This window comes from Gavia stellata, chromosome 2 (genome assembly GCF_030936135.1).
Source record: "Gavia stellata isolate bGavSte3 chromosome 2, bGavSte3.hap2, whole genome shotgun sequence".
NCBI classification, from domain to species: Eukaryota; Metazoa; Chordata; class Aves; order Gaviiformes; family Gaviidae; genus Gavia; species Gavia stellata.
Genome location: NC_082595.1, coordinates 14,115,736 through 14,404,093, shown reverse-complemented (window position 1 = coordinate 14,404,093; position 288,358 = coordinate 14,115,736). Strand labels below are relative to the sequence as shown.

The 288,358-nt window shown below is 37.8% G+C and overlaps 5 protein-coding genes across 7 annotated transcripts; 2 read left to right on the top strand and 3 right to left on the bottom strand.

Annotated features, from left to right (window-relative positions):
• The first annotated feature begins 62,516 nt into the window (after window positions 1-62,516).
• Window positions 62,517-155,565, top strand: LRPPRC (leucine rich pentatricopeptide repeat containing). Of its 2 annotated transcripts, none has more exons than XM_059834563.1 (38): window positions 62,517-62,537; window positions 73,952-74,157; window positions 77,070-77,192; window positions 77,903-78,024; window positions 78,115-78,173; window positions 78,891-78,977; window positions 79,492-79,618; window positions 80,639-80,783; window positions 81,570-81,712; window positions 81,998-82,103; window positions 82,186-82,293; window positions 88,083-88,201; window positions 88,820-88,913; window positions 92,145-92,214; window positions 95,331-95,358; window positions 97,693-97,750; window positions 98,875-98,981; window positions 99,194-99,271; window positions 99,615-99,665; window positions 100,381-100,494; window positions 101,700-101,830; window positions 103,254-103,339; window positions 104,968-105,172; window positions 113,347-113,471; window positions 114,110-114,216; window positions 126,783-126,851; window positions 127,121-127,211; window positions 130,623-130,765; window positions 130,872-130,959; window positions 135,649-135,772; window positions 139,478-139,566; window positions 142,944-143,148; window positions 145,339-145,478; window positions 145,641-145,756; window positions 148,709-148,780; window positions 150,283-150,367; window positions 153,988-154,130; window positions 155,438-155,565. In XM_059834563.1, the coding sequence occupies exons 2-38, from the start codon at window positions 73,962-73,964 to the stop codon at window positions 155,489-155,491; spliced, it is 4,008 nt and encodes a 1,335-aa protein (XP_059690546.1). In that variant the 5' UTR covers window positions 62,517-62,537; window positions 73,952-73,961; the 3' UTR covers window positions 155,492-155,565. The 2 variants fall into 2 exon arrangements, with proteins under 2 accessions (XP_059690546.1, XP_059690540.1); XM_059834557.1 differs by having other exon boundaries at window positions 62,520-62,537; window positions 73,955-74,157.
• A 12,275-nt stretch (window positions 155,566-167,840) lies between these two features.
• Window positions 167,841-181,481, bottom strand: ABCG8 (ATP binding cassette subfamily G member 8). 2 transcript variants are annotated; one of them, XM_059835557.1, is made up of 13 exons: window positions 181,410-181,481; window positions 179,918-180,016; window positions 179,040-179,196; window positions 176,838-177,076; window positions 176,289-176,421; window positions 174,299-174,568; window positions 172,199-172,364; window positions 172,016-172,108; window positions 170,984-171,183; window positions 170,781-170,857; window positions 169,160-169,427; window positions 168,484-168,611; window positions 167,841-167,978 (listed from the first exon to the last, which is right to left on the bottom strand). In XM_059835557.1, the coding sequence occupies exons 1-13, from the start codon at window positions 181,479-181,481 to the stop codon at window positions 167,841-167,843; spliced, it is 2,040 nt and encodes a 679-aa protein (XP_059691540.1). The 2 variants fall into 2 exon arrangements, with proteins under 2 accessions (XP_059691540.1, XP_059691541.1); XM_059835558.1 differs by having other exon boundaries at window positions 179,918-180,022; window positions 181,431-181,481.
• Window positions 181,482-181,940: 459 nt separating this feature from the next.
• On the top strand, window positions 181,941-198,414 carry ABCG5 (ATP binding cassette subfamily G member 5). The gene is made up of 13 exons (XM_059835706.1): window positions 181,941-182,062; window positions 182,739-182,860; window positions 183,306-183,442; window positions 183,668-183,766; window positions 184,729-184,861; window positions 186,415-186,554; window positions 187,651-187,780; window positions 190,462-190,675; window positions 190,944-191,149; window positions 192,050-192,188; window positions 195,028-195,213; window positions 196,887-197,005; window positions 198,151-198,414. Exons 1-13 carry the CDS (start codon window positions 181,941-181,943, stop codon window positions 198,339-198,341), a joined length of 1,938 nt encoding a protein of 645 aa, XP_059691689.1. The 3' UTR covers window positions 198,342-198,414.
• A 2,093-nt stretch (window positions 198,415-200,507) lies between these two features.
• On the bottom strand, window positions 200,508-222,284 carry DYNC2LI1 (dynein cytoplasmic 2 light intermediate chain 1). Its single transcript, XM_059835433.1, is given in 14 exon segments — window positions 200,508-200,634; window positions 207,412-207,440; window positions 207,443-207,539; window positions 209,491-209,588; window positions 210,037-210,107; window positions 210,462-210,538; window positions 212,113-212,190; window positions 213,548-213,616; window positions 216,111-216,297; window positions 218,479-218,567; window positions 219,582-219,651; window positions 220,068-220,102; window positions 221,367-221,484; window positions 222,260-222,284. Coding segments are annotated over 14 exon segments (1,098 nt in total). The 5' UTR covers window positions 222,274-222,284; the 3' UTR covers window positions 200,508-200,568.
• Window positions 222,285-227,821: 5,537 nt separating this feature from the next.
• On the bottom strand, window positions 227,822-280,441 carry PLEKHH2 (pleckstrin homology, MyTH4 and FERM domain containing H2). Its single transcript, XM_059830306.1, has 30 exons — window positions 280,419-280,441; window positions 277,242-277,371; window positions 263,416-263,478; window positions 262,224-262,373; window positions 261,697-261,780; window positions 260,128-260,209; window positions 258,084-258,266; window positions 255,321-256,309; window positions 254,225-254,300; window positions 253,648-253,742; window positions 252,869-253,013; window positions 250,810-250,946; window positions 249,680-249,790; window positions 249,331-249,417; window positions 248,672-248,830; window positions 247,919-247,999; window positions 244,591-244,770; window positions 243,677-243,785; window positions 243,461-243,573; window positions 241,054-241,233; window positions 239,483-239,580; window positions 238,830-239,007; window positions 236,833-236,988; window positions 235,332-235,429; window positions 234,806-234,947; window positions 234,013-234,158; window positions 232,288-232,417; window positions 231,303-231,389; window positions 229,448-229,585; window positions 227,822-228,373 (listed from the first exon to the last, which is right to left on the bottom strand). The coding sequence occupies exons 2-30, from the start codon at window positions 277,362-277,364 to the stop codon at window positions 228,191-228,193; spliced, it is 4,503 nt and encodes a 1,500-aa protein (XP_059686289.1). The 5' UTR covers window positions 277,365-277,371; window positions 280,419-280,441; the 3' UTR covers window positions 227,822-228,190.
• Between the last annotated feature and the right edge of the window lie 7,917 nt (window positions 280,442-288,358).

The window sequence follows — 288,358 nt, the reverse complement described above, 5'->3', positions numbered from 1 at the left end:
ATAAAAAAAGAGAGGAAGTGGGAGAGAAAATGAATGAAAGAGGGAAAGGAAGGAATGAAGGAAGCAAGCTCTGGAGAAAAAGACTAGACTAACGGTTTTCATTAACTAATTTGTTGTGTAAAATAACTGTTTTAACACACACAAATAAGTTAAATTATTCTTCAGCATCCTGTAATTTTCCTACTTGTTTGATAAGAAGTCAAATAAAATTTCTAAAAGTAAAAATGAAGCATGACAGAATCAAATGAAGCTTGTTCCTTATACTTTGGCAATATTTAATATCACTTCAATTTTTTTTGCAAACATATAATGACTATACAAAATGCAGGGCAGGGGGAATGTGACAGTATTTTACAGGTCTATATGGATATTTGTGGACTGTATGCATATACATATCTTTGTATAATTCTGATAAAAATAATCATCATAGCTTTGACTTAAATCTAGCCAATGCTACCTGAGTTAATTCACATGTATAATTTTCCCCCATAAACCTATGAAAGTAGCCACTGCTTAGCTCAGGCTACTGCACCTACAGGCAGAGAGAGTAGAGGGCTGGAGCTGGCAGGGCACCGGGGCATGGACATGAGAGACAGAAAGGCTAGAGATGCGTGGATGATGATGAGGTCCATAGAGCATAGCGGTAAATAAAAAATAGCTAAATAAATGCCAGTTGTTTAATTTTCTCTTTTCACACACCAATATGTTTATGTAGACTGACTGTGGGCAGTGCAACTGAAAAAAAATTATGCAAGTGGCTGAGGTAACTTTTACTGGGTGGGAAAGTGGGAGGCAGTGAGGAGGCAGCGGTAGAAATTGCAGATTTTACATGCTTAGGAAAAAAACGCATCAAACACAAGCGTGTAAAAGCTGCTGGGTGTCACAGTGCATAGTGCTGAGCCAACATTGTTCTGCTCTCTGAACTGATTGATGAGCAGATCTGACATGTAGCAATGCTAGTCATGGCACGTGGTGAGCAATTTTGGAGCAAAAAAATCCAGTGGGGGCAGGGGAAGAGGGAATACTGTCCAAGCCACATCTCTGGTCTTTTCCCAGTGAGAACCTGACATGGAATTGCTCTGTGGTATAAGCACCATCCTTACTTAGATGTTACTAATGGTGCAAACCAGTTAATGAAAGGCTTGTGCGTGCTGTAATTTTTTGCACAGCAAGTGCGAGGGCACAGGAAAACAGAGTAAGAGGATGTTTGTGCTGCTTGTGGGCAACGGGTAGATTGGAACAATGAGGTGTGTAGGATGGCAGAACTGCTTGCAGGACTGTCCTGAACAGTGCTGCTGGGGCTGAGCAACCCTGAGACTTCCTCGGACTGTGCCAAGGCACATGCGCTCCTGCTTTGCTTGGAGGCCAGTGGGCAGCCACGGAGCGAACCTGGGGATAAGGACTCTTAAGGAAGTGCTGCCAGAAGACAGTGTAGTGGAAACCAATGCATGTAAAACTCCTTAATTATATAGTGCTTAATTATATATATTATATCTAAATGTAGAGAACAATGAGTAGGAGTAGTCCATGTAAGTTAGTTGCCCGCAAAGTAAAAAGTTCTCTTTACTAGGTACTGCAGTTGGGTAAGTGAATGTCACCTAACATGTTTGTTTCTTCTTTTTCTTTTTCTGGAAATCCAAAAAGCTTCTCTTGTAAATTTACATAGCCATTGACTTGCTGAGGGTAATGCTACTACGTTGCCAAGAGAAGTCCTCCCAAAAGACCTGTGGTCTTTATTTCTTTTCACATCACTGATTCATCGCTTGCTCTCTTCCCTCAAGATTTACAGTACGTCAGGACCTGACTGGAGGAGTTGTCTGTCATACTTCCAGTTAATCAATGACCTACTTTATTATTACATTTAAAGCATGGGCTCAAAGAGAGGCTTTTTGCATTGAGTGACAATCCGATCAATAACTGGCATGAAGGACACGACAGGGAACAGGGCTGTGGAAGAGAGAACAGTTTTTACTAAATGTCATTTCATGACACCTCCCCTTGGTAGTCCAGTCTATTTTAGGGACAACAGGATGTCATCATTCCAGTTACTCTTTCAAATACAGATGTGCAGAATGTGGAAATATACTGAGCACTGAACTGGAAGTCTTTCATATAAGTATTAGCACATCACCAAAGGGAACAAAACAAACTTCAGTTTCGTTCCCTGTCATTTAATTGTATGCATCTTCTCCGATATAATTGCAAGTACAATACAACTCAGCTGGCCTTAGGAAGTTAAAAGGAACAGTGTGCCCAAAAAAATTGTTTTCTACTGGACTAACAGAGGGCAACTCTGTTATGAAGCTTATTTTGTAAGACTGCTACCATTTTTGGAGGCAGACTTGTGCCTTTGTGTCTTCTGTATCACAAACACTTCATTTCATTACAAGACTAACCACTCGTTGCTTTTATGCACCTCTGCAAAACTGCTACGAGTAGGAGAGAAATGAATTGGGTTCTCCTTTGTCTCATGTATCACCAAGAGGATTACTATTATGTTTCTATTAGTTATACTACATAATACTAATATACATATATAAACAGTTATGCTTCTGCAACCTCATTTAGCCAGTAGATTCAGTGGATTTATATTGGTCTCACCAAGACCGAGACCACCCATGCAGAGGTGCAGCTGAAGACTCTTCCAGGACAAGAGTCGAAAGATCCCAGTTTGAGATCCGGGCTGAATTTGCATGGTTCGTAACTGAATAATGTCTTAGGTCTGGATTCATCTCACCTAGCTGTAGGCAAATGTTTGAGTCAATCAGAAGGGTAAGTAGTAACCCTCACATCTGCATAGGCTTAGTCATGAATGCCAGACTGAGTCAGTCCACCGAAGGTCTGTTGCATTTTCTAAAGGTGTCTGCCTTTCTCCGTGAGTCAACACAGGAAGTCTGGTGAGACCCTGTCCCTAACCAGACACCTTGGGAAGCACTGGCGCTAGCTGTTATCGGTCAAGGCCTTCATGTGCTCAAGGAATGGTCCTGACCTGGGAGGAGAGGACTGATAGACCCTTTATCTGTTGTACGAAAAATGGGAATTCCCTAAAATCTTGTGCCACTAGTCACTTCCCCAGCAATTCTGAAAAAAACCCCTAACTCTTGTGGTTGAAATATGTGGGTTTTTCAAGAGACAAAGCTGGTTGCAGCAGTAACCCCCCTCCAATGGTAGCAAAAACTATTCAGGAGAATGGAATCTTGTCGAGCCAGAGGAGGTACATGCTAATGAAATTGGGGTGAAACCTGTGTTGCTGTTATGATTTTGGTTCCTGCCCATCTTTGCATAAAGGGAGGAGTTCCAGCACTTGCAATTTATACTCTCTACAGTGCAAAACACCCTTAAATTGTCTACCTGACCTGTTATTCTGCAGCTTGGAGTAAAGCAGCAATTCAGAAGTGCTTCAGAAGACAGACTTCTGCTCCTCCTTCCCCAAAGTCAGAGTAGTTTTGGGATAAGTGAAAGGATGAAAAGGAGCTGAAAGTACCCAGCATCTCCTGTTCTCTCCTCCTAGTATCAATATTTAGATATGGTAACATGCAAACCTATCCCAGGTGAAATTAAAATACAGGTAATGCCTTTAAAACAGGGCTTTAGTAAAAGTAAGGTCAGGGCCTGCTCTTGCTGCTGTTTGGATTCATTATATGGAGAGAAGAATTGCTGTCAAGGCATCAAAAGCTTTGTATATTAAGACAAATGCCAATACTTAAAGATAAGCACCTAAATAAACATCCCAGTTTCAGGTTCTTGCCAACCATGTAGCTTTGGTGTTTTGCAAAAGAGTATTTCACAAAAACATATTGGTATATAAGCAAACTATGATTTCAAAATGCCACGTTGAACTAAGTGATAACAGGAAAACATAGGAGTACAGTGGTGGAGTAGTTAAAATGGGTTGCTAGGATGTTACAAGGATGACTTTGAGATTGTTCCAATGAGTGTCTCCTCTCAAAACTGTAAACACACAGTTGGGCTGAGGAGTCAAAAGCAGATAAATTAGATGTTAGCTACATGGCTCTCTGGCGTGTCAGAAGACGGTATATCTTAACTGTTGTAGCTCAAAGGGCTCCAAAGATCAGACAGGCCATGAATGCTGATTATTATGAAATTTATATGATAAGATTATGCAGAAAGAAAGCCCATTTCTTTAGTTGCAAACTGAATAATTAGATATGAAAATTAGTAGCCATGGGTCACATAATGCCATCATTTTGAAAATAACCTCATTGTAAGAGCTGATCTAAACTGAAAACCACAAGGAACAACTGAACAGAACATAACACATTTAACATAGGAATAAAATGATATTGAAATGACCACATTCCAGGGAAATGAAAATCTGCTCCCAAATGCTGACGATATTTGTTTGGATTCTCATACGCTAAATCTCCCTGAAGGGTAATTTTTCTTGGACAGCTCAGACAAATGCACTTCCGTATCGCAAGCCCCTCTCCTATCACTGCTGCACAGAGCAGAGCTACTTACTGGTGGTCTGTTTCACCCTGAGTGTGGAGAGACTTGCCAGGAATACATGGTTCCTTCCAAAGAAAACGCAAACGTATTAGTTGGTTGCTCAGTTAAATGCAAGCTACTAGGCCTTTTGGCCCCCTTTTTGTTCCTTCTGCAACTGCCCTATTCTGTGAATGAGATGTTTTGCCACTGAAGTCATGCAAGTAATAAAAAGGGTGATGTGGTGTTTCCTGTATCTATGCCCTATCTCAGCATGACACAGACCCTGCAAGCTCCGAGCACCTCTGAAGCCTTTCAGACTGATGTTGGTAGAGCATGGCTTCCAGCAGGCTATGGTATAAGGTGTCCCTGAATCTCAACTTCCTCCTTTTTGCACTTCTTGCTCTTTAAATTATTCTCAGCTCTGCAAGCAAAAAAAGACCATGTGCCTGGAAGTCCTGTATGAGTGACTGAACCTTCAAGTTTCTAACAGCTCCTAAGTGCTGAGTACCCTGAGCACTCACTGGAAATTTAAGCTCCTCCACATTTTCTGCAGCTAACACTGGTGAGCACCATAGGGAACCGAGATCTACGCCTCACTGTACCCATGCAGAAGAGGGAGGAATGGAGCTGTCTTCTGCACTGCTGGTAGCTCAGGTGAGCTTTTCTTAGCTTCCTCAGACCCAAATGGCCTTTGCTATACAAAGAGCCTTCATGATCAGTCCAGACTAGGGTTTATGCAGTCTCTGGATAACTCACCTGTGCACAAAGAACAGCAAGAACAGGTAGCCCTGGAGCAATGGGGAAAACATCCTGGCAGAGGGAGGAGTATGAGGTGTTTCTGGACTGCTGTTCATGTGCTTGGGGTGAACACAGCACTCACCAGTGCTCTTCTGGACCAAGGCATCCAGAATCCCACATCAGAGATGTGGCCACAGCTGCCCTAGTCCAAGTTGAAAACCTGTAAAAAATTGAGTAAAGACTTTTCTCAGTGTTTGTATCAGATTCTGCATAAGCCAAGGGCTGAATCTTCACCCTGAGGGTTTATCTCCATTTTCCATGGCAGTGATGTTAAACCAAGTGGTTACTTTGATTCACACAGAGCCTCTGAGTTACTCTGTCGTAATGTTAAACAAAAAGATCCACTGGAAATGCACCAATAAAAATTACAATGAAGGCCAATTAGGTTCTTTTTTCTCTGACTTATTCACACAAAGAACATTTTCAAAGGTGAATTGCTGACTGAGGCACCACTCCAGCTGGGATGAGGATAATTTGGGGTTGGTGACTGTAATAGCTTCTAAGTGAAATTCATTTACTGCCAGTAGTGCAGCTCTAACTGATTTTCATCTGCACTTTTAATAAAGCAATTACAAAACAGCATAGTCTCCGCTATGTGAAAGTGTCCAAAGCTGGGACAGAAATTAATAACATAATAGTGTAGGGTACCTAGGGTCTGGATAAAGTGTCCTGAAATTAGAAATGCTAATGGCTTGTCTTGCAGATAACTGGCTTGGTACAACAGTGGACACAGCAGCCTGCCACAAAGTCCACTCTGCACTTAAGTCACTCCAGAGCCTGGGAGACGGCTCTGCCGCACATCCAGGTCTTCCCAGCACCACTCAGACCTTTACAGAAATTCCAGAAGAAGGACTCCTGCAGCCATTTCACAGCACTGATACTCATGGTGTATCTCACCAAAAAGACTAGGGTTGTGATCAGGAAAATCTTTTCTGCCTGCTTTTGAAAGGATTTGTTGCTTGAAGACTAGACCTAACATTTGTGCTGAGACTTCCAGTGTCTCAGAAAGGCTGAAAATCTGATTACAGTTGAGATGAATGGAGGAAGATTCCAAAAAGCCTTGCAAATTTCTGGAGTGTTTTGTTAATCATAAAGAGTTATTTCAGCAGGCCACAATTCCACGCAAGATACTGATTTATAAGAAGGAAGAATAGGTCAGAAGGCAAGCATAAATGAATTGTCACTTAGGAAGTTTCCACTGTTACTAAACCATTCTAGAGGGATCTTTAACTTAACTTCTAATAAACTTAAGTTCTTGGTATACCCTTCCACTGTTTCAAAGAACATACACTCACTTATTCAGAAATACTGGGCAATTCTTTTAATTTTGCTGTGTACTTATTTGTACAAGCATCCTACTTGCCTTACATGAAGTTTGCAACTAAACCCACTGGTGTTTGTGGAGCATTTAAAATACTTGGATGTCAGTGAATCAGACTTTAAGAGCATTTGGTATTAGTTATTTGCTACATCCTTTCTCCACATATTTCAGTCACATAATATACATGTAAAAGAATAAAAGCAACTAGCATTGCTTTCCTTAAGACAAGTAAGTCTTCTTTCTAGTAGCTCACAATCTGGCCCTGCAGCTTTGGCTGTCTGCCAGACAAGTTAGTGCTGGTATCATGTAGGCTAATGTAACTCTTGAATCACTTGACTAAATTTAGACACTTGCCTCAGAATTGCCTCCAAACATTTAAATAGATCTCACAAAGATGCTTTTCAGGTTTTGTGGGATTTTGTTCTTTAAATCAGACACACGCTTTTAATTTGGCTTTTTTTATTTCTTCAGTAAAAATAAGTTATTATTCATAGTTACTCATTCAAAAATATTAATTCTGAATAGTTGAGAGGTGCTTTCCAAGCATGGCATGTGTTCAGCAACAGGGATGCCTGAGTGCCTAGGTGCAGGAGCAACGTGCAGAGTGGCTGGTTTGTTTTCTCCTCTGGCAGCCTCCGGGAAAAGTGCGCAGGGTGAAAACTGTGCAACTCAGCATTATATAACCCAAAACACAAAGGCTGCGGCAGTATTGTCTCTTCAGGGCTTGTGCCCAGAGATGCTCATCGGGAGAGTGACTTCAGACCTAAGGGAAATCAAAGGGACCCGCCTGAGTTAACCTCCTCTATCCTTCCCTTGCTGAAGGTGTGGGAGGTGTGGGAGGCGGGTAGAGTCCAGTGAAGCAGGTTTGCAGTCATGCCTCACCACCCCCTTTGACTGACCCCACACTTGGTCTTTGAGCTGCCTTTCTGAGTAGTTGATGGTATGATTGTGTTACGATGAAGTATAAACTGCGGGCTGTGTAAAATCAAGCAAGTTAGCCATTATGAGTGGATCCCTGGCAGAAATGCACCAATTCACTTTTGGGTGGCAGTCAGGCCCAGTGGCACATCTGACAAGCACATCTGACTGAAGCTTGGTCAGCACAACCCACTCGCTGGTGTGAAACTGCAAGCTCACAGAAAGTTCCAGAGACTCACATGAACTACCGGGGAAAAGACATGATTCCAGGGCATTTCTGAACCTCTGTGAAAGAAACCCCATTTTTTGAGCTAAGCCCCGTACCATCACTTTTTCTTTAAGGGATATTAAAACAAAGCTGTCCAACAGAGGATAAGCTCATGGATGTTTTAGAGTTCATCATACACTGTACGTATTGGTATCTGGTTATTAATGTATAGAAACTTCCTTGCTGCAGAGTTTCAGAAACTGAAAACAAAGGCTATAACTAGTGTGTTTGAGAAACTCCACGGAGAAGAATTGGGTAAGTGACCAGCAGAACGAGATTTATGAGAATATATATGAACCCTTCAGTTGTAAACAGCTAACTATACCATGACCATGCAGAGACAAACCCTGCAGTTTAATTAGCGACAGGGGTGTGCAGTCCCTGCTGCCGTACTGAGGCAAATGATACGTCTGCGTGAGAAGCAGAAGCAGAAAGTTTGGAGTGAGCTGGAGACTGTGTTGACTTCCTCAAACTTCCTCCACTCCACTCAGGGTGGTAACAGCTGACTCCACTCATATTTTGTGTTATTACAATGCATGGTTAATATTCACTCACTAACTGTGGCAGCTACATTTGGTTTATTCTGTATAATTAACTAGTTTATTCCAGAAATATGTACCGTAGCATCCCTTACATTTTTCTCTGAAGCATCTGATATTGGCCAGGGTCAGATCCTAGATTTTTTTGGACCAGCTTGGAAATTCTTCCCTGTTTTATTAAACAAAGTCATAACATTTTCCTTGCATGTGGCAAATAGCCACACTTAAAGATTAGAAAACAGTATGTTTGCAGCATTTACCCCAAAAGAATCTGAACAAGCTGTAATATATATTTATACGTCTACATACAGATGTGTATTTACATAAATATGTATCTATATGTACATAAATATATATCTGTAGGAAGCACTGTCTGAAATACCACCCCCGTGAGGAAAAGCATAGCAATCGGCTGGTGCTGAACTCACCCCATAGCAGCAGAAGGAAGGGGAATTTTGGCCCATGTTGAGAACAGTGAACTCCTACAAAAACAGAGTTCACATTGGTAGCGTTCATGCACAACATCTCTCCTGCGTCAGGTCTCAGCTGAGAGCATGTGGTACCCCATAGAGCAGCACTCCTAAGTGACTGCCTTGGAGTTGAGAAAGACTGAATTTGCACCAAAAGACTGAAGTGTTCATTCATAGCCAGAAGCCACAGAAAGCTTGCAACGAAAGGCATGCAGCGGAAGGCGTAGCTAGAGAAGCAAGGAGTTAGTGAGTACAAAAGGACAAAACTAGGCCCAGAGGTGTCTGAGAAACTGATCTCTCAAATCTGCTGATGTCCATCAGTGTAGCACCTGGGCTTTCTGGGTAGTGAGAAAGTGTCAGTGATATGGTTTGTTTGGGGAAAAAGAGGTGAAATGGATTACTCAGGATAAAGTACTGGGTTTGTCAGTGACCAGAGGCTTCAAACATGTTGCCTGAAAACAGCCAGAACTCCAAAGACAATCATCACAGTCATTGGCTTTCTCTGCTTAACTCTATTAAGTCTTTAATTATATAATTCCTTAATCTTCCTTCTTTCAAGAAGAGAAGGTATAGTATTTAGCTAGAGATTAATGTGCACGTGGACTTAATTTTGAACACACACACACACACACACACACACACTCTCTCTCTCTCTCTCTCTCTCTCTCTCTCTCTCACACACACATACACACACTCACACACACACACACACACTGACTGAAAAGCATTAATTTCAATTTGGATCTGAATTTTACTTCTGATCACCTTCAGCATTTAAAAATACTTAGACAGCTGGAAGAAACACCTTTATGACTGGCAATGTTTACATGTGGGTCTGAATTTAAAACTATAGTTGACATGAACCCATAGTCTACGCATACACTATACAATTACACTTTCAGGGATGTAGACTTTCATTTCCCCATGTGGTCTGTGGCCCAGACTACAACATAGTGTTTTCCACATGCCAGAGCTGAATTGTCAGTTTTAATAATAATTTCACCAGCAAAGTCATCGAACTGGTCAATGTCATTCATGGTTACTTTCTACCATGACATTCTGTCTCAGATTGAATTTGATTACCTAAAGCTTTATTGCCAAAGCGAAACAAATCACTCTAATTAATACTGCAAGCTGCATGCTAGCTGAACCATGGTCATTTTTTATTCTTTCAGTAAAGCCTATCTCTTTCAGTACCATAAATACCCTTATAGCATGGTTGAGATCATCTGTACCAGCTGAAGTCACTATTAAAATTATGCTTTATTCAGTCAGTTTCAGGGGGTATCCAATTGTAACATCAATACATTTCACCTTTATGCCATGGAGAGGGACAAAAGAGTCTAAAGAAAGACCTAAAAATCCTTGTTCCAGAGGTGAGAAGGATTCCTGCTGAGCAGGAAGTGGAGACACAACTGTAGGGTGTTGTTTGATGACCTTTCACAAATTCAACGGTAGAAGGCATAGCATGGCATTGCTGATGATTTGAGACAGGCTTATTAGGCTAATTAAGCTGCATTGCTGGCAGCAGCCTGAAGTTAAGAGGGCATAAAGTTAGAATTCCTGTGAAGCAAGGTAGAAATGAGGCAAAATATCCTTTACAATATACCTACTCATCAAGAACAGTTGCAATTAACTAAAGATGAGAGCAAGAGACTAAAAATCATCTTTTAAATTTGAGTTAATGCTCTCACAGTATTTTTTCTATTGAACTTCATTCTCCACTACTCATAAGCTGGGAAGTGAGTTCTCCCTATAGATCTTTCTTAGTTATCAGTTTCCAAATATTGGCTCAGCGTATGAGCTATTATTCCCCTCTGCACTACCATTTGCTGTCCTTTCCTTGAAGACTAGTCAAAACATCTGCCCTAACAGTTTCAATTACCCGACTTCGGAAGATATTGCTATGTATACAGCATCAAGTATGCACATACCCTTTACAGAGCACATTGAGAATGAACAACTCACTATCTCGCTTGCAGAATGTGATGCACAAGCCAGTTATTGTTGCTGAAGAGATCTCACAATTTTTCTTTTCAATGGTAGAGTGTTTTAAGGGAAGATTGAAAGAGATGAATGGTGCTTATAATCTGCAAAGTAGTGGCCTGTTCTAAGTAGAGGTGTGATATGAAAAGAAGTGCAAGTCACAAGTGGGAGAAGATGACAAAAGAAGTAGGCAGCAGAAAGTGCATGGAACAGATCAGGGTTGACTCATGCAGCTTTCAAGTCTGTTTATTTCTTTGGAGGACTACACAGAAATCTATTTGCCTTGCGGACAACTGACTCCTGCAAACAGTCTTGCTTTCTGGTTTTCATAGAATCATAGAATCCTTTAGGTTGGAAAAGACCTTTAAGATCATCAAGTCGAACCGTTAACCTAACACTGCCAAATCCACCACTAAACCATGTCCCTAAGCGCCTCATCCACATGTCTTTTAAATACCTCCAGGGATGGTGACTCAACCACCTCCCTTGGCAGCCTGTTCCAATGCCTGACAACCCTTTCTGTGAAGAATTTTTTCCTAATATCCAATCTAAACCTCCCCTGGTGCAACTTGCGGCCATTTCCTCTTGTCCTGTCACTTGTCACTTCAGAGAAAAGACCAGCACCCACCTCTCTACAACCTCCTTTCAGGTAGTTGTAGAGAGCAATAAGGTCTCTCCTGAACCTCCTCTTCTCCAGGCTAAACAACCTCAGCTCTCTCAACCGCTCCTCATAAGACTTGTGCTCCAGACCCTTCACCAGCTTCGTTGCCCTCCCTCCTCTGGACACGCTCCAGCACCTTTTCTGCCATTCTCTAGGTATAGACCTCTTTCCTCATACACAGGCCCTATAAACAAGCTGGGAATGTGCAAGGAAGGAGAAGGGTATTAAGAGACTTCTGTTACTTCCCTGATCTGCAGGAAATTGGAATTAACCACTCCATCCTCGTGCTTCTCTATCCTTTAACCGTATCAATATCAGTGTTCTCCTCACCTTTACAGTATCTCTTTGCTACTGAGAATGAAATCCCTAGAGCACCCAGTACTGGCAGGATCCATGTACAAGGAGCAGGGAAACAATAATCCGCTGCATTTCACGGCCTTTCAGGGACAACTCCTCATCAACCACATGCTGAGAAACCAGACAATTCAGATGCCTTTAAGATATCACATGGAGGGGGGGTGGGTAGAGTTTGGGGCTTAGGTAGCCAAAACCAAAAAGAGCTTTCAGGAGTGCGCTTAGACTAAACTTTTTGCAGCCTGGAAACTTTGACATCTGCAGAATGCAATGCTTAGTTATTCAGCCTCTGTTTACATCTCCTTCAGATCTAGCCATCTGCTACACTTCAGCTGTTGTGTTTTGATGCCAACCTTCCTGTAAGCAGGCTTGCATTGATTAGATTCCATCTAGCAGTGTAGCTGCTTCTCTGTGAAAGCCTAGCTTAGTGGTTCCTTTCTTATTTCTGCTTGGATATGTGAATATTGCTTTCTCATCAGAATCAAACTGACATATCATACACCTATTAGTTGCCCACACCCATTCTTGTAAGTCCATTCATTCACCGGAAATTCCTACTATGTTACTTCATGTTGCACTGCTGCAGAGTATGAAAGTAGAAATGCATGGATATGTCAGATTTAGTAATTAGAAGTTCACTTTCTTGCACCTTTCACTGGCATCTATTATATTCTAAGCAAAAGGAACTGTTCAATGTATTAAGAGTGGGTTATTTTTAGAGGCTGTACTCATGGGCCTGAGTTGGCTGAGATGCAAAGATTTACTTAGACTTTATTTTGTAGTCTGCTTTTCTACTTCTTGTTGTCCTTAAATCTGGGAATAATTTTAGATAATATTTACCAAATGCATGGATAGTAGAGAAACCATTCAGTAAGCTACTAAATCATAGCTATACAATGATGTCTAACGAGTGGGAAGAGGAAGGGTAGAAAACCTGAAAAGAAGGAGACAAGTATAATAGGTATAGATCAGTGGGAGTGAAAATTTTGTTGTTCGTTCGAAGATAGTAATGATCCCTTCAGAAAGTAATTTTTTTAGCTGAGGTTCTGAGTCTCTTCTTGCATACCTTTAAATTGTTATTCGTTCATACAATCAGAAACGTTCTGCAACAGTTTCTCTAGTTTGCCAGAGCAAAAGGAACAGCAGGTATTGGAAGACTGGAAGTGCGTCTAGCTTTATTTTCATGTTTCATCTGCCTTCCTCCCTTACCCTTCATCCCTTGTTTCATACCTTTTCAGACCATTACACTTTGTAGGAGAGGGTGTGCCTTCTAAGGCCAGCATTTAGGACATTATGAGCACACCAATAACATAAGCAATCAATAATAATTCTACCATGGAGCAGCTAATCAGCCAAGTATGTCCTGCAGCTCATCCATAGTAGATGTAGGGTCTTAATTCTGAAAACATTACCGCAAAGTTGTCTTACATAAATCAGTCAGAGGTCCATGGTTGTGAAGTGCAGCACATGCATATGTGCTTTCGGGATTAAGGCCCAGTAAGCAACAGAGTACTGCTTATTTTAAGCCTGCTCATTGCATTCAGCAAGTAGCAAGACACCATGGTTTTACTTTGCTTTGTTTTTATCATCACAGCAGCTTCCAAGAGTTCAGGAGTGAACTGCTGGTGCTGTTGAATAAACTGCAAGCTTTGATTGACTTCAGCTAGACCTTTTAATAATAGTGTTTCTTATCACTGTTGCTCAGAAATACTGAATTTTTCCACACAAGGAAGAAGACAAAAGGACTTTTCAGGTAGCTTCCTTTACCAAAAAAACCTCAGGAATTACAATGCATATTTTTAGCATTGTGATTGGAGTCCAGGCTTTTGTTATAAAGCAAATGCAGCTCAATATGCACTTCTCCCTCCATCCTCCAAAAGCTGGTTAGATGTACCAATCAACCTTTCTGTTGAACATACAATGGATAATACCCACTTGTTCACAAATACTTGATGAGATTCTGAAAATACAACTTTTTATTACATGGAGAGAAAAAACCACAATATTAATTTGGGGATTTGAAGTAATAATCAGTAATTCTCAGTGGGTACAGCACTTAACCCACCAGCATCCTAGGTAACAGTTCCTTGCCATGGGTTCCCTCAGGTATCACTGTTCAAGGCACAGGTCCCACATGCCATCTTCGTATTACCTCCTTCAACTGTTCTGTCAGAGCTCGTGCTAAATTATTGCTTTTCAGCATGATACCATTTGCAAATATATCCAGGGTTGTCTAAGGAACCTTTATTTAAGTCAGTCATTTCAGCTCAGGGTATGCTAGGCAAAATTGGCCCCTGTTCGTTCACCTGCAGTGAACAGTTTTGGCCATCTCTTGCTGCAACATCACATACAGTTGTGAAGCTCCTTTCATAGCAATTTGAGATCTCTGTAATTGCAGCTGTGGAAAAGCAACATTTTTGAGGGAGAGGTGATGTACCTTATCAAACCAACTGACAGAGTTGCAAGAAAAAAGCAGACCAGCTTTTGGTCCCACAGGGCCTGATCCCAGAAGTCTCATGGAGATGGAACTAACTTTGTGCTAAGCATAGACTGAGCTGTGTCAGTGCCACATAACAGGGAGGTCTCACACAAGTCTATTTATTTCTTGGAGATTACTACAGCTTCAAAAAAAAATCTAATCAGCTTTCTTAAGTGTAAAAATCTAGGATTTCAACTACCCTTAAAACATCGAGGAGACATTTAAAAGTTCCAAAATGTTAAATATTTTGAACAGAGTCTGTGCTTATGATGCTACCCATCTTTTACAGTGTAAAAACTTTTTCCTAGTTCTGTGTTGTTCAGGTCATTTCACATTATTCATAGGTACACAGATGAGGTTTTGATATGATGAATCAGTTACTCAAGGCATAGCATAATTTTAGCATAGCATAGCAAGGTTCTTTAGTCCTGTGAGGAGGATAATTTCATTTGATCTCCTACAACACTTGAATGAAGAATAACCAGATTCTTTCCAGTGATTTATAAGGTGATTGCTAATGCAAATTATATTATCTCAGTTTCTTCCTACCGTTCATCTACATTGTCACGAAGGATGAGGAAAAGGCTGAGGTACTTAATGCCTTCTTTGCCTCAGTCTTTAACAGCCACACCAGGTATCCTCAGGGTATCCATCTCCCTGAGCTGGATGACAGGGATGGAGAGCAAAATAGGCTCCCCATGATCCAGGAGGAAGCAGTTAACGACCTGCTATGCCACCTGGACACTCCCAAGTCTATGGGGCCTGATGGCATCCACCCAAGGGTGCTGAGGGAGCTGGCGGAGGAGCTTGCCAAGCCGCTCTCCATCATTTATCAACAGTCCTGGTCAACGGGGGAGGTCCCGGATGACTGGAGGCTTGCCAACGTGACGCCCATCTACAAGAAGGGTCGGAAGGAGGATCCGGGGAACTACAGGCCTGTCAGCCTGACCTCGGTGCCAGCGAAGGTTATGGAGAGGCTCATCTTGAGGGCGCTCACGGGACACGTGCAGGATAACCAAGGGATCAGGCCCAGCCAGCACGGGTTCATGAAAGGCAGGTCCTGCTTGACCAACCTGATCTCCTTCTATGACCAGGTGACCCGCCTAGTGGATGAGGGGAAGGCTGTTGATGTTGTCTACCTGGACTTCAGCAAAGCCTTTGAGACTGTTCCCCACAGTATTCTCCTGGAGAAGCTGGCGGCCCGTGGTTTAGACAGGTACACTCTTCACTGGGTAAAAAACTGGCTGGATGGCCGAGCCCAGAGAGTTGTAGTGAATGGGGTGAAATCCAGCTGGCGGCCGGTCACAAGCGGAGTCCCCCAGGGCTCAGTTTTGGGACCGATCTTGTTTAATGTCTTCATTGATGATCTGGATGAGGGGATAGAGTGCTCCCTCAGCAAGTTTGCAGACGACACCAAGTTGGGAGGGAGTGTTGATCTGCTTGAGGGTAGGAAGGCTCTGCAGAGGGATCTGGACAGGCTGGATCGATGGGCTGAGGCCAACCGGATGAAGTTCAATAAGGCCAAGTGCCGGGTTCTACACTTTGGCCACAACAACCCCAGGCAACGCTACAGGCTTGGGGACGAGTGGCTGGAAAGCTCCCCCGCAGAAAAGGACCTGGGGGTGTTGATCGACACCCGGCTGAATATGAGCCAGCAGTGTGCCCAGGTGGCCAAGAAGGCCAACGGCATCCTGGCTTGTATCAGAAATGGTGTGGCCAGCAGGAGCAGGGAGGTGATCATGCCTCTGTACTTGGCGCTGGTGAGGCCACACCTCGAATCCTGTGTTCAGTTTTGGGCCCCTCACTACAAGAAAGACATGGAGGTGCTGGAGCGTGTCCAGAGAAGGGCGACGAAGCTGGTGAGGGGTCTGGAACACAAGTCTTATGAGGAGCGGCTGAGGGAGCTGGGGTTGTTCAGTCTGGAGAAGAGGAGGCTGAGGGGAGACCTTATCGCTCTCTACAACTACCTGAAGGGGGGTTGCAGAGAGGTGGGTGTTGGTCTCTTCTCCCAAGTGACTAGTGACAGGACTAGCGGAAATGGCCTCAAGTTGCACCAGGGGAGGTTCAGGCTAGATATTAGGAAAAAGTTCTTTACTGAGAGAGTAGTGAAACATTGGAATAGGCTGCCCAAGGAGGTGGTAGAGTCACCCTCCCTGGAGGTATTCAAGGAGCGTGTGGATGTGGCATTGTGGGATGTAGCTTGATGGACATGGTGCTGTGTGGTGTTGGGTGGGTTGGTTTTTGGTGTGTTGTGCCTTGTTGTTGTTGTGTGGTGGTTGGCTTGTGTGGGTTGTTTGTTTTGGTTTTTTTTTTTTTTTTTTTTTTCAGGTTGGACTTGATGATCTTACAGGTCTTTTCCAACCGTAGTGATTCTGTGATTCTGTGATTCTGTGATACTGATCATAGTCCAGATTTTCTCTGCAACGAAGGTCCCAGTCTGGAAGGCTGTGTACGTGTGCAAAGGTCAGGACAGCATGGGGGAAGTTTGGGGTGTATTTCCCACATAGCTTGAGATGAGAGAAGAAGTAATGACATCGCTCCAGACTGTTCACCTCTAGATGCTGTATGACGTCTGATTTCTACACAGTGTTTCAGAAGGCTCTAGTAGGATTGTGGAAAGGGAAGAGTTTTCCTGCTTAAGAGTGGAGATGATAGATAGCTGCGTGCAGGGTTCCCTCTATTCACAGATTCTGGAAAAATAAATTCTTCCCATTGTCCCCCTTACTTTGTGTCATCCTTTTCAATTCACATATTAAGGCAAAGATCCAGAGTCTCAGCCAACAGGAAAAGAGGCCTGTAAATCTGATGCACAGAAATCTGTGCAGCAGATTTCAGAGGGGTTCATGGTTTCTAATGCAAATCGAAAAGTATAATCCTGGCTATTTTTTAACAAGTGTTCCCTGACTACAAGACTATTGGCAAAGCCTGCACAAAAACATTGCCTTTAAATGTCTGTGCTTAGACATAAAGAAGGCATTTTGCCAAAATGAAAATGAAAATCATTGGCCAAATTAGCATCGTGAGATCTTAGCTTTAAAATGACCCTGATGCTGTATAAACAAGATTACATAAGGGTTCAGAGGTATATGAAGCAGTTCGGTAGTGCCATCTTGAGGGAAGCTCCTAGATGTTATGTACAGTTCCAGATTTCAGATCAGAATTTGCCTGTGTTTTATTAGTTGGAAATAAGTCAATGAACTACCCCAGAAGAACGAGGTACAGTAGATTCAGAAATGCATTAAAACATGCCCTTATTACCAGAAGAGAAGTCAAAGCCAGCATTAATGCATTTCTATTGCTGCAGAAAATTATAGTCTGGGAAATAGAATTGTAATGTTTTGCACTTTTAGCTGTTTATCGCAAAGCCACTTAGTAATACGAATTAAGCCCTGCAAAACATTAACACTAATTTAGACCATAAATACCTTTGCGTCAGAAGGGAGCCAGTGGAGGTAAAGAGCTGATGCCAGAGTCTCACAGAATTCTGATTATTTTCTGTAGTCTTTATTTTCATCTGGCATGCAGAACAGGATCCGTTTATCCTAGTCTGATTTTCAGTAGAATTATAACCATGCATCGGAAATCAGATTGATTAATTTATGAAGTGGCAAATGGTCAGAATTATAAAAGAGGATGCTTACAATTACGATCTGCTTTGTTTTCCATCCATTCCTATCTTTCCTATCACATTGGTCTGGAAGTGCCATGCACCATCTGGAAGACTAAGAGCAGTAAATGTCAAAAGTGGTTTTCATTTTTCAGATCTGTCATCTGGTGACATGGAGGGCAGTTTAGAGATCATGCAGATTTTTTTTTTTTACTGGAGAGGGCTCTCTCCTTATTTATAAACATTTCTGCATTTCCTGACCACAGCCAGAAATGGCAGCAAGTGATGGTTCATATATAGGGTTTCTTTCTCCCACCCACCCCCCTGCCCCGTTTCCTTCTTTTAGTGAGATCAGATTTACAGCTCTTAAACCACCCCAAAAATAGTGTGCCATCTTTAACAGCTTAGATGTTAATGACTTGTTACTTGACATGCACAATCACCAGAGCTGATGTATGATTTATTGATTATCTATGACAGGACAGACAGCTGCAAACTTCGATGCTTCTGTAAATATCAACATCACCCTAGTGCGGATGCATGCAGTGTGTGATCTTACAGCCATGCACAGTTCCTCTGGGCCCTGCAGGTGGAACTAAACATACTAATTCAAGTCACCTCTTCACAAGATTCAAGCATGTTCATTTATTGCTGAGTTTACCAGGATCAAGGTTATTTTGTGCCTTTAGGAAGCTCCAGCAAGTCCTAAGACTGTCTTTGGAAGAAGCAGGAAGGGAGAGTGAAAGAGGACACTTTTCCGTTCAAGGAAGAATTAAAGGGAGAAGTGAATACCCCCTTAAATATAAGTGCAGATAGCCTCAGAGCAATTGCAGACTGAGATCCTGATATACTAGCATGATATTCATTTCACAAAAATGGCTCTTTGAACAAAGAATAAAAGTTGTGGCAAGGTAAATGCCATCATACTGTAGTGATAAGTGACTTTTTGGTGTCTTGTCATTTTTCAGAGCTGGCAGAGTAGTCAGTCCCTGTATGATACCATATGCGATGATGTTTTATCCACATATGGATGTTAAGTAAAGGGTTAATCAGCTGAAAAAATAAAAAAAAAATAAAATAAAAAAAGCTGTTCATAAGTCTCCTTGAATCAATTCCTGAAAAAGTGCTGAAGAACAATACTTTTGTATGCATGCTTTTGAAGTATAATTTGCTTGAAATATATGCAAAAAATGCATATTTTTGATTAAATGGGAACTATATATTGACTGCGCCCAGGGCACGACTATATGCCTTCTTTTTTTTTTGCTTCTTCCTCCTGTCTTGCATCCTTTTTGCTCTTCACCCTGAGTCAGATTCTCGGGAATAAAATGTCTTTGGTAGCCTCTGAACTAAAGCAATTTATGAAGGTGACGGCCTGCCTTCTGTCTTCATTGTCTTTTACACCTTATTGTTAATCAATCTAGTGTTTGAAGTTAAATTTTCAAATCAATATTACTATAACAGTGTGAAATGGAAACTTAAGTGAAAGAAATAAAAATACTAGTGTTTATTAAAAGTAGATAAATTTTTCATTGAGAGACATTTTCCCTATTTTCTGAATTTATTAATAAATCTGATTTGCTTTATTAATTGTTTCTCTGGGAAACTGTCAGGAAAGATCAAAGATGAAAGGACTGTGACTGTGAAAAATATCTAGGACTATGTTTCTAAGTCCTTGGTATGTGATGATCTCATATAGGTATCAAATCATTATGACCTAAAAAGGTAATAACATTTTTGCTAGAATTGAGATCATGCTTTACTTTTTTCTCTGTGGAACTAAAAATTATTTCCATCATATACTTCTCCATCAATACAGCATGCGGGTAAACAATTATCAAAATTATGATGTAGTGTTGCTCTTTCACACGGTCCTCACTATAATTAAAAACTCCTCCAAATCCTGCTCTGGGAAGAAGGTTTGAGTGCATATACACCCCCCACCCCCACCCCATGAAAGGAGGAAATCTGTGGGAAGGCTCTGTATGTCTGTACTTTTTTCTTGCCTCCCTTTACACACTCCCTTGTGGAACAAGGCAATATATGAGAAGGCTCTGTATTTATGCACTTGTTTGTAGCCTCCTTGTTTCTTTCAGAAGACTGAAAATACTGTTCAGAAGATCTTTTGTGCTGCACTGGACTGCTGGCCCGTCCTTTGGAAGAAGGAAATTCACTGATATGGAGGGTATGGCAAATTAATATGGTTTATTGTGAATATTTGGGAAATGAGTTCATGGATTACAGCACGATTTCTAGCCCTCCTTACGTACCCAGCCCATCCACAAAAGGCTGTTTAGAGGGATGAATAGGGAGGTGCAGTGTAGAATGGAGTTGGCCTTCTGTCCTTCTGTGCCCAAGGGGTAAGGCTCTTGTTTATCTCTGGAAACAGAGGCAATGATTTACCATGAATGAATAAACTGCCTCTGTTGTTGTTTATACTTGTCTTCTTTTTCTTGTATGAGCAAAGCAAAAAGACCTAAAATCCAGGTGTGAATAGTAGCTGTACGTATTTAATATATTTCTTTTTTTAACTTGCTCTCTTCTGTTCCAGTTCTACAGCCCAGGTCCTACCAAAGCCTGATGCTAGATCTGTGGTGGCCAAGAAAGTATCACAAAGCAAGGGCCACTCATCTCCAGCAAGGCTGGGGAAAATACTTGCAGTGAAACCTCTCAAAGGCTTTTCCTGTTTGTCATTTTCCTGCTTGTTGTTTTCCTTTTCCTGTTTGTGGTTTTGTACTTCTATGTAGATGTGTCTGCATCTGAATAAATGGTCATGAATGAACTCAATCTGCATGCAAAAATGGCTTGTGTCTTGAAAATATGTGAAAATTTACATTTTCAATTTATCCTTCCCATAGAAATTACCAAAAAAAAGCAAAGCTTGAGCAGTGGAGATGACACTAAATGCAACAGAAATACTTTTAAGAAAAATGCACAGAACAAAGGAGGAGCTTTTCTTCAGTTAAGTGTCTTTATGGACATCCCTCGCAGAATTTCCCATTATATGCTATCCGAATAGACTGCTACAAAATTGATATCCAAGAAGTATTTGTATCATCTGAGTTTCCTTTAGAATTTTCTTTCTCTTCTATTTCCAAATAACTGGTTTGTGATTTGGCAGTTTCATTTAACTGCAGTTCTTAACCTCACCAGCCAAGCCAGTAGGTGAAATTATTTTTCTAAAGTATAAAACACAAAGTTATGGTTGTAGAGAGTTCTCTTTATGCTTCTCTTGCAATTTATTTTTCTTGCTAAATGTCCACCCCCAAAGGAGTTGGGTGAAGGATGAATGTGCCAGTGTGTTTCCTTGACCTACAGTCCAGTATCACTGCCTGAAAACTGAGAACCATCTGCTTTACAATGTTAACTGCTCCTACCAGAGCACTGTCTCCCAAAAGCAGATTCTGTCACAGGTTTACTGTTTCAAGCAGCAGTATGTGTGTTATTGTATCAGTAAAATATCTGAACAAAAATTAAGCTTGCACTGATTTTATTCCCAAGAAAATCATTCTGCAGTAGAGCATTAATTTAGGAAAAACATTTCTCGATGGATTTGTCCTACTGAATGTGTGGTTTGCACTCCCCTTCTACAGAACTCCTGTGAAGCTTAGGGCACAGCCCGTGAGACTCCTTTGCATCATCTCTCCTCAGCCTGACATAGATAAATTTTAGACTCAATAGTGCAACAAACGCTAAGATCCTAATACAGGCAAGACAGCAGAGTACATATGCTGGACAAAGTAGCACGTACACATACTGCTTTTTTTCAAAAAGAAGCCACAGACCAGCTTATCCTCTTGCTAGATCATCCTTTATCTCCAACAGTCCTGCTGTGGGAGGATCATCTCTGTTGTTGACATGATGTTCTTATATTGTGCATTCAGCACATGTGCAGTTCTATAACAGCTAGATACCATGAGGTGTCTTCAGGTTTACTTCAACCAACCTCCTAAAACACTTTTGGCAACACAGAAAGATAACAGCTATATGTTACTCATAATTTGCAAAAGGAAAAAAAATCCAAACCTTCTTTCAATTCCTACTTTAACTTCCAGGACTTACTTTCCCCCCAAAAGAAAAAAAAAAAACAGGTGGCCATTTCATCTTATTCATACATTTATGCTACAGTCAGAAATTCATATACGTGGTGGTGATATCTATTTTGTTGGTATTTAAGTATGACTTTCCCTTGCAGCCAAGAAGCTATTTCCCCTAGAAAGGATGCTATTCCAGCAAATTTGCTGTGCCAGTACTGTGCTTTGCAGCCATTCAGAAAAGTTCCTGAACAATGTGAGAAGAGAGAGAGAAAGAACAGGGACAAGAAAATACTTAGATCGTATTTTAGAAGCACAGTATGGTAAATACTCCATTTTTCTCCGTGAAATATACAGATTTTGAATAACCCAGAAAACTTCTTAGGACTTTGTTTATATCTGACTATATCTGCAAAACATAAAATTCAAAATTTCCTTTACCAAATGGCAAGATACAAACAGGCACCATGATTCACTGGAGGGAACAGCCTACAAGACTGTACATAATTCTGAACAACAAAATTACACACATGTTTAAATGAAGACTTAATTAGACATAATGTTTTAACTGTCTCCATGAAATACTGTATTTGATTTGCGATTGCATTTTGACATCAGTTATTTCTGACTCTACATACATTAAAGCCTTATTCATTCATGACTGGCTGCAAACAATAATCTGATAAATATCAGCTTTAACCCCTTGCATGACAGCCTAAGAAAATAAGACCCCAATCTTGACTAAGGTCTTAGTAGGCTATAATAAGACAAAATGATACAAGTTTCTCCTGTAATTTTTGTCAGAGGTCATCAATCTGTATTCAACAAAACCATTATTGATATTTGATGCCGATGAGTTCCTAGTTCACTGGCAAAAAAAACCCCATATGACACATTAGGCTTATTCTTTTTCTTATGTGAGACCCGTAATTAATAGGGCCAAATCATTCTCCACAGATAATTAATTCTCATATAATTCCACAGGGTGAGTGACATTTCATGTAAATACTTCTTTGGATAGGAGAATGCAAAGAAAAAGGACTTAACTGCTGAATACAGTATATTTTGCATCCAGCTAAATCTCCACATCAGTGTGCTGCTGCAGAGCTGCATCAGCACACATTTCCCTATTGCGTCCTCCCCCAGTCCCTTTGCAAATGGCTGGAGAAACAGTCTGTAATTTGAAAGAGGAAAGGGATTAAAAATGCTTAAAGAATCAGAATGATCGGAAGCCAAGATTATTGCAGTTTTGAAACCATATCACGAAGTGTACTATCTGTGTAACCCTGCTGCGGTGCTAAGAACTCAAAGCAGTCTGTTGGGTTTTTTAAGCAGGGTGGCTGAGCCAAGCCTATACACCAGTGCTACCAAAATGTGCAATCCCATTCCCTCTTCCTCTTCTCTGGAGGAAGCTCTGGTATACATCAGACTCTTCACTGAGCTGACTTCGTTCACCAGAGCCATAAAAAGTAAGAAAACACACCTAAAATGTCATGTTAATCAGTTAAAACGTCCCACTGAAGGAGCAGAGGAGCACCAGAGTTTGCCACAGACATGGCGGGTGTGAGAAGAAGGGGACGAGGGCTTCCCCTCCTGCCAGCTGTGACCTGGCCGCAGAGCCCACCTCCTCCAAAACTGCCCACCAGAATCTAATACTCAGGGAACACCCTGACAACCACCTTCCTCAGGCCAGGAGAAGAAAAGGAGGGTAGAGAAGACACAAAGCACTCACATGCTTTCTTGTCCCATCTATCTTCAGAAGCAGATGGCAGCACTTTGTTTGCACTCCCTTGTAGAGCAGGCAGCTGTGCAATTAGGCGGCTATTTTTTCCACAGAGCAGCTTCAAGTTGAAGTCCTAAAAATTACAGGAGCATCCCCTGCCAGGCAGTTTGTATGGGCTACTCTTGCAGCGGGAGAGAGAGTCTTATCTCCTAGTCATCTGGGGACAGACACCTCGTAGGTGGAAATTGCTTTTACTACAGGACCTGCAATGAAATCACAGCACATGAAAGCTGAGGATCCAAACCCATTTTAGGCAGTTCTCCTGAAGAAAAAATGCTGGTAAGATCACACAGTATGTGTGCCCGCACATCTATCTGTATTTCTTACTACTTTTTTTTAACCACTTCCAACAATATTTAGGCAAGGGACAGAGGTCTCAGGGATGTTAAGTTCCCACAACCTCTGGCTAGCAAGAAAAGACAGTGTGGCTATTAACCAAAGGAAGGGCTGAAGAGTGAACTAACCATTGTTAGACATGGCTGAGGCCATGTGAAATCTCAACCTCAAAATACAAACGCAAAAATGAGGGTTCATTGGTTCTACTGACGCCACAGAACGAGCATCAATATAAGTCTTCATAGAGGCTGGCTATATAAGGCTGACTGCAATACAAGTCAGCTTTTCAGCTCTATAGACCTATAGAGGTTTAGTTCCCTGCTTACAGGAAGACAGGTGAACAAAGTAATAATATTAATTATAATATTGTTCACCTTTCCAGACAGGTGCCTTCTTTTCCTATAGATATAAGAATAAAATACCTCACAGATAAAATACAAAAGCTTTATCTCAATTGTGTTTTTATAGAGCCCCCAGAATTCATGCAAAATGATAGCAAAACCCAAGCATAAATCACAGGTTTTGTGATAAGTCTGCCTGATACCTAACGTGAAGATTTTTTGGTAACAAAGAATGCTGGATTTAGCACCATCCTGGTCAATACAGAGCTTTACAGTTTTACTAACTGCCTTTTGGAAACTATTTAAAAATCAATGTGAAGGCATGGACATAAAAATGTAAAAATACAACAGACCTATTAGGTCACCAGGTCCATCTATGTGACAGAGCAGGACAGTTCTCTGTGACAAATTCACCCAGCTGAGTTTTAGCAGTCTTAGGCAATTGGACCACTAGCTCTTTCCCTTACATTATAATTTTTTCAGACCGTATGTTGTGTGCTTCTTTTCATTAATTCAACCATATTTTTTCCTCTTCCTTTTAAATAAAGATTGCAGCACTCACATGTCAAGCTGAAGAAGACATTCTTCTAACAGTAACATATAACATCTGTTTTTGGCAGGCACTACGGGCAGTTGGCAGCAGCTCCGCAGTTCCCTCCTTATGTAAATGATCATGTGCTGGTGGCTGTCTAAGCTAACATTGCCGGAAGACAAAGGAAGAAAAAGCCCTTTTCCTTTTACTTGATGCTTATGGTTTAGCTAGAACATAAGGAGTTTTGCATGTTGAGCAGACAGCCTCATTTTTGCTGTATGTGGGCCAGATCTGGCTTCAGGGGAACCAAAGAGAGCCTTGTGCAAGCAGGAATATTCACTAAAATATTTATCAAAGAGAAATTATTTTGGGGGTCTTATTTATGCACAGATTTATTTACTGGAAAGAAGGAGTGCTAGGGAACACTGCCTGACACAGAGGCAGGGAAGAAATTACGATTACCCTCCAGTCCACACAGCAGATGTATCAAACCTTTTCAAGACGGGAATGCATTTCTAATCACAGAATCACAGAATCACTACGGTTGGAAAAGACCTGTAAGATCATCAAGTCCAACCTGAAAAAAAAAAAAAAACCAAAAAAAAAACCAAACAACCCACGCAAGCCAACCACCACACAACAACAACAAGGCACAACACACCAAAAACCAACCCACCCAACACCACACAGCACCATGTCCATCAAGCTACATCCCACAATGCCACATCCACACGCTCCTTGAATACCTCCAGGGAGGGTGACTCTACCACCTCCCTGGGCAGCCTATTTCAATGTTTCACTACTCTCTCAGTAAAGAACTTTTTCCTAATATCTAGCCTGAACCTCCCCTGGTGCAACTTGAGGCCATTTCCTCTAGTCCTGTCACTAGTCACTTGGGAGAAGAGACCAACACCCACCTCTCTGCAACCCCCCTTCAGGTAGTTGTAGAGAGCGATAAGGTCTCCCCTCAGCCTCCTCTTCTCCAGACTGAACAACCCCAGCTCCCTCAGCCGCTCCTCATAAGACTTGTGTTCCAGACCCCTCACCAGCTTCGTCGCCCTTCTCTGGACACGCTCCAGCACCTCCATGTCTTTCTTGTAGTGAGGGGCCCAAAACTGAACACAGGATTCGAGGTGCGGCCTCACCAGCGCCAAGTACAGAGGCATGATCACCTCCCTGCTCCTGCTGGCCACACCATTTCTGATACAAGCCAGGATGCCGTTGGCCTTCTTGGCCACCTGGGCACACTGCTGGCTCATATTCAGCCGGGTGTCGATCAACACCCCCAGGTCCTTTTCTGCGGGGGAGCTTTCCAGCCACTCGTCCCCAATCCTGTAGCGTTGCCTGGGGTTGTTGTGGCCAAAGTGTAGAACCCGGCACTTGGCCTTATTGAACTTCATCCGGTTGGCCTCAGCCCATCGATCCAGCCTGTCCAGATCCCTCTGCAGAGCCTTCCTACCCTCCAGCAGATCAACACTCCCTCCCAACTTGGTGTCGTCTGCAAACTTGCTGAGGGAGCACTCTATCCCCTCATCCAGATCATCAATGAAGACATTAAACAAGACCGGTCCCAAAACTGAGCCCTGGGGGACTCCGCTTGTGACCGGCCGCCAGCTGGATTTCACCCCATTCACTACAACTCTCTGGGCTCGGCCATCCAGCCAGTTTTTTACCCAGTGAAGAGTGTACCTGTCTAAACCACGGGCCGCCAGCTTCTCCAGGAGAATACTGTGGGGAACAGTGTCAAAGGCTTTGCTGAAGTCCAGGCAGGTTCACTGGATGCACAATGATTGTTCAGACCTTTTTGAATATGCCTGTAAAAGATAGCAAATATAGAGCCCCACTTACTGTGAAAACCTGGCCTTTGCTGGGCATCACATAGGAAGTACATTATTTACAATTCTCCCTCTCATTTTGTGTGTTGACCACTTGATATATGGAATAAAACCAGGATAACTGGAGAAATTCTGCCTTGTGTTGTACAAGAAGACAAACCAGAGGGTCCCTTCAGCTTATCTGTATAGATCTCTGACATGCAGCCTGTGAGATCTCAGCACTTTTAGCTCCTGCAGGGATACAGTTTCTGAAGATACTTCTTCTCTGAGGTATTTTGGAGATTCTTGTAATGCCTCTGCTCCCAGACGTTGGGACAGTACTGCCCAGCCTTAATTCAACTGAAATTTTATCGCTGGCTGCTGTGAGAGCATGAGTAGACCTAAGGCACTACCAGGACTGCACAATGCAGCTGTAAATGACGGCTTCAGCTCCAAGAAGCAGGTGTTGGCCTGAGAGCACAGTTTCACGTTAATTAGTCCAAGGTGTTCCGAGACGATACTTCCGTGGTCTTCCCCTCTGTCTTGCTGCATCCTACCACCTTTTATTTTTGTACCTGCACTGGCACTTCTTCAGGTGCATTTTAAACTGGGGCAGGTAGCTCAGATGGCCAAACATCAACTCAACAAGAAACATGGGCCTGAGCAAAGCTCTGTGCTAATGTAGCAATACTGCTGGTCCTTAAGTCATTTTAGCAGCTCACATTTCTTGCCTCAGAACTGCATTGTGCCATGCTGATACACCTCACATGTATTGAGGAATACACCACTTTGCAGCTTCAGACTTTGGCTAAATACCTGTAATCAAGACTGTGCTGTCAGCTACAGATGTTTTTCCCCAGCTCTCAGCATACAGCCTTGCCATCACAAAAAGACCTCAAAGCTGTTACAAGCATGGCTCTGGGTAGCTACATGTAAGTGCTGCCATGCAGTTCAACCAATCTTGTTTTAAACAAAACCAAGCGATCCTAGTGTTTGATATCTGAGTGACATAAACATCAGTATGAGAGGTCAGTTGTGATGCTATGTAGTAAGAGCCCCAAAAGGAAGAGAAAGCCATGGAGCTTGAAATAGTGGATGAAGATCTGTTTAGATTTGTATGTTTATGTTGTCTGTTCAGATGAGTATTCCTATGATGCTGCTTTTGTAAAAAGAGAAACAAAGTATTTCACAATCTGGCAAAGTTCATACTTCACCGTGTTCATACATGGAAGTTTAATCTAATGGTTAAAAAGATAAATTTGACATAGCTTTAGAGTTGAGGTCTGGGTTGTGTTTTGGCCCAGTTCTAATCTTCAGGTTAACTTTCAACTCCAAACATTCTACATAGCAGGAAACGGAGTTTCTTTGGTTAAGTGGTCAAATTGAAGAGACCTTGCTGAGTATGCTCTGTTCCCTCAAACTTCAGTGGTACAGTAAGAATGCCCAGCCACTTGTAGGACTGGGCTTTAACCTGTTTGCAGCAATTAGTTCACCTCTTCAGTAAACTGCTGCTGATTTCTCCATTTTCTTTGGGGATGTCAGGAAGCTGTTGCTGTGTGTGCATTGGAGAAGCCTGCACATTTCACTGGGAACTTTTTCCGCATACTTACACCAATCTTTCTATCTTAATGCCATCTTAAACTGTGCTGAGCAATGGTGGGGACATGCTGTGCATACTGCTGCGAGAAAAGAGAAAAGAATGAGCAGAAGGACAGTAGGAAGCTGAATGGTGTGTGAAAACGAGAATATGACTAAGTGATTTACCATTCAAATTGCCTTTCACCAAATGTGTGTAATCAATTCCAGCGCAGTAGGGATGGTTAACATCACAAAGGCTCTAATCACGGATTTGTCCAATATCATCTTTCCCAAGAAGTGGCCTCAGATGCCTGAAAAGCATATGCATGAATTTAGTAACAAAGACTTGAGGTTGGACCACTTTGCCTTTATAAAATGATTTGTATTCCAGATTTTAGGTGTCCCTCCCGTAGCGACTTTATTCTCAGGGAGCAAGTGACTTCTCAGTACTTGCAAAACTATGCCTACAAATTTGACTGAAGCCAGTACTTTGCAGCAACTGAGATAACAGTACTAAAAGAATTTTATATTTTATTGCGTTTGAGTTTTATATAGAATGTAAAATAATAACACTCACAAGTATGCCTCACAAGGAAATAAAACGGTATTTGGAAAAGTCACCAGGAAAATGATCTATTGCTTTCCAAATTAATTCATGTCCTCTGAAAGCACAGAAGACAATCACTTTAGATTTTTTTTAGTGAAGAGGAAAATCCCTGTATTCCAGATTGAACTAAAAATGATAAGCCAAAAATTTGTGGCCTTTCTATTCAATTTAACAGGGCCAGACTATCTGTGAGATCCTCGCCAGAACTAGTCTAAAATACATTAGATCAGCAACTTCTATTCATTTATAATTTTATAACTATGTATTCTCCCTTTTACGGAATTTTGTGCTCCCTCAGAAATCCAATTCTCCATTAGTTGTTTCAGCAGAAAAATTCCCACCAGCTCTATTTCACATCCAGAAACCACAAACCAGCTCTGAATCTCTAAAATAGGAAACTTTTTGTGTAATTTCTAATTAAATGTATTTGCATTTCTATATAGAACTAGAATACTGGAGAAAAAAGCTTTGGGGACATCTGATCTGTCCCAGATTGTTCCAAGCAAGGAGAAGATCTATATGAGCCTTCAGCTGGCATATAAAATAGTCTATAGAAATGCAAGATGTTTAGAAAATATGCTGATTTTCTGAAAAACTGAAAAATAGAGGCTCTGACCACTGAACAACTATAAGTATTTGGCAACAATCTAGAACAATTCCTTTGAAATCAATGGAGTTTCTCCATATTTATCACACTACAAAGTAACATCAGAACCAGACCTAATTTCTGAAGTTACTTTCAGTACTCATTGCAGAGGGAAAAATCTGTCATTACAGCTCTCTTAAATGAGTTCAATATAATTACATCACAACCTTAATAGCATGTGTCTTAATAATTTTCAAGATTAGTGAAAAACATGGACACAAAGAAAGAAACCTGAGCTTCCTTACGTAACGCTTCTATTGCCGTTTTTTCTATTGTCATAAGTAGCTGCTTTTTGTTGGTGCACTACGAAAGAAACCTCTTTAGACAGCTTTCTGCCGACTACTTCTTTTGTCTGTAAATGCTTTCAGTGACTTGTTCACGTATCTTTTTTTTTCTCCAAGCAAAATAATCTTCTATAGCCTCAACGAACCTGACAGTGAAAAGCACTAAAGTTGGACTGCACAGGATCGTATCACAGCTTACTGAGAAACACGGGGCCACCAAAAGGAGATAACTGTAGGCAGCACAAGGGTCCAGGAAGGCTCCTACTTCAGTCTTGCCTCAAGGCAGCATCTCATGAGTACCCACTTTCCATTTCAGTAATCCATCTTTGTATAATATACTGATTGTTTATGGCCATCAAGTAAGGCAGGCAGCTCTCATCCCATTACTATTTTAGCTCCAGGGAAAGGCTTATTTTTCTTATCTACAAAGAGGATATTAAGAAGTGGAATACATACACATAGTTCTCCATAGGTTTATTGTGTTCAGCCTACTACCCTGTCAATCATGCCATTTTTGTTTTGTTATCACTTTTCTTAGTTTAGTGCCATAACCTCAGGCTCTGATCTCATCAGATCTCACAAAGCTAAATAGGGTCAGGCCAGGTCAGTATTCAGATGGGAAACTTCCAAGAAAACTCGAATGTTTGCAGAAAGGAGTACTTTTCCCCCCATGCTGTATTTTTCAGTCTCAGGCAGTACCCAGCAGTACTGATTCAGCACCAGTGAATGAAGTTAGAAAGTTGTAATAAAAGATTTCAAGACAATTTCAGCATTGACAGACTTCATGTCTGGCGTGAAACCCAGCTTGAGCACATTCAGTCTAAGACAACAACTATTATTTCAGTGAGATAGTTCATTTTTCACTTACCCTACAAGTCTGTGGTTGCCTTCATTACCTGTCCACAGATCTTTCTGCCAATACTGTTATTTTTCCCATCATTGATAATGCTCACTGAGAGCTCCCAGCTCTGACCCAGTATTGTGCCTCCTTCTCTAGGTCTACCATAACACCTAATACCACAGGATCAGGTTCATCTTCCAATTAGCTTAGCAACGACTGCCTCCCTCTCAGGACATGGACATTTCACGACATTTACTAAACATACTCTTATTCCAGTAGCATATTTTGGTTCTCATTTTATGTCATTAACTGGTGTTCTGTTATTCTGAACTGCTAAAAGCTTTCTGTCCTATTTCTGAGTTGGCTAGATTTATGTGGCAAATAAAATAATTTCCACAGAAGTAATTGTTAAACTAAATTCAGACCCTTCTGAATGGAAGTAAGTTACTTTAGTTATTAGTTTAATTGTAGATCTTTTTATCGTTAGTAGCTTTTTAACCAACTTAATGTTTTATTAGGTTAGGGCACCATCCCATCACAATCTATGGTCAGCTAAACCACCACAAGATAAGAAGGTATCAAGTGACATCATCTGCCCTCAGTTTTTGTGTCACTCATTGTCTTTCATTGTCATCCTGAATATTAAGCTCTGCATTGCATGATTCTGGCTATGACCTTTCCACCTCATCAGCACTAATGTTTGTCTTATTATCATGTAAGATTATTTTTTTTTTCCCCAAATGAGAACTGTAAGTCAGGAACGATAACTCAAGTTCCTCATGACTTGCTGAGGAAACTTGTGCAACTTAGTGTGTTTCCTTTAATGTAGTGGATAAGTCGTTTGGCCCTTTAGTGATTTATTTAAAACTTAAAACCATTGTTGCTAATTTGGAAAGCATATACCACCTCTATTCACAAAGGGTAGTACTGTCTTCTAGATGGGAGTTATGGGAATATTCAGTAAAATATACTTAACCAAGTAAGAGTTATAGAACCTGTGCTTCTGATATCATGAGCTGATGCTAGTTATATACATTATTCTCAGTTTGTATTTTCAAAGCATAAGCAGATGCATGAGAACTTTATTTTTATTGTTGCAATGTTGCTTACACTATATTTATAAGGCAGGAAGCAACACGATCTCATAACCAGAAGAGGAAACTGAGAATTGGGATACTTGGGTATTTTTATCTTGGCTTTGTCACAGTTGTCACTGTTATCTTGGACAAATCACTGTTTCAGACTGTGACTTACAGCTTCCAGAGCTTCCGTTACTCACAAATAGGTAGTCATAGAGTTGGGGAAATAAATGGGCTCATAGGCCATGCTCTTAGGCACACCAAACTCAGCCAACATCCTCACAACCTTCCTTCGATTACATTTAGACCACCACAAGAGAAGTAGTTATGTAGTGACATCATCTGCCCTCAATTTTTATGTCACTTAATACCCCATCTATGAAATGAGGCTAAATATACTAAACAAATACGTGTTGGAAAATCCTTTGAATACCTTAAATCAACAATTCTGTATAATGTAGTTTGCAAGTACATAATACATCCCTTATAGATAGATGTGACATGTTCGTATGCTTATTAGCATCTTAGTCTTTGGAAAGCATCACTGATTAAAAATAAGAAAGTGGGGCCAAATACAGAGGAAAGTGCTTCTGAAATAGGTCAGAATTTGGATCACAGAGGTTAAAAAATTTGCCAAGGATTGCAAATAATTATTAGAAAAGAAGCAGGACTGCATTAATTTCTTTTAAAGCTCATTCTTTGCTTGATTTAGATTCTTTCTCTCAAGTAAGCACTAAAACCATGATATTAAAAAGTTCAATAAATTTAGAAATTTCTGGAAATATAAACAATGAATCGTGAGTCCATAATTGGAAAACAAAGGGGGAAAATGGACCAAGCATAAAAAGCTTTGTAAAATATTTGCATAGATATTATGCAATATGTGCCTTAAAGAAGCTGCATGTGATTTGTTTTCTTAGTTCAAGTTTTCTCAGTATATAAATCCTGCTAGAGAGCGTATTGCTTGTTTACATCAAACCTTTGACCCAGTAATGGAACTTTACACAATGCCACAAACAGAAATAATACTGAAAGGTGTGAAAAGAATGGGTCCATTGGGATTTATATTTATTCTAAACAGTTCTATATGTCAGCATCAGTCTAAAGTTACCAGTTTTTATCCATTAATAACCACTGACTGTTAAAATGTGTCACAGATTCTGATAGCTTCCACACTGCAAACATGCTGCCTTCTTTTGTCAAGAACCACTTTTAGATAAGGGCATGTGGCAGATTACTGTTTCTACTGTTCCTTCCTCACCATTATGAATCTCAGCATGTAGTCCTCATGCCTTATAGAATTTCACATGATCCTCTATGTGATGCAAAATTTTCACTTTACATGGACTAAACTACCCCACGACAATTCCCAAGGGACAAACCCTCATCAACTGACAACACTTAAATGTGAGATACAGAATGGAGAAAACTAATACAGCTCCCATCTTATTTTCACAGCTGGACTCTTATGAATTTTTGACCCCAGCGTGTTAGACATTAACAGGACTGATTTTTGATTCAGCGTTTAAGCTTCACTTTGACTTTTTATTCCCACTGCCAGATGATTACTATCTCTGATCACACTATGAAAGTTTACGAAGCACAAATCCCTATAATGTGCAACCTTTATACTGCCTTGATTTACGTTGATCTGATCTACCAACAAATGGACTCATCTGTTTCATTCTGACAAAGTTGATTTATGTTGACATGTCGACTTTTGTACTTTCCAACGCTGCATTCCCTTTATTAGGTTTCTGACTTTGTATCAGCTAGACAGGGCTGCCTTTCCTGCATTTTTTTAATCCAGCTGGGAGATATTTCAGTGCTTCTAAAAATTAGGTTGCTGAACTACTAAAATCAATAGATTTGTTATTAGTGTGGACAGTACAATAAGGTCCCTTTCCACTTCCTAAGATTTCAGTGGTTTGATTTCCTTCTCCCTTTGGTTGATGTAAATCATTAATAATGCAAGTAAAATTATTTAAATTACAGCAGTGGAAAGGCAGAAATTTATAAAGAATTGATGCCTAATTATTTAAAAACTTTTAGCATGAACATTGGTACTGAGTGGTACCAGAGTGCAAAAAATAGCTTTGCACGCTGTTCAACACCTGCATGTGCCAGGACAGGAATCCCAGCTTCTGACAGAAAGCCGTGCTTTGTGTCCTGATTCCCCTCCTTCAGGAAGAAGAAACATCCGAGCCAAGGCTCTCACCGGTGAGATCATACCCTGATAATAATCCCAGTTGAGTAGAGAAGGTTTATAACAGAACAGCAAAGGTCTGTACTTGGATATCATCAATGCAGCATCAGGATTGTGTGGCCAGGCCTCCCATGATGGAAAAGGATGAGGCACAAATACCACAGAGATATAAGCATTTTCACATAGAAGTGACATAAAGAACAGCTAAAAATACTTTAGAGAGACAAGCGCTCCATGAAATCTTCTATTCCTGGTTGCAAAGCGAAATGCATTTTTCTGCAGCTGAGTGATGGAGAGCGGTACAGAGAAAACCAGTCATTTGGACACTATATTGACGACATCAAAAGCAATACTTTAATTTCTAAGAATGTCTAAGTACTATACAAAGCAAAGATAGTATGTGTTTTTCAGGCATAACCAAAACAGGCTTTGGACAAGATTTTGTAACGCTGTGGTCTGGAAAGCATCTCAAGGGATCATCAAGGCCAATGCAATTAAACCAGGGGTTGAGCTCCAAGACCTCGCCTGATACATGGGCATTCAGCCCACAGGAGCAGATTAGAGCTAGTTGAACTAACCTCCCTGAAACTCATTTTGCATGGACATTGGATCCTTAGCTCTATCCATTTTGCTTTTTAATCCCAATCCTATTATGTCCCACTAGTTCCTGACATAGGCAGAGGCTAAGTGTATCACTTTGCCTTAGGGATATAGAAATTATGGATTTTTGGTTCGATTATCAAATTGTCATAAAATAAAGTAAAATTTTGATTTGGAGCAAACTGACACTAAGCTTATGTAACCATTTTTAATCCACCAGTATAAGAATAGTAGATGATGGAGATGGAATGGAGGAGGAGGAAAATGCCTGTTGAAAATAGTTTTGCATCTCCTTACCTTTTTTTTTATTAAATAGTGTTTGCTTACAAAATGTTACTATTCTTAGTACTCTACTATTTTCATTCCTGTTTCTCCTCTAATTTTACTATTTCAGTGATATTTTCATTCCATATTAAGGGATTTTTTGAAATTTTTCAAAATCTGTAGAAAGCAGCAGCTTGGGGAAGATCACAGGAGAGAGGTTTCAAAATTACTGTACCAGGGTGGCCCAGCCGTGCTTTGAAACATCACCTACTTTTCTTATTTTAAAATTGCGGAGAAGGACCAAAACGCGAGGACACTCAGGCAACGCAAGGACTTGCAGAAGTAGCTGTGATCCTGAGGCCAAGCGTGCCATCTAGTGTTGGATATTGCTTGTCGAAGGGGAAGCGTTAATTAATCTCTGCAATGTTTACAATATTCGTAATATATCCATCATCACTTACTGGACAGGCTACTGATACCATGCTTGGGTATTAAATGTAAAGCTCAACAAGAATAATAATTTTTCACCTCCACGATGTTTGGACAGTATGTGTGAACATCTTTTGTTTGAAAGCTGCCTATCAACATCCAGTAACAAGCATATCCAAAGAGTAATGAGTCTTCTGCAGAAACAGAGCTGCCCACCATTACAATAAAATACCTTGAATATACTGCGGACATTGCGATGATCACTTATTTCAGTAAAATGCTGGAACTGATAGCCCAGCTTGCTGTGCAACAGATTGTAACAACATACTTTTCCTGAAACTCCAGTAAGGAGGACAATATAACCCAGTTACCACCTTCATACAATAGTAAAACGGGTAATGAAAATTGAAGGCATGCAGACTGTCATTTTTTGTTCTTTTGGTTCTTATCAGCTACTCCATATTCAGTGATGAGATATCAGCAGCAATACAGATATCGACAGCCAAACCCACAGCACCACTTTCATTCTGGCAGTTCTCTTAGCACAAATACTCTATTATCACTGATGAGCATAAACTTCTAACATACTTTACCATGAAGTTGTCCTAAGCAATTGCTAGAACCTCTCATAGCACAGTAAGGGCAGGTATGAACACCTGAAATTTGATGCATTCCTGTAAATACCAAAATGTAAATTCTTTGGGATAAGGTGTCATTGTTTCTTCAGTTGTTCCATTTTGGACCCCTCAAATAAAGATGCCAAAAAACGTTGCGGGTGAGCAGGGTTGGAGGCAAGAAGTTGTACAGCAGTCAGAGAAATGTAAAAAAGACTGCCTGTGAAAATCTATGGAAACAGTTTTTTTAAGCACGTCTCATATTCTTGATGTATTGCTAAAATTAAGGCTGTTGTGAACACAGGCACTACACCGGTGGGCAGAGTAAGGGGAGAAAAAGGAGGGTAATTCAGAGGTATTGAGTCACATTTCCCCTGTTTGTTTAGTGTAATAAAACAACACTGTTATTAACTGCAAAGTGACTTCCTGATATATCTTATCCTGTGTAACTTAGACTGTTGCCAAAAAAAAGTCACTCAGATTGCCCTCCTGTGGTGCCGTGCTCCCCCCACTTTCCTCATGTCAGGTCCAGTGATCCTGCAGCATCACATTTTGCTAGGTCAGTGAGTTGATCCAACTGAAAACTAACTGGGGGGGAAAAAGTTTTCTATCAGCCACCAAGAATGACACCCTGCAGCAGATACTGGGGCAGGAAAAGCCACCTGATCACTCAAGGAAAATCACACCTTTTAGTTGCAGCCAACAGTTCAACTGGTTTAAGAACAAATGAAACCACACCCAAGACTACAGTACTACAGACCACAGTATTCACTGATGGGCATGAGGTATAGCCCCTCAAGAAGCGTAAAATATCAAGGCAGGGGAGTAAAGTTTATTTTGATATATCAATACTAAAATTAGAATTATTTATAGTACAGAGAAAGCGCTATTTTTAAATGTTTAAGCTTTTGAAGAAAAAAGCATGCTTCTTTACATTAAGATCAAATCAAAAGACAAAATGTGTGTTTCTTCTCAACACCCACATTTTAAAATTTCATTATGTGCCTAAAGGTTTCCTTTGTTGTAAAAATGCACAGAATATTGAAAAGATGGACAACTAGAAGATTTCTTCAGTGAGGGACATCAGATTTGTTATCTTCAGTTCAATGCTGTTCATAAATAATCACTCAAGACTCCGAGTCTGAAGCTGAAAGCAAGTGGAAACATTGGGAGACACTGAATTTGCAGTGATCTTCTCTGACTTAAAGAAAACAAACCTCCATACAGCTAGGAGAGCACCCATATTCACAACAGCCTTATTCTCCTTCAGGAATAGGCTGGGAGCCCAAATGACTCCCTGAGTAGGTTGGAAGTTTCTGTGTATCCTTTTCCCAGCAGTGATCCAGTTCAGAGTTACTACTTGTAGTAAGTCTGCATGCCAAGGTCAAGTAGGCAACGCATAGCAATTTGTAATGTTCCTCCTAGCAACTATTTTTGAAGCACGTTACAGGACAACTCTGAGAGCAGCACATCTCCTGTAAAAAGCACTATTTCAGACTTTGATGTGCAGCAAAGATATAGGAGAAACATCATATCCTTTCTCAATTTCATCACCAGTGATCACAGCAGTAATTCAAAGACCAAACCAAGGACTCATTTGCACTGAATATTAATGTAGGTGTAATAGATAAAAAAACTGGCAGAAGTTTTCAGAACAATGCATCTGCCAGCCACAATCTTTGAAACAAATCCAAGTCTAACAGAGCAGCTTCTTTCCCTTTCTTGAAAAAGGGACTCAATATGATCAGCTACATCTCAACAGAAAACACTTGGACTCTTTCCTTTTATAGACTTTAATCCAACGTCAGAATGGCAGTGATTTCAGTGGAGGTAAGCTTTTAAAAAAGGCTTGGGCATTTTAGCTGTCTTTGAAGCTAGGTGTTTGCTTTTGTGAAGGGACTTACTTGACAGTCTGAAGACAAAAGCCTCTTTTCATGCCAAAAATAGAATAAACGCGCCATTTTGGAAAACTGCTCGCACGGCCCTGCCAGCTTGCTTTGACATTTTGGTGCAGGAATCACCCTGAGTTTCACAAAGAAGCTACTTCACATGCCGTTTTGCTCCTCATCTGTGCTAAAAAAGCTAGTGCAGGTGCTTAAATTATAGCAGGGGAGTTTGCTTCAGCTCTAACTGTCTGCTGGACAGAAAACAGGCTAGTGAACCATTTGTTAAATATCAGCAGTCACTATCGACTTATAACCAGATCCTGCATAGATGTAACTCCACTGAAGTAAATGGAGTTCTGCAAACAGAACACTTGACCTGAGGACTGATTTCATCAATGAGTTTAAAGTAGTCTAATATCAGTCTTCTGAGTCATTCAATCCACCTGCAAAAAACTGCTTTTAACCCAAAGAAACTATGGAACTAAACCTGCTTACCATTTCAATTTTCATGTGAACATACATGTTCAAAAGCTACAATGTTAAAATGTGCAATTTCGACAGTAAAATAGCGAGAATTAAATTCCCATTTTTATGTATGGATCCTTTAAGATGATCCTTCCAGCAAAACAAGACACCTTTTCCTGTCAATATCCTGAAGTACTCTTTCTCTCTCTTGTTATACTTCGGTGAAAGAATACCTCATGTCCTCTCCATTACTTTCATGCTTAATGGCATTGCAATGAAAGAAATGACACCTTACAGAATTAGGACCCATACTAGCATCCCTTGGAGGCTGAGTTTCAGATCATTATTTCTGCTGACACTGTGCAGCTGTTGCAGAGGGGTTTTTTTTCTAGGAGCAAATTCGGGTGGTTTTTTCTTTTTCTTTTTTTTTTTTTTTTTTTTTTTTTTTTTTTGCCACAGAAGTCTTTAGCGGGAAGAGGAAGGCACGGCCTGTTGGATCAGTGATGTAACACCAGCTGACAGGTGGGTTTCAGGGAACTCTCGGGGGCCATGGCCTCTTTAGTGGTTTTACCACTCTAAACTCAATTACAGTGGAGTTTCACGCTCCACAGCAAACTCCAGTCCTTTTTTGATAAAAAATCTACAAAGTAAATAAGTCATGATGATGATATGGGTCTACCATTTAATATTCATTGAAGTACATATGTTTGAAAATTGGAAGCACAGTTTAATCCATTTTCATATTTAGATCAACATGAAGCTTTAAAAAGGATATCTTTCCTTTTCTTGGAGAATCTTGACAATTTCTGGTCTGACAAGATAAATAAAGATGTACAAAACTCACTTTGAATATTAGGAGAAGACCCAAGGAGATTTAAAATGCAAGTCTTAAAGTATATATTCTGAATCTACTCACTTTCAAGAGGGAGCATGTCTCCCTTCTGTGTGATTTTCAGTTTGACTGAAATGACATAAAATACCTTAAAGGATCCATAATTCTTGACGCTGTGTGCATAAGTAGATTGATTGATCACAATCTACTTATACCTTATTGCACAGTGCACTGATGGTATAACAGGTAATATATTTTATAAAGGGACTTTCACATTTCACATTTGTCCTCTCATTTAGACACATTGGCTTGAAGTAACTTTTCTGGTTTTGATATATTTAAAGTCACAGCAATCATTAGAATTTGGTTGTGTATAGCTATGACAGTTAAATCAAAAACACAAAATGAGTAGTCTATATGAGAGATACACATAAAACAGACAAAATAAAGAACACATCAGTCTCAGATAACTTAAAAAATTCTAATTTGTAAAAGCCCACCCATATAGCATTAAGTTTAAACATTATTTTACAACATCAGACAGGTTTTCCTGCCCGTGTTTATGAACTTTCAAGAGAAATTAAAAGAAAGATATAGCAAAGTTTTCTTTGTCTTAGCGTTTTATTTCAGACCACTGAAAGATAAATGAAGCTGGTGAAAAAAGAGTTAACATAATGATGTCGTCTTTTATTTGACTGACTGTTTAAGCATGGTGCTACGGCTGATGGCACCTTGTTTAATAATGCAGTACATAGCTTCCTAAGGGGACAGGGCTTGATCTGAAAACTGAATATGGTGCACTCTAAATTCTCTTCCCTGAGGAAGGCTGACTAACTGATAAGTGCCATGAGCTAGCACAGGGACTGATTCTGTCAAATCAAGCTCAAATGGAAGGCACAATGTAGACTCTTCTCAAGTCTTAGTGAAGTAATTTGAGCAGACATTTGTGACATTAGACAGTGCATCAACTATGGAATGCTGTAAAAGTTCACTGTCTTACTACAAGGTGGTCTTTAGATGACAGGATAAAGAAATCGGTGCAAATTTGTTAATGTAACAACTTGGAAAAGCATGCTAAAAATGTCACTCTATTGGGATATGTAATAAAATGTATAGGGAAGTGACTGCCAGTTGGGTTTCCTTGTGAATCCTTCATTAGAACTCATGTAAAAGGCATTAAAAAAGGGAAATGCAATAAATATAAAATTTGTATTAGTTGCTATCAGCTAAACTTCTGTTTTTCCTGAGCTAAAAAATTCCAGTTGACAGCTGAGGCACGCAAGCAAGAAAATCCATTGTTCAGCTGTTTATTTCCCACTTTGGGATTATACAGTGATTTTTTTAGCTAAGTCTTTAAATTCAAACTTCCAGTACTGAAGTCTTTGAACATCTTGTCTAAATGGGGACTGAAGGATAACAGTCCTTAATGTCAAGATGACAATTGTACAGGTTGAGAAGGAGATAAAACCTGTTAATCAGACATAAATAATATGATAGCATGCAAGGGCTAACTTTCAGCAAATCAGCAAGAAAGACTGGAAACAAATGGAAATTCCTCAATAAATAGAAAGCAAAATGGCAGAAAAAATAAATTTTTCACTGGTCATTCATGTTTGCCTGATCTTGTTTTTTTCTTCAAGTAGATAATGGTTTCTGGTTATAAAAAATGAGGAAAATCTTTTCTAGGTTTCCAGTGAAACATTTGACACATTGCTACCTGGGAAAATTGAAGATGAAGTTAGTAAAGGAAAACATGGTACATAAGGAACAGATCAAAGAGGATATAATAGCAAACAATGTTGAAAATAAGCATTTCAGGCTCGAGAGAGGTTACTAGTGGGTGTCTTCCAGGATAATTTTAAAAACAAACTTTGTCAATAGTTCTGTGACCTTAACAGAGAAATGACAGCGTGCTGGTGAGATGGGTTGACAATGCTCAGCTAAAAGGTACAGCAGTGCAAAAAGAGTCAGCATGTCTCAGAGAAAGACCTGATGACTGGAATAATAAAACTGTGAGGAAATGGTATTCCACAAAAGGCAAGATTGTGCATTTGGAGACTAATAGCAAAATCTTTGTTGTAAGCTGCGAATCCATCAGCTGGATAAGAAGAAAGATTCCTGTGTAATGAGTGATCACAGGAGGAGTGGCAGATGAGAATCTGATGGAGCATGAGAAAGGCAAATGATGGGATCAGGTGAGATTTTTCTGTTGAAGAACTACTAATATCATTGTGCAACACAGCTGGTGAGACCCCACCTGGAAGCTTTAGGTGATACCTTACTATGAAGCTTTCAGGTCAGCTGGTTCAGGAAAGAACTCCTTAGACTGGAACAGTCCTGCAAGAAGAGGCTATCTGATAAGATAATATGAGAAGAGAGTGACCTATTGAGGCTGATTACAGATATAATTTTCTTTTAAGAAATATGTCAATTGGGTGCAGAAGGAAGAGAATTGCCATTTAGCCACCATGGCAGACAAACGAATGACTGGCTGTATGCGAGCCGAGGGGCTGCTGGAGGAAGTTCCCATGGCAGCTTCTCATCCGAGCGGTAGAAGCAAAAGGTCTGCTCCCCAGCACGATGAATTTTGACAAGGTCAGGAAAAGAGTTATGTGGTGTGGTACGTGAAGTCATGTTTGATGTGAAGACCTGGGAGGTCCTTTGGTTACATTACCTTGGGCTGTATGGGGCTCTATAACACCATTTATATCAGTAATATGCTCAAAGGTACAATTTAAGGCAGTATCTGAGAAGTGTCCTCAGCCCAAAGTACTATACAAGTAAATACATTAATAATCTTGTATTAATGGACCATGGGGAGAATTTTAAAAGGCATTTGGCACCTGTAGAACTTTACAACCAGTGATATGAGTGGCATTAAATAAAAAAAATTTGAAAGAGGGATCCTCAGCCACTTTGTTCTGCAGAGGCAAAAATCCAAGGATACTTCCAGTGCAGGTGACACTCACAACTTTTGTAACAAACTCATATTCAAGCTTTAAATCTTGGAATTCTACATCTTTGGTGTGCAAAAATGTCTGGTTTTCACCACTCTGGCAATCCTGACCACTTTTAATCTGGGGAAGAGTCAGTAAATCATACAACCTTCTAGGAACAAGACAGATCTATACTAAATCTAGCCTTTCCATTTATAGTAGGTATTACCTTACTGTAGAGCCATGTGCGTACAGGTACACTGAGAAGTGGGGAGAGAGGCTGAGGGACGGTTGATCCGCTAGTTGAGTCTAATTATTAAAGGTCTAACTCAAAGCACCTGCAGTAGTGATGCTCATAAACGGTAAACTGGAATGCAATAGTTTAATTACTATAGATAGCGAGTCACATGAGATACGGAAATCTTTGTTTCTGCATTGTATTGCAGAATAGTTACTAATATATATTTCATAAATTAATGGAATACATATACTCTCATTACACTAATTTTATTTTGTGAAAACAGTTCAACTATACAGCACTTTCAAGGTTTCCATGGATTCACCTGGTAGTATGATCAGATTAGCTGGGCCAATCTTTTGAAGGGAGTTGCCCTACAGAAACTTTAAATCATTATTTTCAGAATAAGCATTTATATTAAAATTGATCAAGTTTTCATTGCACTCAAAGCCTTCCCATCACTAAGTCTTAAGGGACAAATATTGAAATTCAATAGCCTTTAAAAAAAACCACCAAAACTCTTCTGTCAAGCATTCCTGTGAACACCTGAAAAACAATTTGATTAAATAACTTTACTATAGTGCTCAAACTCTGCTGCTCAGCTTTTACTTTAATGCCTTCCTCTTCTTAGACCATCAACCCAATGGAACTGAGTCCTGTCCAGCCAGAATGGAGGATACTCAGCAATAGCTTACTTAGGAAGCTAAGGGGAAAAAACCCACAAGCAGCTTTCTAGTTAAGCGGGAAAAGATGAGAAAATTGCAGTAACCCCCAATCAGAGGAAGAAGGGGGGAAAAAGACATTCTGATTTTCAGGGACTGAGGTGGTCTCTCTGTGAAGCAATGTGAACCAACTTTTATTCCACATCTTGAAGTTCTGAAGCAGGATTCACTGGAACTGGTTTCACTGTTTCATAGGTAACATCTGTCCTGCAAGCCCCACTAGCATTTGCAGCACAGTCTCAATATGAAAAGAATAAAATAGTCCTCAGAGTTAAGTTAGTAAGATTTCCTACCCCAAAAAGCTGACAGACCAACTAATTATATCGACATAGAGCTATTTTTAGTACCACTGATAGACATGAGATTCAAATAAATCATAACTGGTTGTACACAGACCCCTGGTTTCTATTTTAATTCATTTACTTACTTAATTCTGTTCATTCCTTGAGACACAGCATATCAGTGCTAATGCTCAACTCAAAAGTAAATGCTCAGTTTCAGGTAGAGCATTCTGACTTACATCTGCAGCAAGGTGCTCTAGAGTGCTGCAAAATGAACTGTAAGCTACCCTATCACCTAGTGTCAGAATTTCCAAAGTAATTACATTTGGAAGTACTTACATGGCAACTGGTATTAGCTAGGGTCCCATTTTGGAATTTGATGTGTGATCATTCTCCTGCCAACTAATTTATTTAACTTACTTAGAAATAAATTGTTAAATAGCTGAAATAAGGAGCATATTATAAATCATGAAACAACACTGATTACTAGATGCGATGCCCAATAATGATATATTTGTAAAGAACAATTTCTCATGTTTGAAGTAATTTATGAATAACTTATACATTAAATTTTCCTTCATTGTTTTGCTGCGGAGGAGGATGACCCATGGAGCACAGGCAGAATTCTGAAGCTGCAAGTCTATAAACGCTAAGTGATGCCATACCTGGGAAACCTGAATTGAAGTTTTCTACAATAAAGACATAAGGCAGTGTGCCTTTTACAAACAAGGTATAAATTTTACACTAATGTGTAACTATGCCACAGCTACTTTCACTAAGGGCTGCCTTCAGCCCTGACCGATTTTAGTATACATTCTTACACCTTCTGTAGCTCATCTCAGATCTTTTGGTACAAAGAATTGCAGCAGCTTTGTAGTACGGTCAATAAACTGCATCAAGACTTTCTTCTGCAGCTTGCTGCAGCAGAAGCCAAAAAATCAAGACAGCTAGTATAATCAAATTATAAATATACCGACCCTGTTTAAAGCCAAAGGAACTTCACATTATTGTAAAGATCCATCAGCTTCGATTAGCTTTCTCATATCCATGGAGCAGAGTTTAGATCAAGCTTTGGATGCACCTATGGGCTACAGTTATAATGGAGTCTAATGTGTATTTCTTATTGCTTATTATTCATTAAGACTGCAAAATCTTTTAACATGTGACACAATGTGTCTCCTTTGGCTTTTTACTTATGAAATAAGACTTTTCCTCTTGCACTAGCAAAACTGAATATCTGCAGCAATATGGAGAACTTTTCTATACCTTTCTGTTTGTAACATTGTGTTGGAGGTATAAGGATATTGACATTTTAAAATATTTCTCTGCCCATTTAAGATAAATGTTTTTAAATGCATGTCTAGAAAATTTGGAATGGATTTATCATTAAAACATAAAATGTTCGTCATCTAAAAGTTATGTTCACATACAAATGTACATTATCACAATTTATAAGGGTCATAATATTTAATGCACTACATTACGCAAAAAGCCTGATGATGGTCCCAACAGCCCTTTCCAGCTAATCTGAAGTGATTTTCTTTGAAATCCTGAACATCCTCCTAGAGTACCACTCATCTTCCAAGGAAAAACAGTGCAGAAGTGATGACAGCATCATAAAACTTTTTCCTTACACTTTCATCAGTTTGATAATGTAGTGTTTGATAATGTAGTGTCATTTTTTTTCACTGAAAGAAAATGGAAGCATCCCAAAGTAATGCCAGTGGCTACCCTTGAGGCATTTTGCTTTAATATCTCTATACCTCAGTTTTCCTATTTTTCAAAATGTTCATAATATTCATTCACACCAGCAGGATGTTGTAAAGCTAAATTTATTATTGTTTGTAAAATGCTTTTAGAGCATCCAACTGGAAGAATGATACATATGCAAAACAGAACCTCTTGTAGCTATTATTCTCGGACAATTTCTGTTGGATTTATATAAAAGGAATACTGATTATTCTCAGACAATTATTCTCAAACAATTTGTGTTGAATTTATATCAAATGGAATGCTATTTTTTGTAACAATATAAAGAAAACTTGGCCATTAATCATTAAAATAGTATGATGCCCTCAGATCTTTTTGCAAATAAAGAATAATAAATTAAATTGAAAATACACCAGATACAGTCAGCCTCTGTTAAGATGTAGATGCACTGAACATCTACATCACACTGACATGTGTTACGCGAACACAGGCCCACAGTCATCCTTCCTTCTTCTTGTCAGTAAAACATGTACAAAGCTTTCTAAGTGTGTGTTTGCTTCTGATGTGCAACTTTCAGCTAAGGAGAAATACAAGACACTGCCCACTAGTTTTTACTTCTGGTACTTGTCTGTGAATCCTGTCAAATTCACACTTTAAAAGGAGCATATTAACATAGTTTTCAGAGCATGAAGAGACCCTCACTTGCTCATTCCACTCACGTTCAAATCAAATAAAAAGAGGCAAGATGTGCTCTGGTATACGGGACTGGAAGTCAAACCAAGTCTGTGCTTAGCGCTGCCATCCATTCACTTTGCAACTTTAGTCACAAAACTCTGAATTTTCATTCCAGTGACCATAAATCTACTGCTACAGTTCCCATAAGACAGCTTGACCTCCCCACACACAAAATAAGGTCCATCCGTCTCCTCAGATGTTGACATTTAGGGTACTGTGAATAAGCCGACACCTGGATTTTTAATCACTTGCACTGTCCATCCTTACCACTCCCAGTTCTGCACAGGTCCAGAATGGCTGCAGTTTGATCAAAATGGGAATTTATATTGAAGTTTTTAGTTCCTTGTAGGCCAATGTGTAAACAGGTCAGAGCAATATACAATATAAACTATTACTGACATCTGAGTTTAGAAACGTCTGAATAGCCTTATATTTATCCATAAATGTAATAAGTAATGTAAAAATAAATGGGTGAACAGGACTGATGTTTTTTAACCGATACACCATGACCTCACTACCTGCAGGTCTGAAGATCTGTATCGGCTTTGCCCAAACCATAGCCCTTCTGGGACTCTTCACACACTTCATGAGCAAGAGATTCGGTTCTATAAAGCACCAAATCAGCCGGGCAGTCGTACCTATAACGTGATCCAGGATTATCCCTTCTGTTCAAGCTCTCACACTGAGCCATCACCAGGCCGGGTACAAGATGGCGGCCAGGTGCGTGTGGGCACAGGTGCGCAGGTGACTCTTCCCGCTCTTTTCTGAAAGACCCGTGTCTGACGCTGGCGGCAGGAGCGGGCAGGAACTTGTGCCGGAGAGACCCTCTCTGCTTGGAGCTGGAGAGAATAATCATGGTTGGACTTGATGATCTTACAGGTCTTTTCCAACCTTAGTGATTCTGTGATTCTGTGATCCCCTGCAGAGTTCTTAATTTAAAGGCGTTTAGGGGGAAACCAATAATGACTCAGAAGAAAACTGAGAGAAACTGTATTTCTCAGTCCCCAGTCCTTTTATATATTTACACAGTGGGGATAGGCAGTGAGGGCGGTGAAACCCTGCGATCCAACCCCAGGCACTATTGACTTGGCACCATACTACTCAGTTTTCCCTAAAACCAAATGAAATGCCTAAAAATAGCAACGCTTGCCAAAATGTTTACGTTTTTAGCTTCACTCGGCTGTCTTCACATTCGGACCTCTTTTCCTCTTCTGCCCTATCCCTCTGATTAGATTACATCCCTCTTAGTTGTGGGAGCTGGGATTACGCCTGAGCTGGGAACTGGAGGGAATACAGTAAAGCAGTCAGAAAGGGAAGGGGGAGTATTTCTGACGTTCCTCCCAGTGAAAGCAAGCAGCAATTGACCAAACGCGCTGTACGTCCACACTCGGTGCTTACACACCGGGTGAAGGGGTCAGCCCTTGATCTCTCCGTGTTGCCTTACTGCATTTCCCACAAGGCATTACCTTTGTTGACAGATTCCGTCCTTCTCTTCAATGAGGACTGTCATCTGGTCCCTCAGGCTACACTGTTGGCTGCTTCAATTGATCCTTTAGTTTTCTTTCATTTCTGAATGCCATGTTATCACTGTTGCCAGGACTTGGTATGTGCAACTGAGTATTGTTATAAGTCTAAATCATAGCTCCTCAATTTTAAAAAATAGATAAAAATAATTAAAAAAATAAGGTTGTCCAAAATCCTCTAGCTTTTCTTTTCATTGTGTTTAATATTTCTAAACGTTACATCCCTCATCCTGTTCATTTCCCGCCCCCCACCCCCCAAGTAGTTCTGAATGACTTTCAACCTCACTGCCAACTACTGCAAAAAGAATAAATCAGGTAGCAACTGGTTTCAGCCAAAGTCTACAGTGATTCTTACTGGCATTGCAAAGCTTACTTGAATTCACAAGGGGCTTAAAAAGCACTGAGATGGCAGAGATTGTTGTGGCAGAAGCAACTGGAAAATGTCCTGAGATTGAAACACAGACATATTAACATCACCCTTGTGGACGCTAATGACTTGCACTTTAAAATGCCAGAGGCTCATACTGCCAGCTAAAACAAAGAAAAAACACATTTTTAGTCTCCAAAGATTTTAGATCTTTCCAAACTCTAAGGGCAAATTCAGCCATAATGTATTTTTGCAGCAGAGCAGGGCAGCTCATGCATGCCACTGGGGGAATCATTGCCTGGAGTTGCTGTAGGCAGTGTAGTCGGTATAGCTAAATAAAACAGCAGCTGAAAACCTTTGAGAGGTTAAACTAGTAATGAAGCATTCTATAATGCAATGCAATCAAACCTAAACAGTTTGAAGGCATATCTTGCTGACACTCGCAACCCTTGTCTTTCTCACTGAAATGTGTTTAAGGAAACGACCACCAAACACAAGGATTTCTACACGAGCTTTACAATTTAAATGGACACATAATTAGAAAAATATTTTAATCTTTTGATGAAGTAACAATGTCCTATTTAGATGTTTCTAGATGAGGAATTCTTTTAAGAGCTTACTGGTAATGGCAGATTGGAAACTTTCTGAAACTGTAAATGTTTAAAGAGCTCTACTTGAAGAAATGGAAAGGTAACAGGAAAGGAAGAAAAACAGATGCTGACAATAAAGACAAGGCTAGGAAAAGGCTTAGAAGCAAATATTTGGAATAAAAAAAAAAAAGGACTGGTCTGAGTGGGAAAATACTTGTAGGATAGGAAAAATACAGAGGCCAAATTCATTCTCTGTATAAATCTAATGATGAACCAAGCCCAAGAAACTTTAAGTGGACTGGGAAAAGTATATTTCTTTCCTTTCTGATGCTTTTTAATATGTAAAAGAAAAAAATTCCAAGTTTTATTTGCTTACATTGGAAATGCGAGCCATATGTACTTTTTTCTTCACAGATCCATGGATGGCTAAACAACAAGCAAGGTAAGATTTGTGTGCTATATGGATTGCATTAAACCTGAGTAACTGAGAAAGTAATTTATACCTTGCCTAACTAAAAATACATTTTCTTCTTCTTAACGACAAAAAATACTAACTAATGTTACAGTGTTCTCTTTGGGACCTACTGCTACCTCCAAAAATTAAACAAAATGTCTCCTTTTATAAATTTTATGATAAAGTAAAAGAACTAAAGTAAAAAAGCTTTCTTTTATTTTCAAACTACATTTAAAGTAATTCTTATAATAGAATGAGTCTGAAAAAAGAATGTTTTTTCAAAGTCAAGTGAGAAAGTATTGTAAAGGAGGTGAAAATGCAAAAAGATACAGAAGAAAAACTTTGTATGGTCATCCATATATCAAATATTCATAATGGAATTTGGTGTTGGTAAAGGAAACACGTTTGCTCAATGAGCTTCTGGGTCTGCGCCACACAGTTGTTTAGGCACATCTCTATCCTCACATATATCTTAGTAAAAATATGCCTTAGGTACATTTAAGCCAGTGGCTGAAGTTGTCAAGTGAGTACTAAAAAAGATGAAAGTAAAATGTGACATTGTGAAGTTTATTGGCAGAAATTAAAACAGAAACAAAACCCAGACAAAACCAATTAAATTCCTCCCAAAAATGAGGAAATGAAGTGTAGTTCAGGGATAAAACAAGTAACACGTACACATGACTAAAAACCAGAAGAAAACAGTTAAATTCTGAGGGCTAATACTGGGGAAAAAAAAAAGAAATGAACTTGCCAAGATCCTCAACATAAGGGTCCAGCTCCATTCATCTTTTGACTTATCTTGCCAATAGGCAAATGCCTTCCTATTGGAGTCCTAATGCATTCCAATTAATTCACTGTGCATCTTCTAAATTCAAATTTAGATTTAAAAGCGTTGGAAATGGTCTTCCAGGTAAAAAGTTAAGATTCACATACAGTAGTACTGAATTGGAGCAAGTAAAGTAATTTAAACATATAAATGTTATTGAGCTGATCTTTGCACACCTTAAAACGCTATTGATAAAGCCCTTACATTGAAGTTCTACAAGGACCAGAAACACAACTTTGGGCCATGACCATACAGATTTCTCTGTATGTCTAACTTTTTCGGAACGGAGAATGTAAATTTAAAGTACCATATGCATCACTGACTAAATCTTTGTGGAGTCCCCCTTATTCTCTACAAAGGATGTTTTCACTCTCAGATTAAGCTTTATGCACTCAATGAATTCTTATTCCACAATAAAAGTTTAAACATGTTGATAAATTATATCAAATTTATCTCCAGAATTGCGTACAATACTGAACGAAGCAAAGGAAGAACTATTAATAAAGAACATGCTGTGTAGCCAGGGACTACCCAACACAGAAACCCAAGGGACGGATAGCTGATAGCCAGCAGTGAGATCCTTCTCTTGAGTTCCCCTTCCGCTCCCTAGCTAAGAGTCAGGAAAATTTTCTACTTGGCCTGACTTCAGTTAGAGCATTATAAAGGATTGGAACCCGTCAGCAGTATTAGCACCAATTTTAGCATTGTTCTACTAAAATTTGCAAATAACTAAGGACTAATATCTCACTAGATCACATTTTAAACACTGAATTTAATATCTAACTTCAGTTTCATGAGTACTTCAAGCCAGGATAAAATAGCGTAATTGCTAAAAGAAGACAACTAGCCACCATCAGTCTCCTAGCTTCCCGTTTCTGCACAGGCCCACTCCTTGTCATCACCTTGTGTTGGCACAAACATTTGGGCGGCTGTGCAGTGTAAAGGAGTAGGGTGATGATCTGGCTTAAAACTAACCCAGACTGATACACCCATCTGGTTCATCAAGCAGCTATGTAAACCCTTGTGCTAGCACAAAAGGACGGTGTAGGTCAGGACTCAAAAGCAAAACACAGGTTGAGGGAAAGATTTTTAATATATCCTTCTTGCTACCTATCTCAGAGGGTTTCTCAGCTCTCAGTGACAGGCTGATTCCCCCACAGATATCAGACTGTGTTCATATAACAGCCTCACACATTGCTTCAAACAGAACAACCACTTTTTGATGTATAAAGATCAGACTAAATTTATTTATTTGATTAATCAAAATTCTTTCAAACTTTTATATATTTCCCTGACTCCTGCTCTGCCCTTTCCTTTCCTCCATGAATTTTTGGGCCTACACAGTAAAACCAAATGCTAACGTTCATTAAATAAGAAGCGTGTGGAAGAAGGATTTAAATGGAGAAGTGGGGATGGATATGGCATGGCATTGTCCTAACACACTAAGCAAAGATACAGGAGCTAATATATGCATACATTGAGCTGATCACAACACATGACGGTGTTCTCAGTACCAGCAACATCTCCCTCCCTATCACCTAGTGCTGCCCTGACCCACCCAGAGGACATTCACAGGCAGGTCCCACAGAGGTAACTCTGCATCTCCAGGGAGGTTCCCTTTCCAAGGAAGTCCTTTTGAGCAGTGACCACTCCTTCCAACACACCTGAATTTACATGTGCTGAAATAACTTGGTTACTGTACCAGCTGACAACATGATCCAAATAATTTTGTGTAAGTAAGTGAACCATTTCCATCACTTACTCCATGATTTTTCTCACTAATTCAGACAGTGACTTTTCCCTTAGGTTTCAAGTAAAGTACTAAACTGAGAATGATCTCTGTATAACCTCACCAGATTATAATTTATTTTGCTAGCTATTTCTAGCAAATACGTTTTGAGTATTACTAGTTAACCCATTCTGTATTTACTGTTGCTGAAGAGCAATCATTTCTGAATTGGTGTCACTAAGTCAAATGCCTTACAAAAGTGTGCCAACACAGCTGTCACCTTTATCAATCAGACTGGTGGTTCTGCAGAACAATATCAAATTCATTTGACAAGACCTAATTTCTATGAAATCATGCTGGTTAACATTAACTGTATTCTCAGCATTTAATTCTCTGTTGAAGTCCATTATCAGTTGACCTGTTCCTTTCTTGAGGCTCTGTGCCTAAACAGCTGTCTTATATTAATTTCCCAAATCACCTGTCTTATCACTTACAACAGCGGCAGGTTATTCCCCTGATTCTCTGGAACGTCTCTGATTTTAATTTAAAATCAACATCATTGGTCCAGACAGGTTTGTTAAGAACCTCTTGGGATGACTCGCTTCAACCCGCTAACATAAAAATATTTCATGCTAAGATGTAGTCCTTTTATCCTCTTCACCGTGGGGCAAAAAAGTCTTTTTGTTCATATATATGGAGGCATCCAGGTTTGTTGTAAATTACAACCATGACATCATTAAGGACTTCTACATTTTCTGCATTGTATGCAGCCTTTCAGCCTTTTATGCTGAGAAACTGACCTTTTGCTAACAGAATTCCTCTTTTTTCATGTAATGAAAAAATTCCTTTTCCCTACTTTTGTGCTTAATGAGAACAGTGTCTGGAAAGAGAGTTTTAATATAACGACTGTATCCCAGCCATTAGGCTGTATAAGCAACCCGAAACCTTTCAGCTAGATAAACCAGAGAAACGTCTTCATTCTGAAGTATAGGTAGTTGAACTTTTTTCAAAATCTGTGTTTAAACCTGACAGTTACATTAGATAGAAGTAAACATACTTTTCTTCCTTGCTTTTTGTTTGCAAATGGTAACTACAGAGTACCTGCATAACGGTAAGGCATTACGTCAGGTATTGGGCCACTGAGAAATTCTGAGTAACTGAAGATCACAGAGTGCCTAACCTTCAAACAGGATACAAGGCACGATAGCACGGTTTTTACCAAAGCTGCAAACCTAGCATAATGCGTGTTGGAGGGACATCTGGTCTCCCGGATGGAAAAAAATCAGGAATCGGATGTAGCCAGAAGCTCCTATGCATAAAATAGAAGAGTACTCTTCAGTCTCAGTTTGTCCTGTAAGTTTATAAACCTAGCCATACCATCTAAGAACTGATTATTTGGGGTTTTTTTCCCCCCTTGTTAACATTTATTCAGGTCATATATTACAAATATGTGGGAAGAAATGCTCCCTGCGAAAGATGCAATATGCTCTTCCCTCTGAAAATAAGCAACTTTTACTGGTATTTTCTAAAGAACAGCAACAATCAAGGAACAAAACAGATGAGGACAAAGCTCTTTTTTAAAATTTTATTTTAAGACCAATATTTAGTGTACAAAATCAGACTTAGTGGAGCATGAAATTCTTGTCCGAGTCACTGATTTAGTAAAACAATCAAAAAGTGCTTCATGGCTTCATCAGAATATATATTTGCCAATAACAAGCAGAGGCTTTTGCAGAGTGAACCCATGTCTGTAATATTTCTTTCCGCACTGCTAAAAATACCATCTCTTTCGCATGTTTTTGGTTAACGCCTTTAAAACACGAGTTTACGGAAATACACAAATACTTTCATGCCACAAAGTCATGTATTTAAAGTCATTTATTAGACAAGTTAGGGAAAAGTAAAAGGGATTTTTTTCATAGGAGATACACATTTAAAATGTTAGTAATTTTTTCTTCCTTTGCAGGGATCACTTGTGCTGTGCCTTGGATAGCCCAGTATATTCAATTGCTATTTTATCTTGATTTATCCAGACAGTATCTGCCCAGTGGGAAATACTTGAACTTTCCAGCCTTCACACATTGCAGCAATGGGAAAATATCAGCAACACAACCCATGTTGCTGAAACAGGTTACTCTCTCCAGTCAAATGATACCCATTCTAGTCATCCTAATTGAAGTTTAGGAAAAAAAATCTGTTTGATAAAGTCTGCAGCATTTAATGATAAACATTTATTTTCAGTAGTATAAAAGCTAAATAGTTAGGAAAATATAAAGTACTCAGAAACCACAAAGAGAATTCAAGCTGTTTGTTAAGCGAATTTGGAATCTGCACTTGGCTTTGATTTCCATTTACTGAGAATTTTATTTCAGTTGAGCTGACATTTTGTCCCTAACTCACTGTGTGTGCACACAGGTCTAGCTAGAAAGATGTTTTACTACAAATGTGCACTTCTTGAGAAAAAATGGATTTTTTTCATGACACAACATAAAAATATATACAAAACCCATCCAAGGGCCTAAAGCAACACAGACAAGGCCACCGCTGAACCCTGCTTCTGGTAAGTATATAATCTATTTGGTTTTTAAACTCAGCAGCTCTTGAGTTCAGGAGGAAACGCTTTCATAAAACAATTTAAGCCCGGGAAATAATACAAATTTCCCCCTAATTTAATCTGTCCAAATGCCTCCTCTTTGAAGAGAATGTCTAGCAAGTTGTTCAATCTGTGGAAATCTTCTACATGACTGATTGACATTTGAGTTACAAATTTTGTCTTGTAACATAACCAGTACTTGCGCTTAAAAAAAAAGTTTAAAAAAATTGTTTCTGCCCTGCCTTCACATTTGGAAATATTACCCCTCAGTTAGAGCACAGCCATACCGCCATCTGATTTGGCATCTGACTTAACCAGTGGGGCAAAAATGTCCAGCAGGGATGATGGGAAAATAAGCAAAAGGAGAAAAATCTCTCAAAGCAGATCAGCTGCCAAAAAGAATTAAAAAATTTTTCCATCAGTGGCTGATCTGCTTTAAGAGATTCTTGCTCTCTGCCCTTCCAAATGCTTGTTTTCACCTCTCCAGATATTTCTGTCTTCTCTGTCAGTCAGGTTTGTGGCCTTACTCTGAGGTAAGAGAAATAAGCAGAAAAATGGGAGTTCTTAACACAATAAAAGCTAATTTGATTATTGTTCATAAAAATAATAATCTAGCTATCATTTTAGACACCCATATCATATTTGAATAACCTGAATGAAACTAAATTAAATGGTGTTCAAACAAATGAGCTGTACAAATGTATAGTAGCGTGCTCTATCTGTCCCTGGCATGTGTACCAGTGAGGTAGACATGTGTAAGGTATACATACACTGTATGTGTACACCAAGGGATTTAACACTTATTTTACTGTTAGTGGATTAGGTTTTGCGGACTCTAAGCAGCCTTTGGATTAACCCTTCTAGATCACATATGACTAATTGCCCAACTCCTAAAAAAAGTTCATTATGGTAAATCAGAACATCTATAAGAAAACCTCAAACATTTTGAACCAAAGCAGAAGCCTAGACTTTAGATGCTCTCACTCGATCTGTCTTATATCCAGAATTACAAAATGTCTTCATTGTTTGGGATAGGAGGAGATTTGGCAGAAAGAATCAGCCAGCACGCCCGCTGATAGAAAAACAGCATAAGGATTCTTATCTAAAGTAAACCCTGTAAGCTTATGAATCATGTTTTATTATAATTTCCCAGTTCAGCTAGCAATCTGCATGATCTCTGAATCATTCCATTCTTGTTTCTAACCAAAAGTTAAAGCATGCATCAAAATCTGAAAATGGTTTATTACATACTGGAGCTACAGGCAGCTGAAATACAGTTTTACCATTCCTGAAAATTGTCTTACTACTTTCTCCCCTCCAACACTCCTAATAGCCAAACCCTGGGATGTGATATTCTTTGTAGTACAGCATGCCCACAATTAAAGATGTAAAACAAAGGCAATGACAGAAGAAACACAAAATGTGATGCCCATGAATATATATCTTAATTATTACTTTGTTATTATTTAAAAGCAACAGATTTAAGATACTGAAGGACTACTAATCAGTTACAGATTTATGACTGTTTTGCAGTTTTCAGTAACAGTACGCTATGCAAATCTCTCAACTATATGATTCACTGCAGCTCTAAGAATATACCTTCTGACAAAAGCAGTTACCTCAACTTCTCATTTTATGCAGCTTATAGAAAAAATTCAGATGTGACCCAGTTATGTCACAACCATTTTCAAATTGTGATCCTCTGAAAAGTAACTATATAAAAAAAGCACCTTCTTACTCATCAGATCTGCTCCCCATAGATAGCTAGGATAAGATCTGCTGACTTGGTTACAAAAATAAAGGCTCTACTACTTATTAAAATTTCTACTAACCTTGGAGAACTAACAGAGCTGAGGAGAACAGGGAGCTAAATTTTTTTGCATCTGCAGTGGAAATAATTATTTTCCCGTGCAATACAGCTCTAGAAGAGCTCATCAAAGATTTTGGGTGGGATCAAACAACAGCAAAGGCATACTTTTGCCTGCAGAAACATTTTAATAGACACATACAATAAGGAATTAATTTAGCATTTTGTTAGAGATTAAGTCACCATTGGCCATTGGAAAGGAACTGTTTTACATGAAAACCGAGCATGTTTTATATGGAAATCAACAGGACTCTCAAGCAGAAATTTTCAACTCAGATTGTCTATTATCCATCTTTCTCCTGTTCCTTGGTTTGCTGCCTTATTTGTCATTTCAACAAGACTCTTAGATATTACCCTACAAATGTCAAGATTTGGCTTTTTGATTCTTTCTTTGCTACTGCTTGTTCCTGTTCCAGTACCTCAGTTTGATTTTATCAGCCTGCCAGACCCAGAAAAGAGCAAAACAATATGCCATACCATCAAAGCTATGCAGTCAGGCTTCCATAGATTATGAGAATGGCTTAAATGTAAATAAACTTACAGCATGGATGAGAGGAGCTTTTTTTGTTGGGGGGGAAGAGGGGAAACAGTTGACAGTTGAGAGACGAACAGCCCCCAAAGGAATCGGAGCAACAAAATTTAATCCTAAATGTCCATGAAAAAATACACGGATCTTCCCGCTGTCTTCTTGCAGGTGAGCTGTGCTTATTTTCATCTTGTTTCTGGGAGGTGAACAGCAATCCCTTTTCCATCCAGTCAGTAGCATTACCAGTTACTCAGTTACTGTCATCTCACAGATTTCTCCTTCCTTTCTGTCAAACTATTCCGTTGTCACCCTTCTCCACTTTCCTTCTGAACAATGTGTTCATTTCCACCATCTCCATCTCACTTCTGTAGCTCTTAAACTTCTTACTTCATTTGCACCCTCTCAAAAGAAAACCTGACTAGTTCAGAAACCTTGTTGACTTCAATCCTATTTGCAACTAGAGATTTTTTTGTTGAGTACCTGCTTTGCTATATGTTAGGCAACACTGGCCAAATTACAAGACCTAAAAGACACCGAAGTAATAGAAGTTGGAGGCAATTTCAGATCCTGGAAAATATTCCAAACAAGGAAATCACATTATTGCTAGCATTAAGCAACTCAAGCTCTAAAAATCACACATTTGCTTTAAAAAACACTCTTTTAAAATATTTTTTCTCTAAATTCATCAGACGTTCTCAGGTTATGCTTTAAGTTCTTTTGCAAATGAAGCTGAAATACACATTTTAACAAGATCTGAGAAATATTAAGAGTTTCAACAGAAAAATGTGAGTGTTTGCAGTAACAATCTTGCAAGTACTTTAAGCTGATCCCATTTTCTACTCTCACAACAAAATGGACATTAGGTATTAAAAGCGTACAAAAACCTCAGCAAGCATGAATTTAAACTCAGATTTTCTTTGCTGTCGCAAAAGTGTTTCTGTATATAGATATATCTATATCTAGGTATACATATAAACATACAGAGAACCACAGAAAACTACATTCTTCATTATCCTTCTATCTTTTCCTGCCACAAGAGCCATCTCTTTCAGAGGCACTATTGCTTCAGCCTGAATTGCATGCCTGAGATTAGGCAAGAGGCTTAAGCCAACACTTTCAGTCAGATTTGGAGAACAAGCTATAGGGAAAGGTCACTTTTTGGTTTCAATGTCACGTTCCCTCAAGATACATTAAGAATACATATTCTTCATACCAGAATCGCTTAAGTACCACACTGTCTGAAATATAAGGTTATCCTTACTTGGTCGTCAGAAATAAAACTAATATTGATACTAACAATACAAGTATGTATGTATCTTACCATCTTCTCAATTCCATGCCCTACCTTCCTCCAAAGTCTCAGGTAAATGCCCCAGATTATTCTCTCCATGGCAAACCTTCCTGACAGTCCATTTCCCAAGATGAATGCAGCCACTAAATCAATGGGACTATGCTGGGAACTGGGAACTATGTTCCCTCTCCCCACTGTGTAACATAGACCGTGCACCACACCGATCTATGACCTTGGTGGGAGGATGGATGTCTTACTGCACTGGTGTCATCCGCACAGAGCTGCCTCTAGATGAGGCCATGTTAATTTAGGGAACGGGAGAGAACAGGCAAAAGTATGAGGAAGTTAGGAGCAAGAGATCCCCCCCTACACACCACAAGATCTTTTGTGCCACCTTAAAACCTCCTGCCTTGAGAACTGTAGAAACTATCCCCACCTTTCCAAGAGGGATTTGATGGCTCCGTCAGACAGCTCAAACCAGTAGAGGGCACCTCTGAGACCCCTGAAGGAACCATGGAATTGATGGAGAACCCATTGCACAACCTGCAAGCACAGACCACGTTTGACTTTTTCAAAGGTTAACATCTCAGAAACCACTTATACGAGATAAAGGCAATTAGCCATGATCCCTGTTATCATCTTACCCTCCAACACGCAGCAGCAATATCCAAACTGCCCAATGGCAATGGTCCTAGGCCAATGTTGATTCTCTTCTGCATGTCCTCTTATGTTCCCTCCACTGTTGCAAAGGCATTTTGACACAACTTGGACCATTCACTCCACAAGTTTTTACTGCTCAGATTCTGGGGATGCAGTTATAGTGTAATTTTAACTTTGGAATTCCAGATTTTCCAAAGCCAACTGTGTCATTGTCATGGTTTAACCCCAGCCAGCAACTAAGCACCACACAGCCACTCACTCACTACCCCCCGGTGGGGACGGGGAGAGAATCAGAAGAGTAAAAGTGAGAAAACTTGTGGGTTGAGCCAAAGACAGTTTAATAGGTAAAGCAAAGGCCATGCATGCAAGCAAAACAAGGAATTCATTCACTATTTCCCATCGTCAGGCAGGTGTTCAGCCATCCCCAGGAACGCACGGCTCCCTCACACGAAATGGTTACTTGGAAAGGCAAACGCCATCACTCTGAACGTCCCCTCCTTCCTTCTTCTTCCCCCAGCTTTATATGCTGAGCATGACGTCCTATGGTATGGAATATCCCTTTGGTCAGCTGGGGTCAGCTGTCCTGGCTGTGTTCCTTCCCAGTTTCTTGTGCACCCCCAGCCTACTCACTGGTGGGGCAGTGTGAGAAGCAGAAAAGGCCTTGCCTCTATGTATGCACTGCTCAGCAGTAACTAAAACATCCCTGCTTTATCAACACTGTTTCCAGCACAAATCCAAAACATAGGCCCATACTACCGACTATGAAGAAAATTGACTCTACCCCAGGCAAAACCAGCAAAGGCATAAACTACTTTTTTAACCTGTTTTTTACATACGGGGTTTTATATGAAAGATGGGAGAGTGAGTGAAGAAAGCTCTAATTACTGCATGTTATTATAACTCTTGCTTTGGAAATTTCCATGTCACACTTCAATTAAGTTTTAAAAATTATTAAGAAGTGTTTATGATAAAGTCTCTATGAAATTAGCAGAAACCTTATCGGAACTAACAAGTTGCAGTAGAGGTAGTATGCATGTAGGCAATGCCCATCTATTACCTTAAATAACCAGAACCATTCTGTGGCCTTCCAGCCAACTGGAAGAGTTTGGCTACAGTCCTTATTTTTAAATCCTCCCACCCTCCAGCACAGTGTGGCCATTCGCCAGACTGCCTACTGGCAACAGCCCCAAGCTGTTTGATGCTAATTCCTCAAACAATGGCAGGCAATTGTCTGGCATAGGCTGAAATTGTTGTAGAGAATAGGAATTCAATAGTAGAGACACAGCTCTAGAGCCCAGCAACATAACATGGCACTGCTTAATTAGTATCCCTAGGGATAGTCTCCTGGGAATTATTAACAATGGGAATAAATTGCCTGGGCAGAGCGAATCCAGCCAAGAATCTTGGAGGATGTGGTCTGTTCGGAGAGAGGAAAAAACAGGAAGTCAGCAGAGGATTTCTTTTGCTTGTCTGGAGCTCTCTGTCAATTCTTTCTTTTGGTTGCAAGACCCACAAACCATGTTTCCTTAGACTGCTTCCTTTTCCTGGTCCCTTTTCTGCCACATGTCCTTCTTTCCTATCTCTCTTAGCCCGGGCTCATTCACATCTGATTTTTCACTTGTCCCTTATGCAGCTGACCACAACTTTTCCTTCTGTGACTTCCACGACTCCTTCCTTTCCCCAGCACATCTTTTGCAATCCTCCTACTTAGATGAGTATCTTCATCCCCCTCTTTGGGTATGTTCGTGCCTTTGGCCTTTTCTGTATCTCTGTATCTGTATCTTTCATCTCTGGAATCTTTTCTACAAATACAGCATAGGTACTGTGCTGAGGACCCACAGACCTATCTGAAGCTTTTTGTCCATACTGAAATCCCGGTGCCTCATTCACATCTTGTGTACAACTCATCAACTTAAGTGTGGCATGGCTACAACAAAACTTTCACTCTTCACTTAAAAACTCCTCCTGTTTCTCAACTACTACTGGTGACACTACCATACAGTGCTTGCTCTAGATTCTCGCATACAGGGGTAATAGTTTTTCTCCATGAATAACATACCTAATACACAACTTGTTTTCTTCATCCAGAGAACTAAACCTCTCACCTAGACTCTAAAAATTATGTCTCAATTTACTGATTAAAATTTTTCTCTTTTTCAGATCTTGAAAAATGTGATCTAGACCCCCATATCCATTCGGAGAACTTCAGCATATATAATTTCCTAAGTCTGCTGCTTCAGGTGTATCACATTTTTAACCAATTCCTTGGGACCTCCTTTCCTTTTCACATCAAACAGCTGTCTTTACAGAATCTCAACTATGACCCCTCACTAGGTAGTGAAAAGACAACTCCTCTGCACAGCCCATCCTGTTATCTACTTACTAGATTTTCAAACACCTTTGCATTTTCTTTGTCCTTTGAAGGAATTCCTGGTCAGCATGTCTCATTGTTCTCATTCAAAACACACTGAAACTGTTCTTTACTGATTCAGTAGCAGTGAAGTCTCAGCAACAAGAACCTACTATTTATTATGCTGACCAATGTCACCTCGTTACTTTCCCTTACTCTTCCAGTCATTTGCTTTATCATTTCTGGTCCTTATTGTAGGCATTGCAGACATTTTTGTATTGTGTCTTTAAAGTGAGCTCCCAGGGGCTCTACTCCATAATCAAGTTTAAGCCAGCCTAATAATTAGCACAAATGCTATTAGATTTGTACTTGTGTTAAAAAGCTCATCTTTGTCTTCCTTATTAAGATTGAACTCTGTATTTGGCAAAATACTGTAACACTGTGATACAGCAGAAGCCACGACAACAAGTAACATTACAAATACTGTCTTACTAGGTGCTGCTCATGCCTTACAGCTTGACTATGAGAAGTCTTGAGCATCCAGGACTTTCTTATAAACAGAAGTGGGTGTTCATAATTTTAAAACAAGCTGGGCTCCGCCGCATCTGGATGAGGAGACTTTACAAGCCTTACCGAGTAAGGTGTAATCAGAAATGGCTGAGCGTAGTTGATTTGATAAAAATCAATCTCATCTTTTTTGATGAACAATCTGCCCCCGAAGTAATTATTTGCAGTCTATGGCAAAAATAATTACCTGGGTTTTGTATTAAAACATACACTTAACTTAGAAGTACCTACCTAATTTAGTGTTTTATGGCACAGGAACCAGCTTTAACTTACATACCAAAATGAAACATCGATGCAGATGGCATCTTAGATAATATCAACACGCTCAGGTAGAGATTTACTGTTAAAAAGTTTTTAATTAAGGTTCTTCCCTCCGCCCCTCACTCCCACTTTGTTCCCAGAAGGGAGGGAAGCAGGGGATGACACTTCAGAGGCCCCTGTAAAGGCTGACCGCCACACCCGGGGCCTTCCCAGCCCAACTACGCAAGTACTGCTTTCTTAAAGCAACACCTACAAATCAACAGGTGCCACGGTCAAGACGGAGTTTTTCTTATTACCGACAGGAACAGGCTGCGGGATTTTTTTCGCATTTGCACGCCGCCTGCCACGTTTTCAGCGGTGTCTGAAATAAGCCACTGTAATAAGCCACAGCGAGCGGCAGCTCCGTCCCGCCTCAGACCCTGAGCGAGCGGGAGCCGCCGGGAACCGCCCTTCTCCCTCCGGACAGCCACCGCCGGGCTCCGGGCCGCCGGCAGCCCCCAGAGCCAGGGGCCGCCGCTCCCTCCGCCGCCCAGGAGCCCGCAACGGCCCGCCCAGCTCCGCCCCGCCGGCGCGCGGACAAGCAGCAACGCCCGCGGCCCGCCGCGGAGGACAGCGCCGCTCCCGCTCCATCGCCCACGTGACTCCTTTCCGCAGGCAAAGACGGACAGGTGCGACCCACCCGCGAGAGCGTCCTGGGCCAACCGACACCTATCGCGGAATTACACGGACGGCGCGTAAAGCGGTGCCCATCTCCCGGGAGAGCCGGCCGGGAAAGGCCCTGCTTCCCCGTGCTCCCTTCCGCCTCCAGAAGCGCGGCGAGACGCGCCGAGCCCACGCTTCTTCCCCTCAACAGCTAACGCCACCATCTCGAGCGCCTTCCGCTCGAGCAACTCCGGGTTGGTTGCCGATCGACCCAACTCGGGGTTGGGGCTGCGCCGCCGACCTTGCGTGGAATGCCCCATCAGTGGCACGGGGTGGAATTGGAAGCTCGCCGGTGCCTGAGCGGGCCCATTCCGAGAACCGGTCCGGCGGCCCCCCCTGCGGGGAATGGTTCCTGCCGTCACGTGGGCCGTCGGAGGCGGAGCGCCACCGCCCACCGCCCCCTCGCCCTCCGGTGCGCGTGCGCAGTAGCGCGGCGCCCGGCTCACGTGCTCCTCCGCGTCCGGCGCGCGCGGCGGTCATGGCTGCGCTGCTCAGCTCTGCAGGGCGCCTGCGGGCGCTTTGCCCGCGCCTCCTGCCCCTCCTCCGCTCGCCTGCGGCCGCCGCCGCCCGCCCGCCGGCCCCCGCCAGGTGAGACCCTGCGCCGCGGGGCTGCCCGGCGCTCGCCGGCAGGCGGCTGAGGCGGCGGGGCCGGCCGAGGTGGCGGTCCTCGTGGCCAAGGGCACTGCCGGCTGGGCCGCCTCGCGCCCCCGGGGCCGTTGCCCCGCGACCGTTGGCCTCTGCTGCGCCGCCCCCCGGGGCTGCCGGCGGGAGCCCTGCGGCCCGGCCCCGCGCCTCTGGCCGCCGGTGCGCGGCGGGGTTAGCTGAGGGTCAAAGGCCGCGGGGAAGCCCCGCGTCCCTCCGGCTGCGTCGGCGAGGGGGGACCGCTCCTGCCCGCAGCGCCGCTTCGCAGCGGTGTCTCGTTGGGCTCAAACGAAAGCAGAGTGCTCTCCTCTCTGCGAAGAGGAAAGGGCACTGTCCTGCGGAGAGTACTGCTGTAGTGGGACAAACTGTGCGGAGGAGGGGGGCGAGGAGGAGGGGAGAGGGCAGGTGGAGATAAGCACTGACTGACTGACTGGGGGTGACCGCAGTTGGAATCTGGGCTTCCTCGCTGTGCCTGTCGGGCTCCGATGTGCCTGTTAGCAAAGGAGTTTGATATTCCTCCTGATACGGTTCCCTCTCTTCCATCACGCAGGTAGGGTGGAAAACTCACCCCACCTGTGTGCGTCCCTGCCGCTGTTTTGACCACGCTAATAAGTGGTTGGTACCCTGCAGGAAGTTTGGAGATGCAACTCTTCCTTAACAGGTGTACATTTAGTAAATTTTTTTAATTAAAAAACCATTAGTTTGGGGACAGCTAAGCTTTCTCTCCAGTGGTGGTGCGCTGCAGCTCCACATTTGGGATGTTTTTTGTCTTGAGCGCATACTTCTTGGGTGTAGACGTACAAAAGGCTCAGCCCTGAATACATGAACAAGCATGTCAGAATCCACGTTTGTAGAGAACATACAATATTTCAGGGTTTTTTGCATGCACTGTTTTTTTAATAAATTACAAGGGTGATGTTAGCATTCTGTTACATAGGCAAACTAGTTTTTTTATAATTTTTTCCTTAATTACTTGTCCCAAGAAGGAAACACCTCATACAGATGACAGCTGTGTCAGAGTTTGGTATTTATTTTTTGTATTTCATGTAGCAAGTATGCTGTTACAACTACATGAAAATTTTCGCAAACTTTTTTAACATTAGGGGTTACATTATTGTCAACGAGTTCTCAAACTGCCTGTGAATGAGAGAAAGGTTTGTTTATGACTCCTGAGCCTTGATGGGGTTAGATTTTTGATTTCCACCATGTCCAGGTTGTAAGTCTTAAAACAGGGATTTGGGAATGGGTTGAGATGCTTAGCTTTCATTTATGTTAAATGACTTGCTGTGATTATAATTACAGTTGTTAACTGAGAAGTTGTATAAAATGAAACAGAATAATTATAAATAATTTGTAAATATAAATGCCTAGCTAAGTAGCGGTTTAGATCAGTTTCTTCCAAGCATGTGAATGTTTGCTGTGTTTCTTCCAGTGTTTGCAAATACTAGTGAGGATGCAGTACAGATGGGTGGGAAGGGGCTTGTGCCTCGTTATAGCTCTGATGGTTCCTCTAAGTCAATGTAACTTAATGCCTGATAGAGAACCAGAACAGTTGTCTGCCATTCTAGGTAGATAAATATGCTCAGCAGAGGACTTGGCGAGTTCCAGAGCTGGTTCAGGAGAAGAGATGGGAACAGATGAGAGTCAGCAACAGACAACTCCTAGAGGGAAGTCTCACCACCAAAATAAGGAAGTTGTTGCTACCTGCAGTAGCTTTAGTGCTTATCAAACCTATTGGGAGCTGATTTTATTCGGTAGCCTGACTGAAATCTTACCTAAAAAAGAATGTAGTTTTCTGTTGGTTTTAGTGATTGAAGTGTAACAGATTGTTAAATGCTAAAGTTGGTATGAAGGATGGAGTAGACCTGTGTGCAGGAAGGACCAGGGGCTGGGAAGACATCTGCTGTATGGTTGGCAACAGAACAGCGTGTTTAATTAGTTGCAAATCATGAATAAACTTTTCTACTTTGTGGTAATTCGTCTGATCTTTGTTTTCCTCGACTGGAAGCTTAATTCCTAAATTAGTTTGTTGCAAGAAGTATTATTCGCCAAAATTCACGTGTGACTTGATGAAGGACTAACAGTGTGGTGGTTTTTTTTCTAGAACTGCGTTTCTGGAAAGAACTTGAAAGGTGCTTTATGCGATGATAATTTGGCTCTAACAGCTGGGTTTTGGTCTTTCAGTTGGTTCCCCACCCCCCCAAGTGACACTTTTTTCTTGCACCATATTTTATTATTCTATGTTTTCAAGTATGAATGGGGTCATATGTGGGATAGTGATAATACTGAAAACTCTTTAATTCTCCGGCTAGATTTACTTAACTATGTGAGAAAGGTGCTTGGTAGAGAACGTATTCACAGGAAACAGAAGCAGTATTTATTTCGTAGCTTTTAGGTTTTGGTCTAAACTGTGAATTATATTGGAATAAGACCGAGCAGCACACCTAAATTTGTGCATTCTTTCTGTCCAGTAGTTTAATTCCTAAGATAATTTTTCACCTAAAATCTTTGTCTTACTGTCACTTTACTATACGGGTTTACGCATCTTAGTGCGCAAGTGATAATCTAGGACCAAAGTGTAAAGTAAAGGTAGTATTTATAAACTGAAAATGCACATATGAGCATATAATCGCATTTCTTTTTTTACGGTAAATAACTATTCATTGTTGGTTTTTTCTACTTAAGCCTTAATTTCTGGAAATGGACCTCTTTTGAAGAACTAGAAGAACATATGGACAACATTTAGACTTGCTATACTCACTGTTCAGGTCTCAAGATGGTTTTCTGAGAGTGAAATGCAGTCTGCTGCAGTAAATTGCAGAGAATATTGATAAAGTTCTAATTGTAATAGTGGGGAAAAACACCCACAGTTTTAAGAGCAAAAAAAAAACCAAGGAATAATGCACCATTTCACAAGAGAACTGGGTAAATAACTGTATGCTTACATGTGCTTGGTAGTGTTGTTTTAGCATTGAACATAATGAAGTCAGTTCAGAAGCAGGTTTAAGACTTTCATTACAATAATGGTTACAGAAAAGTTGCAAATCTGTTAACTTCTTTAGAGATGCGAAACAGCAACCATTCACATTCAAGCACAGATTTTATCAAAGCATCATATTGCTCTGATTTTTAGTCTAAACTTCTGAAAATGGGTTAGGACAGTAGATGGATATCCAATTACATTGGATGGGTGAGAAGCATTTCATAGCAGATCAGATCTAAGGCAAACTTACTATTTCACTTGACTCTAGTATAAAATGTGAAATATACTGAGCTATATGTTGTGACTCTCATGCTGTGCAATTATAACAAGATAAGTAAGCCATGACAGACCAATACAACAAACTTCAGCACTGCACTGTTTTATACGGTACAAATTATTTACTGGAACTTTATTCTTAGAAGCTTCACTAAGGGAAGAGATGCTTAAATTTGCTGCTAGTAGTTGACTGTCAAGAATGCTGTAACAATCTTCTCTATCAACAAGTGTTCAGAGTACATTTTGAATTAACATCAGAATATCTTTTGGGGACTTTATTCTACATACTCTAGGTGATTATGTTATGGTTTGATGTTACAGCTTGCAGTTGTGGGAAAGTTAGTGTTGGGAGGAACAGTATTGGCTCCACTCTTCCCACACTGACCACCCTCCCATTGCTGGCCAGCTTGTCCTCCTCTAAAACAGGGTGCTCCTTGGACCTGTTACTGGGCATATTACTGTAAGGAAACAGTTTTCTGACAGATCGAGAGGTTTTATTGGATCATTTAAGGATCCCATTGAACTCTGGAAGGGTGGGACCATGGGCAAAAGGAGAAGTGGGAACCCTGTGTGATGACTGTAATATTAGATCAATGCAACTGTATTGCTGAACTGCACTTTTAGATGTGTGAGTGCTAGGATGCTCATCCTGAAGTTGACACCCTGTCTGTCGTCAGAGAAAAGGAGAACAATTAAGCTCCTAAGGCATACATCATAAAAGTATAGCTGAAGAGGAAAATCAAGTGGAATCTCTACATGCAAGTCTCGCAAGGCGTCTTTGGCCTTGCTGTCACTTCCTCAGTTTGAGATTCTTGTCTGTGAGTTTAAATGTCAGTTTTCAGGACTGTGGAGCAAAGAGCATCTCCCCAAACAGCACATTGTGCTGTAGTGAAAGCTTCTGTTTTTTTGCAAGATCTGTGTTCTGTTCAGAGGAGTGATTGCTGAGGAGGTTGGTAAGAGGGTACCATGTGCAATGCTTTTCAAGTTGTCCTTGTAAAGACTGTTGACTTTCGGTATGTTGTGGTGTGTTTGTACAAGATTAAAGCATGTTGGTGAGATGGGAGGGAGAATACCCTTTTAAAGAATCTTGTTTCACATCTGGGGGGATTTGATTTGAGCTTTGGATAAACCATAAGTTAAAAACTCAAATGATTCATGGTTTAACGCGTGCTACTTTTTATTTTTAAATTAGCTGCAAACAAGTTGCTTTGGCTATTCACTATCATACTCAGCAATCCATCACCAGTGGATGAGAATGTAGAATTGGATGCTTAATTACTTTACATTAGCAACATGATAGAATTAATGGGCTTTAAATGCAGAGGAGGCATTCATAGACTCGCTTGTGGTAATACTGAAGCAACATTCTGTAGTAGTAAAGTTTCACAAGCTGCACTGTTGTTGTAGTTGTATGTGTTTTACTGACGGACATAATGTCTAGAGACTTCCTAAGAAATAGCACTAAGCAAAGTTTTTTCTGCTTTGCTTCTTGTGAATTGCTTAGGCAGTTTTTAGATACTCTGCAAGAAACTTGAGGTTTCTCAGTCTACATGAAAAAACATAAAATTTTCTCTCTTGTAGGATCCTACTGTATTTCACTGAAACAAAGATACAGTGGTCTGAACATCGTGGCCTTTTTTGTAGGTGACCATAGCTAAGTCAGGGGAAATACTGTTTAGCAGTCATGTGAATCATGCTGGGGTCTCAGGTGGCATATTTAGTCTTATATTTAGTAAATTTAACTAATGTTAAGTCTGTAGTGCTTTTATCTACAGAATGAATTTTAAGTTTACCATTATTCTACTTTGAGCATGGCTTGTATTTTGAAAACTTTTTCATACACCTTTTGCCTGTTTAGTTTAGAAAGAACAAAATTTTCAGTACTTTTGTTGGAAAAAGCATAGCAACTACCTTATTGTGGCTCTGATAAAGGGAGGCAAATATCCATATGGTGGCTTTGTAATTCTTTTTTTGAATGTTTGGAATTGGTCAAGTTTTACAGAAAGTAAACTTTCTTCTGCTGCCAGGGAGAATACTGGAACCACCTGCTTTTTGAGTTGTGGGAAAAATGGGACATTTTTTACTCAGACTGGTGTGTAAGATGTGTTCCTTTAGGAAATTGAAGGCACTGCCTTTAGTCTGCTCTAGAAATATGGAAAACATGTAAGTATATTAGTATGGTATTGGGATTCTCACTAAATCCTTGCAAACGTAGAAGTATTTTACTAGCTGACTTGGTATAAATTTCCCCATGCACGCTTCATCTCTGCATAAGTTTTTTTTTTTACGAGTTTATCTTCAACTACTTTCCAAATGTTTTAAGCTAAATTGGAGGTGAAAAGTTACCGCTAAATAGCATGTGGTTGTGCGTTAGGATTACAAATGTATAATTGGTTAACCTTTCCTGTGTAGGCAAGGTCTACAGTTTTCATCCTCGCAATTGTAGAGACAAAGCTGAAAATGTTGTAAGGGTACAGTTATGTAAAGGCTCAAATATCAGAATGCTACTTCTAATCTTGTGATTGTGGGAGTAGGAGAGAGTTCATTTTATAGGGCTTAATATATCCTTTTGAGTTTCTCTGGGTGGGTATGAAGAAACACAGTTCTGAAGTATGGTAAAGAGAAATGACACGTGTTGGGCAAGAATCACATCACTAATTCAAACAGATCTGAAGTTATTGTGCAGCTTCACGTGCTTGCAGATATAGTATTTCACATGGAGAAAATCTTAAAATGCCATTTAAAGGTAATTGATGAAAGTAAATATTTGGCACTCATTGCAGCCCTTAGAGAAGTATCATGTGTTTTGCTGTGTAGCATAGCATTTAATTCTGAACAAAGTTAATTAAAATAATTGAAAAAATTTGGTTACATCATAAGACTATATAATCTAACATCTACCACCGAGGCAGGATCAGAAATGCCAAGGTCATGCATGATAGATTTTTTTCCCCTTCCTAATCTTACTTTATAAGCTTCCAAATGAGAAACTTTGACTGTTGAAATATCCTGTTCTAAAATCTCATTAAAATTAATATTACAACAATTAATATTATCACTGTGATGCCTGCTGGATTAGGTACAGTTTCTTCTCTACTTGGAAAGTGGGATGGGACAGATGAGTCTTTTGAGTGTTTTAAACTTATTTCTTTGTGGGTAAACAAACACCATGGCAAGCAGAATAATTCTCTCTATTTTATCTATGTTGCTTTTGTTAGGAGTTGAAGAATTGAAGTTTTCTTTTTTACTGCGTGATGTTTCATGGTTAGTGGTGGCTCATTTCCAGTACTTTTTCGGTTGTACTGTTGTCTAGCCAATTGTACGCCATCTTACATTTCTGCATTTGTTTTTTTGTCCAAAACGTACAACTTTATTAAATCTGTGTTGGATTTCCTTTTTGTGATATCAGACCATTACATCAAGTAATCAAGATGACTCTGAAGTCTGAGGCCCTCCTTCTAAGAGTTTGCCACCATTATGGTGTTGTCTACAAATTTTATAAGTTTATTAACTCTTCTTTCATCCAAATTGTTAATGAAATTATGGAATGGACATGGGTTGTACCAGTCTTTTCCCAGTTGGGTCAGGTGATAGCTTAACTTAGAATTCCAGAAAATATATTCCCAATTTTGCAACAAACTCTGATCAGCACTTTTTAATTTCATATATTTTTATATTTTTTTAAAACAACTACTGCACCTATATTTTTGTATCTAAAAGTACGTTGTCTCTCCTTGTTTCACTTATGAGATTGTCATGTAACATGGTGCCAAAAGCCTGTACATAAATCCGTATTTTTTTAATTTATTATGCTTCTGTTTTTCCCAAAACTTTCATGAATTTTTGAAGGTAATTCCAAAGGACTGGAGGTTGAGTAAGGTCCATTAATGTGTCTTAAATATAACATATCTTAATGTTTCCAGAAATTACTTAGCTCATTCTTCCCTAATCTCAACTACACCCCCATCTCCTTGATAAAATTTAGTCATGGTAAATGGTTAAAATTTACATAGTATGGTTGCAATTAACATTTTTTGAAAGCTAAACAGTGTATGATCTGTAATTTTTTTTCCATTTTAAGAGGTATGTGTATTTTCTGAAATAACCTTTCTTATATTTAGAAGCCTTTTTTGCTGCCTTGTTATGTGACTTTCTGACTGGAAGGGTTAGCATGGCCTTGTTGGTTTTTATCCTTTTTTTTATTCCCCTTAATCGTGTGTTCTTTCTCAACTTCTAAAAATTAAGGAAGGATCACACAAGGTTGTTGAAGATTCCTGATGCATGGATAAGTGCTTCATTTTGTTAGCTTCTTTTTCTGTTTCACGCAGAGGTTATGCTATTAGTATCAATTTTCAGTAAGTATGTCGCCTACTGCATTGTTTTCTGTCCTTCACTTGATTGCCTGAAATCAAACCTGATACTGTGTCCCTTAATTTGTTAAGTTTGAATTTTTTTTGGAAGTCGTCTTTCTGGTCTGCTCAGTCTTTCATCTTTTAGAATAGTGAGCTTTTAGCATTTTTTTTTTCATTTTTGCCAAAGTTTTGTGTTCTTAGTTGATTTGTAGTGCTAGGAACCAAATTCAAGACAGTAGATGCCTGCAGCTTCATCCAGCTTTTGAAGCTACAGTTATTTTTAACAAATTCTTACTATGGGATTGGCTTAGCATTACACAGTGCCTTAAATCATGCTAAAAGTGTAATTTATTCAAATGCTGAAAGCCTACAGATGATAAGGTACACCCGAGTCTTACACTAGACATTATATTTCAGATTGATAATTGTAATTTAGGTGGATGCCAGTGGAAGTTTAAGAGTTCCTCAGGTTGTTTTATACTCTCATACTGTTTTCCCCTGTCTAAAACTGAAACTCAGACTCCCGTGTTGCCATTCCTTAATGTCTTTAATCAGTATAAATTAACAGAAACACCAGTACCATATTTGACAATATCTGCTGGTGGTGGTGGGTAAATAGAAATGCTCAATTCTGCTGATCTTTCAGAAGGTTAAGTTAGTGTATAAAAATAGCACTTCATATAAAAGTATAATATTTTACAGTCTGCAAGCATAGCACTTGATATATCAAAACATTCTAAACTTATGTTTTAAACAGCATCATGCTAAATGCGAAGTAGGGAGAGTTTAGTGACAGATGAAACTTTAGAGTCCTCTCGTGCTGTTAACCAGCATATTTTGAGCATGCACATGCTGGTTTTGTCTTCATACTTAATCCGATGGAGCTATGCAAGTGCTTTAAAATGTTTGTGACTTTTGACACTTGGAAAGTCTTACAAAGATGGCTTTCTTAAAACAGTGTAGGACTTCAGCTAAGAAATGTAGGTATCAATTAGTTTATGGTTACAAGTGTGGTATGTGGCACATATAATTCAATAATTTGCAGAATACTATATAACAATAGCAGATTTTTATGGAAAAAGACGTTTCAGTTTTGATCAGAAGCACAGGAGTCTTGTCCACTTGTGCTTTGATTGTTAATTGAAATCAAAGTATAAATTTCTGTGTTACAAAGACAGTAAGTCCTTGTGGCTGCTTGTTTCCAAAGCATTTTTTCCAACCTGACTTGAAGTATTCTGAAAAGCTTTCAAGTAGCTTTTTTAATGGGTATATGAGAGTGGATGATACCATTCTCTTTTTTTATCTTCAAGAAAAAAAAATAGATAAAGAACTTGGTAATCATTACAGTTTCATTCTTAGAGCTGTCCAGTGGCTAGCACATAGTTGAGTATTGCTATTTATGTGTTATTAAAGAGTTTATCTAAGTTGTAGGCATCTTATTTGGTTTTTACACACAAGAGGACTTAAGATTTAGTATCTTACTAATATTCTTACCTTGTACTACTGGATTTTTTTCTAATTAGTCTAATGATTTCTGTTTTAGGGAAAGTACCTGTCTCTGGTTATATGATGAGGTAGAAGAAGAGGAAAAGGAAGGAAGGAAAGAATTGGGGAAAATTACACCCTTAAATACTTCTAGTGAGATATGGCATTACTAGTCCCAAAAAGAAGCTTGATAGTGTTACTCTGACAAGCTGCTTACCACCAAAAGTGGTGTTTCAGTTTCTTCTTTTTCTTCCCAGTTCCTCTGATTGTAGCCACCTATTCCTACTCCACTTATTTTTTCTGGTTCATTCTGGTGTTTTTTGGACGTTCTGAGCTGTTACCACTCTAACCTGATGGAACAGTAATTGTTTTTCTGTAGAAGTGGCAAAATTGGTATTGTGCCAGGTTAGTGAGTTAAATAAGCTCACAGAGGGATCTGAATTAAATGAGAGCTAGCCCAAAGGAGTCAGTAGGAACTTGCATCTAGGAGGTAGAAATGAGACTGAAGGAGGGGATCGCTCCTTTTTGTCAGCCTTTTTTCCCTTCTCCAATTCTTTCTTCCTTGTCCTTTCCCTAGTCAAATAAAATGCAGATAATCTACTGGCCTCTGGAAAATTCTTCAGGAGGAAACTCGAGGAGATTGGGCAATGTAAAGTTTGCCTGCCTGAAAAAGATGATGCCAAACGGTAGTGATGTTCCTCTTGCTGAAGGATTTTTTTTTAGTGCCCTCAAAAATCAAACAGATCGTCTACTAAACTGTTTTCACAGCTCCATTAGGAAAGAGATTCTGCTTCAGACTCATTTCATTTAAAGAATTTTACTCCTAGAACTGACAGACTGCTCAGTTACCAAATCAGGATTTCAAGCAGCATGGAAAAAGGTGGTCTTTGGGCTACTTCGTACTAACAAGAGGCAACTGGGTGGTAAACCACTGGTCTCTTTTTTCCAGCACACTGATATGCACCCCACTGATGATTTTTCCGCCGTTTAGCAGCTTGCTGCCAGTGCAGCTGAAACACTGAATTGCCCAGCAAGTTCTTTCTCCTCCACTGGACTTCCTCTCCTATGGCCTTAAACTAGCACCAGTTGGTGAGAAACCAACCAGCAGATGTACCTGTGAAAAAGCTCCAGGTGTGGGAAATCATTTTGTAGAGAAGGTCAGCACTCCTCACTTTGAGTTTGCCATTTCAACAAAATGTGCAGCCATTACTACGTAAGACTCCTGAAGCATCTGTAACAGCAGGGAGTACAACAACTAGGTTTTTTTAAACTAGTCTAGAGACCTTAGAGAAATGTAGCTGAAGAGCTGGCTAGAGAGCTAGAGACGAGGGAGGGCAATTACAGAAGTTGCTGAATCTTCTTTTTGCCATCCAGCATGTATTACTTCCTTTGTATAGAGTTCTGGAGGAGGATAGTCTGGTTTATTTTATGCAGTTGTAAGGACAATTGAGAACAGACTTCCAAAAATGCTTGTGTGTAATGATAATTTTACTTGCACAGGCTGTTCACAATTCCGCTATGGCACAAATACTCTTTTCTTACTACGTACATAGACTTGTTCTTTTAAAAAAAAATAATGCCAAGCTCTTATTGTTTTGCTAGAAACAAGAACGCTTTCTCCTTATGTTTCTTGTTGTTGTCACACTTTATTTTGAGAAAGTAAATATTTAAACAAATCCAGTGTTGATGGTTGGTTTACATCACAGGATGGTCGCTTCATGCTTGTTAATGTAAATTCTGCAGAATGAGGAATGATCCCGTTGTTCTTAAAGCTGTTGTTGTCTAAAACACTGGCCTCTGCATTAGTTTTTGTGTATTTTAATTGAAAAGAAAGGTATGATTTGCTGCCTTGGTTTGCTATGTTCTGGAAGAGATGTCTGTGACTGTTCTTGGAGTGATTTTTCAAAAGCGTATTGAGAGCTTTTGTAGAAGCTGTAGTGGGACAATAGACTTTTATAGCACTTGGATGACTTAAAAAATTTTATTTTTGTGAGAACAGTATTTGAACCATTTAACTCATGAGGTGAATCCAACTGAATGTCAGAGAAAAAGTTGTCACTGTGAGAAAATATACATGACTATATCTTTTTAATTAGAAAGACACTGAAATGAATCACCTGCATTTGTTTATATCACTATGGAATGTTTTTGAGAAACTGTTCATCAGCAAGAAGTGCATTATCTTTTTGACATTGTGTGACTAGTGTAGTTGCAAAATGACTCACAGAAGTGTAATCTCTATTTTTTGTTTGTTTTTATTTAAGCAGAAACATTATGTACCAAATAAGGTTCCTTACAGTTGCACCTCAACAGGAGGGAAGTATTAAAGAAGAACCGATTTCAGAAATTCAAAACAGACGGACCTGGCAGTTTGACTGGGCATTGAATAAACTGGATAACACTGTCAGAAAAACTGGCCGCATCCCTAAAACCCTTCTACTAAAAATCTTCCATGAAATATGCAAAACAGGTAAGTTGCTTTCAATTAAAACAAAATAAAAGCTAAATGTAAAGCTGCAATACAACAATTCATCAAACCAGGGAAATTAATTGGAAGAGTTCTGATTTATATTTTGTCTTTGAGCATTGTTTTAGCTGCTGCATGTGTTGGTGAACCGACTTAAATGCTTTAGAGATGTTATTTTGCTTTGAATGCACACATTTACTTTTCCAGGTTTTTTTGTTTTTGGGAATTTATAAGTCTTGTAAAAATTCAGTGTGCTTTTAAGAAATCGTAGCATATTGTCTTGGTTATTGTGGGTTTTTATCTGGTAATATTATACCTTCCTCACGTAACTGTACTGTGAACTCTGAACAGGGATCATATCTGTTTTACACAGTATATTTTTAAAATGTCTGTAATAAACCATGCTGTCCTTAAGAGGCCATTTGTTTTAAAATGGAACTATACAGGGAAATGTGGAGGTGATTCCCAAGTTTCCCCGTTCCCTGATAGCTGAGGCTATTTGGGAAAAGAAAGCTTTAATAAACCAAAAATAAACAGCTGAGGCATTGTTCATTCTGACAGATTCAATATCTCTTTGGCTAAAAATAGCCAGACTGTATTAATATTTTGCAAACCAGGTACCACAGTTGATGAGGTTTGGTACTAGTTATGATGAGTCAGTGGAGACATTTGATAAATATTAGCAGTAGTACCTAGTGAGTACATTTAGCAATGACGGCACGTATGGTTTTGTTTTAGTTTTGCACTTTGCTGTCTATTGCTCTGGATTGTTACTGGCTTGTATACCTGGGATTGCGCTTTTAAGTTTTGCGGTTCACTGTTTAAAAGCTGAGTCTTCAATTCATGCTCTCTTTCTCTTTCTGTTAACTTCTTAGTTTTTTCTTCTTGCTTGTGATATCCTTTCTAATCCCAACTGCTTTTTCTTTTTTAGGTATAAAGTTCTAATTTGTGAGTGTGTGTTGGCAAGAATTTTATGTCTCTAAGTTTATCTGCAAATCACAGTTCTTAATGATCTTTGATTAGTTACACAGTTTTTAGGAAGTCATTAACAAAAAGATTAATTGCTTATAGTCGTTTCCTTCGGCTGTGTAAGTATATTTAAAAAAAAGCGTAGGATTTCGTAAGAGATTTAACTAGGATGCTATTAAATAACAAATACTTCCATATGAAAAATTCAGTCTTTTTTATTAATAATGTTGAAAACTAATTTAGCAAAAGTGTGGGAGTTCAGTTACTGTTTATTTCCTAAAACAATTTGCCTGTGTTTGTATTGTTCTTCCATCTCTAATTACAACATGAAAAATGCCCAAAGAAGTTGCTTGCTATAGATCTCTTGTCCTTCATCTTTCCATACTCATGCTGCCAAATCTGTTCCTGTTTCTTTTGCCTTTCAAGGTCCACGGTCACTAGTATCACACTGGCATTGTGAAACTGGAGATGCATTGCCATTTTTTATTGCAGGAACTAATTATATGCAGGGATTTAAAAATTAGTCAAGTATGACTTATCTCACCACTCCGTTATGTCTTCAGAAGTTCAAATCCCCATTTGCAATTTGTTCCTGCCCCCTTTCAATATTTTAACTTACCTCTCTTCTTTTCTCATTATTGCTTAGTTTTTTTCCCACTGCTGCCTGTGTTTCTTCCCAGATGAGCTTACTCTGTATGAATAACTTTTCTGCTGTAGATTGTGCTCTTGAAACATAGTTTACAATACTTAATGTGGTATCCTAGATTTGCTGGTCTTTTTTGGTACCTGAAGATCTAATTCTAGACGGTATATAGCTTTCTGCTGTTGAGGGTTTTTTACTTTATTTTGCCATTATTTTATAGCTGTATAGCTTTTTCTATAGCTCTGTATATAGAAATTAAAAATTAGACTTAGAGTGATCAGCAGCAACTGGAGATACACTTACTGGCAACAGCTCCTGCCTCTATGCTGGGTTGTACACAACTTTGGCATGTTGGCACGATGATTTGGAAGTAAATTACAAAGCATTAGTGATGCTTTAGACTTCAAGTAATTTTGAAAGTCTGAATCTTTGAAGTCTGCATGTATGTCTCTTTTTGAGATAAATAATGGAAAAAATCTGTAACAGTTCCTACATTGTATGTGAACATTTATCTTGCTCCTTGTTAGGTGAAATTACTTCTAAAGTATACCTTTCCCTGTGATAGGAAAGGGATAGATAACATTTTTCTACTTTTTTTTCTTTACATTATGCTGCTTTCTAAAGGAACTCTCCTTTTTATTAGAAGTTGCTGGGTTTGCATATAAAGATGTGATTGAGAATAATTTTATGTCCATTTTATTGGGTAATCTGTGATAGATTCTGCAGCTCTGCCTTGCTTTGCCTCAGGAGTAGTGGTGAAGTCCAAGAGAGACAGATGAGTTTATAGTTACTTTTTCGGCATCGTGGGGCTAGCGCAGAAGTCAGAGAAGGTAGACATCTACTCTCTAGATGTAAATTATCTCATTTATTTTATAATGAAAAAGGGCAGAAGTGGAAATGGAAATTTAAATGTGGAATATCTCTGAATATCAGTTTTGGAATGATATGGAATTGGTATGAAGTATTTTGCTGTTTTAGAAATCTACCAGAAAGTTATGTCCCTGTTTAGGATTAAATGATCTACGGATCTTGGATTGGGAAATTTAAAGTACTAGATCATCTGAGTTTAGTATTTTGTGTTGTACTTTTTAAAATTTCTGCTCAGCTGAGCTCATTATTGTAGTAAATGACATATTGTGAATCTTTTTCATTTGGGTATCCAGTTCAGTAAAAATCTTCAGTCTTGGAGAAGATTCTATTCTATAAAAAAATGCATAAATATTTCAGTTAGTCTCGAATCTTTTTTCTAATATTAAATGCATAATTATTGATAAAGAAATTTGTGCTTGTGTTCCACTTGCAGGGTGTCCAGGGAGTAACCAGACCTTGCTTTTGTTGCGAAGTTGTGGTGCTCTTTTACCAGAGGTGTTGTCACCTGAGAGAACAGAACTAGCCCATATGATATGGGACAAGATGAAAGAACTGGGTAGGTTGGTTTTGTTAGTCCCTCTTGCAAGAACAGCTGTGTGCTTTAGTTACTTTCTTTGTAATAGAAGACTGAATGTATTTGAATAGTGTTTAAATGTTAGGTTGTAACAGCGAATACTCATTACTGAATAAATGCTACGTTTTATTATTCAGGTGAGACCTATTTCCTATTCTGGGAGTTATACTGACATCTAGGGGTGTTTTAATAAATCTAAAGATTTTTTTTTTTTGTAAGGTGCTTAAATTGGACTTTTGATTTTGATTATTGTAAGAATGTATTTTACTTTTCTGTTAGATGTTACCTTGGTATCTGGTGGGCTGAGTATTCCTAGTGCTACCAGCTATTTTATCAGATGATTTTTTTGTTTTAGGTTAGTCATTTATATATAGATGCTGCATAGGTGAACTGCTTCTTGCTAGTAATATTGCTGAATCTGTAAAATAAATACAACTGTATGAGACTAGTATAGTGTGCACGCAAGCATTGATGTTACAGTGCTCTTGTTAGGTTTTAGCCTTTTATAAACAGATGTGTGCTGTTAAACAGATGTCTGATATTTCAAAGGTGGATAGAAGGAAGCAGTCTGATTATACATAAAGTTCATACAGAATAAAATAGGTATAAAATTAATTACCTGAGAAAGCTATAAAATCATGTTGAATTTAGAGACTCTACATTCACTGACTGTGGTTGAAATATTTCCTTAGGTGCTGCGTATGATACAAGCCATTATAATGCTTTACTTAAAGTCTACCTTCAGAATGAGCATAAATTTTCTCCAACGGAATTCTTGGCCAGAATGGAGGAAGCTAATGTACAGCCCAATCGAGTAGGTACCCTTTTATCATATCTTCATTTTTAATAGTAGTATCCATTTATTGCATGGAAATCATTAACTTCCCCTTTTTGTTTTCTGTAGGTTACATACCAAAGGTTGATTGCTGCTTATTGCAATGAGGGTGACATTGAAGGAGCAAGGTATTCTTTTCCATTATGTTTAAAGGGATTTCTGCAAAATCTGTTTCTCATATTCCCTGCTGTTAATGTTAAAACTCATTTCAGTATAATTCTTACAAATTGAGCATAGCAAAGAAGGTGTTTAAGTATGTTTTAACTAAGCACTGAAGAGCAGTTTCTTAAGAGACAGCTGCAACCTACACAAACAAAGTAAAAATAAGTGATAGACCAGTGTATTCAAATCAAATTGTATTCAAGTTGCTCAGAAAATAACTTGTCATTTCTAGAGCCAGCATGAAAAAGTATAAGATTATGAAGGCTTACTGCCTATGTAAGAAAATGGCTACTGGGAAAGGCATTTGAAAACCAAGTGGGGTAAGGAGCAAATAGTAGTAACTGTATCTTTTATTGTTGTCGTCGTTCCGCGGGGACAATTTTAGCAAGGGTAAGTTGCAACAGTGTGATTGCTGGGCATGAAAAACAAGTAAAAGGAGGAAAAACCCAGCCCCGCCCTTGTGTCTGCATAGTTCAAAGTGACAAATGTAATTAATCTGAAAAAATGAAAATGACCAAATTATGAGCATGTTATACAGCATCCTCAAATGTAATTGCTCAGTGACATTAGGATTTGGTTTTGTTTGATGATACAGTACTTGTCCAGCAGAGCAGCAATAGCTCAGTAGTTTATCTTCTCAAAGAAAAAAAATATCTAATCATTCATTGTCTTGTATTTTGCAGTCAGATTCTTGGATTTATGAAGAGCAAAGATCTCCCAATCACTGAGGCAGTATTCAGTAGCCTTGTGAAAGGTCATGCAAGATCAGGGTAATGTTTAATACCTTTTTTATTTTACTACAATATAAAGTGATACTGTACAATTTTTTTGTACAATATAAAGTGATACTGTACAGAAAAATTTTACTACAATATAAAGTGATACTGTACAGAAAAATTACATGCTGCAGAATAGTGTGATGGTTTTGAATAATAATGTATAGAAGACTGTCTTTTTATACACTTCTGAAGCACAAAAGGGCTGTTTAACAAAGGAAGTAGATTTCTCTTGTGTCTGAAAATCTTGAATTTCAAGATAAATTACTGTACTTTTGTACTGTTTGGGAATCAAATTTGCTGCACTTAATTTGAACTTATTCGAAGTAATAGAATAATTAAAAGTTGCACTTTCACCCTTCAGGATTTGCTTTATTAAAATAAGTTTCTATATGCTGGTTGTAATCTTTGTTTCAAATTCTAATTAATTTAATGAGGAAATGTGGATGTCACAATAAACATTATCATGATTAAATCTACTGAGGGTCTGTCTTTTGAATTCTTTTAGAGATATGAAGAGTGCAGAAAATATCCTTTCAGTGATGAGGATGGCTGGTGTTGAACCAGGTCCAGACACCTATTTATCACTGCTAAATGTGTATGCTGAAAAGGGTGATGCTGATAGCATCAAAAAGGTATTGCAAGTTTGAGTTCAAATACAACTTGTTTCATCTTTTGTTCAGTTTAACTTTGGAATGCTTTCTATCCATGCAGGAGGAATAATACTGAGTTTTATAACTTGTTTCCTCCTAGTCCGCAGCAATTAAACTTTTTTTTCGCATCTGAATAGCTGGTTAAATGAAAGCAGTCTCAAACTTTATGAAAAATACTTGTCCTTTGATAGTTGCCTTTCACTCTGAGAAGAGAGGTTTGCCAGTGAGTGATTTAATAATTCAGGGTTTTTTTAAAGAGACAAATAGTGCATGTGAGGCATTTATATAGTTATTTATAAAAATAAATAAATAGTAAACCTTGATTATCCTGCTCCCATTGAGCTATTCTTTGGCTCCCATTGAAGCCACAGAGTCTTTCCAGTAAAACTGAATTTTTTTTGAGTTCATACCAACAACTTGGGCATGAAGTGTGGATAAGATAATGCTGCTTTACAACCCTTTGTGTAGCTGATTTTTTACAAGTATTCTCTCTTACTTTTTTTTTTAATCAGAAAAGAATGAGAAAAGAAAATTGGTTTGAGTTTAATAAGTAGTATCAGATGGAGAGGACAAATCAAGGAAGAGGGTGTAGGAAACATTATATTCTTCTGTGACTCACAAATTAAACTAATCTTCATCAACCAACCTTCTTCCAAACACTAACAAAAAGTTTGAATAATCATTCTCCCCTTTTCAAAGTAATTTCTTTTGAAAGTCATTTCACAATGGGAATATCTTTGGTGTTTTCATATATTATTAGAGAAACTATCTGCTATATCCCTTTTATCTCTCCCTTTTTCTTTTTACAGTCTAAAGGTGTTTGAGGCTCTCTTTCTAGATCTTTGGTATTCTCTCTACCCTATTGCATGTATCTAATGGCTTTTAAAAAAGGAAAAAACTGCAGCTTTTTGTGATTTTTATTTTTTTTTCCCCTAAATCTTAATGTATCCTGTTTTGAGTCACTTTGGAGTTTATTAAAGTTAAATTTATTCTGGTTTACAGACTCTAGAAGAGGTTGAGAAGACTGAGGGGTACCTTATGGATAGGATTTTGATGCAGGTGATTTTTAGCCTTGCCAAGGCTGGATATCCTCAGTACATCGAAGATATTAAAGAACGCATAAGATTTGAAAGGGAGTTAATTCCAGGTATGTCCTTGGTTACTACAGCAGTGTTTTACTACTCAGGGTGGAGAGGGAAAGCATTTTCATTCTTTTTTTGCAGCAATAACTAGTTACCAAAAATAGCTGATTTTGTACTTTTCTCTTGGATACTTAGGGAAAATAATAGTTTTGCCATTAGTTTGTGGATTCATTTGTGCTGCTTTAGATCACATTTTATAAAATTTAAATGTAAACCAATTTTAATCGTTTGCCTACAGAAATTAATCTATCAATTTTTTTAACGTCTAAAATTCATAAAGACTTTATAGGAAAGCAGTAAGTGTGAAGTCCTTTCTTCAGACAACACGGTTTTAAGTCCTGTTGTGACAGCTCTTTGTGAATATCATAAAAAGGGAGACTAAACACTGAATATAGGTGGTTTTTTTTAATCTACAGTTAAAGTCACTTTTGGATCCCAGTATGTGTAATCTAATTGATAACTGTTAATTATGCTTGATCCATTTTTACTTTTTTTTGATACGTCTAGAAATGTGTTTCTCTTATTTAGTTTCCTTCTGACATGCTGCAATGGTGAGGCTTCTGTAACTTTTGGCATGGTCTTTTTAATGGGAAAAGTTAATTTCATTAATAAATACAAATAATTCTGAAAAAGGTAGGCTCAAATTTGGTTGTTTCATCATGTTTAAAAGTATGCTAATGATAATTATAAAACATTTTTCTTTCCTAGCTTTCACTAATTTTAGTAGTTTAATGTGAAAATAGTTATATGCACTTTTTTAATCTTGTTGTTTTCTGTTTTTCAATTGCTAGATGCAATGAACCTGTGTTTGACTCTGGTAACTCATGGCTTCGAAGATATAAGTTTCCAGATTTTGAAGTCTCTTAATCATTTATCACGTGATAATATGGACCAGGGTAGCTTCTTCTTGCAGCATTGTGTAAATAGAGATATGGTATGCAGAATAGTCATACTTTTTTCTTAATATACTAATAACAGTATATTTATTTAGTTTAATGCAACTGTGAAGATGGAAAGTGGTAGATTTTTTGCACAGTTCTTAAAGAATAAAAGAAAGATTCTAGTATTTCATATCAATTTGCATAGTAAATTGAAATTCACAAAGGAATCATTTTTGCCATGTGGAATATTCATTTTCTAAACATTAGAAGAATCTGATGTTCTTAACAATTTAAGAAATTGAAAAATGTATTAAATTAATTTTTGAAATTCTTTTCAGCCTGTAAACAAGCTGAAGCACTTCTGTAGTGAGTTAAAAGAAGCAAAAATGCACTCAGCACCGTTACCATTTATTTTGCGTTGCGCTTTGGAGGCCAACAAATCAGGTACTCTGCTTGTTTAGTTATTTTTACATATGCTTATTTAAAGTACTTGTTCATTGTTTAATTATCTTGTGAATGTTTTCAGCCTTGGCCATTGATGTGATGAAGATGATGAAAGAGGAAGGCTTGCCACTCAGACCTCACTATTCCTGGCCGCTGCTAGTTGGGTTCCAGAAAGAGAAGAACCTTAAAGGTTAGTTATCTGACACATGCTCCTCTAGCTTTCTTGTGAACCTAGTACACAAATCTTTATTAAAACATTGCTATGAGATTCAGCCGACTCTTGAAAGGAAATGAAGACCTTGCTGCATGTCTTTGTTGCAAACAATTTTTCCTTCAGAAAGACTTTTTTAAAACCTCCTTTCCTTACTTAATCATGGTACAGTTCTACAAATGTAAAGTCAACCATTGCATAGAAAGATGTGAGAGAGTTTAATTATCTTTTTAACTCTTCACATTCTTTTTGCCTTCCACTGGTTCTTTTTGCTGCCAAATACCTTTTACAGTGTTTACTCTTGAAGAAGCTGAAATCTGAGAGAAGCATTTAAAAGTAAGGTTATGTTATAATAGCTATCTTGGACTGCAAACCCAATCCTTTTTTCAAGCCAACTTCTTATCTACCTGATAAGCCAAACGTGAGTTTCGTTACAATAATAAAAACTGCAGGAGAACTTACATTGCTGAATGCGTGAGCCTGAACTGACAGCATACTGATTGAAGGACAGAAATGCTCAATCTTTGGGATTCTTAAGTAGGTTTAAGCATTTAGCATACTTTCCCCTGTTACACATGGGGATGTCTACAGGATGTGAATAAGAATTGAACAAATATTAAATTTTAGAGTACAGTATCTAATTCTTTGGTTTGCGTTATTGGTAATTCAGAAAGAATGGTATTGTAAAAAGATGCTTTTAACAGAAGTACTTCCCCCTTGGGGAAACAAAAAACTGTCTTTTTCATCTTATCTCGCAGTATAATGTGCTTTAGAATGAGATGCAGAGTTGTTAGTGTGACACTGGGTGACAAACAAAATGCACAAACAAAAAAAAAGTGCTTTTAGCAGACTCTTCATATCGCAATTTTATCTTAAATATACAGTCACGTTCCAGTTTGGAAGAAATGCTGAAGCAAGTATTCCCTAATTGTTTCTGGCTATAAAAATGTCTCAAGTCTTTTTGAAAAAGCCTTTGTGAAAACAATATTCAGTTTTTATTAACTCCTTAGGCTCTGTTACTTCTAGACTACTTCCCAAGTTTATCTTCTCCCATGTTTTCAAATGCTTGAAAGTTCTGTGATATTTTAAAAGTCTGGCAACATTGTTTTAGTTGGGTCATAGAATCACTAAGGTTGGAAAAGACCTGTAAGATCATCAAGTCCAACCATACTTCCAATGGAAGTATTTTTAGATTTAGACTTAGCTCCCGAAACTGAAGCAATATCTGACCCTCGAGAGAAACTTAAATTTTTATGTCTCTGGCAACATCAGAGGTTGCCTTAGTTTGGACTCCTACTGTAGAATTCGACTATGCTTTAGCTAGTAGTTCCTGCTGGAAGTCATGTAAGCAAACTGAGAAGAAAACTGATGAAGGAATCTGCAGTTCTGGCTTTCTTTGCCATTTTATAAAGAGCCTTTCTTTTTCTGTCTGCAAAGGCATTGGATACATAAACTTCTGTATGGCTGTATGATAATACTGGGGATTTGCAAGCATGTTTTTCTAACCTGGTACTTAATCTCCGCATTTGAATTGTCAGGTGGGAGCATTACTACTGTGTGCATACTTACAAAAGTCGGTGATTTTGCAATTCTTAAAATACTTAAGAAGATATCTTAAGCAATTTCTTCTGCAGTGAAGAATCAGTGGAATTATTCCTGATGCAGTGAAACAAGTTGTCTTGTTCTTTCCCATGTGTAAGCTCACATTCATTTTTTGCAATTTAATAATAAAAAAAATTAATAAATGAGACCCCCTATCTTAAAATACAACCAGTATGCTTGAGGGAAAGTAAATAGGGAGAAAAAAAACCCACCCACCCTGAAATTGTTTTGTAGAAATACTAGCGAAAAAATAATGCTGAAGTGAGAACCAAAAGGTGACAGCAGATAGTAAATGAACGGAATGGTGCTTTCCAGCAGCAAAAAATAATAGAGCTGTGTGAACAGAAGTATAGATAGACACTGTATCACATCTCACACCAAAAATGAGGTAATAATGCTTTTCTCTATGAAGTAGTTATGCCCAGCTTAATGTGTGTAATTTTGCATCTTGGTAAAGGTAAGGCTGAAAATGGAAAAGAACTTTGAGGAAAAATTAAAAATCTGATCAGATGTAGACAGTGGACTAAATAATTATTAAATAACACAGGATATAAGCAACAACCTATTTAGAACTGCAGGGTACAAATGTCTGAATCAGTATGTATAATGTGACCCAAACAATTATATAACTAGTAGCAATGTTCAGTTTTGCATTTATCTAATGTTTATTATAACAAAAGCTGACATTGGATATCAAAGGTAATTCCCTAACTTCTGTATTATGGAATTGGGTTTGAAAGAAAAATAGCAGTGAACTGGTGGCTAAGAGGAATGAAACTAAGCAAGGCCATTGTTAAATATACGGTAGAGAACTTAACCACTCTGAAATGCAGACAGCTCTTTCGGTCATTTTACACAGGCAAATAATTTCAGATGGGGCATTCTTGCTTTTATGTGCATCTGTTATATAAGTTGATAATTACTTACTTCCATAGTATTTATCTAAGTAAATGCTGTTAGGCTTTTAGGAATGGGAAGTGCTTCCAGGGTTTAAAAGATTACTATGCGGTGGATCTGAAACTGTTACTGGCACTGAGATTCATCTTTGTATCAGATTATACACTAAAACCAGCAAGGCCTAGTATAAATAAGCAGAAATGTTTGACTTGCACTTGTTACTGAATATTTTATAGTTGCCTTTCATCTTTGTATAATCACGTTATTTTTAAAGACAGTTTTTAAGTCTGTAATGTATTTCACTTTTGTTTTCTACTAGACTGTTGTTATAGACACAAAGCATGGTTAGTGAATGGTAATTCAATTTTTACTTTGGGAAATAAGAGTCTGAGTCCAGAGAGGAATAAGGGTGGTGATTTCACAAAGTAACTGCTTGAAATACTGTTTTGTAGACAGACTTTTCTGGCAAAGAACTTTCTGAGTGCATCTGAAATTAACAGCACGGCAAAAATATGTTAAATATTACATTGCTTTCCTGAATGTGACCTCACTTTTCGAACTGGAGTTTTATTGGTTTGTTTCCTTAGAAAACTGCTTGAAGCCCAATTTTTACTGCCCTTGCATATGTAGAACTGTACGTAACTGCCTTAGAAATCCCCCCTGTTCTGATGGGACTGCTTTAGGAAGAAGGCACAACTTAGTGTGGGAAACTTAGGAAATAAAAGGTGGACTGAAAAGCAGCAGGTTGCTCTGCTCTACCACAGAAATATTATGACCATCCTGTAATTCATCTCTTCTGTATTTGTTCTTGGATATGCTGATTTGAGGCTGGAATCTGTTCTGTTGGGGTGTTCCAGTGCTGTTTCCAGTATCGACAGAAAGGAAAACAGAATTTTGGCTGTTTTCCCTATTTCTGTCCTCTTTCCACTCACTCAATTATATGATTTTAGATATTCAGCTCCTGCAGTCCTTATATATCTCAGCCCAAGATCTCAAAAACCTGTTCTTGATGAAGCAGGGAGATGGCCAGAAGACTTTACTGTGTGTTTTAGTCATACCCAGTCTTCTGGATCAGTGGTCTCCAAAGTGGGGTGTGCAAGGCAGTCCATTGGGGTGTGAACAGGCTGTTAATAAATAATTACTTCATCCTTTCTTACTTTCTATTTTTGTGTATGTTTTATAACGTGCATAATATATCCGTACAGTAATACATGTATATAATTTTTAAATAAATATACATGTATTGGGGGTGTGTTCTCAAAGTTTGGGAGACCAGTGTTATAGATAGACATGACTGCACTTCTGTCTCTCTTTTTGGTCTGCTCTTTCGTTTGGGGGGAGACAATAGGTTAGTATATTTTCCAATATGAGGAACAAATAATTTCTAAAAGTCCACACATGTAATGCTCAAACCCTATTTCATGCATTTATTTGACAATTTTATAGTATTTTGATTGAAGTGCGAAAGTTTCATTGCTTTGTATTGTGGAAGATATTTATGCGAAGATAAAGTAGTTGTGCTCTCGGTGAGGTAGAAAACGTATGCGAAATTGTAGCATTCTGTGTTGGTTTTCATTAATCTTCTATTCCCCCCAAAAATTGTACGTCAGCCATCTTAGAAATGAAGAAATGTGTGGCAGCATTTTTTTAAGTTTGCAATTAATTTGGCTACGTGGAGTGTTGCTACTGGTATTCCTCCTTGATCTGCATCTCACCGTTGTGCTAGTGTTCTAATCGTCGTACGTGCCCTTTCTTACTTGGGAACTCTGCCGAGCCATGTAATGTTTTTGTGACTAGGGAATGGAGATGCTTAACAAGCCTGTTTTCGACTCTGTTCTAGATACAAATTTGAACTTAAATCTCCTGAGTTTACCACACCTTATCCACTGTGGTATCTAGTTCTTGGTCTTCAAACTACTTTCTAGTGATACAGATAACAGTTATTTTAGAAAAGGTTTCAGCATAAGAGGACTTAATGTATTTTCTGGGAAGCTGAAAACCTGAAATAGGAGCTAGCTGTCAAAATTTGAAAGGTATCAAGAAAGACTTACTGTAATTAATTCTTTATTCATATTTTTGCAGATTCTGGGCCAAAATGAGACTTTTGTTTAAGGCAAACTTGAACAGATGATGCGACTTTAATCTAGTGTGACTTGCCTGCATGTATTTTCAAGTGCTCAAAGGGAATTCACATTTGATTATTTGCACCATAGTGAACTGCATAAAATATTCATGGAAGTGTCACTTTTCCATAGGTGGCACTCCAGGGCAAAGACAGGGACTTTGGGAAACTTCACGTTTTTAAAGTAATAAGTATGAAATGCAAGTTGAAAAAAACATATGCTGTTTGGTACTGGTGTCCTGCAGCAACTGACAAATCATTTTTAGACCAGCAAAAAATGATGATACCTGTATTTGTTTTGACAGGGGTTCAGAGTTTGCTAGCTAGGGTTACTGTAAGAAGTTTCTGCAAATCAGAAGTGTGAGCAATTAAAAAGCATGACATATACTCTAAAACTCTACACTCTAATTGCTGAACTATTAAGATTTGGAATCTGTTGTCTTCAAATGCATATCTACAATAGTAATATACAGTCTAGTTGTGTGAATTGATCTGAACTCTGTAGAAGTTATAATGCAGCTTCACTGGGGCTTGGGAGACTCCAGCCTTTCTCTGAATTTCCAGTTTGAAGCTGATGTGTTGATAGAATAATCAACCTATTTGTTTACAAAAATGTTATTTGTTTTAAACAAATCTAGAGACAAATCTTGAAAGCTTCCCTCGCTAATCAGGATTGGATACTGGGAACAAAGCTAAGAATGTGTTAGGTATTGAAGAATGCATTTGTATCTTGAATTTGATTACATACTTTACACCAAATTTCAGATTTCTTTTTTATGCACAATGATATGGACATTTTGATATATAGCTCTAAAAGATATTTTGCAAACATGACTAAGAGTAACTGTCATATATTCACTGTCTTAGAAAATAGCTTTATATACTAGCAGTTTCCAAAGTAGCCAAGATTTTCATGTTTTTGATAGTACAGCACAGAACAGGAAGTTTAGTAAATCTATTTCAAGTTCCACAATTAAGAACTTTATTAACACTTAAAATAAAAATGCAGGATTTTGCATGGCAATTTCAGGGAGGGAAATTGAGGAGACAAGTCCATTTTTTTGAAAAGCAACATTTATTTTTAAATGTTGAGTCTCAAGTTTTAATTTTTCCAAAATGTTTAACCTTACCAATTTTGCCTTGATAGGTATCTTTGAGGTCCTGAAAGTGATGCACGAGTTGGGGGTGGAACTTGATACAGAAACATACACAGACTATGTTTTTAAGAATTTTGCTGATAGTGAAACTGCTCGTGCCCAGCTGAAGGTAAGCTTACATTTAGAATTCACAAAAATGACTACTGCATGGCTTGTTTTTCTATCTTCTCTGTGAAGGTTTTAGATCTCAGTAGTCCTCTAAATATGAACTTGGTATGATAAAGCCTGTTCAGAATACTGCTTTTGAAACAGTTGCTGCACTGATGGTTTGTTTACGGAGTCTTCCTCCTGCTTTTCTTTCTCCTTTTCAGAGCTAACCAAAATATTTTGCTCAAGACTTACTAACTCTCTGTTTCCTGAAGTGGAAAACTAAGTAAATGAATGATGTCCTTTTTTTACTGGGGAAAGTATTACAATTGTTTCTAGTGGATTTTATTTTTTACTTGCTGAATAATTCAGAATTACAGACTAAGTTTAACTGTCCCACTCTTTCTGCCTTTGGTAACTTTGTCTCTTGCAATTGATTTGAATACAAAAGCTGGATAATTTTTGATCAGTAGCAACTTATCTGGCTAGCCATATGGGCTTCTGTAGAGCACCTTCTATGTTCTCAACAGCTATCAATACAAGAATGCCAATGTCCTTTGGGAAGGAAGCATTTAAAAATAAAAAGTATCAGAAGGTCCTCTCTGTGTGTATTTCCAATGATTGATTGCTTTATCTCTAGAAAAATGACTGCCTGTTTGAAACTGTTGGACTCTCTGTAGCAGAAATAAGATATGAAGCAGCACATGGAAGACTGAACAATGTTCTTTCTCTATGTAAGTATTTTTCATAATGCGTGTTACTACGTACTTGGCGGTAGTGTTGATGGGTTGTAAGCTAAGAGATTTACATGTATTAATATATGAGGTTTAAAAATATGTGGGAAACCTGAGCAAAGCTTTTATTATGTGAGGTCCTCTATGATGAGATATCAGACTGTTTGAAACTACCAATTCTGGACAACAGATAATGGTGAAATTATTTTTTAATATTGAACCTAGCCATAGGATTTACATACAAGATATTTACAAATCACAGCTTTGCTGTGATTGTGATAGGATTATGATCCTCTCGTACTTAGAGGGCTTAAGGAAACAATTTGCCTTGCACAATGACTGTTAAGTCTTTGGTGCGGTGTTTGTTTTTTGTTTGCAGCACCAATTACAGCAGGATGCTAGTCTAACAATACGGCTCTGAAGTACTATAGAACTATTAATGAAAGAACCAACTTTAAAGAACTGAACTGATTGGCACTGATGTCAACCTGAGGGTGCTCTGCTGATCTGCTGGTCATGGAAGTTATGTGTATAAATTTGATGGGTCAATTAGGTGATGAAGTTGTAACAGCATGAATTACTCCCTTGATGAGAGTTTTCTCCAAAGACTGTTCTGATGCTCAGTGCTTGCAAAATCTAATATACGTCATTGACTGAATGTATGGGATGGGATGATTTGCTTGGTTAAGTAGGAATGCATGTTTCTCTTCAAGATCTAAAACAAATGCAGTTTTTAGTTTCCTAGTATACTAAGACAATAATAGAACACCTAAATTTGGACTAAATCTGATACAGAAAGATCTCCTTTTTTTTAAACAACAGTTTTATTTGTCCAAGGTTCAGCAAAAAGCTTAAGCAGTCTTTTTGCTGCAACTGTCATTAACTGTTTCATGTAACAAATACAGAAATGTGTAGTCTATACACCATGACCCTGAGGAGCTGTTGTCTTGAAAATGAGAAAAATTGAGTAGTAACGAATCAGTGATTTAATTTTTGGATTTCACACTTATTTAGTGAATCTTTAAGATTCATCTTACATTCTGCCATTATTTGTTCTTATTACAGAAAAAAACATTAACCACGAAAAATGAAGTACTTAGAAATTTTTTTTTAAAGAATAACTATTTATTAGGAGCAATGAAATTTCTTCTGGGAAGTGGAATAGGTTTTCTTTTTTTTTTCCTACATGAAAAGGTAGACCCACCCCTGCACATTCATTTTGGTTAACTGAAATAGTCACGTTTTAATGTATTACAAGGCACAAATAAGTGTGTGCCTGGTGTATGGTAAATGAATATGGTATCAAAAGTATGATACAGGCACATATAGTAGACTGCATTCTGTCTTACTGTCATGAAATTAGTCTCACATTGTGTATTATTTAGCTGTTGTCTGTGTGTTGAATTTAAATCTTGTAGTGGTATTTCTGTTTACAAAGACTAGGGTTAATAATTCATGGAGACATACAAAATTTCTTTTGAACTTGCGCTTTAAAGGAAGGTACTCCTGTAAATAGTTTACCAAGCTGAAATGAATGCTAGTAAATCTAATTAGCACCTGTGTAATGATAAGGCACAGATATTAAACAGCTGGGGTTTTTTTATTTGTCTCCTTTTGCGGTATTACAAAGAGGGAAAAATAGATGCAGTATGGAAAATAGTTCAAGATTGTCTCATCAGTGTAGTCAGGGGAGGTGAAGGTTGGCTGTTAATGCTGGTTGCTCTCTAGGTGTATTGATTCAGCTTCTCATACCTTATGATGTATAGATTTCTGCTACTGACAAGATGAAAACTACGAAGCATCAGCTGAGGAATCTGGGCGCATAAGGCGGCATACGAGAGCCGCCTTTTTCCCTTTATCATGCCGTTCCATTCCACTTCATTGTCAGCCTCTTGATTTTCTCAGACTTGTTTGTTGCTAAGGAAACCAGGTTGCCGATTGTCAGCAGCAGCTGAGCATACTAAGATGCTTTTCTGCTCGTCTTTTTATGAGCAAAAAGTTTAATATACCACTGGAGGACAACTTGTATTGAGGATTTCTTGAAACCAACTTTACCTGAGATTTTCAAACTAAAATAAACGTTCCAACATTTAAAACTTTTAATTTTCTAAATGCTTGCAGTTAGACTAATGAGTGGTTTTAGCATGTTGTCTGCCTTTTATTTCCCAGGTTCCTAAAGAGCTGGTGGTTTTATTTCAGTTCTCTTCTTCTATAATCCCATATTGCAGCCCTTGCTGAAAGGGCCCACTGCATTCAGGTTTTTACAGGGGTTAATTCTATTGTGATAGTGAAGTCGGATGATAATAACTTCACACAAGACTTAAATGCATCTACTACTGTACTTTTTGCTTTGCTGGACTATGGTGCTAGAGTGAGAGACAGCAATTCTAGAGGAACAGGGTAGAATGGTTTGGAATATTTAACCAAGAAATGATGTAAAGATGAGGACATAGGGCATAACTGAATGACCTCTCAGGGACATCTAGTTTTAAGTAATTTTACAGTTTCCTTTGTGTTCAACCAATATTGTAAATATCAACATTTAGAACTGTTTCTCTTTGTTCCCCTTATGTTTAACTTAATTCAGTGGATAGCACTTCAGGTGGAACTACTTTTTCTTTCTTGTCAGGCAATTTACACCAGCAGAAGCAAACACCTAAGAAAGTGACCTTTTTTTTTTTTAAGTGAAAAAAATAGAAGGCAAAATTGTAAAGCCTGTTTTAAGGCAGGTATTCGGTCTGAAACAATTAGCAAACCTTTTGCCTCTGGATCTTTTTGTTCCAGTGCTAATATCTCAAGTTTTCTTGATTTAGGATTGTTTTGGGTTTTGGTTTATATTTATGTTTATAATATATACTATATTTAATATATATTATATTTATAATATTTTGTTCGGTCTTGTACTTTTTTACAGACAAGATGCTTATTCCTATTACCAATTTGTATAAAAGACTAATGTATTAACTATTGATATTAAAGGTAATGAAGAAGGAAAAATAGCTCTTAGAATATTTGATCCCTTTTGAAACGGAGCAGATCTAAAGCTGATAAAACCAGGACTGTTTCAAATACCCTGGTATTTGAAATCTTGATTTACAAAAGTTTGTCAGCATTTACTAAACTAATGGAATAGTTCATCTAAAGACACCCTGTTTACGTGACCTAATGACTTGTTGCAGTTCAGCTTTTTTTTTTACAGTGACTATTTAGAAACATTTCTTTCATTTACAGTGTCTTCAGCAAGCACACCTCCCATTGATATTCGTCAGGTTAGAAACAGCCTCATTCTGGGTTTTAAAAGGTAAGGTTGCTATATGAATACCTTTTTTTTTTTTTCCTCTGTAGCAAAGTTCCCTCTCTTTTTTGCCTTGTTGAGCACAAGCCTGTGCAGTCTTTCCCCCTTCATTCCATGTTTGAAAATTTGAAAGTAGGGTTCCAGCTGTAGCAGATCTGAGGAGTACCTTTGTTCCTCTTTGCTCTCCCTGGTTTCCTTGCCTCTGCTATGTATGAGCATATCTTTGAAGTATTATATATAGTGGATTAAAAAGAACTTCACTGTTCTTTTTTGTTCTGTGGTATTTGACAGTATATAAACTTCTCAGGGTAGTAAACATTTCGGGAGTTTATTCACTTTTTGTTTATAGACTGCTATGCTAATATAAGATTTCCCTGAAGATTATACTAGTAACCATTAAAGTAAATGGGAGCTTAATGAAGATGAAATACCAGTAGGAGCCAGGCATATTCTACTACATCTGATAGCTTTCTGTGCCCTCTGGGTTAATACTACTCCTGAATACTCACATTTAACACCTAGTATTGTGCTACATTGCTGTGACTTTGTATTCACAGCCTTATGGTCCCATTTTGTAAGGAGGGTTCCTTGTGAATTTGCAGGGTTCTCTTAAGTTTAAGCAAGTATATGTGAATTAACAAGCATTTCTGTCACTCACTTTTTGCCCCAGTCAAACATTTAGGACTGTGAATGAAGTTTTTTTGCAGCATACCTACACCACTGGGAACCAGAGAGGTCACTTAATATTACTCAGGATCAGTGTCTGAAGCCTGATTTTGTTGACTAAGTTATTTCCTAAAATTTTGTAATGACTATGAGATGTAACTATTTTTAGGTTAGATATTAGTAAAACATAACAGGTGAATATGACCAAAATACTTTTCTAGTAAATTGCAAGTTCTGTCTAGCTGATCCTGCTCTACCATGGGAAAAGGGAGGAGACAAAGCAAACTAGTATTCAAATTGGGTTTGTTAACTAGGCCCTAGCTGACCTTGACTCCCAAGGGATAAGTGAAATAACGTTTTAGATCCAGTAGGGGTATTTTACTATTCTTTTTAGTAATCAGTTCCAGAATCATCAGTTTCAGATGTATTAAATTAAGATTTTTTGAAATGCATTTTCTGTCTGTAACTGTAGATAAATATTAAGTTGAAGTAAGCCTTGCACTAGAAAGGAAGCCATACCAGTGGTTACCACACACAACCAATGCTAGCATGGAATACCTCCACCACTGGAGAGTTGTACAGATATTCAGAATGTGATTTAAAGTATCTTTAAAATATTATCAACTTGTATCATGAAAACTAGCTGCTGAAGAATCTCCTCAAGTGAAACAGTTGCTCTCTTCAGCAGTGGAATAGTAACTACTGTTGTGATTTCAATAATTATTGGACATTTGAGCTAACAACTTGGAATTCTGAGGGAAATTAAAGTTGGGGGGTTTTTGTGGTTTGCTTTTTGGGGTTTTTTTACTCCAGCTTACTGGTTTCCCCCCTTTGTAAGTGTGGCATAAGGGTTTTTTTTCTTTAATATTACTCTTGTTTGCCTTTACTGCTGCCTGGCTTCAGAAGTTATGTACAAGGTTGACTGTGCCCAAATTTCACCCTTACATGTTTCCTTTTCTGTTTTAAACTTAATGGCTAGAACAGCCTGAAAATGAAGCTTGAGGGTATAATAGGATAGAAGAAAAGATTTGTACTTTTTGTAAAGACAGCAGCAAAATTTTATGATTAAATGCTGGTGTCGAATGTTGAAGTGAGCAGAGTTTAGGACTGGTGTACAAAAGTACAGAGTATGGACACCAGGGACCCATGAACAATGTCGGTGGCAGGCTATGGATTTCTGTTGAAGCTGCTCTTCTCTAGTAACTGCTTCGAAGTATTCCCATTCTATCTGCCTGATGTACCATTACTATTTCAGAGTCAAGTACTTTAGGAAATTGATGCATTTGATATCTGCACTTCATTGTCATGCTGTCAGTGGTGGAGCGAGTTCACCCAGGAAAGCTGAACTAACCTCACAGATAGCATTTCTTCCTCCCCGCCCCGGTGTGGACCTGCATTTGACTCATTTTCAAATACAAGTGGCAGTAGCACAAAAAGAATAAATGTTTCATAGGCTTGAACTTCCTAAATAAAGTCCTAAACTTCTATGAATGCTTGCAAGTTTCTATGCAGCTGTTCAGACTGACATCTTATTTTCCCCTTATGAGAATTGCAGGAAGATAAAATAAGGTCATAAGTTTTTGTTCTCTTAGCCTTGCCTAGGTTAATGCTGCTTTATAGTTGTCGAAAAGCTATAGCTTCTAGCGAGAATTTTGATGTTCTACAAATTATAGGTATGTGTCAGGTTTTTTATACTTCAGTGAAGTGGTTAACATTTTAATACGTTGGGTTATTTATACTTTAGTGAACTGGTTAACATTTGATCTTTGGTTGGAACCTGATGATGTGTACAGAGAAGTGCTCTCCAAGTTCTGTCCTGTTCTGTGAGGGGGGGGAAGTTAAAGTTCTTTCATGTATTCTTTTCTATTTTTAAAAATACTTTCTATCTCACTGTAATAAACATTATACCTTAAGAGATTTGATTACTTCCTGTTTGGCATGGTATAAATGCATTTATAGCTGCCTGTAGTTATATGCCTGTACTAAAAATCTATTTTTAATTAGATTAGTCTAGATTTTTGCTCTAGCAAATTCCACGCATAGTGTTTGCTATGTAAAGTGTGACTTGTTTGAGTGAGGCTTATTTTCTTGAAATGCTAAATAGAATGCAGTATAAAATAAAAAAGTACAATTAGGACTATTAAAAGATTGAACTAAAAATAAAACTAAAATATTCTTTGTAGTCTTAGTTATCTGTTTGGATTGCTGCATTATTTTAAGTTATTTAGCAGAAACTATGATCATACGCAGTATAGTAGAAAGTACAATACTTTGCACAAAGTTGGTTTAAACACTATTTGGCAATTACTGTATTTTAATTTTATTTAAATAATTTAATAAGATCCTCAGTGTTAATGATTTGTGGTTTTGGTTTTGTTTTTTTTTTTTTAAAAAAAGACACAAGAGTAAAATCATTTTGTTGCTTTTAATTTGTTATCCTTTGCTGCCCTCTTCAGCTCAAATGATGTACATCTTTGGAGCAAGGTAAGTGGAGATAATGCTGTAAATAAACCCAAGTTCTTTAGGTGCTGCATGTTTATGATGCATCACTGTAGATCTGAATTCTGAGCCTGATAACTGTAGACCTGATTAATTTGAGCAAGACTTTTGTCAGTGGCAGATTGTACAACTGTATGAAATGGAGTTTTCAAATTGTATGGTTAAGTGTATTTGTGAAAAATTAAATGCAGTGTTACCATGTAGTGTAGCTTATGCTACTCTGATTTCTAGATCAATGCTGTTATAGCTGAAGGTAGTATTTAGTTGTAGCTTCTGGAACAAAGCCTGCCGTGGTTGTGCAATCTGACATTGTTTAATTCTCTTTCCTGCCTTCCCTAAACTTTCTTCCTATTCCCACACTAGTACTAATAAAATAAGGTACAAGTAGAATATTAAAGTTTTGGTCATATAGCTTAAAACATGGAAGGCAAAGTCAGATAAAAGAAATAACCTGGATGAAGTCAAGGGGAAAGGACTGATCATCTTGTCCTCCCTGGTATGGGCTACATTAGAAAGACTGTTCAATAACTCGTTTAATAACTTGTTCAATAAATTTTGCAGAACACTAAAATAGAGGAGGTGCTGGCAGGTACTGCCTGGGATGTGGTTACAGAATTTGGGAGGGAAAGCACTGTGCTTTTTGTCTTTTTTCTTCAATACCATTCCTGCTGACTAATAAACTGGTACATGGCTTGCAGTATATTTTAGATTTTGCAAAGGAATCTTGAAATGAAATGGAAATTGTAATTTGGAAAGTCACTGTTTAATGATTTCTATAAATCAGGTACAGCTTGTGAGGTGGAGGGGTTTTTTTTGTGTTTTACTACCTTTTTCTGTTGGGTGAAGATAGGGGTGAGAGGATAATATGGTGAGAGGCTGTTTTTGTCCTCTGCCTCTATCCTTCCTTTTTTGTGTTTAAAAAAAAATAAAAGGGGAGCAGGGAGAGAAAGAAAGGGGATCTCTTATTACTCCTGTTATGAAACTAATTTTGAAGTTTAGTCAGAGGACTAAAGTAATGGAGGTCTCTACGTGCAGTAGTATCTAGAGTTACTTCTGCTGTTCTCCGCAATGGAAGAAAGATACATTTTGTTGCCTTCACTAAATTTATGAGTAAATACATGTATTAACCTTCTAAAATAAGAAATGCTAACTTAGGAAATAAATAGAAATAATATCACACATCAATTTTTTTTCCTGTAATCCATCCTTTTTTATATTCGCTAACATTTGTTTCAGGAGAACTGTAATATCATGACTTTCTTGGATTTTATTGTAGTTGTAGGTTCTTCAGTGTGTTGATTTGTCATAGGAGGATGAGGGCAAAAGGGCAGAAGAAAGCTGTAGTTTAACTGTCCACAGTGTCTGTGGTATTGGTAGAATGAGAAGTGATATTTAAGGTATTCCATTGCACATTTGGTATTTTCTGGCTTTGTTTATCTATTTTCATTAACTGTTAAAGGTGAGGATTCCTTTTCTTTTGTCATTACTTAAAACACAGCACTTTGACATTGGAATGCATCTCCCTCTTCTTTCAGATTGCATTCTAGAATCATGGCAGATAAAGCAAAATTTTTGAAATACTTAATCTCAGTTTTTAACTAAAGATAATGTGATTTCCTTAACAGTCAAATGGATTTTTAGAGGGATGTAGTTTAGGTTAAAGTATTTGTAGGTAAGATGTGGGGGCTTTTGGGTAAATGCTTCTTTTCCTCTGTGGAAGTAAAATCTATGTATTCCTTCAATTTGTATGACTGATGGAACATGTGCTAAATTTAGTCAAATGCAATTAATTTTTATGGACGCATATTTTGTCATTCAAAATTGCACTTACTTACAACAGTTACACTAGTTATCTTAAATCTAGCAGAGCATGATGAATCATGTTCCTCTATTTTCTTCCATGTATTTACTTCTTTCAAAATAAAATTAAAAAAAAAAAAGCATTATGGGCCGGTTTCAGCCTCTCAGTAAATTGGAACATAATAATTGTAGCATTTCCAGGAGTGACACTGGTTAATATTTGCTTTAAGCAATGTCTTAACGATAGCTAACTTTCTGTAGAATGATACATAAACAGAATACTGGAGTGTCTGTCTTACTGCTATACCTCAGAAAGCGTTTCTGTTTGCAGTATTTTTTTAAGAAAAACCTATTATTTACAAAAAACCTTCCTTATATTTCTTAGGGAATTACTATGATGTGGTAAACAATAATACTTTAACAGAGAAATGCTTTATTATTTTGAGAATTCAATTTCAGATACTATTTGTCCTTGCTTGCTTCTTTTGGCTGCAATGTACGATTATTCTGTCTTACCAGATAACAGAACTGTTGTACAAGGATGAACGTTATTGCCTGACGCCTCCAGGACCAACTGGTAGAGTTTCAATTTCTATGATTGTAACTTATCCACAAATCCGTTCTTCTGTGTAATGATGGGTTTGAGGGATTACAACAGTAAACACTGATTGCTTCTTTTTGAAAGTGAAATTTGAAAACATGTTGGGTAAAATCCTGATTCGAATAATCAGAGCATATTTTGTGAGATCCATGAGATCTTTTTTTAGAGTTATAAAAAAATCTTGCTGATAATGATTTATTTTTCTAAATTTATTGACCAAAATAGAGATTTAGAATGAATGCAGTATCAGTGTTTAATTATTTTTTTTAAAAAAAAGTAGGTTTTCAACCTAGTTTTACTTTTAGCTCTTCTGATTTTGTGAAGCAAAATGCTACTTAACATCCCAAATCCTCTAACCTGAAATAAGTATACTTTTTTTTTATAATCTGTTTTTTAAAAAACAGGGGGGTTTTTTCCCTCCTGTCAGGGCTGGAGGGACAAGGGGTATGGGGAAAGCTAACCTTTGGGAAAACCATAATTGATGCTTTTCCTATTCTCAGCTACAGGACCCCATATATTTTTACACTTGCATAGATAAGAAACTTAGCACTGTTTGCTAAAATCTGTTCATCTTGATTTTCATTGGCTAATAGGCAACTTCTTCAGTATTAGCTGATCTAATGGTTAAAATATTTTTCGTGTTTTTTTATATTAATATTACAATACTTGATGTAGCTTTGTAATGGAATATAATGGGTAAAATGTACAGAATAAATACGCAAAGTGTTAGAAATCTGTTTTTTCTTTTGAGCAATGACAAAATATTTGTGGCAACTATTTGGGGTAGTGGGCAGGAAAGGGGGGGAAGGCCTTGGGCAGTACCACTTCTGTCACACAGTAGTGGAAAAAATAGATTGAAGTAAGATTCTGTACTGAAAAGCTGTCACTAGGTCTGAAAATAATTAATATTCCTTTCACTCACCAGTTAGATATGTGCTCCCAAACCACATAATCTCTATGCCTCAGTGATCATTGTTGCCATTTCAGAGCCTCTCATCAGGGTGACATCTCACACCAAAATGATTTCTTATAAATTAATCTTGATAACATGACAGTCTCGGTAATTTTAGTGGAATGCTTTCTCTTGTTTTTTTCCACAGAAGCTGTTGGCTATTTTCTTTATCACTTGATTGACAGCATGAGTGACTCAGAGGTACAGGCCAAGGAGGAGCGTTTGAGACAATACTTCCATCAGCTGAAGAAGATGGTACCATTTCATTTTTTGCTACATAATGCCTGTCCTGCCTGACATGTATCTATTAGATGCGAAATTGCTGCTTTTAAGTACAACCAGACCACTTCTCAATGACATGCAAGAGCTGGAGACTTGAATTACGTCCGAGATAATTTCTGTTAGACAAATTTCATTTTGGTTGTGTTTCAAAACTCATATAATTTTTTCCCCACCTCTTGGTACAGAATATAGTTATCCCTGCAACCCACTGCAGCGGCATTTGCAGACTGCTGGACTCCTCTCAAGTTCCTGAATTAATTAAGGTCTGTGGTTCTATAGCAATTACTTTGAAGCTAAAAAATGGAGTATCGGTTCTCTGTGAATATATTCTCCTTTGCAAAATAAATACCTTTATGCAGTGATTATACGTAAGCCTTTTAACTTTTCCATGATTTTTCAGTGTTGAAGCTGGTTTCATTTCATATGTGAAAGTTTTTGAGGGGTACATTTAATAAGTACTTTGTCAAGTCAATGTAATAATGCTGCAGAATTCAGCTTTTCTTAACATTGCAATTATATAATTAACTTGAACATTTTTAGCATGATACACTTAGGGATTGAACTTTTTGGGGGGATTAGTGATATCTTTGTCTTACTACATTTTAGGATGCAAGGTTACTGTCTCTTAAATCCCTGTCTACAGACAACATTTCAGAAGTAAGTAAATTCACAGATAGCTATGCTTGTTCTTACTGTAATAATAATGTTTGGATATGGCGTTTAGATGAAGTGTGATCACTAGCTTTCAGATCATGGAAGTATATTAATGTTAATTAAAACTACCATTTGAAGTTCAGAGGTTACTTTCCAGAGTTAGGAGTAAAGGCTATCCAGATTTTCACTTAGACCTGACACTTGACCTTGGAGTTGGCTGAGGTTTCATGCCTCAGTTTCCTTGTCTGGTAAATATTTTTTTGAAAGTTCTAGTTAGTCAACAGTGGTGGTGTGAGGCTTAATTCATGCTTGTAAATTACAGTGATCCACTTGAGTGGCAGGAACCATATAAATCCATAGTACTTCTAATGGTGGAGTGTCAAGTCTTTACATCTCTGATCCGAGCAGGGTGGAGATGGAAGAAGAAACAGGCTTCTATTCCCTACTTCCCTGAACACAAAGGACTGAGTACGAGAGAAATAGTAATGTTGACCTTTGTAGATATGCTACTTAATGCTTTTTTTTTACTGTATTCTGACTCAAATCGTCAATTAGTATGTAGTATTTAAACAGATAAAAGCACCTTAAATGATTAAAAAATTTGTTGCAGTATGAAAGAAGAGGATTATTTTGTCTGTCTTTTATTAAAAGTGATCCGACAAGTTGTTCGGGGAAGGGTGTTTTTGCAATTGACATTCTTTCTGTTACCTCCATTTAGAGTGCTAAATCTGACGTGTCTGCTTTGGAGAAGAAGCTAGAAAAGCGAAAAGCTGAAAACCAGCCTATTACAGATGTCTTGAAACAACTCATACATGCTCTTTGTGAAGAAGAGGTATCTTAAGGAATGCAGAGATAATTGGAAATGCATAGCTATATTTTTAAGGGGACATAAATGACTGTATTATGGAAAGACATAGTTAGGCAAAGACAAGTGCAGTGCTTGAGGTTTCATGGTTTGATGCTTATAAATCAAACATAAGTGCAAAAAGCAATTAAATCAAAAGGTTAACTAATTTCAGCAACACCTTGAATGGCATGTTTTGGGGTTGCTGAAGTTTGTTTACGATAATCTGCAAAGTGAATGATAGTAACAGCTGTGATAGGTTTATCATACATGCCAAATGTCCTTTCAAGCCATGGCTCCGGTCTCTTATATCTAGATTGTCAAGCAACTGATACATGCACTAGTCATTTGCAATTCAAATATTACTGGGTTGTTAATGCAGGGATTGAAATTCCATTTTCCTGCAGGAGGAAAGCTCTTCTGAGATAAAGGGTCTCTTGCCTTCATTCGGCAGGCGTCCAGCTGTAGTTTACATTCATTTAGTGTGTGTCTGTAATTTGCGGGGTATCACTGCACTTTTATTCAGTTCTTGTTCAGTATAGGCTCCTGCCTATAAAGCTGTATATATAGGAACAGTAACAGTCACGCAGATGATAGCACAATATTCTCTGTTGGTAAGAATACAGTTTAGAAAGAGTGATTCTCAGCTGTCTGTCTCTACGATTTTGCATATGAAATAAGACTAGAAGCAAACACCATTGTAAGTTCAAAGTGGTCAAATGTATGAATAGGAATGTATAAAAAAATAAGCTTTCTATGGGATTAAGTAGTTCCTTATTCTTTAGGAAGTAGTTTTATTATGTGTTTGGCAGTGTACCAGCTGACAATTGTTATGAATTCCAAATAAATAAGAACTATTTTAGAATTTGGGTTAATCATGTTTATGGTGTCTGTCTGGATTAAAAAAAGTCTTAGACTTAAACATGTTAGAAATATAAACGTAAAGCAAGAAAATTTAGTTAGAAATCTACTCTCAAGTAAATCTAAAAGGTGTTGTAGAAAAATATTTTGCAGAAATTAATAATTTTCACTCTTAAAATTTGCTAAAGCATTACAGCACTGTGTTTTCAAATGTGATCTTACACTACTAAAAGCATTAAGCAGTCGTGTAACTGCACACTGAACATATAAGAATCATAATGTCATATTGACTTTTCCTCTAGTTCACATCTTTGCTTTGTTCCTTTTTATAGAATATGCAAAAAGCCCTTGAAGTGAAAGCCAAATACGAACCGGACATGGTTGTCGGTGGCTATGCAGCCTTAATAAATTTGTGCTGTCGACATGATAATGTAGAAGAGGCAATGAACCTGAAAGAAAAAGTGTAAGTACACCGGCACTGAAACATGTCACAGAGATTTATGCTGATACACAGACCTTGTTGAATTAAGTAGGTTGAGTATTAACCCCCTCATTCATTTTTAATTAGTTTTCCTCACCAATGTATGTGCATTTAAAACAGTCAAGGGTGTGGTTTTTTGAAACAAAAAATTTGCTTTGTATAATTGAACATCAGAAGCAGCTACTTTGTATGGTCAGTAATTACCTTTTAAAAAAAAAAGGCAAATTGCCATGTAGGATCTGTTTTGCTTTTATTTTAAAGTTACATAGATTCTAAGTTGAAGTTTGACTTAAATTAAGGGGGAAAAAAAAGTATCTGTATTGTGTTTTAGAATAGTACCTAGAATGTGTTTAGAATATGCTGCACCTGTATTGTCTTTAGAGTAGCAGTGTTTCTGAGTGACATCATTTTAAGACTGTCAGCAAACATTCTACTTAAAATTTTTATTTTCAGAGTTTTGTATTTTGGCTGTGAAAATTAGCTCCCAGCTAAAACTTGCTGTGCATGACTTATCCCGGAGCAAATTCCTACAGATCATCTTTCTGTTTGCCCCTTCCCTTTTTCCCTTGAAGGCCTCCTTTCAGTCTGATGCTACAGGGAATATAGAACAAGTCATGTGTTACTTTGAGGTTCTCTCACATGCACTCTCAAAGTATTTGCTTTGCTTTTACAGTAAGTTAGCAGGCAAGTGCTCATTACACCTTGCTAGTGTTTGAAATTACGTGAAATGATTGAGGTATGAAAGTCAAAAAATTTGCTGCTCTGCAAATAACAGTAGTGTGTTGGTTTTGGTTGTACTACCACTCTCACAGAATCCCCATAGTGAGCTTGCATGAAGTAAAATTGAGTCTTCTGGCGGAGCTTCACTGCAGTAGCACATTTTTACTGATCTGCCTCAAGTGTAACATAGTATTGATAAGAAGTGACTTTTTGAATTGTTACAAAATAAACCAACAGAGAAGGAATTAATTTTAAAACTTCCAGAAGAAAACCCCAAATAGATAGCAGAAATTTCAAAATAGTAGCTCTTAACTTATTACTATAGGTGAATAGTTTCATGGTCTTTATTGGAAAGAATATAGCTCTGCCCCAGCCATGTGGATTGAGTGTTCTTCCCAGGCTTCTGGGAAATACCCTATTTTATGAAATAACTACCAAATAACTAAGCCATTTGGCTCTTTAAAATACAACTTACGGTTTTTGGGGATGGGAAGGTGTGTGGAAAATACTTTTAAATCACATTTTAATGGTGCATCTTTTAAAGTCTATCAGATTTTTCCTTTAATAGTTACTATAACTTTTAGCTCTCAATGCCTTTGTTTTGTAGTTTTAAAAATAAACCTTCAAGCTGAATCCCTAAAGCGTGAACTTCTGTTGATACAATTCTTTATGTTTTAATTTCCAGCTTCCCTAAGAATTCACCTGTTGCTCTTGACACTGGGAAGTACGTAGCACTGGTAGAAGTCTTAGGAAGGCATGGTAGACTAGAAGGTAATTCATTTGCTTTCATTGTGTGTTTCTGCTATATAATAAAGGTATCTTGCCTCAAGAATAAAAATGTGAGTTCTTATTAATGGTATATCATGTCCTGAAAAGTGCTTGAACATTTTGCATACAAATTTGCATGTGAATTCAACCAGAGATGCTTGGACAGTGCAGGCCATTAGTTTTAATGGATTGGCAAGCTTGTCATTTACATTTGCACAGCTCAGTGCTTTTTGCATTTCTGCAGCTAGTTTTTATTAGCATTGCTGTTTGGATTGAGTTTGAAGATCATGACTTATGGCACAAATTGCGTATGTGCCTAGACTAATGGCTTTGGTTTTGCTTAAGAAGGTCTGAAGGCTGAACATAAAACCTATAAACATAACCTTCTCATAAGAGCCAAGTACTGCAAAAAATCATTTAACTTTTTATAAAGTATGTATTTTTCTGTTAGTATTCTTTTATGTGTTTGTTATTGAATTTTAGAGTCAATCTGTCAAACTGCCTGGAAATTTTGGCTTTTAATGAGTGTTCTGCAAACTGCCTATTTTGTATTTCTAGATGTTTGCATTAAGCTGTTAGCTTTTTAATTTCTGTAATTTAGTCTAATAGAATTCTGTAATTTACATGATTTGGTTGATATTTAAAAGTACTCTAGACTGTCATCAACTTCAAAAGGTGACTCTGAATATTGAGTTCTATGATTTTGTAGAAGACTTAACGCCATAAAAGCGTGGTCCAAGCCTAGACACAAAATGTTATGGTTTTATATAAAACACTATACAATAAAATTAAAAAGCTAGTATAATTTTTTCTTGTAAGATCTTTCTTGGAAATTTGTCGTGGTCTCTTATTAAGCTTACTGTTAGAAAATAATAAACAAAGCTGATGTTTTCCAAATCGTAATAAATCGTATCATGACCACCTCTACATTAAAGCAGTCTGAAAAGATTAGCTTGCTTTTAAGAGCATAAATGTCCCTCAGAAAATAAAACAATTAATAAATGTAGGCAAATGTAAAGTAGTCAAAACAGTCTGTCTATGCAATAATTAAGAACATTGTAAAAATGCACTTACTCCATATACCAAAATGTTTGTTTCTGCTTTACTAATGAAGCTTAATGAACCTAATGTTTTAACATGCAGTCTGTTAGAAAGCTTTCATTGGCTCTCCTTGGCTAATTAGTATCGACACAGCAAACAGGCCCTATCGGTATCAGACCATTAGTCTGGCTGTATATACAGTGTAAACATATCTTTATTATCTGGCCTCGTGACAAGCCATCTGCTGAAGAAACAATGGAGTGATTTAGCAGATGTTAGGATTGAACGATAAAAGCATCCATTTAGTAGAATTTTGCAGCTATAGGGCAGACTATACAGGGTTATGTGGTGCAGAGTGGGCACACAGTTCCTATCTATAATTTGTAGTCAAAGTTGCAGCAAAATGATAAAACCATGCTATTGTGGATTTATAATTGTAGTCTCGTTTAGAAATGCAAGTAGTAATTAACTTGAAATCGGCATTATACACCAGAATTTACATTCCTGCTGGGTTTGAAATGCTGTTTTAATAGCAGTTTGTTTTCCCTACATGAAATTACCTAAGGGTCTTTTGTGTTGTTTCATTGTAGATGCTATTAACATTCTAACGGAGATGAAAGAGAAGGATGTTAGTATCTCAGACAGAACAGTTGCATCTTTTTTCCGCATTCTTAATGCCGCTGCCATGCGAGGTGAAGTTGAAACAGTGCATCGATTACATGAGACCATTGTGAACCTGGGGTTGGCGGAAACTGCTGTCCTTCATTCCCCTCTGATTACAGTTCATCTTGAAAAGTAAGCTATGTTTGGGCTTCAGAGGAAACAAGTTACGGTATTTGTTATATGGCCTGTGTATGCTATACACAGCTGCACATACACGTTTGAAAGGGCTCATGCACATAAACATGCACACATGCACGCATATATAATACTGAAGTGATCTAGGAATAGTAATGAAGGAATATGTTTTCTTAAGTTAGGTAAGTCTGTTTTCATCGGTTATACATCACATCATGGTCTCTGGGAACAGCAACTGTGTTGTATGGACACATCAGAGATGAAGTGGCTATATATTGGAATATGCTTATGAATTAGTTGGTTCTAAAGTCTGTTTGACAAGACAGTTATTTGGAGCATGATAGGTATATTTTCAGCTCTTGTGGTTAAGTAGTATGTGTTTTCCCATCAAAACAGCATTATTTTGCTGTGCTATCCAATACATCTCAGGTGAGTTGAAGGGCAGTTGTTGAACACTGGAATATTTTTATTTCACATAATTCAAATAATTTGATGTTATTGCCAGTAGACTGCTATGTTGCTACATTTTAAAATTCAAAGAAGGTACTGTCTAGTTTATCTATTGTGATTTTTTTTTTTTTCTTATTCCCCCATACATATTTTTAATACCATTTAATAGAGAAAAGGAAGTTCATATATTCATTCTGGCAGGGAGTGTCTAATTCCATGTGTCATGTTCCTTTGCATAAATTTTTATTGTGAGGTGTAGGATATTTGAATTAATGTACATATGAACTATGTAACAATTTCTTATTAAAATTGAGCCAAGAGTCCCTTTTCATTTCCTTTACCATATGCACAATCCTTTTTTTTTCTTTTCTTATGTAATTTATGTCGTTGCTGGATTTTAATCTCTTGCAGCTAGAGTGATTGATCAGTTTCTTGCAGTTTGGTTCGTGTGTATGAAATGTTCTTGGCTTAAGTATAATACCTGTGAAATAAGTGAATTTTTCATCATATCGTGTAAGTCAGCCTCAAAGATGCATATTAACCTTTCTGTTAACATGTAGAGTTTTCTAGTTCTTGTAAGTATTCTGGGTGTGCAAGGTCTGTAAAACGTTTTCTGTATTCAAAATCCTTGCCAAAAAGATATAACTCTTGGTGAATGCATGTACATTCTCTTCTAAAAATAGTATTTTAGTATAGTGGTCAACAGTTAAGAATATAGTGTACATCTTTTCAATCAGCGACACTGCCTTGGTTACATCACAAGACAAGGCAGATGTTTATGAAAGTAATTTAACGGCAATCATACGTAACTAATGTGTCGGAAGAATATCTGATATGCTTTGCAGTGTGCAGTAAGAGCAGCTGCATTTTACATAATTGCTTTATGCACACTGACATGCAAGTTGTACATGGTGCTACTTGGGTTCTTTTCACTTGAGAAGTAGTATATGATGAGGTAAATAAAGAAGTGATCATGTGTGGACGCAAAGAGGGACAGTAAAGAATGTTATTTTAGTTTGATTCCACAGTCGTTTGGATTATAAATGTTTGGTAAAACTTTCTAGAAATTTTTTTTTAATAAAAGGACTGCTGATGAGACTAGATTTTTAAAGGAGAAAGTAATTGCGTACTGCGGAATTGTATGCTACAAGTCTTTGGTACTTACCAGTATAACTCTTAATACATTTCATGTACATAAATACCATACAAAGTAAGCTCATTTCCTATGATTTTTTTTGCCATCTTATGGATGGAGAGGCTTGCTTCTTCTCCAGTGTTAGACAGAACAGAAGGGGAAGCCTTTTTCCACATATTTTGCTTGGGAGAAATAACAGAATTTCACTTGTTTTGGTTTTTTGTTTTTTTTTTTTTTTTTTTGTCTTGGAGATGCTAAGAGTTTTTGAAAGCTATGAGGGACTGAAATAAGTGTTAGTCATTTCTTGCAACAGTAGTGCTTACTATTTGCCATCCTACAGTTCAAGTATCATGCTGAAATGCTGTCGTTTATCTGCAGGCCGTTAGCATGCCTCTGAAATTAGCTCTGGGATATTTTTTAATGTTCCACAGCAGTCATTGTGCTAGTGTTTTGTGTTCTTAATTTATTGCAGACTTTAAAATTGCTTGTAAAGGAATCTGTGATTTGCTTCTGAAGATCTCAACAATTGGGAGTGTAAAATGTTTTCATCTACCCCTTTTCTCTGTACCCAGTCCTGACTATTTTAAAATTATTGTTAAGTCCTAGTGCATGTTAAAAGTGGCAATTTGCAGCAGAGCATGGAAAAGAAAAAAGTTGTTGATGATGAACAGTGTAACTTGACAAAAGCTAACAAACCCTAATATTCTAGTAGAGTGGACATTTTGCCTTCTAATATTTTAAGAAATATTTAACTGAAGTAACTAGAGAGAGAACTCATACTATCTTGGGGTTTTTTTGCCCTGAGTAAATTTAAGGGGAACCAGCCCCCTGCTTTTAATTGCATGATCTTTATTTATGGGTCTGAACAGTTTATCAAGATGGTGAAATCACTTTAAAAATTGAGACAGTCCATGTGTGGAATCATGGTCTGTCATTCAAGGTGATAAACTTGCCTTGGACAGTAGGACAAAAATCTTAGTTTCTAAAATCTGCAAGGATGTGAAGAGCTTGTACTTAAAACATGTCTTACTTTTGAACTGGTTCTTCAACTGCTAATAATTGGAAAAGGATGTGTTACCTACACCATATAAAATGTCTTACAATTTTAAGAATTGTAGTTTTGGCTTTTACCTTCTCTACCAGCTGTCAGGGGAAACCTATTTGACATGAGCCGTTTTACAAAACTGAAGAGGTTTGTGAAGCTAACCTGCTCCTGTGCTATATGATACTTTGATAATACCTATTTACAGGATGATAAATTAACAGATACAGTAACTACTGACGATTTTTATTTCTTCTTCCAAGAAAGCTGCATAAGCCAACTTTCATACAACCAAAAACAGGAATACACATGTTAAAAACTTGATGTGATTCCCATCTTTTCATTAACATTAGCTTGTTTCTGCTCTCCTTGAATAATATCACCTCTGAAAAAAGAAACAAAACATCTTCAGGTTTGAAATTTACTGATTCCCTATATCAGAAGTGCTCTTAAGCAGAGGGAAGAAAATTTGCAGGTAAACTATGAAAACATTATGTTACTGTATGAACAAAATATTTTGTAGTTTTAAGTCAGTGAAAGCAAGCAGTTAATAGCTGTATTTTAAACGATCAAAAGGCTATAGCTAGATTGTTTCTGTAAAAATGGTTAGTGTATTTTAATACAGCGTTGTCCAGTATATCATTGTGTGCTGGCTTGTGATTAATCTTCTGTAAACCCACTTTGTTTAGTTTTATATACAGCAGATACAGTGTTAATCCGGTGCCTTGACAATTTTTCTTCTGTTGTTTTTGTGTAGTTAAATTCACCTGTAATTTTGTTTTGAGATTATATTGTAGCACATGCAAGTTAATTGACTTCTAAATTTACTTTTAAAAATAGGCATCTTTTTAAATTAGGTGATATTTTTAGTGGGGGAAAAATATCTCTAGTGGGGAGGGTTTTTTCTAGTTTTTAGTGGCTTTATTTCAAATATTTGTATTAAAACTTTTTATATGTTGCAATGAAATTAGGGATGTTTGGCTCCCTTACTCCATTATTGCAATTAGGAGTTTAGCATCATCAGTGCCAAAGGACAAAAGTGTCTCATTTGCCCTATGGGGACAGGACAGTGATAAGATGATTTTTCGTCAAGGATCATTGGGTCGTAATTAAGTTACATTCATGGCTATTGCTTTTTGAAGGATGATTGGTAAATGACAGGCTTCATGTGCTTGGTACGGACAGTGTTCACTAGGGTTTTTTCTCCCTCTGTCAGAAAATCCTGTTGAGTCTGATAATGTAAATGTGGCATTTTATTCTGAACAAAAGAGCAGGGAAATGAGCTATCTTGTCTAATCATTCAGTTGTTTAACACCGACTTCCAGTTTAGACTCAATTGGCTGGAAAGCACTTGACATGTGAAGTTAGTGCTGTTCGGAACGCATGTTTGAGTAAATTTTAAAGTAAGTGACAGCTAAATTGTACCTAGGGAAATTACAAAGCCTTCAACACAGTTAATTTTTTGGGGAGGATTAGTTGTAATTGCAACACCAGTCTCCTTGAAGATTCCTTAGTATAGCAAATGAACAGAAAAACATTTAGCTCTTTCAAGAGCCCATTCTCTTTTAACAGAATAATTTTTGTAAAGCTGATTGTACCTTGCTGAATTGACTTCCCACTACACTAACATCTGCTTCAGATTTGTAGAGAGGGATTTGTTTTACCAGTCTACCCTCCACCCCCGCCCCAGAGAGTCCCTTTTTTCTTTCTACCTCTCTAGTGATTTCAGGTTTGAGAGCTTTTCAATCAGTAAACCCCTTAGGTAAATTGCCACTTCACTAAAGCTTTATGCATAATGTTGCAGCACTTCATTCCAATTAAAATCAATATTTGGAGTCTTATTTTTATCAGGCAGACTCTCTGGTTGGGAAAGTTGTTTATTACAAGTAAAAGGGTTAGATTTAGTGCTACATTCTTGAAGAAAGAGGGGAGTGGCTTGTTGAAAGTGAAGGGGGGGATGTTATAGCCATGCATATTATAGCCAGTCCTGGTACAGAGTGTGTGCTGCAAACACTCAGACATCTGAGTAATTTTGTCTCTTCAAATAGCTTTGAGTAAAATTGCCCACGCAAATATTTTGGAAGATTGTGCCCATAGTATTTTGGACTCCATAGGCATCCTAAACAAACCCCAAATTAATCCAAAAACTTACAATGTCTTAACCCTAGCATCTATTAAGTTGAAAAATAATGTCAAAGTAGGACTCTTCCAGGATTACATAAAGGCCAAGCATAATACAGTGATGATTGAGGTTCCTTCTGTCATTCAAAAATAATAGTGTATCTTCTCTTTTTAAAAGAACCAAGTCTCAATGAGAGAGAAAAATACACCTCATCTTGAAGTGGAACAGTTATTAGGCCTGAACAGATAGTATTTGTGAGTAACTTAAAGCTGTAGTATCTGGCCAACTTAAAATGAAGCATGGATCATCTGTGTTCACATTTTAAACACTATCTTGTCCAGACTAACACTGGAAATCAGATTTTTCCAGCATGGCTATGAATATATGGGCTTTATTTCTTTTTTGACTTGATCCATGTTAATTAAGTAGTAATTTTGGACTAGGCTTTTAATGTAGTAGTGTGGTAAGTATCCTTTGGGAAGATAAAAGCATGTTTGACGTGCATAAGTTTGTACAGAAAGACTGCCAAATATTTTCAAATGTACAGCTGCTTGTTGGCTTGAAATCCTTATGTCTGTATAGCATTTTCTTAAAATGTGGAAAATACGTTTTGTGCAGTTCTTTTTTTAAGTTAGTGAGTCATAATAAGAAACACATTAAAATGTTACCTATACTCAAAATTTGAAGCCTACAGTAAGTTCCTAGTTTTCATTGGGCTTTTCTAACAAGATGGTAAAAACTGCTTACAAAAATAGTTGCTGGTACTTACTTGGAATTAACTGCAGTTTGTGACAATTAAGAAATACTGCAGGTTGTTGAATAAATCATATTAATTCGAGTACAAGCGTAAGCTTCATTTTTTTTTCCTCGCAGTAGTGGTACAAACAATTTCTTTTTAGGGGCTGAACTTCTATACATTTTATTGTTTTATACCTGGTTGTTGCCAGTTTTACCATTTATCTGTTTTACAAATGCCATTCTCTAGTAAACTCTGGATGACTGGTTGGTTGCTAGAATGCGACAGAACAAATATATCAGATTTCGGTAGATTGAAAATAAATGTCTAGTAAATTAATGTGTAAGATACTGACCTTCTTAAATGCAGACTTATTCAGGCACCTTTGAGCAGTAAGTACCAGTGACAAGTGCAGTATTTCCACTGTTGTTATCTCAGTTCTTTGCTGACTTTTTTTTCTCTGTGTATACAGTATTAATGCCTTCAGAAGTATACATTTAGAGAGTAGAAAACTCTTAAAGTTCCTGTTTGAATGACATTCCAATTATTCATTCATTTATTGATAGCTTTGACCTAAAAACAGTCACTTTAATCCTTTAGGAATACAGCTGAGACAATACTATGGCTGTTTGAGCATCAATCTGAAAAGCTAGATTTATCACTGAAAACTTTAATTTGAATGTATAAATGTTGTTGTGCCTCCTTAGGAATTGAGTAGCTTTCTGTAAAACTGTTATTTTTTTTTTAAATGTTAACTGAACTTGCATCTAAAGCAGAAGAAAAATACTGATTATATAAAGCTTTATATCTGTCTATGGTAACTACCATAGTATTTCTCTTTTATGACAGTAATCTAGCCTGCAACATCTACTTGCAGTTTTGAAATTAACCTGTAATTTAGTCTTCACCCCCAATGACAAAAATTCAAATGACTCCATGGGGTGCCAGAAGATGCACTGTAAACAGGGCTCGGTAAGGGGGATAAGGTAGAAATCCATCATCTTAGGTTCATTTTCAGAATACCAGTATTACTGAACAAAATTAGTTATTCTTCTGTGGTTTACTCTTAAAATTTTTAAAATATTAGCCTAGATCAAGATAGTATATAGTAATCTAGGTAGTTCATTCTTCGAAAAAGCAAAATTTGTGCTGCACAAGAAATGCAGTGTGAGGAGAGGACGTCTGAATGCGGCTTGTTTTAACAGTAGTATATTAATTTGTTAAGGTTCAGTTGATCAATAATAAAGTTGCATCAGGAATGCAAAATTATTATTTCAAGTCAGTTTTTTGTCCTTCAGCTGCTGCTAAGTGCTTTTTTATTATTTATTCTTCCCCCCTTGCCTACTTTCACCACACTCTATTTGATATGACTTTTGAAATCTAAAATGCAGTCTTGCTGACTGTTTGACTACTTACTACATTTTGTGCATGTTGTCTTAGTTTGTTTCAATTTCAGTTTAAACCTTCCCCTTCAAAGAATAACTTCACATATTTTTACCAGTCTTTCAGTGGTTGTCCTCCATTGGTTTTGGCTTGGTTTTTTTGGATTGGGTTGTAATCCTTTGCAAAAGGGTCTACAGCAGATGATTTAGTTCTGCTAGTTGCACTGTGTGGAATGTTAATTTGTATTTGTTGTTATTTTAAGTTCCAGATCTGATTGTTTTTATAGCTTCTCAGTTTTGCATTTTAACTATGTACACTTCTGAAGATGTTAATAATGTATATGCAGGGGAAAAAAAGTCAGCAAAGGACTGAGATAACAACAGTGGAAATATTGTACTTGTTACTGGTACTTATTGCTCATAGGCTCCTGAATAAGTGCATGTAAGGAAGCCAGCATCTTACACATTCATTTACTAGTACCATGGATATATACTAATGCATGGGTCTATGTGACATGGATAGGGCAGCATAAAATACATTTTGTACCTTAATATATTGTTGAATTAATTGCAAAAAATCACATCATTATTATTGCAGAAAATATATATTGGATTCTGCCCTTTCTATAGAATCGAAAAATGCTAACCCTGCAATTGTGACAAAATGGAAATCAATAGATGATTTATAGCTAGCCTATGAAGGTGTAAAACCAAGTATAAAGCAAGCTAAAGTGCTGTGGTTAATTTAGTTAACTCTGGAGATCTATACTGAAATAAAAATGCTGTGGAAAAATTTTAAAGAGCTTAAAAACTGAAAATGTCTAAACAGAGATGCTTGGAGGTAATATAATGTGCACAGTATTACTTACAAGAAAAATGGTACTCTCAAATATAAACTGAAATTGCCATGGAATTGGGGTTTTGTCACAATAGTACATAGCAGAACTTAAGAATTTTACTTCAGAAATTAAGTGCACCCAATGACGAATAGTATTCATACTTTTGGTTAATTTGTAGTGAACAGTGGTCATACAATCAAAAATTATACTACCAAGAGGTTTAAGCATATATCTGTAGTTCTGATTTCATTTCTGTGGCTGTCAAGCATACGTGTGTGTTTGTAGGAAAACTTTGTGTTATGTAAAAATAACTGTGGTTTATTGACGGGGGGAAATACACTCTTGGATTGTAGACTGCTGAATGAATTTTTCTTGAAATTTTCAAGACTAAAGTGGGTTCAGCATGCACTGCTCCTGCTCGGAATATTTGATTGGTTTTATTCTTGTTTTGTTTCATTCCACAAGGGATGACATGCCAGCAGCTCTGGAAGCTTTAATCAACTGTTATAAGAAGTATGGTAAAATTCTTCAGCTTCATAACATCTACTGTAGACTGATAGAAAAAGGAGACACGGATCTTCTGCAAAAGGGTTAGTTGCATGTAGTCAAATGCTCTCTGGTTATATGGAGTGTTTTCTAGAGGCTTTACTTCGATGATTTGTATATCATTTCTTTCAACTGAAAGAAAAAAATTGTTTGTGTTTATATGTGTAACTTTAAAGCACTTAAATGATGCCTGCATTCTTCAGATGGAAAATTGGTATTAATTTTAAATGTGGAAGAATCCTAACGTTTGGATAATACATCATCAAGCTCTCAAAGATTACTGCTAATACTTTTTCTAGCTACATATATTACTATAAGAAACAACTTAATAGTAACATAATAGTAAAACAACATATGTTTTTCAAATAGCTGTGCAGTTAAGAAATCCTATATCCTCACTCTCTACAAGCAGAGAATGCCACTATGTAGTCTGTTTTGTTGAATGTAATTCAAAATATAGTGCAGATAAGTGGAAAAAACATCTTAAATATGCTTAACTGCAAAGCTACAACAAATTGTGTAATATGTTGTAATAATTCCGTATGTTTCAAAAATTATTTCCCTATGGCTTATTCTTGGAGTTTTGTGATGCTTGGAAAATTATAGTATTAGGACTATCTGATGTATATATTAAAATGCTTCAATATATTTAGTAAATTAATGAGTTTTATTCTCTCTTTAGTTTCAGATTTTATAAGCAGAGAATATGGTGACATGATGGCTCTTTATGATCTCTTCTTCGCCTTTTTGCAAACAGGAAAATACAAAGAGGCCAGGAAGGTCATTGAGGTGGGATTTTAACTATAGTACTCTAATCGTGCAGCTATTTAGACTCTTAATTAGAAACATTTAAAGTTTTTAACCTTTAATTAGACTTGTTCTGATTCATGTTAATAGAATTCAATCCCAATAATAAAAAAAAACCTCGACCAGCTTTATTTTGTATAATTGCAGTTCAGAAGAGAGACAGTCTTGTATATTGAAATTGTTTCTTCACTTTTTCAAGTTTGCTGTTATATATCAAAATGATATTTGCATATTAAATATCGGATTGTGGAACAATTAAATTAAACTGCCATTCCTGGGTGTAAAGTTGCTAATCCTCTTTCCGAAGGAATTCTTTGTTCTTGAAAGCACTGGAATTTAATTTGCTGCAGACCATGCTCAGATTTATTTGTAATGCTTGTCTACAAGTTAATCAGCCAAACAAGCGCTGTCTGCTACTGTTTGGCATTTAATTTAGCATTTCTTCTTTCTCTCTCTCTTTTTCAGGATAGTAAGCAGCTTATAGGAAGTGGTAGGTGACAAACTTGGTCTATTTAGGATTAGTATATTTTATCTAGACTTGATTGAAATTGTGCTTACTGAAATTGATAAGTCAAAGGGGCAGCTGCAGAGTCTACCCAGATTATGATTATTTTCCTTCTTAACACAGTTGTATGTTTTTAAAATGCTGCATAAGTTTTCCAGTTAATGTGTGGGAGGAGACGTCTTGCAGAAGTAATACTTTGTCCTCATCGTTTTTGTGTTATGTACATAACACAGCTCTGCAACCTAGTTTTTTGGGTTTTTTCCTTCCTAAGACAAAGTATGCCTTTTTCCAAATTCCCCCTAGAATATTTGAGATACCAGTTATCCCTACTTGAATTATCTAATAGAATTCTTGCATTTAAAAGATCTTAACTGAAGATCTGCTTGTTTGTCTGTGGTGGAACAATACTGTCCTGCTGCGGGGTGTGTGGAAATCGCTAAGCACGATATTGAAGCATTGATATTTTTGTTCTGAGAGGGTTTTTTGGAGCTCAAATTCTTATAATACAGAAGAAGAGAAATATCAGTAGCTGACAGCAGACGATACTGAGGAGTTGAGTTATTTTTATAGTGATTAAAGCACATAGGAGGTAAAAGGATGAAATCTGAAAATTTGAAGTGAAATTAAAGCTAAATGAATAAAACTGGTACTGGGTGTGATTTAGCATCTGTTTCTTTGATACTGGCATTTAATTTCTCAAAACTTACATTGGTGACTAAAGTTCAGCCATGAATAGGATACTAAGCAAATAATCAAATTGTGGAGGTTTGAAACTTTTGTCATTTTCTTAAGAGGTGCCAAATTATCTCTGCAAATATTCAGTACTTGGTCATTGATCATAAATTACTAGTAACCACAGACAGACACTTAGGCGTAAATCTGAAAACGTGATATCTGGAGACTAAATGGAAGTTTTCCTGGCTTTTTATATTATTTAGAGTAGGTTTTCTTGCTCTTACCTGACTTCCATGAAGTATGAATTAGAGCTTTATATATGCTGTTGAGAAAAAGAGGTTTTAAATTCCAGAATTTTTAGGAGTAGAGGAATTTAGCTGGGAATAGTATGCATGTATTTTACCAGTGGATAAAGTGGCACAAAATAAATTACTACACGGTGTGTTATATTTTAAGTATGCTTTTATTATGTAATAATATGTTAAATATTTTTCCTAGAAATTTTTTCCACGAGGGGGGGAAAAAAACCCCTCGAAATTGGTATTTTGCCGAAGAAGATTATTTTTTTAAACCATAAACAAGTTACTATTTGCTTTTTTGTTTGTTGGGAAGTTGAAGCCTTAATGAATATAATGTGGAAGATAGAGTACAAGGTGTATGTGTATCCTTTTCTGTAGTCAGTGGTTTTTGTGACTAAATTACTTCCCTTGTTGGTCATCTCAGATTGTTTTTCTATTTTTCTTGTGAAATAATATTCAGTAAAGGTGATCAATTGGTGCTGCTTTCTCTTTTTAGATGTTGTTGCGTATTAGACATAGATTACCTTTCAGCATGCACTTTTATCATGTATTGCTGATTATGATGGTCAATTGATTTTAATGATACCATTTGTTTTAAAAGTATCTACAGAGTTAATAAAGAGTTTCTAGAAGGGTAGTAATGAAGCTGGAAAAAAATTTCCTTAGGAGCTAAGGAAATGAAGATCATGGAGGATGTGGTGGTTTGAATGGGGTACTACTCATTGGAGGCCACTGCCTCTCTTTGCTCTTGCTATTTTTAGAAATTAGATGTACGCTAGATGCTTATGTGAAACTTAGTGATAACTGCTGCTTTGAAAAACTTGCAACTCAAAGCCCCAGGAATAAGAAAATAACTCTTAAATCTCGATGTTTGGTAAAGTACAACTAAGTGACAATAGTCGGAAAGGAAGAAGGGAAATATTTGAGTGAGATTATAAAAATTAGGTCAGAGTTGTGTATGTATATTATCCAGTCACAAATGCGTTGTGCATGCATATATATAAGCTCATGCTGTGGGATATTGTCATAGCAAGAAAGCTGAAAGCTCTGGGGCTCATCTGCTTGCTGGAAGGACAGCAAGACTAAGCAGAGAATGATAGTATAAAAGACAACAAAAAAGTTAATAGAAAGGAGATGAGGCGAAGAATGCACCTGACTGATACCAGAACAAGTAAACTGAAGCATGTGGTAGTTTGGTCTTGTGAGCCTCTTTTGAGGCGATGCTAAGTGGAAGTGAAGCTGTGATGAAGAAGACTGTGGGGGAAAATGCAGCTAAGTTCTAAGGCTTCACAGAGTTTGGTTGATAAGGTAACAGTGTCCAGTGCTGCTAGACTGCCTTGTTAAGCTTTTGAAAGTCTGTTCTCACTTGTTCTGTATCAGTTAGCTAGGGAAGAAAGCCTCTTTGAGAAGATACCTCTAAGTGAGGTAGCCTTGGCTGCTCTCAAAAGTCTGTTTTATTCTAGCTCTGCCTGGAGATTCCTGAGCCCTTGAAGTTATGCTGGTAGAGGGATGTGCTGGTAGATGCTCTTTTGCTTTCCACTTGGGAACAAATTCTACCATTGGATGCTGTAGTACATCAAAGCATGATTTAGTCTTCAGTTCTTAATTGCACCTCAGCTAAAGAGTTAGCTTTTGTCTTGAGTCCTTCAAAGGTGATCATGTCAAAACAAAGTTGCAACATCTCTCTTCTTGCTCCTTACCGTAAGATCACGTACTAGCTTGCTTTCCCTTGGAGTGGCACAGCATGACTTCTGTGTCATCAAATCTAGCTCTAGTTACTTAAGATTTTTTCCCTTACTTGGAAAGGCACTTAAATTGCCTTTTTCGCTTCAATTTTGTTTTTCATAAAAAAGAAAAAAGAAAGAAAAGAAAGTCAATACATTTTGACTTTAACTAAATTAAACTACATTAAAACTAATGTAGGCTAAAAGAAAGGGATATGAATTTTCAATAAATACGATTAGGGAAAAAGTACCTTCTAGAAAGGTACTGTCTTCTACAATGTTGTCTTATTTTGATGACATCTAATCAGATTTTGTCTTGGCGAGACATCTTACGTAATTCTTCACGTGTGTTGCTCCAGAGGTCCAGATAGTAGATCAGAGAGTCTGGAAGAGTTGCTTGACCTAGTATTCTTTTAGGTCTGGTATATAAATGGTAAGAAAATTTTCTACAGCCTAGTCCTCCAAATCCCTCCAATCCACAGCTTCTTACCTGTTGCCAGAACTGGACAATTGGAATTCCATTATGTTTACTCAGTTGTTGACTGCCACTTTATTAAGCTGATTGAGCTGATGGTTGAGAGCTGGACTGATGTGAAGGTCATCCAGGAGAGTGGGAATGAAAAAGAGAATGTTAAACCACCTTAGAGGAATCTACTTCCTCCCCTCTTCACCTGGTATTCTGTTATTTTGTTTGCATGCTGCATGGAAGTTTAAAGATTTCACTAGCTAAAGTAGTTAGAATATAGTTATCTGTCATTTTGGTTCAATTTCAATTATTTGGTCATATCTGAATTTTGCACTTAGATCTCATACTTGCAGCTGTTTTACGTGCATGATGGTTGAATATTTCTAGACTCACCTGTTTTTCTTCATTTATTATTCATGCTGAATGCAATTACCGAAATACTCTCGGAATCTGTGTGTAATTAAGCCCATGTCCATGCTTGGCTCTTTCTGGTAGAGTCACAAGACTTACATATTGTTAAGTACTGTAACAGTCCTGCGGCAGAGGTTCAAGCAAGCCCTTCTTTAAATCTCCTTAGCAAAAGTCTAAACCATGTTTTCATGAAGTGGAAGCCAACACTTCACACCTGTTGCTAAAGTATGCAGGGTTTTAAACTGGTGTTAAATCCATTTCTGCACTGTATTGATAAAATCATTACACCTTAAACTGTATTTCATGGGACACCAAATACTTCGGTAAAAAAAACCCAAAACAAGCACCACATTACAAAAGGGTATCAGGTCACTGGCATTTCTAATTAGAAGCTTATGGACTCCTGATAGGAACTAGGATTTGGTAGAGATGTTTGGCTGTTTTTTTATTGTTTGACAGATACTCCTTGAAATCTTTCTAGATCAAATCACATCAGCTATTAAATTAAATCGTTCCTTCAATGAAAGAGTAAAAGCTCTAGGTTCTGCTCTGTTTGTAGTTTTACCAGAAATGAAGGCTAAGAGAGGATTGCTGTATTTGGGATATAGGGAAAAATCTCAGAACTGTATGCCAAATTTTTTTAGTAGAAGACCAACCTGTACAAGTTTGCTACCACTAGAGGAACCTAGTTGAAAATGGCAATGCATAGTGCATGGCTTCAGAATTCTTTTAACCAGACTTTAAGTGTGATATTTGCCTCATCTTCTGCTCTCATACTAAATATATGCTTTATATTTAATAGTTAAATATATAATACTATATCTCACATATCTCAAGACATTATGTGAAAAATTGACAGACAAATGGTTGTGAAATATTTTAATGAAATATGTTCCAATGTGAATAACTTCAAGAAAAGGCATTTCCTGCTAAAATTCAAGACCTGACAAAAGAACTGTTTTAGGTGAGTTTAGTGTACAGGAATATATTTATCAACAGATGTCAACTTAATTCAGGAGGTAAACAGATTTAAGCAAAGAATTGTGACATTCACTGTCAGCAGACCTCAAGATACCAGTTGCCATTGGATTTAATCTACCATAAAAACAATGAGAATATTTCTACTTGATACTGAGAGATTACAACCTTCTTTTATCCAGATTGCTTTTTTTAAGAGTCTACATCATAAAATTGAGACTTGCTGATTTTATGCTGGAGATAAACTATTGGGAGAAGATGCTTTATTGCTTTGCGACAGTAGGATTTAGGTTTTTTTAACGTGTAATTTAATGATGGTTGTATCTAGTGTCTGAATTTACCTACAAGGATTTATTTTTGGTCCAGTTAAGAAAAGAGTGGAGGTGATGAGAACAAAATTTAAATGTTTGTGAACATTGAATGCAAATTTTATTAGATAACGGTGGTCTGAGATTGAAGAGTAGTTTGTAGGGGGTGTAATAGCTTTTATTAGAGTAACTGTATACAGCTGAGAGGGAGGGGGAACACTGAAGAGCTTTTAGGCATGCAAGCCCTATAATTACTAAAAAGATTTTTTTTGTGTTTTACTATTGAGTCCTATTAGTCTAATAAAAGCATTACTTCTCCTTATGAAACTGGACCCTGATACAGCTATTAGTGAAGCTGGATTTTGTGTCCACACATTTGTGTGTGTGTGTGGGTTAATAAAAAAAGGGTGCTCATAAGTTTAGTGCATGTTATTTAGAAGTTCTTAATTACTGCTTCCTTAAAAGAAAGCAAATGAATATGTTTCAAATAAGTAAAATACAACATAAGATCACATTGTTTTGAGTCTAGAACATCCTTGAAGATTTTGTTTTGTGCAGGGGTTTTGCATATTTTTAATGTCACCTTTTCTTCCAACATGATTATTGTTGTGAAGGTCTCTTATTGTCTAATGATTTTTTTTTTTTATAATACTACTTTACTGCAGAATTTCTCTTGGAAATATTACTGGTAAATGTAGGGTATTCCAATAGTACTTAAACATACATCAGTCTCAGTTATCATGAGTAATGCTAGAGTTGTAAAGTTTGTTCCTGTTTTTATTTTGGTATTTCGGAAATTAATCAGTTTCTTACCTTTTTGACCTGCCTAACATAAAGCAACATGTATTCCTGTTTCAAGAGAAACAAATAAAATAATGAGTATTTACTCAACAGGTACTACTTCTGTTGGTAAAGTCTGGGAACTATGTAACTGTTGGAAGCTTTGAGGCAAATGCATAGTTCAGGAAAAAAACAAACAACAGTAACAACTGATGTTTTGTCACTTTTCACAGTAGAGACAGTATGCTTTGCATTTTCTTATTGTGAACTACTGCTGCTTTTTATTTAAAAAATTAACATAGTATAAGTAGGCTAGTTGCTACCTCAGGTGATTGTAGGATAGGCAGAAAGGAGAGCATGAGCTTGCATTGTAATCACTCCCAACAGGAGAGTTAGGGAGGATAAATATGTAGACATGTGTCCATTTATGTCTTTAAGTATCAGGTAGTGCAAATAAAATATCAAATACACTGTAGCTGTATAGTTTTTGAAGGCGTAACTTGCAGTGGAGCAATTCATAATTTTCAAAATTCTGATGCTATATTAGGGTACTTGTTGTCATTATCAAACTTGAAAAGTAGTCTTATTGAAGGTACAGATTTAATTGTATTAAAGCTTTCATACAGTTACCCAAAAAGTTGTGCAAGTGTTGGGATGTTTCAGATGAGCTTCTCATTAAAGAAGTCAGTATCATGGAAACTGTGGTGTGCTTAGTCATATTATTTATTTCTGGGCAAAATTGGTCACAAAAACCAAAAGCAATTACTCCTCCTTTTTTAGAGAAATCTTGTCTTAGGTATAAGCAGCTTGCAAGGTTTTCTTTTGTTTAGAAAGAATAGAATGAATGAGGATATCTTTTCATGCCATCGCTAAATAAACCATTTTTGAAATCCGTGAGAGCTAAGCTTCTTTCAAGGTGGAAAATGAACTTGTAGAAAAGTATTACTTCCATTGCCTGCCATATACAGATGTAGCTCTAGTGTTACTCTGGTAGTACAATGACTTAAAGAAAAGCAGAGCTAGAGAAAGGTAATGTATTTTATTAGATAGCTGATGTGATTGCAATAGGAAAGATGCTTTTTGATGCAGAGATCGGTTTTGGATCTCTCAGTCTTTAAAGGTGCTTCTTTTATAAACTTCTGGACTATTGGGTAAAAGTTCGTCTGTTTAGAACCAGTAATCAAAACCATCTTCTGTATTTTCTGTGTATCCCACTATGGTACTTCACTTACATTATAATCTTTATAGCATAATTTAAGAAATGGAGCCAAGTGGTATCCTTGTTTCATGCGTATGAACACAGATTTAAGATTATTTAAAAAAAAATCTTAATATAAATCACAGAATCATTTAGGTTGGAAAAGACCTTTAAGATCAAGTCCAACCATTAACCTAGCACTGCCAAGTCCACCACTAAACCATGCCCATAAGCACCACATAATCAGTATCTTTGAAAACTAATGCATTGCTATTTGAAGGTGAAGGAGTATTTAATAAGAGGCAAAGATATAACAGAAGTGTAAGATAATTTTAACCATCTCATCTATCAACTAGATTTAGATGGCTATATAAGGTACAAACACTTATATCTGCATGTTCTTTGAACTTTCTGGTTAAGCAGTACACCTACTGCTTAAGAGAAGTGAGGACTTCTGCCGAGAGTTTTAATGTAGGGCAAGATTCAGGCATAGCATACAGTGTTTATGTTGTAAAAAACTTAAGCTGCCATGCAAAAATATCACAGCCTTCATTAAAGCTGCATGGAATTTGTGAGATTTTATGGACATTTTTGTGGAATCAGGGAAAAATCTGTCTTTAAATTAAGAACTTCCCATCAAATGTTCTGTTTTCACCAATGCTTATGTTGGAGAGAGCTGCTAGAAATGACATACATCAGTTCTTATAGCTGTCTGTTTAAGCCTGTCTATTTGGAGAAGTAATGCATTTTCTTGCAAAACATTGCTTTGGCATCTAAATCTCAGTAACTGGTTCTAGTACTGGTAACATAAGTCTGTTACGGCTGTTGATGTAACTCATTGTGAAATGTTCTTCTTACTTAACAGCATTAGCTGTCTCTTATTATTACTGGGTTTTTTAGCTGCAGAGAGAGGAATGAATGGATCTACCTATCCAAAAAAAAAACATCAGACAGTGAAGCATGGATAGTGTTTATAAAATTTGGCTGTTTCTTTCCAATATGTTTGTATCGGTGATTATAGTAGAACTGTTTCCCTAAGAAAAGACTGAAATTTATGAGGAAAATGTAATGATCTAGAAGAAACCATAAAACACTTAAGGAAGGCAGAGTTAAACTTGAAGGGTTAGGATTGATGTGTTATTCACAGTGAAGTTATACTATAAAAGGCTAGAATAAGTTGCCCAGGATATGTAACAATTATTTTGCCAACCAGTGCACAGTAGTAGTTTGTGGAAGTGCAGTATTGGAAGGTTAAAACAAAAGAGTAATCTACCTCGTGTCAGGTATATGCCAAATGAAAAATGCTTTTGCTGGCTTTTAAATAGTTATGCATCCTAAGCCAGCTATAGCAAAAGTGGTACCGTTGGGGGATATTCTCAACTCTTAGTTTTCTGAAAGTCCATCTTCCGAACAATACTACAGGGTTTCTGGTCTGTTATGTTGGGTTTTGTGATTTTTCTCCTTAAGTAAGTTTTGTGTTTAAAGAGAAAAAGTTTGCTTTAGGCAAGTGGAGAGAAGTAAATAAATATTTTCCATATGTCTTCTGTAAATTCCTTATTTTTTTTAAAAAAGGCTTTTTAAAAGTAAAAAAAATAGTATTGGTCTATTAGCTGTAACAGTTACAGAACACTAACGTAGACAAAACTTGAAAATTTCTATTATTATCTAAAAATCTGGAAAAATATCAAGTGGAATCCTCTCTGACAGGTCAATATTTTCCCAGACAATCTGTTTTCTTTCAGTTGTAATAGGTAGAAATTAGCTCAAATAAAAATGTTAGTACAGGAAAGATGTTTCTGGTGATTGGAACACCTTCCATCACCTGGTTGAAGTGGCTGGTTCTAGGAAGGAAGAGAAGAAATCACATGCTTTCAGTGTGTTAGGATTGTTGCATTCGCAAGATTTTTGAGTGCTGCTTGGCAAGAGTTCTTCTAAAGATGAAGCATATTTTTTCCCCGTCCGGTTAGTTTTCACTTTCTGTGTTTGAAGGTATAGAATCAATGAGTAAATTAGCGTAGGGTTGTATGCTGAGCCTCAAAGATGGTAACAAAGGTGATCAAAAGTATGGAATGGTTTCTGTAGGAGATAGGACTAAGGAAGTGAGTTCTGCTTAGTCTGGAAAAGAAACAGTGAAACAGGGAATTATTATATTTACTGCTCATGAAATCAATATGAAATGGAGAGCATAAAGAGAAATCAATTGTGCATTGTCTTCCAATATCAAATCTAGGGGCTTCAAATGAAGCTGGTAGTAGCTAGGCTGAAAACGAACAAAAGGTGGTAGTATTTTGGTTGTTTTCTGCAGAAGGTAATGAGGCAACCCTTTGCCAAAAGATCTTATGAATGATAAATCTTATGGGTTTCCATGGGCAACCAGAAAAGCTCCTGGAGGAGAAATCACTTACTGGAAATTGTGACCCACAGAACGTCAGGTAGTCGGAGAGTGAAAGAGCATTAAGGGGCAAGTATTGCTGGGGGTTCTGTCACTTCATATTCTCCCACAGGCACTGTTAAGAAGAGGATAAAAAGCTAGATGAACCTTTGGACTGGTGTACAGTACAGCTGTTTTATATTCCGAGAATTTAAAAGCCAGAAAACCTCCATGTTTAGTTTATATGCTGTGTGAATTGCTTGACTCTCAATAGTTGTTTCATTCTTTAAAGCAGTGAATGCTCTAAAAATGGGGAAAAACCTCAAAACAAAACACTATGACTCAATAATAGAAATTTTTTCTTTCACACTGAAACAAGCAAGATCAAAATTTTAAATGGGAATTTGGAAGAGTAATTAGAGTAACAGGTTTTTACTTTTTTTTATTCCTTGCATTTTTTAATTCTGTGTTCTAGTCTGCTGTATTGTAGAAAGTCTGCTTCCTGCTAAATGCAATGTTTAAAATTCCCTAAGATGGTAAGGGATAAGCTACAAATATGGACTATCAGGCAAGCCCTGGAGATTTAGTTAATCTGACCTAGATGTTCTTTTGATGATTGAGACCTGCAGTATGTGAAAATACTTCTCAGTTTCAAAATGAAATGCAAGGATATCTGTTGTATAACTCAGCTGTCCTTGTAGTGACAGACGCATCAATCATTTCTGAACATGAACGGATTTACTATAAAAAGTTTGTAGCTTTGGAGCTGTTGAGTTCATTGGCATTCGGATCAGCAATGATATTGGAAGTTGTAAGTGAATTCAGCATTTGAATTTCACCATGTCCTAAAGAGGATTAGCTACAAATGCAGGCAACATACTTCTTTTTCATTTTCAAGAGCCTGTTGTGTAAGATGTTAATTCTTGAGTTAGTTTTCAGCATATTTTATGTGAAACTGCTTGGTGGCTCTTTAAAAAACACTGAACAGGTACCTGTAAACATAAAAAAACTGTGGGGAAAAAACCTAATCGGGGGAAAAAAAGCAAGTACCTGGAAAGCAAAACTGTGTTTAATATACACCATTTTTGAATACTTGAAGCCACTATTTTTCTGTAACCTCTTGGGTTGAGACTATGTTTATAGTACAGTTAAATACATAGAAAAGATGGTCCATGTTGAAGAACTGCGGCGTTAGTGTCCTATTTTTTTAAAAAACCTTACAATAATTGCATAAAATGGTTTGGATGGTTGGCAGGATTATATCGCCTAACATTTGTTCTGCAGAACACTGTTTCCTATGACTTTAGGAAATTTTAGCATTTTTGATTGAAGTTTTGCAAGCTGGTTTTCTGGTGTATGCTGAATTATTTCAGAAAGACGTAATGGTAATAATTCTGCTCTTGGAGAATACAGGAAAAGGAAATTATCTGTCTTAAAAAGACAGAAGGTAAATTGGCTTTTTAAATGGTAATTGTTTCCGCTGAGACTCAGTAGTTCTCACAGCTTTTTGTTCAATCTGCCTCTTACCTTTTCTGTGAAGTCATGTTCAAATTTTGGAAGTTGTACTTCATGTTTAAACAGTAGAGACTTATTATAATGTTAAGAGCTGAAAGCCTTCATGAGTCAAAACACGTGTTTGTCTGTAGGGTTGAACAGATATTTCCTCAGAATCACTTTGAGCTATATTTATGTGAATCTGGACACCTGAAATGAAAGCAGAGTCCTCTCTGTAAATGATCCTTGTGCTAAAACAAGAGAGTATAAAGAAAGTAAATTCAAGTAAACTCTGTGGGAGGTTAGGGTAAGAGGTGAAAATGATTAATGCTTTGCACACAGGTTTTTGGTTGTATCATTTTTTTTAGATACATCAGACATAGGTACTGGTATGCCTGTAACATGTTTCTTTAAGAACTTTTTGACTTTTCCTGTGTTTAAGAATTTATTTAAGTGGAGGAACCGTCATTTTGATTATGGTCTGTGGTGGTGAGAAGGCACAATGTGGTAGTCCATACCAAATGGAGTTTCCAAGGATTGAAACCTTTTTGAGAATGTGTATTCTGTAGCTGTAGTCTGCTCAGAACAGCAAAAGAATGAATAAGCAAAGGCTCATTAAACCTGGGAAAAATAATAACAAAAAGAACTGTGGCACATTAACGATTATACATCAGTTGCTCCTTGTACACACACTTAAGAGTAAGCCATTGCTCTGTTCTGGAACAGGAATTGCCTTACAGTTAGTATACCTGGCATCTGTATTGGCAGCGCGTTACAGTTGTAACAGATATTGCTCTGTAAATTCTTCTGTCTTACTAAGCAAGAGAAGTATTAATTGTTGTAAGAAAATAGCTAATGTTAGCAGAGAAGGGGTACCAAATGGTGATGATGTGGTTGAGAGGCATGGTTTTCTAGTTGCTGAGACATTGCAGTGGTGTTGAATATGAAAATTTCATTGTGAAGACAGTTTGGGAGCATCTGGTATAATTCTTTACCATGAGTAATACAAATGATTACCATGGGTGATAGCAATAATACTCTGTTACTGTGGTGGTAGAAATTATTTAGCATTTTAGTTTATCTGAAGTGTATGTTAAGTCAAGTCTCTCTGCAGTGTTCAACCAAAAAAGGAAAATGTCATGAATAAAATCACTGCAAATTTTTAAGTCTTTCATAAATGCAACCAAACTTGATTATTTGTGAACTTGTAGTCTCATTTAGGTTTCAAAAAACAAACAAAAACTATGAGCTTTTATTAGGAGTACTTACATTGTGTTTACTTTTCCTTACAACGTTCTGTGCGAGGTAATGTGTTTCTTCTTGTGGAAATATTTTACAGACTCCTGGCTTGAGAGCACACTCTGGAAGGTTGCAGTGGTTTGCAAAAAAGTGTATATCAAGTAATCAGGTATGTGGCTCGTATGATGTCTTCTATGTAACTGTCATTATATTCCAAGAAAAATTGTTTTGAAATATTTCATTGCTTGATTTTTATGTTTGTGAAAGGACATCTGACAGGCTGATGAGGTGAACTTAATGCTGTGTGTAAATGCTGGTGTACATACTTAAACAGAAATATTATTTTGGCTGAATGCACACAGCATAGAAGTGCACATATATAGAAAAATAATTGTTTGGCTGAGGTATAACTATGCTCTTCCTTCTTTCTTTTTAAAGATGGAGACTTTGGAACAGTTGGTAGAATTAACTCAAAATCTATTTGAATGTGATAGAGATGAGATGTACTACTACCTGCTTCAACTGTGTGGTAAGTGAGCTTGTGATCTTTTTCATGATGTAATCTGTTTTCTTCAGTGGTTGGAGATAGGAAATATCCCTGAATTGGAGAGGAGTTTTATCCTGACATGCAATTAGCCTAGATAAAGTTTCTGAGGCATCTTGCAGGGGAGAGAGTACAGTTTTTTTACCTGCAGACCTCAACACTTTCATAGAGCTTATATAGTACAATTCTTCCAATCCACGGTATTGTCTTGTGTCCTAATTTGAAAGTTTACTCTGTTTCGGTTTTTAATATACTTAAAGAAGAAAAACTGCTCATTTGTTAAATCTTTGTAACTGAAGATTTGGTGTCTCCTGTAATTGGATCTGGTTCTGAAAGGTGCATTTATTTTTCTTTTTTAAATCTACCAATTCTTCACCAGCCACAACCTAACTTTTGCATCATTTATAGGAATGGAACAGTTTTTAAAATTGAAAGTTCATTTCTATGCTGCAGACTTGGTGTAGGATGTATCTATAGTGTTTTTCATTTATTTTTCTGTCTTTTTCAATCTGTGCTGGTTTTGTTATTCAGTGTATCATACTGTATTATACATAATAAATTTTGGAAACTTCATTTCTTGTTATTTTAAAGTCTTGAAAAAAAACATTTTCTATTAAGATTGGATATGGAGCACTAAATAGTAAATTGGGACATTAAAAAAAGCATTACAGGGATTGCTGTGTACTTTGGTTATGTGCATATAAATGAGCCGTCACAGCAATTTGATACATTTGGTCATGGGAAAACTTGCATGTGAGCTTGAAGTAATTTTAGGCTGTTCCCCATGTATATTTTTGGTTGCTAGAACTAGCGATGTTTTAATGCTAAATAAAATATTATTCAAACTCCCTTTTCCTTTTCATATGGTAATGAAAGAGGCTTCTTCCCCATCGTACTTACCACGAGCAGAAGAGATGAGTACTTCCACAAAAAAATGACCAGAGACCCCTTGATAACTTTCTTCCTTTTCATTTCCTGAAAGCCTCAGAAAGCTTCAGAACCGAACTGTAGTGTTACCCAATTCTGGCTTTGCATATACTGGTTCACCATCAAAAAATCAAGTAGGCCTGAAGAACAATCTTGTCTCAACAGGGAGGGAGCCTTCCTATTTCTCCACTCATCCTTTCACCTCTGGCAGTGACTCGGTCTGACAGTGTGCCTGCTAGGAAGAGAATCTAAGAAGATACAATTCATCAAATTCTGTCATGCAAAATCTCCAGTCATCTTTCAAAAGACAAAATCAATTCCATCTATTGAAAGAAGTGGAAAATATTTGTGGGTTTCTGTCACCTTAAAAGACAAAAACCATGCACATTCCTGCTTTGAACCATTTTAGATTATCTATCAAAGCTGCCCCATGCACAAGTGCAGTAGGGAGTTGTCATTGTGCACTTAAGTCATAACTTCAGATCTATTTTTAAGCATATAAAAAAGAATCTACCATCTAGTCCAAGCTGTGATCAAAAATGTTGAAAACAATGCATTTGGTTTTGTAGAATCACAGAATAATTTATGCTAGAGAGAGCCTCAGGAGTTTTAGGCCTATCCCTTTCCCAGCTTCAAAGTTAGATCTGATCATGGCCTTGCCTAGTAAAATGTTGAGTGTCTCCAAGGGTGGAAATCAAACAGCCGTCCTGGGCAACCTGTTCCAGGGTTTGATCATCCTCAGATACTCCATTGCTGCAACTTTTAACCATCACCTTCACCCTTTGTTGTGCACTTCCAAGGAGAGACTGGCTTGCTCTTCTTTCTAACTGTCAGGTAGATGAAGAAAGCAGTTAGATCCCCTGTTAGCCTGCTTTTCTCCAGGCTGCGCAAAACTCATTTTCTTCAACTTCCTCTTTTATTTCATCTGCTCCAGACCCATGTCTGTCTTGATGGCTGAATTTTCTCCAGTTGCTAGCATCTCTTTTATAGTTGTGGAGCCCAAAACTGGACACAGTCCTCTAGATGTGGCCTCATGAGTATCAAACATAGGGACAAACACATGAAGAAGTGTTAAGACGTTCTCTGTCCTGCTCTGCAAAGTGCCATAATAATCTGCTTTAAAATGTTGTCTGCAGTATTTAGTCCTTAAAACCAATCATTTTATTTGACTTAAGGTAGTCACCAAGTCTGCTGCCTCTTCTAAAAAGCTGAAGTGATGCCAGAACCTTGTTGAAAGTGGGCATGAATCTTGAACCAGCCCAGTTACATATCCATGTGTTTTCCTAAACCCATGCTACTCCTGGAAAGAAGAGAGCATTGTACTGAAACGTTTCACTATTGCATTGCAATATTGTTTGCAAAGCAGCATATGCTGCTTTGCAACACCAACTTTATAACAATTCTAGAGAATACCCAAGTGTGTCATGCTGCTTCCAGGTGGCTGCTCCAGCTTTTCCTTGTGTTATGACTTAGTCAGTGGAGCCTGAGCTACAGAACAGCTGAAGTTCCTTTATTGAACAGCAGAAGAACAGCTGAAGAGCTGCTGTTACAGGCTGAGATATTGACGTGTGAACGATTCGTTCCATCATCCGCCTTCTTACTCTGCCTTCTTGCCTTGTATCTCTTCATTTCTGGGATTCTGAATTAAACCATGGAACGGACAGATTACAGCTAGCGGATGTTGGTGTTAGGTAGCTGTGAATAGGACCTACAACCAGAAGTCAATGCTGTTCTGGTGACTTAGGAGACACAGGAAACCACCTGCTGAATGTAGTCAAATATTAATTAGCTGTTATCTTTCACAAAGTCCAGCTTTCTATTTGTTTGCCGTTTTGTACAGTGGTGCATATATAAATTGCTGTTCTTGTTGAAAACAGTTGAATTATTATGTGAATTTGTAGCAATTTAGTAAGCTTTTCTCTTTCAGAAAACTTAGCTTTTACAGTCTTCAGATATGCTTTCTTTTTTTTCTTACCAAAATGAGAGCCTGAAGGCCTAGAACACTTCTTTGACTTGAAAGTGGTAAACCTCTGGGATGTAGGCGCTCTAACTCAGTAGCAACATAACCAGAGGATTTCATTTCAAGAATTTCAGAATAGAACTTAGAACTGGTACCTTACAGTGTTAATGTTTTGTAATAATTTAGAAATTTTTGTAATTGTTTTTACAATTAACAATCAAGAATATTACAACTGATGAGCTAAGAGGAACACTTCTGAAATATTTTTGAGCTGATTTCTCATTAATTTGAAAATTCATACAATCCTTTTGGGTTTTTTCTGTTTGCATCTTCTCGTGTCTTCTGTGTATTAAAAGTAGCTTAGAACTTTTCAAGTTGATGATCATATGAAGCGGAAGTACCTGATTAACTGATGAATTATTTTCCAAATATACCTTTTTTTGAATCACTTTAGATATGTATGTACACTCTAAATGGGCTTTTATCTGAAGATTTGAATCTTGTTTCAGGAAACAATGGTGACTGGGGAAAGGCTGAAGCTGTTTGGACTAAAATTCAAGAAGAAAATGTTGTTCCTCGTGAGAAAACACTAGCCTTACTGGCTGATATACTTGAGAAAAATGGTCAGGTTGTTCCATTTGAGGTACCTAAGGTAATTGGAGTTTAACTTTCTTAGCTAACAACACTTTTGAATATATTTCTTTCCATCGAAAAATGTTAACAGATAGCATTACAGTAACTTGAATTTTGTTTTAAAGCTTAGACATGAAGATACCAGAAGTTTAAGTGCTTCTGATGTGGAAGAAAGAAAAATAAGGATGCTTTGCAAGAAAAACAATGCAAAAGGTAAACTGAAAACCACTGTTTCCCCCCCCACCCCCCTTCAGCATTAATTTTAAGGTTTTGATGAACTACAGAGTAACAGATGCTTGCTGCTGCTTTTGGTTTGCTCATATGTTAGGAAAGGTACATGATAATGTTACCTGCCAATATTCTGCTTCAGAAGCTGATAGGAGAAGCATATGCTAAAATATTTAAAATGTCATTGGAAATGCTGACTTTTAAATGCATGTTTGAAAGCCACTCTGCAGTGAAGTTGCTAATTTTAAAATTACTTGAAGTATTGCTGGTCTGTAGTTCACTTTATACTGTTAGGTTAACACCATGTTCTAGACTTTCAAATGTATCCATTAAATACCAGAAACTAAATTTATGTATAGGATTGATGCTAAAAATACTGGGTTTATGATTCCCAGAAAATCTAGCTGTTTGGTCACAAGTTTTATGGTGTGAGACATGAGAAGTATGTTGAGAAGAAATAGTAATATCAAGTGAAATAGCTGGGACGTTTTTATAGGAAGGTAATTACCTATTAAAAGGTGTTCAGAGATTTTTGTATTTGCCCCTGCTGTTGAAGTCTTAGAGTAAGATCAGATATGGTTCCAAAGTATACTTCGGGTACTTTACTTAAGCTATAGATTTGGCAAAGAAAATAGATGAGATTAAATGAGATGGAACTGTATTATGGAGATAATCATTGCTCTCTCCCTATCTGGCTTTTATCTGTTAGTCTATTTTCTATTTGTTGATGTTGCAAGGCTATTTGTTTCTATTTGAAGGGAGGATTCAATGTGTTGCATAGTGTCTTTAGCTTCTTTACAGCTAAGATTAAAGTTGTCCATGTTTCTCTGTAGAATTTGCAAACTCTTCCTCCAGTTGTTTCTTCCCCAAAGAAATACACAGACTATAAACAAAAGATCAAAATCTGTGTCTGCACAGTTCACTGTTTCCAAACCCTTGTCCATGTGGGTGCCACCCCACAAATAAAATGGCCTTATTGAGAGATGACTTCAGATCAGTTCTGCCACGAAAAATGAATAGCTCTTCTGTGCAAATTTCCCTGCCTCAGATAAAACCAGAATTAACTTGTGAATGGGTATTTGCCTTTGTATATAGAAAGGAGGAGTGTACTTCAGTGCAGTTCCTTTGGTTCAGTCTATGTGTAAATTATTGGAAATCCATTCCTACCATCTCATCGCAAAACAGGGTCACAGAGTCAGAACTAGCATTACCGGACCTTTCAAGGTGGGGAGGAAATCAGGCAATTTCTAGCATTTGCCAAGGTGCAGAGAATCTGAATATTCTCAAAATCCTTATTTTCTTCACCTAGACTATGATAAATAACTAGGTTTCTCACTTGAAAGCAGATTAGAATATACAATTAAATAAGTTTAAAAAAATAATTTTGCTGAATAAGGAAGATTTATAAATGCAAGATACAGAATTATTTTCTTCTGAGTCTTATCAGTATATTTTACAGGTTGAACACAGATTTTTAAACTTTGAATTTTTAAAAGAAGAATCTGTCAGTCATTTACACAGTTAACTTCTGTTGTTAGTGAAATGACCCTATAGAGTTACTCAGTCACAGGAGCACTGATTAGAAGTCTAAAATGGAGTCTGGATATTCTGTATGTAGGGAGTGCAATCTTGTGTTATGCATATGAATGTAAGAATCATGTGTATTATGGTAGTCATAAAGTTAATGTTTTCAGGAAATTCTTCATGCTGGTAAATTTTGGCAATCAAAAGAAAATGAGGAAACGCGGAAATATTTTCACTGAAAACCCCCCAGAATTAATTGAATGCATTTTATAACACTATTCCTAGAAAGTGTCCTGTGCCTTTGGTATCATGAATGATCAAGTACAGAGCAGGAAGAAACTAAATATGCCTTGGACCTTGCAGGGAAACTAGTTTAAAACGAAAGTATAAAATATAACTGGTAACAGTCTGTGAGGACATTTGATACTGAATTTATCAGTAAATTACTCCTGCATGTTCTTTTATTTAAAGGTGCAGTATTTGAGAGGAGATGCTCTACAGCTATTGGGAATTAAGGGAAAAAAACCCAAATGTTGGGAAACAGTTTTTCTCTTGTTGGGAAACAGTTCTCTTTGTCTTAAAAAAATTATAAAAAATAAGTTGTCACTTTTGTATAACAGCATAATGTAATTTTGATGTTAATGTAATAGGGCAGAATATAACTTTTTAATCAACATCTGCTTTTTGATAGGAAAAAGAGTAACTTAATCTAGTTATGTAACTAATTTCATGAACTTATCAGCTCTGACATGGAGGTGTGTTGAAAATCTATTCTCTGAAGTGCTTGATTTATGCAAAGTCATATTTTCATTTTTACCTTGATTCCTCAGTGTGAGAACTTGACTCCAGGGGATCATATTACACATATCCCTAACAGTTGCAATTGCTGAAACAAATTTGACTGTCTTGAGACCGGAGACTTTCTTGGCAAGTTGTCACTTTTCTAACAAGTCTTTCTACTTGAAATAGCTAGTATAACACAATATGATTTTGAAACCAAGAACTTTTCTCTTTTGAATGCTAATATACTTTAGTAATTTTAGATGCCATCTGAAGAGGTAAATGCTGATAATACCTGATCAGGCATATGTCTCAATTCAAGGCTCATCTAGGTATACTTCAAACATGCTACTTGCACTGATGCAAAATAAAGTTAAGAAAATAATCTGAATAGGATAATCATTCTGAGGTTGGCAGTGACATACACAACAAAACATCCTAGAACAGGAAAACACAAAACTGATACAAAGATTTTTAGTTCTTCATTGAACTAGTCATTACAAAAAAGATTTAAATATATTTTCTTGTAGAAATAGATTTAGATTTTGCGGACTGTGATAGTTGGTAACATATACTGGACATCATGTCCATTGGTGGCAATGGAAAGCAATATTCAAACACAGGGTGAAATCCTAGTTCAGTCTGAAGACAGCAGAGCTTTTGTAGGAGTCTCCAAACTTAAGGAGTTTTTGGCTTTAAAAAATAGAATTTAAACAGGCTTTCACGAGCAGAAAGAACAAACCTATCACCAGTCAGCTACATTTTTCTTAATGAAATAATTCATTACACTTGTAAGAGACTATACCAGTGAAAGGGTTTTTGTTATTGTTGAATGTGATTGCTAGTCTACTGGTACCTCAGATTTCAGAAAAATGTCTTTCCCACTGAATTTAAGTGTGAACACTCTATGAATGCTGGTGATGAGCATCTGAGTAGGCAAGCGACTTCAGCACATTGCAACAGGCCAAGCTTTAACTTCAGACCTATAAGTAAATGTGGTAGAGGATTTCAAGACCTTTCCTGTGTTGTCCTGTTGTTGTTTTAGTGGTCTTTTGGTTGACAATGCAATCGCTGTTGTAATGTCAAACATCAGTCATAATCTCTCTCCAACTCTCTTTTGTCTCTCTTGTATACGTGAAACTCGCATACACAGAAGCAGCTTTAATTTTGACTGTAGTATTCTCATCTCTGTTAATATATATCTATTTAATGTAGCTCCAAGAGTCCAAAGTAGATTATGGATGGCAATGTTAATTCTCACTATCAACTCAGTGTAAGAGTTTGTGTGTTGTAAATAATAAATTTTATGCCTAGTCATTTTGTGCCTACGTTTCAGGAGGTTTTTATGTATGCTCTTTGGTTGAAGAAGTTTAAGATTCAAACCAAAAGGCACACCAACAATTTTGGTTTGGGGAATGCCAGCTTAAAGTTCTGCAGCACACTGTAGTAATTTCTATTAGTGTGACACTTCTTCTGACAGTAAGATTCAAATGAGTTGTCTTCATCTTTACTTTCGAAGTGTAAGAAAAAAACTTAATGCTTAGCTGTGAAATTTGTAGTGATAGTCCAAGTATTTCTGAAAAGTTTTTTAAAGGTTATTGTGGCTATGATTTGAATTAGCAAAGGGATTATTTGTTGGGTTTCATTAAATGGAACATGCAATCACAGTTTAGATGTAAAAGATCATTTGTGGTTCTTAACACAGCTTTCTAGCATATGTTACAGCCTCAATAGCAGTTTTAGCTGCATGTTTAGAGCTGCATAATCTTGTTTCAGAAAAATAAATGACTGCAAAGTGCGCTTACCATTTTTTTTTTCCCCCCCTTTTTGGTAACATCTTTTCATACACTGACAGTTATTGTGAATGCATGCAATAAAACTGTTAATCAGTCAAACAAACGCAGCGTAGTTTACTTGTTAAATATCTGTATATTTGTAAATTGTATGTTTTGTATAAATCTTGTCGTAGCCAAATAATTTGATCTCCCCATATTGGAATCACCTCCTATATTATTTGTTAAACGCTGTTGTGATCATGCACCAGACACTGTAGCTATATACCCCAGAATTAGGTGTTGCTGTAAAAATCCTGAGTCTTCCCCTCCTAACCAGCTCTGTTGGTATTTAAGCAACAGCCACGTATAGAAAAAGAGCAGTAGCAAACTTTTGGTTCTGTGGAGGTATGTGTCAGTTGATTGTTGTGTACAAGCAGTTTTGAACAAGCTGTGACCAACAGCTTTGGACTCAAAGAAGTAAGCAGAAGATAAATAGATTTAAGATGGACCTTTGCAATGAATAGGTGATTTCTTTCTATGGTCAACATCATTGCAATATGACATTTCATCTTGGCTTTTTTTTTTTCTTTTTTAGAGGCCTACAATATTTTCCTGAAAATGCAAGGGAAGAATGAGTTTCATTACCGTTCTTATGGGACCCTTATAAAAGCATTGTTAACACAGAATTGTCTTGAAGAAGCCATTGAAGTGAAACGCATGTAAGGCTTTTCTGTGTTTGGGGGATTTTAATTTGGTGTAAGGGAGGTGTTTTTAAATAATTTCTGGATCATTTTCAGGTAAGTCCTTATCTTTCAATGGGAAAACAGGTCATGACTGGTAATTAGGTGTTATGGTAAGAAACACACCAGTGTTTCTTAGGGCAATACGCCATATATTAAAAAGGTACTACAGTGACAGTATGTATTGCTAATAACTCATTTCAACTAACAGTATCAACAAATGTACTTGGCATCAGAACTGAAAGTCTACCCTTCTGGCAGTCTGCCTTTTCCTCTTTAGAGCAATATCCAAACAGACAAGATTCCTTCAGTTAACTGCCTGTGAGCCTTCCTCTCCATGCCCATCCCTGCTGCTGTCCTACTCTACCCACACTCCCTTGCAGCTGCCTGCCTACCAAATGCAAAATGGTACATTTGACTGTGATGCCAGTGGCTAGGAGATGACCAGAAATCTTAGATCCAACTCTTACACTTCTGAAATAAATCCAACCTGCTGTCATGTATTATTAGAATCACCAGAATCGAATAACCTTTAGTCAATTGTATGGTATACCACTTGCTTTAATTATTGCCTGTAATGTGTGTTCTGGTCAGATTATAGGCTTCAAAGTAGAAGTGTTACTACTCACTAATGTAGAGGTAAGAAGAACAAAAATTTAAGTTGAAGTAATTTAAGTCTTTCCGTTTCTTCAGCTAAAATAAGAACAGTGGTTGTCATCAAGTGTGCTCTCTGACTGAATACAGTGAATTTGAAAGTGCCTGTAGGTAACTTTCATGATGCATAGGGCACTATAAAAGTCTAATAATTCTTAGAGTCAACTTAGTTTTTGATGTCCAGGAACAGTATAGTGTAAGATGATGTTTATTACTTTCATGTTTTCTTTAAAAGTGTTTAGACTGAATAAATGTCTTTCATTGGAAAAAGTATTTAAGTTCTGCATTCAGAAGAAAAAAATAATGTTTTTTCAAATAGGTCTCACTAACTGGGCTTTATGATAAGGAATGTTTGTGCATGATGGATATATGGTTTATATCAAGGAAAAACCAAAACAGTTTATGAAATTAAGCTCCCTGAAATGCGAGTAACTGATAAATCTTTGTAAATAGAAGATGGAAAGGACATGTTTTAGAAGTACAAAGAATGTTGATAAAATTTAGGTAGTTTGTTAAACATTCACAGAAAATATTAATGTATCGAAAGATGTATTGAAAGATTCTTCAGGGAAGAAGTTTGAAACTTTCTACTGAAGGTGTGTACATGCATTGACTGCTTCCGGGCTCAGCAGCTCAAACACACTTGTAAGGAAGATGCACAAAGTATTGCATATTATCAGCAGTAGTTTGCAGATTGGAAGAGCAGAAAGAAGATGGTGATTTGTTCTTAGTATTTTGGTGATGCAGAATTCCCACTTTAGATAAGTGTTTTAGTATGTAAATTCAAAATGCAGGGTGGAAAAAACAAAAAATTTTAAAGACTAAAAGAGTTGGACATGTGTTTTAAAGGACTAAGCCTCTGAACCTTGAGATATTTAGGAAAAAAGAAAATAGGATTTAATAAGAGGTTCTATTCCTGGTCACTGGTCAAAGCCAACCATCATCCTTACCCCTCTGCTTTTCAGAACTCTCATACTCCATCTCATAGCATAGAAATGCCAAATAATGACATTCTAAGAAGCCTGTAACACTCACTGTTGCATCAAGACAGAAAATGCTTCATATGGACAGTGTTCATAGTGTTTATCTGTGTATCTTTTTTTTTCTAGTAACAAAATTGTGCTTACATTAAGCATTTTCAAAAGTCTGGAAGTTTTAAATTATTCACTGAAATAGAGAAAGTGATTGTGTGTGTACACATGGTTGAGGAGTAGCAAATCTGTGTTTTGTACACATTTCTGCATGCTTGACAATTTTTCCAACCTCGTATTACAAAGAGATTACTACTACAAAGCCTAAATTTGTGCAGTGGCCTGAAATTTGTGAAATTCCTAATATTTTCGTAAAATACAGGAAAGCTACCTTCATGTATATAAGCTTATGTATTTTTCTTTTTATTCTGCTTGAAGCCAAATTTGAAATTTTAAATAATATTTAGATAGTATGAGTATTAGCATAGGTAACAAAATAAGTAATTTTTTTATTTAAAAAGGCCAGATAATATTTAAACTTCCCTCCTGTTATCCGAACTGAGAAACTTGCATGACAAAGTGAGGTGGTAGAAGGAAATTACACTCCTACTCTGCATTTGAAAACAAATAAACCAACCAAACAACCCAGAAGGTTACTGATCTGTTGGTCAACCCAAGTCTAGTTGCTTTGGCATTCTAGCACTGTTTTGAGGAATATTTACTGCATTTAGTCCAAGAAGTTTTAAATAGAAATTTAGGAGTATTAGAATGATGGATTAGTTCTGTAATAGTAGCTAACATCTATTTAATCACACTAAAGATTGGAAGATTGGAGAAAGTAAATCCTTTGTTACATGTAATTTACAGTCTCATGCATGAATTGTTGACTTAAGGGCTTTGACAGATGGGACAAAGGGGAAAAAAAAGGCGGAACTGAGCAGTGGGTGCTTAGGCAGGGATTAAGAGGATTGGTTGGGAGAGTAAGAAAATCCCGAGTCCAGTGACTGCATTTTTGAGCCTGGGAGGCTGAAAGTGACTGAGAGGGTAGTCATATTGTGTGCAATGTGAAGGATTTTCTTGGGATTGAGGAGAATAATTTAGCAATGACCCTGCTTACCTCCCAATCCGCTCAGCCTCTAAGTTCAAGTAGGTAGGCTGCTCAGTTGTTTGCCACAAGATGATCAGTGAGGTTTATCTTGATTGCTGATATGGTAAATGGCAATGCCCCCCTTTTCTGTGTAGAGATTTTGTAATCTAGAAATGAACATGTGTAAAGTTATCCTTATATATTAAAAATGGGGCTATATGTCATTTAGGAACAGGAACATTTTGTAGTATAAGATCAATGTGATTGCTGGTTAGTCTCTCTTAACTAATTTCCAGAGTGTTAGCAAAGCTTTAGCAGTGTTATTAAAGTAAAGATTCTCTGTGCTAGAGGTATGTAAAGTTTTGTGTTATAGGAGATAAAGAGTTGATAAGTGAAATACAATTTTAACATGGCTAAGGCAGCAAATGTAGTATGTTCGCTTTAAAACCTGTATACATCTAGATGACAGAAATTTGAAAATTAATCAACCAAATGATATGGTGTTAGTTCATAATATGCTTTAGTTTATGTTTAAAATATACAGTGCTGAAAATAAATGTTTCATTTTTATTGCTGAAAGAATAGTTTTACATTTTATAATTATGGTGACTATTGAAAAAAGAAGAAAAAGTATCCAGCTTAGGATACAACAGAACAATGTAGGGCATGCAGTTATTTTAGTCATCTAATATGTCAGCATTCAAGAATCTGAACCGATTGTTTAAAAAAAATCTTGTACTTTGTTTCTTTTGTTGCTCACTTCCAACTTTGTCATCTGTCAGAATGCAAAAAAAAATTATCCTTCTATAACCATTGACAGGATAACACAAAAGCTGTCTCCAGGTCGATATTTTGCAGCAATATTTTTAACATACGAACAGTAGTTTTTATAATTTCACCTTGGTGCTCAACCATTTATTATCGTATCAGAAGCATGTCAGTAATTCCTTTCTAAATGTCTGCTTCTTTTAGCGCTGAGACCCACATCAAGGGCTTCACACTGAACAGTGCTGCCAGCAGCCTCCTCATCATATCGCAAGTTAGGCGGGATTATTTGAAAGGTATGTCACAATGCTTGACCTTTACGTCACATTAATGCCTCTGCAGATTTTTCTTGTAACGCCCTTCGAATACTTGGATAAAGGAGTCCATTTAGCAAATTACCTGCTTATCAAGAGCCTTTTGTGGTAGCTGAGAGACGTAAATTACTGTACATGCATTTATAATACAGCTTGAATATGAATGTACTTGTCATTTGACCACTTAGTCCAGTTTCCATTCCATTTAACACAAGATGGGTTTTCTTAAGATGAATCACAGCTCTTCAGACATGCAAAATTTGTGCTCCAGAACGAGAGAAAGTACAGGCTTTCAAGTGCGTTAAAATTCACAGCACAAGTCATTTTGCTTTGGAAATTAACATACTTTAGAGCATCTGAAACAATTCCCAGCAGTTGTTTCTTGCATATTGTGTTGGTTGTGTGAGATACCAGATGAGTTAAATTGACTGTTAAATGTGCGTGATTGTGCACAAAATGATTATAATATTGATTTTAAAACTTAATCAAATACTTTTTAATAGTTCTCGATACCAACAGTAACAAAATATTCAGTTTGGTTTTCTTTTTAATGTAACAATGATGATAGAAGAGAAAATGGTGGCTGTGGAATATGTTGGGTACCCTTACAAGATGGTGGATAAAGTTTATAGTTGTGTTATTTTACTTCTAGGCATTGGTTGTTTTGCAGCCTAGAGTTCAGCTCCACAGCATTACATTTTACTTAGTTGTTTTGTAGAACTCTTGTGAGTGAGAAAAACTGTGCAAGCACATAGTTTTATATGCAGTGCTGTGTCTTTTATACCTGTGCAAGCGTTAAGTACAGTGTTGATATGTATTTTCATCAGTACCTTTAAGCATTAAAGCAGCTACATATGAAGAAAATGTATTACACTGAATTGGGTTTTACTTCTGTACAAAAAGGCAGGCCAGAAAATCCTTTTTTGATTCTGCTGTCAGTTAATTTTATTTCATTCCATTATGCGTAGCTGTAGTAGTCCATACCTGTGTAATATCAGCTACATTAAAATACTGTAAGATGAGCATTTAGACGCATCTTCTCACTTGTGCTCTTTCCTGCAGCTGATAAACTTGTCTTCTTTCACATTCCTTCCCCATTCAGTCTCCAGTCTGGTGTCATTGCCAGGTGTCATTGACTGAAGTATTTGTGGTGAATGCAATTGCTTCTCTTGCTCTTGGCAAGTCTTAAGTTTTTGCAGCTTTCAAGTCCTTCACCTGACTTTCCTGTCTGATTTTATTCTGCTTTTGCTTGTCCAGTATGCCACGAAGTTTTGCTAGTTCTTCCTAAGTATTGCACACCGAAAATCTTCTATTCTTCAGAACATCACTGTTTCTGTATTCTGCCAATCCCTTGTGCTAACTATGTGATTTCTTTATAGCTAGCATACTAAATTCTCTGCCACGTCAACCCCCTCTCCCTTGCTGTACTCTAAAAGTGTTTCTTTTTGGACAATACAAAGTTTCTCAAGAAATCTGTGTAATTACTTTGGTTTGCAAAATTAAATTTTCCTTTATCCTGTGCATTTGACAAGCTTTACTTTGGTTATTTAATGGAATAGTCAGACTTGATCCTTGTTTCTATTTTAATTTGAAAGCTACTCCTTCTCTTTTTGTAAGTGAAGGCTTGAAAATGCAAGCTACTAAATATTTCAGCCATACTGGTCATTTTCTGAGGCTCATAGATTACCCAAAAAATTTTTGGGTGCAGTCTTTTTGTAATCTTTTAGTGGTGAGCTCCATTTCACCTACATCCTGTGAAGGCTTTCACTTGTGTAAAACTTGCTTGCTTTATCATTTCCCTACATAGTTCACCATCATTCTTTGCTGTGTAATGTGGTATAGTTAAAAGGTTTTATGTAGGTCCCTAAGTATATTCATAAGAGCTCTAATATCTTCTAGCAAGAACTTGGTAAAACCCAGGTTACTTTAAGAGTCAGAACTGGAGTTTCATGGTATGGAATTTGTGGAGTTTATAGGAAAGCCTTTTAAAAGATAAATGGTCAATTTTCACAAGCACGTAGTTATGTGCTTTTAAGTACTGAAAAAACAAGGGATTAAATTATGAATTCAGATCAGTAGTAATGAGTGCTTTTGCATACAACAAAAAGATACCAGCAGAATTATCTAGTATGCTACTAGTTCATAATTTCTTGCAGTGGTGCTGCACATATGCAACTTTCAAATCTTTCCCTGTCCTTGTTCTTGAGAAGGCTGGTTATGCTCCATGCTAAAGGGAGGTCCACACTTACAGTCAGGAGAGAATTTGAACTTAACACGTGTTTTAAGTTTGCTTTTTAAATTTCAGGAATCTTGCCCCTCATTTATTGTTCCTTTTTTCCCCAAAAAAGAAAGGAGGGGAAAAAAAAAAGTAGGGGCCGAGGGGTGCAGAAAGAAAATTTGCTGTGAAGGAAGGGTAGGCATACAGGATGTTTTTTCTTTCTTGTAAAAGGTAATATTTGGTTTCTGCAGTACCTGCGTATTGAATTGGAATGTTAATGCTGTGGAGTTCAAGTGGGTGTATATTATCTTGGAAGTGTTATCCCTTGGTATTATAATTATTATCTTTGACTAATCCTGCCTGTGCTGGTAAGGAGTAAGAGATTTTTACCAGAGGGACATGTCTGTGTATGTTTGCTCATGTATAATGTAAATTGACAAGAATTCTGCTTAGAGAAATGAGGGTGACTGCATCTGCGGTGGGTTTGGGGAATTTGTGGCAGATGGACAGGAGATTGATTTTGTGTGTTTTTAATGTATGTAATTGCTATAATTCTAGGAGTTCTTGAGGTAACTGTCCAGTTTTGAGTTTATTTTTGTTCTCATATGGAGACTTATGTCCCGTGCTTTAATTGAAAAATTAAATGTTGGTAAACAAAGTTTTGCTGCACACTCAAAAGGACAAATCTGAATACTAGACTTTAGCAGTTTTGATAATGAATTACATTTTTAAACTATATTCTTAAGTATGCAACATTTTTGGGTTTTAGTAATGAAAATACATTATAGCTTGAAGAAAAAACAAACTGAAAAGGTCATGACTTTAAGGTCATAGGGAGGACGTTTATGACACAGCTGCTTTCCTTGAGCTGGATACTAAAATAAATTCATTAAATGTTAAAGTATCTTAATATTTTTTATTGAGCAAATATCAAAGCATTTTAACCTGAATTATGTTGAAAGTTTTATTTGTGTGTGTATATATTCAAGTTATGACTGACTATAGCAATTTTGGGGCTTAAGTTCAGCAAGAGAATTATTTTCTGTATTTCAAAAGGGTAGGGTTAATGATACCAGCAGCATAGTTGCCTTCTGAACTAAAAATCTGATTTCCTTTTCTCTTGTTTCTTTACCATCATTAGATGCCATGGCTGTTTTAAAAGGAATGCTTGACAGCAGCTTGTTGCCTACTAGACCAGCAGTTATTTTACTCACTCAGACTCTGGCAGAAAAAGGAGATCTAAAGAACCTGCAAGCACTTAAAAACATGCTGGAAGACATCACAAAATCAATTGGTGTATCTGCCTCACTAATCGCTAATGCTATTGCATTGGCTCATACTAAGAAGTAAGTATTTCTAGGACTGGTATATGTAATTCTTTTATGCAGAGTGGTGGGAAATCACTTGCATTATCCATTTCATTCTGTTTCCATTCTTACAGTGTCCTAGATATTAAAAATCTGGTCAAGTTGAGCAGTGTGCTGTTCTGTTCTGGTATCATTTCTCAAACACATTTGGGTTTGAAAATCATTTAATGAAATACAGGGGTAGCTATGAAGCATTGGTAATGCTTCATAAAAAAGTAAAGTGTAATTTATCTTCGATCCCTTAGTTCTAATGTATTATACCTCATGTAAAGTGTTCTTTTTGGTGTTGGATCAAAAGCTTTATGAAATCTGGATGTAAAATTGAATTACTTCATCAATATAAATGTAAAAAGTCTTGGAATTTAGCACCCACAGATTATGCATATAATACATGTTTGGAAACAAAAATCTGCTACCTGTTCCAGTAGTTGAAATGACAAAATATTACTGCGTTTACTCTCAAAATGTGAAAGCCAGATACATATCTGTGGAGTGGTTTTATATTTTTTGTTTTTGTCAGAATCATAAAAACTTGGCTGCTCTGCTGTTCCAGGCCACAGTTTCAATTATGATACTTATCTCCACACTTTGAGCATCCTTTGATTCAACTCTTTAATTCAGTATCATGTTCTGCCTAGCATTTTTGTTTTAGTTGATATGTTGGTACTGTGCTAGTTAATCCTTTGTATAAAATGGCATGGAGGAAGCACTTCTAAGCAAAAGGGCATACTATGAACTTCTCAGATATGCTTTGCAGGTACCAGTCTTCTGGAATCCTACATATTCTGTTGTTTCATTTCAAACCAGTTTCATCAGGTGGAGCTCCTGTGTCTAACTTGGCAGGAAAGCTGTAGAACTGTGTAGTACTTAACAGATAACCTGATTGCCTCAGGCATGCCACACCAGAGAGAATAGTCACTGAAGTGTTTGGAACAGCAAGAGGACTTGAATTGAAGGAGAACCATGCAGGCCAGTTTCAGTAGTGAGCTCACTGTATTTTCAGCCACTGAAAAAAAAAACTGTCTGTGAAGGACTGACCCTGTAAATACTTAGGTCTGAGTGGTCCTTGGCACACAGTTCTAGTGCATTGACTTTTGTCCAAATTACACACTCCAAATAGGAGAGATACTTCAGGATTTGTCTCATAAACTACGTATTTTCCTATATTTCCGTGTCATAAAAGTGTTGCAAAGTCATGCCATGTTCTTAAGATGTAGATTGGTGACAAGAATAAATAAGTAAATAAATTGCTGTATGCAGGCGTAGGTTATTTAAGCAGCATCAACTTTTCTTGCCCCATACCAAAACTAGCTTGGATATATGAAGAGACTTAGCAGCAGCATAAATAATATGCACCTTATATATTCTTAAATAACTTGCAAGCTGTTCCTTGAGAACTATGAAAAGCAGATTCTTACAGATACTTTTAATACCTGTTCATTTATTGGTAGGTTCATGTTTCTGATACAGTTTTCAAAGCATTTTTCATAGCTTTCTAATGTGCTGCGTTTCTGCTTCACCTAAAAGCATTCATTGTGCTCAGATTTCTTTTTCAATTAAATTAGTTTTTAGAGTGGACAGATAAGAGATGTTGTCATTTGAACTTTTTAGAGTGCTAGAAGTAGAGTTTACACTTTGGTGAATACTTCCTGCATTATTTTATTAGCATTTGCTATACTTGGGCCATAAGATTAAAAGTGTTTAGGCAAAGGGACTGACCAAACGACATTTATTATTGTCTTTTGCATCCAAAAAGGCAGGCATGGGAAAAAGGTAAATAATTAATTGGATAGCATTAAAAAAAAATACTTGAGTTGCATGCATTAATTATTCAGATACTTTCTGTTAATGTTTTGCTTTTGCCTTCTAGATTTGCAGAACCCATTTTCCTAAAGCACCTAGCTGAACTCTTCCTTAATGAGGAAAAAAGTGTGTCAAAATTACTTATGTTTTGTACAGGTCAAAGGTCTTTAAAAAATGTTACGGGTTAATTTATTCATTCCGTCATAAATGGTTTCACTTTTACAATATCTGAATGATGTCATAGATACTCAACCATTCCTGGGAAATATAACCTTAATGTAGAAAACAAAAACTTTGACATAATTGCTTCTTTAGGTTTAGAAATCTTGATTTCAGAAACTAAGCCAGTTCAATCTCTTTCCCTAGCAATGACCTTGATGCTGCCGTGGAATACCTTGAGCCTCTGCTTATCTCTAGTGCACAGAATCCTAATCAAGCTGTCAGAAATATTTCCTATTTGTTAAGAAAGGTGTCTGAGGAAGGATTAGAACCAGCCTTGGAAAAATGTAAGTTAATTGCAATGATATTTAAATATTCTGACTAGACAGAGGTGTTATGAAAGAGCTATTGCATGTAAAACCTGCTCAGTCAGCATAAATCATGCCAGTGAAGTTTGCAAAAGTGGCTTTTCAATCAAAGGTTTTCCTTATGTACCCATCATTTTGCAGTTGGTGCGATGGCAGAACGACTGGCCACTCAGTTTGGAATTTACAGACCTGTCACAGATCTTTTCCTTCAGTATGTCAGTGCAGACAGAGTGGATGATGCCAGATCACTGATACAGGTAATGACATAACAAGAGAGGTACAGAAATGCTTAGAGCTCTTCAAAGGTTAACTGAGAAATTGTCAGAAAGAGGTGTTGTATAGCATAGGCTAGTACTAGTATGCTTTTGAATTACAGTGTGCGTAGCACTAGCACAGTTTAGACTTTTCCAAACCATGAGCTAGTACTCTAGTACTAATAGTAGTAGTGGGTGCTGGAGTCGGAAGTTTTTTTGTCTTCTAACAACCTGAAGGAAATAAAGGAAGACTTGTATATTGCTTGAAATTCCATCCAAAGAAAATACTCTTTTATAAGTTTTCTGTTAGACAGCAGTTACTTCATGCAAACCATCTCCTTGCAACTTCTGACATCATTTCTTAAGTGGTGTAAACATAATACCTTACAGCTGTACAGTTTGCCAACCAGAAGCAGGCAACATTTGCTTTTCGTGGACCTTCTTTCACTTGGGTGCTATAATATTGTATATGCTGTATTCAAGGTTTATTAAGTGCTGAATTTACTTTCTGTTCACTTGAGTGTCACAGATGCATTAAAAGACAAATGCGGGTCTCTGGGCCACAGTCTCAGCTAAGTTAGCGATCTTCAAGGAATGAGACAGCCGCATTCGTGCCATTTGTACAGAGCTAAAGACAAAGCCAAGCCAGAGGTGGGATGAACTGTGGGTGATGGGAGCTGCTGCTGGCAGTGTGCACAACCAGGCTCCGTCAGGGAGCCTCGTCCCAGCAGGTGGCAGTCCAGCAGTCATGCCCATTCTGCAGATTGTTCTGTGTGCATAGGCTCCTGCCTCAAATTGAGGCCTCGTAACATCTCCTGGGAATGCATGCTACTCATTCACCACTTCCTCAGTGTTTTAAACTGTTAAAGAAAAAGCTCTGCTTCATCCATCAGATGTCTTATGATATTCCAAGACCATTTTTTGAGAAGAATGCATACCAACAAATGTGTTCAGTTATTTCTGCTGTAGTGTGAGGTGTATTATTGGTATATTCCCTGCTCTGGAATACTACTTTGTTTATTGCATTGCCTAACAGGTCAAGTATTAAATTAGAAGGATACTACAATTTTGATATAACACCCTTTTGCTATATAGCATGAAACATCAAAATGCAAAAAAACCCCTCAGGTTATTTTACTCTTCCTGATTTTTTGATTGCTCTTTGATTGAAATGAATGAAATTGAATGAATGAATGGAAATCAGTCATGATTTCTTGCTTTTGTGAAGATAGGGGATTTTGCATTTTTAAGTAAAATCTTAATGTTCTTAAAATTTTTCAAAACATGACATAATTTCCATTCGTATATTCCTAAAACTTCTTATTACAACAGCATTCAACTCTTGGAATTAAATTCATGGCTCTATGTCATACTTGAAATAACATTGTATATGTTATATCTTGGGGGAGCATTTTAAAATATTTCATGTTAGGTGGACATTCACAGATAAGCTTGAGTTGAAATTTCTGTGTATATGAGAAAATCTGTTTTTTATATGGTGCAGGAAAAACTTTTGTGTTAAAGATACTTGACTGCTATTGTGGATCAAGTATTCTGCTAATAGGTAACTAGAAGACAGTAATAATCACTGTCCTTTGTTTCCTTGAAAAGTAAACCACAATATAAATGAATTATTTTGCTTGTAATAATCTGAAATATTAGTATACATGTGGAGAATCCTTGCTTTCAAAAATCCATCTAAGAGTCTATTTAAAAGTTCAAGAAACAGTGTCTTTTGTACTGTCTGGAGGGAGAACGCTTTTACTGACGAAAGTCAAAAGGGGTTTGATATTCCAGCATGAAAGGGGGCTGTGGAAAACATTTCTCCAACTAGACTGTCTCTTTCCTCTCAGAGCATCCTTATTTCTTATACTGACAGTAGGTGAGAATGGCTGGAATCAGTAAATAAAATGTCGCAAGTTTCTCCCATGGATATTTTGCCTCTGTTTATCACCATAAAGCAATTTTTTGTCAGAACACTATGGGTACATTTTTGTCTCAGTTTGCCTGATGGAATGAGGCTTCACACCTTTTCACCTGGACCTTAAAGAGCTTGTCAAACCTTATTACACATACAGTACATTCATAATGACATAAACCAAAATTTCTTGTTTGCATATGTCTGAAATACTAATTGAATGTAGTAAATTCATGGTATGTGTATTTTTATATGCACACTATTCTCTTCTTCCTGTGCATTTTGGTACTGATAAAATATCTTGCAGCTGGTAAAAAGCACTGTGCATTGTAAGAATTTTAAGACTGACACCTTTGAGGAACATACACTAAAATATTGTCTTGTATATTTTATTTTGCCCTTGTTTGTAAAATAAGATAGATTTTTGATTTATCTGGTCTGCCTCAAACTTTTTTAAGTTCAACTTCTCTCTCTCTCTCAAACACTGTCTATTGCAGTGAAAGCCTTTTATAAAATAGAGAGATTGAAATCAGTCCTTTGTATGCATAAGTGTAGGTAATTATACTTTAAAGAGAACTTGCTTTGTACATTTTAATTTTTATAAAGAAACGAGCAGTTATCTCCCTGACACCTTATTAAATGTATAATTAACCTTATGATCCCTAGCTCACTTGTGAATGCTTGGCAGTATAATTGGAGAGGAATAGTGTTTCTCTTTTTCATTCGTTTGCAGTCCTAAACCTCGTTTTTGTGGTATGTTGAAGTATTAGTTTAATTCTTTCCCCTTTTGTTTTAAACAAACTTTATACCTATCATTTTAAAAACAATCTGTACCAAAAGGGTGCATGAAATGAACTTGTTTCCTATGTTCAGTGGTGGTTGGTTTTTTTCAAACTAGTGGTCAATTATTTACCTTGTAAATAGGTATTATATTAGTATATTATTTTAAACATCTTTAATTGGAAATTTTCACCTTAGTAGTTTTGTTTATCACTAATCTACTTGCAAATGCTACATTAATTATTTCTTTTTTTTAGAGGTGTGGTGCATTAGTTGAGAAGAGAACTTTAATGAGTTTTATGGCTAGATCAGCATCTAAACCTGGACAGGTATAATATATTTTCATGTATATCATTGTATATGTAGCAAAATACTATTTCATCTATCTTTGCAGAAGTGTTTTGAATCTTGAACTTCACAGTGATGGATTTATCAGGTTTCTTGGGGAGGAGGGAGGTTAATTTGCAGAGCTGGTTACATTTAAAGGAACAGTTTACTCTATGGTGCATGGTGGAAAGGAGGGGGTAGTTAATATTCTTCTATTGTTTCAGTAAATTCCTCCATTTTTGTTGTCATACTTTATATCCTACAAACACTGTGCTTTAAATGTTTTACTGCACTATCCAGTTCAGTATCACAACCTGGAAGTACTTATTTTGTTGGCTACATTGTATGAATACAAATGCAAGTTAAAACCTCAGCACCTCTCTAATGATAAAATGCCTCTATGTTTACATTAAGAGGTACATTTCATATTACTTGTTACAGTGCTTTGAGCATGTATCTAGTTTGAGCATCTGTTTAGATTCCTGGCTTTGTGCTCATTTCTGATAATTTGAAATCCTCTCATTTATGTGCCTGCTCTACTTCTGTCCCTCCCTTCTCATATACCCCCCTCAAAGTAAAAAAACCAACCCCAAATCAACAAACAAACAAAACCACCAAAAAACAAACAAACAAAACACACACACCCCCCAAACCCAACACTGAACAACAACAAAAACAACCCCAGCACACACACATGCATGCAAAAACACATTGATTTCTCTTTCGCAGAGGAGCAGCATCGGGAGGCAGTTATTACACAAACTAGAAAAATACTTTTCAAATGAGGGGAAAATGCACATTTGTGTTTTGTTGAAATTGCTGTTAAATACTCATAGAATAAAAGTTCTTCTGTTGAAGTGATGATGATAAATATGATAATGATAAGCACAATCTTTTGGTGTTTGTAGAAGAAATTAATTCTGAAATTTTCTAGCTTTCCAAGCTGAAATTTTAGTAACATAAGAAGTTAGTAGTATGTGATAAAGATGTTATTAATTTCTATAAACTTTTTTTAATTCAAGACCTGAGGGGTTTTGAAACTGGAATCAGAGGTGGAGGGAGATTCCAAATTTAAGCACATTAGTTAGTGATCGAACTTCTTTTAAGCACTGGTCATAGCTACTATTGACCTCTAGGTCAGTGAAGGCTGCTGGGTGGTTTGCATTTTTTTAAATTGGTTGAAATCCTGACATATTAATACATGAATTGCTTCCTTCAAAAGAAATTGAGAAACTAATGTTTAGGCTTCTTGAATATGGGTTTTAGTTGGGTATTTTGTTTGTTTTATTTTGTGCCTGATTTCTTTGACTATTTCTTACCTGCATGTGCAATTTTGGGAAGTAAGTTATTATATCTACTTTGAGTTGCACAGTCCATTCCTTGTTATCAGTACAGTTCATATCACTTAGAATAATTATTTCAGATCTTCTAACTTTGGCAATTTTATTTTGTTTTTTAAGATTTGAAGTTAATGCTTTTTTTGTCTGTGCATTAAATTTCATAGGCAAAGAAGATTGAGACACTTCTAGAACTGATTCCTGAGCATCTAGATACAGAAATTGCGTACCGTTACCTCATGAGATGTTACGGTAATTTACTCTCCTTGGAATAGTTTTTTAGTAAGAACTCTTGAGACATTCAGAAATGTCATGGAAACCCTTAGAAAGGGGAGTAGGGTCTACTCTGTGTAACTTGCTTTACAGTTTGAGCCACAAAGAGGTGGGGGGTTTGTCTGGGGTTTTTGCTTAAGTCTGTTCGGTCTGTATACTATCCTAGCTATTAGGTTGGAAAAGCAACCAACTGACCCTAGCCTTGAATCCTTTACAAAAGGAGCTGTATTAGATGAAGGGATACTGCTACAATAGAGGCTAAGTAGGAGCTTCGTCAAATAAAAAAGAAGCCAACCTAACCGATGGAGAGAAATACTGTAGAAGTGAATGGCTTTTAAAATTAATCTAGCTTTTTTCCCCAAAACATGTAATAAGTATATTGGTTCCTTTTATGTGTGTGTTTCAAAATCGTGAGTGATTAGTTATGTCGGTAATGTGCAAGGACCTTATTGTTACTAGTGTAGATTCTTTATACTTGTTTTAATTTAGCCAAAGTTAATACTCCCAATGCCTTCATTTGGATTTACCTAAATAGTTGAAGTGCTAATCAGTTCTCTTAATAGTTGAAGTCAGAGAGGACCAGCTCTAAAAAATCAAGTTGCTTATTTAAATATGTTTATTTGCAACACTCACTCTTGAAAAACCAGGACATATAGCCCCTGTGTCAACACTCAGTTGGAAGCTTGCGTCTCTGTGCTGTAGTGTCCTTTGCCTTGTGTACTCTGATATGGTCCTGCAGTTTTATTACAAGGAGTAAATACTCTTCACACATGTATTACAAGCAAAAAGATATAATGACAGAAGCCCTTGTGCTCCAGTCTATCACAGAGAAGATAAATAGGAATAATTAAGTAAAACACTTCCAACCCAAATCCAAGGTATGGTGTTAAAGGAATACAAACTTCACTGTATTGGAATCACCTTGTAGAAGTTGTCATGATGTAATAGCTAACTTAGAAAATTCACTTGCTTAGTAATGTTCAAAACAGCAATCACTACCAAAATCGGTTAGCCCCATACTTTCATTCGCAGCAGGGTAAGTTTTCTGACATGTTTTTATAAAACAAAAAACCCACCCTTTTGTCACCAGCCCCTTATTTACTGCTTTACACTATCATTAGCCCTTTACTGCTTTTACCTCAGTAAAAATTCCAAAAGTGAACTAATTAATTTTTTAATTTCATAAAGAGATTGCAGAGAATCAATCACTTGCTCTATTATACCTAAAACAGTGATTAAAGTGTATTCAATATGTGAAGCAGTACTGTGTGTGAAGAGATGGTTGCTGTAGTTTCTTCAGGCAGAGATGTAGCTGGCTCATAGCAAGTTCTAGAGGAGACATTCAATACTCTCATGAAGAATTCTAAAAGCTGTTCCCAGGTTATTCTGTACAAGCATCTCACCTGTATGAGACATCAATTCCACTCCTGTATCAGGTAGAAGAGTGCACATCAGTTACTTGACCCACTTTACCGGGCCTGGGCTGGATGAGTCGTACTAGGATATCTTTGTGTTTTCTATTGCATCTTTCTGTTTTAAGGAAGTAAGGTGTTGTCCTACTCTTAGGATATTGAGGGGCATTTACTATATTATGTCCCCATCATGTATAATATGTACAGACCTGTATGCATGAAGAGCAATTTACCTACCTCTTCCCCTCATCCCTTCTCTTCCATTTTTGATACTTTCTGCAGCAGTGAGTATGTTAGTTCCATTTGGCTGTTACAATGATCATCAGCAAAATATTTAGCACAATTGAAATTTAGAAGGCTGTGCTTTGGTTGTGTTCTAGCCAAGAGGGCTAGGAATAAGATCTTGTATTGAAAAGATTTGATTTTTATTTTTTCGTTTCACAGTTAGTAAGTTTTAAAACACGATTTTTCATGTTTGGGCCAAGTCTAACCTTGTAGTATCATCATTTTCTTTGAGAACAAATGATTCTCCTGTCAGGCCCATTGTTATTTTTAATTCATTAGAAAGGGGAATGAAAGCTAAGAGTGCTATTACTACAATTGTTTACTGTTGCTACTTATCAAAATAAATGGACAAATAAAACTATAGTTGTTTATGTGTTTAGCAAAGAGATAGTACAATATAGATCACAGCTGAAAGAAGTCTGATTGTATAGCAGACATCCATGACTGAACAAATAAAGGGACATTTACTCCTTTCCTTGTCCTGAGATATGATCCAGTGCCAGGACTAGATTTCCTTCATCTGCTGAGATATGTAATTTGTTGCTATATAGCTTCTAGAAAAAGGAAGTATATAAAATCACATTTGCATGGTCCATTAAATGCAATCTAAGTATTAGCTCCTTTTTTTTCCCATACAGTATATACATCTATTTTAAAGAAATAGAAAGATAACTATTTCTACTAGGCTTTCATTAAACCATCATTTCATGCAGTTTCTGCAGTAGCCTCCCACATGGAAAAAAGAGCTCAGCCACTTGCCAGATGTGAGTGGGAAGCTTTTTCTCATGAGAAAGGGACACAGGCTATCCATTTCTGCGTAATTAAGCTTTTTTCTTTAAGAACCATTGTTTTTGTAGCCCCTGTGGTTGTGAAGATGGTGTTTCCAAATGTGAACAAGTAAGAAACTGAGACAGCTCCCATACTGCAGGTGTTCGCATTTTCCCAGGCAACAAAATGAATTTAGTTGGACATGATGGCTTCCTTGTTGTTCACAAGGTGCTAGGAACTGTTGTACTGCTTCTGGGACCCTGAGGACAACAGTGAAACTGTCAGGGGTCACTTTAATTTCATCCTGGTGCTTCTCAAGCAAATGTCTGAGCAGCAGAAAAGTCTATTGTTAAGCATAAGCCAAGGTAGAAGGAGGAGTTTCTCCCCTCTCCCACTTCAGAGGAAGGAGAAATATACTCCACTCTTCTACAGCTAGAAGTGAAAAGTGCTTTAAATAAAGGAAGAATGGATCAGTTAGAACCTGTTGCGGGGGATGGTGCCTTTTATGGAACATCCAACAAAATGTTATTGGTTACCTAAGCAGTTAAGGTTTGTAATAGTGTTAGTGGGTCAGCAAAAATTTTCTCCTGCTCAATAGGATGAAAAGGGTCTTTCTTTGTATTCTAAAATGAGCATCTGACCTTTGTTTCCTTTGTTCCATTAGGTTATAGCTCTGAGGTAGCCAGCACCTGTAACCATAATGATATTCTGCCCTTAAGGGAATTAAATTCTGTTCTAGAGTTCTCACATGCTGAACTTGGGTGGCTTTTGTTCTAGCTTTTGTGAGGTTTTTTTATCATTTGCCTCAGAAAGAGGCATGTGGCTCCATCTCACATCCTAGAGTGGTGTCTTCTCACTGTGCACCTCCTACTCCTTTGTGGTTCCAGCACATTCTTAAAGGAATTGATCATCCAGCCTCAAATAAAAAGGAAAGCTAGAATGGCTGTATGTTCTGTTCTCTTAAGTGAATTATCAGTGGGATATGGAGAATATCCAGAATATTTGGAATATTGTGTATTAAAATATTTAGAATATGTTTTGGCAAGGAGTAGGAATGTGTGACATCATGGAAACAGGTGAAGAGAGGAACACTTAACCACTGGGGGCTTTTATGGTTTTTATTTTTTTCCACAGAATTGGATGGGGATGTTGCTTCTGTAAAGGCTGTGTATGAGAAAACAAAAGCGAAGAATATACAGCTGCACGAGCTATCTCTGAAATCTTTAGCAGCTTTTTTGAAGAAAGTAGGAGAGCCTGTCCCTTTCACTGAACCTCCTGTGAGTATTTCCTAATTAAGAAATAGATCTGCAGAATTGTGTATGTTCAATGTTAATAAAACAAATTGCATGAATAATTACATAGGGATTAGATCTCTGCAGAGACTCCTCAAAGGAGGTAATGTATGAAGTACTGAGTGTTGTAGGAGCTACAGTAATCTTGCATTGGATTTGACTTGAGGAAATAAAACCTCTTGGGGCTTACGATATTTAAAGAATCTGATCCTTATCAGGCACTCACCTACAGGTGTACCTTTATCAAATGTCCTTGGGGCATTTATCTAAGCAATGGAACTTTAAAAGGCTTATAGAATGTGTATTTCAATAACAATTAATGGGCTTTAGTTTTCATTAATTACCTGTTTTGTATCTAGTAGAGGTTGCTGCATTAGTAGGGTGGGATTTTAGAACTGTAGGAATTATTTTTCTATTGCAGCTTTGCTTCTAGCTGCCTTGCCAACAGATATATGCAACTGTGCGAATGTGTCTTCTTTGAGGGTGACAAGTGGCATGACTCTAGATCTGTCAAGACTGTAAATACTTCTTTCACATCATTCCTTTGACTAATAGTCTACTAGTACCATTTTGGCGAAGCAGACTTGAAAGACTTATATTTTCCCTCTCTAAGCAAACTGTTATTGCCATTTTCTAGCCACCTTTTTACATTTTAAAATAAGTGTTTTTTCTATAGTTCCGTAAAGACCTGATTATATGCTGTTTCTCCATATTGTTTCATGATAAAATGTGATTTTCTTTTTTCATTTTGCAAAGAATTGGAGAAAATTTTGGCATAGAATGTTTGGTTTAGCCATTCAACAGCTCTGGAGGTTTTTTCTGCAAATAATTTATAATCCGAATTTTTATTGGGACTGTGTAAATTTAAAACCTAGAATGTCTGTTTCTTACATGTAGCTAGTGAAAATAAGAGTGTTTTTTCAAAGTCACTGAAATGATTCATTTTCTGATTTCCCTGTTCAATTTTTCTGTAATGCAGCTTGGTCTTCAAAAGCGTCTCATAATTTTTTGACACAATTGCAGATTGCAGTTAAAAAGTATTTTCATTTTTAAAATGAAATTGATTATATTATTGCATTTTGTAATAGAAGCTTCATTATGCATTTTTGGCAACGTTTTCCTTTTCCTTTTATTCTGTCTCTCTAGTGTTTCTTTTAATTATACAGACTTCAATACAGATCTAGTTTTGCATGACAGAGAATAATAGATCTTGCTTTTGTCAGGACATAAGACTTTGTTCAAAATGAGTAACTTTTCAGTTGCTGAACTTGTTTATTCCACTCTATTTATAGGAGACATTCAAGTTCTACATGGAAAAGTGGAAGAAAAGATTGGAAGCATCATGAACAGACAGTCTTTTATGCTTTAGTTGTTTATGAAATTGTTTAAAAATTACACTCAATAAAAATTTAAAAAAGCATGTTGTTCTGTGTAATTTTTAATATAAATCTGTGTTTAAACAGCACTTTCCATAGCTGCAATTGATAGAAACTTTAGTTAATAGAAATGCTGTTAAAATTGCTAACAAAATATCAAGAGGCAGCTTTCTAGGCCATTTCTGTTTTTATGTATGGTCTGCTATAACCTGAACTGTATTTTGGCTCCTGTTGATTCACCAAATATGTGTATATCAAGAAAGTTGCTAAAGGGGTATGTAACTGTAACTTAAGCAAACTGTCTTATCCTTTGTTGTTCTTTGCCTGATCGATGTACTTTGGGGTGAAAGTAGAAGGGTAAAGAACATCATCTTCAGGATTCATCTGTATCTACACAGAAAATAAACACATCTTTTTTTAGATTCTTCTAAACGTACTTCTCTTGTGTTAAGTGTCTCATTAGGGCGTTCGATATTATAGGTAAAGACAAAAATACTTCTACCTTTTACACTAGCTTGTGTGTTGTAATTTTATAGCATCTTTAATTCATTCTCATAACTGTTAGTCCAGTTAATTCTATGGATACAAGAACTGCATATCCATTAAAACATGCCTTTTAAACAAAGCAGTGCCCATTATTTGCAGGGGTGGCAGTTGTTTACTTGCTGGGAGACTGGTGGGCCTGATTTAATTGTGTAAATGTGAGAGTAAACATACTCTGATGTGAAGTTTTACAGTCCAGAGTTGTGGGATCATGAAAATAAGACAGTTACAAATTACAAAGATGAAAGAATACATAGAAAATACATCTATTATCTTTGTCAGTAATGATGGAAACTCAGAAATGCGCGCCTTGGTATAACAAATGGAATACGGTGCCTATGCAGTACTTCAAACAGGTTTTAATGAAACGAAAGCTTGTTTCTGTGCTTTTAACTTTGTTGATTGATCTTTACGTTTTCAGTTAGTTAACCTTATCTTTCTTAATTTTTCCCACATAGGCAACACTGTGGTAATTAAAAATTCACGTGTGCGCACAAGGTTTTGCCAAAATTTTGAAAAACTTGTACAGTAATCTGTGTCAAAGTTGGGAAGAAATTGGGACCAAATGTTTCCAAGTAAAATTTCCAATTCATTAGCTAGCTAGTATATTTATAAATACACAGAAAATTCCTGCTGTCCTCAAAAAATGAGGCATAACTAACTAATCAGGGGCTGAGGCGAGTGGTAAATCTTGTTTTCCAAATGACTGTATGAATCCTAGCTGTGTCTGCTCCATTGGTGGTGTGGTTTTATGATGACCTTCGTTACTTCATGAGCTTACGCTCGACAACTTACTGCATCTACATGGCTCTAACTGTCTGGCACCCTTTGTTCCTGGGTTGTCAAGATAAGGCATTAACATTTGAAATGTCTTTCATAGCTTAATGGTTGTGTGCCTTATCTGAAAGCAAGCCTAGGCAGTACTCAGTTTAGTTCATTTCACAAATGGAGGTGTTTCTTTTTTCTAAAGCTACAGCTGCATTACATGTGTTTTGGTGTAATAGCAGCATAATTGAAGACTGTGTCAACTTGTTGGCAACCCTTTCTCTAGTGCCGCAGCTCTTGTCATTAGAGGTCATCTCATGAATCTGTTTCACAGTGGTAGCAGTGTTCCAGTGAGCGGAGTCACGTCTGAGCGTAACTGGGGGCAGTGGGACCTGTATGCTTTTTGAGCTAAGCTAACACATAGGCTGGGGAAGTGAATGAGTATTACTTGAAGCAAACACCAGGTCATCCCAGAGGAAGTTAACAGCAGATCTGTAGATTTGAGCTACCTTTTTGACCAGGAGGTGGAACCCTGTGTGGCCGTGGACCAGGTGCAATTGACTGTCAGGTGCTGCATCTCATCAGTTCTGTGCTGTGGTACTGGGCAGGTTGTGTTTGCTGGCTGAGGGGTCTTCTGAGGCAGAAAAGCAGCACACAGGGCCACAGCCAGGTGCATGGCAGCCTGTTGCTAGTGCCCATGCATGAGGTCTGCAGGATTAATACCAGTTAGCACCTACACAATTTTCTTCTAACTTGCTTGACTTGAACTCTAACAGAAGAATGCCCTATAATTTTATAGCTGCAATTGTGGAAATGGAAAGTAAATTTGATAGCCTGTAACTGAAGAATATCAATTAAATTGTATTCAGCTCTGAAATTGCGTTTTGAGTGGCCTCACGGAAAGCTGTGGGCTGAACAAGCCGGCTGCTGAGCCGATCCGACATCAGTGAGGCACTGCAGGAGCATGAGACCAAACAGTACCAGGGTTTCGTGGCAGCAATGACACGGTCATGGGTGAAGGTGCACGCTGACCGCTTGGGATCACGTTGCAATAGCCCTGGCCCATGGAGCCTTGTGGCAGAGAGGGGAAAGCAGAGATTATTCAAAGGATAGGGAAAGGCTGCCATTGTGTGATAATATTTCTGCTTTTCTCTTCTAGTAAATGTTTTGTGTACAATTAGGGAATGATTACAGGAGTGCAGTCTCTCCTGTCTTTACAATGTGGGACAGTGAGGGATTTGTGCCACTCTGGGACACAGTCATCTCAGTCTGAAACAAGGTTATACTGGGAAGGTTTTGCAGAATCGGCATTTGTGCCGACTTGTCTATAATATGCTTGAAATGATAATATTTCTCGTGCATTGGTGTGCTGAGACTCAGACATTTCAAGCATGAAGAAAAACGCAGTTTAGAAGGTTAGCATTTCTTCACCAAATAAGTAGGCAGTTCTATTATTTATTTCTTCGTATTCAAAGAAAGAGCTGTAAGATGACAAAATGCAGAATGGCAGTCTTGCAAACTTGTCACGGTGATTTATTAGTCCAGATACCAAATGTACTCTGTCATACTGACTATAGCACTTACCCCTTTAAAGCAGAAAAGAATTATTTGCCACTGGCTAGTGGGTAACCGGGATTGTGCAAGATCCAGACCAGGTGCGGTGCCTGTGAGATAGGGGTGCGCTTTTCCAGAGGCCTCCGTGGGAAGCTGAGAGTGTGCTGACATGAAATGACCTGACGTATTACTGTAAAAAGCAAATTGTGTGAGCGTATATGTGTTTGCATAATAGTGTGTCTTGATTGGGGTTGAGAGGACTGGAAAAAGCTTGCTGCTTGAATTGAGGTGACTTAATCTTACTTCCGTGCCCTGTGCCACATTATGGATTCGCCTCTTTCCCCCCACTCCTCTTGAGGTAGGGGCAGGAGGAGGGTGATTTTTAGTTTTTGAGCCCAATATGGAAACAGTTTCCTTGTTAACTCCCAATATGTTATTTTGCGGCTTGATAATTACATGCTGTAGTTCTATCCTTATCTACTAAAACCATTCAACTGATTGTCTCCTGAGACCCTTTTCTATAGCAAGAAACGTACCTTGGTAGGTTAGGAGCTGTTTTCAGGTACATATTAAGAAAGTCAGCTGTTGAAAATGGAGTAGCTGAATAGATTGTGTCTTTGGCAGTGGCAGCTCAGAAGGTTTTTATAGATTGAATGCTTGAGTCAGCAGAATTCCAGCTGCAGTTTTCAGTAACGAGGGAGGATCGTAACAGTGAAGGTAGGATCATGAGTACACATATTGACAGAGAAACAGACTGGAAGCGTGTTCACCACAGTACTACTGTATCTATTGCTTTTCTCAAAGGTGTGATGCTTCCGGACTGTCCAGGAACACAGCAGAGGAGAAAGTGGCAGAAGTGATGGATGTTGACCAGGAGGTTTTGCTGTTCAATGTGAGAAATCTGTCAGCATCTAGAAGGGATCTCCAATTTCCTGCACCAGTATATTGTTGCTTTAAAGGTGAAAAAAGTGAGCCTGTAAGAAAAAGCTGAGACTGTCATTGAATTCAGCCACCTTTAGTAAAGATTTCTCTGCTTTTCTTAAAATCCTCATAATTGCTGTGTAAAGTCAACTGCAAAAAGGTTTTTCCTTTCCAGAATGGCTGCAGCCTTTGGTGGTTTGCTAGTACTTCTGTGAATCAATAATCAAAGGAAACCCAATATCCTTTTAAGTTAGTGGCTCCAACTGAGACTGTAATGTAATCCAAGGGCAGATCCTTGGCTACAGGAGCAAAGGTCTGGGTTTCCCATTAGGTATGAAAATAAGAGCAGATATGGAAATTTGAGGTTTTGAGTTTTCTCTACTGTTTCCTGTCATTAAGAAAATGAGATAACAGGAACTGTCTTAGGCCGTGCCTGCTATAGACGGTGGTTCCACACTGATTTACTTTCAGATAAAACTATTAATGCAAGGTTTCTCTTCTGATACTCTTAAACCTCTCTATTACAATTGGCTAATGCTTCACAATTTCTCTTGTGATTACCCTTATAATACTGTGATAAAGCAGTGGTATCTATAGAATTGCTATTGGATGCAGCAGTAGCTTCAAACCTCTTGGTAGTTCTGTGTTTCTCGTAGTTACTTCACTCAGCTTTAAGTGCCAATGAACCCAAGGTTCAGAACGCAACAAACATCAGTGTCTCACAGTGAAAGTGATGAGTCTGGAAAACTAGCAGCAATTTTAATTCTTGGTTTTGCAAGTAGTTTGCATCTGCTGTTCTTCACATACACGGTGAGAACAGGGCAAATCTGAAAAGTGGAGTTCAGGGAAGAATTGTCGATAGCGGAGGTGAATCTTCAGGGGAGGAGAGGAGGGTGGACTTTTAGATAGAAAAGAGTTTGGGCTGGAGCGAAAGCAGGGGGGGTGTGGACAGGACGACATTGGCCTGGCCAACCTCCTTTGAGGTTGTTGAAGGCTCTGAAAGGCTGTTTTGCTGGGTGCTGGATTTTTATTTATGGGAGAGGTGCTATGAAGAGTGGCTGCCAAAATACAGGATCGCCGCAGAGGAGCTCTGAAGGGATTGGAAGTACTGGGAAAATACCTAGGTGGGAAGTGTGAGTGTTGGTGTTGTGGGTGGCAGTAAGAAGACAAAAGCTAGCAGCTTCAGCGTGATGCCTTTGGCCTGGTTGGATTGGGAGTGAATGGCCGTGAGGGGAAGGAGCAGCCCTCAACTTGCTGGCATTCGAGGTCGATGACACACTGCCATGGATCTTTGCCTTTCTCATGGCTCCCACTGTCTCCTCCTCAACCACTTCTCCATGAGGTTCACTGGAGAAGAAAGTGGTGGCAGCAGCAAGGGCTGCTAAGGGTCATTTGGCTGCTAAGCCCAACTCAATGAAGGAAGAGGCTGTGGATGACTGCTCAGAGCTGCTGAGCCAAGCCTGGTCCTCTCATGCCTTTCCACCATGGGGAGTCATGATGGTACTAGCCCTGTAATTACATCTGGGTAACTGAAGGAACAGAAGCATCGCTGCATGCCAAAAATCCCAAAGGAAGTTTGTTCCAGCAGCAACCTCTTAAACCTCACACTTCCCAAATTTGAAAGCAGCTGTAGGCACAAGTGTGTTGTTAGTGTAATTTAGGGTGGTTCTAAAGATGAGTCTGCATACAGGCGAGTGCTTAGCATTGGGGCTGTTACGATTTCTTTGCATGTTCTGATACGGAAGTTGCAGCCTGAGGGGAGGCTGCAACCAAAGCAACTGTGTTAGGTTGCTGAGCCCACTACCAAGCCATACTCTGAAAAGCTTTCTGCCTGAACAAAAAATAAATCAAGCAATTGCCCTTGTTCCTTGAAGAGTTTTCTGGGATTTCCCTCTGATTAGTTTAGCTAGTAGCTTGAACAGTTCACACGTGAAGGTTAGCTCAACTGTAAATCTTGATCATCTCTAGCACTTGTCCATTTTTAGGGCCCTCGGAACCCTTTGTAAATAAAATTACACTCTAAAAATTGGAAATATGATAGAAAGTGTATGCTCATTGGAAAATCCATTAGGAGACATATATCTGTAGACTTTGCTGAAACGAGGTTTTTGCTTTCCCCCATGGTTTTGTTGACTCAGCCTGTATTTCAAACATTAACGTTCAAAGTGAGAGAGCTAGTAATATCATGTGTCACACCTGGTTAACTGTTGAGCATTCCAGGGAGGAGGAAGAAAACTTGATCAGTGTAATAGCTGAAAATAAATATATATATGTTAAATTATTTTTTTTAAAAAAACACTTTCGTTCTCCATCTTTTTTATAGTTTTAATGACACTGTCTTTTTCATCATCTATAGTACATATAAAATTGTGCTCCAATTGTTTTTATGCCTAGGAATACAATTTCTGCATTTGGGTGTCTTTCTCACTGACATCAATAACATTATAAATTTGTCTAAATTCAGCAAGTAAAAACAAGGTTGAAAACTATGTTTTATACCACTAGCTGCAGGGGGCATAAAATGACGGTAATTTGTGGCTTTACTATTGTCAGTCATGTACAAGAGGTTTTTTCCAGGGGAAATCTATCACACGCCTGGCACTGAACATACTACAAAGCTTCAAGGTGTTTTTCTAATACAGAAGGACTGAGAAATTCCCTGTGAAGTGTATAAAGCTAAATATTCATTTACCTTTCTTTTGTCTTGCTTTCAGAAGGGACAAACCAGAAACAAGCGTGTCCAAAGCGTTTGGCAGTGCTGAGCTCTGCTGTAATCAGGCAGCGTTCTTTTCTAGGTGACACTAATACTTGGATAAAATGCTTTTTTACGTGATTACTAGTAGGAGTTGTGGGTACAGGGGGAAGGCAGGAAAGCGGGTATAGCATGCGATGTGAACGACCAGAGCCACTGTGCACAGAATTACTGCAGGAGTGGTGGGAGGGTGCCAGCTTCTTGACTGTTCTTGCTGGCCTGAAATGCCCCTGCAGCTGCGTGGGGGGGTGGCAACGCGTGCCTGGATTGCTAGGAATTGCAAGCCAAAAACTTTATTAAATGATTGTATTAAGGGGATGCGAAAAGAGCAAAAGAAGTTGTTGGTGCTCTACTTTTCTCAGCAGAGGTCAGAGTCTCCTGGGGTGATGGCTGCCATAGGTTTGACCTCTGACTTGCCTGCCTGGAAATGTAATGACTGCCTTGTGTAAGGTAACATCCTGCAGCTGGAGGCAGCTAATTAGGGCAGCATGTGTCCTGTTTTTCAAAGTTTTCAGTTTGTGCAGCACATTTTGTTGCTGCCTGCTTTGAACTCCATTTTTTGGCTTTGTGCCTTTCTACAATTAGTTGAAGCACTGCTGCAAGGTGATTAGCTATTTTTAACTAAGAGTAATAGAAGATTTGGATGTTTGTTGAAAAGCAATCATTAAGATAATACTCGGTTCTTTTAGGGCATTCTTCTCAGCATTGTGACTTGCATCACGAGAAGGAAGATGTTTACTTGTGTCAGGGAGGAGCTGCTGGTGGAGGCTGGACTGGCATAGCAGAGGAGCTACTTTTTAAATTTTCTTTGGGTTTTCTTGATGAAACATGAAGTCTTTTTTATTCTAAGAAAGTTTCTGTTGTTGTTTTCTAAACTCTTCCCCCAGTCCCCAGGAAATGAAAGTGAGCAAAGGGGTACTGTCTTGAAGAGTGATGATGTTAACTTAACTAGGATGGTTGTATATCATCACGAGGCTCTGTATGTTTTGTTTTTGACTGTTTGTGAACGTTCATAGATTTCCAATTGCTATTCATTTGCCTGAAAAATTAGTACTGAAGTAGTATATGACTATCTTGTAGACTAATTTGCTTGTGTACAAAATTTTTTTTTTTTTTGAGGCAAGTGGCATTGTTTGTTTACTCACCATATGGCTTCTGGCCAGTACTTTTAACATTTATGCCTCTAAACCCACTTGTTAAACATGAAAAATTAAGGTGAGGCAGAAACAGTACTGAGATATGCTAGGAATCTTAGCCAAATCTGATTAGATGCCTAAAAAGGAGCAAAAGATCCAAATGTGTTGTTGATGGGAGATGCTGGTTCTGGAGCCCTGATGTGAAGGTTGAGGAGGTCAGTTAAGTTGCAGTTTCTCAGCACTGGAAGCATTAAAAGTATCAAATTGTGACCGTGAAAGCAAAATAATGCTGGCAAAATGTGCAATTCAAAATAACCATAAATTTGATTTAATGACAAAATAAACATCAACAAACAGTTTTATTAATTATATAAATTGGCAACAGCACTTTAATAAATTATGGATCTGAATTGCTTTTTAAATATTCCCTGAAAAAAAATTGTGAGCTATTATAAGCATTATAGTTGTGTGTGTATATACACATGTATGTAATCTATTCATGCAGATACCTCTACATATACATATTAATATGAGTGCACACACATTATATATATATGCTTTTTAAAGATCATCAGTTCTTAAAAGGGTTAAGCAGTTTTAAAATTACCTCAACCCACTGCTTAAACATTGTTGCCTTAATTAATAGCTGCTAGCATATGAAGGGCTTGTCTTGGCTCTCAGAGTATAAAAAAAAGAAGCAGCATGTCACAGAGCTCCATGTACACTGTTTCTTGTCTACTGCCATTAAAATTAATCATTGTGGCTAAAACCTGAAAGGTTTGTTATTTCTGGTACAAATGGACATATCAACACCTGTAATTTCTTACCCGTAGAATCTCCTTGCGTAGCATATTGTCTGTGGGGTTTTTTTAAAGGAATTTTCATGGGGTTTTTTTTTTTTAGTAAAAAAGGATGGCTATTGATATTTGTTATTGATTTAGCATTTCTGAATGCATTTTGCAATGAACAAATATAGGATGAAACTTCCAACAGTTACTTATTAATTTAGCTTAGCCAGGGTGAATGCTAGTCCCTTCCAAATGCCGAGTTAAAAGTATTTTGGAAGACTGCCACTACCTGTGAGCCAATATACAAAGCAGTGTTTCTGTAATCCATTTTCCAGTGCTAATAAAGTTCTTCCCTTTTGCCAAGTGGAGAGACTGCATAAACTTGGAGTGGACATTGGGGAAGAACTTCCCGCTTCTCCCGGTGTTAAATATTTTACTTAGTAAAGGCAAATTTTTCTTATCTGTTTCTTTACAGGTAAGACAAGACCTCTGGTACATAGAAGTCTTTGTAACAAAACATAGTTCTGTTGTCCACACAGTACTTTATACTTTCCATGTAACCAACACAGATATCTTTGATTCTAAATTTGGTGAATTTTCCTTACAAATACTATTGTTGCTTGTATTTGATGTTCCTATTCCCAAATTTGATAAGTATGGAGACTAAAATCCCATAGCCTGTTGCAGTTGGGTCATGCACTGGGCAGTTCAGACAGCAGTTGTGCAAATCAGCTTGGGAACTCTACAACCAATTAAAGGTGGTGCCATTTCAAAAACAGTTTTGCACCAATTTGGTTGCCTGCAGTAGCAGGGACCATGACTTAGAGCTGAGGAGATCTTTTCCGAACCTGCCCAGGGAGGATACAGGACAGCAAAGACAGCAGTGGGTGAATCCTCGGGACGGCGGTGTTGTCGGACTGGCGGGCTGTGCTCTGCTCGAATGGCAGATCTGCCTTACCACAGTGCTGAAGTACGTAACAAACTAAACGTTGTTGTGTGTGGAATGGACAGTATGATGAGTTTTGTGCAGTGTCTTGCTTGTGATCTTCAGTCTCTGTGTTGCAATTGTTGCAGACTGCTGTAACTTTGGTTATGCTGATACAGGCAGTGCAGGAGGAGGGCAGACCAAGCTGCTGCTGACACAGGGCAATCTAAGGAAAAGGAATGGCTACTCTGAAATTTGGAAAGCAAAGCTGTGCTAAAACTAAATTATGACATTTACCGTTGGTTAGAACTCGGGGGAATATTGCTGTTCCCTTGCTAACCGCTCGTTTTTGCAGCAGCAGCTCTGCTGTGGAAGTGTGAAACCCTTCCCGCACAAAACTAACATGAAGCAGCACGCGAACATAGAGGCCAAAGCATACAGCGTGACCTGCACTGGCTGAGAGGTGCGTAATTCCCCATAAACTTGTACTATTTTTCAACTCCTGGTAGCGCGAGTGGGGCAGGTTGTGTGTCATCCACCCACTCTTCCCTGCGCTCTTCTCTGTACACAGCCCCACGGCATGCTATTGTTAGGCACGAACGCTAATTGCTGGTATTTCAAGGCTCCTATCTTCTTATTGCTAAAGCCTGTAACAATAATCACAGCCTATATTCCCCATCTGTAGGCATCAAGGAAACAAGATATGATCATAGGCAGTGTGCTAATGTAATTGTAGTATATAGAATATGAGCTTTTCCTATGTAAACACAGGCCTGGCCACATCCTATGATAGCTCTTCCTACACTCCATACGATGGCTGTTCCTAGGCTCACCACTCAAGTCCCCATTATGTATACATCTACCCTTGTCATAACACCACCTCTGAAACACTCACACCGTTTGGTCCTGCTGCATAATGTTAAGAGGGTGGAATTTTAAATTGAAAAAGGCTGTTTAAGTAATGTCAGCAGCCTGACTAATTTCACAAAAGGAAGGAAATTCAAAGTTACGGCTATGGTATATTCTTACCTAGATGCCTGAAGATTTCTGTGCATGACAATATGCCCCTAAAATTCAGAGCTGTCCCTTATGTCTTTAATTTCTCCCATTGTGTCTCTCCTTTTTCTATTAAACATCAAAGTGAATTCACAACAGAGAGTCAGCCTAGAATTTAATCCTCTAAATACCTTGAAAATAGAGGTTTAGACTAGAAGTACCAATATATACCCTTAAAACTTCAGTGTAATATAAAAGAGAGTCTAATCACAACATATCATTACAAAGAAGAGTAAACCACTTTAAAAAAAAATTAAGTGTCTTAAATATAATAAAAAGGAATAATTAAGAATCAAACAGGAAGCTGCTATTCTGACAATTTAATGATGCTGAATTGGACTGAAAGAATTGGCTTTGCCATTAAAAGGCAATGAAAATCTGATAATTTCAAAATGGCACTAGGATCAGATCAAGTGGGTTTTTTTCAAAAGCAAATGCAGCAGAAACAGAAAGAAATGGTAGAAGTCACCTTAGAAAAACCTTGGAGTGTTTTGGATTTCTACTGCTGCCTGGGGCTGAAGCTGTTATTCTATCAGACCTGCTTAACATCTTCAGGCTCTGGTGTTCCTGGGAATTTACTACCACGTGGAACCTGTGGAAAGTAATCTGGCAGCCCTAATTGCCAAACAAAATAATAAAATACTGATGTTCTTTAATTCTTATTTCTTTAAAAAGAGGAAAAAAAAAAAGGGGATTTACATAACAGTAGCTGGGGCATTATAGCTGATTACACTAGGAGTTTTCCACTGTGAGCAACCTGTAAGTGAAAGTAGAGTAGATGGTGGGCTTCGGGTCTCTGTATATAAGCACAGAGATATGCATCCAAACATTTAAAATCAAGCAAACTAATCTTAAAATGCTCGCAACAGCTGTACACCTAATTTGCACACGTACTTACCATGACTGTGTGTGAATTACAGCCATTTATTTACTGTTATTCATTTTCTGACCATTTGTGTCTTACGGCTGAGCATAACTAGATGCACAATTACAAGCATTTCATAGATTGCACCATTAGATTATTATTTACTGGAGGGGCAGGTTTGGTATTTTCTACCCGAGAACCTTAGGAACCAAACTTGGCAAATTGCTGTGACTTGTATTGCCATGGAGAAAGATGTTATTAATAACAATCAATTGGTATGTATTTACACTGTAGAAATAAATCCAAGAAGGTGAGATAAAATTATCCGTTACAAGAAATTGTCTGTACAGTGAGAAAATACCAATTTTGGACATCAACAGCATCTAACTGGAACACAAAGGCAAAGCCTTAAAACACATAAGCAAGTAGAAACAACACAGAATCGTTAACCATTGTGTTTTCTGTCCTTGCATGTTCTCCTGAAGCATCAGTGAAATCTTCTGTGTTGCTTTCCTCTTCACTGTTTTTACGAGTGCTGAATGTTATATATGCTACAGGAAGTAGTGTTTTGCGTGTGCTGATCCCTCTTCTCTCAGCTCTTCGAATTAGGTACGTGATCACTGTATGTTCAAACGTTACGGACTAAATCATCAGCTATTACAAAGTGGGATGGGTCCTTTTAGATCAGGGGCCCATAGCTCAGAATATTTCAAGGTGTGGAGAGCTCATAAGCGTCGTCACCTGTAAAAACCGTCTGTCAAACAACAACAAAACCCCAACGGCAGGCTGGGGCCCCAGTTCGTCGCAGGTCCCGCGGAGGCGCGCAGCCCGCCTTCCCACTGCCGGTGTGCTGCTGCCATCCTGTGGCCACCCGGGCCGGCGTCACCCGCCATCCCCGCCCGTACCTGCTCTCCCCTGCGCGGCTGCGGAGGCGACCGAAAATAAGCTCGTGCGCTTTGCCTGTTTTCTTGCAAAGGACGCTGTAACCTGCTGCCTCCTCTGCAGGGTTTGCTGTTACCAGTCTTGGTTTGATTTCTGCTTGATGAACCTCAGAGATAAGTAGTATAAAAGCAGGAAACTGCAAGCGATACCGGCCAGGACGAGATAGCTCACGTAGAGAGGATGGGAGTCCAGGTCCAGAGCCTGAGTGACCTGTAACCACGGATAATGCAAGATTAGGAGTGGACATAAAATCTTCATGCTGGATCTGTGAAGCGTGTTTTACGTGTGAGCTTCCCTAGCCCCTGCCGCGTTTTCCCTTGGTTTCCAGCTGGATGTGACTCCCAGAGTGGTTCGATAGCTGGTCACAGTTACGCTATGTCTAGGGGCTGCGGTATTTCGGAGGAATACAGCTCAGCTTCTGAACAGTTTCAGCAAGCACATAGTTGGGGCTTGTGTAGAATATAGTTGCCCTTTATTATTGTCTTTTTTTTTCTTTTTTTCTCTTCCACTAAAAAGAAAGGCATAAAAGGAGTGACTGCTGTAGGGGATATCCTTAGGAACAAATTTAAAATATACTAAGTGTAACGCGACTTCACATACTGATTTAGTGCTTGCCAACTTTGAGGCGTACAACATCTACTTAAATATGATGGGCATATAAGTAGCATTCTAATTAGTTGTCAAATGTTTGTAATAATTTTTATTAGAGACTTACAAGTTTCCCTGGTATTTGAAATGTAGTATTTCCAATTGTCATTTCATACATGAGGTCAGTGAACTGAACTTGCATCATGCCTTGAAAGCTCCATCTGAGAAAAGAGATTTTAGAAACCCAAAATGGAACTGGAAAAAAAATGGCAGAAAGAAAGAAATTGATACACATACACACAAAACTTGATACCTCAAAAATTGCTGTGTTGCTGCCAAATACAGCAGGTTTTTCTAATTTCTTGACAAGAGGCTGTGAACATGTAACAGTTTATTATTGGACAAAATGGCAGATATACTTTATATTATTACATAGAGATGGAAAATTAGGAGAGAGCTAATATCCATATCCATCAAACTCCCACTGTCAACTAAGTCTCACTGGAGCTCAATCTTCATCTACTGGATATAATTATTTTTACTGAAAAAATTAGCAACCATGTAAGAACAGAGCCTTTCACTACTGCTCTTTTGAGCAAACCTATTGTTACCTCAGTTTCAGATGGAGAAACTGATGTAAAATGAATGATCTGACTCCTCCATCACCACCCAAGATGAAAATTGCAAAGGTAGGAATAAAGCTGAGTTTTCCTGCACAGAACACACTCAGCCTCACAACAACCAGTTGCTGATGAAAGCCATCGATGTTTCAGTTTGGAGGGGTGGTGGGAGCTTTGCCTTACCTGTCCAGAGGTGTTCCAGGCTTATCACAAAACCACCGCTCAGGTAGAACGATGTGAAAAGAACGTTGCCGAAGAAGGCTGAGAGCTGTAGCGTCGGCAGCAGCGCTGCCACCCAAAGTGCCATCGCACGGGCACTGTATACAGTCAGCCACACCAAGAGGAAGTTCAGCAGGAAATGTTCTGGTTCAGGAATGAGGTTTGCCAACCAGTAGATGGGAACCCCATAAATTACAACAAAAGCGCAGTGCTCTGGGAGCTCCCCCAAAATCTGTTCAGTAAGAGAAGAGAAAAAAAAAAGAGAAAAGTTGAATGATAATCACAAAAGCTTCTGAGATGTACCTCAATGTACTTATAGACTGTTTATAAAAACTACAGCAAATATTCCCTTAGAATGCAATCACCTCCCTGTTGGGTGTTGTCAGCGACATGCAAAACCAATCCACAACCAAAATTTAAATCCTCGCTAATTTTTTTCCAGTTTTGACAATTCCTATAACTAATGGTTAAATTGAGAGGTTTCTTGTTACAGATTAGATGTCTCGTTTTGTAACAGTTTTGGCAGCTTCTAAGAACTTAAGACACTTTCCCTGAGAACTGGTGCGCTTGAACAGTAATAGTGTTACTGACTCACTGCAACTGCATGTTTTGTCCAAGTTTAGTTGAACTTAGTGTGAGATCAAATCTGAGACAAATTTGGCTGTTGGTCACTTCCCCACTTTGTCCCAAAGGCAGTCCAGTTAGTAACTACTCAACTCATTGTAAAACAAAAACATGCTTAGGATTTTCTCAAGTATCTGAAGATATGCATAGAGAATATTATGAGTATTTCTTCCAAAGAGGGTTGCTACTATCCTCTAATACTAAGGTTGTAACAAATTGCACATTATTCATAGAGAAATCGATGCAATCTTTGTGACATAATGCAAAGAATATTTTTCTCTGGCAACCACTAATAAGCATTTAAAATCTTGTGCAGAAATGGAAACCTAAATTACAGATGCCATGGCAGGCAGAACTCATCTAACAGTGGCAACATCACAAAGAAGGGATTATTCTAAACCCTTGTGAAAAAGAGAATGTAATTTTTTAAAAGTTCTGATTTATTTCCAGAAACTCTAGCTCTTTATGCACTTAATACAATTGTTTGTCTCTGACCAGTACAGGCCCAAACAACTACTGAAAATATCACAGTTAGCATTTTGTCATTTCTGTTTTACCTTTGCTTTAGCATTTAATATGAATATTTTGTTTTACAGATCAAGACATGTAATCAAACTTTCAAAGATGCTTCGGCAAATGAAATATGCAGGTACGTAAAACTGTCTAAACCCTCAAATTTGAGTTTGAGATTTCTCAAATTCCGGCCAAACAACCCAGTGCAAGATTGTTCTTTGGCTTTTCTGTGGTGGGATCTCAGCCATGACTTATGGCAACACATCTAAAGTAGTGTGAGGTTTAATCCATTAACGCCAAGGAAGCAAGAACGATAGCCTTAGCTGGCAGACACAAAAGAACAGAGTCTGATATGTGTGTGATCATTTATACAACAAGGCTTTGGTTTGTTAGTGTTTTTTAATGTTAAAGCCAGCTGTTTGTATTTCCTGGCAACAAAACCAATTACCTTAGCAAAGAAGTATGGGCTAACAGAGTACATTCCATCTTCCAAGTCATGATAAAGCATAGCTCTTTCTGAATGACCTGCAGGGTAGGAACAAACATGTTGGTTTCATCCTAGGGTTGCATTAGTAAGTGTAATTTTTTCATTGATTGAAGAATTTTCTGATTTTGATTGCTTATAACATTTACAAGAAAACTGACACTTACATTTGGCAATAACATCCAAAATCACTGTGAATGGGATTAGTGTACCTATCAGGTACAACAGTGCTGTTGTGTCACGAATAGAAAGTCTGGTTTTCTCATGGCCATAGTACAAAAATCCAATTAATAATGACATGAGAAGGGCCTCAAATCCGTGGATTAGTAATGTTGAAAGATCTCTGAAGTCATTGGAGACTTGACGACTAGGAAAACAGCAACATTGACCATAAGGTATAGTACTTACTAATGCCGGTTATATTCAGATACGTTGCCCCAAATGCTCTGTTAAAATCAATTCGTGGAACTTGCTGACTTTGAGTAGGACAGGAGTTGGGCTGTTGGTTTCTGGAAAGGATTTTACCTAATCAAAGCTATCGAGTGTCTGTAGCCACCTAGTATTTCAGATCTGAAATGCTGAAAGCTTGAAGGAAAGCAATGGGGGTGGGACGGTCTGATTGCAGACACGTGGAAGCAGTTACTTCAGTTATAGAAGCCTCTCTGTTAAGGACCTGCAGTGTAAGCTAACAACAGCTGATGCTGGTAGTGATGTTCTACATGTGTTAAACCAGTGGATCGTGTTTCTCTTGAGTAGATAAGCATGAGACCCAACTATAATACTCATCTATGCTGACTATAATCAGTGAAACCTCCTGGCTTCAAATCTGTGGCAGAGGTGTGAGTATGACAATGCCAAAGCCTACCACACGGCTGCCTGGGCTTGCTGAGGCACGGGTATCAAGATGGCAGTACCCAAAACTGGGACGCACGTTCCTGAGCCTGGAGGCCGCTGCTGCTTAAAGCAGCTGGCTTCCAGCGTGAGGAGGGCAGAAAGGTGGGGCCGTACATCTGGCTGCTGTCCTGCTCAGGGGCCTGGTGTGAGCCTGTATAGCAACACCTCTGCTGTACAGCTTGCTCAGGCCTAGCACTAGCTCTGCACTTTCAGCATGCTCTCAGTTCTCATTTTGTGCTTCTTTCTTATGCTTTAAAATACAAATGGGCATGATACATAACTGTTTATGCTGGAGATAAGGTTACCTTAATAATATAGTGAACTGCTTTAAGACTCCTGGTAACTGATCACTTGAATGGTGAGGCATGTTGATAGCCTCTTCTGAATTTAAATGGGACCTGCAGAAAAGAAAACAGAAAAAAACTATTGCAATTATCATAGGCTGTAGCTGTTATTCCAGATCTGCTGTATGACACTCTTTTCTTTACCTTTGCTTGCTGAATGTGTTTGCAACATTATCTCCTTCAGTAACTTTCCATAAGAAATCGTCAAAATCTTTGACTTTTTCAAGGAATAAATTGGCAAGAGTATTGGCTCTTTTTCGGCTTTCCATCTCCTTTTCTGCAGTCTGTTTATCGATACTGGTCAAATCAACTGCAAGACATTATTTGACATGAATCCATATGCTACAGATGTGATAACTTTATGATGTATTTAGAATCAGAGATTTTGTTGTGAACAGACAGTACAAACTGTGTGCATGCATTAAGCTACAATGGTTAAAACTTTATCAGTTACTTTAGGTAATTAGAGAAGAACAGATTGTTAATATGTATTTTGTCTTGGGACATATTGCTTATCTAGTCATTCAGTGAATCACTGAGAGATTCCATAACTGTAGTATAATATTGAAAACTACTATTTCAGATTTTTCTAAATTTAATAGTGACTTGAGAGGGGTGCTGAGAAGAAACAGTCTAAATTTCCTTCCTGGAATGTAGGCATTTACAATCTGTTATGTGACTTTGACTTAAATCACGTGGTTTTTTTTTTCTCCATCTACAAAATGATAGTTACCTTTTTTTGTAACTTACAGAGGTGCCATATACTTCACCTGATACTGTGAAAGCCCAAGAAGAATATTATCCAAGGATAACGTAGTAGCAGCAACAATAGTTGACTTAGCATTATGTTTTTTACTTAACAAAATGATTTTTTTATCTGAACTTTCAATAGTATTTTCCAATGCTGACCTTTAATGTAGAGTGACAATACCTGACATTTTGCAGATGCTTTCTGAGAGAATTATCGCTGCACATTTTCTAACTCCTGACATTGGGCTGATTATCTCTGTTCAGCCACTCTTCAGCAGGACTCCATCAGAAATGAGTTGCAGTCTGCCCTACCTCTTCCCTTCTCCCAGGGTGTCCTGTTTCTCTATCAGACACACAGCCAACATATATGCGTTTCCGTCAGGTGCTCCTTCATGCTGTGGCATCCTCTACCATCCTGTCCCATTTCCACCTTCCTGCTGCCCATATTTCTCTTCTTTTCCTATGGGTGCTGACTCTGTGCATACCGCTAAATGATCTTCCACCTCCCTTTCTCATCCCTTCCTGCCTCCGTATCATAGGGGTTTGTCTTTGTAACCATAGGCTGTAGCTACAAGTTTCCCCAGGACTGCCTCATGTTCTCCATTCCCATACGGGGGTGCTGCAAGCCTTCCTCAAGGCTGTGCTTGGCTGAGGACTGCTCTGAACCATGGTGGTAGCAAAGGTCTTTTTGCAGGGCTTGACATTGAGGTTAACTTCTGTTTATCTCTGCACAGCTGATGCGAGCTGACACCGCCTGCCACATAGGCATAGCCAAAGAGGTTACTCCAGAGCACTGAGGCTGGTGTCTGCACAAGGTTTCCTAGCCAACTTGAGTACAAAGACCGAAGGGCTGAAACTGAACCAATCTCTGTGGCAAGAGACTACTGCCAGTAGATTAAGGGGGCCAGATTCCCTTTTGCATGCTGCAAAAAAAAAAGTGAGGAATGGATTTAGAACCATGTAGTTAACTTTATTCGAGAAAAGGAATAAAAGGATTGCTGGTTTGGGTTTGGTTTTTCTCCCTTCCAGTGTGCTCTGCTGGGCAGCACTCCTCTTTCCCATTTACTGTTCCAGGTATGTATTATTCCTCACCCTGGGAAACTAGCTTCCCACATTTCTTGATTCAGAAGTCAGAGAACTGGCTACAGAAAGCAATTGATCAGTTCAACCATGTCTTTCTCAGTGAGGGCAAAAGCTTCAACCAGCTAAAACATGGGAATAAGTGTGCTAAACATGTGCAAGAGTTGCTACACTTGGCAGAGTTAGGAGGATTATTTAAAATTGATTTTGTCCATACCTCTTGTTTTTGTTCCATTTCCTGTACTGACAAAATAAGGATCTTATTAAAACCTGAACTTGCTATAGTACTGATTCGAGTCAGTTATAAGGCATTTCTAAGACAGTTATGGTCAATAAAAATCAATGTTAGCTGATACACTTATGAAAGCAAATGATTTCCAGTAACCTTTTTTTATGGCAATGCTTGATACTAACCATAGAAATCTGCAGGATTGCTGTACCTTGGGCAGGGATAGCCTAGTTCTGTGAAATATGGGACCATGTCTCTAGCTGTTCCAGAATAGACAGTGACTCCAGAAGTCATCAGAAGGACTAAATCAAACAGTTGGAAGATATCTGACCGGGGCTGATGAAGTGAAAGAAGAACTAATCTGTTTCCTCTGGCCAGTCTGGATAATGTTATCACAAGGTTATGTGCAGTAAAACTGTCCAGTCCAGATGTGGGTTCATCAAGTATGAGTATTCCTGCCAAAGACAATAAGTTTAGCTGTGGAAAGCAGCATGTTTGATTTGGAAAATATGTTCTAAGTGAAATGGTGCTAGTGCATGAAATCGCACAGACGTATTCCTGCTTTTTAAAGTCCAAAGTATATTTCATACCAGCATCACATAATATTCAACAATGGCAATTTCTTGCACTATCTTACTGAACATGATGACCAAGAGTAATTGTTTTAAATCTTATCTTGGTCCCACTGATTTTTTTTTAAATTATTTTTTGTTGGGATGCAGATTTAGGTTCCTTATTAAATTTACATTCTTCTCTGCAGTTTTTGCACTTTGCCTGTACAAACATCAGGTACATTAATATTAATTAATACAACAGTATTAGTTTTGTATCCCGCCTACTGAAATGTTTTAACCTAAATGCTCGATATTTAAACCTCTTGCATTATTAGTGTGTAAATACTCCCGTGTTAATTTAGATAGCTCCTCATCCCAACCTGTGCTCTGTTTTGCACCTATTCACATATATATATGAAGAGATATGCATATGTTTGGAATTTTTTGTTTGTTTTGCAGTTGGTTGTTACAAACTTGAAAAGAGTTTGCAGTGTTTGTGTTGTTATAGAACTTAATGACATCAATCAGAGCAAGGCAACGTCTGTACACAGACATGGTTTCTGTGCTGAGGGGTATAACGCATGTTTGAAATGTAAAGAAAGCTTTACTTATTTTTCCTAGAACTACTGGAATTACTACCTAGAATTACTTTTTTACTTCAGTACCAGCACATCTATTCCTGAGCCTCACTTCTTACAAAAAAAGACTTCTGCTTTCTCCATAATTACAAAAATATAACTTGATACAAGCAAAAAATTTTCAGATCCATTTCCCAGTGGAAGAGCTGATGGGAAATGTTGCTCAACAAGAGGCTCAGCCAAGATTATTAGTGCTTTTGATATATAGATATATAAGAGCAGATAGGGTATTCAATCCTGCAAGATCAAGTGCAGATTTAGCCTCATGTTTTGCTTCTACTAAAGATGGTGGAAATTTCTAGTTCACCTGCAGCATGAGCCAGCCACGTCAGTGAGTTGCGCAAGACCACAATGACTGACTATGCAGCCAAGAAAATGACCTTCCCTGTTAACATTGCACATGTAAATGGGCTGGGTTGGAAGAAAGGAAAACAATCCTGATGTTATAATAGGCCAGCAGCCTTCCAAAGTAACTTGTGGCATGTGGTCAGATAAAAACCAAACCTCATACTGATATGCACAAACCAGAGCACTGCTATGAGGGTCACTTCAGGCTACTTTCAGTAGTCTGTGTGGTGGTGCTTTTAAAGAGCAGTGGGTGAAGGCTCCTGGGGGGCTCTGCCTGGCTGTGTCATGGCTGCTGCATTGGCAAAGGTGACAGAAGCAGAAGTGGGCTGGCTCCTGAACCACTCCATTTATAGAATTATTACTGTAATATTACATTTTTATCTGTGATCAGCACTGAGTTCAATTAAGCAAATGGACCAGCAACCAGTCACTGTGCCCAACTTTTGCTATGGAGAGGTAACCTCTAGCAGAGGGTGGTGCAAGACCTGTTAAGTGTCCTGAGTATGAACTCCTCAAGCTGCCCCAGGAGCAACTGTGTGTATGGCTCTTCCCTGAAAGCTCCTATCTTCATTTACTGCCTCATTTCCCCCAGTGGTCTCTGGTGGGCACAAGGAAGGTGTCAGGGTTTTGCTCACCCGGGTTCCAGAGCAGCTGCACACCGATGCTCACCCTCCGCCTCTCGCCTCCCGAAACACCGCGGAGGTACTCATTCCCTACCCTGGTGTTTGCACACTGACGCAAGCGTAGTTCTGCTATAACGTCTTCTACCTGGCAGGATCCAAAGGGTAACACAGATAAAGCAGGAGTTTATTTGCACAGTCATGCAGAGATAAAGCTGAAAATATTATTAATGTGGTTAAAATTCATCTGGATATCTCAGTGCTATCTGATAAAGAGACACTTGAAAATAAGTCTTGATTTTTAGAGGTAACATTTAAAAAGGCTCAGCAATCAGCAATTTAGTTCTTCTTTCAGCCTCTCTAATGCTTTCTCTAGATTGTCATTTTTTGAGCTTTGGAACAATTGCTGGTTTCTATCTTGGAAGAAGAAAAAGGTTTATAATTCATAATCTACATAAAAAAATGCCAGATTAGCTGTTCTGACTCCAAACACACAGGATCTCTTGGATAATTCCTGTCAGACACATTTTTGACAACTTTATTTTTTTCCAACAGCTTAATTACCCTTTTTTTCCTTTGTGAGTCTGAAAAAAACTTTGGAAGGCGCAGTTTGGCAACGAACAATAGTGTTTCTCTGACAGTCAGGTGGGGGAGCAGTCGGTCATCCTGCCGCACGTGTGCGATGCATTTCTTAACGAGCTGGGGAGTGCTGGGTTTGTTATTGATCATGATTTGACCAGACGTGATTTTGCCGCCATGGTCCCGGCAAGTTATCACGTCAAGCAAAGATGTCTTTCCACCAGCTAAAAAAAAAATAAATCAAAATTGAAAATTAAATTAATTTTGAGGGGATTATTTTGAAAAAGTTGATTTAGTCACAGACAGAAGATAGAAGTTTTGGTTCCCTAACATCTTTTCCCCAACGCTTGCTGAAGTTTTTCCAAAGCCGCAGAGACAGAATGGTCTGGAAAGAAAATACTGACACCTGACTACAAGCTCATGTTCAGGAAATCTCTCTCCTCTGGAATGGACTATGTGGCTTTAACGTTTGTCATTTCTCAGCAGAATTGGGTAGTTGGGCATTGAGGATAGCTCCATGAGCTCAAGAAGCAAGATCTCTTTGTCCTCTTGCTGCCTCTCTTTCACTTTTGAAACTTAAGTGAAAGGTGATATGCTGCAGGGCAGGCAACTACCTGCTTGGCAAGAGCTCGCTCTGTGGAGGGAATTGTGAATTCGGAAACAGCGGCTAGAACAGCTGTATGACTAAGGTGCTGAATGATTTTACAGACAATAAGAATCTTAATCATGATTGAAATAAAAATTATTATGACTTAAATAAGACAAAGTAATTTAAATAATTAAGAAAAGCTGGCTCATACTCAGAGCTACGAAAAGTAAAACAATGAAAACAAAACCTGCTTTGGAATTAAATAGTAAATGAATTTTTCCTTTTTGCTGTATGATACTCTATGTAAACACACAGAGCTCTCTTATTATGATTAGATGTCATTTATTTCTAGTCTCCCTGTTGAAAGACTAACTCCACACTTGTTTCTTAATATATACATTTAAAAAAAAAGCTCATCCATCTGTAAACCACGTATTGCTCTATTTAAGTGACATACTGATTGTCGTTGACAATGTGAAACCCATCAGCAGTTTAATCCATTTTACTAAGGCATTTGATGAAGTAGATGATAAACAGCTTTTAAAAATAGTTTGACTAGTTTGCTGAAAGGGGTTTGTGCTCAGTCTATGTTACCTTACAAAGGTGCTATATCTATAATTCAATATGTTATTCCATCACAAGCTTTTCCTTTTCTTACCGGGAGAATCTCTAAGGTACAACTTCAATTACATTAAAGATATGTGCTAGGAAAAAAATTCCCATGGCACTGGGGAAGAAAAACCTCTTTTGTAGGAATGAAGTTAAAACTTCTTTGGCAAATATGCCTTGCCTTTGAGATAGAGCATCTTCACTGAATCACTGAGCTAACCTGATGTAAGAGTCTAGTGGAGACACAGCATGGGGTTTTTACCTCCAAAGTATGGGTACTTTTTACTTCAGTTTAACAGGTCATGTGTCTACTTCTTATCCCCCTAGATGAGCTTAGACTCAACTAACCGCATGGGGTAAAGGCCATCTTCTCCATTAGCCAACCTCACTCTGGAGAAGATTAAACCAGTACCACTAGAAAATTAAAGGAAAAATAAAAAGTAAGAAAGCAGAGACATATTTTAAAGCCAAACAGAAGAGGAACTTTCTTTTCTTCTCCGTAAATTTCTCTTAATTAATCCAAATATGATATTTTATCCTGTTAGAATTGTTTCAATCTGAAGGGAATTCCTGCTTATGGCTATGCAAGTTGCCACTGATCTTTCTTATGGGGTCTGGCCTCGTTTGTCTATGTTACTGCCTAAGGTCTGCAATTGGCCTGTTCTGAATCTGAGCCATGAAGCTGATTCACGTCCAGGAGAGCTGGAACTGCAGGCCACAGTTACAACAATACCTCATTACACCTCAGGAAACAAACAGCAAACGTGTATAAGTCATAACAAAATTGGTTTTGAAAAGAAATTTTTATTTTTTTTCCCTCAGTATCATTCTTTGTTTCCTCATACATTTTAAAGAATGTATTTAAGTGACACAGTTCCAATAGTTGTTTCTCAGCTAGATTTTCCCATTCAAAAGCTGCAGACTATTGCTCTAGGCTGTGTATGTTTTATCTGAGAGTTGGTTAAATCATGAAATTTGGTTGCTCTTACCAGTGCTTCCTATAATAGCTAGCATCTGACCACTATGAACTTTTAAATTCAGATTCTGGATTACTGATACATGAGAACAGGGATCCGATTTCCAGGTCCATGGCATTTTCATCTGCGCAAGTTTTTCATACCAGGGAATCTGGGATGTCATGTTAACCTAACAGAAAGAAAGAAGTCCCTTCAATTCAAACAAAAAATATTTAGCAATAAATATCTTCAAAGTTGTGGTATTACAAGCTGAGAATATGTTAAAATAATATTGTTAATCTTCAGAAATACATGGAAGAAAGCTCTTCTACAGCCAAGTATGATTTTCATGCTTTGCTGCTTAGTCTGTTAATCACTAAAGCTATCTCTGTCCTCTGTTACTTTGGTAATTTATTGCTATTGTAAATAGTAAAAGTTTAAAATTTTTAATATAATTTGAAATTACACAAAACTGAAAATTGTGAAATCTACTTCAGATGCCACAGTGACACAAAGGGAGATGAAAAATTTCACTGGTTCCCTGAAATCCTCCTTGTTAGTCATCTTCTCTTTGTCTCCATCCCACCATCCAAGGGCTGGACAGAAAGTCCCTCTGCCCCAGCCCTCAGAGAAATAATTTGGCTCAAGACTGAGAAAAACAGAGCCTAGAAACAGACCTCTTTTCCTCTCTTATCCGCTAGCTTTACTAGATATATAAACAATGGAGGGTTTAGCCTGCTGTCAATATGGCAGCCAAGAGCACGATTCTGCTCTCAAAACTTCTGTGCAGCAGTCGTGTGAAATTTGTGTTGTGAACTTCAAATTTGGCTTTTAAAATGGCTTGCATATAGAAACAGGCATTGCTGGATATGCTCCCTGCTGAACGGAGGTATATAAATTACAACTTTTACCTGGTAGTTGAGTTCTTTGACCTCAAGAACGTTTGATGTTCCGCTATATGTGAAATACAGACTGTTATCTTCTTCAGAGCAAAAAATAGTATCCTGGGCCTTGGGCTGGAAAAGTTATTAGGTTAATTACAATAGCTAATTACAATGCCTAAAGTACTGTTAAAATTTGAGTTCAGAAAAGGCGAAGCACGAAGGGATAGGTATTTTATGGGACATAACGCTGTTGTTACCGTAGCGCAAAAGTCTGAATGGTTGAAATGAGTTACCTGTTAATGAGTGTGAAATGTACTTTGTTTCTAGCAGCATGTATGAGGGCGAAACATGGTGTGCTATGCTCTTCCAGTTACTTTCATTTTAAATGGGATCTCTTTCAAAATGGAGATAAATGCCACGCCACTATAAAGAGATTGGACTCTATTTTTGAGGCAAAACATGTACTGCTTCAGCAATGTTAGTCTACTGGAGCAAAATGCTGCATATTGAAATTCATAAGTTATGGCAGCCTAAAAATTATGGTTCACTGGAATTATGTTCATTATTGAATTCCACAGCAACTTGTTAACTTGGAGGCTTTATGAACAAGTAGGTATGCAACCACGAGTACAGTCTGCTTTTCTCCTCTTTTGTTTAACTTCACAGTTTGTCAACTGGAACTTAGTGTTCTGAGATATCAGTTAAAATAACAGTCTCTACTTGACCTGGTTAACCTTTTGCATATAGTTGCAATTAAGAAGTCTTTGCTGAGGCAGCTTTCTGGCTTTGGGTTTAATTCTGTGTGCATGCCAGTAGTTTTTACTCCAGACAGCCATATCTCTCCCACAGCCTTCTGCCTTTCCTACAAGCCAGACTCATCCGAGCCAAGGCAATGTACCTGGTCCCTGTGTAGCAGACCCTATCCATGCCTCTGGTATCTTCAGCAGATGGTGACCACAATCTTTGTGTGCACCTCCTACCCTCACAGCAAACAAGGCTGATGAATCTTTTCAGTCTAGATTCACAGCGGAAAGCAAAATGCCACCAAGCGGCCTGAAAAGCCACATTAAAGCCTTCCACCCCCCCCCCCCCCCCCCACTGCCAAAGCACTCTGCGCTCTTGCTTACGTTGAACTTAATTTTATAAAAGCGGGTGGTGCCCAGCAAATGTGGGGAGCTGGTTTTACAGCCCGAAAGCATGTCCTGGGAAAGCCAGTCTAGCCCCTGCTCCGGGACTTTCTGCTTCATCCACATATTTGAAGATCCACTCCCTCAGCCCCACCACCCTGGCATCTGAGTGCAGGCTGCGTGGCACCAGCCTCATCCCCGGTCTGCTCTCCTGGGGGCTGAGGAGGTTTTCTGCTCCCCGTTTCGGAGCTGGAGGAGGTAAAGCCTCACTGCCTGCAAAAGCCCGGTCGGCAGGCTGGCCACCCGCCTCTCCCCGCTCCCGGGCAAGTACTGTAGCTGCGGGATGGCTGAGCCCATCGGGTCCCTCCCAGCTCCCTGCAGCTCTCACTCACCGGCAAGCGCTCGCCTGCTACCTGGCTCCAGCTGGCACCGTCCAGAGAGACACTTTCAGTGGCTCCCTTCATGCTGGCAGTGGAAGGTCTCACTCCCGGCGGTGGTTTGACTATTGGCTTGTTGAAAGCTGTGGAAATCCTTCTCTTCTTGGTTTTGAGCTCAGCCCTTTCCAGCCGCCTTCACCGCAGCACCGTTTCTTCTGGCATGCTGTGTCTCTGCAGCTGGCGTGACCCTGTGGACAGGGAAATATTCCCCTCTGGGACAGTAACAGCTCGGGCTAAAGGTACATCAGATAGCGGCTTCAGCTTATCGCCTATCAGTTGTTCTCAGGAGAAAGAAAGAACTGAGAGCCCCTCTCTTTTCCCTTAGGCACTTCCCTGGGTGGTGAGCGCTGGGGGCAACGACCTCCTCCATCCCTCCGGTCCGGGGACAGTGACTGGGACAGTGGCGAGCGGCCCCTGCCCCGTGCCGGGGGAGGCTTGGTGGTGGCAGCGTGAGGGAGGGAGCCTGCAGGGCCCCAGCACCGGAGGATGTCAGGCAGAGGGTCTCCCGCCATGGAGAGGAGCAGCGGCAGCGGGCAGACAGCGGAGGTGAAGGCCACAGCGCATCCCTCTGACAGCATCAGTGTCCGGGGCGTCTCCTACACGGTCAGGTAGGGCTGGAAGGCAGCATGGCAAGGCCCCGCCTGCCATGAGCTGCTCCGACCCCAGGGACTGAGGGGAGAGAGAGGCTGGGACCGGTGGGCTGTGAGTTCGGCTTCAGGCTAGTAAAGAAGGAGGGGTGTTGCCAGGCCGCCCGCCTCACGGTGCTGGGCCGCCTGCCGCGGGGTAGAGCATGCGGCTTGAGGGAGGCAGAGCTGGTCTCTCCTCCGGAGGGTTCACCAGTTCTTCTGCATACGTCTCTGAAGTTGATGCTTTAGAGGAGATTTCCAAAGATTGTGCTCTTTCCCACTGCCTTTCTTACTGCTGCCAGAAGTATAATGGGAGGCCCTAAGAAAACAGTCAGGTGGATTAATGGCTGGCAAACATCATCAACAAATAAAGCCTCCGTTCAAGTTTCCCATTTTGATTGTAGTCCGAAAGCCTCCTAGCAGTTATTCTGAAAAATCCGTTCAGCCTTTGTTTTATCTTCCAGATAACACTGAAGTTAAAAAGTTAAAGCCTGGGGAGGGGAGTGCTGAGGGGGGAAAGGTTTTTTTCTTTTTCCCAACATTTTAAAATCCTTGCAGGCTCCCATCCCACATGCAAATAGCTATAAACCGTTCACTTGTTTATGCAAGATTTTTAAAATCTTCTCTATTTCATCTTTTTTTATGTTTGTTTTCCAAGAGAACGTGTTGGCCCATGGTGGAATGTTCCTTTATATCATAAAAAATGGACCCGGCAAATACTTAAGGATGTTTCATTTCACATAGAGAGTGGCCAGATCATGGGGATTTTAGGAAATTCTGGTAAGTTGTTCCAGTACTTCAAAAGAAATAAGATCGGAGTTAATACCGGTGACTTCCACAGTGGTATGAATGTGACTGAGGTATGTGTTTTAATGAAATTGCAGCTGGTTTTAACCCCTGCTTTGTTAAAATGTGGTGCTTAGTTTTCGGAGTTCAATCTTCTGTCATCTAACAATTATAACTTCAATAAAAGATAAGGTTACTTCTAAACCCAAATGTTTCACTATGGAGCGTGGATTCGTATGAACTAAATGCTAATTTACACACATTCCAGGTTTCCCATTTACTTCCCCTTAACTAGCTGCATTTTCAGGACCTATTATTTTAATGTTGTTGAGGAAAAAAAATCCTTTATTCTTTTCATATATCTCCATCCAAGCAAGGCTACTGCTCTTGAAATCACAAACTTCATCTCATCACATGATTAATTTATTTTGTTTGAAAGGATCTGGGAAAACAACACTTCTGGATGCAATATCAGGAAGACTGGGACATAAAGACAACTTCTTTGGTGAAGTGTATGTGAATGGGCATCAGCTGAAGAAGGAACAGTTTAGAGATTGCTTCTCTTATGTGCCACAGGTTGTTTTCTACATTTATTTTTGTGCACTGTGCTTCCTCTCATGTAAAGAAAGTAAAGTTGCTAGTGTAATGGAGTAATGTTATCTGACTGTGATTTTACTAATAAATTTGGTACAAAGAGGTTAATAAATTGTATGAATGAATGAAAGTTGTGTGAGCAGGGGCAAGATCTTAACTACTACCAGACTAACTGCTTCTTCCTCTTCACCCTTTTTTTTTTTCCAGTGTGACACTTTGTTAAGCTTCCTCACCATACAAGAGTCTCTGACCTACACTGCTTTACTAACTCTTCAGAAATGTTCCAATGACTTCATCAAAAAGAAGGTCTGTATTTTATCGTCTTCCACCAGAAAGGCAGACATGATGTCATGTAATGCTTTCACCAGCAGCATTTTCCATCCATGGCTGTGTTTTACGTTTATAAGGTTTTGTAATCCTTATTCTGCAAATGGGGAGAAATCCTTCTGCTGAGCAGCAGCACACAGGCTCTCTGGTGCTCCCAGCCTCTGCAAGGGGCTTGTGCTGATACCCCAGGGAATCACCATTATGCTGGGACAAAACTCTGCTGCCCAAAGCTGCAGCAGTTACTGCTGCAGGGGATGCTGCTATTGGTGTCGAGATCAGCTCCCCTTCCCCAGCTGGGAAACCCAGTTCTCTGCGGTGTTTAGGGCTATGTGTGCTGCTAAGTCTCATGGACAGCAGAGGTGACTTTGACACTACTCTGGCTCCTGTAGGACGTCTCTCACTAACCAGAATAGCTCTGAAAAGCACTGGTCTAATAAGCTTCCTACAAGCTACTTTCTTGATAAAATAGGTGTGTTTCAGATCTATTAAAAGACTCTTTTTGCCCTTGGTTGAGAGTAAAGATTGGATATTCCTGACAAAAGGCTCTGGCTCTCTGTCTTCTCTCTTCACCTATCTTCCACTCAGTATTTTATACATCCCCAGAATTGATGTGCCTTTCTGCTCCCTTATTTTGGAAGCCAGACCAGCACATTATGCTTCATACATTAACTTCTTAATCTCTTAATGTCAACTGAAGCTAAAATTCTACTCATTTCAGAATAAATTAAAATAAAATTTAAAAAATAATAATTGAAATAATATATTAAAAATAATCAAATAGAAATTAAGCCAGATACCTTCCAACTAGAACGGATGAAAGTAGCATATTAGGAAAGCCATAGCTTAAAATGATGTCCTCTTTTCTTTCATTTTTTTCATTTTGCACACAGGTATCTGAGTTGGACTGTGTTTAGTCTTTCTAAATTGTAATTATTTTTCAGGTAGATGCAGTTATGGCTGAGCTGAGTCTTAGCCACATGGCTGATAAAATAATTGGAAGCCGTGTTTTTGTAGGAATTTCTGGGGGTGAGAGGCGTCGTGTATCAATTGCAGCTCAGCTGTTACAAGATCCCAGTAAGTACCACTGCATGGATTATCAAAATGAAACAAAGCCGTGTCACTTTGCACTCCTGCCGTGGACCTCCATAAACCACTTCAAAACACAAAAGCATTCATATTCCGTAATTCAGCAAAAGCTAGTCTAGAGTAATGACAGAAGAGGATGAGCAGTAACTCAAGTCTGCCATTAATCTATTAGTTAATCTTAGAAAGTAGACAATTTTAAAATCTTAGGGACTGAACATAGGTTTAGACTTCCATTTATCCATTTTAAGTCTTTCTGGGCTCGCCCTTCCTGTGTATGAAATGTTGGTTGTGGCACATTAATTTACAGTTTTTTGAGTGCATTAGAGTGATACATATGCAAGCATGGAGCCTCTTAGTAGAGTAGCTGCCATTGAGCCATGTATGTGTCAGCACCATGTACGTTCCAGAGCCAAAATGGTAGTCAGCACATGAGATCTGCTCATTTGGAAAAGTTGTAAACAAAACAGAGTAAATGTTCAGAAGTATAACAGCCCTCATGCTGCATTGCCCTTGATAAGAAACCAGATATTGATGAATACCACACTTCCATATGTGGTTGCAGATTTACTGTAAAGAAAAAAAATCCGATGAATGAAAATCAAAGCAGAGTAACTAGAAGGATTAGCCATGGGAAACAGCACTGTAAATTTTGTCAGTTTTGAGATAGTTTCTTAAAGGTGCCAGAATCTTATGGTGTGAATGTATAGCATGCATTTATTGGATTCTGGAGTGCTCGTAGAGGTGCGGATGTGCTAGGACTGCATACCAGGCAGGAAGGAGCATTTAAATAGCAAAATGAGATACATCACAGGTACTACTGTGTGCTACTGGTGACTCCTGGAGAAGTCATTGGGTGTAGTTATTGCTCAGTAAGTTCACTAAACTCTATAGTAAACAAAAAGTAATTCTGTGTAGATAAACCTATAGACAAAGCTCTCCTCCCCCCTTATCCTGATTAAGGTTGAACTGCCCTCTTCTCTGTAAAAATAAAGGATTTGACTGTAACTTTTATCCTTCCATGTGCAATAAAATCATTAAGAAAATGCAGTGAAAAACCCCTACCTCTCTCATCTATGGAATTACATATGCTGTATTTTAACAACTCTTAATCTGTTAATAATAAATTCTGTGTGTATATATACAGATTTAATTCAGATTATAACTTCTAGCTAACTATGTCAGTTATATTTACATTTGTATACATGCTGAAATTTATCATTATTGTTCTTAGAAGCAGATGTATACATCAAATCTATTTTGGTAATTTTCAGATTTCATCTGAACTTAGAAAAAAATTATTATGCTCTGATCCTGCAGTACTTTTTATGTCCATATCCCTAGTCACTGAAACTGAACCACTGAAGCTAACTAAAACTGAAAGATCGCATCATGGCAGTATCTATGTATACTCTGCTTTACACACAGAACTTCACATGTAAAGTAATTTCTATACTATTTGCCAAATTAGCTTCAAAGGCAGAAGCTATAACATTTGCTCCCCATTTACCTGAGTTTTAATGCTATTCCTTGTCATTTCACAGAAGTCATGCTACTTGATGAACCCACAACAGGGCTGGACTGCCTGACTGCAAACCAGATTGTCTCGCTGCTCTCAGAGCTTGCACACAGAGACAGGATTGTGATTATTACGATTCATCAGCCTCGCTCAGAACTCTTCAGGGTAAATGATATCTACTAACTATTTGGTTTTTTTACCAGGCTTCTTAGTACCTAGGTTCTTTTCAGGATAAAAGTACACGATTCAGTATAGTTGCCTTCAAAGGCCCTCTTCCCCTCCCCTGCATAAATACAGGTTTGTCTTGAGCTTTACAGCTCTGGCCTTCTGCCACTCACAGGGCACTTTGGGACACATACTGCCCTGTGAAAATAGTATGCACGTTGACTGTGTGCCTAACCTTTGTGTTATGCAGCTACCCAAATCAAAAACACTGGGAGAAGCCATGTTAATCCCCCATGTGTGCAGGCACTGTAAAAACTAGCACTTTATTTATCTGTACATATTCATATTTCAGTAACACTTGCAACTTGAGACAGATAAAGCCATGATTTGGAGCGGGGGGAAAAAAAAGAGAAAAAATCTTCTTTTTTCCTCTTTGTGTCATGTGGTGGGGCAAGCCTTGCAGGGCTTGTGCTGGGGAGAGCATTTCTCCCTTCCCATTACTATTTCGCACTTCGCTCTTCTGACACATCCACCACCCACCACGTGAATGCAAGGCACCTCTTCCCTGGCTGACTGAATTGATTGTAAGTGGTCATGAAGCCAGAGGGGAGTGACAGTGGTTTTCTGGATTGAAAGCAGTCCTGGTGCCTTGGGAATATAGCTGGTGGGAGCCCTGCCCTGGCAAATGTTCACCCGAAGAGCAGTGCTGTTAAAGTCCTTAAGCACTTCAAGATAATCTTCCCAACAACTGGGGATTTTATAGACTGGGGCTATTAAGCGCCAAATGAGGTCTGTCAGTAAGTGAAGGTGCATTAGAAGTGAAGTCAGAAGTCCATAGCTCCAATTTCTGTTTGTGGATTACCTCTGTATGCTGCCGTCACTGGTTTTAAGAGCTTACAAATGTGTTATCTTGCATAATCGCCGACAGAAGCGATAGAAAGGACAAACTTCCTTTGACAGAAATAGACTAAGGAAGTTTGTGTCAAAACTGTTTTTCCTGTCAAAGCGTTTTTATTACCAAGACAGTAGCCGTATTCAGGAATGAATGTGTTGCTTCTCGGTATGCATTGCTGATATATTAATTTGCTCCCCACAGTTATTTGACAAAATAGCCATCATGAGCTTTGGAGAAATGGTTTTCTGTGGGAACCCTATGGAAATGATTACCTTTTTTAGCAAATGCGGCTATTCTTGTCCTGAGCAATCAAATCCTTTTGACTTCTATGGTAAGTTTGTCTAAGTTGTTTTGGTAAAAATATGGGTTTCCTTTAGACAAACAAGTTTTCTTCCCCAAATTGAAGTTCTTCCAGGGATAGAAATGTGTTCAAATTATTTCCAAACTTTTAATTGTGCTCAGCTCAGAGATGAGAGAGCTGGGCCCATGTAACCTTCACTGACTCCATAAAGAAGAAAAAGTTTGCAGTAGGATTGAAACACAGGAGAAAGGAGTAAACTAGCAATAAAAAAGGAATCTCAGTTTCATGAAACCTGTGGATTCCTGATGGCATCTCCCTATGGCTGTCCACTGGACACTGGAAAATCAATTTGATCCCAAAACTGTGGAAAGTCTCATGCTCTTACGGACTTTCGTGATGCCAAGAAACTGAAGGTAATTGTTGCCTGAAGGGAAGGATGTAGGATAAATACAGGATGACTTGAGGCATCAATTTCCAGAGATTCACAATTTGAGGTTTCAGAAAGTTTGCGGAGTTTCTAATACCAGGGTGAGCTAGTGGAGCAGAATGTATGGATGTTTCAGGAGACAATGATGGCAAGCTGTTGGCAAAAGCTGAAGAGTACTGTTTTACCAATTCAGAATGAAAAAAAGGTGTCAGCATGAGATTTTGGAAATGAAGCTTGGTTTTGCTGCAGGTCGTCTGTGTACCTGATCCATGCAGATACATGTTTGAAGAAGATGTGTAAGTGTTTGTGTGTGTGTATATATGTACACACAAATGTGTGTGTCTATATCAATCTACCTCTCTTTTTTAATCTAGTATGTAGGTTGATTTCTGATGATACCAGCTGAGTGTTAACTAGGGAATTTGACCAATCCAAAAAAGCAGTATTTAGAAACATGGCACATTCAGAGAAGGCAGTGTTCTTCTGTTGTCTAGATGGCATCCTAAACTTAGAGAGAAGAGAGGATGGTTGTTGACATGAAGCTGGAATGGGATGAAGCTGAAAATACTGGTGTGACAGTGAGGATAATTTTGCCTTCATGAATTTGAATAGTCTTGAAAAGCATAGATGATTTGAGATTTAGACCCACTTTTTAAAAAGCTTGGTAAAGCGAGTACTGCATTCTTCAAATGTCAACCTTTGAATGTGACAAGAAAAGGAAAAAATACAATTTTGAGCAAAGAATCATGAGAATATTTAGTCTTTGGAAAATTGGTAGTTTATATTTTTTGTGTGATTTAATGATGTGAATGAAAGGATGGATTCTGATATCATTTACACCAACAGCAGAGGAAAATATGTATTGAGTGTGGATTGTATTATTGAAATGTCACATGTTGTGTTTATGTAAAAAGTACAAAAGCATGGTAGGCATTAGCTATTTGGTCTAGTGACTAGTTGGTGGTGATATTTTTTTCAAACACACCTGCTTGCCATTTATTTTGTGTGTGTCTCCCAGCAAGACACACTGGCCAAGTTTTAAAAAGCATGTCTGTATTTTGTGTGTTTGTATCCACAAAAGTGATGGCTTCATTTTGGATATGTTTACCATTACAGACAATTCTGCTGAATTCCAGCTTTCAGAACACCAGGGAAGTATTCAGAAGCTTAATTCAGGTTTTGAGGACAAATGAAGAATCTTGGACAGGGCTCATTTTCTCTTGTTCAATTTGTATTTTGAAGTTGAGCATAATACTGGAAAACTGAAATCTAAGGGTGACAGAAAGCTTAAGAATAAATAACTGATAAAGACATCTTAGCAGATGTAAAAGAGTAGTATAAAAATCCATAAGAACAGCTGTTCCTGAGAACAGTCTAGATTTTGAAACCATAGATAATTCATTACTATTAGGGAAAAGGGAAATTTCTAATGCGTTTTAGCACTATTGCTGAATCCGTATGACTTGTACAAATAGCACACACAAAGTTCCCATCTGCCAATAAAAGAATCGCTGGTGTCAGGAATAGGTATAGGTGGACTTATTAGAAAGAAACATCAACTCTGTAAAGTATTTACCTTTTTATAAGTTCCACGGCAGTAAGTAATATTTTCTTCAGCTTGGGCTGAGCCTCCTAGGGGAATTTGGCCTGCTGAACAGCCTCTGACTTCACATTAAAACAGAAGTATGTCTGAGAAGGAGGTGGGTGAAACCCAGTGGAACAATGCAGTAACAGCTCAAGTAGAGAAGAGCAGTGTCTCTGCAGCATGAGCTCAAACTAACTGAAAAATAAAGCTCATGGTTAAGGAGGAGCAGGCAGAGGACAAGGGCGAATCAGGGAGCCATGTCTGAGCGTTTGCCTGAAAACCTGAGAAATACATGACCAGGAAGTCATCTCTCTTTCTCATCAGTGTTCATCCTCAGCTGGTGCTCTGTCTTGCTCTTGGCAGCAGTAGCACTTCACCGGTGGCACAGCTCTGTGCTCTGGAAGAACGCTAAAGGTCTCACCAGCACACCACTCGGTCCTTGCATTTCCAGGTAAAGGACTCAAACTTCAGGATCCTACAGAGGCCAGAAAACACAGAGATTTATTGTGGCTGCACAGTTATTCATTCATGTTGCTTCTAACAGAAGGGAGGAGTAAAAGAAACCTTGAATAATGTCAATGGACCTTTTCTTCTTTGCAGATTTTAGAATAGAGAAAAAGACATGTTAATTGCGAGGGCAGGAAGAGGTGTGAAGGGAAAGTGATGTGTGTATATAGTAAACACTTTGTAAATTTACAGTGGATCTGACATCTGTGGACACCAGAAGCAAGGAACGTGAACTCGAAACCTATAGTAGGGTTCAGGTGATTGTATCAGCCTACAAAAACTCGGAGATCTTTAGCAAAGTACTGGCAGCCATTGAAAGAACAAAGTGTATGAAAGAGCTGCCACCAATACCATTCAAAAACAAAGACTCACCCAGTGCCTTTTACAAATTATGGATTCTTTTACGGTAAGAGTCCCTTTTTTTTTTTTTTTTTCCTTTTTTTTAAAAGAAACATCTTTTTTCTTATCCACTAATCTTTTGGGGTTTTCCCTCCATATATAAATGCACTTTCTTGGTTATTTTGGTCTACCACCGTACTTGTCTCTGTCTTTTTTAATATATTACCTGTTTGTGGACACTGTGTGTATAAGATTTGTTCAAAGCTAAATACCCTACCAACATGTGGTCAGTCATAGCCAACAAGTATATTGTTGTTGTTTTGTTTCATTATCAGGAGGACGACAAGAAACTTCTCCAGAGATAAGATGGGCATCATCATGCGTCTCCTCCAGAATCTGTTATTTGGCTTGTTTGTAGCACTTTTCCTTCTTAGACTAAGGAATGACCTGGTAAAAGGAGCTGTGCAGGACCGTGTGGGGCTTGTCTACCAGTGTGTGAGTGCCCCCCCCTACACAGGGATGCTCAATGCTGTTGCCCTTTGTGAGTTTCTGTCCTGTATTACGTGCAGCAGCAGGTATTGCTGCCACTATTTTGTAAATAGGGAAAAGTGTTTTTTGAAGGTAGTCATTTAAAGGATCTTAACAGTTTTAAGAATGTCAGAACTGATACAGAAGCATGAAATTCAAAGGCGAAGCAACAGGAAGCTTTGCACCACAGAAAAAGATTAGCCCATCAGAGGGGCTCCAGGTTCACTGCACTTAATGAAGGAATATGCCCTGATCCCTGCCTCTCCCTTTTTGCAGCTGGCCTGTGTATGGAGGCTTTATTCTGAACTGTGCAAGAGCCCTTAACGTGCCTGCGTGTAGCATTATAAAGGCAGGACAAAGTCTAGGTCTGTAGTTAACATCTGAAGTGAGATCAAAACCAAAGACATGGAAAGGATGAAAGTACGAAACAGCTTTGACAGCAATTAAGGATAGTTAGATTTAAGAGTATTATGTGATGATTACATTTTTCTTAGCGGGTGTTTCTCTTACAGCTGCCATACTAAGACCAACAGTAGTTTCTATTTACAGCCCTAAAAACTGTTCTGCTTGTGTAGGGAACATACACTGCTGTCATCACCATGGGGTCAGAGCACCTCAAGAAATTACCCAGTGACGGCAGTTTTTTCATGTCTTTAATTTGCATCTGCAAAAAGAGAAGGCTGGCCTGCATGCTGCCTAATTAGGCCTCTTTCATTAAGCTTACCAACTTTTGCAATCTGCAGGGAGTGTGTTTTGCATTTATACTGGGGGAGAAGGTGATCAGACTGGTTTAGACAGAATGTTTCTGATACATTCTCAAAGTTGTCTCTGTGCTTCAGGTGATTTTTGCTTGCAACAAGTCTTGGTCTCTTTATTCAATGGTGATTTAATTTATTTTTTATATTTAATCCAGTCCCACCTTTACGTGCTATCAGTGACCAAGAAAGTAAAGATGGCTTGTATAAGAAGTGGCAAATGCTTTTAGCTTATATAGTACATTTCCTGCCCTTCAGTGTCATCAGCGTGGCAATTTTCAGCACCTTTATATACTGGTAAGCACTTGTACCATCTGTTGGCTTGTCGTTTTCTTTTTGTTACCAGTTTCAATTCCCATGTCAGCAACAGGCCTCCTGGCATGTCTTCCTGCTATTATCTCTCAGAACGATTACAGAGAAAGCTTAAGGGAAGATGGCACAATTTTAACCCTTCTCTTTCAGGCAGTGTTAAAACACTTCCTGAGTGAGTGAGTAAGTTACCAGCTCTCTAGGTAGTTGGAAGTTTTAATGGGCCTGGGACATTTATCGTTCTTGTGTCATACCAAAAGTAGGAAGTGTCATTTTACATTGCATTTAGAAAGATAGGAAATAACAAGAAAAAAAAAGTCAGGAAGACAACAGTAGGTATGTGACAGTAACAAAGCTTCATATTTCCTAGGACATTTGGGGTTTAGCTACAGCATACGGAAGTGATGAGATCTGGATCCCTCTCTTCCACTCTCCAGAGAAAGGCACTGAAGTGGATTTCTGATAATGGGAGAAAGGGTTTGATTGTAAAGCTTGCTTTTTTCCCCCCAGTACATACATTTCCTCGCATCATTGTGAAGTAGTACCTCAGAATGGGATGATGAAATATTTAATCTGTTTATTGCCTTATTATCATATAGGTCTACTCTTCTTCATTGATGTTCCATTGATTTCCCACCTTCCACTTGCTTATTCTGAACTTAATACAGTCCATGGCTGCTGGCGTAAGCTAATAGCAAAGTAGTAAGGACCAATTTCTGTCCTTCAAGCTTTTTCTGGTTTTTTTGTTTTCCTAATTATGAAAGGAGTGGTGTGTAGTGCACTGAAGTTTTGTTCAAGCAAGGTAATCTTTCTCTTTGTCCCCTTAGCTACCTGGGCTTTTATTTCTGCAAGCTATCAGTGCCGCCTGCTTCAGGCAGTGCTCCCTGAGAAGTCCTTTTCCACAGACAAACAGAAATTACTCTTCCCACTAAGTGTTTAGAGGATGCACTGTGCTCACCAGAGCCCTTCCATTTCTGCCTGCTAGTGAGCTGGTTGCCGAGAAGGCAGCCATTTGGAAAGCACCGTTTCAGGCTCAATGGGGGAAGGTTTGTGGAGCTCCTGAAGATCATGAGCCACTGTTTGTCACGCTCACTCCCTAATGAATAGGAAATTTGTATGGGCAGAGACTTTGCCCTTGTGCTTTGGTAGCTTCACATACAATCAACAATAAAGAGTGTGATTCCGGTTAATGGATAATGTTTACAGATACTAGCCTCCGCCTATCTTTGCTGTCTTGTGGTTGTTTGGAAGCCATCAGTGATGTGTCAGTGATTTCATATTGCCCTTAGACCTCTTAGGGCAAGCAGTTTCTCTATGAAATTTTAAGATTGTATCTGTGCAGGACTAAACTTTCCTGGATGGACTAACTTTTGGAGAGGCTTTGATAGCCTCTGGTATGTGTTCTTACCAACCATTTCTCTCAGAGTTTGTGTTTGTAGGGTCAGACAGTTTGGGTCAGACAGACCCAAACTCTTACCTGATCCGACACAAGGCAGCTCTGGACAAGAACAAATACAGCCACTTTTGCAATCAAGTAAATGTACTCTGTTTATGCATATTTTCCTAGCTAAAGATACCTCTGGGAAATGTTCTAACAGTTTATATTATCCTATCATTCTATTGCTGTAATAGTCTCTCTTCTGAGTTGGTTTTTTTGTTCTCTTCTAGGGTTTCTTCTCTTTCTAGTCCTACCCAGATTTACTAGTCTGTATTTACATAGCTCTATGTAAAGTATTAGAGTACTTCAGAGAAGGTGTATCGTTCATGATAGGACTTTGGAGAGCTGTTTCTTCTGCACCAACCTGTGATTAAAGTTTGTTAAATACCTGCTAGCTCATTGAATGTTTCATATGTGAATTCAGTGTTCAGCCATCTATTTATAATAGAGATTATCTTGGTATTACATGCAAAGAATGCTACAGAAAACCTGTAAGAAAATTAATACTTCTTTTTTAAGACCATGTTCGAACATGGTGGATTAAAAAAAAGATGTAGGGCTTTGCATTAAGCAATGAAAAAGAAAAGAAAATGTTGAATAGCTGCTTGTTAGCTAAGCAAAGCATGCAGTCTGTACCTGGTATGAGGCAAGTTTGGTTTGAGGTATTTTGGAAGAAGAGTAATATGTCACCATGTAATAAAAGGTTTTGTCATCTGTCATATACACAGTAAGGCTGAATTAAGTTTGCCAAGCAATTGCTGGCCTCTCTTAACTTTTTAATCTTTGGTACAGGTTGGGGGGGACAGGACTTTTTTCCTTAGGTGAGCTAGGGAAAAGCTGGGAACAGCGTGTTGTATTAAAGAGTGCAGGAGTATGGAGGAAACTGCATTTGGATGAATTACATGGGTGGTGAATTCAATTCGCCTTCCATTTAAATGAGTATATAAATTTTTACATTTGTATACACAGTATCAGAAGTGCAAAATTCCATCTGTTAATTATCTGCATAAAGATGTTCTTTAAATATGGGTATTACATAAATAACTCCCACTGCATAGACTTTAAAAGGAGGAGGATATTAGCTCAAGGGATTGTAAAAGCCACAGTGGTTATCTTGAAGCAACACAGATTTATGACACAATTACATCTTTACATAACTATTTTTTATCTAGATGGAGAAAACCTAATGTATCTGCACTTACGTCATGATATTAAGTGGATGTCCTTTATGTTAAGGCTCCAAACAACATACTAAGCGTTAAGGCATAAACTGTTCACTTAATGAGCTGTAATTGCAAAAAATAAATAAAAACAAAAATAAAAGTTACATTCCAAGTTTAGTACCCAAACACTGTTTTTAAAGTGTTCTTTTGCTCATTTTTTGTACAGGACTGCAGGGTTGTATCCTGATGCTTCCAGATTTGGAATTTTCTTTGCTGTTGTCTTAGCGTCTCATATAATTGGTGAACTACTAACACTTGTTATACTTGGCATGGTTCAAAACCCAAATATAGTCCAAAGCGGAGTGGTGCTACTTAATTCAGCAGGTGTGGTAGTGGGAACAGGACTAGTAAGGTAGGAAAAAGTTTTATTTCACTATGGTGTTAATGTTAAAATAATCTACATATAGAAGAGTTTCATGAACAGTCTGTATTGCAGAAGCACAATAATGCACAGGTAGCAGTGGAAAGAAAGTGCAGCTGTTAACCCTCAGAGGTAGAACTACCTAATCATGTTAGACCTTGTACTAAACACACAAACCAGACACTTAATAAAAAAGACATTAACTTTTTTCCCCACTTTCTGCAAATAAATGGAAGATAAAACTGAGCAATTAATATCTATCAGCTCAGCTGAATTCTTTTACTTATGCTGACATTAACATGAAATGCTGTCCTTATTAAAGGAGCCTACCAAAAAAAAGGTTCCTACAACTTTTAATAACTGCTGGAACTTATCAGACATTAAACACTGGGAATAATGGTTTAAAAAAAGGTGGTTCTCATCTATCTTAGTTTAGCCATTAAACTTTTCAGACACTTTTTCTACCTGTGCAGACTGAACTACATAAAAATAATAAATAAAAAAGTAATGTAGAAAATATGCAGGAAAATTATGATCCACATGCTCATTACTGTGCAAATAAATGTTTTTGCATCGTAATTGCATGAAATTTGACCAGTTTTCCCCTTGTATTTGTCAGTACTGAAATTACTGTTTTTTCCAGAAATAAATACCAGAATAAATATGTTATTGTCAAAAGAAGTTTTCTTGAGATGTTGAGCAAAGAGGATATGCTCACCTGAGATCTTTCCAATGAAAATGAAGTAAGCCTAACAACAGATGACAACAAGTTGTCCTCAAGAAAAGCATGAGTCTTCACAAAGTTGATGATGCTTTGTCTCTTCAAAGTAGATCTCAGCTAATACTTTCTTATCAAATAAAACTAGGTTAATATCTAATTATTTGGTCCCTGCCTAATATCAGGAAGATGCATGTTTATAGTGGCAAGATAGTTATTCCTGCTACCACAGTCTAATGCCTTAATGATAACTTTTAAAAAGTATTAGACTGGTTTCTAACCCTTTTTTTACAGTTGAGACATTGCTAATTAATATTATGAATATCTTTGATTAAACTTCATACGCAATGAAGGATATTAAAAACAGCATTGAGACTTGGGTTGCTGGTTTTTGTGTTCATTTGTTTGTTTAATTATAAAGTCTTGCACTATTTTAGGTGCAGAAATTGCCCAGTCTTGTCGAATAATGTTATTTCAAAATTTTCATACTCTGTTTCTCTTCTCGTTATTTTTGCTTCATTTTTGTTTTGTTGTTATTGTTCCAGTGAATTGATATTCAGTCTTTTTTGCTTTTGAAGATGGAACGGGGGGGTGGTTTCTTACTTTGGGTGCAACACATTTTTGCAGCTAAGGTTCATATTGGGTCTTGTCATTTTCAGTTTATCACTGCAATGTGAATAGCAAACAACTTCATAGAATTATTTGTGAGCATCCCTAAACAAGTCAGGGCTGAATGTTATGACACTGTACCAAAGTCAGAGACAGCCTTCATGGTTGTCTCCTCATTTAGCACTAAAAAAGACTTTATGGTTGAAAACCCTACACGTACAGCCAAGAACTGTTTCTGTAACAGGCTATGACCAAAGATGAGAGCTTGTTTTAATTTGGGTTAGAACTGGCTCTTGGAATGTAGCAAAAGCCAATTTAACTTCTCTGTTTCTTTAAGGACCATCGAAGAAATGCCAACACCTTTTAAAATACTCAGTTATCTTACCTTTCAAAAATACAGCAGTGAGGTTCTTATAGTCAATGAATTTTATGGCTTAAACTTCACATGTGGTAAGTGTTTAAGAAAAAAAAAAGCCTTTAAATCCATTGTAAATAATTTTAATGAGATGTCGATGCTTATTTTCCTTCTACATACAATAAAAGTATCTTGATAAGTCAAAGATAACTTCTTTAAAAAAGCTTATTAATTAGTAAATATGTACTGTAACGCCATATCAGCAAGCAAGACAAAAGTTTGACTCCCTTTTGCAACCATTTCTCCTTCTTTCAGTTTTTCATCTTTCTCTTCTTCACCTGTTCTTTAATCCCGCCTGTGGGGGCATTTTGGAAGGTAAACTTAGCAGCCTGTTATATGCTTATCGGAGCAGTGTTACACAAATAGAAGATCAATAGATTTGCATAATAGAAGATCAAACATGAGTGCAGGGAACACTGACAGGTAACACCTGACCAGATGTTTCCTCTCATACTAGTGAGGCTTCAGTCTAAATACGTTACCATGGCATACATTAAGCAGCTTGGATCTGTCAGGCTGTGAGCCAGATAACTGCCAAGACATTAGAATCAACCAGGTCAGCAGGGTTAGTAGCTAGCATCCATCAATGGGGGTAAAAACTTACAGCTTTGGACCTACTCTAAGATATTTTGGGCTTTGTAGCCAGGTCTGTGCTCCTCCTCTACAAGGCTATATATTCTTCATCCATTAATCTCTCCTGTCCCTCTTTATTACAAGAGCATAGATGGCAAATGTTAGAAAATGAATCCATGACTTCGGTAGTAATAATAAGCAGCTGATTTTTAATGTGCCCTTCAGACAGTCTCCATTTCTTGAATTTTGGAAGCACTCAACAAATATGAACACTGTAAGTCTACCACTCTGGGCAACCTGCTTCTTGAGGCCCTTCCAGATAATGTGCCTGAGAAGCCATAAATCTTCTTTTGTTTGGCATGAACAAAACAGAAAGCTCCTAGTGACCCTTTATTCTTCCCTTCAAAAAATATGGCATAGGTTAACTGCAGGAACATGTGACTTGTCTGTTCTCATTCCAAAATGATGGGAAATACTGCAGTGGGTATAGTTCCTCATTAAAATAGCATTAGGGCTAGGTATATTAAATGTATGAGCTAGATACTGAAGCCTGAGTTTTCATTTTCCTGATTCACCTACTAAAGAAATTAATTTTTTCTTTTGACAGGTGGAGCCAACAGTTCCACTGCAATTAATGCAGCATGTATTTTCTCTCATGGCATTCAGTTCATTGAAAAAAACTTTCCTGGTGCATTGTCCCGGTTCACAATCGATTTCTTAATACTCTATGCTTTTCTACCAGGACTTGCCATTATAGCAATTCTGAGCTTCAAAATAAGAGAGAGAATTATTGGCAGGCAATAAAAAAGTAGCAGTGCTAACAATGTCTAATAATACACTTTTATCTTGATTATGGTTGAAGGTTTAAATTGATGGATTTTAGATAGAATTTAAGTGATTATACATATAGAAGCACATTCATCTTCTCACGGTTGTTTCTAACTGGATGTTTTCCATCTTGAAAACCAATGTTCTCTTAAAAGTGCGAATGGCTTACTGCTATTGGTATTCCCACCCCACTCCCAAATCAGCCATAATCAACAGTATTATGTGTTTTAAAGGACTTTTGAATTTAATTTAGTCAGCTGTTGCTGTCAATCTTTAACAATGTATTGATGGTGCTCTAACCTTTTTCACACTTTTTTTTTTTTAACCATCACCAAGCAGAGTGGTATAATTGCTAGTAAATCTTGTATTTTAACTCCTATGCTTTGTTTTGATGCCATTTTGGGGATTTGTAGAAATGGAACAAAGAAAATACGTGTAAATAAAGACACAATCAAGAAATCACTCCACTTCAATCTTATCCATACTTTACAAGCAATAAGTATAGGATCTTTAAGCAATATAAAAGTTACCCAACATGTTTCTGTCTTGTAAATGATGGTAAATCAGAGAAGACAATTATGTTATTTATATTCCTTCTTTTCATTATCAAGTTCTAAATCTTGTTTTGGAAGCAGTTTGTGAATTACTGGAACAAATTTTTGTTTGTTAATAAAATGTCGATTTAGCTAGAGGAAAAAATATATGAAAGTTGTTTGCCAGTTCTTAGAAGTGATGTAGTTTGCATCTTTGGAAATTATTCTCATGGGCTCGCTAACATGCCAAAGAGTCTAATTTATCTATATAATCAATATAAGTACCTCAAAATTGAAAGCCTAACAGACACAGAATTCCTAAATTTTATAACTTACTTTGCCTGTTCAGTGAAGAAATTATTTATTAGAGAGGGATAGCTACAGCTTTCTTGAAGGAGGTTAAGTATATTTCTATCTTAAAATTCCATAATAATATAATTAGTTTAATTTGATAGCTTTGAGTTGATGCACTTTGTAACAAAGAATTTGAAATCCTCAAGTTAATGCAAGTTCTTCACTTAAGTGCGAGGCCAAGACTTTTTTTTTCTAGTATCTTTATGTATAATATTCTAAGATAAAACTGTTACATCAGAAAAACATTTGATGAACAAATATCTTAAAAATAACAAATAATTTTAAAGAACTGGAAAGATACTACATTAGTTTCTTTCCCATTTTTATGTGCATGTAGGGTTGCTCATCAAGGAACGTTCTTAAGGTCTGGTCTGCCAAGTGACTGTTCAGACCTCTGTTCTCTAACAACAAGTATTAGCTCTCAAGAGACATCTCTGGCTTTAATCTAGATCTTGTCTTGCATATTCTCAAAACACTCAGGCCACCTCATAATAGTGAGGATGTCCGTAGACAAAAAGCTGTATCTAGCTTAGGCTAGCATTCCACCAGCTTAGGCACCATGTGAACCAATTATACTTCCAGCACTAACCAAATATCTGTCAAATTGATTAGACTGATTTCCTAGCATTTGAATATTTGACAGAAATGTCATCTTCTGAATTCTGGGCAAATTTATTACAACATTATGCACTGCAAGAAATAATTCCTGTATTAAACTGTATGATACTGAAACAGAGATAAAGCAAACTTCTGAATTTTAGATCAGGTCAAACCTGGTTTTAATTCCACTTTATTCTGCCACTTTTTGTAGAACTATCCTATTCAAATACATCAAACAATGATGCAAATACATTCTTAAGCTTTGCTTTTGAATTATATATGCAAGGAACCAGGAAAAGAATGCCTAGCATACTTTACTATGCAGTTTCATATTTTGAGTGTGAAAACTTGTTTATATTTAAATACCTGTTTAGGGTGGAAGCATTAAAAAATAAATCAAATGTTGTGTTATAAATTATAAAATAGGTAGAACTGACTAATTCCAATCTTCGTATTCAAACCCATCTCTGAACAGTCTAGAATTCCTTTCTCCACACTTTTTATAACTCTGTGGCAGTACCAAGATATACTTAATTTTGGACTGAATGAATAAACAGCAATTTTGATTACAAATAATAACAGGAATGCTTAATAAATATTATTTTTGTACTTTGATATTGTATATTTGCAACTGCATCAGATTAAATTGCTAGTGTAATGTTAAAACAATTAAAAAATCTTGTAAATGTTAAACTGAAGACACCTATAGCAGTTCATCAATCAGGGTCAAAATCCATTTCTTTCCAGGATTTAGAGGCATTTCTTTTGTATTGTTCAAGTTCCTAAAACAGAAACATACATACATATTAATCTAATGTCATTATTAATAGCAATAAGATACATACAGTAGCCATCTAAACATTTAAAGCATGAACATTTTTCACTGTAGAAAAAATGTACCATATGTTTTTTAACAAAATTATACTAGAAGTGCCATACATTTTGTCACATTTACTCTCACATAGGGAGATAGATTTTATTTATTTATTTATGCCTAGATACTTGCTTTCTAGGGTAGAAGAAATTTTGGGTGGGATCTTTAGACGTTCAGTTTGAGAAATCAGGCTCCCTATGAACACACAGAAATGTTAACACTGCCTGTGTTTTAAAAACAGAAATCAGAATTACCCAACAGAAACTACTGTTTCACAAACATGAAGTCAGGGCCTTTCAAGAAGCAAAATGGATCGTTAATTCCTTAAGATTATGGAAAAGAAACTAGGAAAACAAAGCCTACTTTCTTTTTTTTCTTTTTTAAAGCACAGGACTGAAATGAACTTCTGCAAGTTTATATGTCACCAGTGGTAATAATTTAGAGAGCTACCAGTGGACCTTAGAAACCCCCAGAGAACACAGGCTTGTCCAGAAAGCAGTAAGCAAAAAATATATTTTAGAGGAATGCAATGGGTGTTTAGGAAATCGACATACCAGATCTATTCAATCTATGGTACTGGATATTTGTGGAAATATTATTCATCATTGCTTGAGGTTTTTCAGGAAGTGTATTACTCCTGACAGACAATGATGCCATGCTTTTGTTTTGTTTTGTTTTTCAGTTAGTAGTTAAAATATGCTTTCAGGTGCTACTGTTGAGTAGATTGAAATGTTAGCATCTGTGTGTAAAAATAAAATGCAAACCCAATGTGGTAATTAAGATTATGCATCTTTTAGATAGTAATTAGATTATTAAAAGCAAACAGAGGCTCAAATTGTGGAGGTATAAATAAAGCGAATTAGGTATGAAAGATGAGGCAATTTACATTATGCTGTAATTGACATCAGCTGAGTACTAGCATGGTAGACTAAAGACCTTGTTTCAGTCAAAAGTGCTACTGGGAATTTTGAAGCATATAATAAAAGGTTCTAGCAACATCACCAAACAACAAATTCATCTTCTGAATTTTATGTAGCGGTGCATGCTGTCGGGAATTGTTTCTGAAGATTTTTTTTCAGCAAAAATTAATTCAGAAAGCACTACAATTGCTTTTCATTCATTTAAGAATAAGAAGGCTTCCAGTGTATTTTCAGGAAGATGATACTCTAAAGAGGTACTGTTAGACCTAACCCTGTACTGCTTGCAATGCAAAAAAAGTCATCATATCTTAATTAGATCAGGAAAAGAGGTAGACATAAACCAGTGATTAGTATAAAAGTAGCAAAGACAGACCCTCAAAAGTGGGCATGTGTTTTATATGATTGCTATTCTGATTTTTAATAGAATGGACTTAACAGAGGAAGGGAGGTTTCACTGTAGGTACCAGAACTGACAAAAATAACAAAAATCACACCTGGTGAATTTAACAGAAATCTTTGTTCTCAATCCAGAGCACAGAGGGAGGAAGAAGAAAATAAAGGGCAGAGCAACAAAGAAATCATCATCTAAAAATTGTATGGAAATAATAAATAGAATTTTCTCTCTCTCAGGAAATAACTTCAGCAGCTTTGTCATCAGTGCAAAAATTTCAGAAAGCACCATAGATTTATGAGCAATAAGAGGATTTTTAATTAGTGTATATTCTTCATGATGCTTGCAGGAATGTAGTTTTACAGTAACTTACTCATAGATGACTGACACAGAACATACTGTCTAGTCTAAATCTAGTAAGTTGCATTATTAAATACAACTCTAGTAGTACTGAACTGTTCTATCTCTAAGCCAGTCTTTACTCTGTATTTTCACTCCCTCATTATTAATATAAAATAATTATGATCTTGGAACACATTGAACTGTTGGAAACTTGCCAACAGTTAGGAATAGAAAGAATACTGTGATATTTTAAGGAGCACATGTAACATGATTTATGCTAAGTAAATAATTTCAATTCTAACAACTTTCTCAAAGGCTACAGGAAGGGGTAACACTAGACAATGAAGTTTTACATATAACAACAATACTGTCTGAGGGTCATGTCTACAGGTGTTAGCCTTACAGATTTATCATCTGACTAAACTGTTTCAAGAAAGAGGCAGATAATTTAGCAGAATTTATTTTGCTGTAATTTTAGCTAGCTAGGAGGCAATTCAGTGTAAAGGCAATTCAAAACAATACAGAAATGCAAACTATCAAAACTACAGCATCTATTAAAACTGTATAGCTATTCCACTACATATGGAAGTACAGAACAAAATTACATGTAGTTATTTTGGAGACATATCTAGGTAAGATTAATATTTAAATAATGAGAAATGAAAGGAAAAAAAAGAGATTGAATGGGAGGATATTTACAAAAAATAATCTTTAACAAATGCAGTGATTCAGGAGGGAAAAATGGTGTCAGGAAAGTATACGTCCTTAGTTTCATCTAAAATAGAAAGTAAAATAAATCCCCATAAATCAGAAATGTAATGGGAAAAAAAATCTTTCAAATACAAATTAAAGATCACTCCAGAGACCCTTTTGAAAAAAGGTACCTTCCTGCTCATAAAGTGCTATACTACAAATATAAGCAGAATTCTGTAATCTACTGTAACTATACAATCAGCGAAGAGATCCTCTCTCCAAACTGAATGAAGATCCTACGAAAGAATATATCTCAAAATATGCCAAAATGTTCATGTTAGCGTTACGCTTCCTTTGTTTTCTGGGTACCAAGCGTAGGGGCACAGATCAGGTTTATAAAGAATTAAGAATTGCAATTTAAATATGCTTTCAATTTGCTCTGAGTGCTTTAATCATTATTAGTGCTAGCAACTTGTCCTAGATGTCTCAACAATGGCATAAAGTGGATTTTTAATTTTTTTTTTTAACCTTTATGCTTCTGTACTCCTGTGTTTCTATAAATTCTTCATCTATCAAATGGGGAAGATCACACCTAATCTCGTAAAGGGATCAGGAAGAAAGACTTAACTGATGTTTGTGAGGCACTCAGGTAAGATAACATTACTACACATTCTCAGAGAAAAAAATTAATAGTTTTGTGTTCATTGAAGTGTCTGAATGGCAGGTTGAGAAGTAAGGTACACAAAGAATAAGGATGATGAAAAGAAATACTGAACAATTGAATTGAGACATCAGCAAAATAGTATATGATCATGTAATTAAAGACAATACTATAACGTCTACAAACAAGGAGGAAAAATTAAGACTGTAGGAAAAGCCTTAATTGTTGCCTTTCCTCAGTTTTGAGGGACTGACATGACTTTAACTTTCTTTTTCATGCAGTTTCTTACTGAAAGTGCCCTCAATCTGGAACATGGTGAAAATAACCAAGCAGTGAAACAAGGATTAAAAATCTTAAGCACCTAAACTTCAGTAGGAAATTTAATAAAGAGCATTATTAGAGCACTGTTAAGTTGGTTTAAAAAAATAAATACATCTTTTGTAGCCCTTTGGACATGCTTTCATGTGAAAATGAGAAAGCTTATTCTTGGCAGCTGAGTAAACATTTTAAATAACTTTCTCCACTATATGAAGACTAGCACTTATCCTCCTCTGGAGAAAATGAAAGATGCTACTGCTCTTGTTACCCATGTTAAGGTGCCTGTCATACTTCTCTGCCCAGTAACACTGGTCTGACCAAGGAGGTTCATCACACAATATGCAATCTTCTAGTTTGTTGAATGAGATTGAAATTGTCTCCTGAAGTTCTGCAATATGGTCATGTCAGAGAAGTATGCTGTAAAAATATGGCGCTCATTCTGTTGGCCAACACCGTCCCAATCTCAATCAGTCAGACAGCTGCAGATCTGACACCAAGATAACTTTGAGTTATGAATTACATGGTTAACTAGGTCAGTCCTATTTTAGGGGGAATAGGACTATGCTTCCTTGTGAGATGTTATAGAACCTCCCCTTCTTCTGTTTATGACTTGTTAAAGTCTTAACAGTTACAGCCCTGTTAGTTGAGATCTGCTTCCTTTACTTTGTTAGCTGACACCAAATGGCACCAGGCATCTACTTTTTTTCTTTTTTTTTTTTTTTTTAGTATACTAAAAAGCCAAAAAGCTAGCAGAGAATGGAGAGAAATGGATGACAAGTTTGCCACCTTGTTTATGTTTTACATGGGCTGTATGAAGAGTTAACAGCAAGCTACACATTTAAGGCTTAATACATATGCAAAATGAATGTTTTTCTGGACTCTTGAAAGCCCTGCAAAGAGCACAAAACTCCAGTCATTCCCCGAACGAATCTGCTAGTTAAGAACAAAGGCAAAGAGAGGAAAAGATAGCCTCAGAGAGCTTTCCAGAGCAAAAAGGTCTAGAAAGAGTGCGGTATGTCTCACAGTTAACTCTGAAAATATTAAGGAGGCAAAGTAATCTGGTCTAAAAGACAACATTCCTGTGACAGAATGCTGATGAGCTGGACTCTTAACTGTGGCACCCAAAGAACATATATTTTGTTCCTGTTGCTATGTTTTTGTGTTTATTCTTCTTTTAAAGCTTATCTTTGAGATAAACAAGCAACTGGTCATCACCTAGAGTCCAAAGTGGCATATTAATTAACCGAAAGTAACCAAGGAAAATGATAACATGCACTTAAATGATTTTAAAATATACACTGTCATCATATGAAACTTTCATTTTGCATTGTCCCATGATTTCATTAGCAACATGTTGCATATTAAACATCTTAATATATCCTACACAATAGATATCATGAGACTCTATAAAGAATGTCAGACACGATGCATTTAAAATGTTGCTTTAAAAAAAGGATTTTTGTGCCACTTTTCACATAACTGGGAAATCCAAAGACATTTCAAGGCCCACCGCAACTACAGAGTTCTTTTCTTTTATATGCATATTGCTATCTTGGTGCATTTCAAATTGAATGAAATTCTTTGAGTATAAAACATTTTAATAATGCGCAAATAATCTTGTAATAACGGAACTTCATGATAGAGAAATTTAGGAAATAGCTGCAGATAACAAAAGTAATTTTCTCTTTAATGCTCAAATTACTTGTATTAGTCCAACTAAAAGAAGCTACACTGGTTTGCAATGCCCTTGAACAGATTAAGATTCTAAAAGCCTGCCTCTTTTGTTTAAATACAGAAAATTAATAATTTCCCATATGATTTAATCAATGCATACCAGTATCTTCTTTTGCAAGACATAAGTATTATCCAAAAATAACAAACCTAGTACACCATACAGTTATTTTGAGATGTATAGATATACTGAGTTATGAGATTACATTATAAATTCCAAAAGCAATGTGCTTTACAAATTTTAATGATTTCTAAGACTGCTCTTGATGTAACAGAAATTCAGAACTGATGCCTACATTAACAGGATATTACAGGTAACGTGCAAGTTCAAAGACTGCAGGGCGTTGTTGAAATTGCTTTATTCTTTTACATTATTAATATATTTCTTTGGATCAGGTAACTACAGGTTTACTGCCTTATGCAATCAAACTCAACTCTAAAAAAAAGTGATAGCAGTAATAATCTAATCCTTTGGCTTTCTTTTACAAGCATGCAAAAGGTGAAATTTGCCACAGCATTTTAGGGTTAGTTGAGATTAACTGCAGTGCAATTCAATAAAACTGCCTTTCATCTTAAGAATGTGGGTCTATAAAAGCATGTGATATCTAGATTGGTACAATCCATCATCTTAAGCACTGTTAGAAAAACCTCCTTTAACTTGGAGGTAACTTGGTCCACAAAGAAGTTTAACAATGTACAAATAGCCCCCATAAAAACTGTGAGAATAGAGTGGAATGTTTCTCAGTGATTCCAGCAAAAAATTTTCCGTGTGTGAAACAAATTAACCTATGTGAAAAAGAGAGTTTCTGGAATAAGTATGTGATACTTCTTCCAAACAAAGAAAAATACACAAATCTCTGACTGATTTTAACAGACCCATACCAATGATATTGATGAAGACTATATACAGTATTTCTACTCATGTGATGTTATACGCTGATATCTATAAGGCAGTGTTCTAATCTTTGTCTAGTTTGCCATAGAATTTTTCTATTTTTCTATAAAATTAATTCACCACAAATGTAACACTTCAAAATTAATAAGAAAAAATAAAAGACCCTTTCCCCACTAAAGGTCTTTCCTGGAATTCAGAGGTTAAGCCAAATATCACTATGTGGAATAATTCTGTTCACTTTCTTTAAGATAAACATGCATAGCCTGCAAACTCAAGTCAGAAATGTTATCATCCCTGTTCCTTTCCAGTTTAAATAAAAAGATTTGAAGGTGGAAGACAAAAATAAAGAAAGTAAACAGCCCCCTCCCCAAACCTTGATACTGCTTCCTCGACTTCCTGCTAGTCAACACCCAAATGAGAGTACAGGGTGCAGAAATGAAGAAACTATTTCCAAGAAAACTTCACAGCTTTGTTTCAGTATTATTTTAGTGAAATAATTCTGGAAGAGAGCTAGAGGGAAAATTTGAATTCTTAATTTCTAAAGAAACCACAGAGCCAAAACTTGGAGATCTAACAATGCTCTACCTGCTTAACGTCTACTAATGGGGGAAAAAAAAACTATCCCAAAAACAAACTACTAAATTGAAAACTAAAGTTGAAGTTATTTAAAGGCAAAAAGGGGGCTACAAGTATATTCTGCAATTAATTCAGCAATGCTGGTGTTTCTGGAATACCCGACTGTGAACAGCAACTGGAGAACAACACACACCTGGTTTTTCTGAGCTCTCATGGCATCAACTTCATACTCAGCGTATTGTAAATCCTGTGCAGGGTCCTTGGTATCTTGTGAATCACAGAAACTCTAAAAGAAGAAATAATAAAACCCCAAATGATAAATCTTTTTATCTTCTTTTTATCCTCTTCTCTTTTAATAAGAAAATGCCACTCTGTAGATCTAATGGAAGTATTTTGCTTTTAATACAAATATATTAAAATCCTGCATTTATGGAAGAATTTTGTGCCATAGGACACCCATTAGATAAAATATACTATATATTACCTTATATTGGTAAAATGATGAGAAAGTAATAGTGCAGTTAGATCTTAAAGGGAAGAAAATAAGAATATTTGGTAGTTGTTTATTATTCTCTCCTCAAAATGAAACTATCTTTTCTGGCCCACGGCACTTGGGTTAAGGTTGCTCTTGCTAGAGCATTTAATACTCAAGACTAGAATTCAGTTCCGGTTACCAGAAGCGCTACTTCAGTATCTGTGAAATTGATTACTACCTTTTTTCCAAACACCTGAAATTTCATTTACTAACCTTGAGAGAACTAAAAGTTTAATTCCAAAGAAGCAAATACACTAAAGAAAGAAACACTATCAAATTAGAATTTTTTAAAAAATGTTGTCCTGCAGATTTCTCCTTACTCATAACAAATGGAAAGTAGCAATAAGTCAATCATACAAATTATGGAATAAAATAAAGCAGAATTATACTTATTATTAGATGAGGTGATGGAAAAAGAAATTCACACTGCATAAAAACAGCTTTGAGCTTTAAAGCATATTTTGGAACCAAAACAGAAGACTGGGAATCTACTTGGCAAATCTTCTTTAATTATACCGCTATCTTAGAACACTGATGGAGCTTGCAAGATAAGAAATTTATTCATTTCTCCAGCTGTTTCAAGGGGAGTTCGGGAGTTATGGCATGGGGGGTTGGGGAGGGTTTGTTTATTGTGTTTTAAAAGGCTATGAGCAAAAGTTACATGAAAAATAACAGTCCTGTATAGTTTTTGAAAAGTAAAATTTAGTCATTATCAAGTTAGGGCATAGTGTAATGAGAACAGCATCTTAGTGATAATTTCTTCACAAACACAAACCACCTGAAATAATTTGTAGGCTTTGGTATGTAGCAGTCAAGTGAGTGGGAAAGGGTGAATTCAGACTCCTTCTCACCAAGAAGGGAGATCCATAGACTGAAAACTAGAAAAAGCCCAGTTTGTGCGCCATAATTTGAGGTAGTTTCATAGCCCTGACTGACTTCCTTGCCTGCCCAGGTACGCCGTAGGGCAGGAAACAGACAAGGATAAAGAACTGTGATACAGTCTAGTACATGAGGAGAAAGCAGCAGCCTGTATTTGCTCAGGTCAAATAGAGAAGAATTTTGATTTCCTAACACCAGCAATTACTTTTATTGAAAAGAAGTATTTGGGGGTTTGCCTCTTGGGACCAGAAATTTCTGAAATATGTACAAGATTTATCACTACATAGGTGCCAAGGGATTCTAATAACCTTGCAAATCCAAATACTTCCCATAGCAAAATGACAGATTTTGGCAAGGAACTCTCAACACACTCGCCTTATTCAAAGCCTCATGGCCTAGGAGAACAGGGACCAGTAGCTTGCTACAGCCAGGAATAGCTTTCATCTTGGAACATCACTGTCATTTGGTTTAGGCATTAGAGGATATGTCACCTTATAAAATTCAAAAAACGTTGAGTATAGCTTGTCTCTCAATATAATGAAAGGCAATGCTATAACTTTGGAAAAAACAGAGGGTTTACATCAGTACTTTCATTATTACTAAATATGGGAAGGTGACTGAAGATGCAAAAGCTAATAATCAAAGCACCACTACATACAAATCTCTATCTTTTAAAAAATGTATGAATTAAAGAGGTTGGAAGAAAAAGAAGTGCTAAGTGAGACTGAAATTCCAGTGACTGGACTTGAAAGACAAAAATTAGCAGTGATATTACTACTACCCTATGAGAAAGCAGCTGTGCAGCAGACATGTAAATACCTACCTTGGGAGGAAATGTTTTCTCAAATACTTTCTTCCACAGTTCCAATGGTGTGTTTGCACGCATCTTTCCAATATCACTATCAGAGGCGGGTGGTGGTCCTAAGGATTATAGCACAGCACGAAGTAATACAAGTATGTTGTCTTAACAACATAAATTATCAAAGCATTTTGGATAATAATCCATCTAATTTAATATTTTATCTTCTACAGTGACAAGCTGCAACAAGTTTGAAAAAACATTGATCTCCTACCATGAAATGGGCTGAGTAGTATTGTATTTTCTTTCAAGATCTAAGCTTGTTGGTACTTTAATATTTGAAGTAGTCCCGATACTTTATTAAACTACCTAACAAAACTGCACAAGTAATTCTCAATAATACAAATACTGAATCGTAATTTTAAACTTTCTAAGCCATTTTCTTCAATAATCTGTTAAAACTGATGCTGATGTGCTATAATTTAGCTTTAAGTTTTACTTGCTTAAAATTTTTTTCTTGTTTTCAAAACCGATTAAGCAACCAACATGATGAACAGCATACGTCCTAACCTATTTGGCTCAGCGAATCCAGGCCCGCTGGTATAAATAGAGGTTTGCTGTGATCCACCGATACAGACTTGCTAAACAGAAAAAAGAAAAGGTTTCAAGTGAGCATTTAGCAATCAACAAAAAATGACATTATTCTAACCAAGACTAGACTCTTACTGGGCTCTGCATTCAAATACACATAAATAAAAATCTACTCAATTCTAGTGGTGACCATGTTTCTGATCCATCAGTTTTTAGGATCAAAAACAAGGAGTTATCACTGTCCTGTGCAGAGATAGGCAGCTGAGACACAGGAGTGAAAGTCCAAGTCTCTTTCCGAGATTGTATTTAAGAAAACAAAAAATGTTTTGGTGAGTAAATTTTTTTTATTAAGTACTTTTAGATTCTGGGCAAGACATTTAATAGTTGGACAATAATTATATTACCTTTTATCATAGCCAAATGCTAAGTGATTGATAAGAACACGGGCTTTCAGCAGGAGAGCCTCAGATTTACTGGTAAACTAAATGAATCAGAAAACAAAATATACATTATGATCCTCCATCATAGAAATATTACATTATGTCATCTGCACAGAGGATTTCAGATAGAGCCTGGCTAATTCCTGACCTCAACAAATTTGCTACATGTGCATTGAATTTACTAGAATAAAAATCTCACCCTCCCTTTCCAAAACATGAATGTATTTGTCACTGAATATATAGATCAAGAAAAATTAAATGAAAAATAGCATAAATAAAGATTAAAGAGTAAATTTTAAAATATTGATTCACAACTTTTGAAGTATGCACATTAAGAGACACAAATTTTTTGCCCAAGACTAATGAGTTATTAAGATTTTAAACTACATTAAGAATTATCCAGAATACCATAACCATTTAGAAATGTAATGAATAACTAAAACGGTACACACATCATAAAAGCAGCTTGATAGTGGCAGAAGTGGTACAGATTTATCAGAAAGCAGCTCCCAGAATATCTTCTCAAACAACTTGCTTATTCCTGTCTAAGGGCTTTGTATTCTAACAGATTCATGTCTTTGAGAAGGAAGTCAGATCCCTACTGTGGAAAATTAAGTTTCTCCCACTCTTTTCAATGGGAATCAGGATTTAGCAGCCAAAGAGTTTTAGGCTCTTAGTTCTTCATTCTTAATCAAAATAATGCTTAAATGCTTTAAAAAAAAAATAATTAGATCAAGACAGTTGTATTCTCAGTTAACAAAAGATGAATTCACGTGTCAAAGTACAAAAGCTGTACAATTATACATGGATGCAAAAGGACATGCTGTGATTATAACAATTTAAAGCAAACATAAGTTGTTTGGTAATCAAAATAAGCCACTACTAAATATTATTCATCACATAAATGATGGTTGATACAATTAGAAGCATCTTCTGATACAGAGAGTGCCCAAGTGGCAGCTTTTTTGGATTGGGAACCTGAGCATGCATGTTTCTGCCTTTACTCAGGAGATGATCTGCCAAACTCAAAATCAATTTATATACCCACATAAATAAGTCATTGTCCTCATAGTTGGCAGTTCCTACTCGTTATTGTAAAAAAAAAAAAAATCCCTGCCTTTATCCTTCAACATTGTAAGTGTGATAAACTGGTATGCTTGAACAGCTGTGAAGACAAGCCCTTGGATCTAAGTTTTTAAATCTACCGAAGCCAGGTCACTAGACCTAAGTTCATGCTTCTACCAAAAAGGCTAGTTCTCTAATTCTGTCTAGGGCGATCACTTTTTTCCCATCCTCCTTTCTTGTACCAAAAGAATTTTGCCAGATGTGCAGTAAACTCAATATGGAAACTGAGTTGCCTAACAGATCACTATTTTTATTCAGTTTTTGCTGATAGTGAGAATTATGTGGTTAGTTTGTTCATACAGTATATCCATCCATCCCCTGCCAATACCTGTAACACATTTGACAGATTAGCTCATGAAGAAAGCTACTGGAAAACCAATTAAATCCCATTTTCTCTAGGAGTTTTACATTTCTATTATTTTAAATATTGTTCCGTAACACAAATATTGCTCATCTTCTCTGTCCTTAGTTAGAAAGTGCATATACTCACCACTAATGATGCTCCATAATAATGTGAAACGAATCGAAGTGTCTTGCTTATTATTTTCCTCTTTTCAGAGTCAAACTCCTGAAAAAGTTGATATTGGAACATATATGTAAGAAACAAAAACCAAAGTATTACAGCTAGAACTTCTCATTTTTTGTATGAACTGCAATACACTTAGGCTACAATATATGAGGCTTTCAGCTGTCAGCATAATTACATCTTAAGACAGAATCAGTAACAGCCTACTCTCAAAAGAAATGTCACAATTTCCCTTTGTTTCTTTTTTACAGAGGAAGCCTAATTCAGGCAATATGTTAGTTCAGAAAAAGTTTCTTAATTGGGAATGTGTATTCGATTTCCAATTAATTTGTTTCATTTTGGTTTACATTTTTAGAAGTAGAAATACTGCCTACTAGAAGAATAAGGATTTTTTTCTTTTTATGACAATATTTAACTTTCAGTAAAGCTTTGGGTATATGCTTTCTAAATTCTAATACCTGAAAGATTCGAAAGGCATAAAAATACCTTTTCATCAATGTTTCTTTAATGTAAGATCATACAGATGCCCTTCCCTGGATAAAGTGGGCAAAAACCTGGTCCCAATGAAGCCTGCAGGAGTCTGTCCATAGACCCCAACGGAGTTAGGCTGTTTTTCTGCGCTTATTACATGAGAGTCACTAATTTTTAAAGAGGTCGTGGCTCAGCATAAAACCTCAGTATGAAAGAAAGCACAATACCTTATTAATAAAGAATTAAGTAACTCAAAGAGTCAGCCAAGTATCAATTCATTATGTAGACATCCAGAGAAGCACAGGCTGCCAGCACAGCAGCTAGAAATCAAACATACTGTTCTAGTTCCTCATGATCAACTGCTCTTTGAAAATTGAATACGCATTTGTTTGATTTTTAACATCCTGGGGGAGAATCCAGCAGTACTATGACACTTCTTTCCTCTCCCCCTAGAAGATGCAATTACTCACTTGTCTCTAAAAACTTAAGAAGTACTTGAAAAGTTCCAGCCTGAAACGATAGTTTACTGTTCGTGCTGCCACAACTACCAGAAAATCTGACCAGCTGACTTGAGAGGTGCCCCTCTTTCACTGCCATAAACTTACAGCTGCTGTCAGAAGGGGCACATGGAGCTGGACTTCTCTCATTATAAAAGGAAGTAATGAACATGATGTTTTTGGTCTGCAGCAACTTGTATCTCAACATTTTCCAAGTACATCTCAAAAATCATCAATTTGGGAGTGTTTTGTGAAGGAATGAGAGTATGCCTTCCATAATGCTGTTGGATGGAAAGATTTTTTTTGTGGTAGAAGGCTGACTGGCCGTACTTTTGTTCAAATTATTACTACTATATTATGAAGATTTTAGTATATAGAATCTTTACTAGGAACCTTTTAATTATATAAAAAAATAATTAAGTATTACTTACATGAAAAATATCATATTTACTTCCAATTATCACCAAGGGTATTGGGAAAGGGTCAACTAACTCATAATCCTATTAAACAGATACATAACAGTTAAGGAGCGTAAACAAACTGTAGAAGATTGCAACTGTTAAAACAACTGAAGGGGGTTAAAATTACTTCATAGAAGACAAGGTCTATTTTTTCAAAACCTTAAGATAGATGAATAAACTTTAATGCAATATCCATGCCATATTCTACAATTTTCTCATTTTCTTCAAAAATGGTCAGGAAATAATCCCTCTAAGCAGTCAGAACACTTACTGGCATAAAAGGGCTCTTACACTATATATTCCAGCACTATATACTCCAGCTCCAACATTAGATGGGAAGGGAAGACAGGAAAAACCCCATCTATTCACAGAACAACTGCCAGATTGGATTAGTAGAACTGGCTCTTTGACACATTCCCCCACCTTGCATCATATCCAAAGTAATACGGACAAAAGCTCAAGAAAATTAAGCTGAATTATTTGCTTGTGTCACACAGTTGTCCTCCCCACATCACATTTTCCAAACTCTTAAAAAATATTTAATATGATTTTCAAATGCTTGATATCAGCAGAAAGAGGAAATGTCACTTAACAACCATGCAAATGCAATTCAATACCAATGGACAAAACCAGCTCTGGGGATGTAGATTTAACTGTTAAATAGTTCACTTCTGATAAAAGTTTTAATAAGTAAGTAGATTACAATAATTCTCAAATTGTCTGGAAGGTTTTCCTGTAGTCCATATGAAATAAGACAATCCCCTCGTGTTCATGCAATTATTTAGTCAAGCTGCTTTGGCTGCACCAGAGTGGAAAAGAGATGTGTTATAGCAGAGGTTGACCTAACTGTTTCCTTCTAAAACCAGTTATTTCACATACAGATTAAACGACAGTCAGTATATTAGCAAGAAGCTGCACATGCTGAAAATCCTCTACTTTGAGAGGAAAAATAATGGCTTCACTCATACACTGTCAAGGCAAAAGCTGTGAGCAAAGTTATCATAACTTAAAACTGGATGTATAGAATATAGACCTGAAAAAAATTTGTTTTAGCTTCTTAACTAAGAAAAAAAAAATTGGGATAACATCAGAAACGTTAAAACTGGCATACTGACCCCGATTAATTTTTTGACTACGGAATTAATTTTTGGCTATGGACTACTGTAGGTGCATCCAGCCTTTTTAAACAAAGTCTGCAACTGATATGGTTTATCATGATAGCCTATAATCCTTTATCCAGGTCAATGAAATATATCTAATCCTTAAAAAAAACTCTAAGAACCTCATAAATTCCTGTTTATCATAAAAATATGTTTAGCTATAAAAAGGCAAATTAAAATCTGCGTAAACTGTCATTTACTTTGACTATAAAAGATAGTATTTCCTCCCACAAAATTGACATATTTTTTTCTTGAACAATGATGAAAGTTTAAAGAGAACCGAGGAGTAACATCACATTTTATTTTCATCCTTTCTGGTTTTGATAATGAAGGCTGAATAGAAATTCTAATTTAGAAGGTATAATTGTGTTTCCTACAGTGCAAGTATAACAAGTTTTCTCTTCTTAACAATTACTGGCATTTTTCTTTTTACTTATTGAAAAAAGGTTGCAGTTTTCTGATATGTAAGCCCCTATATGTAAACTTGACACTGTGGTCATAATTTATTGCCACGTGTGCTTTTAGGCATTTTCTTTTTGTGAATTATCTTCTTTAAAAGTGAAAACCGAAATCATAATCCAGCAGATCTCAAACCCTATACTCCAAATCTACTGAGTGTTGCATATGTTGCTTTCTCAAAAATTTTAAGTTACTTTTCAATTTTTGAGTTACATAAGCATTTGCTGTATTACAGCATTTTATAGAAGTTACAGCAACTAGATTTATGTGCCAAGTCTTTGAATTGTTGAATACTTATCTATGTATTATACACACACAACATTTGCACAGTGACTTTTCATTTCTATTGCACATAATCTAGTTTAGCTTTTCCAGAGATTTAGTTAGCAATTATGTTTAAAGGACTGATGTTAACATTTCTGAAACTTTATAATTTAATTAGTTGTCAGATTATCAAAAGGCATTGAGTTTGTGATAGACATTTAAATAAATGCAAAGTATATAGTCATGTTGATGGCTGTTATAACTATATTCTTTGCTTAAATTTGTACCTTCAGCTAGTCTCTTGCTAGATGACTTTTGTACATTCTAGTTTTCATCTTCATTTTAAAAAGATGAGGGGGGAAAAAAAGCAAACTGCTACTCTAAAACTATTTCTTTTGATTGGTGTAACATGCCATAACAATCACATTAGATATCTAACAAAAAGATATAAGAAACCTTCTTTCCTTGTTTCTGCTCTTATTGAATTTTTATTAAATTGCTGTAATTTTCCAGTGAACAGGTTCATCTACATCAAATGGATTTTCAGTCATGCATAAAAATCTAAAAGAGTTGTTTATGATTTTCAAAAGCATTATCTTTAACTGTATAAAGGCCTGTGACATCTGGAGAAAATATTAGAAGTAACTTACTGGGTGATCCCTCTGCAGATTGTTCCGCATCCTCTGTTTAATTTCAGTAGCTACTTCAGGATTTGTCTTTTCTAGTTTGGTTAAAATTTTGTTCACATGGTTCCTGGTGACCTGCAGAAGTTTCTCCATAGTAGTCCAGAGTTCGTTAGGTTTGGACAAATCCAATACCAGAACTACAGCAAATGATCTATTAAAAAAGCATTATTTGGTCAAATCTTCAGTGCATAAGACAATTAACATTTTTATATACAAACATACCAGTAGTACAAATGGTGAAAGCAAAAAATGTGAAAATACAAATGCTAAGATATAATTAAATGTAAGAACAAAGAGAGATGGCTTTTCTAAGGATACTCTGAGCTCTGACGAAACCTTTCCGTCATCTCTTGTTCAGAACTATTACTTTGGCAACTTTCCATCAGGGGTTTTGGGGGATTGTATACATCAAACTTTGTTTCTGGAGACTTTGTTTCAAAGCAGTAAGATGCGCAAATGTCCACAGCCCATTTAGCTCCTCCCTTCTGTATCACTGGGTAAGATACTATCATGTATCCCCGCCATCTCACAACTCTACAGTCCCAGATGAAGCAATGTTAGCAAATGGTTAGGATCTTTCCTAACCATTAATGTATTAGAAAGTTCTATACTTTCATTATTATTTTGTAATATGAAATGGAAAAAACTGGTTAAGGGCAATATTCTGTGCCATGGACAGTGCTAATCAGCTGGAACCTCAAATGAATGTATGAGAAAGTCTTCTGAAAGATGAATGGAAGAAGTCAGAGTACTGAAGACTTGCTTAGCAATTACCAGGCAGATTATGATGAGAAATGTTTATATGTAAACTCCTCACTTCCCAAAACCCTGCCTCCCAAAACTCTAACTGCATTAAAGTGCAACTGTAAAGAACAACATCGCAAATGCAGCCATTTGAATGGATGCAATCATTCTTCCACATTCCAGAGCAGAGTGGTATTAGAAAGACTACAAAGCAAAGTAAATGTCCAATTTCACTTTAAAATGCTGCAGGAAAAAAATCTGGTGAAAAGGCTCTCAGTGAAACTAGATATAGTTGATGGAACTTTTAAATAAGCCAATTGCTTGACTACAGACAGATGAGAAAACCAGTGAAAAGCACTTGTATTTAAGTTGAAATGGTAGAATTTTTGAGTAGTATGTTAGAATATTGCCTTATTAACACAAGTGGTCTTAGGGAACAATGTTGCTATCCCATCAAAGAATCTTAAGATCATCCACATCAGAAGATTCCTCATCAGTAAAAAGGGAAAAAAAACTGATGGAGGCAGAGCTCAGTTAAGTTCATTTAGGCAATAGCTGAAAAATGATAGTTGATTTTTTTTCCCCCAAGCTCTTCTAGAAACAAAAAGCTTCACATGCCAGAAGCGGGTTTTTTTTTCCTTCTGTCTTGGTCTCTCACTAAATAATGGCATTATCTCAATAGCAAATGTACATGATAAAAATTATATCCCTCCTTTTTCTTTTTTTTTTCCCCCCACAGAAGTTAAAGCTCACTAACAAAGAAATAAAGCAATGCATCATAACACAAAACGTATCTTTTGATCCTTTTCTGTTTTGATCTTTTTTTGATCTTTTGATCTCTTTTCTCTTCCACTTTCAACTCCATCTTCCCTAACCAGAAAAAACGTAAAATGCACCCCCCCCATCACCTTCTCATTTCTTCATGCAACTCTTCTTTATGCATTTCTTCCTCCTCTGCTATTCCATCACTTTTATGGATTTTTCTCACTACATTCTCTTAATTCTCTCTACATTCCTATTTCCTTTTGTCTTCAAATCATTTGAATAGTTTTAGTCCCTCTCAGAAACATCCTCTCTCTTGTATTTTTCATCTCATCAGATGGTCACTTCACTTCCCAAAAATCCAGGTTGTTTTTTTTTTGTCACAATTTTTTGCCTTGTTTTTTCACCCTAAAATACTGCCCCTCACAGACATAGCATCTATGTTTGCATACGGAAGTAGGAAGCAAGATTTTACTTTTCATATGCCCCCAAGTTGCTTTTTCTGCTCTTTCACTGAGCATAAAGATACTATGTCTTCTCTTTTTCTGTATTTCTTGTTCTATCTACTTAAGGCCAACCTATTTCCTTCATGTTATCGCTTTCTCTTGTTGTTGGAGACTGCTAAGAACTTGGCTTATTAAGAGAGAACAGTGAAAAGGAAGGTCACAAAGCAAAGTATCGGTGGTATCACAATGATTTTTAGAAAAAATCATAAATGTTCTATATTACATTTTGAAAGAGTTTTCCACAATAAAATGCCTAGAGATTTACTTATGTTTCAAGGAAAGCTGAAGTTAACTTTGGAACTGTAATATTAATCACTTACCTTATGTTGTTGCTAGTGATTGGTATTCGAATCAGTTCCAGTAATGAGGTTCCACCACCTAGTTCCCAAAAATGAGCTATATCTTTGGGCTGTAAAAGAGTTTCTTTATGTTAGAAACATGTATTTCCATGCAACACCAAGAGAAGATCTTGATTTGATAAACTGGCTTTTCATGCAAGTGACTCAGAACAAGAACATGTATTATTTCACTAGTATTTTCTGAAAAACAAAACCAAATAAAGAACTCCCTATGTTCAAGAAATCCCATGCAACACTTACGAAAGACTCCTGGCATGCCTATGACTGTCTTGATAAATGACTACGGTAAAGTAAAAAAGTCAGGAAGCAGCATGATTAATGATAAACATAAAAAAATCAGGTTCTCTTCACTTTTTGTTTATTGCAGCTCAAGACTAATGCTTTTTGAGAAGTTTGCAACTGGAAAAGTAATGAATCTCTACTTTCGCATTTAGTTTCTGGGAAAAGTTTTAAGTGATTTTTATCTTTCAGAGTCAGATTTCCCACTCTCTGCTTCAGTAATAGAAACAGCAATTACCTGCAGCAATAGTTATTGCTGCTGGGCAGTGTTGTGCTGTGATGGGAATGGGTTCGATATTTCTGTTAACGTAATCTGCAATGCAAAATTTAGCGATATGGACACATAAGCCAAAAATTTAATTATGATTTAACATCCTCTAAGATGATCGCTTCTCTCATAAAACTGGTTGTAAAGTATCTTCATCGGTTTGTACTCATTTTGCATTTTGAAGACAAAGTTAAAGGCATGCATACTGTGTTACAATGGGAAAATAAAAGCACTCAAACACGACTAACATGGTAGTTTTTATAGATGAATCTGATTGCTTTGTGTTATACTTTGGTCTCTGACCTACTGTGTTTTAGTGAGAGGGAAAAAACATATTACAGATTAAAACATGAAACTAAGCTAGCTAATTTAAATAAAATTATATTTAAAAACTTTTTATTTCACAAACAATAAGCTAAAAAAAAAAGATTCTCATACATAAAAATAAACCACATATATTATTTTTATGTGTGTGTGTATATAAAGATATGGTAAACTATACTTTCTGGATACTCACTGTATTGTGTCTCCTTGCCCTTCTTCCAAAAGTATATTCCAAGGCTAAGGTTGGCTTTGGACTCTCTTCCCTATGCAAGGAAAAATAACTTCATTTTGTCAAGATCCTCCAAATAAAGAAAATTAATTCTACAGTTACTAAATTATATTTATCAGTCAGTTCAGAATTTGGCTTAGAAACAGCAGTAGGCTTAGAAACAGCAGTACAGAGACGGCACTTTAGGACAACAGGTCTCAGTTGCTGAAGGCAGGAGAAGTAGCAGCACCAACCTGAATAGATGGCCATTTAAGCTCTCTAATACTGGAGAAGGACTGAAGGGGTCAGATGACAGGTAGTAATGAAGGGAAATAAGTTTATCCATAAGTGATCAATCAGTCACAGAAGACAGCATCTGTATACATATATTATGAATTATCACACAATATAACTATTTATGTAAAATTCTAATCCACAGTTGAAAACTACTTCTAAAAATTCAACACATACCTCTCAAGACACCTCAGTATAATAGCAGTCTTACCCTGGAAATTAAAAACAAAGAAGAATCCTACTGTAATGTCATTAAAGCATAGAAGTTATATCGCTAAATGAAACTCACTCATTTAACATTCCAATAATAAAGTACCGGAAAAGTGTAAACTCATGTAATTGTTTGTAGCCTTATAGTGGAAACTTAACTGCCAACTTTCTGTCAGAATCAAGTTACACTACCATTATTATAATTATAAACTAATAGAGACGACAAATACAGTATTAGGAATAGTGTGCTTAAAATTAGACATTACTGATCAACCTGGCCAACTCTGCTAAAACTGTTTAACAGTTTTTAATTATTAATAATGCATTTATTTAATGTTTGGTTTCCACTGAAATTAAGTTATCATTGATGAGATGGAAATAAAAAGAATGCTTAAAAGACAAATAAACTTACAGAAGAATATGTCTTTACACTGTTGAAATTCAGACACTGAGTACCATGCCACACTGAAGGGGCTAGAACTTCTACAGTTTACTCCTGTGTCCTTTCCTATCTCAAAAATCAGTGAATTTCAGGTAAATCTGAAATCAGGTAAAATCACTGTATTTTCTCTGAAAAAAGTATTTTTAAAATTGCTGATCAGAGTTTGCACATTTACCAATCCTTTTAAAATAAAAATTGTATTCTTAAAAATATTACTCACTTGGTCCAAAAGGAAAATATTTCCTTATTAACTTTTCAAATAAGTGTAACAGAAGAAAAATATGAAATTACTAATGACCCAGCTTATGAGACAATGAGGTAAAACAACCTCAGACATGTAGAATCATGAGCTTGCAATCACTCATAATGCACGTTCAAATCTTTCTGACATAGATACAGACACAATTCATAGCAGGATGCCAAGGCCTCTATTTACAACAAAACTGGTATCAATGGACTTAAATTAGATTGTTACCAGTTAAACCTTTACAAGGGGAAATTTGACATGTCAAAGAATTAAAGAGGGTAGCGTTATTTCTGGCAGTTACTTTTACAAAAATTAATGAAGCCAAACCTCAAAGAATTAGCACATCGTCGATGACAATGGTTGATATTTTGACTCTCCAAACGTAAACTTGAACTTCTGAATTGTAATAAAGTCCAATTGGTCCACACTCTGTGGAATGCCCGCTCTACAAATTCAGAACATGACATATTTTGTCTTTAGAAGAATTGAGTGGATCTTAATATCTGAAAATATCAGATATTTTCCCTGACACAAACTATGTTGAAAAAGCACAGAATTGTACAATATTTAGCGTTACCCCATTTTTGTTTCCCATAAATAATATTGATTTTTCCCAAACTTCCACACGCTTGCCATTGTCATTAGGATTTTCTCTCTTCTCCACTTCAGCTATAGCAAGATCCCACAAAGTATCACTAGTTGGAAAAAAGAGAGTGTCATTAGAGAAAAACAATGGACCCTAGACGATAATTCCTGAAAATACCTAAATGGATAAGTGAAGAGTATTGTGGTTGATATTATTATTATTGTTGTGTTGTTATTTCACATCACATGCCCTCTGCTTGTCGAAGTACTTCTTTTAACAAAACGAGGTTAAGTAAAATTCCTCAGGTAACCCCTACAGACATTTGTGGCTGATGCTGAGTAAATACCAGCTGTGAGGCGGGAAGTACATTTATGGCACATTTAAAAGGTTTTCTAACGATCAAGGCCTTTTACAGCACCCTGCAGCTCAGGCTGGCAGTCTCTGGAGTCGGAAGCTCCCGGACGCCGGCACCGGAGGAGCCGCTCACGCGTCAGTGTGCTCGGGCGGGCTCAGGACCTGCCCTCGGTGTCCTGGGGAAGTTACTGCCCAGGGCAAGGAGGGCTTCCCCTTCTCAGGCTCCCCCAGGGCCACCTGCGGGGCGGTGGGGGTGGGTTAGGCCTCCCCCTTTTCTATGGGGTCCCTAACAGAAGCAACCGGCTCCTCACACCAAGGGGCAGGCGTGCCCCCATCTTGCCCGTGGCCTCGCTCGCCTTCAGGGGCAGAGGCCGAAACAGCCACTTTTACACCTCCCTCCTTCCCTCTTCCAGGCTGTCCTTCCCGGCCGCCGGCTCCTTCCCCGCACGGCAGCGGGGGCGAGCCGCCGGGAGGAGACAGGGGAGGCTGCCGACCACCCCTCACGGAGCCCGGGCAGGGGGCCCCGTTACCTGGCCTTGGACATCGCTCCGCAGGGCCCGGGCCTGGCTCCCCGTCGCCATGGGAACCAGGCAGGGCACGCTGGGAAGCGTAGTTCCGAGGCGGGGGTGGGCGGCGGAAGGGGACGGAGGACACCTCCCAGCGGGGCGGTGCCGCAGCTTCGCGCCGCCTTCCGGCCCGGCTGCCGCGGCGGCGCTGTTCTTGCCTCAGCCCTCCCCGCTGCTGCGGCGCTGTTCGCTGGTAGCGTGCGCGGCGCAGGGGCGCGCTCCGTAGCTGGTAGCAGTGCGGCGGGCGCGACTTTCTCTCAGTTGTCCGCGCTGCGGCGGCCTCAGCCGCCTCGGGGGCCGCGGCCGCCGCGCCCCTGAGGTGAGGGAAGGCCCGCGGCGGTTCCGAGGAGGGTCCCGCCCGCCCCCGGGGCCCCGGAGTTGTTCGTGGGACCCGCAGGTGCCTCCTGTTTATCGGGTGCTGAAAATGGTGACCCGTCTTGCTACCAGAGTGAGCGGAGCTGGTGTGAGGGGTGGCGGGGTCACTGGGTCTTTGGCGGACCTCGACTGTAGCCCTTGTTAAGTGACAAAATACTTCAGCTGTGGAGAAAGAGGGGGATGAATAAACAAGTCATAAATGGCAGGAGTCTTATTTTACCTCAGCCTTAAGCGTGGGCTCCTGATACAACTCACGGTTCCCAAGATAGCTTTGTTGTGGAGGGAGTGAAACAAGACCTGAGGTAGTTCCCACGCCCTAATAAGTGAACTGCTGTATAAGAAAATAAGTGTAATTATTTTGTCGTTACTGGGGCATACAAATCAACTATTGCAAATAGAAGTAAGATGCTTTAGCAAACAGGAGACAGGCACTAGATTATTTCAAATAAGTTCTATCAACCAAAGATCAAATCCAAAGATCACGTTAGGGTTAGATTAGAAAGTAGGATTTAAAGGTGCAGTAAAACTGCGGGATGACCCAGCATAAGAGAGAGATACAGGTTGTAGGTGAACCTGACAAGGTAAGTCAAAAGTGTCCTACAGCAGGGAAGTGACCCAAAATCCAGGACAGCAATTACGGCTGACCTTCTGTAGCTGACTAGCTGCTTCGTGTCTTGAGAGACTAGAGGTAGAAAAACCTATGTAAAATCCTCTCTTACCTGTTTGAGCAAAACCAGGAAAGTGGCCTCATTCATAATGATTAACTCAGAGCGAATTGTAACTGTTCCTTCTTCCTTCCCCAAAAGCAGCTTATGTAGCCTCCACAGACCCTAAGTAACACTTGTTCTTTAAATAAGCATTTTTTTTCTAAGTTTAACTTGCATAATCCCTCAGTTTCAGTTCCAGAAGCCTTCATACGGTTGTTTTCCCCTGTCTTTATTTAATTCCAGGTTTTTACATGATTTTGTAAAGCATTTGCTAACCCTCTATGGAAACCATGGTCTTGCTAATTAAAATCCAGAAACGTCATTGTTTAGTGTTGTACTGCAGCAGGTCATGCTGATGCCTTTCCAAGTGCATTTCTTTCATCAATTTCATTTCAACAGAACGTTTATGATACCTTGGTATATGAAGCCAGTGCTGATCCATAATCAGCCGTTAGAGGTGGTGAAGACCCTGGACAAAGCTGCTATTCCTCTGCCAAAGAAAGCAAAACTAAGGTAGGAATTGCTGCTGGTGCTATGATCTAGACATACTTTACTGCAACAGCGAGAGTGTAGTACTAAAAAGCAAAGTATTTCTACAGTCATTTACTCACTGGCAGAGAGGTGGCAAATCTGGTACGCATCTGAGCTGGGAAGCACTGTGTAAGGCTGTACAATTAATAAACTGTACTGAAGTCCAATCTGGAAATTAAAGTCGAGTTTTCAGTATTTTAAGTTTCACCTTAACTCAGTTTCATTTCCTTTGCCCTAAGAAACTCTAAAGAAATACTTTTTTCTTCCTAGTTCATTATTACTGAGTTACTAATCACCTTAGTTAAAATTAACTCAAGCTAATGGATTGCACTCAGCTTTACGGACTATTAAAGCTCTACCTAAGGCTTGAAGTGGTACATTCCTTTATGCAAGGATGATTTTTTTCCTTCAGGACTTAACCTGTAACAACTGTGTTAGTCTGACAAGGAACTCCAACACCAAATACCTACCAGCCTTCTTTTATAGGGAAATATATGCCTCTATTTTAAATTTTGATATATGAACCAAATTTAAATCTAAAATAACAGAAAAACACTAATTCTGTGGATTGTATTAAAACCTCCACGTTTTGTCATTTGCCTGCTATACTACAGGAGTAAATAGGTCTTGCTTGTTTTAGAAATGAGCAGTTTGCTTACTAATACTGCTGCACAAAAATTAACAAGGAAAAGTGAAGTTCAAGTAACATATAAATTTACTTTACATTCCAAATATTATTTTCAAATCAATGTGATTGTTTATACAGAGAGTTACCAGTGATCTTTCAGTTTCATTGACTATTTATACTGATAGTTGTTACTGACCGCCAGCTCAAAGCAAGCACAAAAGATGTTTTGAAGTTTGTGATAGAAGGTGAAGTCTCCTTGCATGTGTTAATACATTAATCTCATCCTGAGAATACTTCTCCAGCATAGGTTCTGCAAGCCTTGAGCATGGGAAATTCTTCAGCATCAGTCCCAGAGGTTGCTGCTCATTTGACAGCTCCCATTGCATCATCACTGCTGATCAGAAGGTGAGAAAGGTCTAGTTCCTAGCTGGGCTTTAATCATGGATTAGGTAGCATGGTATGAATTGTTTTGGAGGATGACCCTAGGTTAAGACTGAGATGTGGATCACTCATGAGGCTCGGGCTGGATGGGGAAGGCAGAACAGATTATCTGCCTGGACTCCAATACTTTCATCTTTGTTGTCTTACGTTGTGTGGTATCCTCTAAGTAGCTCTGGAGCTAGATTAACATGGAAGAAATTTCCCTGAGACTTGCACAGCTGTGCTTGGAAGCTGAGCTGTTGAAGTGTGCTTGTGTGTGTAAGAGACTTTACTTGCTGACTCTGTTAACTTGAAGGGAAATGTCTGCTTGAGGAGTTTATTATCACTACCAAAACCTCACTCTTGTGAATCAAAATCCTGGAAGAAACGTCATTGTTTAATGTAGTGTTGTCATGGTAACTGCAATTCCAAGTGCATTTATTTCATAAAAATTAACACAGTGTTTCTGGTAATGTGACTATATAGGATTAATGGTGACCTATAAGGAGCAGTTAGTGGTTTTAAGTCTGGAAAGTGCTGCCAAGAAAAGGGAAACTAAGGCATGAATTGCTTCTGGCACTATGATGTAGGGGTATACTGCAGCAGCAAGGGCTTAACACTAAAAAGCAAAGGAATGTCAAGTTATCTACCCAAAGGCAGTCAGAAATGTCATACTACATAGATTGCATACTGCTTTGTAAAACAACTGTTTGTAAGACTGTGTTAATAAAACCTGTTTAAAAGACTCAAAATCTGCACATCAGCTGTGTGCATTATATATCATGTCTCCAAACTTAACAAAGATTTTAAAAACTTCATGAACAAGCTCACTAGCCACATAGAATATAGAATGGTTTAGGTTGGAAGGGACCTTAAAGATCATCTAGTTCCAGCCCCCTGCCATGGGCGGGGACGCCTTCCACTAGACCGTGCTCCACTTTTTTTGCCTTCTAATAGAACCTGATCTGCCACATTCATTTAAAACTGGACAACGAAGAAAGAATTACTAGTCAGAGTATTCTATGTTGATGGCTGTTGTAATTTCATGATATGAAAATTTCTGTATTTGTAAATTGCAATTTCTAATCATCAGATTTGAGAAGCTTTAGGCTATTACCTGTGTATAACCGATGCAGTAGCATGTTTCAATTTGCACACACAACACTTCCCCCCCTCAAATTGCTGAAAGTTAACTAGTCTGCTGATTGCAAAGGGATGTTAATTCCTAGCCCAATTACACCACACTATCTGCATCACTTCACATGGGGTGCTGCACGAAAAGATGCTGCAGTTGGTGCCAGGGTCTCTTGTAGCTTCCAATTTGCTTTCCTTGATGATGGCGGGAATCAATTGCCCTCTAGAAGGTAAACCTCCTGCTGCTGGCCCTGCCTTGTTGAAAGAGAAGGATCTGACACCACAACCACCACCAAGGGGTCAAAGTTACCAGGAAGCTCTTCCCGCACTGCAGATGTGAAAGCATCTAGAGTATACTTGTTATTTGCTTGTAATTTTCCAGAAAAAGCATTGGCCCATAGTACCAGTCATAAAATGGTGCTTGAGTCCTGCAGACCTAAGTAGCTGTGGCAGGACTTTTGAGAGCTTTCAGAAGAAACGTATTTATCAAGTCAGCTTGCCAATTCATTTTTCCACCTTTTAAGAGCATGTTCTTCTCACAACCTGTATTTCCCTTCCAATCTATTTTAATTCTTCAGGAGGATACTCCCTACCTTTCATAGAGGGCGAACAGCTGAAAATTCCTTTTCTCTCAATATGAATATGTATATATCTGAAATGTTTAAATGTCATAAAACAAAGGAGATTTTCAACTTTCAAATATTAAAATTCATCATTGTGAAATTACTTCAGTTTTAAGTAATTTGAGAAAACCCAAACGATGAGGGCTAGCCGTAAGGGATTAATGATTCATGATCCCTAGCATGAGCAGAAGTGGAAATTGTGAAATGTGTGTGAATCACTGATTTATGTTTGACTACCTTCTCTATGGTTGGACCTAAATTATCTATTAGAATATGCTAATGATCCATTTCAGAGCCTGCAGAAGTGGTTTCTTTGAACGGAAATGAAAATGTGAGGATTGGAAGAAAAAATGGGTGTAATTTCTATATATGTGACCCTACATAGCACTGAGGCTTGCAGTTGAAAAAGGCAAATGGAAAGTGCTCCCAGGTTCCAGTGCATATCCAGCATTATGTCTTCAGTGTGCAAGAACATTATATTAGTATTATTATGCCAAATGTATAGATAAAAATGAAAAAAAAAAGTACAACTTTTATAAAATATTATTCTGAATCATTGTATATACATTATACACATTATACATGGATTTTATATGTCACATATGTCTCCAAGGTTAGATACAACAGTTCAAGCAATGTTTTTCTGTATTATTGTTGTGTTCTCAATTCTGAGTCACTCTTGCATCTGTATTATATTATTTTTATGGATTAAAGAAGAAATTACGTATGGGATCTTGTTTAACAAAACTATACTAAATACAGTGCATGTCCAATTTAGATTTTTTCAAAAGGCTGGGGCAGAGAGTGATTATTTAGAAATCTACTAGACCAAGGCTGAAGATTTGCCAAGTAAAATAGCTGTGTAACAAAGGCTAGAGGGTGTCATGAGAATACTCTTTAGATTTATAAAAGTTACATGATGTGCTTATGTTTTTTTTTAAAGGAGAAACAATTATACAAATCAAACAATTTGTTCTTTTTAGTCCCATGGTGCTCGTATTGCAAATAAGGAGGGGTGCTGGAAGTGGAAAATATTCTGAGTTTGACTTTTTTTTAAAACAAAAATTCTTTTTCAAAACGAAGGTTATACAACTTGTATAATCTTGAAAAATAGAGATGAAGAGTTAAAGACAATTTGGTCCCTGAGTAAATATCTGGAAAATTACTAAAATCTATACAATTGCTCCCAAGGCTGCCTCTCCCTATCACTATCAACAGACACATTTATTTTTGAGTTGTAGGTATAAGCCACCATCAGTAAAGCATAATCCTTAAATTAGCTTATCATCATTCCAGTTCAGGCCAGGGCTTTCATTAAAGGGCTCCTCCTGTTATATACCACTGAAATGAACGTAAACCTGTCTGCCTTTCTTTTGGTTATGGATCTGCTTATGCTTTATGTCTTGTACATCAAAAAAGTTTTCAATCAGTGTAGAAACCCTGTAACAAAGATGGAGTATCATGATACATAATTTTTTCATAACAAAGTGGGACATTTAGTTGGTCTGTTGTTTGCAAGAAATGGCTGACTCCCCGTTTCCTTGAGTTTCTGTCCACTTTGAGGTGTCAGTAATGCTGGAGCAGAGAGGTGATGAGCAGCTCCTTTCAACTGATGAAAGTTGTTAATATAGCTGGCAATCAGTAGAGTGATCTCAAGAATCTGTAACAGGAACATACAAAACTCTTTAAAAAATACAGTGATGTGTTTTGACTGCTGAAAAAATAGCTAGCTTTTTAGCAAGTGACAATCACCATCAACTGGAAAAGTACTTGTACTTTATCAAACAAATTAATGACGGGGAGAGACGAGATGCCTAATAGAGCTTTTTTCTATTGCTCCTTGCCAATAATGTAATGTTATTACCATCAGTATGCTGGATACTTTGTCTTCCACAGTTCAATGATTCAAACAGATGGTTTCTTTCACTTTCAGAGAGATTTTGAAGTCCGAAAAATGACGCTCTTAGAAAAAAACTTTCATTATGTGTTCCCGCAGTTTTGCTAGAAAATATCTAGTGCTCAGAGAACTAAAGACTCAGGGTAGATAAAAGGAATGAAGACTTCTGGGAGCTTTTTACCATATTTTCTCTTTGCAATCCACACAACCTTGCCTATAAGGGCATAATCTGAGGGAAACTTGAACAGATGTATTTTACTATGCTTATTTGTATGAAGAGTCATGTTTTGACCCAAATTTATATGTGGAATTTTGTATTCTGTTTCATAAATTGTTCTGACTAACAGCAAAAGACTTTGAAATCTTTGCTATTTTAAAAAATATGGTCAATCTTACCAGTGAATATTTAAAATCACGAACAGTTTTTTTACCAAAGGAAAAAATATCCTAGGATTTTTAAGAAGTGACTGAGCTTTCAGATCTTGTATTCTACAATTCCACTGTAGAACACAAACCTTCTTAAAAATTATCTCTGGTGCTGATCAAGCAAACAGACTAGTTTTTAGGTACTGCACATACTTCCTGTCCTTCTATGAAAAATTTGGAACGTTATAGACAGGGACGTGAAAAGAAAAGGAACACATCAGTGTTGTCGCTGTTAACTCTTATATTACTAATTGTTCCACTCTCTAAAACCATCTGGCAAAAGTCAATAAACTGAGAATGCAAGGAATAAAGAAGGTGTTTCATCTTTCACATCTGTTAAGGATTACCCACTACAAAAAGCAGAAAAGTAGCAGATGGTGGGAAACTATTTATTTAAGGTAATATACCAACCTTTGGTTTTGTCATGGCAAAAAGGTGTTTTTCAGTTGATTTGTCCTTTGTCTTTGTATTGTTAACAACCAACATAAAATCATCTTGATAGCCTCCGAAAGTCATCAGACTCTTGTATGTATATGTAACTGTTAATCGCTTAAAAAAGAAAACCATAAAAACAAAATGCAAAGCTATAAGCAGGACAATGCAGGAAAAGCAGATTATGACAAATACATCTTTTAAAAACGTAGTTACACAGGTATTTTTCAAAATTTTGTTGTTAGCCTCTTATGAATCTTGAAATTAATTGTAGATTTTGGGATAGCTTCATTCAGACCTTCACTATGAGGAATTTCCATTGTAGATGATAACTCTTGTAAGTTTGACCTCTGTTTCTATTCCAAATTAATTAGATCAAAGTTATTATAAGCAGGTTTCAACTCAAGTGTGTAATTCAGTTTATGCAAGTCTTGACTGACTTTGAGAGAAGTTAATCTCAGGAATTCCATTTGAAATCGAAGCAGTGTCTAAGTAAGTTAAATGGCAGAGTATGAGACAGCTAAAGGAATTTAACTCCAGGACTTCTTTTTGTGCAGTGATGTTGTCTACATACACACAAATGAAATTAAATTCTGTTCTCTCTTTTTCACATCTCTCATGAAACATAAATGCTCTTCAAGGCTCGTCTGTTTTCCATCCCTCGACTCTTATTGTTCAATGTTCACACCACGCTAGTGGCCTTTGAGTTTATGATTAGCATTTAATTTACCATTATGACTCATATTAATGTGCTGCAGATGCCTACATTTAAAATTCATCAGGAAACAGTATCTGTACAATAACTGACTTAACATCCTTCAGTTACTAAACCTCTTTTTGCCCTTATTTGAAATAGTGTTTTCTCTAACTACCCCTTGCAACATTATTTCTGATACCCTTGATCCTTCCTACAGAAACTCAGAATATTCCCTGGAAACTGAGCATTTCCTGAATGGCAAGTAAGGCCTGCCAATATTGTGAACTGGCAGTGCTCTGCAGAAATGCCATAGCTAGCTCTAGGAGTAGACTGTTTATAGAACTTTCTGCAGTCTGATGCAAGCTCATTTTGCTTGTTCTCTGAACAGAGCTGCTGTTTGCTCTCATGTTCTTTATTATTTCTTTAACTGCAAAGAAATGTAATGAAAAGGCCCCTATCAGTACAATTATAAAGTTGAGATTTTAATTTTCTGATATTCAATATTAGCACTTGCTAATAGTGCCATGCCATTCTGTTTCTTTGCAGGATATAAATTAAAGCAGGGATCTTCTCAGGCACTGCTTTTTTACACTGATTACCATGAGTCGTTTTCTGTGAAAATTTTTATTGCAAATCAAAGAAAAAAGCAGAGCCTAAAATGACATAATTAAATAACACTGGGTTATATTACCTACTATTAAACAAAAATAATACAATGAAAATAACAATCTTTTAAAGTATCTGCTCTTTGCAGAGTGTATGTATTATGAATAATAATGGAGAATGAAGTCTCCAGGAAAAGAAAATTAATGTTATTGTAAGAACTGTAACTATGGATCTCCTGACATCTGAATGATTAAAACATTAACATTTCATTAAAAGATATAAAAACGGTATCTGATAAACAAAAATAAATTCCATGCAAAGAATTCATTACTTATTCCTATTATTAGAGCTACTATAATGATGATAACATTAAAGAGTTTTGAAAGGAATGAATGTTTGGTTTAAGAGAAAGACTAGATAACTTAGCATGGAAAGCTAATGCTATCTTTTATGTAGTATGGTGGTGAATCTCTCCATATACTCAGTATTAAAATCTACTTTGACCAAAATTAATAAAGAAATTCCACTTACCATAGAGCTGTAATCTAGGATGCTTATGCCGTCTTCATGTACAGCAAACCATATGAAGGACTTCTCAACTGACGATGTTGCTAGAGGCTACAAAGAGATATATTCTTCAATTAGTACTTCAAAATGAGGCAATATGTAAATAATTATTAACTCTCACCTATTATAGAGCTCTCTTCATCCACAGATCTTACTGAGATTTACACTGGGAGGGAACTGATGTAAAGGAATTGAAGTAGCTTCCCAAAGCCATGCAGGCAGCCAGTGGCAGAACTATGAACTCAACCTAATACTCTTGAAGCCTCCCCCGGTGTTTAGTCCAATAAAGTGTATAGTCTCATTAATAAAATAAAAAAAAAAGTCAGGTGTTTTAAAGTTTGTTCACTAGCACTTATGTCTACATATGCAAAGAGCAGAGTGCTGATAAGCAATTATATATATTAATTATATGTAATCCCAGTATATACTGGGATTACCTAACAAAATATAAGGGGTGAGGTGACAGTTCTGTTTAACATAGCTGTTATTTGAATCAAAAGAATTAAGATACTAGTGGTTTAAGAGAAATTGAGAGAGGCCAGCCTGGAAGGGAGTGCTCTAAATACCCTTAACAACATTTAATGTTTCTGCAAGGTTCAGCTTCCATAGCCAGTTAATGATGCCTTTTCAATATTATACTAGTTATCAGGTAAAAAAAGTCTGAAACAAAAAGGCTATCTCAAACTAAGATATAAGAAAATGAAAAGATACCACCTAGATTAATAATGTAAAACAAGCAATAAGTGTATTGGAAAGTTACTATTATGGTATACTTAGTACTATGGCTATTACATTGCACCAGAATATGGCTTACACAAGTTAGTAATTTGACAAGAGATTCAATCAGCACATGTATAACACACTCATTTTCAACAAAAAGGTATTACTATTAGAAAATTATATTTATATTAAAAAACCCCCATCACTCAAACTCAGTAAAGTTTCTTACTTTTGCTGCAAACAATTTAGCACCAAAGAAAGACCATTTTCTGGCTACAGTGAGATAAATGCGCACACAGTCTGCAGCACTGTGCCCCCGGAGAGCCATCCATCTTGTAGACAATCGTTGACAAAGCTGTCTGTTGAAATGAAATATGTAATTTAGTTATTGAAAGGAATTTAAATGCTTACCCATAGCGAGTTTAATGAGCAAAAAAAATCCATTTGTTAAAATGATAATTTAATACAACAACTATCACTTATATAGTATTAAATAAATCCAAAACGTCATTTAATATTTTTATGCACATGAAAATTATGAAGTATCTTTTAATTTCTGCAACATTATGATCAAACATTGAAGTAGCAGTTGCAGCATAAAGGGAAAAAGTCTAGTACAGCTTTTAATGTGTCTCTACAGATGATCAATCTACCTTTATCAGTACTCAACAGCTATGCCAGTTGTCATTCCAAAAATCCATCCAGCTTAGCACATATCTTTGCCTGTGGCTAGTAATAGATGTGGAAGATGCAGCTTAACACTACTCTTTTTTAATGTATCTGGGCACTGCTACCAAAAAGGGTGCTTCTGATGCATTATGCATTCACACTGGCTCTTTTCTTTTGTGGCCCCATGGTGAGCTGGTTCAATAAAATGATTCTATTTAGAACTAATCCTCCAAAAAAACCCCCCTCAGAATACCTTTCTAGCACATTGACTTGCAGGAATGACTCACCCAGCAGCCAGAAGATTATTAGATGCAGCCCAAGAAAAGGGAGGGGGAATGTGTAGTAAAGGGAGATCTTTCACTTGCAGCTTTCTCTTACTGGAAGTTTATGAGGTCAAACTGCACCCTTAGCAAAAGAATACAAGAAACAAGGCAGGTATAGAGTGATTCTTTCCCTGCCACAGACTTCCAGCTCTGGCGATTGGTAGTTTAGGGAGTACTTGAACAGTTCAACAGGTGTTTGACTTAATCTTCCATAAAGGAGTCTCATCTAAGACCTCTTATACTTTGTTCTTTGAAATTAATTGCATAACTTTCTATTTGTTGTGCATATACTTTTGAATGCCCCTATTAATTATCTTCTGAGTATGTAATAATGTTACTTTGTGCATACGATAATAGCTTTAAACTTTCTCAACCGCGTAGTGAAGAATGAGGAAAACGTTTCTATGATGTTTACTGGACTTCAAAATTACTGTATCATTGACTTCGGATAATTTATTACACTGTTCTGCTCTTCTTTATGTTAATAGGTGTTGATTGAAATGACTTGCAGATTATTCGTTTTAAATTAAGTGATACCTTACTAGGAAGTCCACCAAGTTAACATATTGCCAATTTGACTGGCTGCCAGAGATTGCACATTTGAATAGCACTCACTCAGATTAGATCCTCATGTCCTTTACTTTCAGTAGTTCTATAGTCTGACTAAAGAACTTAATTTAGATTTGCTGAATAAGAAAAATAAGAATTTCAAAATCGATGGGTTTTGTAACACTATGTAGTAACTTGTACAGCTTTTGCTGGAATGTGTGCTTAATGATGGACCTCTGTTTAGATTAGAAATATGCAGAGGGAATGGGTTCTTCAATTTAGCAAGAATATGACTTTCAAACACAGGTTTAGGCAAATACGGCATAACAGTAAGTTGTACCTCATGACAATTTAAAACCTCCTCATTTAACTCCTAGATTTTTAGAGAATATGAATTGCAAAATACATCTCACCGTAACTGTTCCTCTGAACAACCATGCCTGTATCTCTTAGGGTAGAATCTCTCCAAAACTTGTTTTAATGTTTGATTGGACTTGGACTGGGAAGTGACTTGCCCTGCTGGAGTTGAGAAAGGCCGTTCAAAATCTCCAACCTCTGCCTAAGGGAAAGAGCATGAACAAGAAAGTTTTTTGTTACTCCAGAGTAATTTTCTAGCTCGGTATTATGAGCTCTCTTTTCCTCTGTCTTACCAAATGTAAAATGAAAAACAGTTTGTTAATTAATGTGTATTTTTCACTGATATGAAAGTCATGCAAGTAATTTCATTTTTCTTATTTTATATTTACTATGGAAAAAAGATACATATCAAGTATAAATTGTACAAATATAATACTTACTAGTTCTGCTCTGAGATTGCTAGATCTCCAGCTGATACAAACCAGTTTAGATTTACTGAGTAACACCATCAAATAACTTTCATGAAACAGCTGTTACTTTGGTGCATTAACTTGCGGAAATCATGTAAGGAATAGTGAATGAAGAAATGGTACATGATTATATGATATTTAATCAAAGAGGGCCTGACTGTGTAGGAGGTAAAGCACGTTTTATCAGCATACAGTGTAAAGCAATTCCACTGAAGTACAGAGTTAGCCTTACACACAGATTCCAGCCCACTCTATTTCTTGCACTATCACGTGTAAAAAGTGGAAGTCACTTGACTGTCAAGCAATCCTGGACCAGTTTCTTTAATCAAGTTTTTAATGTGTAAAACTGCTGTGTGAATCATTAATGCACAAGGATTACCTGAGCTAAAAGAGCTGTCAATTCCATTGCTAGTTCTTTGTTTACGGGGAAGAGTCCATTGACTATTTGATCATTTGTCTGATATACTAGCAGCAGCTTTTCTCTGTCTGTCTCCCCATGGACTTGAACCGAAAAATAAAGCCTACAGAAAAGACAGAAAGTTATTAAATAAAGAAGATAGGGAAATGCATTAGCCCTGAGCATTGGCAGTATCTGCTCTGAATGTGACATGTTTACGTCAGCATCAAAACACATTAGCAGAGCAACATTTGAACTAGTGAGCAAATATTTAACTTCAGTCTTCCGAGTTCAGTGTTGCTTTTTTTTTTTTTTGGCAGCCCTGCTCACCTCTTAAGAACTAGAAAAACTGAACTATATTTTTTTTTTTTTAAATTCTCCAGTTACACCTATTTACTATTTTTGTTGCAAGCTTTGAGTCAGTCAGTATTTTTCAGATGAAGACACTCTGCATATATTGAAAACAAATCTTGGGACAAGGCAGAGATGTTATACTTGCTATACAAACCTATTTTTGTAAGTAAGGCGGACAGTCCTTGTGCCTTCACATTTCCCAGGGTGTTGTTCTTTGGAGGCTTGCTCCCATTTTGAAATAATGTCACAGATCTAGACGGAAAGCAATACATAACTGACTTTGCCACGTATTCCTCTTTGAAAATACCTTTGAATGGAAATTGTCTACTTATTTTAATATCTTTTACCTATTACATACCAGAAACATACATAGCTTGAATTTTTAAACTTACTGAAAGATTACTTTACTTGCATTTCTTAGTTGGAGCATTTAATAATTAACATTTTTGTGGTTTGTTTATCCTGCAACACACACACTACCTTTGGAAATGAGCCATAACATGCTTATATGGAAAGGCCAGTTACTTGATTTAGCAGCAGCCAATGAATGTGTAATTATACAGAGTGAGTTGTTATATAATTAATCAAATGCGTTTGATCTCTGCCTTCTCTTTCTGCTGCATGCTGGAGTTTTTTGGGTCGTTTCCTGTAACTGCTATAAAATTTGTATGAAGTTTGTTACAAAGTGCAGCAAGAGTGGTTCACAACATGCGACGCAGGTGGGCATATGGGTTGGAGGTGGAATGGAGGTCCTGGGAGCCCTGCTGGGTTTCATGTCACTGTTCCTTCACAAAAGAGCCCTCCTGGAAGCAGTAATGTGACCAGCTTCTGAAGCTGTATTTACCAAGAAAATAAGTACATTTTTTATATATTTTGCTTTCCATATGGTAGTTATTCTAGTAGGGGAAGACAGCTGAACATGATGACCCTGCTTGTGTTTGTCACTAAGTACTGCACCTTGTAACTCCAAGTACAGCTGTCAACATTGACCGAAGGGTACAAAAGAACTACTTGATAGAAGCACAAAAAATTAATTATTCATTAGTTGCTAAAAAGCTTGGAAAATATATAATATTTTATTAAAGCATAGATTATACTGCATTTTGTCAATCTTTACTGCAAAGAATTTAATTCTAGCAATAGAAGGAACTAAAATTCAGAATTCAGAACAAGGATAAGCCAAACATTGAAAATTTCCTGAATCGAACCCTAATTATTCTGTATTTAGATAAGGAACCCTTTCTTTTTTTTCTTCCCCAGTATGAATGACTTTTTGGACCTCAAATGGTCATTTTTTGGAACTATACAAGAAATGTTAACTGAAATCTTGAAATGCATCTTGGACTCCAAATGCTTTTTAGTTTTAAAGGACTGTGATTAGTAACAGCGTACGTTTTCTTTTTTAACCCAGCTGCTACTTCTATGAATAATATCAGTCTCCTAGACAAAGCTTTTAAATATAGTTCACTGAACGAATTTCAGCAATTGAAAAAGTGATTTTTTTTTAAACCTTTCCTTTTATGTTATGAGGGAAAAAACCTAAAGACAGTTTTCAGCCTCAAAAATGTTTTCCCTTACATTGCCTGAAGAGAGGTCTGTAAAATGTAGATATTTTGTTAGTTTATATGCAGAGCTCATTATAGGTTTTTGTTTACCTTGATGTTTCCTTGAAGACAGTGCTCTATATCCTTGCCAGATGGATCATCAGAAAACAGTGCAAATCCTGACTGAGCTGGTTTCCTCATTCCTGTATCCTGATTCAGGGTGTTCAGAAATTCCTCCACTGTGGTAGAGGCATCAAACCCAACAACCTAAAAAAGCAGCCAAAATGTGTTTTGCTATCAAATTTATTAAAAAAACCCCCAACACCCCCACCCCCGCAAAACTCTAAGATATTGAGTGATAATACCTCTAGAATAACAGCAGCAATATAAGACCCATTCCATCCCCTGTGAATAACTCATTGTCATTGGAAGTAAAAAAAATTCCATAAAGGGTTTGGAAAAGATTCAAGATGTCCACATGGTAAGTCAATTTAGTGGAGTTTTTCTCCACCTAAAAATTGACGAACTTCCCAGATTATATCTTATTGCATTTTGTTTGTGAAACCAAAGTCACTATCAAAAAGCTTCCAAATGTAATATTTTTGGTTTTCTTTTTTTTTGTTTATACCAGTTTCTTTGCACTTGCTACACTTGAATTAACAGAAAGCAGCCTAGTATCTGAGCTTTGGGTGACAAAAACCACTTGAAAAATGAAGAAAACTATAATTTCTTACACTTTTCAATATGGTGGTGAAACAAATGAGATCAAGTAATCATTTTTCATCATGTGCAACAGCAGAGGGGTATTTACTGGCAGATCTACATTGGCAGACCTGAAATATTTTACAAACGTTGCTCTGTCAGTACTACATAGGCCAGTAATACAGAGAGCTTTCTAAGTTTTATTTTCCCAGATCTGAATTTTTGTCTGTTGTTACTAGTATTAAAGCATTTTAGCAAGCGATGGCAAATGGCTTTTATACAGATACTAGTTGCTGATGTTCGCATATCTACTTGGAGGGTGTTTTTCTGTATTTGATATGTTGAAGAAGGCCCCTTACCTCTTTTTATAAAGAAAAATCCTGAAAAAGGATCTTGGACTTCTATTTTGGGCTTCTCAGTGGTTGGAATTAAAAAAAAAGTAATCTGTTGAATCTAGCTTTAGAGTTGAATACAAGAGTTTTTAATACCACTATAATTCGTTATTTGCTGACCCACTGAAGCAAGTTATTTATTTATTTATTTATTTATTTATTTACTTACTATTTTTGTAACCCTTAAGTATACATTTTTGAGCAATATATAACTAATAAGCAGTTATTCCTTTTCTTCTTCAGACTTCAATTTTGAAACCTTTTAGGATGATTTAAATACATGTTGTTTTTTCTGTTTTACTGGGCAAGCAGTAAGCAATTAAGAAACTTAGAAGGGAAAAAAAGCAGAGTTCTTCTGTGACCTAAAATGAAAAGTTTATTTGATACAGTTTTGATTTCATATAAAAACTTTCTTTCTGACTAGGAATACTGTGAATTATTAGAAAACTCTTTTCAGCCAGCTCTCACGGTTAGAAACACAAACCAGGATGTGAAGCAGTCTGCATGGAAGTCCATGGAAAGTTTCCTACAAGCTTTGAGTGATGAAGTCCCAAAAGAGTTAAGAATGAAGCTGTGTTTGTTCTGTAACAAGTATGCTTATCCTTCATGACTGATAATGGGAGTTACAGCTGTCCTTCCAGGCCTTCGGTGAGATATTTAACTTTCAAGATGTCTGATGAAAGGAAGTGGAATTTAATATCTTTCCCTGTTCTTCAGTCTAATTCATTCATCGGGTGGTCAGGTTAAATAAGAAACAGAACTTTAGTATTTCTCACTCTTAAGAGATTTTAACATTTTTTTTCTTTCTTTTAAAGATTTTTCTCCAAACCTTTACTCTTTGTTGGTCAAAATTGATTCAATTACCTGGTGCCTGCCATTGTTAGCACTGGCACAGGATGAAACTTGAACCATGTTTACCTTAACACTTACAATTTTGTTTCTGATATACTACTTCATGTATATGCTAATAGCAAGGGGTTGGGAGGTTAGATTTCGTGGTCTGCCTGACATTACCTGATATATGCCGTTCATGAAATGAACTGGAATACTGAAGGGCAGTGAATGGTGGTAGGGGTTTCTTAGAAGAGTGGAAAGGATTTCCATTCTGGAAGGTCTGGCTTCTCGGTCTCCGTTCTGCTGGGTACGCTCTACACATCGCTGACAATATATTGCATATTTCCCAAATTCAGTCCTGTGACAAAAAAAGAAATAAGGCAATTCTTGGGGACTGATTGAAAGGATAGTAAACTGTGAATACATCTCTGTGGGGGTGCCAAATGGGAGGAGCACTCAGATTTCACTGCAAGATTTCCAACACATTTTTCCATGTAGAATTACAAAGATAATTAGTCCACCGAGACCAACAGAATTTTGACAAAGATGGAACATGGCTCAGAGTGTTTTGTGTAACTGCCATATTTTGGTTTTCATGGTTTTGCAACATACAGTCAGAGTTCCACTGCAGAGTATTTTTCAAAACAAAGGATAACTTTCCCAAGTGATGCATAGAAGTAACATGTACTACATTTTAGTAGCACTGGAGCACAATTCTACTCAAATTTATTTTAAAATATATGTCAAAAGATCTGAAACATTAAATGAAAGATTGAAAATAAGGTACTTCAGAAAGACTAGTCAACTAGCTGGGTAATAATATTCAGGCACACCTGGAATCTGCATTCTTCTTTAAATGAAGTTTAAGAAGCCAAAGGAATGGGTGCTGGGGTAGAAAGAGTCCAACGCAGAGAGCCAAGAGCTGCAAGCCCTGGACAAAAGGAAGACATTCACTGTTTTAAACATCTTACAAAGTAAAACACAGGAAAATTTACAAAGTTAATACACAGGAAAAAAATACAAAGGCTGCAAGGCCAAGCACTAACAAATGAGGATAGGCCTGTGCAATTTTAATTCACCTCTCCTGTTATATATATTATGAAGCAACCCATAAGACATTTTCCTCCTACCAAGTAGACAATAACTATTGAAAAAACAATTATTCAATATTTTGGTATATTTTCATTGCTCAATATGTATCCATAAGCTTCACTTAATACAGACTGCTCTCATGTACTCTAGATATACACTTACTAACATTGCAACTACTTTTCTCACAATTGTATCAATGCATCATACTGAAATTTAGAAGATGGGGTTTCTCTATCTTGATTTATCTGACTTGCCTGGTATTAAATAGAAATTTGACAGCACAGGCACAGATACTCCCTTTCATCAAATACCTGTACTTTGATGGAGGATAGCATCAACTCTGTTTCAGGAAGAAGTGTGGGAGTCTACAGCATGAATTTAGAAGGATTATGGTTAGTTTAAATTCCATCAGCCATGTGTAACTTAAGTGTGTGCTAACTGACATGAACATGCTATGTCTGTGGATGTTTTAGCGATGCACACATACTGGCCATATCCAAGATATGGGCTGTTTCTAGATAATAGGTATGTCTGCTGTTCGTGTTCTACTTTCTATGGCAAGAGAAAAACATGTCTATTACAGAAGCCTTAATAGAGTAATTTCCTTTCTCATTTTCTGATCCATCTCCTAGTTCTGTAGGAATTGCTCCATCATAAGCACTATTGTACTAGTTCTGTTAATTCTACACAAACTGTAAGCATTGGCTTTCCTTTCAGTTTCAGTTCATTTAATTGTTACATATTTGGATCCCAGTGAATAGCTGGCAGTGGACAAAGTGAAGAATTTTAAGTATGCATTTATAATCTAGCATGCAGGGTGTGTGCAGAACAGCATGATATACAAGAGATGACATACATATATCAGAAACCCTGAGCATTATCTGAGATTCCACAACATGGTGCTACAGCTTTTCTTCACGCTCATGGTACACAGACATCTGCTGTGTGGTTTAGCCCACCAAGCTTCCTGATGCAGCACCTCTCTTAGGAAAGATGCAGTAGAAGAGAATCAGGTTCCATACATGGTGACTTACTCAACACTTAACTTGGAGATAGCCCATTGTACGTCCAGCCTTTAAAAACAGCACAGGCACAGATATACTCTATCACCAGCTACACGTACTTTGATGGAGGATAGCATCAGCTTCGTTTCAGGAAGACACGGCAGTAATAAGATGTTAGTTCAGGTTTCTATCTGATTTTAAGTAAACAGATGCTACAGAAAAGTGGAGCCCCTTTACCATTCTAAACAGTCTGTGTAGTTTCTTCACTGCTGTTGAAATAGATACCAGTCAAATAAATACTGGGTTACCTGTATTGGTCCTGCCTGGTTTTGTGGATGTCGACGTCTAGTCTGTTTAATAAGCTGACAACAGATCTCATTTTGAAGTTCAGGATGTGTGAGGCAGATCTGCAAAGCACTTTGGGCCAAAGATACATGGTAGTCAATGGCAGGAGAGTCAACTGCAGCATTTATAAACAACTGGCAGGTCTAGATATAAAATAATAAGCAAGTGAGTTTACATACAAAAAGCTCCGACAAATCTTTTAGATATTCTGTATAACAAAAGTGTGCTATAATTAAGTCACAAGTAGTCAGTTTACCAGTAGAATAAGGAAATCCTGCTGGCTCTGCAAAAAGGGGTAAAAAGGGGCCAGAATGGATGAAAAGCTGTACAGAAAGACTTAAAACAACTATGAAAAACCATGCTTTTCACTCTGTATGTAATGGAGTGAGCTCTGGCAGGAGTTGCAACAGTTGTGGTGGTATACAAGTTTAAGGACATGCTGAACATAGCTTACCCCTCTACAGGACTTTAAAATGCAAAGTGTACAGCTCTCAATGGCAGCCACTGTAAAAGTCTTGCGCAAGTAGTAAGCACAACATGGCAGAATATACACAGATAAGAAAACCATAACTCAGAGCCATTTGTTTTATGTCTTGGCTTTCACTGGTATTTTTATTGTGGGTAAGTATAACCTTTCCTTATCCCCAGAACTGTCTTAGGAAAGCCAGGTGTTAAGCATTTGTTGTGCTATATTAGAAGAAAGTTTATGTATCACTTCCTGCACAAAGTATATAAACAAAATACAAGAAATGGATGGAACCCCCAATCTATTTCTAGTCTTTATGAAAATATGTGCATGCACAGGACTAATTTTTATCAGCAATGGAATAATTGAAACGTGACTTGCCTGTTTCTAAATCAATTCCCTACCTGACTTTTAAAATTATTTATACAAAGTTTCAATACAGGTCATACAAGTCATCTCTTATTTATTTATTTTAGGCAAGTGTCTGTGATTTGAATTAGGTCTGAAATATATTTCAAAAGTTATTTCCAAATAAATTTATTTTTATCAGAGAAGTACATTCCCTTTTAAATTTTCATGCTGCAGGACTGCAGAAAATAAGATGGATGTACTTCTTTAAAGTGCTTCAAACATTTCAGACAAACAAGCTGGAAAGTTTGCCTGCAAGTGGCTGTCAATGAACATATGGTTCTTGTCTTGAATTCCTTTCTAGATCTGAACCATTACATCAAAATTCTCCAGCCGGTTGATGCTTCAGGGAATTTGGTCTTTAGACTTTATAAGTTCTGTGGAGAAAGTTCATTTATCCAAGACCAATGCCTTCCAACTTGTAATTTATTTCACAACGTACAGAAAAAGGAACAGCAAGATTTTATTTTGCCTCTGAAATAGACCTTATAACCTGGCTATTAGTTAACATTCAGGAGTCGTTTTACCTGGGTGAGGGCAGGAGAGAGGAGAAAGAAGGTTAATGGCATTGCAGCATACTCCCTCTCATAGGTATCAACCACCTATCTGGTCTTTCACTGGGAAAGATATAAAATCTTACTGGCATAGAAAAATTCTCAAGAAATAAGCTGCAGCACAGCAGTTATGAACCATTATGTGTCTCTTAATCATAAAGCCTTTTTACTACTACTTTGAGATATACATATGCATATTTTTAAAGGTGTATGAAAATCTTTAAAAGTGAATTCACAAAATTGTTGTGAAATATTTTCAATAATTTTACTCTGTAATATTTTATCTATTTATATCACTAGAATATCTAAGCAGTCTTTTAAGAATAGCTACTTCATATGAAGAAAAGATTTTCTTTTCATTAAAAAGAGCAGTAGAATCTCTGCCTTCTATCTCAATTTGAAATAACCCATGACTTGCTTAAACTAGAAACTGTGGCTTTGCTTTGTTTTTCTTCAGATTTGTAAAATGTCTTCTAGCTGATTTAAATATATCTACAACAAAACTTTCACCTACCATTTGTTCTTCCTGAAATCTAACTGAAAAAATAGTATTTCAGATGCAGTTCTCTGAGTACAGAGATCCACCCTGTTAGGTACTCTGGGGCTTATGAACTTCATGATAAAATTACTATCATACATGATGGCCATGGATTTTTCTAGTAACTTGCACTTTATCAATAACCTCAGTAAAAAGGCCAAAATTTGAAGCCTAAACTCCTCCCTCATGGCTAAAAGTGATCTCTTTACATTGGAAGTGATACTCTTTGGTGAGATAATATGGGGACATTCTGCTACTGTCCATTAGTTACCTCCACTAAAGAGTAAACTTCTCTTTTCTTTCTCCTTATCTGTTGAACATCTCTAGTAAGCCAACTAATAGCCATTCTTTAGCTAGGAGTTAAAATATTCAGTTAATTAAAAAGGCATCTGCTATGGTTTTACCTTAAATAATTTAATTGCTTCAGTTTGCAAGGCTTCTGATGGCAATGTTGTAAGAGGGGAAGCAATTCCTTCTTTGCTGTGGCAAAGGGTAGGATGTCTCCAAATCTGAGAAGCTAAACAGATAACATATGTAGGTTTTGCAATTAACTAATTTCGTAAGTACATTCAGTAAGTAAGTATTAGAATATTAGTATGTTGAAACAAAACCAAACTTACTGGTATCGCCTTCCATATTTAATAATTTGCAAATAAGTTGTTCAAACTCAGATCCAACATTTACACCGGTACTTCCAGCTGCAATTGTCAGATGATAAAGCCACGTGTCCTAAAGTAGAAAAACACACAGCAGCTCACTCATTCCGTGTTGGAAGGAGCTGCTTCATCAAGATTTTGCTCTTGACTTGAAACACTGCCATACACTCCTGTTGAAGCCCAAAGGAGTTTGCCTTTGTTTAAGTACACCTGTATTCATGGTCTCTATGTTACAAATATTAAGCAAGGAAGATTGGACAGGGCTCTCTTCAGAAGTCTTTTACCCTCAAAAGTCATGGCTAATTATCAAGGCATTCTTCCTTTCCTCTTCAGAAAGATACCATAAGTGCCTTTTTATCACTGCCAGATCCTGCTAACCTGGGGATAAGGCCAGAAAGCAAAATGAGGTCTACAAGATTACTTGAGAACAATGAAGCAATAAGAATAAAAATGGTTTTAACCATACCTCTCATTTTTCCTTCACTTCAGTAGAGCAGTCTTCCCTACTGTTAGTCTTACCAGTGAAAATGGATAACTATCCCAAAACCTCTCAGGAAGGTCTGCTACAGGTCTGTCTACAAGTTAGTGTAATGTGAGCAAAATCCTCCAGTTACAACATATTTGATATTCTGCACCATCTCCTCATGTAGGCAAGCCTGCTTATGTTTCGTCTATTTTAAAAAGGATTACCTATGATAGCATTGGTTCGCAGACAAACTCTGATCGATGTTAATAAGGCAGGACCTTCCCCTTGCTTATTATATCAAACTACAAGCCAGAGGACTTGTAGGTGCCCCTCCTCCTCCTTTTTAAGAAATACTCATATCACAGCATCATAGACGTGTTACTGAAACTCAATAAAAAAGTCCTTTTATTACCTTCTCATGTTTGGATCCTATAAGAAGATAAGTGGGTCCTTGATCTTTGGGGTGGATAACAACAGTGTAATGTGTTGATAATAAACTGCGACCACTAGCTTCATAATCTTCATCAGAATCGCATGATCTATCAACTTCTTCAACCTTTGCCTCAAAAAGCTTGATTTGACCAAGAGGAAACTAAAAGTAAATATCAGAATTGGTGAGAGAGCAAGTATTTCCTTCAGTGCATACTAATTTTATATTTCTTATTCTACAAATAGAAAGAAAAACATGAATGACCATCAATACCCATTTATATTTATTCATTTTCAGTCCTGCCAAGGAATGTCAGATAAGCCAGCTGTTGCAGACAGCAGAAGGAGAATGATAGTGCCAAAGTCTGGAAGTGAGATTTTAAGAAATACTTTTCCAGGTCTGCTTCTGTATCTAGTAAACGTAACAGACAAAACAGTAAATGTCTGTTAGGGTGAGAGGAGTAATTCTTCAGAGTTTCCAGACCTGGTTCCAAGCAAAAATTCCCTGGGTCAAGCCTAGATCTTTAATTATAATCGTGTTATTTCAGAGGACAGCAGTGTAGTGTTGATATATCTTTCGTGCATGCTATAAATTCGAAAGGTAAATTTTTTGTGTGGTAGACTTTCTCAGTTGGTTTCATTCTCCAATCTGACAAATCACAATACTTGAGTCTTAAGTTATATATGTAGACATGGTCATTTATCAGGAAGTATTTTGTATGAAAAGCCATTCAAAAGGAATTTTTCACAGAAGTAATTATTTCATAGTCATTATCAACAGGAAGCCACAATGAACACAAATGCAGCATGCCATCTTCACAACCGGGTGATAGGACTGACAGAGGACAACAGTCCTTACTGGCTATTTTATGCAAAACTCCCTTTCTTCCCACTGCTCTTTCTCTAGCCGTTCAGACATCAGGATGTTCAAGAGTATTATTTAATGGTGTAGTGAAGAAACCTTGGCTACTGTTTCTGTGCTGTGATGTCTAGCAATGCTTAGTGATTCAGCAGAAAGAGAGGGATGTTTGTTTCCCTTTGGTAAAAGGATAGCTGGGCACTATAGTAAATAGCATCTTATTTGTGCCACATTCAAGTGTAAGCCTGAAGTAAAGTAGTCTTGAAATATCAACAGCAGTGAAAAGCAGATGAGGCTTCTCAATAATACTGTTTAAAAATTGAAAATATGATACTGGAGAGTAGCTGGCAAGTTGGACTCCATCTAGGGTGGGTTTCTTGAACAATGATTTGATAAAGTGAGAAGTTAATGATATAATAATTTTGAAGAAAACATCACATAGTGGTGGCTCTTTATTCCAGTGCTCTCACTAGTGAGGATTAAAGCTGCATGTGGTGATTTGTATTTTCTGTGGTGCTTCTGAAGCATTCAACTTTTTGAACAAGGTAAGATTCTGAGAATCAAGAGATGCCATTTCACATACAAATAGTCAAGACTGATTTATTCCCTAAGTTTAACTAAAACACAGTTGGCTGATTTTTTAATTTGAATTCCATTTTGAAAGGAGGCCACTTTAATGGACTCCATTACTGTATTAACCACTGCAGATTGTGTAATTTGTTTCTGCACAGACACATTCAGCTACAACAAACATGTTTTTAATTAGCAAATTGTTGAACATTAGAAATGAACTAGCTTTGGAAAACTTTTCATACGTATTCTGCTTACAAAAGCTAAATTCTTATTCTATTAAAAGCTAGCAAATTAGTTTCAATTTTGCTTTAAAAGGGCAGAAAAACTTGTTCCAAATGTGAGGGAAATATTCACAAGAATCCAGCAAAACTCTTAGATGCTTCTAAAGGGCATGCTAAAACGCCCAAAATCTTCAAAGGTAAAAATATGTAAATTCAGATACTTTAAACATAGAGATTTCTTCATAGGAGAAAATGCAAGTTAATTTTAATATCTCTGTAAGATAAGCTAGAGATTAATACTCCAGTCATTTGATTCCCCAGCCCTGTATTACACTTTTTAAAAGAGTAATTAAAATAAAATGTTTGGATAGATGGTTACTGCTATCTTACTCATGTAGTTCTAGAAATAAGGTTTAGTTGATGTCTAAAAATGGCTAAAAAAGGAAAGGATAACAAAGGGAATAACTAGCTTTATACAAAGTCTACGAATTACTGGGTCCAGTGTGATTATTTGGTTAGATTAGAAGTAACAAATGAGATTTTCTGTATTTTTTTGAACTGTTGGTTTTAATGGCTCAGTGGATTGTTACCATTTTGTCAAGTGTCAGCAGTCTTTTTGGTAGAGCTAGGTAATATTCATATCCTCAGTGGTATTAACAAGAATTCTTGTAGAATTTTCCAAAATCTTGTTCCTGACCCACCTCCATTAAAAAATGTTTCTTGATGACAAAATACAATGTCTTGGGTGCAAAAGGACAGGTGAAAAGTATGACTAGGAAGTGTCCTTTGTCCTGTCTCTGTAGGTAAATATGACTGGAAATATTAGGACCAACAATATTCAGAAGTGTGGGTAGAGAACCAAAGGCCAGGCCCAATGTGGAAGAGCCAGGTCTTGCTCTTCCTTAGCTCCTTGTGTCCTACAGGATATGGGATGTTTGGAGGTTAACTTAAAGCTGATTGGATCGCATTTCTTCTTTTTCTTCCTCAAACAGTATTTTCCGTAGGTTTTAGAAGTAATTTTTTCATCCCTTTCTTTTGCTGTCCTCCATCTCTGTTTCTGTCCACCTCATCAGTTGTGGACAGTGAGCTCCTTTTCTGTAATCTTGATGGGCAATGGGAACAGATCCCCTCCACAGACACACATCTGCAAAGCAGCAAACTCTGCATCCTGCTAGGCTGTTTTTTTGCCTTTCTTGCAGCACTGCGGAGATACAGTGACATACCAAAGAACAGGATAAAAAGAACATTTAATTTCTTGAAACTTGCAGTCACTGCCCACTGAAAACATGTATTAGAAAGGGTCAGCTTCCAGAAGTAAATGACAGCCAGGTCTTTCCTGATGAGTCTCACGCCAGTCAGAAAGGAGACCTGAACTGTCCGCAAATCAGTGTCCCCCTTCGGCTAGGGATAAGAAGACGCAGAATATATATCACATCCTGTAGGAGAAGGAGGCCAACGGGCGTGCCCTGGATTTCTCTCTATTAGATAGGAACCTTCCAAAAGCTGACAATCTGTGAAGTCTGGATGTTTGGTAATCAAGATAAAATGGCCATATACTACCCAGGTCAATTGTACCTTAATAAAGCTGTAAATTACTGTTTAAAGGCTACTTCAGTATGTTATCTTCCATTCACTGAGGAGACAAGTAAGGGACCTACCTTGTCTTCTTGATTACGGAAATAATACAGAATTTTTCCAACTAGGGTACACCAAACTCTTTTGGAATATCCATGTTTCACCTGAAATTACAGAACATTAGGAACAAGCACAGCCAGAGAAATACAGACTACATTTCACCATCTCTGAACTTTGGTGATGTTGGGAATAAATGCCTTGGTTCAAATTCCTTTCCACATTACTAGACAAATAATTAAAACTGCATAACTCTATTAGGGGCATAAGAATTAATGCATTAGATGCTCGTCTAAAGCCTAGTAACGCCAGTGTAAGTTTTTCATTTGGCTTTGGATCAGGCCTAAATTAGTGGAAGCTAAGAAAATGGAAGAAATAAGAGAGAAAAATTCCTTTTATGCAGTATTCTTATTATCTTGAAGTAATCTGTCCCACTCAGTAACATAGATAAAGAGAGCACTCCACTGAAATAAGGTAGGTCAATTAGCTACTGAAACATGTGCTGAACGACGATACCACTGAAGTGCAAATGGAGAACTCAACACAGGAACTAATGAATTAAAAAGACAAAAAGAAAAGCCAAATCAAATCAAACAACCAGAAGAAAAATATTGCCCAAAGTAGGTGAGTTGGTAGTCCTTCTGGATTGTTCACACTGTAAAGTACTGGGAAAGCAAATACATGTTGGTTTTGCTTATTTTATTGTAAAGCCATTTTCATCTAGATATTATTCTTAAGAAATATGGAATAAAGCAGATTGGGAGAGAAAGTGTTCTTACCTTTGTAAGTAATCCTTTCATGGTTGGCTTGATTTCAGGCTGTATGAAAAGTGGGCTGGCAGCCTGTATTTTAAGAACATTCTGTAGTACTTTGATCCATTCTTCTAAGATGTTGGGAGAATCTGCAGTCAGGTAGTATGTTCGCTTTTCTGTGGTCAGCTATGTAGTAACAGAAAAGTCTTGAGCTTTAAGAACATTATACATTTGACCCCACGTTGGGCATTGTAACATATACTACCCAATGTAGTTTCACAACTTTGCAGGGTTTATTTTCCCCAAAGTACTTTTCATTAACAAAACATTCAGTGGCCAGGCAGAGCAGACAGACCCTTTCTAAGGCTTTATCTGAAAAGTATCAGGACAGCAGAGTTGAGAAAACTGAATTTATCTCCTTTCAGATAAACAACTTCTCTCAACCCTAATGGCTGGCCCCAAGACTACTCTCTTTATTTGTATCTCATATGTGATGATCTGACCTCTGTAGCAATACAAACAAGACTACATGTAGGCCGTTCTATAATTTCTCTAAGTGCAGTGATTCTTTGGTTTCAAACAAAGGGCACTTGGACTTCCAGTGCAATAGGGACTGGAACAATGGGTCAATTTTGGGGATGGAGGGAACAAATACCCGCTGAAACACAGATGAGAAAAGCAGACACCTGAATTGTTTGTTTTCCATCACCCCTTTCAATATGGCTAGATGCATTTAGCTCAATTTGACCTTGAGGTTTTCGAATGACGTCACTCTGTATGGGAAGAATGGAAAAAGAATATTTTAAATCTACCAACAAATAGCAATAAATAATTATAGAACCCTTTTAAACATTAATCTTGACAAATACTTCCTAGTTAGACATTGAGTACCTCGTACACCTCTTGAGGAAGTGAGTCCTGAATCACTCTCTAACAGCTCAGACACCCGGAATGCATTTCTTTTCCTTCTAGCAGACCTAGATTCTCAGTAAAAACAATCTAATAATAAACAGTAGATGAGTTACATGTACTTACTGGAGATTTGTAGTATAGTAGTTCACCTCCTTTAAGTACAAACCACCGTCGTTTCCAGGTCTTTACTTTACCACCCATTTTTAACAGATATCCAGATTTTTCCAAAGGTTCCTGATTATTCAGAAGTTAGATAAAAAGTAGTTAGGTACACATATATACCTATACCCCTCAGAGATATGTATAAATATACACACAGAGAGATATTTTAAAGATTTAAAGCATGCGAAGTAATAATTACAGTATTTGATGAGACTTTTAGTCCAATGACAAAGTTTGTACAAGCATCAATTAAGACAAATGCCATGCATATGGGATAACTAATTAATATCCCTACTTACAGTTATAGTACATGAAGGAGAGTAAGTGATTTGCCCAGAACTACACAAAAGAATGAAGAATATGATGATTCCTGATTTTACTTTCTAATTATTTATATTAAACAAGGAACAAAATGAATACAATGTAAATATATTTTTTTTCCAACTTCAGGGCCTAACCTACAGACCAGATACAGAATACTGTAATTCAGAGCTCTGCATAGACCTACTTTTAGTGTGTACACCTATAGAACAGAATTCACAGTTTTGCTCTGTGAAGAAAGCTTAAAATAAATTATCTTCATCACTAGGCAGTCAATCCACTTGTACGTCAAGATACTAACTACTAACACAGGCCATTGAAAAACAGACCAGTACCCCATAATGGTTTGGTTTCTTTGACCTGTTCTTGCATGTTACTCTACTTATGATTTCTCTACTGATGCCTCCAGCTCCTTCACTGGAATGTCCTTCTATTTCCCTGAATATTCACGTAAGCTGATTTAGTATTTCATATGCAAACTGATACCAGATCTGGTTCCAAGAAAGGAAAATCTTATGTGCTTTCAATTGTCTTCTGGGGTTGTCTACCTATTTCCACTCATTATACAGAAAGCTTAGAATTATCCTCTACTTTCTTTCAATCATTATAGTCTTATATGGCTAACTTACTGTTGGTGTATTTTGCTATTGGTACTCATAAGGCAGTCTGTGAGTCGGCAAGACTGACTATAGAGATTTGGTAGCAGTCTTTGAATATAAATACACACATAGTACCACAGGTACACTTCTTCACAGAACTTCAGTACTCACATTTTTTCCATTATCACTAGATGAGGAAGACGTCTTAGGAAGTTTCTGCTCTGGCTCTGAATAATCTGTATCTACTGAATATGCATCTGGAGGAATAGCATAGTCACTGTCTGAGGTCACAGAAGACAGAGACACCCCTGAGTTAAAAGAAGAAAGATGTTTCTTTATATTTTTTTTATTACATTACAAACAAATGAGATCAGAATATCCATGCAGAAGAATATCTGAGTAGGATCTGCAGGCAAACACAAGTATCAACATAAATCCATCAGGAACCAAGTATTTTTTTAAAATATCAGCATATCAAACTATTAGCACAGTGCTAATACCCAAATCCTGTTTTCTTCATAATTAAACAGAATTCAAGTCACTTGTGAATGAAACAACAAATAAATTTCTTCTATATATTATCACCTTCTGATACAACACCTTTTTTAAGGAGGGAGTTAGTGCCATGCATCATACCCATTCTCTAAAAAACAAATACAGCATCTTTAATTACATTAAGCAGCTTTCCCTTTCCCCTTTCTATCATCCACTCTAGTACCTGGATTTCTTATGGAACTGCTTGTTTATTAAGAAGCTATGCTCAAGATCCGCTGTTTGTTGAAGTTGTAGGTGACTGTCTTTATTTTGCTATTAGTATGAATTTTTATACTGAGGTTTTCTAAAAATCTGAATTCCAGATTTCAGGATTTTTTTAAAAGTTTATTAGCTTTAATGCTGAAAAAAATGCAATCTGATTAGTGTTCTTCTTGAATGGTTACTCTCCAAGATTGAAATGAATATGCCTTGTTTCCTTTGTTTCATTAATTTCCAAATTCATTTGCCAATTTTATTTTTAAAAAAAGCTTTTCTCATTTATTGCTTTGGTAAGCCACCTGGGCTTTCAGAGTGGGTTCGTCTTGTCTCTTCTCATGTAGGATCTTTAATAACAAATATGCAGCAAGCTAATGATGCGCCTAGTGAAATTTTAGATTGCCTAAATTTTTAAACAATGTGATCTCAACAAAGATATGTACGTATGTGTTTTGTGGTTAAGAAAGGTTTCCGTGCATGAAACAATGCAAGGACTATTTTCTGAGAAGAATGCATGAACAAAGGGCATGGTTCCATTCTACAAACGTGGATATAAATTGTGGGTGAAATCAGCTATTAAATTAGCTAATTTACCTTTCCTGTTGTGCAAGTATGTAACACAAGATGTGTCTGCAGCCATAGCACTGTTTTTTGCTCAGCAAGATGGAGCTGTTGGGAAGTGGGAACTATGGGTCCCTTTCACACTAACGTAGCAAAACTATAAGTACATCACTTCAAACAGGACTCGATGCCATGTGTGGCTGGCACTGGAAAACTCCTAGTGGACCAATGGCTCTACCTACCTGCTCAAGTGTGACTGAGTGGAGCTCCTGCTAACTGGGATTTTAACATGTTTAATGGGAACAACTGAATAATGTTATTTTTCATTTCTGAAGCAACGTATAATGAAGGATCTTAACACTTGGCCTCACTAGGATCTTAGATCTTTGTCTCCCTTGTCTCCCCATGTAAAAATGAAGCAAATCCTTTATTGCATGATATGACACAACCAAATACTCTGTTGAGGGAACTTTTCCACCTGCTTTCTCATCACATTAAACTGTTACTTTGTTTTACAAACTTGAATATATCCAGTTTTTTTTTCTGATGGCAATTACTTTTTTGTAGGCCATTTTTGCCTACCTACAGTTAAAGGTCATAGGAAGTCCTTGGCTTGACAGAGTATAGATAGAATGGAGCTTCTTGCTTTAGATGTACAAGTCACTTTTGCCTCATGACAACAGCCAGCTACTAGATTAATGCCTTAAAAACACATCTATAATAACAGCAATAAAAAGCCATGTGTAACAGTACTTTCTGTTGCTTGAATAAGAGATCTAGGCTTTGCTAGCTGAGAAAGAAGTCTAGATTTAAGATGTCAATGCTGTTTAAGGAAGAAATCCATTTCTAAGAAGATCGTGTAAACTGCCTAGTTTTCCAAACTTCCCAGAAGTTACTCGTTCTTACAGTTTTTGCCTACCTCGTTTCATAGCCCGAGGACTACCCGGACCACTTCTGCTTCGAGAATCAGACTCAGAATTCCTTGAGCTGGACCGAGAGCTGTCTTCTTCCTCAGATCCTGACGACTCATCTATAAATGGGCTGTTGCTTATTTGAGTTGCTTTCTGCAGAAATTAACACAACAATCTTTGATACCTTGCATAAAGGGTATCAGTCATTTCCTTCATTCCATAGCAGAGCTCTGCTGGCTTCTTAACATTCAGGGCTGTTCTTACTTGGGTTGTGGGTTTTGGCACACAAATATCAACATAAAATTGAATTCCTTCTGCCCTCTGTATCCTCAGCCACCCCCACACTTTAAAACAGAAACCTGAGGTAGCTTGAGGCATGGATCTTTCCAAAACACAAAAGGCTGCCAGAAAACAAACAATGCTGTGATTAGTTACTGCTGGCTATCTGACTATAAACAGCTTTGGCACTGACACAAAGACATTTCTACACATACACACACTTTTAATTATGGCATTGAACACCATGTGGCTCTGTTTAATAATTAACAAGCCTTTGGAAAAAATCAGCAAGGGACTCAAGAAGAATTGACCTGGGCTGGCAACATTTTATAAGCAGCAATAATTTTTTTCCAGCTATTTGACATTTCCATTACTTCTGGGGTTCTGTGATCTCTAAACATCATCTTATGACATATTTGGCATGGTAGCATCAAATGTGAAACAGCAGGTTCCTGGATGTGAAGCTTAATGGTATTTAAAAATTTCCTTTAAAAAGTAATACAGTTACCCCTTTCAAAGTGGTGTAGACAGGAGTGGTCATGTTCTTATATATCAGAGATGTATATAAGCCAGATACGGAGTATGAAGTTAGTGAAACAGCACCTAAAAAAGCAACATATTGTATAAATGACCTTCCTAATTTACCCCTCAATTAACCAAATTCAAATTTTTGCATTGTATAACTGCTATAAAGAGCAAACTAACCCCTGAACTGTTTTGGATGTGAGATTTATAGGTTTTTGAAATTTCAGTGGTTTTAAGGAGTATAAATAAATTGTAGTCATGACCACCAAGCCTTTTTAAATTTCAAGTATAATCTCTTACCTTGGTACCTGGTATAGAATCTTCAAAATGAATTGCAAAGAAAACTGGAGTGAACAAAGTACAAATTCAGCACAAAGTCAAGAGGCAAGGTAACAGAAGACAATGGAAAGATAACCGATGATCTTCTAGGTTTTAAATAGCACATAACTGAATCTTCATAAAAATATCTTAGAGGAACACAGGACATTTGGTCCTTGCTTACAAATCACCATAGGAAGAGAATTTTTGTTGATGAGAAAATGAACAGCTAAACCACTTACTTTTGTTGAGAGATTCCATGGTGAAAGCTTCAGACATCCTTAAACCAGATTTGGCTACAGCATAAATTCTGCTTTCCTGTACAAGCAGAATGGATTTGATGTTAGATAATTAAAACACAACAATTACTTTTCTTCCGTTTAGCCTCCCCATAGCCTCCTAGTCTTTGTGTTAGTGCAACAATGTGATAAAATGGGTGATAAAATGGCGTCATCAGTAGCAGCTGAAAAATGCATCCTTGTTTTATATGCCATACCCATCATATCCATAGTCTGTTTCAACCTTTTTTCACACAATGCTTGCCCTGTAGGTAACTTATTTTTAAAAATACTATTATCAGAGGCCAAAGAAGCTATAGCAAGAATATTTTTTAATGGAAGATTGTATGTTAAGAACAGAGAAATGTCATTAGGAGGCAACTTTTCAATTGTTTTGTGTTAAAAGGCCACAATAAGAACATCTATAATGAAAAAACATGCACTGAAATATATACATAGAGAAGCTGTTACATTAATGCATTATTCATCGCTCAATCATTAATAAATCTCTGACTGTGGAACTGCAGAATCAGTTGAGTCTTGACACAGTTAATTTTTAATTTTGTGTAAGACATATTAATATCTATTTTAATTCCCTGATGGATGGCTTTAAAATTTTACTTGGAAATGTGATCAATAACTTCTGTAATCTGTAGTTGTCTTCCATCAGCTTCATTGTCTAGATTGTGAGTGGTACAATAGTTATAGCAAAGGCATTGACACCAGCACTCTTAGGCTGTGTTGGTGTTAAGATAAATAAGTAAATGCAGTCACAAGAATTACCTCTTTTGATACACTCAAGAGGGCATATGTAACTTAGATGTTACATGAAAAAAATTGTCTTATCTACAAAAATAGTGACTGTGTTTTTCGACGGCAGAAATAAATGCTGTGCTTCAAATCAAACTTGCTTCTGAGTTTGTCCTTAGTTCCCATTAAGGTAACACCCTGTCTTGTCATCAAACAGAATAAGAAAGGTAGAGGCAACAAAAATCATAGAAGAGAGGCATGAAAATGAGCTATTTTCACCAGTAGGAAAAATATCTATAATTACACTTACCCAGGAAGGAAATCGATGTAATGGAGGGGTTGGTGGTTTGTTACTAGCACTCTTTTTTGTCGTATCACAAGGTTCCTGGGCTTCAGCATTTCGTGCTTCAGTGCAGTCATAGGTAAACACTCCTTCTTCACAGCCAATCTCCATTTTCTCTAAAATATCAGTATCTTCTCCATCCACCAAATCAATGTCTGTTTCCTGAGGTCTCCACGGACGTATCATGCTTATGGCATTTCTATTTCTACCAAACATTCTGTCAGAACTCAGCTGGGGCTGGCTTAGATGCTTCTTTGCTAATGCCGAGTTTATACTAAACACATTAGGAGTCCGTAACTTTGGAGGTGGCAAATTTGAAGGAGAATCTGATGGCGTTGCGCATTGAGAACCTGCAGAAGTTGCTAGAATTGGGTGTTTGGGTGTCAAAGCAGGGGTTAAAATTGGACTTGGGGTATTTGCTTCACTGGATGAGGATGAATAATCTAGCCTCTGAGATTGAAATTTCTTATTCAGTTCATCTGAAGAACTATCTTGGTCTTTCTTTTTGCTTGTGAAGTCAGAGTTGCACTTTCCACCTGGATTGTTCTGGCCTTTTCTTTGGGACCCTTGCTGCCAGGAGTATAACTTCTTGTGCTGAGTCCTCTGAACACCAAAACTCTCTTCTTCAAATAGAGAACTACTGTCATCAGATGCTGTCAAATACATTTCACTTCCCACTCTACTGTACCTTGCATTCTCTTCAGATGTGTGACTTGAGAGAGTGGATGCACACCTGGATTTCAGTCCTTTATTGTCTCCTCCATCCTCATCTGAGCTCCAGTCACTCCCGGTAGTGCAGGAGTTCTTTGACATATCGCTGTCTATGTCTTTGGATGAACAGCTCATTCTCACATTTTTGTTCTGCTCTGATCCAGAGGAACTTTGTTGCAATGACTTCTGACCTTTATCAGTCTCGTGTGTAGGACCAGCAAAGGTAGTTTCCAGGATATCCTTCTCTAGAGGAGAAATATAATGAACATGAGAAAATTACTTTAGCAAACTTGATTGCTAAAGGATTTTGTCATCATGTCTGCAAATAGTAAGTAGGTAATACTTTAAAATGCATAAGCACGTTTAAGTTTTTTTAATATTGTAAATAATAAACCTTAAGAAAAATACTATAAATTTTTGAATGCAACTGAAGTTGCAATGATGTTTGCCAAAAAAACTGTAACAGACATTACTTAAAGTTCTAGCCAAACTAAAAATGGCAATAAATGTAAAGATGAGCAGAGTGGAGCCATATTTTAAAGTAAACCACATATGTATGAAAACAAACAAACAAAAAAAAACCCCCAAAACCCCAAAGGCTTAAGAGGGCGTATAAATTTAGCTGCTTTATTAAATCTAAGGAAAATTAAAGTTTAGTAAAAGCTCATCAGAAAATATTTAAATTAATAAATCAAGTAATCTGAGCATTTCTACAGTGTTTATACACAGAAATTTCTTCTGCAAGCTATTATTGTATTCCCAGTGGTGAATGCTTAAGATACACAAGAGAGGCTCATGAAAAATGCTCAGGGAAAGACGCTGTATTAAAAATAGCTTTGCTTCTGCTGTTCACTTTTACCTGGTTTTGCAAGAGAGAGCTATAGCTTGCACCATGTCAGTGAGGCCTACGTGTTCCCCCTGAGTTAAAACAGATGCAAGAACTAGGGCTTTTCTACACAGACACTTGGGAAAGTTAATATTAAATAGCTGTATGAAGTTAAAGTGGGTTGGATAAGCCAAAGATTTCAATTTAGTCCACATTAAAGTAATGAAGTCACAAAAGTTGATCTGTTTCCATCTAGGCAAGCCTACGGTTCTATTTCTTACCCTTTCCCTTGAAAAGAAGATTCTTACTTTAATTCCCTCATCTATAAAAATGGAAATAATAATACATACCCACCTTTATAATGAACTTGGTGTCATAGAAATATACAAATTATTAATAGGATCTATTTCAGTTTCTGATTTTCTACAGACCTCAACTTGCAAGTTCAGTTACCATGGTTAACTGTGGAGAAAATGCTGAGGTCATAAATAGTAATGTGGGACTCAAACGAAGGTCCAGAGCAAGTCTCCTTCCTGAGCTTTTCATTGCTTAAGGGAAGTAGCAAACTGCAATGGACTTGCTCATGCTTATAATAGCATAACAGCACACCAATTTGCTGGCATTGCCAGACTTCAGGGCTTTTTGGGGAAATTGTATGAACTCATCAGGGAGCTTTCTCCTTCTTCGGATAGGAAACAATGGTGTGAAAAGATGCCTGAGACTCTTCTATTTTTTCTGACCTTGATCATACTAATGAAAGATTACTGAATTGATCTTGTTGAGTTAGGGCATAAAACTAACACTGGGACACCACTGACAGCATAGATAAAATACACAAAAACTGGACTTAGGTGAGACTCTACACAGGCATAAAAATGTAACAGCCCTCCCTGGGGGACTGGGAGCCTTAAACTACTTACACGACTGTGGAGCAAACCTGGGTCACAATAAATTCTTTCCTTTGCAGTCAAAGCACCCATCAGCCACTGCATGCTGCCAAACAATGTATTAGTGGTATTATGGAGACTCTAGTGCTCAACAGGATTTCTTCCTAGTAATACAGACTAGCATTAAAGACGGAGGGAGTACTGCTATGTACTTTGAAAACAGCTGGTTTGAATACATTGACACAGTTGTCGATTTCAGTTTTCCACCTGTGTCAGAATAAAATGTCAGTATTGGTGACTAAGTACCTAGGATGTTTTTGCCTTCAGTGTAGTCTGACTCCTTAGATGAAGACTTGCTTATTTCTTCGAACTTAGGAGATGGTTGAGGACTTCTTGCTCTATTTGAAAAGCATCCAAAAGTCAAACTGCTTAGTCGCTGACACTCTCCAGGTTTTTGTGTTGAAGTAACAGATTTCTTGCCTGTAGCTTCTGAAGAATAGTAATTCAGAAATCTTGTGTTAATGGGATACAGCAAGCTATGCTACTGGTCTCTTTACTCTGCAGTGTAAAGTTGGGGTTTTTTAAGATAACTAAAATTTAGCAAAAAGATATTTAAAAAATTATTATAGGAATAAAAATCTACCCGATACCTCCCCATATCAAAAGAAATGCAGAGCTACATTTCTAGTTCTTAGAGATCAATTTTTTAGTATAGAAAGAAAAAAAAAAACTCTTTTAACAATTTCACAGCAGTAAGATATAAAACATGCACTTAATACAGAATTAAAACCTAGTGGAAATACCTGATTTTATTCTGCTGTGACTGAAATTAAACCTATGGATTGGTCTAGGATATAGAATATGGGAAAGACTGTAGAACAATAGTATTAAAATATGTGGCGGCATTCCCTTCAGATAAAAATATTGAAAGAATCGGTAATAGGTGCTACAGCAAATATAAAGGAGTAAGTTACCAGGCTTAGAAGGTATATATGGAAGACTTCAAGAGAAGGTGAAAGCATAAAATGATTTATATATGGAAGACTTCAAGAGAAGGTGAAAGCATAAAATGATTAACTGTCTTGAGAATATGGAATCTGTCCTTAAGGACAGCTATTCTGCCAGAAACTGGTATGAAACAATGCTGTCCATCTCTGTTTATAACAAATTCTGTGGCAGATCCAGGAACAAAAGGCCCTTATCCATACCTGTAAACTGTTTAAACAGTACCACATGATCATAATTTATAGCCTGTTACCAGCATGGACACAGCAAATGGTAATAAATTTCTTAGCATTTTTGAGCATATCAGTAAATGTGTTTTGAAAACCAGCTGACAAATTCTTAAGTGTCTCAAAAAGCCTTTGAATAGATCTCTCAGAAGAGGATGAGTAAAACTGTTAGTGCTGAAGTATATAGAATTGCCACTGATCAAAAAATAACAAAGAAACAAAACAATCCAGTTTCCTCATTAACAGAGGTGCATCTTAGTTTAAAAGCTTCATATTGTGTATGTATGTATTTTGTAAATATTTATATTTTCATATATTATGTATATTACATGTGTACACACACACATATAAACACACATATACACACATTTCTAAATGTCTGTGTATATACATATATACATACAGGGGGCTAGGTAGCAAACTAACAAGATTTTCAAAGTATAGTAAGTTGTCAGGTCAACCAAGTATGGAGAGGACTGTGGGAACCTTCAGAAGAGACTTAAGAAAGTTGGTGAACAGGCAACACAGTGGCAAATAAAATTCAACTTTAAGTAATGTGAAATAATGCTCTTTGGAGGGTATATTCCTCTTTCCCATATTTACATTTTATGATTTTTAAATTAACTATTTCCACTTGGAAAGGAACCTGGTGATACTGTGGCTGAACTAAGATTTTGGATCACTGTAGTTAAATGTAGTAATTAAAAAGATCTGATCAGAATTCTGATTCCCAGCTGAGCACTTGCTAGAAAAAGCAGATGCAGGCTGACATTCATCTATTCCTTAACAGTGCTAGGACTACCTATGCTACAAAGAAGTGAAATCAAAGATCTGACATAAATCCAGTCAGATCTTACTACTTGCAGAACCTCTTAAATAACACAGATGCCTGTTCACCCAACAAAAAACAATTGTGGTTTGTCTGCATGTCTTTTTAATAAAAATTAAATTATTGCTTTCCGAACACCTTCATGTACAGTCACTCTGATGTCAATTCATACTAACTGAAATCTTTGTGATTTCACATAATATTTCAGTTATGTGGATGCATAAATTAACAGGGAATAAAAAGAAGTATGCCATATATAGAGAAGTTTTTAAAAGATTTGTACATTTACCTTGCAGTTTAGATTGTACTGTTTTCATCTCTTTGGTTTGCTTTTGGTTGATCAAGCGAAGGTTCTGATTTTCCACCTCTAACTAAAAGCATATAAATGTAATATCATCAGTCCATGAAACAATTTTTGAAGGCATTACATCATTTAGATTTTCTCTGAATTTCTGCCTATCTAAGGATAAAGCTAGTTCAAATGGTAAGCTCCTCTCTGCTACTTGTCTTAATGCCAGTCTAGGCATTTGTTTATTCTGAACAATAAAATTTCCTGTAATGATTATTTGCTCAACTTCTGTTAAAATCATTCCCCCAACCAAGCAAACCCAAGACTGCTTTAAAAAGCCTTAATAAATAAGAAAAAAGAAATCTGCACTGGCATTTTTAATAAAAGTAGAGGGCTAGAATTACAAACTTCTGTGCCACTTGGCAAACCCAAGAGCAAACAGAGGAATTACAGGGAATGAGGGTGCTAATGCCTCCTACCATCCCACAGCAAAGATTAAAAAAACAGGCACCGAAAAACTTTATACAGAGCAGAAGACCTTCTATAGGAAGAAAAAACCCAACAACCCATTGCTGTAGCCCACCACCAGGAGGTAAAAGATGTTGGTTCAAACCCCTGCTCCGAATTAGGCAAAGAGAAGATTTGAGTCCGAGTGTCCCACGTCACACAGAGGGGAGCCAGCAATTCCACATCCCATTGGGTGACACCTAGCCACCTCTGTGAAATTAGTTTGAGATTCTCCATGTTTCAAACTAAGTGAATAGTTTGAATCATATGTGATTTTGTCCAAACTTTTTCAAGATCATTTTAGCTAAACTTAATTGCATTTTTATTAAATGATTTCAAAAACTCCCCTCACAGACTAGTAGTAAAAGTTACTTCTAGTTTCCTACCTTAAAAATAATGTAATTGTTTTTCAACTAGAGCGAGTATAATTTCCAGTTAACCACAACAGAGTGGGATTTTAACTTTTATGGGCAACTGTAGATTCTATACACACAAGGAGGAGAAAGCACAGCTGCACAACAAAACTGGCAGCCTTAAGCAGGGCAAAGACATGGTTATCTCACCACAGCAGAGAAACAAGGGAGACAACTGGTCTCTTTCGGGAATAGAACCGGTGCCCCTGAAACTATTCACGACTAAGAGGATGGTGGGCATTGGAAAGTCCTTTTTTCTGCCAGGCCTCAGCAGACTTGGTTGGCTTTCTGGGGATTATTCACACTTTAGGCATCTGCTGGAGCAAGCTCAGTTTGCCAGCTAATCTCTCTCAATTACTGGAGATAAGTACACCCTCCAGAGAGCAGTTCTGGGCCTCTTCTCCATAAAGAGGACCCAGATATACTAGCTGACCAAATTAGACATCAGAATTTAAGTGACATGGATATTCTGCCCTCTGTGCTGTTGTCTTCATTTTTCCTCTTTCAAACAAATAACTATACAGATCAATGAAGCTGGGAAGCATTTTTTTTTAATTATGGAACAAAGCCTTTTAACAGCCAAAAAGCCTAAGGGATATCCAGTCACACCACTATATTTTCTGTGTAAGTATTGTAGCAAGTGTTATACCTCATGGAGCTTGACTGTCACCCATTCTTTTATCTTAGCTGCTTTTTCTTCTATGATTTTTGCTTCTTGCAGTCTTATTTGCTTCTGGGAAAAAAAGTGACATTAGCATATCTTTCACTGAGTATTATAGTCTGCTGAGTTCAGACGCAAATCCTAAGATTGCTTGAAGTAATTCAGTCTCCTGGGCAATATATGGTGATTTTTAAAAAAATGACAAATGGGCCCTTCACAGAGGCTGCTGTTCCTCTTTCCTCTAGAAAGAATGAAAGCTCTTCACAGGAGACAGTGAAGAGGAAGAACATTTTTCCCCTCTTAAAAGTTAGATGTTCTTTCAGAGGAAGCCAGAACATAATTTGCAAATGAATAAACCTTATTCAAATTACATACTTCTAATGGGAACCTCTTTAATCAAACAACAGAAATAATGCTTAACTTTTCTGTCCTCTATTGATCTTATTTTTTATTTTCCTTCTGTATAATTAAGAATGGAACTGACGCACATCTTTGGTAACACCATTATTTCTAACCTGTTCTTCAAGTTGTTGCTCCAATTTTTGTATTATGTCGTTTTTATCTTGTATCAGGATCTCCAGATCTTGACATCTCTTATACAGCCTGGTTTCTGATTCACTTGTTTGAACATTAGCTGCTTTTAATTTTTCTTCCATGACCTGAACCTATTTGGAAGGTCAAACATAAGACTTCAAGAAACATATTACTTCAAGTTAAAGGCAGTAATTTAATCACAAAATGGACTGTTAAAATTGCCCCCACATTTAAGATTCAAGATAACCCTGCAAAGTTCTGAAGCCTATTTGAGAAGAAATTCCACAGTTCGTTATGTGTCCCTATGCATCTAATACCAATAGGACTGGCAAAACACTGATAGACCCTATACAGATTTTGTTAGTATTAGTGAGAGGCTTCTAGGTTTGTAACACACAAGATGTTAGAAACACCAGTATGGAAAGAATGCAATATATGTATAGGGAGCTGTTGTTAGGCTTAATAAACAACATTTTAATAAAAAAACAATGGCACATTGGAAAAAAATCCAACAAATTATCAGAAGCATTCTGGCTTAAAAGTACTTGGCTTGTAGTCAGGAACATTTTCTAACTCCAAATTAGTACATGAACATTTTTATTCTTACAATTTTCAGTTTCTATCTGTCTCACAGGAAGATACAAAGGATTTTTAGGGAATACCAGAGATATGTTCATAAAATATCTGCAGTAGCTATATCTGCCATTTGGAATCAAAAGGCAACTTTGGTTAAATATTTAGCCATGATCTTATTCTTTAGATGACGTAACTTCTACAAGAAGAACAAACAACACAGAATACTCTTATTTAGAGACTCTATTGGATAGCCTTGTTTTATCTTCTTACAGATTTTCTAAAATAGGTCACTGTTTCCTCTTCCTTTTGTTTCCATGTGCATCATATATCAAAGACTCGTGATGCATCAATGAAGCAGCTCATTACTTGTATCTATTTTGGATTTGTGGTGTTAGCTTTGACTGTATTGAACTGAACTGGATAGTGAGCAGAGAAAGGTGTTAGAACATCTCTGGTAAGACAAATCAATAGATGTAAAAAGAATCTGTCTTATCCCTTTTGAACAATACTTAAGAAAAATAGCATTTTTCTGAATTTCCCTTCATTATAGTAACATGCACATAGCTAGTGAAGATATTTTTCAATTTATGTATATACCTGCTGAAAAGCTCTCTCTGCTTGACGATCAGCATCTATAACTTGTTTCTCAAGCTGCTGCATCTGTAGATACATAAAAACATATAGTAAAATGGCCATGCCTTCTGCCCATGGCCAGAAATACCACAGTGAAACTATTTTCATGGTCTGTTTTGGAAAAGGAAAAGACAGGTTGTGGGCAGGAGCATAAAAATAAATAAAAGGATAAACAGTGTGTCAGACTGGCAAGATAATTCATCATTATGACTGTATTAAAACATTGTTAAGATTCTTCTAAAAAATTAAAAAAATTAATACAACTTTTCTTCATAGCACAGTTTTGTGGCTGCTATATGACATACTGCTTTTTTTCCCTGCTACCAGGAGTAGAAATTTCTTTGACAATAGCCCTGAAACTTTCCTCATGCAGGTTCATAGTCTTAGAAAATGCTGAGCTCCTTCATGTCCTTCCAAAACTGTCAAGAGTAAAGGGTACTTGGCACATTATACAATTTGGCCACTAATTCTTCTGAAGACGACAAATTTAGCTTTTGGGAGGAATTGTGCTACAAGGCATGTCCCAGACTGCTCCACCCTCTGCGTGAAAGAAGGAGGTATATGGCAGAAGAGACATGGTGGATTCAGGTGCTACACAACAAAAAAATGTGAAAAGCCACGGCAGAAATGGATAGAAACAGAGACGAGCACAACATGAGGAGTGAGTGCAGGACCCTTTTGAGAGGTGAGAGACCCTGATCCGCCACCTTATAATGATGCCTAATAAATCACATATAATAATATGTTCATGTAGACTACTGGGTCAAAGCAGACGATTTGAATAAAGTTGTTGCTAAGATGAATGTAAAGCCAGGAGCCAAAGGAGCTGAGAGAATAATTACCAAGAAAAACAGCATTCAGAGATTAAAAATGGAAGTACAAGGTTTATTTTTGCTTCTGTAAGAGTTAACTATTTCAAGAAGGTAGGCTAAGAAGCTTTGCCTGATCTCACAATGCAGATACGTCAATCAGCTTCCTGGCAACAACTAAATGTGCGATTTTATTTGGAAAATTTCTAAAGGGTCTTCAATTTATTTTAGGAGGCTCCTGTTAAAGAAAAAGTGATCTATGTTGTTCAGCAAGAATGGAATACCATAGTTACCAAACATGAGCACTTCTATTACAGTTAAATTGGCCAGCATTTCAATAATTTGATGCTACATAACAATTACTAAATAAGTCCTGATTTTCCCTTTATTTAGAATTTCTCTAGGTTTGTTTTGCAGTGTCTATTGTAACAATAATGAAACTTTAAAAGTATGTAATTTTTTCCCATTTGCATAAATAATCTCTATCAATCCACAACATGATTTTGCCTGAAAAGTTAGATTTACATCTGTACTCTGACTGCTTTGCTACTCTATAGGCTTGTGAAGGTAAAGAGAAAAAATGATTTCTTTAGGATACTCTGAAGGTTATCAAACTTTCTGGGCAAAAGATTGGAACTAGTTCCAAGGGAAGGACTACTCTTCACAAAGAAAGCCTAACCTTAAAACTTCTTCCTAAGTTAGTAAGAGGTTTCATAACAATGATCACAGTATTAATGAGAGAGAGAGGGAGGAGGTGAAAATACGTGACTGGACTAATGGCTAATTGTTTAAACCACAAGTCATACTTTGAACTCCTCAAGAATAAAACGCAGTGATAAATTCTCCTTACCTGGTGACTATGAAGACAATTTCAGACCATGGATAGATAGCTTAAAATCCTCAAATTATTAAAAAAAAAAAAAAAAGGTAAATGATGCCTAAATTTAACCTCACAATGGAAGTGGCAGGTAACTGTAGCCATATTCACATATGGAGGCAAAGGTCAGTGTGCTTTACGGACACAGAAGAAAGAACTCTTACTGATGGCTGCAATTGAATATTGATGACCAACTCTGACTTTATATAGAAAGTGATTTCAAAACCAGAAAAGTTTGTTGAATTAGACCGCTGTCCCATCAGCTTCTTTCTACATACATCTATGCAAATCACCAGTATCGCTGGAATTAAATGGTATATATCAGCTGTTAGGCTAGACATTTCTTGAATGAACTACAGTCTGTAAAGTATCAACAGACATAAAGTTGGCTTCCCAGGAGAAACATGGAGGGCCAGCATGTCATTGATAACATTTGGCACGTTAAGTATATTTAAGCTTAATTTTCTATTATGTCCTGAATGAGATAACTTGAAATAATGCCCCAGCTGAACAAACCTCTTGTAGGGAATATTTTTGTCACGCACATCTATGATTGGTTCAGGCTCCTTCCAAAATTCATTAAGGATTCAGAGGTGTCCTGTCATAATCTATACTGGTTTTGGTTTTACAGTATTAAATATGAAGAATAAATGTTTTAAGCCCATGAACAAAAAATACATGCATACTGATTAAAGAATAATATCAACATAGGTACAGAAAAACAGACTGCTACTTTAACCTGCACTTTCTCCTTCTCTTTTTGAGTATAAAAAGCCTCTTCTAATATTCAGAAAATGTATTAGTGTATCTTTTATGATATTATAGATATTATGTATCTATTGTTAGAAACAGATTTGTTTTTAAACTTAGTACGGAAATAACCACTCTACATCTGACACTCATCAACTTGAGGTATTTTTGTTCAAACAATGAACAGAGAAATGCCACATGTGAATAAATACTGAACAATTTGAAGAAACATGGCAGCAATAAAAACAAAGAGGTGTACTGCCTTGGAGGTCTGGACATTGAAGCACAACACACAGTCACTGGGAATTTTTTACAATACAAAAGCAAATCATATAGTGACTCTTTAGTGACTCATATAGTGACTTTTTTCAAAGTTCACCTGGAAGTTTCTTGACTGTATTCAGAAATGTTCAACATGTATTTTTGTGCAAGTAAAGAAATTTTATTAAAACATGCAAAACATGAAATCACATCTATTTTTGCACCAGAGTATAAACTCAAGTCATCACTCATAAATTTCAAAAAATATGCCATTTGTATGCATATGTGTATATATGCTTTCATTTATATACATATATATACACACAGATTATTGTTCCTGTAATGTGCATTAGAGAGAAATTACAGCACTAAATTGATAATTTTCCTGATATTTGAAACAATTATTTAATAATTTTAAAGGAAATACTTTGTTTTTAAAATAAAAATTGTTGGAATTCTTTCCTTTTTGATATCTGAAAATGTATGTTATTTATAGGAACAAACCCCTAATTTTTTAGCCAAGTCAATTTTCAACACAACTTGCCCCATTCACATTTAAAATTTACATTACAATAAGTGCATAATACACTCTCTCCTAATCTTTAAAATTATAAACAGTACAGTTGTATCATGTAGACTTTTTAGAAATCTTTTTGAAATAAATACAGTAAAAAATACAACCATTAATGAATGAAAAGAAAAGCATCACTTATCTGTAAGCCTGTCAAAGTGTGCTGATAGTAGGTCAGAGTTTTCAAAAAGGAAAAAGGAGTTAAAACTTAATGTTTCTGAAGCAGAAATACAGCCTGTCTATTAAGTGCAGAAATTCCAGTGACTTGAGAACGGTATGTTTAGAGTCTGCTTTTTCCCTTGCATTTCAATTTTTCACTTCTTCCTCATCTGAAAAAAGGCCCAAACCATCTGTGGTTGAAAAATAGTGTTCTACATAAAAAGAAAAGTACTGTATCTGTCCATTTTTAGATTTAGTGAACTATCAGTCCTCACACCACATAGGACTTACCAAAACTGAAGAAACATGGGGATATGGTTGCTTCTATAAATAAACAAACAGGAGAAGCAAGTGAGGGATAAACACACCTACAAGTGTCTTTCAAATGTGCAAGCAGATATAAACAGGTGATGAATAAACATAGGCTGGAAATTAGAAAACCCTAATTTTCCACATTGACTAAAAAAGATTTTGGAACTGCCATCTAATAGAAGCTATAAATGCATAATATCTGACTTTTTATGTGGTGCTTGATAAGTTTATAAATGAAGACTATGCCTGCCAGCTACTTTAGAGCACTGCATGTGACCAAGATCTCCCCTTGAGGTTCTATATTCCTATGTTTAAACCCAAGTATTTCAATAAATCTCTGCATTTCCTTAAGAGAAGAGCCAGTACTGTTTAAAAGCAAGTAATCTGTTTATCAATGGCTTTGATGACCACCAGTTCTCATGTTTTAAAATATGCTATGCTCAATCTATACAAGTATAAAGCTTTGCATACATTTGTTAGTTAAAAGCAATGGTAAAACTGTTTTAGAAGCATGACTTACTCTTTCTACAAAAAGGTCTCTCTTATGGTGGTTTAGCTTAGGAAATCATAGTAATATTCCTCCTACTTCTGTAACTCATTTATTAAAAAGCTGACTGGGTATGTTCCATCCATATTTTCAAACATTATTCCTTCTGTCTTAACACTGATTTCTCTTCTACGTATTATGTATCTTCCATAAGGACAGTGCTAAATCTTTATAAACTACAACAAACTTTAAAATATGACCTGAACAATTAAGCCATATAGACAAAATATGTAAAGAATAGAGATGTAAAATCAAAATACTAATATTTCACAGGAAAAATAAACAAGAAGATAATTTGTGAAGAAGGAATTAGCACATGCCTCAGGTAAGATATACTTTGTTCTTTACTGGATGATATTTTATCCCAAAGGCAACACAATAATTAGAAAGACTTATCTTTCACAGAACAGCTTTGTATTTTAACTAATTAATAGAAATCCATCTTGTCCCATAATCTAGGAAGTGATACTTCAGACCTATCTATATTTACAAAATTAAATATGCCTTCAGTAAAAAATGAAATTGAGTACTGTGGCACGAAAGCTTTTCTCTAGAACAAGATGAAACCTGTAAAAATACTTCTCCATGGTGTGGATTTAGTCATCAAAATGAAGAACTGCTTTCTGAACCCAGTCTTCTTTTTGTCATAGACCTCCCCAAAAGGGGCTCAAATGTTCCTTAGGCTACTCACACATCAAGCATGGTGAATTTTCTTCACTATTTTACTGGTTCATAGTATATGGAATTTTACTGTTTGTTATTATTTCCTACATGGAAAAAAACCACTTCAGATGAAAGAATTCATTATCTGGCTTAAATCACAAAAGCTACAGCCTTATTTTCCCTTCAAATCCCACCTGAATGCCCACCGAGGTTATGACTACTGTAAAACTCAGCTTAGTGCTCACAACCTGGCAGCTCACAAGCTGCCACTTTGCAGTGCACTTCCATTTTTTCCTTCTCCCATCTTCTCCATTTTTAATACCTATTAAAAGGTGAAAGGCTACAATTCTTCTCACGAACTAAGCAGTGTCAACTATTCCTCTGCAAATTTGCCATCTAACCAACTCCTCCTCTTCTTTTTTTTATCTCTTTCTCTGTTCAGACTGTTCACCACAGGGATTCTTTCTTTTTCTGTGCCTCGATCGTGCTCAGAAATATGGAGTGTAAAAGCAATTTGGGTCTTTGATGCCAACTTTATATATATATGTATGTATATATACACATATATGCACTCTTCCTGCTCCTTCTGAAGATGGCTAGTAGTTCTACAGCCTTGATGTGCAGAATCACAATCCTGTCCACTTCTAACTACAGCAACTTCTGGCACTGCTCTCCTAGTTAGGCAAAAGGCACTTCTTGATTGCAAGTCTCTCTTAACTTCCCTTTTTAGCTCTTCAGCTAATTTGCATGAACTACTTTTAGCACAAAAAAGCTTTCCTTGGAATAAAATGGAACCTACAAAAATTATCAGCCTCCATCTGCTCAGTTTCCAAAATGATCAGGCTTAAAATTTTTATTAGTCTCCATGACATGAGACCAGTTTTACCACTGAGTTATATTTTATTTCTTCCAAGTTACTTTCAATATTTGAACATGATTTTAAGAAAAATTATTTAGCTCAAAAGGTTTTCCTAGTGCTCGTTAAATGTGTGAAAAGTACATACGAAAAAGCAGTCTTTCACATTTCAGCTGAGTTCATTATAGTAAAATTAATGATTTCTTCTGGAACCATACAAATTAAAAATATGGAACAGAAAAGCCCGGGAGGGGCAACTCTTCCAGAATTAGTAGTCTAGGACAGCTGCCAGTAAATATACAGGCTTAAAAAAGTTAAATTCAGCAGTGGGATTTGGGGAGGCAGTGTAGTGAAGGTCAAATGAGCAGCATGTAATGTTGGCTGAATAAATTGTGCTTTTCCCAATGTCAGTCATAGGACTTTCCTAAGCTTGGTGAAGTACTAGGAACGTTCACTCTTTCTGGCTGTCTTCTTTTCCAACTCACATCTTGTCTTGATAGTTAAGTTGCAGAGACACAATCAAATACAAGTTATGTAGACCACCACTCTAGCACAAACAGACATTATTATAACATTCAAAACCTTGAAAGAAGTGAAGATACTGTTTAGCAAGATGGAAGAATGTACCAAAGCACTTTGGCAGTCAAGGAAAAAGAAGTCTCACATAGTGCTTAAAATGAAAAGAGAAATGTATCAACAGCCGGTTGTTCATTTCTATTCAAAGGCAGCTGCCTGCTTTGTTTTGTTTTGATCATTGTACTTTGCACATTGCAATTGTGGAAATTCTGCTACTTCTTTCTTGCTGAATTGTGAGTTCTGATTAGAGCCACAACATGAACATCTGAAATAGGGGCCCTTTTTTCCATGCCACTGCCTGAGGGGTGATAGCTTAAGAATCAAAGGTACCACTGACTGCCAAGGTTTAAAAAATTGAAAACTTGACTGAAACTGAATTTATTCTTGAGATTAAAGTATACAGGACACCTAGGAAACACAGATGGTAAAGGAGCAAGAGATTCCAGAAATGTATGTTTGAAAACGTTACAACAGATATTTAAAGCCTGAAAATACTCTCTGAGGCAATGAAAACTAAATGCGTAATTTCTAAGTACAAAAAGAGTTCCCTCCACAAAAAATGGACAAAAACCATCTTGTAGCTCCTACAAGCGAAATGCTAAACAAATATTGGATTGGCTAAGCATCTGCACATGTGCCTGCCCACTATCACAGCTTCCACAACTTCTATCAACTTCCCCACCTCAGGTGGGCAGGAACAGAATGGATGCCCTCGTCCCTGTACCACCAGAGGGAAGATACTCATCCTCTGGCCCCAGGGCAAGGGCTGTGCTCTTTCATGCCATTACCCAGCCTGGACTCTACAAGAACAGCTAATTTATTGCTTCCCGAGTTCTCTTTTTTTCTTCCCCTCCCCCCCCCCCCCCCATCTTCACCCTCCCTAGAAAGAACATAGGTTTAAGAGGTACAGAAACAGTGAAACAAAAAAAACCCCAAACACTGCTATAAAAAGGCATGGCATAAACTTTTTTTTTGAAGTTTTTAAGAACAACGGAAATACTGAAAAATAACCTTCATTTTAATAATTCTGGTACTACGGTATTTTGCTCCTTTTTACTTTACCCTTCATAATCCTTTGAATGCAAATGGAAATACTCATAGTGCTTTTTTACAGTTTTCACATTGGCAATCACTGCACAAGTCAAATGCGTTACGGACATTTCCTCTGAAAACATTAATCTTGAAACTTGTCATGCACAGATAACAGAACACACTGCATCTGCTTCATTCTGAAATGTCAAATGACATACCATAAATACTCCTGCAAAATGAATAAAAATACAGCGGGACATGGATTTAACTTTTGGTTTCTAAGACAAAGTCAGGAATATGTTATGCTTTGGAATATACTGGAAGTAGTATTTGGCCTAAAAATCAGTTATCATTCAATTTTCATAATTTGTACAGAAAGTATAAATATTATCGCATTTGTCATGTACACACTCGGTTGCCAGCTGAGCACGTATACAGACAATATCCAAATGGAAGGTTAAAAGCAAACAAATAAATCAATACATATATGAAAATAATCCTCTCTCTTAATCATTTATATTTGTTGAAAATCATTCAAAGCATAAAATAATGACCCTCAGTATTGAAGGAAACAAACTTGGAGACATTCATGTGAATATTGAGTATTACTGGACAGCCCATAATGCAGTATTTGGGATAGTGCTGTATTCAGTCCTTGCAGGGTCTGATGAAAAAGAAATTTAGTGGAGGCTGCCCAAGAGGAAATTTAACACAGCTATGTAGTTCTTCTACTAAAATAATTTTTTAATGATAGGAAAAACATTAACTTTATACCTGATGTTGCACACATATTTTAGGTGAAAAATGTACTTACTATGAAAAGAATGAGGGTCACCAGCTTTTCCTATGACATGAAATGCTAGCTAGGAGCTAAACTTGTAGTAGAATACTGTAATCTGTTATTCAATGAGGGTTTTTTAGTAAATTCTTCATATGCGTAAGACTCAAGCTGCATTAAAATAAATGTTTCTACTTAAAACTCAGTTCCACAGCCATCCTAAATTTGGCATTCTAGGGATACTTTCTACATCATTCCTTAAATTCCTGTAAAGACCTCTCCCACTTAGAGCAGCAGCTTCTGCTTAAAACTCCAACAAGGTCTCTTTCTTTGCATGTTAGATTTATAAACATAGACTCTTTACTTGGCAAAATGAAAACAAATAAAAAATCCAAACAAATAAACAGTGAATCGATTAGTTTTTTGAAAACATTGTCTATTCCTTTACTTCTCTCTCTTCTTCTACCCAAGTTCACTACAAAATCAAAGTTCTCGTAGCCATACTGCTGAAACACACTTATAATGCAAATTTCCGGAACTCCTCAACCACTGAGGTTCAAGAATGAGTATTTGCTGGACTTACAAAACCCAGTAAATAGTTTGTTTTTTTACATTAGAACACATCTCTTAGAAGAATATACTGAAGACGTCCCATGTTGATTGTTCATTTATTTGCAGGGGCACTATTAAATAAAACAACTTTGCAATTTGATTTCCAGTGTATAAGAAAAGTATCTCAGTTAATTCACCATCTGAATATATTTACAGAAACACATAGGTCACAGACACAAATACTGAAAAAGGATCGATTCAAGCAAACCCATATTAAAATCTGGTTTTAGACTAAGTTATACAACAAACATAAGGGGAAAAACCCAATGGCAGTTTCTGACAATTCATACACACAGTGTTACAGGATGTAAACTCCTTTTCCTGATTCGCTATCTTGAAGAGATACCTCTCAAATACACACAGAGGAGGAAGACTGGAGAATTACCACCAATTCATTTCTCTTACCTTCCTGTAGAGATCACCTGTTTTGTCACAATATCGCGCTCTCTCTGTTTTCTACAACAATTACATAGCTTAATACCCATGAAGGTTTTATGTCTGTCACACCATAGTACTGTGATTTCTGTTGCTATTTTGAAGCAGAATGCTGTCTGGTGCTATTGTTCAGTGTTTTAGTACACATTTCACAACACAGAGATGATTGTAAACAAAACCACAAATAAAGGCCTGTGCTAATCAAAGTAAGAGCAAGAAATATTTGTGTGCTTTGCAAATTTGTTTCATTCTATAACAGGTAACAAATCTAGGAAGTACCTATAAAGACTGACATCAGCTGTATTCTTCTCTCATCATTAGTATCAGGAAGCCCATCAAGTATTGGCCGATGAGGTCTTCATTATTCACTTTGCTATTTCACAAATATATTTTTGAGTAATAATTCCAGGCAGTTTAATTTCAAACTAGTGTATCTTTCCCTTTACAAATACTGAGAATTGTTTGGGTAATTTTAAAAATAACAATATGTGAAAAACAACCACTGGATTGTTACAAATGAAACCAATATACAAATAAATACAGCTAAGATTTTAGTGCCTATTTTGAAAATTGTTGATTTTGAATTGTGCAAGATTGATAAAGCTGCAGATGAATATGGTCTAATTTTGTTGAGCTCTGACCAGTCTCTTTGATGCATGTCTCACCTGAATTCCCATTTATGAATGAAAGATTCATACTAAAAAGTCGAAGTCACAAAGTGAGGAGAGGGATAATTTTTCATGAAGTCTGTTAATGCTCTGCTCTGGAGAGCAATATATCAAATTATCCCAACTGAATACTTGTTGGACCCATGGTCTTCAATAGAAAATATTTCTCCCATTTTTACGTCCTGTAAACACTTTGCTTTTTCTAAAATTTCTGGGAAAGCTAAGGCAAACTAAGCCAAGAGGGCAGTAACATGAGAAGTTCTTAAGATTTTTTGTATCTATTTTGGAGTCATGTTTCTCACAGATGAGAGAGAATAAGCAATTTTCCTTTGAATGCTTTATTTCAGGCACAGTGCTGAAGATTTGTGATTTTATCCCTTGTACTCTCTTTTTTTTTTAAATGCCGACTTCTGAAATTATACGATTATGCATAAATTTCTATTAATTTAAGAGGACATTTCTAGCAGTTAAGAGCCTATAAATGCAAACTGCAAAGGAACAAATTGAAAAGTTAAATAGAAAGCATTCAAACGTCTAATTTTTTTTTTTTTTTTAACTCAGATAGTTTTGTGAAGTACTGTTCATGGATCTTAACTTTTTGGTTGCCAAAACTACAATCAGCAGCAGCTGCATAAAACATGGTAGTTATGGTTGCTGGAAAGTCCCTATAAAAGTCATGTCCAGTGTTTAGCCACTTGACTTCCATCCCAAACTGTAGTGATCCAAATGGGGTAAAGAGACAGAAGAGATATATGACATCTAACAGCCCTGACTGTCATCCAATAATCATTTGAGTGTTACAGCAGACAGTATTGTACTCTTTGATGGATGTTCTCCTCCAAGACTGATGATAATGATTTATTAACTCATCTGTGGGCTTTGCAAACTGGAGTGAAGGACACAAGTTGTTTTCTATTTTTTTAATTTTTAAATGAAATGTCAAAGGATGTCATTTGTACAGCTACTTGCACTTTCAAACCCCAATATTCTGCAATACCTGTTCAATGAGAGTTTACCATACAGAAAACTTGCAGGATTGGGTAAAAAATTAAAAGTTTTCAACTACACTGCTTTCTAACAGCAATATTTTTAGTCATGCCAAAGCAGAGCGATTTGGAGTACTAACTGTAAAAGTACAATTCCAGTGGAGCTCAGCATTATTACACAGTAATTTTACATTGCTGTAAATTTGCATGTTCACTTTAATAAAAAAGACCTACTTAATGAAAAAAGTCTAATCCAGAAAATACTAAATTTCTTCATCCCATTTTTTTCCATCTCAAATTGAGGGTTTGTACCTCCATAGAAGAAATAAGGGTACAAATAGATAAAATGAGTAGTAACAAGTTGCCAAATGATATTCAGTCAAGAACTGGATGATACAGTTGAACCAACTGTAAGTTGGTTCTGTAAGTCTGTGTCTGTAGTAAGCAAATTAATGGAAACTGTAAGAGCAGAATTAGGGGGCACATGGATAAGTGTGGTAGACGAGGGAAGAGTGAAAGTGGCCCATATAAAGAGGAGTGTTGGCTCACAAAGCTGACTAGAAAGACTTACAAGAAGGCCCTTACAAAATGTAGTGACCAGTCAATAAAGTAACAAATGATGTGTAACGTGACCTTGGTGCCAAGGTAGATTATGGAGCAGATCATCTTGAGTGTCATCACTTGGCATGTACAGGACAACCAGGTGATCAGGCCCAGTCAGCATGGGTTTATGAAAGGGCAGGTCCTGCCTGAATAACCTGATCTCCTTCTATGACAAAGTGACCTGCTTAGTGCATGAGGGAAAGGCTGTAGATATAGTCTACCTAGACTTTAGTAAAGCCTTTGACACCATTTCCCACAGCATTCTCCTGGAGAAACTGACTGCTCATGGCGTGGATGGGCGCAGTCTTCGCTCGGTAAAAAACTGTCTGGATGGCCGGGCCCAAAGGGTTGTGGTGAATGGCGTTAAATCCAGTTGGCAGCTGGTCACAAATGGTGTTTCCCAGGGCTCAGTACTGGGGCCAGTCTTGTTTAGCACCTTTATGAATGATCTGGACGAGGGGACTGAGTGCTCCCTCAGCAAGTTTGCAGACAACACCAAGTTGGGCGGGAGTCTTGATCTGCCCGAGGGTAGGAAGGCTCTGCAGAGGGATCTGGACAGGCTGGATCGATGGGCCGAGGCCAATTGTATGAGGTTCAATAAGGCCAAGTGCCGGGTCCTGCACTTGGGTCACAACAACCCCATGCAACGCTACAGGCTTGGGGACGAGTGGCTGGAAAGCTCCCCCGCAGAAAAGGACCTGGGGGTGTTGATCGACAGCCGGCTGAAGATGAGCCAGCAGTGTGCCCAGGTGGCCAAGAAGGCCAACGGCATCCTGGCCTGTATCAGAAATAGTGTGGCCAGCAGGAGTAGGGAGGTGATCGTGCCGCTGTACTCGGCACTGGTGAGGCCGCACCTCGAACACTGTGTTCAGTTTTGGGCCCCTCACTACAAGAAGGACATTGAGGTGCTGGAGCGTGTCCAGTGCAGGTTGCAGAGAGGTGGGTGTTGGTCTCTTCTCCCAAGTGACAAGTGATAGGACAAGAGGAACTGGCCTCAAGTTGTGCCAGGGGAGGTTTAGGTTAGATATTAGGAAAAACGTCTTCACTGAAAGGGTTGTCAGACACTGGAACAGGCTGCCCAGAGAGGTGGTTGAGTCTCCAGCCCTGGAGGTATTTAAAAGACATGTGGATGAGGCGCTTAGGGACATGGTTTAGTGGTGGACTTAGCAGGGTTAGGTTAACGGTTGGACTTGATCTTAAAGGTCTTTTCCAACCTAAAAGATTCTATGATTCTATAGAAACGTAAAGGGCTTAGAGTAAGATCCTGGAATTAAGATGGATATCGCCATGAAAACATACTCGATGGTTAATTTAGCTGACAAAGAAAACAAAATGTTAAGCATTATTAGGAAAGGAATGGAGCACATAACTGTGTACCTCATCCACGATTCTTCATAAATACAAAAATACATGTTTTTCCTGCTTGAATACTACTTAGTTCTTGGCCCCACCAAAATATAGTAAAATGGGAATGATTCAAAGAGGGCTAAATGTGGATGCTAAATGTATTTATGGCTTCAAAGGGAAATTGGCTAAGCTCACAAGAGAGAAGCATTTACATAAATATGTAAAAGTATCGTCTCTCTAACATACTATAAAACGACCTGAATTTTATTTTTCTTTTTGGGGAGAGCAATTGATGGAAAATTTAGCTCTAGGAAGAATAGAGTAGTTTTGACAAAATAACTTTTTAACTAGAAATTCACTGAGGTCAGTATTGATGATAACAGAGTCCCAAAGATCCTCTAGAATATTTTGTCCCTTGTACACTTTTAATTGCCTCATTCTGTGAAAATGTTGCCAGGTAAATACAGTGGTGGTTTTTTTATATTTCAAATATGATGAGCCATAGTTGGAGATGCCTAATTATAGGAAAAACAAGTCTGGTAAATTATATGACTCGGTAAGGAATACTGGGGAAAATAATATTTCTGGATTTTCTCCCCAGTGACTTCTGTGTCTTAAATCAGATCTTAAATACTTAGGAAAATGTGTTAAATATTAACTTCAATGTTGTAAAAGTGATTACTGGATACATATTTTTTGCAGAGGCAGGAGAGTTGCCAGCGTGTTCTTATTTGAAAATGAACGTTCCTGGCTGGCAAATCTAATGCGTGAAATTCTTTCACAGCATTAAAACATACATGTTTTCCATATATTTTGTTTTAATATGCCTTTTTTTTCCCCTCCTGAAAAAATCCCAGTACTTGTAATCTCAAACCATGACATGTGATCAGCCCCTATTATCAAATAAAATCATTTATACAGCATTAAAATTGATACCATGAGACCTACCTTTTCTGCTAACAATTCTCTGATCTTGCTTGCCTGGAGACGGAATTTCATTAACTGTGACTCCAGAGTTAAACATCTTTCCTTCCAGTTTACAGTACCTTCTGGCTCTGAAAATTCAGCCATATTTATGCTGGAAAAAGAAAGGGAAAAAATCCCCACATCAAACTGAGTCTGTATTTAATGTCTGACTTTTGTTAATATACATACTAACTTATTTTATATAAATCTCAAGAATGCTCCCAAATTTTGTACATGTACAGCTTCATAAAACTTAGTAAAATCACATTAGTCTACAAAGGCCCTTATCATAACTGGGAGATTTCTGAAATCTGTGTTGACAGTATTTAGGTTTATCATAATTTAGTTTCTTCAATTATTTTGGGGCTGCAGTATGTTTTCCTTGATAAGCAGAGACCCGTCACGCATTTTAATCTTTGGTTACTGTACATATCCTTTCTTATTTACAAGAGGCTCGTAGAGAACTGGGCTTTTGCTAAGAAAATGCCTTATATCGGTGTAACTACCTCTGTGTTAGTAGCACATTTGGTTTTATGCAAGTTTAATGTTTGGCAGATGACTCTTTAGAAAATGTTTTAAAATTCTTATGCTTAATCAAATTGCCTTTAAAATTTAATATCCTTAATGAGATGCAAGGGGGAGTTTATGGTTCCAAATGTAAAGGCAGGTGAGCAAATGGTCCCTAAGGGGTCCCCCACATGAAAAACAATCCCTTTACATTAGTTGTTGCAGATCTCAGGACACCCTGATTCATGCATGTTTCGGGTTCAAATCTGTGCTTTTATCTACATTTAACTGCTCACGCCTTCTGGAAATTAAGCTCAGTGCCCTTTTGGACAAGCACTGCTGGAATCAAGATGAGAGCTGGCTCATCATGATTTGAGTCTGAGAAGCCAAGAAAATCATCTGTGTGTAAGCAGAAGGACTGGGCTCTGTTGTATTCCAACTATTTGTAGATGGCTTAATAGAGAGTAAATGGATGGCTGAATGTAACCATTCAGTCCAAGAAGTTCCCTTGTGAGCAAAGGCCCCAGCCTTTGCAGGGCTCTGAACACATAGGTTTGGCTTTGAAAATAAAGCTTGAATTCCCCCTAAGTATTCAGTTTATCTCTGAAATAACAAACAGCCATAAAAACACCATTCAGTGGAAGGCAGCTGGAAGATCACAACAAACAAACAATTACCAGTCATAAGGTTATGCTGCATTTTCATCACCTTTGCCATGGACAATGAGACACTGGCAAGGAAAGGCAAGTAGCAACCGTTTTCAGTGTGATGAAAGAGGCTGGCATGGGAAAATCATGCATAATATAGATCTCTATTCTGACACTCCTGAGCCATTTAGCATGGATTAGTAAGCAACTTCTTTGAGACCCCCCATCCCCATGACTACTCCAGTCTTTCAGAAGCCTGGGTTCAAGCACTCCCGCTAATTTTTGTTCCTTTCATTCCATATCTTAAGTTAGAAGGAAGAAGAGGATCACCACAACCACTTGTCTGAAGGTTACTGCTCCATTCTTGACTCTCTTCCTCTTGGTCCTGCAGTCTATGATTCCAGCTGTTAAGCCTGAGGTTACAACCATCCCTATTCAGGAATCCCCCCACTCAGGAACCTCCAAGGAATCACTAGGATTTAAGCACTTCATTAAAATAGTTTCCTGAGCTGATCCTACAACACCCGAATTCTAAACTTTAAGCACACAATCATTTCAACTGCAACCCTTCTGGGTGACCAGCATATTTTACCATTTCCCCGCCTCTTTTAAGCTTGGCAGAAAACTCCCTGGACTGTCAGAACTAGGTTGCTCATCATTGTCCCATCACTAACCCTCACTCCTCTCTCCTTGTGCAGAGTCCCCATGTTCAAGGGGGGAAGGTGGCACTTCCAAGCAGCAGTTTCTCCTAGTTTACAGAGCAAGCAGAAGTTTCAGCTGCGGATTGATTTGGACAGAATGCCTGGATTCTGGCTGGTAACGAGGAATGACAATTTCCTATTAGAATCTCTATTTAGAATTTTTTATAATGTTTTTCCTTTTTGACTAATTACAGCTACATAAAACAGAGATGAACTCAGCCAACATCTGGTTAACAGTAGGATATTCCAGTGTTTGTGGTAGTGAAAACACAAATGGAACAAGTAGTGAAAGAATTTTTGCTTTTTCGTAGGGCGCAGTATTACAGGGTGGAGTTAAAAATGTTTGTCTTTCAGCAGACAAAACATTTGAGTAGATGGATTTCTGGCAGTGAACAATGCGTTCAGCCAAGTAGTTTCCCAATGTCCAAGCTAATTAATATTCCACTGTACAAACATTACAGATAAAAAGTTTGAAAATAACTCTTTTTATTGCGGGATGTTTGTTAGAGATTATAATAATCTACTTCGTATTTTCCAAAAAGCCAATGGGTTCTGGAAATATTTACAGGCACATAATACACTGTTTACAATTGTGGAGTGAATGATCTTACTTTGAATCAATGACTTCCTGTTTCTTGTTTGATTCCCCAAGGGATGAAAAAAATGAGTTCATCTCTCTTGGCTTAATAGAGTACTCTGAATCAGCAGTCAAACCTACACAGAGTCCTCCCCTTCTTCCTGCTCCAGTTCCCACCGCAAAGCCCTCCGTTTTCCCTGAGTCTTTAAAAATAAAATCTTTTGAAAAGTAAACTAAAAAAGCGCACATTAAAGCAGTAAGTTCTAATTATGTCATCAAAAATTAATTGAGACAAGTTTGACAAGTCTGGAAAGATGAAATTCGTCTTTTTCATTTTTTAAGTTTATAAACCTCTTCATAGGCTTCAAGAAGTTAGAATGTCACATTCTCCCCACAGGGATTGATATAATTTCCTTTTCTTTGCGCCTGCTTGGAAATTATCAAAATACATTTCAGGAGGAAGGAGGGAACAATGTTCTAGCTTTTTGAAGCACGTTCAAAATTTACATATTCCTTATCACACTGTCAGTGTTTTCCTCCGTTTTTAACAAAACGCTGTGTTTAACTAACCACTTCATATTCCATCCATATGTTCTGTATGTCCTTTCTCTGCTGGAGAAAGCTTGGCAAGTCCTTCTGTTTCTACAGGAGTGGGTTTGCGCAGTACATGGTGGGTTCCCTACACCATCCTAAAATGTTCACCAGCCCAAATGCATTTGGACCGTACCTCTTGAATTTCAGACCCCTTTCTTCCACCCTTTTCACCCAAATTCAGCACTTTCAAATATTTTCGGAGCCATAAAGGTTGGACTGGAGAAAGGAAATGATGAGACACAAAGCAGACCTGTTTGGGAATCAAGGAAGTCATTCTCAGGTTTGTTGCTGGCCAGGGCCCTTACTCATGTCAAAACACTGGTGACTTTATTTTCCATTTGACTCATTTTGCATAACTCTGTGCTCAAACTGTAGCCTAAGCTATTTAAAACTTCCTTCAAAATCTGATTTACAAACGCTTTTTCTGCTGCTTCCTAGATATTGATGAGGTTGTTCCCGTGATGCAACATGTCAGGCAGGGCTCTCCCACTCCAGCACCGGGTGCAGACTCCTGACAGCCCTCCTGATTTCAGGGGCCAGGCAGCCCCCTCCCAGCTCATTCCTGAGCCACTGCCGCTCGGCTTCCCAGGGAAATGGCACAACCAATGGCTCATCCACAGAGTGCTGTCAAATGCATGTTGCAAACAGCATTAAAGCACAGAAGATCATTACACGTCCTTTTCGCGATGACAGCAATTTTAAAAGTTGCAGTGTGACATCACACTAGGTACGAATGCTTACTTTTTATGTGAAATTCTGAAAGCTGACAGTGTAGGTAATTTTTAAAAAGGACTTAATTTTGCATGTTGGGAAGTTGTGCTCTTCTCGCTTTCCTTTTCAGGGGGATAGCAGGGACACGGCAATGGCTCTGCCAACCGGACGAGAGGAGCCTGGACCTCATGGGATCTAAAGGGACCTCAAGCTCGTCATTCTGCTGCCGTGGGGACACCGCCTGATGCACCCCCGGGGTACTGCACTCAGTGGCACCGCGGTGAACGAACACAACGTCGCCCTCCACCGTGACGGCGCCGCCTGACGCCATCCGACGCCCGACGGAGCCGGCCGGGGGCACCGCGTCGGCTGTCCCGCCGCGCCCCGCCGCCGGGGACCGACAGCCCGCGGCGGCGCCCCCGGAGCCGCCCCGCCGAGGGAGCGCCGGGGGCCGGCCCGGGCGCTGCCGCCCGCCCGGCGCGGCCCCGCTCGCAAAGGGAGGGAAGGGGGCAACGAAAGGGAGGTCAAACCTGGCCGGCCGTGGCTCGCCGCGCTGCCGCGCCGGGCGCCGTCCGGGCTGTGGGCACTCCGGGGCCGCGGCTGCCCGCGCCCCTCGGCGCCCGCCCCACCATCCCCGCGGCGAGCGGCGCGGGCGCCTGAGCGACGGCCGCGACGGCCACTGAGGAGCGGGGGGCCGCCCCCGGCGGGGCGCCCGGGCGGGGCCTGCGCCGCTCGGCGGTGGCGGGAGCCGGCGGGGGGAGCCGTTCGGCGCCGGGGGGGCCCTTCCCGGGAGGCGGGCGGGCGCCGCGGGCCGGGCCGGCGCGGCCTCATTGTCCTGCCGGCGGGGTGGGCTCCCGGGGTCTCTGCCCCGCCGCTTCTTCCTCAGACGGCTGCCGGTTGCGGGCCATCGCCTCACCCGCCTGCTCTGGCCCGACGGGGTGCCGGGGAGAGAGCGCCAGGTCGGAGGGCAGATGGAGGCTGGCTGGAGCCGCCGGGCCGCCCTCCCGAACCGCGGCACGGCCCGGTCTGCGCGGGGAAGTGTGGCGGGGGTCTGGCGGCTCTCCCGTACCGAGGGCATCCGGGCGCGTGCAGCACGGGATCGGCCGCGCGCCAGCCTCTGCCTCCCTCCGCTCCCCTCGTCGGGAGGGGTGGCCCGCCTTTAGCCCCTTCCCCATCCCAGTTTTTTAAGTTCCTTTGGGAGTTAGGAATTCCTCCCCTGACTTTGTATGTATTTCTGAAGGGGAGACTGCCTTAGGAAGTTCGTCAGCTCCAGCGCTGGAGCTTACGGTGATGTAAATGTCACCTTTTGCGGAAGGTCATCTGTCAAGTGTAAACCCGAGGGTTGGAAGCGTGCAGTCACCGGGGCAATGGTGGGGATATTCTGGGAGGAACGGCTCTTGCAGAGCTGCCGGACCCAACCAGTGGGTAACGACGAAAACTTTGCGTTTTAGTACTAAGCGGGGTGAAGCAGCAGGTGCACGTGCTGGTGAGTCGTGGGCAGGAGGCTTTTCGTCCCCTTTGGCTGAAAAGAGCTGTGAGTAGATCTCAGGAGAGCAACCACCTCACTCTCTTCCAAAAGACTGCCTCAAGTATTAAAAAGTATTTGGGAAAAGTAATTGGTATGTTGCTTGGCTGACACACACCGGGATCCACCTCCTATACACACTGATTTGGACTGAGGCTTGGGGATTCTGTGTTGGTTGGATTATGATTTAGAGAGGCAAAATGTTTTACAGATTCTTCTGGCGCATAAACACACTGCACTTTACCCTTCTCCTGGGGTTTATTTCTAATGTAGGTGTGCAGAGGAAACTGCTTGTGGAAACTGTGCTTTCACAATCATCTGCGAGTCAGTGAGAAGGGCAATATTTTTTGTTTGTTTGCAAAAAAAAAAGGTCTTAAAAGCTCAAATATTCCCTATCTGGTTATACGCACAATTTCATTTTTTCCTATTCAGTTCAGTACAGCCTCCAATTTTCCACTCGCAGTGACCTTAAAACAACTTCACTGAAATGGCTTCATTTGCTGGTACTTTCCTAAGTGCCTCATGCATTTTTTAAATACTGGTCGCTGAAAAATGTGTTAAAAAGATGATTGCTGGTATAGCAAGAAGTTAATTGCTTTCCACCTGATACCTCCTGTCAAGAGTGTTCAAGCTACATTAAAAAAAAATTAACTGAAAAAAGTTTTTTTTACATTACAAGATTTAGCCAAAAGAATAAAAGTCATTATTCGGTTCCTAACAGATGCTATACAAAATGATCTAGCATTGGTGTTTAATGAAAACTTTGGCCGTCTTGTTTCTTTGAGCAGTGACACGTTCTCTCTAGATACACCCAAGATTGCGGAGAGCGCTTGAATTCAGAGTGCCTGGGGCTGAGGAAAAGCGAAGGCTCCGTGAATGACATGCTTAGACCGCAAGAGGGAGAGCAAAGCCTGTACGCTAAATGAGTGTTTCATTCTGTTTGTTTTGTGGATTGACATTTTCTTTGGCATCAGATAATAAAAATGCAGTCACACAGCTCTCGATATTCATACGTAAAGAGGCATGAAAAAATATTCTGGAAGAAGGAACAGGGATATTCAGGATTTTCTCTGAACTGCCCTTATTTGTGAAGTATATAGAGGTGGCTAGAATCGGTGTTCAGTTACTGAAGGGAATAAAATTACCAGTAGAAGAACTGGGGCGGATAGAACAAAATACAATTTTGTTTTGTAATTGGAACACAAGGGGAAAAGCCATAAATCTTCCAGGCAAAGACACAGAAAACTACTGTACACATAAGCACAGTCTCAGGAAGAGAGTTATTTCTCCTTGCTATTGTCACTGATGGAAGTTACATACAAGCAGTAATAAATCTGAGGTGGAGTCTTTCCAATATGTGCAGAAAATGCAAAAAAATGGTACACGGTATGCTGTAGAAGCAAACTGCAAGACCAAGTATTTGCACCTTGGAACTATCATCTGTTAGCTGGCTCACTACAGAAGTAAACCAAAGTCAAAACACTGTGAAGTATTTGCCTCTCTAATGTGGACTCTAAATACTGGCCTCTAGATGTGGACTGAAGATGTGCATGTTGTGTGGTTTTTACTGTCCCTAATTGACTTGAATGCAAGAAAGTTCTTGTAAAACAATAACCTCATTTGTTTTGAAGTATTATGAACACTGTATTGCAGTACATCTACTCTAGAGTGTGGAAGCTAATCCAAAAAATCCCCCTAGCTCCATTTCAGAGATGACCCAGTCATTATAAAACCTGCAACTAGAATGTAAAATTTTGGGGTTTATGAGACTTTCCTAAGTATGTAGAACGTGATTCTGACATGCTGGATTAGAACCTTACCACCATCATGATAAATGGAGCTTGTCCTGGTCCTCTCTCACATAGATGAACATTGCAACCATTTACATTTAGGTATTTTAGACTGGTATGTGTGTCTACAATTGGAAAATATATTCCAGAAAACATCTTGTGATCCCAAAATCTTAGGTTATACAATGTCTTCTGTAAATTCATTTCTATGTGGTTTCTTTGGAAGGCTGACGTATATATCTGAGACTTGCAATAAAGAAAAAGTTCCTATGATACTGTTTATACTAGTTGCAATTACAAAACTGCGATATAAATAAATAGGTCATCTTCAGGTGCTGTTCAAATTAATTAAAAAGTGTCTTGATCTTTCTTGACAAAAAACATCTTTAAAGGTTTTATTTAAGTCGAGGAGGGGAAAGCAGAAAGATCATTCTTGTTCAATTCATGTTATTACCATGACATGTCTTAAAATGTTGCTCTTTCAAGGCTATGGCTTGTCTTTCAGTGATAGAAAAATGGCATCTTATCTAAATAGCCTCTAGCATTTGTACTTTGGTACCTTTGAATGGAAGAATCTACAGTTACTTCAGTTATTAGTAAAGGCTTTTTCTATGTAAGAAAAATACGGCTTATGAGAAGGTCCATGGCTTCCCTTTAAAAGCACAACCTCTTTTTAATTGTTTGGCGCCACAGAGTGGTAAAATTCTATATTGCTCTAAATAATCAATTTCTGAGAGTATTCAGATGATGAGCTTATCATCTCCCTCTGAAACAAACTTAAAATATAAAATATTCTGCTTACTGGATATAGGCATACCGACCCTTACCTCAAGACTAAAATTTACAGCTCAACCATTAAAATTTCCAACAGTGTGGGTTAGAATATTTCCTTTGAGAGGATTTTCACTGGTGGATGTTGATTTGTCAATACTGTCAAGTCTGTGAACATAAAACCAGCACTTAAAAAGAACCTTCTGATGAATTGCAGAAACCTGCTGAGACATCACAGTAGAACTGGCTGGCCCGGTCCGAGCAGGGGTCCATCTAGCCTGGTATCCAGTCGCTTGACTGTCGTCCTCAGCCAGTACCCAGGGAAGTTAAGTGTCATTTCCCCAGATTCCTGTCCCAGTCTCCAGTTGCTTTGTGGTTCAGGGACTTTGTGAGCCAGAAGTTTTGTGTTTTGAAACTTCTCCTGTTTTATTTTTTTTCTTCCATGATTTAGTCCAGCTGCTTTTGAACAAATGTCGTCTTCAAGATCCAAAATGTCCTAGGATGATAACCTCCATGGTTTAAATAATTAACTTTGGTTTGGACATGCCATCTGCTTGTTTCATTTGATGCCCCTTAATTTTTGTAAAGACGGTGAAAAATTACTTAGACATTTCTGCCATATTCAATTCCAGTAGTTTCTCTCTGAGAGTGAAGTTACCTACTCTCTTTAACGGCTTCACAGAGAAGCCCCTCTCTACCTTTGGCCACCCTTCTTACCCTACCTACCTCACACCTTTGGCAGTCCTACTATATTATTTTTGTGTAGGGATGGACACTGCACACAGCATTCAAAGCGCATATACAGCGACATGCTTTCTAGTTTGTTTTTTATTCTCTCCCTAACAATTTCCAATACAGCGAGTGCTTTTTTGGTCTCTGCAAGATCTCTGGCTTTAGGCACACAGCAGAGCACATCAGAGCCACAACATCAGTAATTCCAGGGTCTGTTGCTCTTTACCAGCAGAATAGAAATGATGAAAACAGAGCGACTTAGGTTTTCAGGGTGGGTAAGCCTGATAACCCATGCCTGGTGAGCTGCTCAGAGGTGGTATATGAGCTAGTTCTAAATAAGTTAATTTGGATACTGGAAAATTGTTGCTCTTGGAGAACAGAGCAATTGAAGTCTGTGGGTTTTGCATGCTATTGTTTCATTTCTTGAGATGACTTTTTGCTTTACATTGCACTACGAAGCGTGGATCCAAGCATTACCTGACAGCTCCCTGGCATTGATGCTTCCTCTAAGTGGAAGGACTTGAGGAGGGTATAGCTCTTTCAGAAAGCAGAAAGTTGCTGGAAAGTTATCCCTAGTGTTACAGAAAATGACCTCGAATACATAGAGCTGGAACCCTGAAAAGGGTTCCCCTAAAACTGGGGAACCTGTAGGAAAAGTATCACACTGAATGTAAAATGCGCAGGTATTGAATTGAGCACAAGGAACTGGGGACTTAGCTTGTTGGAGACTTTGCTTACGCTAAATGAGGATGTGTTTTTTGATTTAGCCGGAAGGTTAAATCCCATATGAGCATCCAATCTCTCTTTGAGCTGGAGATCGTCCAGCACTTTAAGTAGGTGACTGCGACACATAGTGCCAAATCTGGTGTCAGTTTCCTAGAAATGGCTGAACACAAAACAGAGGTAAAACCAACCAACCAACCAACTCAGATTATTTTCCATGTGTGATATGGTTAAACCTTTTTGCAGTTCCTTTGGCCATTACCATGTCAGAAAGTCAGAAGGTACTGTGAAACTTCAGTGTTAAAGGGGGGTGCAGAAGTTCGTTGAGGTCCTGAAGAGACTCATGGACTCTAGCTGCTTTAGATTGCTGAGACAATTATTGCTGGGTGAAAGTCAAGTGGCAAGGAATGGGTTTTATTATGTTTTCCCCCTTTTCCTTTCCAAAATGATGATGTTCTTAAACCTTAGTGGAAGCGTGACTGCTACGTTGAGCTGGTATTTTAGTATAACCACTTTTGCAATAACCATTTTCACAAGTGCAAGACTGCCCTTTTGCTAGATACAGCTCATGGACTCGGGAAAAGCATCTCCATTTGGTAGTCAGTTGCTTGCAAATAGCGTACTTGCTACTTAAATTATACGAGACTCGGAAGAGTTGTGAAAGGCGGGACATAGATGCTGAAAACTTAAAAAAAACCTGCTCTGGCTAAAAATGAAATGCTTATATACCAAAAAGTGACCTTCTTTTGTTGTTGTTGATTACTTTACAGTTGAAGAAAGGTGTTGGATTACCTTTTTGTTAGGGCAAGTATTTTCCGACGACAGCCGGCTGCCCGCTGCGGCCGCCGCCGCTGAGGACGACGCTCCACGGTCGGCGCTGGGGCCGGCAGCGGGACGGCCGTGCCGCCGCGCAGTCAAACGGCGAACGGCGCCGCCTGCCGTTGCGCGGCGAGAGCCTCGCGGGGCGGCACCTGCTGGGGCTCCCCCGGAGCACCGGCTGCGCCGCTCGGTCCCGGCGTCAGGCGGCACCGGGCCCGCTGCAGGGGGCGGGGCCGGGCCGGGGGCGGGGAGCGCCCTGGTTGGCGGCGGGCGGCTCCGGCCCTCTCGGGGCGGCACGTGGTGCGGGCGGGGCGGCGAAGAGTGGGAAGGGAAGCGGCGCCCGCGGGTGAGTCTCCCCTCGGGTGGGCCGGGTGCGCGCGGCGGTTCCCTTCCCCTCTGCTATCGCCTTCCGCCGCGCCGCGGCCCTGCCGCTCCCCTGGCGGCTGCCGCTGCCCCCCGCTCCCCAGGCCCCGCTGCGCACCGGGCCCGCCGTGCCGCCCGCCACGAGGCCGCCGGGGCGGGGGGGGGCCCCGGGGGCTGCGCCTGAGCCGGCGGCGGGTGCGGCCTGGCCCGGCCCGGGGGCCCGGCAACGCGCTGGGAGCTGTTGTGGGGCGCGGGGTTATTTGGGCCGTCTGGGTCGGTCCGGGCGAGCGCGAAGCACTCGCAGGGCAGCGGGGCCCGGCTGCATCTTGCTGTGAGGCGCTGTAAGTCAGGCCCTTGTCTTCCTGAGACCGCTCGAAGGTGGTCAGGGCTGTCGTGTTTGTCACCCTGCCCGGGCACCGGCCTGGCTGCCCAGCCGGGCACGGGCACGCTGCTCAATGCTGTCGCGCTGCCTGGGGAGGAGGGCTGAGGCCGCCTCTTTTTAGGAGGAAATAAAAGGAATTAAGCTTTCTGATCCCTATCAACTGGGACTAGATCATAGATCAGGGCATTTTATCAGCATATGTCAGTATGCGGAGGGAGGGTGCGAAGAAGGTGGAGCCAGGCTCTTTCCAGTGGTGC

Excerpts from the sequence above, each read along its gene's own strand:
- LRPPRC (XM_059834563.1), top strand. The coding sequence starts at position 73,962 with ATGTACCAAATAAGGTTCCTTACAGTTGCACCTCAACAGGAGGGAAGT. Across the intron at positions 74,158-77,069 it reads CCATGAAATATGCAAAACAG|GGTGTCCAGGGAGTAACCAG; the intron begins GTAAGTTGCTTT and ends TTCCACTTGCAG. Across the intron at positions 80,784-81,569 it reads TGAAAGGGAGTTAATTCCAG|ATGCAATGAACCTGTGTTTG; the intron begins GTATGTCCTTGG and ends TTCAATTGCTAG.
- PLEKHH2 (XM_059830306.1), bottom strand. The coding sequence starts at position 277,364 with ATGGCTGAATTTTCAGAGCCAGAAGGTACTGTAAACTGGAAGGAAAGA. Across the intron at positions 263,479-277,241 it reads GAGAATTGTTAGCAGAAAAG|ATGCAGCAGCTTGAGAAACA; the intron begins GTAGGTCTCATG and ends ATGTATCTACAG. Across the intron at positions 249,791-250,809 it reads CTAGTGATAATGGAAAAAAT|GAACCTTTGGAAAAATCTGG; the intron begins GTGAGTACTGAA and ends CTGAATAATCAG.
- ABCG8 (XM_059835557.1), bottom strand. The coding sequence starts at position 181,481 with ATGAAGGGAGCCACTGAAAGTGTCTCTCTGGACGGTGCCAGCTGGAGC. Across the intron at positions 174,569-176,288 it reads GCAGCTGCTCTGGAACCCGG|GAATACTCATACTTGATGAA; the intron begins GTGAGCAAAACC and ends TGTCTTTGGCAG. Across the intron at positions 171,184-172,015 it reads CAGTTCACTATATTATTAAG|TCGTCAAGTCTCCAATGACT; the intron begins GTAACCTTATCT and ends CTGTTTTCCTAG.
- ABCG5 (XM_059835706.1), top strand. The coding sequence starts at position 181,941 with ATGTCAGGCAGAGGGTCTCCCGCCATGGAGAGGAGCAGCGGCAGCGGG. Across the intron at positions 191,150-192,049 it reads GCTCAATGCTGTTGCCCTTT|TCCCACCTTTACGTGCTATC; the intron begins GTGAGTTTCTGT and ends TATTTAATCCAG. Across the intron at positions 197,006-198,150 it reads AAACTTCACATGTGGTAAGT|CCAACAGTTCCACTGCAATT; the intron begins GTTTAAGAAAAA and ends TGACAGGTGGAG.